The sequence below is a fragment of the Aquarana catesbeiana genome, linkage group LG05 (genome assembly GCF_042186555.1).
Source record: "Aquarana catesbeiana isolate 2022-GZ linkage group LG05, ASM4218655v1, whole genome shotgun sequence".
In the NCBI taxonomy this organism is placed as follows: Eukaryota; Metazoa; Chordata; class Amphibia; order Anura; family Ranidae; genus Aquarana; species Aquarana catesbeiana.
The window spans coordinates 474,456,486-474,744,843 of NC_133328.1; the positions used below are offsets into that span (position 1 = coordinate 474,456,486).

Sequence of the window (288,358 nt, forward strand, 5' to 3'; positions counted from 1 at the left end):
TTCAATGGCTGTTGGGCATGGTCTAGCCATAAGGTCAGGGAGGATTAGGCCCCAGCAACTAAGTAAAGCTAATTCAGAAAGAAAATTAGAGACTTTTCTGGCCAATAAAGGTGAATAGCAATGTAGGATCTGCATTCAACACTCCCAGACTGGAGCTGAAGGCTTGCTGAAAGCTTTTGCATTGCTTTGCTTTGTACACTTCTCTTGTATGATGCTCCTCAGGTTGGTGTTTCTAAGCCTTATCAAAACTTTTGAATCAGCCTTTCATCCAAAAACATCCAAATACATTAATACAACCTTCCACTGACAGTGTTTATCAATGCCATGCAAAGGTATAACATTTTGGGGCTGCGCTTCGATCTGTTTGGCTGTTTTTAGGATTGCTGGTTGCATTAGTGGTTACATTAGGCTAAAAAAGTCTCTTTACTCACTGTATTTCCTCAGTCTTCTAGACCGAGTGACAATGGGGATTATTTAGCCCAGACGACTGACATCTTATGGCTTAAAAGAGAGTACTGCAGAGGCTGACCAAATGATTGCACCATGTTCAAATGGTTCATACAACATTGGCGCAGTCTTACCCCCATTCAAACCTGAGTGTGATCATATCCATGTGATTTATTTATTATTATTATTATTATTATTATTATTCCTTTCTCTGCCCTATTAATGTGAAAATATTAATAAAAAAATGGATAAAAAAAAAATTATTATACATACAAGTGCCATCCTCCAACCCCATCAGAAGGTCCACACCTCTGTACGGTCTGGGAGCTGGGAGTAAACAATGCAAGAACCTGTTCATTGCACCCATGATGCACTGATTACGAATGCAACGCCCTGCAGGCTTAAATGCAAACATTTAATACATTTACTTTTTTTTACTACATTTTATTACTTTTTCCTGATGGCCGTACGCAAATATGCAGCCTCACAGAATTGGGTCTTTATCCGTGGGGACACTTATATGCGCCGCTGTGTTTGCGTTCACAGCGCACTCTCAGCACAGAGACCGGGCTACAGAGGCTATCCAAATGATTGCAAGAGTACCATGTTCAGATGGTTCATGCAACATTGGCTCAGCCTTGCCCCATTCAAACTTGAGTGTGAGCATAGCCATGTGATTTATTATTAATATTATACAGGATTTATGCTCTCCTGTGTGGGTATCTTTCTTTTGGCGACTGTAAACCTTTTACTTAAACAGATTTATCAAAAAAAGTATTATACAGAATTCATACGGCACAAACATCTAGAGGCTTCTCTTGCATGTACTCATTTTCAGAACTTAAAGTATAGATGCAAAATCACACATTTTTGGCCCCATAGATTGTTAAGTTATAGCACCTGATAAATAAAAACACGTGTTGTTTAAGCGTTCCCATTATAGCTTATAGAGTCAAAAGCATATAATTCTGCTCCAAAGAGCCATGAAAATAGCTGCTTTATGCCCCATTGGCCAGCTGCACATCCAGAACAACTGGTGCATCTGGCCAATGGGGTGCCATGCAATGATGTGCATGGCTCTGTCTGCTTGTCCTGAAATTAGAAAGAATTCTTTTATTTTTTGGATATGTGATAGAATGAAACACATGTATAGCTACTGTGCCATGCAATGATTCAGTTGGAGGGCTTTTTGATTGCTTTAGTCCCTTTCTCAACACAAATTGTATGGCTACTGTATACGGTCTTGATGGGTCCGAGGCCCTACTCCATAGACCATGGTTTCCATTTACTACCCTGATGGCCAAATAGTCTGGAAATGCTTCTTGGCTAGGATCGTGGGTTTAGGAAGCCCATGGTGTGAAACGGCATATGGCCACATCAGTTGCATTTTTTTCTGCACAGCCCCTCTATGGGCTAGGCCTTTTGGCTAAACCAGGGCAATTTTTACTACCAGGCTGCAAGGCCTTGCCAGTGCATCTGCGCTGGCACTATTTATTTTATTTATTTTTCTTCACTGTTTTGTCACTTTGCACTTCTGTTTCTTTTACTTGGATGGTGATTGTGAGACCTTGGGCCTACCCTGAAATCTAGGGGAAGGATGTGAGGTTATTAGGTTACTTCCTCCCCTGAACTGAAGGGACCTCTCTTTGGGAGAGCCCCTCACATAGTTCTCGGTGGTCAGCTTTGGCTGGCCATGAGGAGAGGGGTCCGCCAGGCTTTTTTGACCATGTTCGAGCCTTGCCCCTGTCAGGAGCCTTGCTCCTCTGTGTTTGGGGGGGAGTTGGGAAGGTCTTTCTCTTTCGGGGGGTGGACAAAAGACACGCCCTTAAGTGCACTTTTATGTACACTTAGGTGTTTTTGATTTTTTTGAAAAAAAATCTGTTCTTATCTTATGTCCAGTAGGGGTGTCCTGCCATCAAGTGGATTGGCTGGTTATATATTATCCCTGCTGGTATGATGGGGGCCCTAAAGAGAACTTCTCTGTGGGAAACAAGCCAAATCAACTGCCCACTGGGTAATGTGGGGGGCTGGGAAGGTTTCCCTATTGGCCTTTAGGTTCATTCTTCCCTAGCCTTGGAGGTTCTCTCTTCAGGAGAGCCACCACCCACAACTAATTGGTTAGCTTTGGCTGATCATGGGGAAAGGGTCTGCCGGATGTTTTGGCTAGGGGCTAGGGAATATTCACTTTCCTAACACTGAACCATCCCTCCGCCAATCAGGTGCTCAGGTCTGTTGCCTGTCACCTGATTGGCTGAAAGGACAGGCACCGCTATTGGACGCTTATCAGGAGGAAAGAACGGGAGATGAGGACGGCAGGAGACGCATGAAGGACCCGCTGCCCCACCAAGACAGGGTAAGTGCCGGGCAGACGGCGAGCGGGCGGGGGTCACACTGGCAGCATTTAATGGGCACACTGGCAGCATTTGATGGACAAACTGGCAGCATTTAATGGGCACACTGGCAGCATTTGATAGGCACACTGGCAGCATTTGATGGGCACACTGGCAGCATTTGATGGGCACACTGGCAGCGCTTGATGGCACAATGGCATTGTTTGATGGGCACAGTGGCAGCGTTTGATGGCACAGTGGCTGCTATTAATGGCACAGTGGCTTCAATTGATGGCACAGTGGCTTCAATTGATGGCACAGTGGCAGCGTTTGATGGCACAGCGGCAGCGTTTGATGGCACAATGGCAGCGTTTGATGGCACAGTGGCAGCGTTTGATGGCACAGTGGCTGCGTTTGATGGTACAGTGGCTGCAGTGGATGTTTTCTTTTCAAAAAATGTTTGCGCCCCCCCAAAAAATTTGAGCACCAGCCGCCACTGCACTGTAGTTAAGGAATACGAGACTAAAGGCAAAGGACCGCCAAGCAAACTCACATATTAGGAAGTGCACTACATTTTCAGGAAGAATTCAAGACAAAAGATTTTCAGGGATGTTTGTAGACACAACTAAAATCTCTAAAAGTGGTTGTGAAGCTAATACATTTTCTTATCTTATGCATTCCTTGCATTAAGGTAAAAATTGCCCCTCACCCTCCTTAATACTTACCTGAGTCCTCACTCATTCCAGCGCTGTGCCCATCTGTACCGGCTCTCTCCTCTCTCCTCGCTCTCACAGGCTTTGCTAAGGCAGCAAAGCCTGTGGCGCCTGTTGCTGTTAATTAACCACTTAAGGACCGGAGGGATTTTCCTTCTTAATGACCAGGCCTATTTTTGTGGTACGGCACTGCTTTGCTTTAACTGACCAATGCGCGGTCATATGACGTGGTATCCAAACAAAATGTATGTCCTTTTTTTCCCACAAATATAGCTTTCTTTTGGTGGTATTTGATCACCTCTGCAGTTATATTGTATTGTATATGTGTATATATGTTTTTATTTTTTGCGCTATAAACAAAAAAAGGCCATCAATTTTGAAAAGAAAACAATATTTTTTGATATAAGATAAAAAAATGTAAAAATCTAATATCTTCATCAGTTTAAGCCAATATGTATTATTACTACATATTTTTTGTAAAAAAAATCCCAATAAGCGTATATTGATTAGTTTGCACAAAAGTTATAGCGTCTACAAACTAGGGGATATTTTTATGAATTTTTATTTATTTAAATATTATTTGTTTTTACTAGTAATGGCGGCGATCAGCGATCAAAAAAGTGCAACAATTTTTTTACTTTTTGCTATAATGAAGATCCCCAAAAAATAAAAAAAACGAATTTCTTCAACAGTTTAGGCCAATATGTAAGAAATAGTATTTTAGCACTGGAGTTGGGCTTTGCACTGACTAAAAATCTGGGCTGCCATCGGTGACATCCTTCTGAATATGTTAGCTGACTTAACCACTTCAGCCCCGGAAGGATTTACCCCCTTCCTGACCAGAGCACTTTTTACAATTCGGCACTGCGTCGCTTTAACTGCTAATTGCGCGGTCATGCAATGCTCTACCCAAACGAAATTTGCGTCCTTTTCTTCCCACAAATAGAGCTTTCTTTTGATGGTATTTGATCACCTCTGCCGTTTTTATTTTTTGCGCTATAAACGGAAAAAGACTGAAAATTTTGAAAAAAAATGATATTTTCTACTTTTTGTTATAAAAAAAATCCAATAAACTAAATTTTAGTCATACATTTAGGCCAAAATGTATTCGGCCACATGTCTTTGGTAAAAAAAATGTCAATAAGCGTATATTTATTGGTTTGCGCAAAAGTTATAGCGTCTACAAACTAGGGTACATTTTCTGGAATTTACACAGCTTTTAGTTTATGACTGCCTATGTCATTTCTTGAGGTGCTAAAATGGCAGGGCAGTACAAACCCCCCCCAAATGACCCCATTTTGGAAAGTAGACACCCCAAGGAAATTGCTGAGAGGCATGTTGAGCCCATTGAATATTTATTTTTTTTGTCCCAAGTGATTGAATAATGACAAAAAAAAAAAAAAAAAAAAAAATTTACAAAAAGTTGTCACTAAATGATATATTGCTCACATAGGCCATGGGCATATGTGGAATTGCACCCCAAAATACATTCAGCTGCTTCTCCTGAGTACGGGGATACCACATGTGTGGCACTTTTTGGGAGCCTAGCCGCGTACGGGGCCCCGAAAACCCAGCACCACCTTCAGGATTTCTAAGGGCATACATTTTTGATTTCACTCCTCACTACCTATCACAGTTTTGAAGGCCATAAAATGCCAAGATGGCACAACCCCCCCCCAAATGACCCCATTTTGGAAAGTAGACACCCCAAGCTATTTGCTGAGAGGCATGGTGAGTATTTTGCAGCTCTCATTTGTTTTTGAAAATGAAGAAAGACCAGAAAAAAAATTTTTTTTTTTTCTTTTTTCAATTTTCAAAACCTTGTGACAAAAAGTGAGGTCTGCAAAATACTCACTATACCTCTCAGCAAATAGCTTGGGGTGTCTACTTTCCAAAATTGGGTCATTTGGGGGGGTTTTGTGCCACCTGGGCTTTCCATGGCCTCCGAAACTGTGATAGGCAGTGAAGAGTGAAATCAAAAATTTACGGCCTTAGAAAGCCTGAAGGCGGTTCTTGGTTTTCGGGGTCCCGTACGCGGCTAGGCTCCCAAAAAGTCCCACACATGTGGTATCCCCGTACTCAGGAGAAGCAACAGAATTTATTTTGGGGTGTAATTTCACAAATCCCCATGGCATGTTTGAGCAATATAACATTTAGTGACAACTTTGTGCAAAAAAAAAAAAAAAAAAAAAAATTTGTCTCTTTCCCGCAACTTGTGTCACAATATAAAATATTCCATGGACTCGACATGCCTCTCAGCAAATAGCTTGGGGTGTCTACTTTCCAAAATGGGGTCATTTGGGGGGGTTTGAACTGTCCTGGCATTTTATGCACAACATTTAGAAGCTTATGTCACACATCACCCACTCTTCTAACCACTTGAAGACAAAGCCCTTTCTGACACTTTTTGATTACATGAAAAAATTATTTTTTTTTGCAAGAAAATTACTTTGAACCCCCAAACATTATATATTATTTTAAAGCAAATGCCCTACAGATTAAAATGGTGGGTGTTTCATTTTTTTTTTTCACACAGTAATTGCGCAGCGATTTTTCAAACGCATTTTTTGTGGAAAAAACACACTTTTTTAAATTTTAATGCACTAAAACACACTATATTGCCCAAATGTTTGATGAAATAAAAAAGATGATCTTAGGCCGAGTACATGGATACCAAACATGACATGCTTTACAATTGCGCACAAACGTGCAGTGGCAACAAAATTAATACATTTTTAAAAGCCTTTAAAAGCCTTTACAGGTTACCACTTTAGATTTACAGAGGAGGTCTACTGCTAAAATTACTGCCCTCGATCTGACCTTCGCGGTGATACCTCACATGCATGGTGCAATTGCTGTTTACATTTGACGCCAGACCGACGCTTGCGTTCGCCTTAGCGCGAGAGCAGGGGGGACAGGGGTGCTTTTTTTTTTTTTTTTTTTTTTTCTTTATTATTTTTTTGCTTTTTTATCTGATTTTTAAACTGTTCCTTTCATATTTTTTTTTAAATCATTTTTATTGTTATCTCAGGGAATGTAAATATCCCCTATGATAGCAATAGGTAGTGACAGGTACTCTTTTTTGAAAAAATTGGGGTCTATTAGACCCTAGATTTCTCCTCTGCCCTCAAAGCATCTGACCACACCAAGATCGGTGTGATAAAATGCTTTCCTAATTTCCCAATGGCGCTGTTTACATCCGGCGAAATCTAAGTCATAAAATGCTCGTAGCTTCCGGTTTCTTAGGCCATAGAGATGTTTGGAGCCACTCTGGTCTCTGATCAGCTCTATGGTCAGCTGGCTGAATCACCGGCTGCATTCTCAGGTTCCCTGTTGAGACAGGAGAGCCAGAGAAAAACACGGAAGACGGTGGGGGCATTCCCTCCCACTGCTTGTAAAAGCAGTCTAGAGGCTAATTAGCCGTTAGGATTGCTTTTACATGAAAGCCGACCGCTGGCTGAAAAGAATGATACCAAGATGATACCTAAACCTGCAGGCATCATTCTGGTATAACCACTCAAAGTCGTGAATGGCGTACCTGAAGACAAAAAAATGGTTAACAATAAAGCACAGTAAACGGTAAAGTATAAAAAATTGCATACCTGAAAAGCAAACATGATAAAACATAATAACAATAAAACATTGCAGAATAGAATACAGTAAAAAAGAGCAGAACACCAGAGAGAGAGAATAGAGAGAGAGAGAACAATAAAACGACAACTATTTTTTTTTATTTTTGTTTGTGTTTTTTTTTTTTTTTTACACTTTTTTTTTGTAACTGTAACTTTTATAACTGTAACCGGTTCCAGGTTCGGGTCTCTCAAAATGCGATGGCATCTTGGGAGACCCTGTGAAAGTGTGTCTAGTCTGTGCAATGCTGTACCCTACGCTAATACTCAACTAGTGAATGGTAGCGTTCAAAACATTCACCAATGCAAAGACCAGGATTGTCAGGACAGGAGGGACAATAATAGCGGGTGTCACGCCTATATCCGCGTTTGCTGCAGACACGACATCTTTTTTGGGGGGGTTCGTTGGGTAGGGGTACTCGGGAGGACATATAAATGCCTCTCATGCAGCCGACTGCATTTGGTTGGGGATGTGAATGGGGGAAATACGGGCGCTGCAGAAGTGGTGGGTTCCCAATTAGGATTGGCGAATGCAGCAGGAAGGGCATTATGGGCACGACGGGCCTGTGTTTGTCTTTTTGGTGGCAGCGGGACACTACTTGTGCTTGCCACCTCACCAGCTTGAACTGCACTTATGGGACTCGCCACGTCACCAAGTGTTACTGCAGTGCTGGTATGACTACGACCGGGGTGTACTAGGCCGCTGGTGCTTGCCAGTTCACCAAAACGCTACAAAAAAAAGTGACAGTGATCGATCGATACTGCACTTGGGTGGGCTGGGCTGGGCCGGGCGGAGGGGCAAAACACAGGTGCTAGCAGGTATCTGGGCTGATCCCACTAACACTGCGTTTTTGGGAACCCTAAACTGCTGGGGACGCTAGTATAGATCTGATCGGATCAGATATTGATCCGATCAGATACTATACCACTAAGGGAGGCGTATGCTGCATGCGTGGGTGTTAGTGGTACTGGCGCTAATCTGACGCTGCTTGGGGCTGGTGCTTGCCAGTTCACCAAAATGCTACCAAAAAAACTGTTAGCGATCGCAGGGATCAGGCCTGACTCTGCGAACGCTGCAGTTATGCGTTTAGTGTTTTGTGACAGTGATCGATCGATACTGCACTTGGGTGGGCTGGGCGGAGGGGCAAAACGCAGGTGCTAGCAGGTATCTGGGCTGATCCCGCTAACACTGCGTTTTTGGGAACCCTAAACTGCTGGGGACGCTAGTATAGATCTGATCGGATCAGATATTGATGTGTTCAGATACTATACCACTAAGGGAGGTGTACGGTGCGTGTACGGTGCGTGCGTGGGTGTTCGCGGTACTGGCGCTAATCTGACGCTGCCTGGGGCGACGCATATCACCGCCGGGCGATCAGGGGGCTAAACCTTTATTCGGTAATAAACGGCGGGTGCCCTGACACTATAAAAAATAAACGAACTAACCAGCGTCACCCGTAACAGTTATACGGTGATCAGTGGTGAAAGGGTTAACTAGGGGGCAATCAAGGGGTTAAAACATTTATTCGGTAGTATATGGGGGTCCCTGTCGCTATAAAACGCTGACAGCGAACCTAAATATTTACGTTCCTAACTAGCGTCACCAGCGACACTAATACAGCGATCAGAAAAATGATCGCTTAGTGACACTGGTGACAGGGGGTGATCAAGGGGTTAAAACTTTATTAGGGGGGGTTAGGGGGGTACCCTAGACCTACAGGGGGGTAATACTAACTGTCCTACCACTGCTAACTGTCACAAACTGACACTATGCAGTAATCAGGAAAAAAACAAAACAAAACAAAAAAACCTGCTTGGTGTCAGTTTGTGACAGGGGGGGGGGGTGATTGGGGGGGGATCGGGGGGGGATCGGGGGTGTTTAGTGTGCCTGGCATGTTCTACTGTGTTGTGTGTGTGTGTTGTGCACTTACATGTCTTCTCTCCTCGGTGCTGGAACGGAAACTGGCCAGCCGAGGAGAGATGACATCACATCCTCTGCCTCTGTGTACTATACAGAGGCAGGGGATGTTTCTCATTGGCTGGGAGCGATCGCGAGGGGGGGGCCACGATCGGATGGTCTCCCCCTCGTCTCTCAACTCTCCCAGCCAAACGCCGACCGCCGATGGCACCGGGGGGGGGTCCGATCGGACCCCCCGCCCGCGGGAAGGCAATCACGTACCAGGTACGTGATTTTGCCTGCCCGTGCCGCTCTGCTCACGTATATATGCGTGAGGCGGTCGGCAAGTGGTTAAAGCAAAAATCGAGCATGCAAACTCATATATGCCCCAATCACCTGATGGCTGACATTTTATTCCTGACAGTGTGGCTGGCAGCATTGTCCTGCATTGTCACTGCTGTTTCACAAGCCTGTAGTAGACGTGCAGAAATAAAAATTCCTTTCGATTTGTTATTTACATAAATTTGTTTAGTTTAACTTGGGTTAGAATCAATATGAATTTTCCGAATTTGGTTGAATTGAACTTGATTCAAAATATTCTAATCGATTTGAATTCCATTTGAATACCATTCCATATTGAATTTATTCAATTTGAATTTTGGAAGATGGTTATATTCTTTCCATTCCATTCTATTCTATTGCTTTTTCTATTTTATCCTTCTCTATTCTATTCTTGTGTTTTCTATTCTTTTCTATTATATTATATTCTTTTCTATTCTATTTAAATTCTAATTTATTCTATTTGAAATTCGAATTTTGGAAGATGATTATATTGTTGTTGTTTTTTTTTTTTATATTGTTAAATGTTATTCTTTCTATTCTATTCTTTTTTTTTATTCTTTTCTATTATTTAATGTTCTATTTTTTTTTCAAATTTATTCTATTCAAATTCAAATTTATTCTATTCAAATTCAAATTTATTCTATTCCATATTTTTCTATTTGAAATTCAAATTCCAGAAGATGGTTGTATTTTCTATTTTATTCAATTCTATTTTTTTCTATTCTATTCTTTTCTATTCTATGCTATTCTTTTTTTCTATTCTATTCTTTTCTGTTCTATTTGAATTCAGATTTATTCTATTTGAAATTCGAATTTCAGAAGATTGTTATATTCTTTATATTTTATTCTATTCTTTTTTTAATTACATTCCGTTATTTTATATTCTATTTTATTCTATTCTTTTATTTTCTTTTCTATTTTTTTTCTATTCTTTTATTTTCTATTCTGTTCTGTTTTACCCTATTATATAATATTCTTTTATTTTATATTATATTATTTTCTATTCTATTATTTTCTATTCTATTTTATTCTCTTCTGAAATTCAAATTTGCTTAGAAAACTATTCAAATTCGTTATTTTGGATTAAATTTGTTACTTTTTGTTACATCCGAATTTCTAAATGATGAAAAATTTGTCCGAATTTCCATTTGGAACAAATTGAACCACACATATCTAGCCTGTAGCTTGTTAGTCAGCTCCTGGCCACATCTAGTCCTGTCTACTGCTTTTCTGGATTGATAGCACCACCTCTGTTGCTGAAACTCTACCACTGTCATCTGCATTGTCTGGAAGGGGGAGCATGTGAGACACAGACGAAGGAAGATTTGGCTCGTTTAGGGAAGGTAAAGAAAACTTTTTGTAAGACATACTTGCCTTCATAATATCTTGCCTGATCCTATCTTTGTCCTGCCTTAGCCCCGGTTCATACAGGGGCGGCACGACTTGCAGGTCGCCTCAGTGAGGTGACCTGCAAACGACTTCCACGGCGACTTGCAAAACGACTTTTTTATAGAAGTCTATGCAAGTCTCCCCAAGTCGCCCCCGAAGTAGTACAGGAACCTTTTTCTAAGTCGGAGCGACTTACGTCGCTCCGATTAGAACGGTTCCATTGTACAGAACGGGAGGCGACTTGTCAGGCGGCTAGGTCGCCTGACAAGTCGCCCCTGTGTGAACCAGCTCTTACAGTCTCTGCTACTATGCAAAGATTTCGCTAACAACAATGTCTCTTTTATATAGCATAGTAGGTTATACACAGCATTTTGCATATACAGTGTATTATTCATTCACATCAGTCTCTGCCCTTAAGGAGCTTACAATCTAAGGTCCCTAAGCTACATTTATAGGCAGTGAATTATACGTACGGCTCTTGCATTGCAATTAGTCAATGAACAAGAGCGGGACCATAGGTCTCAATAAGATGATATAAGATGTATAAGAGAAGAGGAAAAAAGAAAAAGATAGGGAGAACAAAAATAGGCAAGTGTATAGTAGATGATAAAATGGATTTTATCATCTACTATACACTTGCCTATTTTTGTTCTCCCTATCTTTTTCTTTTTTCCTCTTCTCTTATCTTATACATCTTATATCATCTTATTGAGACCTATGGTCCCGCTCTTGTTCATTGACTAATTGCAATGCAAGAGCCGTACGTATAATTCACTGCCTATATTCATTCTATTCTTTATTACATTCATAACTGACCCCCTAAAGTATAAACATCTGTTCTCTATATATATATCTCATGTTCCATATAGTACAATACCATTTTTTGGTCCCGTTTCCCACTTTATATTACCATCTTCATCAGTTTTACACATTTATTAATTATCTCCTCTCTTCCCCATCTTGTCCTTTTCCCTTTCCCCTCCAGTTCAACAAATACTGAATACACCTAGGGCTAAAATCATTTATTCTTTTTTATTTCCAATTTACTTTTTTGTCTCTTCATTATTTTTTGTTCCCCTTTAGTCAAATTACCACTGATTTAATTCAGGGCTAAAGTTCTACTCTATCCTATTTTTTGTTTATTTCTTTAGCTAGACAAATAACTGATTTAATTCAGGGCTAAAGCCTTCTTACTTCTCTTATTTTTTAACAATCATTATCATTTCTTGTTTTGCCTTATTTATTTTATTTTATTTTTTACATCGCTTTAGCTAGATAAATACTGATTGAATTCAGGGCTAAAGCTCTCTACATCTTATACTTCCCTGCACAGAGAATGTTTCCTATGCAGGGATTTAATACGTTTTTGTCTTCTTTGCTACATTGATTGTTATCAAGGCAAAGATATGCTTGTAATTGCTACTAACTATTTATTTTTTTTGTGAGCTTTTCAAGCTCCATTCCCCTCTTTTGTAGTCCATATATTTCTGTTACCCACTGGTCTTCTATATACTTTAAGCGCTGAGTTCCATCCTGTCTATTCCCCGGGGTTGCGACGCGCCCAGCCTAGGACCCATCACTCTCCCGTCCTTGACGTGGGCGGGCCCTGGCCTCGGCGCATCGGCGTCATGCTCCCTACATCCCGCCTGCGGCGTCCTTGCCGCTGCAGAGGGGACGTTCCAGTGGTCGTCCATCTCCGGGCTTAGACGCTGTAGGGCATGATGGGCGGCCGCACATATCGGCCCTCCCTCTCTGCTCCTCACCGCGTCATTACGCCCGCGCATGACGTTGGCGGGCGCGCGCCTCATGCCTCCGGCATTAAATGGCTGCCTCTGGCCAGGCTTCCCATGGCTCCGTCACTCAAGTGTGGACATCTGGCTCGGCTAGGCACCTACTACACAGGTAACTCCTACACTATCTGTCACTCAGATTCATCGATTACAGATATGGCTTCTATCTGTACACCCATCCCATCCTTTCTCTCACCTTCACACCCGGTTTTCCCCAGTTTCCTTTCACATACACATGGTAACCCCATAGTGTTTTCACTTATCCCATCATCACTTTTCACCATTCCCATACCTATTTTCACCTTCATCCCCTCTTCTTTCCTCAGCTCGCTTCCACTCATTGGCCCCGCCAGACGTCCCCGACTGCCGGTTTCTATGGGTGCCTTGGTCAATTTGGCTGCCGTGCCGGCGCTTTATTGGGGCGCGCTCTCTGCCTCAACCCCGGGTGAGACTCTATGGACCCAGACCTACATTGTACTGCAACACACCATGATCATTTATCAATGCACAACTTGTGAGTACATGGAAAATCACACTTTTAGTGTACCCTCCTTACAAACATTTGTTCACATATTAATAGGTACTTCATTGTTTTTGATACAGTTACATGGCATCGGACTCCTGACGATTGGTTTCAAGCCAAGAAACGCGTTGAGTTTAGATCTATTGATGCACTTATCTACTATACTATGTATATGTGTTGTTGTTACTGTATAATCAATTTATGAATTTTGCCTGTATGTACATTGTCGTTAATATGGTTTTTACTATGGTCTTAAATGTGTTCTCCTTTGACTGTATTTGGCTCAAATCTCCATGCCATTAAAACTTTCATACCATGATTATGCTATATTCCCATTTATGCAACCCATACTGATTATTATTCACATCATAAACTTTTATCATTTAGCCCCACACACTCACCCACATGCCTCATACAAAGTCCCGCTTCTCTTCCCCCTATTTTTTTCGCATATATTGGGATGGAGGCAGGTTGGTGCTCGTTTGCCAAAATAGTGTGGATTGGTCACAACCCCCCTTTATTTTTTATTTATTTTTTTATTGGATATGTTTTATAACAGAAAGTAAAAAAAATATATTTTTTTTTTCAACATTTGTGGTCTTTTTTTTTTGTTTATAGCACAAAAAAATAAAAAAACCCAGTGGTGATCAAATACTGAAAAGGAAAGCTCTATTTGTGTGAAAAATATAATATAAATTTTATTTAAGTACAATGTTGCATGGCCGCGCAATTACCAGTTCAAAAAGCGCAGTGATGAATAGCAAAAAATGGCCTGGTCATGAAGGGGGTAAAATCTTCCAGAGCGCAAGCAGTTAAGTGACCCCAGGCGGTGACGGTAACATATTTGGAGTCCACCACAGGCCCCCTTCCAAGTATACAGCTTAGTCATTTCTCAGGCCTCATGTTCACAGAGTGTTCGATTTTCTCCTCTTAACTCCTCTTACTACTGCCAGGAAAAAGCTGCATAAAAACACACATAAAGCTGCGCATCGCACACCTGTTTAGGTGCGTCAAGTGCTTGAGCATTAATGGATACCATAGACATGTGCAGAACCAAGAACTTTGTTTTGTTTTGTTATTTACATATTTTCGTTTAGTTAAATTAATTTAATTTGTTTTCGGAATTCGTTTTGTTTATTCGAATACAAATCAATTCAAATTTTCCCAATTCGGTCAAATTTAACTTAATTAGACTGAATTCGGAAAATTCTAATCAATTTGAATTTCATTTGAAATTGAATTTAGTCTATTCAAATTTTGGAAGATTGTTATATACTTTCTATTCCATTCTATTCTATTGTTTTTTTAGTCTATCCTTTTTTTCTATTCTATTCTTTTCTATTATATTCTCTACTTTTATATTCTATTTGAAATTCGAATTTTGGAAAACGGTTATATTCTTTCTATTCTATTAGTTTGCATTGTTGTTTATTCTATTATTTTCTATTCTATTTGAATTTATTCTATTAAAAATTTTAATTGTGGAAGATGGTTATATTCATTCTATTTTTTTATTCTATTCTGTTATTTTCTATTCTAGTCAATTCTATTCTTTTATTTTCGATTCAAATTTATTCTATTTGAGGAATGGTTATATTCTTTCTATTCTATTGTTTTTTTAATTCTATTCTTTTATTTTCTGCTCTATTTTTTTCTATTCTATCCGAATTTACTCTATTCAAAATTTGAAACAAGGTTTTATTATTTCTATTTTATTCTATTCTTTTCTATTCTATTCTAATCTTTTCTATTCTAATTTATTCTATTTTCTATTCGAATTTCAAAAGATGGTTATATTCTTTTATTTTATTCTCTTCTATTTTTTTATTGTATTCTACTCCTTTATTTTCTATTTTATTTTACTCTACTCTATACATTTATTTTCTATTCTTTTATTTTGTTCTGTTTTACTCTATTTTCTATTCTATTCTTTTATTTTCTATTATAGTCCTTTATTTTCTGTTCTATTTTACTCTCTTCGGAATTTGAATTTGATCACGATTTTAATTTGATTAATTTAATTTGAATTTTGTCCGAAATTTTGTTTCGTAATTTCAGAATTACATTTTGGAACAAAATGAACCGCACATGTCTACCATTTATTCTGGTCATTGGAATGAATAAAGGCTCAATGTCAAGCTTTTTTTCTGCCCAAAAACTCCTCTCCTGAACGTGCCAGAGGTCCCCTGCTGAACACGCTGGTAGTCCTCTCTTGAACGCGCCGGCGGTCCTTTCCTGAACTCACCGGCGCTCCTTTCCTGAATGTGCCGGCGCTCCTTTCCTGAACGTGCCGGCGCTCCTTTCCTGAACGTGCCGGCGCTCCTTTCCTGAACGTGCCGGCGCTCCTTTCCTGAACGTGCCGGCGCTCCTTTCCTGAACGTGCCGGCGCTCCTTTCCTGAACGTGCCGTCGGTCCTCTCCTGAACTCGCCGTCGGTCCTTGCCTGAATGCGCTTTTTTTCCAGCCTTTGTGATTGGTCCTTTATCTTGTTTGGGTTGGAGGTCTGCTTTAACTTGGAACTATAAATGTACTGTGAGAGTTGATGGTAAAAAGTGAGGGAAATGTTCTTTGTTCGGTGAAATGTGGCCTATTGTGACCATTTGAATGCCATGAAGCCTCCATTGTAATACGAGGACAGATAAGACACAACAAAGGCTCAGACGTTTCCGAGGCGCCCGGGCCTCACACAGCCAGGCGCGCTCCCGAAGCTTTCCATCAGCACGGGCGCTTTCCCGTCTCCTGAGGCAGGGAGCGCGCCGGGATTCCCACGCCTCTCTGGCCGCTGCGCAGACTCGGTGGCGCTGGGCTGTTGGAAGCTTGGCCCGGATCACTGGCCTGCTCTTCTCTCAGGGAAAGTTTATTTTCCAGGACGGGAGCGCCGTACCGGAGGAGTGCTGCCCCGCCGAGCATTATATAGCCCCGGTACCGGGGGAAAGGCAGGCGGCCGGGCCCTCGGTCCCTGAACCCCTCCCGGGGAATGAGCGGCTCCCGCAATAACCGGGTCATGGTGGAAGGAGTGGGGGCCAGGGTAGCCCGGGGCCCGGACTGGAAATGGGGGAAGCAGGATGGCGGAGAGGGACATGTGGGCACCGTGCGCAGCTTCGAGAGCCCGGAGGAGGTGGTGGTGGTCTGGGACAATGGGACCGCCGCCAACTATCGCTGCTCCGGGGCCTACGACCTCCGAATACTGGACAGTGCGCCCACCGGTAAGACCACTGGGGGGGGGATCAGGAGAACTGGGATCTACTACATAGGGGGGATCAGGAGAGCTGGGATCTACTCCAGGGGGGTGGGGATCAGGAGAACTAGGATCTACTACATAGGGGGGATCAGGAGAGCTGGGATCTACTCCAGGGGGGTGGGGATCAGGAGAACTAGGATCTACTACAGTGGGGGCCGGATCAGGAGAACTGGGATCTACTACATGGGGATCAGGAGAACTAGGACCTACTACATGGGAGATCAGCAGAATTGGGATCTACTACACGGGGGAATCAGGAGAACTGGGATCTACTACACGGGGATCAGGAGAACTAGGATCTACTACACGGGGATCAAGAGAACTGGGATCTACTACATGGGGATCAGGACAACTGGGATCTACTACACGGGATCAGGAGAACTAGGATCTACTACACGGGGGATCAAAAGAACTAGGATCTACTACACGGGGGATCAAAAGAACTAGGATCTACTACACGGGGGATCAGGAGAACTGGGATCTAATACACGGGGGGATCAGGAGAACTGGGGTCTACTATACGGGGGGATCAGGAGAACTGGGATCTACTATACGGGGGGATCAGGAGAACTGGGATCTACTATACGGGGGGATCAGGAGAACTGGGATCTACTATACGGGGGGATCAGGAGAACTGGGATCTACTATACGGGGGGATCAGGAGAACTGGGATCTACTATACGGGGGGATCAGGAGAACTAGGATCTACTACACAGGGGATCAGGAGAACTGGGATCTAATACACGGGGGGATCAGGAGAACTGGGGTCTACTATACGGGGGGATCAGGAGAACTGGAATCTACTATACGGGGGGATCAGGAGAACTGGGATCTACTATACGGGGGGATCAGGAGAACTAGGATCTACTATACGGGGGGATCAGGAGAACTAGGACCTACTACGTGGGAGATCAGGAGAACTAGGACATACTACGTGGGAGATCAGGAGAATTGGGATCTACTACACGGAGATCAGGAGGCGTGGGATCTACTACAGGGAGGAACAGAACTGGGCTCTACTACACGGGGGGTCAGGAGAACTAGGATCTACTACACGGGGGATTAGGAGAACTAGGATCTACTACACAGGGGGATCAGGAGAACTGGGATCTACTACACGGGGATCAGGCGAACTGGGATCTACTGCTGGGAAGGGGTGTGTGTCACAAGAACTAGGATCTACTACACGGGGATCAGGAGAACTGGGATCTACTACACGGGATCAGGAGAACTAGGATCTACTACACGGGGGATCGAGAGAACTAGGATCTACTACACGGGGGATCAGGACAACTGGGATCTACTACACAGTGGGGATCAGGACAACTGGGATCTATTACATAGGGTGGATCAGGAGAACTGGGATCTACTACAGGGAAGGGGGGGTCACGAGAACTAGGATCTACTACATGGGGGATCAGGAGAACTAGGATCTACTACACGGGGATCAGGAGAACTAGGATCTACTACACGGGGGATCAGGAGAACTAGGATCTACTACACGGGGGATCAGGAGAACTTGGATCTACTACAGGGAAGGGGGGGTCACGAGAACTAGGATCTACTACATGGGGGGTCATGAGAACTAGGATCTACTACACGGGGGATCAGGAGAACTAGGATCTACTACACGGGGGATCAGGAGAACTTGGATCTACTACACGGGGGATCAGGAGAACTAGGATCTACTACACGGGGATCAGGAGAACTAGGATCTACTACACGGGGGATCAGGAGAACTAGGATCTACTACACGGGGGATCAGGAGAACTGGGATCTACTACAGGGAAGGGGGGGTCACGAGAACTAGGATCTACTACATGGGGGGTCATGAGAACTAGGATCTACTACACGGGGGATCAGGAGAACTAGGATCTACTACACGGGGGATCAGGAGAACTTGGATCTACTACACGGGGGATCAGGAGAACTTGGATCTACTACACGGGGGATCAGGAGAACTAGGATCTACTACACGGGGGATCAGGAGAACTTGGATCTACTACACGGGGGATCAGGAGAACTGAGATCTACTATGAGGGGGTCAGGAGAACTGGGATCTACTACGCGGGGATCAGGAGAACTAGGATCTACTACACGGGGATCAGGAGAACTAGGATCTACTACACGGGGATCAGGAGAACTAGAATCTACTACACGGGGATCAGGAGAACTGGGATCTACTGCACGGAGGGGTCAGGAGAACTAGGATGTACTACACTGGATCAGGAGAACTGGGATCTACTGCACAGAGGGGGCAGGAGAACTAGGATCTACTACATGGGGGATCAGGAGAACTGGGATCTACTACAGGGGGATCCAGGAGAACTGGGATCTACTACGCGGGGGTCAGGAGAACTGGGATCTACTACGTGGGGGATCAGAAGAACTAGGATCTACTACACGGGGATCAGGAGAACTGGGATCTACTGCACGGAGGGGTCAGGAGAACTAGGATCTACTACATGGGGGATCAGGAGAACTGGGATCTACTACATGGGGATCAGGAGAACTAGGACCTACTACATGGGAGATCAGGAGAACTGGGATCTACTACACGGGGGGGGAATCGGGAGAAGTGGGATCTACTACATTGGAGGGATCGGGAGACAGCACTGGGATCTGCTTTATTGGACGCACCAGACGCACGGAGATCTGCTCTATAAGAGGGGTCAAGAGCCAGCACTGGGATCTGCTATAGGATAAACATTCAGCTGACACCATGGAGGGTCCTGGTACACCATCACCTGGTTTGCAGTGTATATCCTGTTACTGTGGATTGTTTATGACTTATAGTAATCCAGTCTTAGGTCTTTGGTTGCAGGTCTGGTCATACAAGCTTGCTCCCATGTAAACATGTAGATGTGGACATCTGAACTGGGTGACACATGTCATTGTATCTAAGTGGGTGTAAGGTAAATTCATATTTGTATGGCAGACCTTATCTTTATTATACTTGCATTATTTTGTAGTAGGTTTTATAAGGGCAATGTTTGTTCTTATTTTAATGTCATGTTGACTTTAAAGGAGTATTATGACCTGCAAAAATGCAATGTCAAATATGACAGACTAATCTTAACCAATCAGGTTCAAGGAAAAGAAAAAGAACAAAAGATATTTGCTTGTGCATGATTGGATGATGGCAACCGGCAGAGCTGTACCACATTTCTTAAAATGATTGTAAAGTGTCATTTTTTTAAGTTAAAAATAACAAACATGTTATACTTACCTGCCCTGTGCAGTGGATTTGCACAGAGCAGCCCAGATCCCCCTCTTCTTGGGTCCCTCTTCGGTGCTCCTGGCTCCTCCCTGCTGTTGAGTGCCCCACAGCAAGCAGCTTATGGTTATGGTGAATAGGACACTTTGGAAATTATTATTATTGTTTTTCATATGTCCTTCCATTGATGTGCGTTTTACAGCTGTGCTAAAACGCAGATTAACGCACTGGTGTGAATTGGCTTTTAGGCAGTCCTTCACTGGAAATGCACATTAGGCCTCTTGCACATTGCAGCTTGAAAAGTACAGTTTTTTTTTTTCTACTGAGCTAAAATACAGCCCATTAATTGTAATGTGCCTATGCACACAGGCGTGTAAACAAGCGCCGTGCATTCTTCAGTAAAAAAAAATTAGAAAAATCTGTAATTTTGGTTAGTAATTTACGCCTCGTGCGCAAATACGTGCAAAATGTGTGCAAATGTCCTTTAGTGCTTAACAAAAAACGCGAGAATACATTTTTGTGCGAAAATGCATGAAAACGTGCGCAAATACATAAAAAAAAAAAGTCTGGAAAACTAGATGTTCAAACAGGAGTATCATGTGTAAGAGGCCTTATAATGTAAGACGTAAGCAAACTATATTTTGGGTTTCTGAACTGTTTGGCCCAAGCTTTTATTTTGTAAATTTGTGTTCTGCTCACTTTAGTCGTATTGCGGAAGGAAAGAGGAAACGTATAACTTTTTCTAGCATTAAAATAAGTAAACAGAGAATGATTGAACTGGAATATGGTTAAATGTACCTTAAATTAAAGAAGTTAGCAATTTAATGTTAATTATGCAAGAATAGTAATACATAAAATCCGTTGCATCCTTCTGCAGCTTATGTGCATTCGTTCATTCATTGATTCTATACAATTCAATGAGCAGCTGTCACATAGCTTTCTTGGAGCAGTTGGTTCATTTCAAATTGTAAGGACCAATCATTTGGCAGTTATCAGGGCTGTCAGTGGTGATGTCATTCTTTGTCTAAATAGTGGAACAATTTGGGGACTGTGTGGGCACAGAAATGACAATGAAAATCGGACATAAATCTTTTTCTACTCCTTTTATGTGACACTGGTTCTGTTTTTTTAAAGGGACAAAAAGCAGTGGCAAAGGCGCTATCTTTGTTGTGTGGATTAAAACCTAAGAGCAGAAACTGGTTTATGTAGCTGTTTTTTTCCTTTATTCCAGTTTTCATTATTCAGCATCAGTATATCTCAATGGTCCTTTTTATTTGTATAATATTGACAGATATGCTTGTGTCACAACATCTGTTTATCAAAGATGAAGTTATAACTGCAGTACGGTATTAGGAAGAAAGGGCCAATCGGTCTGGTGAATTCAAAAATACTTGCTTACAGTAGTTTGTATGTGGTTTTGGATAGAGTGAGGCAGGATTAGATGCCCTGCAAAGTTTTTCTGCTATAAAGGACTCTGTTTGAAACATTCTGCAAAACATTGGTGCAATATTGCTGCATTGTTAATGTATGCATTTAGTAAAGGCTTGGACTTATTGTTTATACAGAGATGGCAGCTAAGTTCTAAGAGCATAGCTTTTTGGGTGCTTTTTGTTTTGCGCCAGAAAATATTCCTTGCCTATGAGGCAGATCAGATGTGTGATGGTGTCAGGTTCTACAATGCAGACTTCCCATATAGATGCAACCTATGTATAGCACAACACTTCTTAGTGCAAGTGCAGGAATATCAATTCCTTTATATGTGACAGGAACACTTACCATATATCCCTTTCCAAAAGATGCTACTTGTGTTTTTTTTTTTTATGTATCCCCTCAATATGCTTGTGTGAAAACTGTAACAATTTAGAGATTTAAGTGGTTGTAAATAGAGGTGCACCGAATGGAAATTTTGGTGCTGAAACCGAGGATGTTCATATATAATTGTATTGTAGTCAACTTTTTAACCACTTCAAGACCAAACCCATTTCTGACACATGTTGTTTACAAGCTAAAAGCAGTATTTTTTTGCTTGAAAATTACTTAGGAACCCCAAGCATAATTTTTAGCAAAGATTCTAGAGAATAACACGGCGGTCGTTGCGGTATTTGAGCATCGTTCTTTCAAGCGCAATTTTTTTGGAAGAAATACACATCACTGAATTAAAAAAACTAAACGGTTAAGTTAGCCCCTTTTTTTTTTTTTTTTTTTTTTTTTAGTATGTGAAAGATGTTATGAGGAGTAAATAGATAACTAACAACATGTTACGCTTTGAAATTGCACGCACTCGTGGAATGGCGACAAACAACGGTACTTAAAAATCTCCATAGGCGACGTTTACATTTTTTTTTAACGGTTACCAGTTTAGAGTTAGAGGAGGTCTTTTGGCTAGAATTATTGCTCTCGCTCGAACGATCAGAGATACCTCGTGTTATTTGAACACTGTCTACATTTGCGGGCGTGGCTTGTGTTTGCGTTTTTTTTTTTTTTTTTAATTTTTGTGTGTGTGCGAGCACGCAGGGATATAGGGGCATTTTAATTTTTTTTTCTTATTTGTTATTTTTATACTGTAACTTTAAAAAAAAAAAAAAACTCTGATCGCTTTTTTGTTGTCATAAGGAATGTAAACATACCTTTTGACAGTAAGGCCACTTTCACACTGAGGTGCTTTACAGGCGTTTTAGCGCTAAAATAGTGCCTGTAAAGCGCCTCTTCTGTCACTCCAGTGGGAAAGCTCGAGTGCTTTCACACTGGAGCTGTGCGCTTGAGGGATGTTAAAAAAAAGTTCTGCAAGCAGCATCATTGGGGCGGTTTAGGACATCACTTCCGGGTTACTACATCGGAGACCCGATCAAAGACGATGATGGCTTTGTTCAGGACTCCGGCCAGGCGGCAGACGTGCCAGCTGATCGCACGGGTCTCCGGTGGGACTGGAGACCCAAGCGGAGCAGTAGTTGCAGGCATCACCCCGGTACAACCACTTCAACAAAATGATGTACAATTACATGATTTTGCGTGAAGTGGTTAATATGATGAATTTAAATGAATATCCATTTAGTGGCTTGCTATTGGGGGCACTGGTCAAGGGGAAGGAGCCAGGAGCACCAGCGGGAGACCTGAGAAGAAGAGTAACGGGGCTGCTCTGTGCAAAACCATTGCACAGAGCAAGTATGACATGTTATTTAAAAAAAAAAAAAAAAACCTTTTAATATCACTTTAATGCTTAACACTTACAGTATATATTTTTTCTGAATGTTTTACTGCTTTGAATATTGTATTTAACCACTTACCGACTGCAATACGTACTTATACACGTTGTGGTTTGCAAGTAGTTTACCAGGGTTATGGCGGAAACTATCAGCCATAACTCCGATATTTCTTTTTTTTTTCAGCTGGTGGCCGACTTTCTCATGAAAGCGCTATAAGCAGCTCATTAGCCCCTGGATTGCTTTCTGAAGTGGGTTAGAGGACATCCCCCCCAACAACTGCCCCCCCCCCCCCCCCTGGCGTCGCTAGCCGGTGCTTCTCAGGCTTACTGTTTCTACCTGCGTGCCTGAGAAACGATCTGACAGTGCTGCCGACTGGTCACAGAGGTGATAAAAGACTAGATCTTCTTTGATCTATGGCCTTGGAAGACTGGACTTAATTTCGAGTCTGGGGTGGAAGTAAACAAATTTTTATTTTTAAAAAAAATTTTTTATGTTAAAGGTAAAGAAGAGATTTGTGGTAGAAAACCCCAAAAAGTGTAAAGCGCACCCCATCCCTCTGTGCTTGTGCGCAGATGCGAACGCATAAGTCACGCACGCATATGTAAATGGTGTTCACACCACACATGTGAGTTATCGCTGCAAATGTTGGAGCGAGAGCAATAATTCTAGTGCTAGACCTCCTCAGTAACCACAACCAGGTAACCTGTAAAGGCGTTTAAAGCATCACCTGTGGAGATTTTTTAATTACTGTAGTTTGTCGCCATTCCACGCGCAATTTTAAAGTGTGACATGTTAGGTATCTCTTTAACATCATCTTTCACAGTATACAAAAAACTTGGGGTATACAGTGGGGAAAATAACTGATTTCCTGCAGATTTTGTAAGTTTTCCCACTTACAAAGAAATGAGGGGTCATAGGTGTATTTAGGTGTATTTAAATGCTAGAGACCGAATATCAACCGAAAATCGAGAAAAAAGCGTGATACAAATATTGTAAATTGAGTTGCAGTTCAGTGAGTAAAATAAGTATTTGATCCCCTACCAACCAACAATAATTCTGGTTCCCATAGACTGGCTACAGTATGTGCTCATGTGGTACACAGATTAGTCCTGTCAATTTAAGAATATGCTCCTAACGACAACTTGCTATGTTGTTTCTCCACCAAGTACTAACTCATGTTTTTTTTTTTCACATATCATAAAAATGATAGACCCCTCATTTCTGTGTAAGTGGGCAAACTTGCCAAAATCGGCAGGGGATCAAATAATTATTTTTCCCACTGTATATTGTGTTTTTTTTTTTTTTTTTTTTTTTGCGCTGTAAGAATAATATTGCGCAATTAATACTCCAATCCATAAAGTGCAAATAATAGTTGTAGGTCTAAATATATATAAAAAAAAAAAAAAATATATATATATATATATATATATATATATATATATATATATATATATATATATATATATATATATATATATTAACCTACTTCAATATTTCATAATGCACATTCAAACATGGTTCTAATCCATAAAGTGCAGATGCAAAGAATATATACTGTAAATATTATGGGTATTAAAGTGCAGTAAACCAATATCAGCAATTAATTTTACACATAAAAATATAATCGGTCCTCAAACGATCAATTGATCTATATACAGTGCTCCAAAAAGAATAGTTCCTCAGTGACTTTTGATAGTGCTTCAAGGTTAAAACTCTCGGTGACTTCACACACGTGCTCCGAACACCCCCCCCCACCCCCCCCCCCACGGTCATAGTGCAGCACAACAGTGTAAAAGAATCAACTTGGGTACAATCGGCCCGCCCATAGATGGATCAAATCTTGGCCGGTCCCTGCTGAACCAGCCGAGATTCAATCCACCTATGGCCGGCTTTGGTGAGACCTTCAGAACTTTTCTTGTTACAGCTACTTGACAGCTGGACTTGATGATGTTCTTTCCATATGTAGACAAGATGCTCATAAAATGCATAAAGATTGATCCCCTTCACCTTCCTACTTGTAAGTAAATGCATTTAACATAGCCAAAAGCCTAATATGAGTAACGTTTATTTGTAATTGCTTTTGGTGTGTTTGACTCTGAGTCATTTTACTGCCTAGGGGCTTTTAGATGAATAACTTGGTTAGAATGTGGCTGGCTGGACCATCTATTTCTCTCTGCTCCTTTTAGTTATACAAAAAAACATTGTTACTTTTAATTCTTTAATGCTAAAAAGTCTATCTATTGTGTATTAAAATTATATATTTTTTTTTAAGGTGTCAAACATGATGGGACAATGTGTGATACGTGTAGACAGCAGCCAATCATTGGAATCCGTTGGAAGTGCGCCGAGTGCACAAACTATGATCTATGCACTATGTGTTATCATGGAGACAAGCATCATCTAAGGCATCGATTTTATCGAATCACTACACCAGGAAGTGAACGGTAACTACAGTTTTGAGAGGGTTTGCACTTGGACAACTGTACCTTTGGTACAATTGTCCATAAAGGGTAACTTAACTTTTGTGGGAGAAACATGGCAAATAAAAAAATAATATAGCATCTATAATTGCTACACAATCCATATTCTAATTTAATCAAATTAAACATTACCTTTCCTTTTCAATCTACAGCCACTGTAATTTTCTGTAAAGTTTAATGCAGTGTGGCAACCTGGAGGCCTTCTGTACACAGATGGTATACAGAACTTCTCCAGAAATGTTATTTCCTGCTTTTGTGATTGGCTCACTCATTTTCCCAGACCTCTGCACTAAGACACAAGTCAGATTTTAGGAATTCTCTGCAACAAAATGTTCATTTTTGGTGACATACTCCCAAAGTGTTAATTACTTCCAAAGGAATGCAGACATTGAAACTTTCATAATTAGAACACTGCAATTGCATCAGCTGATAAATACTGAGAAAGTCACTCCCATTTATGTTCACACTGCACATTAACATAATAAAATAGAGCTGATCCTTTAGAACACGGGCAGGTATGAATCTGCAATGTTTGTTAAAATCCTTGCACTATACATAGATTAGGGGATTGTTTTTTTTTTTTTTTTTCTTTCCAAAAGTGGAGTTCAACGTAAAATTGCAAAGACATTATATCATCTACTGTACATAATATCAAAAGATTCTGAGAGTCTGGAGAAATCTCTGTGCGCAAAGGACAAGGCCAAAATGCAATATTGGATGCCCGTGATCTTAGGGCACTGATACAGCACTGCATTAAAAACAGGCATGATTCTGTGATGGACCATCACTGCATGAGCTCAGGAATACTCCCAAAATTCACTGCTCTGTGAACACCGTTTGCTGTGCCATCCAAAAATGCAAGGTAAAGCTCTAGCATGCAAAGAAGAAGCCATATCTGAAAATGATCCAGAGACATCACCGTCTTTTCTGGGCCAAAGCTCATTTAAAATGGTCTGTTGCAAAGTGGAAAACTGTTCTGGGTCAGACTAATCAAATTTGACTTTCTTTTTGCAACCATGGGCGCCACGTCCTCTGGACTAAAAAGGAGAGGGGTCTTCGACTTGTTAATGGCATCCGTTCAAAAGCCTGCATGGGGGTGCCTTAGTGCATATGGAATGGGCAGCTTGCACATCTGGAAAGGCACTATCAATGCTGAAAGATATATCCAGGTTTTAGAGCAGCATATGCTTGCATCTTTCAGCAGGACAAGTCTAAACTGCATACTGCATCTATGACAACAGCATGGCTTCGTAGAAGAAGAGTCCGGGTGCTTAATTGGCCTGCCTGCAGTCCAGGCATTTCACCAACTGAAAATATTTGGCGCATCCAAAAAACAAAAAAATATGACTAAGACCGAGGACTGTGGTGCAGTTAGAATCCTATATCAGGCAAGAATGGGACAACATTCTTCTCCCAAAACTCCAGCAACTGGTCTCCTTAGTTCCCAAATGTTTACGGAGTGTTGTTAAAAAAAAGAGGGGATGCTACACCATGGTAAACATGGCCCTGTTACAACTTTTTTGAGATGTGCTGCCATCAATTAAAAAAATTACCTTATTTTTTCTTAAAATTATACATTTTTTTCCAGTTTAAACATTTGATATGTTTTCTATATTCTATTGTGATTAAAATATAGGTTTATCAGATTTGCAAATCACTGCATTCCATTTCTATGTAGATTTTACACAGCGTCCAAGCTCTTTTGGAATTGTGGTTGTATCTAATTTGTTGCTGTAAAACATGTTTCGATACACAACATGGCTTTTCCAAAGTGGTTGTTAACCTGCCGACAGAGGTGAATGTATTGCTGATAGTGGAAATTATATGTTTTAGGCCCCTTCCAAAGGGGCAGACCGATCAGACCACCCGTTGTCCTCTAAGAAGCTGCAGATGTCAGTGGATATTTGCCCTCTAAAAACAGATGATGGGAATCATTCCCCAATCGTTTTGCTGTCTGGCGGATCGGATTGGATGACGGTCTGGTGAAAATAGTAAGACGATCTGTTTCCATCCCCATAGAGGAAAGTGGGCTGTCCGTGTTGCATCAGCGGAAGTGTGTTTTTTTTTTTTTTTTTTTTTTTTTTGTTTTGTTTTGTTTATAGTGTGGAAAATAATTCAACTTGGTCAACCTGTTATTTTCACTGCACAATGGGTACCCCACCGTTAAAGACTTCTTATTTGAAAAAAAATCTGTTACTTCTGTCTGTGATGACATTGTGGAACTTTTCCCTCACTTGCTGTCTCTCTGATACCCATACAACATAAAAAGTTCTAACTCTACCTCACTCCACTACTGGAGAGATTTCCTATCACTTCTGTTCTAAGAGCAAGTGAAGAGCAATATCCAAAATAAGAATGTAGGCAGCAATAAAAATCAGACTTTGGCTCTAACCCTTCTCTGTTCTCTCCATGATGAAATTAAATTGTTGTTCTAGTGTTGGTCTTTACTCATCACTTGGAAATTTTTTCTTTAATCCTCAGTGTGCTTTTGGAATCTCGGCGCAAGTCAAAGAAAATAACAGCACGGGGAATTTTTGCTGGTGCTAGAGTTGTACGTGGAGTGGACTGGCAGTGGGAAGACCAAGATGGTGGAAATGGGAGGCGAGGCAAGGTAAGAATATTGATACTGAAATTAGGGTTGCACTGATACTAGTATCGGTGCCGATACCGAGTATTTGCACAAGTATCGGTACTCGTTCAAATGCACCGATACCCGAAACTGATACTTTCAGGCTCGGTTCTTTGAGCTGTCAGTGGGGATGAACAAATGTTTCTCTGTTTAACTCCTTATTAACCCTTAATTTACTCTAATCGGCCTTAACCGCTTGCCGACCAGCGCACGCCGATGTACGTCGGCAGAATTGCGCTGGTAGGCAAAAGGGCCTACAGGTACGTACCCTTTAAGAAGCAGTGATGCGGCCGCCGCGGTCTATGTGACCGCTGGTCCTGCGGACTCGATGTCCGCCGGGGTGTCAGCAATCTTGTCACGGAGAGGAAGAACGGGGAGATGCTTTTGTAAACAAAGCATTTCCCATTCTGCCTAGTGACAGGACAGAGATCACAGCTCTCTGTCATCGAGAGCAGTGATCACTGTCCTGTGTGTTAAAGCCCAGCCCCCTAACAGTTAGAATCACTCCCTAGGACACACTTAACCCCTTCACTGCCCCCTAGTGGTTAACCTCTTCACTGCCAGTGTCATTTACACAGTAAACAATGCATTTTTATAGCATTGATCGCTGTATAAATGACAATGGTCCCAAAATAGTGTAAAAAATGTCCGATGTGTCCGTCATAATGTCGCAGTCCTGATTTAAAATTGCAGATCACCGCCATTACTACTAAAAAAAAATAAAAAAAATAAAAATGCCATAAAACTTTTCCCCATTTTGTAGACGCTATAAATTTTGCACAAACCAATCAATATACGCTTATTGCGATATTTTTTTTTTTTTTTCTTCAAAAAATATGTAGAAGAATACATATCGGCCTAAACTGAGGAAAAACAAACGTGTTTTTTTTTTTATATATATTTTTGGGGAATATTTATTATAGCTCTTTTTTTGTTTATAGCGCAAAAAATAAAAAACGCAGAGGCAATCAAATACCACCAAAAGAAAGCGCTATTTGTGGGAAAAAAGGACGTCAGTATTTTTTTCGGGTCGGCGGGCAGCACGATTAACAATGGATTTACATCGAAGGACACTGTCTATTGTGTTTATTACTTGTTGACACATTTTTGGTGAATGGGTAGGGGCATGTACCAGATACTCATTCACATAGAGGGAAGGGGGCGCTGGATCTAGGGGCCTAGTTATGGTTCAGGAGGGGGGGCACTTATGGTTTAGAAGGGGGGGGGGCACTCGCTCGTAAACCCCCCCCCCCTTTCCTGACCTGACAGGCTGCATGCTTGGATAGGGGTCTGGTATGTATTTTGGGGAGCTCACTCCGTTTTTTTCCTTTTAAATGTTGGCTTTTTTTTTTTTTTTTTTTTGCTTTTTTTTTAACCGGCACCTGTCAGTTGGAAAACCTATTGACAGCTGATGACTCATCGGTTGTTAAGAACACTGCGGCAAGCGTCCCAACCCCCACTCCTTAACAACGAGTGTACACTGCACCCTGATTGGGCAAAGCATGGAATTTATTATTCAGCACTGCAGGGTGTTCATCGGGGCAAACACCCTGAAAATTTGGTGTTCGGCAAACAGGCAAATGTACATTAAAACTTATTATTATTATTATCATTATTATTATTATTATTATTATTTTTTAATGAGCAGTAAAAAATATCTAGCTTAGGAGAGGGTGGCGTTGAGGATGAATTCGCCCTGACTTGCGATAAAATGCACCGAAAATAGATGTACAATTCCATCCATTTTTATGCGTGTTTTAACACGCTGATTCGCACTTTGATGTGTGTTGATGCGCTTTTAGCTCACATTAAAATGCACTGCATTTAGCAAAATTTCCTGTGACATCACATCCTATGGGTTAGCGAAGGAGTGAGTTAAGATGGTTATCTTTGTAGCCCCAAACATGGGCTACAAAGTCGTCAATGTCAATAAGTCCTGACGTGCTGACAGAAAGCACATACTCTTTTCCTCACTCTCCAATCCCCCAAAGATGGCTGCTGGTATGTGTGTTTGTAAGCGAAAAAAAAAAACCACAAAGCAAACTGTCTCTTTACTGCGTTATGCTGCGTTAGCCTGCATTCTACACGCATTGACCTGTTTTCTGTTGCATTTTAATGCAGTGCAGGTCAATGTTGCAGTTGTTACTAAGAGCTGCAGCTGCCTGTACTGTATTTGTTGTCATTTAGGGGTTTAACTGATCATAAAACTTTTTCTTTTTTGCCAAAAAGTACCTAAAGCAAAAAATAGCCTGGTCATGAAGGGGGTAAATCTGCCAGAGCTGAAGTGGTTAAAACCCCCCCCCCCCCCCCCCCCCCTTCCTTCCTCAACTTCAAAGATTAAATGCTTGTTATGTCTAGAATTGTTCTGTAAGCTGTGACCGGCTCTGGCCACCTCTAGCCCGGTATTTCTCAATTCCAGTCCTCAAGGTGCACCAACAGGTCATATTGTCAGGATTTCCTTCAGATTAAACAGCTGTGGTAATTACTAAGGCAGTGAAACTGATCAAATTACCCGTGCAAAATAATGGAGAGCCTGAAAACATGACCTGTTGGTGCGCCTTGAGGACTGGAATTAAGAAACGCTGCTCTAGTCTTCTCAGCATGCAAAACAGGGTAATGTCCATGTATTGTGTATGACATAGAGGCTCCGCCCACAGACCAGAGCTTAGGGCAGAGGGGGTGGGTTCAAGGACTGAGTATATGGTAAGTTCAGCCCTTGCAGTACAGGGAGGCCCCACTGCAAGGGAGCATTTAAAAACAAATGGTATTAAAGTGGCTGTAAACCCTCACATATACCCAGTGAAGTGAACAGCCTCAGATGATGCACAGGGATGAAACAAATCTCCTACATACGTTTTACATGTATATCTGCTGTCTTCAGCTTTATATACTGTTTAGAAAGTGCACATCGATTTAGAATTTTCACTTCCTCACGTAGCAGTGCAGTGTTGGATTACACAGGGAGACAGCTGATTGGAGGAAAGGCGCCCACACCCCCCTCCACATGGGCAGAGACTTTCAGAGCTCTGCTGTGAGTAAAGCAGCTTTCTGCTAATTTATTTATAGCACCCAACCTGGCACAAATTTCAGGCTGGTTTTATCACATGTGTCCGAGAACTTGTCAGAAGTTATCATGCTGATAACAGAAGAACAGGGCAGGAGAAAGCCATGGGGACATAGGGCTTTGAAGAGAGATAAGAAAACACTGCAGATATGTGCCCAGCTCAAATTTTGATGAATCGGGTTTACATCCACTTTAAACCCAAAAGCAAACCTTTATTATATTGCTGCTTACCAATTCTTTGATATGTTGACTGCATTTGTTTACTTTTTCAGGCTTGCTTACCTTTATTTTTGATCTGGGGATCCAGCCAGGTAGTGTGCTTTCACACTGAGGCGTTGGGGGCGTCGACGGTAAAGCTCAGCTATTTTTAGCGGTGCTTTACCGTCGTTTTAGCGGCGCTATTCAGTCGCTAGCAGGTCGCTTTTAACCCCCGCTAGCAGCCGAAAAGGGGTTAAAACCGGCTGCAAAGCGGCGCTGCCATTGATTTCAGTGGGCAGGGGCGCTTTAGGAGAGGTGTATACACCGCTCCTTCAGAGCTGCAAAGATGCTGCTTGCAAGACATATTTTACCGTCCTGCAAGCGCACCACTCCAGTGTGAAAGCACTCGGGCTTTCACACTGGAGTGAGAGGAGAGGCTCTCAGGCACTATTTTTAACGCTATAGTGCCTGTAAAGCGCCTCAATGTGAAAGCAGTCTAAGTCTGTTGCTTTTCAACAGAACAAGCTGTCCTTCCAAATGTAGCAGTTAAAGTGTTGAGACAAAGCATTTAACGTTGACAGTGGGGATAACAATAATCAGCTTTTATTTATTCGTCTAAAATCTTTATCCCCAAAGAAAAAAAACAGTTGATGTAACTGCAGTGACAGTTTGGCTTCATTTGATAGTGTATCCAAATCTGCTAGTACATCTAATACGACTCCCCCTGTCCCAGACTGACAATACTGCTGTCATCCAGAGTGGAGGCATTCTAATACAGGAGGTGTGTTACTGGCCAGATCACCAGGTGAAAAAAGCCTTAAAAAATTTTTTAATACCGCTATTAAATTCCTGGAGTTGGACTTTAAGATGAAGGTTTTATTTATACATACATAGGTTTGTGTATTTTTGAAATGATTTGCATGTTCAGAGATTGACTTGAAATAAAAGGGTAGAGAAAGTGTGCTCCTTATGCTGGATTTTCATTTGTCTTCATATGCTTGCCTCTTTATATGAATAAATCATTTCATGCTTCATGTGAACCTTTCACTAGCTGTGGCATATGGTGTGTAATTGTGACAACTACAGAGGCCTTTAAACTAGCTGACTCAAACTTTTATTGGTTAGCCACATAATGTTCATTGAAATGCAAATTTTCAATATCCAACATCTGACTGCCCACTCCCTGTGTGTTTGCTAAGCAAATGTAGTAGTTTAGGTATTCCGTTTCTAAGTAAACCAACGAAAATAAAGCCACATTTAAATTATAAAGCATTTTGCGTTGATCGATTGAAACAGTTCTAATTTTCTCTGTCAGAAGTCAAACTTGTAATAAGATCTTCTTGTGCTAAGCCTGCAAACCCTAAAATGATTGTAAACCTCTGTCATGAAATATGAAAACGGCATATCCTTCTATAGTGTGTACTTGTCTCAATCCAGAACACTAAGTGTCATTTCTGTGTGCTGTCTTGTTCCTCTACTATCTGCATGAGTCACTGCTGATTAGGGTTGCACCGATACGACTTTTTTAAAACCGAGTTCAAGTACTGATACTTTTTTTTTTTTTTCAAGTACTCGCCGATACTGATATTTTTTTTTAATGTCATATGACAGTGGCACTAATATGCAGCACTGATGACGCATGGACTGTGTCAGTAGTTTTTTATTTATTTTTTAAAAATTTTAAAATTTTTTTACTATTTTACTTGTTTGCCGACAATATAACTTGCGTATACGGCGGCAAGGTGGCTCTGCTGTGTTGGATCACTTACCTAGTACGTGATCTGACACTTCTGGATGGTGGGGGGGGGACACACATGTGTGCCGTCGGCGGTGGCCCGCTCCTGCTGTGATTATACACAGCAGGAGCATCTGTGAGAACTGCAGACTTGATGTCCGCCGGCACTCGACGATCATCCAGCAGAGAGCCAGAATGTCGGTCTGCCTATGTAAACAAAACAGATCGCTGTGCCGACAGGTGGAAAGGCATGGATCCTGTGTGTCTGCAAAGCAGGAACATGGTCCCAATTCTTCCTTTAGTAAAAGCACCTCCCACAGTATGGCTGAAATCCCATCGCACAGAGATCTCATGTGATTTGCACTGCAGTGCGGTGTGAATCACATCCGATGTCGGACATCGCTGCAGTGTGAACAGGAACTTAGACCCCTTTCACACTGAGGCAGTTTTCAGGTATTTTAGTGCTGGAAAAAGCACCTGTAAAGCGCCTGAAAACTGCCTCCAATTCTCTGCAATTAGTGCTTTCACACCCGGGCAGCGTGCTTGCGGGACGTTCGAAAAAATCCTGCAAGCAGCATCTTTGGGGTGCTTTGGGTACAGCGCTTCCAAAGAGCCCCTGCCCATTGCAATGAATGGGCATCGCTTCTGAAGTGCCGCAACACACAAGTTTTTAACCCCTTCTTTGGGGTTAAAAGCGTCCCGCTAGCGGCCAAAATCGCCGCCTAAACAGCGGTAAAGTGCCACTAAAATGAGCGGTGCTTTACTGCTAATGGCCAGCTTTTAATGTGAAAGCAGCCTAACTGTGCTATTTAGTGCCTGAGAATAAACCCGTGTTTGTAAGATGCGTAGGGGTGCCTATGAGAATTAATCGCACGCGTCTCCTGCACCCCAGGGTTCTAATAATTTTCCGTAGTTCTGAATCTAAGGACAATTAAGCCTAGTACACACGTGCCAAATGTTCTTGCGGCATCAGCTGGTTCAATAGAAACCAGTCGACATTCGGCCCATGTGTACGACAGCTGGTTGCCAAAGGGTCATAACCGAAAAAGATCTGCCGACTAGTTTCTGATCGGAGTGCTTTGGTGGGGGGCCATCCCCCTGTCAGAACACAATAGCACAGCAGGGGAGATGGCTGTACTAACATCGGATTGTTAGTACAGCAGCTCTGACCTGCTGGGTTGAACGAAAAAAACTAGTAGTGTGTACGAGGCTTTAATAATGTACAAATTATTTGATCTTTCAGCCCAGGCAGCTAGATGTGTGAATATTACTTAGTAATTGGCATTGATAAACACAATGATTTGATTTTTATATGCTTTGTATTCCCTGTAAAGCAGAAAGGTTGTTGTGTTTGCCTTTATTTTACCAGTTTAGCAAAGATTAAATTTGGTCTAATATGTAACTTTTGTTAGACCCCTTTCACACCGAGGGCGTTTTGCAGGCACTATAGCGTTAAAAATAGCGCCTGCAATCCGCCCTCAAACAGCTGCAGCATTGTCTCCAGTGCTGGCAGGACGTCAGGAAAAGTCCTGCCAGCAGCTTCTTTGGAGCAGTGAAGGAGCGGAGTGTTTACCGCTCCTCCACCGCTGCTCTCCATTGAAATCAATGGGGCAGCGCTGGGATACCGCCGGCAAAACGCCGCTATTGCGGCGCATTGCGGGCGGTTTTAACCCTTTCTCGGCCGCTAGTGGGGGTAAAAGCGCCCCGCTAGCGGCCGAAATGCGCCGCTAATCCGACGGTAAAACGCTAAAAATAGCAGCGTTTTACCGCCAACGCTATGGGCAGCCCGGTGTGAAAGGGCTCATAATATTGTTTTTCTTTATGTGCTTTCATTTAGCCAAGTCTCAGATTTTTTATTCTTTGCAACCCCCTTTAGGTGACCGAGATACAGGACTGGAGTGCATCAAGTCCACACAGTGCTGCTTATGTTCTCTGGGACAATGGTGCTAAAAACCTCTACAGAGTTGGCTTTGAAGGCATGGTAAGTAGTTCCAAGATGACATAAAAACAAGGAATGTTTGGAGTGGGGGAGGTAAGTTGAATACAGTGGCTTTCTTTTGTATGCTTCTTTCTCTTCTGTCTTTTGTTACATCTGCTACTAGTTTGGGTGCTTCGTTTAAGTTCTTTTGTCAGCTAAGCAATTAATACCTATTCAATAGGGTTGAAATGGTTGGTGTTTTGTGTATTTTGATCATCACAGCTGTTCCAGTGCTACTTTTTTTTTATCTACTTAAGCTGGTCAGCAGGGACCGGCTGAGATTTGAACTATTTATGGGCACGCTGATTGATCCATCGATCGACAAGCAGCTTGTTGGATTTTTATATTGCGATTATTGCTAGCAATAATCACTGTGTTCTCCCAGCAGGGACAGAAAATCGCCTCCGGGAGAACACAATAACTCCGCAGGATGGATTCCCCCATCAACACTGACAATGTTGAGGGAATTGAGTGATTTTTCTTTTCTGCAACCTGTGGTTGCAGAAAATTGCAAGCATCCTTTTTCGCTAGAAAAGCACAGCATGCTGGAAAATTTTTGTTTGAACTTTCAAGTAACTTTACAAACCTCCATTAATTCCTGACATGTCACAATATACATCAGTACTATAATTTTGCAAACAGACTGTAATTTTCTTTTCAATATTTTTATTAAATTATTGAATGTATAACAAACAATGGTACATAGATACATGGTACAATAAAAAGCCAAAAATGCTAGATGGATGGGCGCACAGAGCTACACCAGGTACATTATCACAGTATTCAACAATAGCAGATCATTAGGTATAGTAGAGATAAGGTTACCTTCCCAGAAGATGATTGTGCTTGGTGCAATTACAGGGCTCGGGCAACTATTTTACACAGTCAAGTTATCTAAGTACAATGAGCGGAACACACCATTCTTCCTATCTAGTTTGCAGCCTGCTGCAAGCTGGTAAGGAGATTGCTCTCGCCGGACAGTCCCTCCACCCCAAGGGGATCATACTGTGGAGGTGGCTGACCGGGGCAACCCTATCTAGTAAAATTACATGGCTGGTCTGAAGATGGAAGCATATTTGCTCCGGCCTGCTCAAAATGTTGCTTTCATGGGTACCATATTGAGTACCGTAGTCCTGGACACATGCCCGCTATTTGCTATTGTGCGGTTGAATCAAGCTGTCTTAAACCATAACTTAACGTAATGTAAAGTAGGAACGTGAATGGACTGCAGCGGCCCAATGCCTCCAACTGGAAGTCAGTTGTGAGATATGTTCTTTCTCCACTGGAGGAAAGAGAAGTATTGAAAAACGGGGGGAAAGAAAGTCGAGTATAAGCTTCAGGAGATGAGAGGGAGATGGGTAGAAGTAGAGAGGAGAGGAGAGAAGAAGAGTAAAGCAAAGAAGAGTAAAGGAAAGAATGCCACCTAGAGGGAGAAGAAGGAATCGGAGTTTTCTACATCTCTGGAATCAACGGTATACCCATGTATTTCGCCCAAGGTTCCCAAATGGACTTGAATTTGTGGGTTTTGTCCAGCAACTTGCTGACCATTTTCTCCTGGGCCATGATCCAGGAGATTTTACGTTTCATTTCAGCTAGCGGTACTGTGTGGCCCTTCCAATTTCTGGCAATGGTGATTCTGGCACCCAAGAGCATATAAAAGATCAGGGATTGTGTGTGTCTGGGTATATTTTCTACCCGAACGTTGAGAAGAGCTATTTCCGGGACCCGTGGAACGGCTACTCCCGTGATCTTTCGCAATAAGTGGAAAAAGCTGTTCCAGAATTTCCGGATTCGAGGACATGTCCACCATATATGGAGTATAGATCCCAGATGGCCACAGCCCCTGAAGCACAGAGGGGATGAGTCTGGGAAAATTTTGGCCAGGGTGACCGGAACTCGATACCAACGTGTAATATTTTAATGCTAGCCTTCATTAGAGAGGTGTTCATAATTCCTTTGAACGATCTGTGAAAGCATCTGCACCATTTATCCAAGTCCCACTCAACTGCCAAGTCCGTTCCCAAAGTCGGGCATAAAGTGGTTTGGAAGAGGAGCCGGCTAGGGAATTATAGATAATGGAGACACCCCCCCTTCTGATCCTTTACGTTGGCGCACCACAATTCATATGCTGTTAGTGAAGGGAGACCTGAATCCTTTGACCATTTTGATCTCAGGAAGTGAGTAATTTGGTGAAGTCTGTATCTCTCGGAGTTGGGCATATCCAGTTTACTGACACAGTACCCGACAGAGAGGGGTCCCGTGGAGTTAAGGAAGTGTCCAATCCTGTATAGGCCCTTGTTTAGCCACCCTTTGAATGCTAATATGTTTTGACCAGGTGGAAATTCTGGGTTGTGGGAAAGTGGGCAAATGGGGGAAGTTAAAGCAGGACTTTTTTGTAGTCTATCCCAGAGGGCCATCGAGTGAGAGAGGGTCGAGGCCAGTATCGCTGGTCTGAGGCGTGGAGCAGCCCAGAGCAAGTAGTCTATCGTGTGATTCGGTGTTGCTTGTCTCTCCATCAGTAGCCAGTCGGGTTTAGGGCCCTTAGAGTAGGCCATGGATATCTGTGCCAGCTGATCTGATTGGTAATACCACCAAATATTGGGTAGAGCTAGACCTCCCTGTGTTTTGAGTCTGTAAAGTGTTTCTTTGGAGCATCGCCTGCCTTTGGAGCCCCATATAAATAGTAGTTGAGTAGTTGAGCTTTCTTGATTGGGATTGGTAGGGATCTAAAGAGGTATAGGAGGCGGGGAAGGAGGGTCATTTTAATGGAATTGACTCTACCTAGCCAGGACAGATCGTGTTTAGACCAAGCGGACATATCGGCTTCAAGTTTTTTGAACAGAGGGGGGTAGTTGTTGTAAAAAAGCAGGTCAAATCTAGGGGTGAGGTTGATTCCTAAATAGGGGATATATTTCGTGCTCCATGTGAAAGAGAAGGACGTTTGCAGGCGCTTGAGTAGGTCAGGTGAGACTGAAATATTCAGTGCAGCGGATTTGGAAACATTGACCCGAAGACCTGAGAATTCCCAAAACCGCTCAAGTAGCTTCATAATGTTAGGGGTTGAGATGAGTGATGATGTTACGAAGAGGAGAAGATCATCCGCGAAAAGAGCACATTTGTGTTCATGTGGGCCGCATGCGACTCCTTTAATGTCGGGGTGACTGCGAATGGCAATTGCCAGGGATTCAATGGCAATTGCAAAAATTAACTGGTTGAATGAAAAAAATCCGACTCCTCTATGGGCTGCCTTAGTAGACTATACACCAATGATCTGAGTGCAACATTATAGCAATACAAGTCACAAGGTGAAAGGCTGCAGCAGGAGCTGCTGGTTTGTGTCATTTCTGAACTACCACAAAAACATTTGATGTTAAAATGTTTGCTACCCAAACATTTCATATTCCTGATATGTGCCTGCTGTAGCATGTACTTGTATAAAAAAGTATCCTGTTCTCTTTGTATTGCTTCCTTTATGTGAAATCCCTGATGTTCCTGCCAGTCCCTCTGCTTTCCTAGTAAAAACTGACCACACTAAGCAGGATAACACACTGTGGTCAGTTCTCTAGCTGTGCTGGGAACTCGGCCTGCTCTCCTCCAATGATCAGACTTGTCCTGACACGCCTCCCCTGCATAGCCATTCACAGGGAAGCTCAGTGTGTTGCCGATTCTCCTCCTCCCAGCTCTTATGAAGCTGAGAACAGAGGGAATGTGATCACTTATGTAAAAGGGGAAAAAAAGGTATTTATGTTTTTTTTTATATCTTTACAGAAATGTTTTGTCTTTCATTTCAGTTTTTAACTGAATGTGTTGTTTTACAAGGTGATAGTTTTCAATCATTGTAAGTTCACTGTAAAGCCCAACTTCTGCCATATTTTCGTTCCACTGCTTGTATAGTGGATCCTGTCCAGGAGCTTTAAATTTCCTTTTCTGCCTACCCCCAACAGTGACAAAACTCTGCCACTCTGGGAATACCTATGCCAAAATGAAGAGTGTGCATTAATGACGCGTGTGCCTGAGATCTGCTCCTGTGCCAGACCTTAAATGAAAGAGTGCTTACTACTTCATTCTTGTGTTTTACTGCTTCTCCTGACAGTGCAGTTGTAGGAGCTAGTTTCCTGGAATCTTGAAAAAGTAATAACTGTATGCTAACTGCTTTCAATATATTAAATGAAATTAGTTTGAGTAAGCGCATTCTGTTATCAGTGGCTGATGCTCACAGATCATTGCAGGACATGTGAACAGCACAAGTGACTGACATAAGTTACCTCTAATGATGAGCATCCTGCATTTGTATGGCTTCTGTTTACTGTACAAATTCTTTTTTCCTTTATGCCGGATACTACAAACAGTGCTCTCCTTCTGGAGAATTTTATTGTTCGCTCTCTCCCCTTCCTCTTTCCTCATCCATGCGCAAAAAGTTTGGTATTCTCACAGAACGCAAGGTGTTCTGTGAATGTACAGGGTAAATGAGAGGAGAGGCTGTAAAACAGCACCTCCCGTTGTCCGTTCGAGGAAACCCTTTTGGGAAGTGAATACAAGGCTTTTTGTAAAAGGGTGTGGGGAGAGGGAATACAGGATCTTTTACTGTATGAGAGATGTAACTTTGTCACCTCAATAGAAGAGCACTGCGAGTAATATCTTGCATCAATGACGATAGGATTTGTACAATTAACAGTCATTCAAGTATACAATACTTATCATTAGAGATGACGTATATGACATTCAGTCATTCAGAGGACAGTTAAAAAAAAATAAAATAAAACCTCTGGCTATTATGGGGTATTCGCATCAAACCCAAAATTGGTTTACCAAGAGTGATAATTATTATTAAAGCCTAAGTGCAGCCAAAATCAAAAACAGAAATATCAGCACAATGGATATAACTTGGTCAAGTAGGATGTGTCCCTTCTGCTTATTCCTCTGCTGTTAGTAGTAAACCTCCTCCATTCTGGTTTCCCGCTTCTGTAGTCTACTGGTGCGGCAGGAATTGTTACTACTAAGGGGCTGTCGCAGGCTCTCCTCAAGAGAACCTGACTATGCCTACCCTTTCCGCCTAGCTGCTCCATTCATTGAAGTTATACCACAGCTTCTGTGACTGAAACAGGATCTATGAAGGAAGGGGGCAGAGCTATCAATCATCTGCCCATCCTCTATTCTTAGATAGTTTTTCATTCATAGAAGCTGTCATACAGCTGCATAAAGAGGCAGGCATAGTCAGGCTCTCTTGATGAGAGCTTATGACAGTTGTAATAACCTCCGCTGCACTGGAAGTTCACGGCAATGGGGATGAGGGGAGCAGGATACAGGAGGATTACTAACAGTAGAAGAATCAGCACAAGGGATGAGTTATGTTCTCTGTGCTGATTTTCCTGTTTTTGATTTTGGCTGAACATAGGCTTAAAATGTAAGTAGTTTAATGAATGATCTGTGAAATGTATAGTTTAAATGCTTGAATACGCATTTGTTCTATTCTTTTTTTAGTCTGATCTGAAATGTGTGCAAGATGCCAAAGGAGGATCGTTTTACAGAGACCATTGTCCTGTACTGGGTGAGTGAGGATTCATTTTTTTGAAGCTACCAGCAGTAGTTGTTAGGACTGCTGATTGCTGTATCATCCAAAAATCTAAATACTAACTTTACAGTAATGGCTCTTTTTGTTTTATGCAAAGCCTTTATACCAAATGGAACAAGAATTGTTTCTATAACAGCTTAAAAGGTGTTAGATGGAGTTCAGCTTCAGTTTGTGAGTCAGGTAGTCAATCTAAATCTGCTAATGCATTTAACACAACCCTACTACCTTCTCCACAAATTGACATTGCTGCTGTCCTAAAGTGTCTCTGTTGCTTCTGCATCCAGAGAAGAGAAACAAAGCCTCGTACACACTACCCAGCGGGTTGAATGAAAAAAAAAAAACCTGACGGCTCAGGTCGGAGCCACTGTACTAACAATCCGATGTTAGTACAGCATTCTCCCCTGCAGTGCTATTGTGTTCTGGGGGGGGGGGGGCAGCGCTCTCTGCCATTGGCTGAAAGGGACGTGTGTGGGCAGTTCAGCATTCAGCAGACCTTTTTCAGTCACGACCCTTCCACAGAAGCCAGCCGTCATACACATGGACGGAATGTCGGCTAGTTTCTATTGACCCAGCCGATGCCGACCGACATTCGGCCCGTGTGTAATAGGCTTATGATAGTGAGTTACTGGCTCAATCATTAGGGGAAAATAAAGCAAAAAAGAAAAAAAAAAAGCAGCTATCACATTTAAGGATTGGCAATCTGCGGTATATAACATTTTTGTTTTTGGGGTTAATGCTTTAAATTGTACATTCACAGAAAACCTATATTGACACTCTGTCACATAGATTGTGAGATTTACAAAATGTTCCCTGGATTTTGAGGTACACTACAATAATAACAGAACCAAGGAACTCCAAGGAATTAACATGTGACTAGAGGAGCAGGCAGTTGCAGGTGGTCAAAGGATGTCCCATCAATTTTTTTTGCCCAATTTAAAAGCTCAGAAGTCAATGAGGAGGGTGGCACTGGAATGGAATTTATTTATAGGTTTAGTGCATGTGTTGTACATTTATACTTGCTGGTGCTCTTAAATTCCTTTCTTTTTTTTATTTCTTTAGGTGAGCAAAATGGTAATCGCAATCCAGGTGGTCTGATCATTGGTGATCTTGTGAATATTGATCTAGAACTTGAAATTGTTCAGTCATTGCAACATGGTCATGGAGGCTGGACTGATGGCATGTTTGAAACACTTACAACTACGGGCACGGTCTGTGGCATTGATGAAGATCATGATATTGTAGTACAGTACCCAAGTGGAAATAGGTAAGCTCAGAAATTCACACATGGCTCTTATTAGTAAGGTGCTTTTCTAATTGGTAGAACAAGCCTTCCAGCCTAAAGCTGTATTTACACAGGCGTTTAGCCTACTGATTCTTGTTGCTGGGTTTGATAGTGGTGAGTGGATTGCTGCAGCAACTGAACCTGTACATTGCAATGACAGTCTGTCTGTGGCTGCAGCTATTTGTGGCTGTTCGCACATCCAGCAATTGCCTGCAGTAATTGCGGCTGGATTCACTTTGTGAGGACAGCCACTAATATCTGTGGCTCTCGACAGACTCATTGCAGTGTACAGTAGGCTATCCACCAGCTGCAAACCACAGCTCTCCGTTTACATCTGCGAAACACCCATGCAGTTGCAACATAACTTAAAAGTAAGAGCACTGACCAGCAGATGCCTGCTATTTCTTTTTGTTAGACAGATATCTTCCTCTTTTCCCCCCTCTTAGGCCTTTTTCACACTGGTGCCACGCATTTCCAGGGCAACAAATGCACATCAATACTATTTCCCATTACATCCTTTGTAACTTTACGCACTGCAGTTGGGCTGCACTGTGAAACGTTCTGCATGCTGAATCTTTTTCAAAGGCAAACCAAACAGGCAGCTTCCATTGTAAGTTAATAGGAACAGATCAGAAGTGCATCAGTGTAAAAGGGCTCTTAAACTGGTTTTGTTTGTTAGTGAGAATTTAATCTTTGATTTCTGGACCTTCCCACTCAACATTCCTCTGCGTACCAAGAGTATAATTGCTGTCCGGTAAGGCCCTCTCTTTGGACAGGGGAAAAAGGAAATGGGTGTAAATAGTTCCAAGCACTGGGAAGCCAAGCCCTTAAAAGCCAAGATGAAGAAACTTTTTAGCAAAGGTAGTATGATAGCTTGTATCTTCTTTTAGGTAGGACTTTTAACATTTTAAAATGGTTACATAGTTGGTAAGGTTGAATAAAGACACCAGTTCAACCTGTGAGGTGTGTGTGTCAATAGTAATTCCCATATCCATGTATGTTGTGATCGCAAAGGTGCCCATCTATTCGTTTTTGAAACTATCAATGCTCCCTACTGAAACCACTGCTTGTGGAAGGGAATTCCACAACCTTACTGCTCTGACAGTAAAGAACCCTCTACTCAGTTTAAAGTGTAACTTAACCTTTACAGAAAATCTGTAAGGTGAACTTATACTGGAACCCTTTCCCGTACCTGGTCCTGCTAACCTGGAGTCTGGCGATCACCCATTCTGACATTATGTATAGCCGCTTACCAGTCAGGGGATTTGAAATCCCCGTGGCTTTCTCTCCTCTTTGCCTGTGGTGACATGACGGGCTATGTGGGTACTGATTGGTCGGCGCCGACCAATTAGAATGCTCCTGTATGTACCTCCTTACGAGGTACATTTAGGAGATTAAGCCGAGGGGTTTTCTAAGCCCTGGACCAGTGAGGTGGCTATACTAGGTCTCCTAGGGGGTCATCGCCGGGCTCCAGATCAGCGGGACCGGGGGGGGGGGGATGAGGAGGGGGTCCGGTGTAAGTTCACCTTACAGATTTTTCTGTATAGGTGAACTTACCCTTTAAGGTTGAACCGCTTCTCTTCCAGTTTCAATGTATGGCAGCAGGTCTTTTTCCTTATGCTAAGGTCACCAGTAAGGTATTTGTATATCACTATCATATCTCCTCTCAAGCGTCTCTTCTCCAGAGTGAATACGTTTAATGCTTGTAGTCATTCCTCATAGCTGAGGTCCTCTAGTCCCTTTTATTAGCTTTGTTAATCTTCTCTGGACTTTCTATAGTTCCAGCACATTCTTCTTGAGGACTGGTGCCCAGAACTGGATAGCATACTCAAGATGCGGCCAGACCACAGTCTTGTTGAGTGTCAAAATGATTGTTTTATCTCTAGACTAAATCCCCCAACACCAGTGTCACTCACAGATTTTTTTCGGCACGAGAATCTGCAACATGTATGCAGTTTTCTGCGCAGCAAAAACTGACATGACGAACATTGTGTTGTGAACAGGGCAAAAGATAAAGTGATGACACAGGGTTGATTTACTAAAACTGGAGAGTGTCAAATCTGGTCTAGCCATACATGGTAGCCAATCAGCTTCTCACTTCAGCTTGTTCAATTAAGCTTTGACAAAAAAAAAAAAAAAAAAAAACTGGAAGCTGATTGGCTGCTATGCAGAACTGCACCAGATTTTGTGCACTCAGGGTTTGGTAAATCAACCCCAAGGTGTCATGTCTCTCTGTGCATAAAAAAAAAACGCGCATGAAAACTGATGTCAATGTGCATAAAAACTAACTAAAACGTGCATGAAAAGTGATGTAAACTCCTAAATGTCAGTTGTGCACTTTGCCTAAAGATGTTCAGATGCAGACTGACCAGCTGTTTCTGACAGCGGGCTATTGTTTACAGTTGTTTTCTAAACTAGCAGAAGTGCAAATTTTGTAGGGTTCTGTTTGGGCTGATAAATGAAAATGTTCTTGTTTTATATCAACCAATTTTATAATAGATTGGTTGCTATGAACAGGAGAAATGTTTCATTATAGCATATGTCTCTTGTATAGGGTCTGCAGGAGGTCTATAAATTACAGTTCATAATATGCATTTCTCCAGTTGCTTTGGAAGAGATTTTAATGTAAACATACCTGTATATCTGCATATTATATATGCACTTAACGTCAAAAGCTGGTTGTGAGTCTGTGTATAGAAGCGGTGGTTATAACTGTTCACAGATACAGCTCGGAGACTGTGATGCAGAGGGAAGGCAGTAAACATTCCAAGTTATTTTTATGCTAGCCACACATTATACATTTTTATCTAGCACTTAATTGCTTGAAAGATTAAACATCACAGAGAACTGTCAACTCCGTACGCCGCACGGACCTACAGAAGTGCCTGCGGGTGGCCAAGTCCGTACGGCATACAGACCTCATTTCTCCCTCTTCTTTAAGCTTGGGGTCACTTCAGTGACCCTGAGCTTATATCAGAATTGTTCAGCGGACTCTGCTGAACAATTCTATAACTGTGATCAGTGATTTACAACCCGCTGATTAGAGTTCTTAACCCTAATTGTGACCACTTCCCACACATGCCGCAGCTTCCCTGTCCCCTGACACTCCACCTCCCGCCACTCCCTTTAATTATAAATCCGATCCATTGTCGCTCCAAGAGGCATCTCTCCTTCCCCTCCCGCCGCCTGCAGCTTCTCCCTGCAGTGATCTCTAGCGGGGGGGGGGGGGGGGGGGGGTCGAGTTGGGGCTTGGAAAACGTGTTTACTAAGCTTTCCCAGTGGATATAGGCAGCATTCGCTCCTATAGCCACTGACAGCTGATATATAGTAACCGCGAGTGTTACGATATATCAGACTGTCATTTTCTGAATGAATTAGGAATCTCTATACAGATTCCTCTCCTCATTCATTCATTCATTCAAGTAAAGTGTTACAGAGAAAAGTACTATCTTCAGTCCCTTTCTTTCTCTGTTTCAAAAAAAAAGAGATATAGGGGTCTGTTTAGACCTCTAAAATCTCACCAAAGACCCCCCTCCCCCCAAAAAAAAGAAACACAAAAATAACTGTAAAAAAAAATGTAAAAAGTAAAAAAAAAAAAAATTTTAAAACAGACTCCCCAGGTGCGCCTGCACTCACCCCTCCACGGCTTTCTCAGCTTCTCCCGGCCAACCCTAGCTGTCCTGATTTGGCCAGGAGGAAAAGCCGGAAGACCATAACGAATATTAATTCGCTATTGTCACAAGTGGGTGGATTCAGGGTTCAATGCTCTGCACCCCGAGCCCAACCTTTTCAATTAGAGCCTTGGGCTCTAATCATGTGGCTTGAAAAAAAAAAACTCCATACAAACGTATGAGTCCGGCACCCTCCAATGGACCAGCCGCTCCTGGTAAGACCCCTTTCACATGCTATTCTCTATGGGACGGTCGGGTGGAAACAGACTGCCTGTCCAGTTCCATCGGATACCATCCGATCCGAATTGCTAGATGGATGGGCAATGCAATCCCCATTCCTCTGTTTTTAGCAGACTTGACTGGATCGGATGCAGGCGGGTGTAAATGGACACCTGTCCATTTTACATCAGCCTGTCCTTAGAGAACAATGGGTTGTCCGAGTGGGCACGCCTAAAAAACGGAAAGGAAGATCAGATTGGTGTGCTTGTGTGAAAGGGGCTAAAGGCCTTGTTCGCACAAGGCATACACAGCGTACCTTTACAGGGATGCACAGGTGTTCCATGCATCTCTGTACAGGAAGTCCCATTGATGTAATTTGGGATGTGGCTCCTGCACGAACAGAGCCGTTGCTCCCAATTTTACATCAATGTAGGTCCACATGCATGTCCCTGAGCTCACACTGTCTGCGTTCGGGGTCATGTACCCACACCCATACGGGCATTAGATTGGGAACAACAGCTATGCCCGTGCAGCCATCGCATCCCGATTGACATAACAGGGACTGCATGTACGGGGATGCATGGAACACCTGTGCATTCCTGCGCGGATAAACATGGCCCCCCATGGACGTACACTTTAGTATGCCACATGTGTACGAGGCTTTAGTAGCAATTTAGCAGGAATTTTGTAAGTTATTTTGTGTTTTATGTGCACTAATAATGATTTTATAGTTTTTTCAAACATTCACGCAAATATCGTACTGCCTTAACCACTTGCTTACTAGGCACTTAAACCCCCCTCCTATCCAGACCAATTTTCAGCTTTCAGTGCTCTCACACTTGGAATGACAATTACTCAGTCATGCAACACTGTACCCAAATGATTTTTTTGTCCTTTTTTTCATACAAATAGAGCTTTATTTTTGTGGTATTTGATCACCTCTGGGTTTTTTTTTTTTGCGCTATAAATGAAAAAAGACCGAAGATTTTGAAAAAAAACGAATTTTTCTTAATTTCTGTGATTAAAATTTTGCAAATTAGTAATTTTTCTTCATAAATTTTGGCCACAATTTATACTGCTACATATCTTTGGTAAAAATAACCAAAAATTTGTGGAAATTATTTGGTCTGTGTACATCTGATGTACTGGTGGCCTATCTCATTTCCTGAGACCCTAACAAGCCAGGAAAGTACAAATGCCCCCCAAATAACCCCTTTTTGGAAAGTAGACATTGCAATGTATTTAATTAGAGGCATGGTGAGTTATTTGAAGTTGTATTTTTTCCCACAATTCTTTGCAAAATTGAGACCCCCCCCCACACACACACAAAATTGTCATTGTAATAGCTTATTTCTCTCACATGGCATGTGTATACCACAAATGACACCCCAAAATACATTCTGCTACTCCTCCTGAGTATTACGATACCACATGTGTGGGACTTTTTCACTGCCTGGCCACATACAGAGGCCCAACATGCATGGAGCACCATCAGATGTTCTAGGAGCATAAATTACACATCACATTTCCCAACCACCTATTACGCTTTTGAAGGCCCTGGAGCACCGGGACAATGGAAACACCCACAAAATGACCCCATTTTGGAAAGCTAACACCCCCCAACGTATAATCTATGAGGCATAATGAGTCTTTTGAACGGTTCATTTTTTTCCAGAAGTTTTTGAAAAATGTGGAAAAAAAATGAAAACGCATTTTTTTTTTTTTTTTTACACAAAGTTGTCCGTTTATAAGATATTTCCAACACATAGCATGGATAGCAAAAATGACACCCCAAAATACATTCTGCTACTCCTCCTGAGTATGGCGATACCACATGTGTGAAACTTCTACACAGCCTGGCCACATACAGAGATCCAACATGCAAGGAACACCGTCAGGTGTTCCAGGGACACATAGCATGCACATACCAAGAATTACACCCCAAAATACATTATGCTGAGCAAAGCGTAAACAAAAGATTACCTGTGGTTGTAGTAGCGCAGTTGTACACAGGAGGATAGCACTGGTCCAGGCAGCAGGCAGGGACTTGGTCAGCAGCGGCGAACACAATTGTCCAGGCAGCAGGCAGGGTTACTGTCCATATAAAGTCCAGGGTCAGTGCAGGCAGAGACATTGTCCGCAGTGCCAAAAATATTGGTCCTGGTAGTAAGCAGGTCCATGTTGTGTGGTCAGTGTGACAGGCAGAGGCATGACGGCAGTAAGTCCTACAGGCAGAAGTAGGCCCTCGTTCAGGACAGAATGGGGACAGGGGTAGAGGCTTCTCCCACCCAAATCTCTTTGAAGCCTCCGAGTCTCCAGACCCTAATCTAGGATTGAGAAAACAAAAAAAATTGTTTTCTTCATCCAGAAAAACAATTCTGGAGCCCCTCACATATGTGAGACCCCTGTGTTGAATCCCACTAGTCCAGTACCAGGGTACAAGATCAGTCCAAGAGGCAGGCAAATATCATGTTCAAACAGTCCAAGGTCAGTTCCGGATCAGGCAGAGGTATGTACAAAATCGTTAGGCAGAAGCATGGTCGAATAACATTCCAGGGTCAGTTCCAGATCAGGCAGAGGTATGTACAGAATCATTAGGCAGAAGCGTGGTCAAATAACAAGCCAGGGTCAGTTACAGAGCAGGCAGTGGCATAAGGGGTGTGAGGGTAAATTGCAGGAACGGAGGCTTACGTTTACCATACTTCACTAATAATTTAGTGAAGTATGGTAACAGCGAAAACATTCACCTACGCAGAGGCCTGGTTCAGAAGGACATTGTGCACAATAAAAAGATGTGTCTCTTCTGAATCCTGCTCTGGTACACACCTTACATTTTTTTTTTGCCGTCGTTGGCCTGTTGGTTTGGGAGGGATCTTATCGGGAAAGTGGCGTTCGGAGAGTCGACTTAGAACATCTGATCGGATATTTTCTGGGGGGCCATTCGGGAATATAAGGGCAGTGAAAACTTCCTCCTGGTAGCCAAGGCAGCGTTTGGGGTTTTGGGTGGAGTTACGATAAATGACATATGAATTGTAGATGGCCAAATGAAAAAAATAAATTTACGATAAATGACATCTGAATTGTAGATGGCCAAATGAAAAAAATAAATTGCGACTTTCTTATACCAATGGTATGTCCGTCTTGTAGCAAGGTACGGTTCCAGCATCTGGTCATTCAAGTCGACTCCCCCCATAAACAAATTATAATCATAAAGGCATTTAGGTTTCTGTATGGGGCCATTTCTTTTGGGGATTTCCATGAAGGTATCATCATGGATTGAAGACAACATGTACACATCTCTTTTGTCTCTCCACTTCACTGCCAAAATCTCATTGTTTCGTAGACTTGCCGTTTCTCCTTTTCTCAATTTCTTATTGACCAGACTTTGAGGAAAGCCCTTCCGGTTCTTTTTTACGGTACCACATGCAGGCGTCTTCTTCCGATGAAGGTTGTGGAACAGGGGCAGAGATGTGTAGACGTTGTCTACATACAGGTGGTAGCCTTTCTCCAGTAGGGGGTATGTGAGGTCCCAAACAATTTTCCCGCTTGATCCCAAGTGGTCTGGGCAATTAGGGGGTTGCAGCTGGGTGTCCTTCCCTTCGTACACTTTGAAGGCATACATGTAACCTGTGACTCGGTCACATAATTTGTATACCTTCACCCCATAGCGGGCCCTTTTACTGGGAATATATTGTTTTATTCTAAGCCTGCCACTAAACTTAACAAGGGACTCATCCACACATATCTTTTGGTCCGGGGTAAACAGCAGGGGGAATAGTGCAGAAAAATAATTTAAAAGTGGCCGAATTTTGAAAAGTCTGTCATAGTTTGGGTCATTTCGGGGAGGGCACTGGGTATTGTCATTGAAATGAAGAAACCTCAATATCATGAGGTATCTGTTTCTGGGCATTACCTTGGAGAATACTGGCATGTGTTGGAGGGGGTGGGTTGACCAATAGGACATCAAAGTGTTTTTTTTTTGTGAGTCCCATATTAAATGTGAGCCCTAAAAAAACCTTCAACTCCTCCACCGTTAGGTCTCTCCACTCATAGGGACGGGCATAGTAGGACGTTGGATTATTCAAAATAAATTGCTGTGCATAAAGGTTGCACTGGGCCACAATATTTGACAGCATGTCCTCGGTAAAAATTAAATTAAAAAAATCTATTGGGGAAAAATTCTCCGTGTTCACCTGGACTCCTGGCTGGGCAGTGAAAGGGGGAATGTTGGCTTCTCTTGAATTAGGAGGAAGCCACAAGGGGTTAGGCTGGCATGGGTCCTTGGCCTTTCTTGCCGAGGCACTGCGGTGCTGGTGGATGGCACTGCGGTGCTGGTGGATGGCACTGTGGTGCTGGTGGATGGCACTGCCTCCTCACCAGAATGCCTTCGTTTGGCGGGCCGAATATCTTCCTCCTATGAGTCACTCAGTGTTCCACTACTGAGGACTGGCTCATAATTTATGTCCGACTCAGAATCAGAGTCGGAAAGGGAATCCGAAAAAGAGAGCTCCCCGTTGCTCTCGTCGGCCTGGGACAGTATTTGGTACGCCTCCTCGGCGGAGAAGCTTCTTTTGGACATAGTTGCTAAGCCTGCACTGATGGGCACTGAGGTGGCACAGAGGGGCACTGATGAGGAGGAACAGATGTGCGCTGATGAGGTGGAACAGATGTGCAGATGTGCACTGATGAGGTGGCACAGGTGGGCACTGATGAGGTGGCACAGGTGGGCACTGATGAGGTGGAACAGATGTGCACTGAGATGGCACAGATGTGCACTGATGAGGTGGCACAGATGTGCACTGATGAGGTGGCACAGATGTGCACTGATGAGGTGGCACAGATGTGCACTGATTGCACAGATGTGCACTGAGGCAGCACAGATGGGCACTGATTGGCACAGGTGGGCACTGATGAGGTGGCACAGGTGGACACTGATGAGGTGGCACAGGTGGGCACTGATTGTGCAGATGTGCAGCTGGACACTGATCACCGCTGGGCAGACAGGTGGGCACCGATGGGCACTGGTGCACTGTACTGATGGGGGCACTGTATGGATGGGCACTGTACTGATGGGGGCACTGTATGGATGGGCACTGTACTGATGGGCACTGTATAGTAGTTTTTGTAACTCACAGATCGCTGACAGAAACGCTGTCTCTGTGTGAGGAGAGAGAGCCGGCAATGAGAGATGATCTCAAATGTTTACATTTGAGATCATCGCTCATTGGCCATGGGGATCGCGCTGTAAATGGCCGCTGTGATTGGCCATTTACAGCGATCTGTGATTGACTGTGTCCAAGGGACACGGCCAACACAGAATTTCCCCGTTGCGCGCTCGTGAGCGCGCATGGGGAGCAAGGAAAGGGGAGGCCGGGAATTGACATCCGCGCTGTAGCCGTCATTCGGCTACGGCCGGATGTCAGGTGGTTAAAATTCAGTAGCACCTCCAATTTTCACTATTTCTCAAAAAGGCACAATCTAAAGTTTACAAATATTTGTTAACTCAATACAGGTTAAGCTTTTGTATATTTAGCAGGAATTTTGTAATATTTGCTGTGTTTGTATCTGCTAATTATGATTTTAGTGTGTTTTTAGTGAAAATATTGCTTTGGTAAAAATTTGCGCAAATATTGTGGGGCCTTAAAAATCAATAACACCTTCTTTTTATTCTACTGATCCTATGCTTTCTGAAAATAACTGGTTGGGGGGGGGGGGGGGGTCTTTCACAAATTCTGAATACTGTAAGGGAAAAATGAAAACCTTCAGATTTTTAGAGAAATTTGTTTATATTTTTGCGTACGTTTGATTTTAACCATTTTACAAAAAAGGCGCAATGTAAAAATTACAAATATTTGTTATGTATTACCTCCCATACAGGTAAAGCTTTTATATTTAGTTGGAATTTTGTAAAATTAGCTGTGTTTTTATCTGCTAATAATGGTTTTAGTGTATTTTTAGCAAAAATATTGTGTTGATAAACATTTGCGCCAATATCACATGGCCTAAAAAAACAGTAGCACCTTCTTTTTATTCCAGAGGTCATATGCTTTCAGAAAATATATGGTTTGGGGGGTCTTTTACAAACTCTGAAAGCTGTAAGTGAAAAGGGAAAACCTCCAGATTTATAGAGAATTTTTTGGGTACGTTGGATTTTCACCATTTTGCAAAAAGGCGCAATTTTAAATTTACAAATATTTGTTATTAACTTCATCCAGGTTAAGCTTTTATATTTAGTAGGAATTTTGTAAAATTGACTGTGTTGTTATCTGCTAATGGTTTTAGTGTATTTTTTGCAAATTTATTGGTTTGATAAACATTTGCGCAAATGCCGCGGGGTCTAAAAAATCAGTAGCACCTTCTTTTTATTCTAATAATCATGTGCTTTCAGAAAATATATGGTTTGGGCGGTCTTTTACAAACTCTAAAAGCTATAAGTGAAAAATAAAAAAGCAAAGGAAAAATTGCAAAAATGGTCTGGCTACTGAGTGTACAAAATGAAGCATAGGGCCTGGCAGCGAAAGGGTTTAATGGGATAAAAAAATCTGATATACTTCAATAAATACGTGTCAGCCATGTGACTGACAAATTGCTACATATCAGATTGTTCCTGTCTCTTCTCAGTAAGACCCCTTTCACACTGGAGGCATTTTTAAGGCTCTTTAGCTCTACAAATAACGCCTGTAAAGTGCCTGAATAATTTACACTGGGGCACAGTGCTGGCAGGACGTTAAAAAAAGTCCTGCAAGCAGCATCTTTGGGGGGCGCTTTAGGAGCAGTATATACATCGCTACTAAAGCGCCTCTGCCCATTGAAATCAATCGGCAGCGACGCTTTTAACCCTTTATTCGGCCGCTAGCAGGGGTTAAAAGCGCCCCCAAATGCGCCTCTAAAACGACGGTAAAGTGCCGCTAACGCGGCAGCGCTGTCAGTGTCAATGGGCTCTAAATTAGGTATGGGCGAACAGTTCGGCCCGAGCATAAGTTCGGGCCTAACTTTGGTTGTTCGGATGTTCTGCGAACACCGAACAATATGTGGTGTTCGAGGCAAATTCGAAAGCCGCCGGGACATTAACATGAAAAATCAAAAGTGTTCATTTTAAAGGCTTATATGCAAGTTACTGTCATAAAAAAGTGTTTGGGGACCCAGGTCCTGCCCCAGGGGACATGTATATCAATGCAAAAAAAAGTTTTAAAAATGGCCATTTTTTCGGGAGCAGTGATTTTACTAATGCTTAAAGTGAAACAATAAAAGTGAAATATTCCTTTAAATTTCATGGGGGGTGTCTATAGTATGCCTGTAAAGTGGCACATTTTTCCCATGTTTAGAACAGTCCCTGCACAAAATGACATTTCTAAAGGAAAAAAGTAATTTAAAAGTACTCACAGCTATAATGAATTGTCGGTCCCGGCAATACAGATAAAAGTAATTGAAAAAACGGCATCGGATTCCCCCCCCCCCCCGTCCATTACCAGGCCCATCGGGTCTGGTATGACTATTAAGGGGAACTCCGAACCAAAATTAAAAAAAAAAAATTGCCTGGGGGTCCCCCCCAAAAATCCATACCAGACCCTTATCCGAGCACGCAACCTGGCAGGCCGCAGAAAAATAGAGGGGGGACGAGAGAGCGCCCCCGCTCCTGAACCGTACCAGGTCACATGCCCTCAACATGGGGAGGGTACTTTAGGGTAGACCCCGGAAGCACCTTGTCCCCATATTGATGGGGACAAGGGCCTCATCCCCACAACCCTTGCCCGGTGGTTGTGGGGGTCTGCGGGCGGGGGCTTATTGGAATCTGGAAGCCCCCTTTAACAAGGGGACACCAGATCCCGGCCCCCCCCCCCCCCCGTTTGAAATGGTAACAGGTACATTGTACCCCTACCATTTCACAAAAAAAGTGTCAAAATGTAAAAAAAAAAAAAAAACACAAGACATACTTTGGGACAAGACCCCGCCCCCCTCTGACGCACGGGGACTTCCCAATGGCTTCCCCGTAGCATCAGAGGGGACGGGGCCACCCATGGGGAAGTCCCCTGGGTATGTCACAGTGTGGCGCCGCCCTCAGTTATATAGGAACTGTCACCTGTGAGGACGCGTCAGACGGTGGGAGCCTCCCATTGAGGTAGATCAGTGGCGGCCTGCGGGTTTTTTTCTTTTTTTTCTTTTTCAGTCTGTCGGCGGATCGAGAGAAGATGATGAATGGACTTCGTGGAGATTTTTATTTTTTAATTAAGGACTTGTCCCAAAGTGTGTCTTGTGGTTTTTTTAACATTTTGACACTTTTTTTGTGAAATGGTACGGGTCGGTACCGTTTCAAACAGGGGGGGTGGGATCTGGGGGTCCCCTTGTTAAAGGGGGCTTCCTGATTCCGATAAGCCCCCCGCCCGCAGACCCCCACAACCAGTGGGCAAGGGTTGTGGGGTTGAGGCCCTTGTCCCCATCAACATGGGGACAGGGTGCTTTGGGGGGCTTTGAAGGGCATGTGGCCTGGTATGGTTCAGGAGGGGGGCACTCTCTCGTCCTCCCCTCTTCCTGTGGCCTGCCAAATTGCATGCTCGGATAAGGGTCTGGTATGGATTTTTGGGGGGACCCCCACGCCATTTTTTTTTAAATTTTGGAGCGAAGTTCCCCTTAAAATCCATACCAGACATGCAGGGTCTGGTATGGATTTTGATGGGGACCCCCTAGGCCATTTTGTAAAAAAAAAATTGGCGCAGGGTTCCCCTTATTATCCATACCATACCTGAAGGGCCTGGTATGGAATTTGGGGGGACCCCCACACAATTTTTTTATTTTTTTTAATTTTGGTTCGGGGTTCCCCTTAATATTCATACCAGACCCAGAGGGCCTGGTAATGGACGGGGGGGGGGGGATCCCATGCCATTTTTTTCAATGACTTTTATCTGTATTGCCGGGACCGACAATTCATTATAGCCGCGAGAACTTTTAAATGACTTTTTTTTTTTCCTTTAGAAATGTCATTTTGTGCAGGGACTGTTCTAAAAACGGGAAAAATGAGCAACTTTACAGGCATACTATAGACACCCCGCTGCCGCCCCCCGGTACAAAAATTAAAGGAATATTTCATTTTTATTGTTTCACTTTAAGCATTATTAAAATCACTGCTCCCGAAAAAAAAAAACGGCCGTTTTTAACCACTTCAGCCCCGGAAGGATTTACCCCCTTCCTGACCAGAGCACTTTTTACAATTTGGCACTGCGTCGCTTTAACTGCTAATTGCGCGGTCATTCAATGCTGTACCCAAACAAAATTTGCATCCTTTTCTTCCCACAATAGAGCTTTCTTTTGATGGTATTTGATCACCTCTGCGGTTTTTATTTTTACGGAACGGAAAAACGGAAAAAACCTAAAATTTAAAAAAAAAAAGTGATATTTTCTACTTTTTGTTATAAAAAAAAATCCAATAAACTCAATTTTAGTCATACATTTAGGCCAAAATGTATTCGGCCACATTTCTTTGGTAAAAAAAATGTCAATAAGCGTATATTTATTGGTTTGCGCAAAAGTTATAGCGTCTACAAACTAGGGTACATTTTCTGGAATTTACACAGCTTTTAGTTTGCCTATCTCATTTCTGGAGGTGCTATAATGGCAGGGCAGTACAACCCCCCCCCCAAATGAATATTAATTTTTTTTTTTGTCCCAAGTGATTTGAATAATGACAAAAAAAAAAAATGTACAAAAAGTTGTCACTAATTGATATATTGCTCACACAGGCCATGGGTATATGTGGAATTGCACCCCAAAATACTGTACATTTAGCTGCTTATCCTGAGTATGGGGATACCACATGTGTGGGACTCCTAACTTTTGGGGCAGATGCCCCCATGCTTCGACATATATAAATGGTGCATGTATCCCCATCATAAGAAGTGGGTGGATGAAGGGAGGTATTCTAATGGTTAGCATACCCACCGATCAATCTCTTTTTTTTCGTTCAGCCCACAGGCTGCATGAAAAAAAAAGAAAAAAAAAAAAAAAAAGATTACAATATATGCCTAACAAGGACCAGCAACGTACTGGTATGTTGCTGGACTTTGAGTGGTTATACCAGAATGATGCCTGCAGGTTTAGGCATCATCTTGATATCATTCTTTTCAGCCAGCGGTCGGCTTTCATGTAAAAGCAATCACAGTGGCTAATTAGCCTCTAGACTGCTTTTACAAGCAGTGGGAGGGAATGCCCCCCCCCCCCCCCCCCCCCCCATCTTCTATGTTTTTTTATGGCTCTCCTGTCCCAACAGGGAACCTGAGAATGCAGCCGGTGATTCAGCCAGCTGACCATAGAGCTGATCAGAGACCAGAGTGCCACCAACATCTCTATGGCCTAAGAAACCGGAAGCTACGAGCATTTCATGACTTAGATTTCGCCGGATGTAAACCGCTCCATTGGGAAATTGGGAAAGCATTTAATCACACCGATCTTAATGTGGTCAGATGCTTTGAGGGCATAGGAATCTAGGGTCTAATAGACCCCAATTTTTTCAAAAAAAAAGAGTACCTGTCACTACCTATTGCTATCATAGGGGATATTTACATTCCCTGAGATAGCAATAAAAATGATTTAAAAAAAAAAAAAAAAGAAAAATGAAAGGAACAGTTTAAAAATAAGATAAAAAAGCAAAAAAAAAAATAGCACCCCTGTCCCCCCCTGCTCTCGCGCAAAGGCGAACGCAAGCGTCGGTCTGGCGTCAAATGTAAACAGCAATTGCACCATGCATGTGAGGTATCACCGCGAAAGTCAGATCGAGGGCAGTCATTTTAGCAGTAGACCTCCTCTGTAAATCTAAAGTGGTAACCTGTAAAGCCTTTTAAAATGTATTTAGTTTGTCGCCACTGCACGTTTGTGCGCAATTTAAAGCATGTCATGTTTGGTAACCATGTACTTGGCCTAAGATCATCTTTTTTATTTCATCAAACATTTGGGCAATATAGTGTGTTTTAGTGCATTAAAATTTTAAAAAAGTGTTTTTTCCCAAAAAAATACGTTTGAAAAATCGCTGCGCAAATACTGTGTGAAAAAAAAAATGAAACGCCCACCATTTTAATCTGTGGGGCATTTGCTTTAAAAAAAAATATATAATGTTTGGAGGTTCAAAGTGATTTTCTTGCAAAAAAAAAAAAAGTGTCAGAAAGGGCTTTGTCTTCAAGTGGTTAGAAGAGTGGGTGATGTGTGACATAAGCTTCTAAATGTTGTGCATAAAATGCCAGAACAGTTCAAACCCCCCCCGCTCGGCGATCAGGTGGCTAAACCTTTATTAGGTAATAAACGGCGGGTACCCTGACACTATAAAAAATAAACTAACCAGCGTCACCCGTAACAGTTATACGGCGATCATTGGTGAAAGGGTTAACTAGGGAGCAATCAAGGGGTTAAAACCTTTATTAGGTAGTATATGGGGGTCCCTGACGCTATAAAACGCTGACGGCGAACCTATATATTTACCTCCCTAACTAGCGTCACCAGTGACACTAATACAGCGATCAGAAAAACGATCGCTTAGTGACACTGGCGACGGGGGGGTGATTACGGGGCTAAAATTTTATTAGGAGGGGTTAGGGGGTATCCTAGACCAAAAGGGGGCTACCACTAACTGCCCTACCACACTAATGCCCTGTACACACGGTCGGGTTTTCCAACGGAAAATGTGTGATAGGACCTTGTTGTCGGAAATTCTGACCGTGTGTAGGCTCCATCACACATTTTCCATCGGAATTTCCGACATACAATGTTTGAGAGCTTGATATAAAATTTTCCGACAACAAAATCCGTTGTCGGAAATTCCGATCGTGTGTACACAAATCCGACGCACAAAGTGCCACGCATGCTCAGAATAAATTAAGAGACGAAAGCTATTGGCTACTGCCCCGTTTATAGTCCTGACGTACGTGTTTTACGTCACCCGCGTTCAGAACGATCGGATTTTCCAACAATTTGACCGTGTGTATGCAAGTTTGAGCCAACATCCGTCAGAAAAAATCCATGGATTTTGTTGTCGCAATTTCCGATCAATGTCTGACCATGTGTACAGGGCATAACTGACACCAAAGCAGTAATCAGAAAAATAAAAAAACTGCTTGGTGTCACTGTGACGGGGGGGTGGGGGGTTGGGGGGGGGGGTTGTGATGGGGGGTGTAAAGCGTACCTGGTGTGTTTTACTGTGTGTGTAGTGTTTGTGCACTCACATCGACGTCTTCTCTCCTCGGCGCCAGAACGGCCTCCCCCTCACCTCTGATCGCTCCGGGACAGAAGCCGACCGCCTCGGGCACCCCCCACCCACGGGAGGAAAGTAACGTACCCATACGTTACTTTGCCTGCCCGTGCCATTCTGCCGCAGTATATCTGCGGTCGGCAAGTGGTTAAAACTTTTTTTTTTGCATTGATACATGTCCCCTGGGGCAGGACCCCGGTCCCCAAACACTTTTTATGACAATAATTTGCATATTAGCCTTTAAAATGAGCACTTTTAATTTTTCATGTTCGTGTCCCATAGACTTTAACAGTGTTCATGTGTTCTGCCAAATTTTTTGTCTGTTCTGTATGTTCTAGTGCGAACCGAATCGGAGGGTGTTCAGCCCATCCCCACTCTAAATGGTTGCTTAGCAGTTGGTTCAACCTACAGTACATACACACACCACACTTTTCTTGTGTAGGGTGATTGTAGTTGTATTCTGTGTGTGAAAAAGAGGTTCTAATAAATTTACCTTCACTATTACAAACATTTAATCTGTACTTTGCATTTTTAGGTGGACATTTAATCCAGCTGTTCTCACCAAAGCAAATGTTGTTCGAAGTGGTGATTCTGCACAAGGAGCAGAGGGAGGAGCCTCACAGTTTCAAGTAGGGGATCTAGTACAAATTTGCTACGATCTAGAGAGAATAAAGCTGCTTCAGAGAGGTCATGGAGAATGGGCTGAAGCCATGCTTCCTGTAAGGCTCTTGTTCTGTTCTTATATACTGTATGTGACACTATAGGATGTATTTGTTTTATTTTTTGTTGCGTATGAGCTGTCTGTACCTCTCTATATAAAAGATAGAAATATGGTTCGATGGAATTTTTTTTTTTTTTCCTTTTTTTGTTTTCTTTAAAGTATGACTAAAGGCAAAACTTTTTTTTTTATTCATTTTGGACAAAGTCTAGAGGGGTTCTTCTTTTTTTTGCCCCCTCCCTTAGGGTGATTCACCCTATTTATATGTCCTGTTTACCAACTATCATTGAAAGTGAAAGAAGATCCCACATTTTGGGTTGTCCCCTGTATAGTAAAAGTAATGAAGGGGAAGTCTTCCAGTGGAGACGGTAGTTCTGGCGACAACCAGGGATTCCCGTGTGTGTATATGTATGTGTGTGTGTGTGTGTGTGTGTGTGTGTGTGTGTGTATATATATATAATTAATTATGAAATTAATCGATTACTATTTTCATAATCGATTAATCGGCCAGCCGATTAGTTGGCCTGCAGAATGCATTATTTGTTTACATATCAGGAAATACAGCGCAGCACACATACAGCTCAGTAAGTGCCTGAGAACTTGTGAATGTGTGAGGAGCAATGCCTTATGGGGTATGTAGTCCTGGGCAGGAAGTGAGTGATTCTAAAGGCAGCAGTTTTCTTTATCTTGCTATTGGGGCACTGTATACTGTACTTAACGCACAGAAAAAAGCAGTGTAGAAATAGATCAAAAGCAAACTACATAGGTGTGTACCGAGCCTTATACTGGCCACATGGATCAATTTTCAGACGAGAATATTCATATGAAAAATCTTTGTACATTCCCTAAATGAAAGAATTTTTGTTTGAAATTTTCACTTGCTTTTAACATTCTGTTTTAAAATGAATGTAATTTCTGAACGAAAACCACATACACTGTCTAAAAATTCCAAGCAGTTTTCTATTATTTCTAAATTTTCCAGTCACTGTGGTTGAAAATGAGCGTCGATTTGACCCCACTAACGATTCCAAAATCGAATGAACGTTCTTAAAATGACAATTTTTTTTGAAGGAAGACATTGTTTTTGTATGGCCAGCAAATATAATATATTACAGTTCTGTTTGAAAATCTGCAAAACAGTCTAACTTTTTTTTTCTTTAACTAAAAAAGATCTAAGTCTGATGATATTTTCCAGATACACAGTATATCTCTTCCGTCTGTTATTCTCAGAGTGGATTCAAGATTTTACTCTCCAACTATATAGTTAGTTATTTATATTTACCACTGGATATAGATATTTAAGAATAAATTGCCTTTTTTTTTTAAACCTTACATATTAACTAAATTATACACCACACTTTTAAGGTTATTAACCGAAACAATAATTGGCCAACAAATTGATTTATGAAAACAATCGTTAGTTGCAGCCCTAACATATTATATAAAGTCTACACACCCCTGTTAAAATGTCAGGTTTCTGTGACAGAAAAAAAAATGAGACAAAGATTAATCATTTCAGAACTTTTTCCACCTTTTTAATGTGACATAAACTGTACAACTCAGTTTAACAACAAACTGAAATCTTTTAGGTGTAGGGAAGTAAAAATAAAATAATATGGTTGCATAAGTGTGCACACCCTTACACTAATACTTTGTTGAAGCATCTTTTGATTTTATTACAGCATGCAATCTTTTTGGGTATGAACCTATCAGCATGGCACATATTAACTTGGCAATATTTGCTCACTCTTCTTTGCAAAAACGTTCCAAATCTGTCAGATTGCAAGGGCATCTCTTGTGTGCAGCCCTCTTCACACTACCCCACAGATTTTCAATCAGATTCAAGTCTTGGCTCTGGCTGGGCCATTCCAAAACCTGAATTTTCTTCTGGTGAAGCGCCATGCCTTTGTTGATTTGGATGTATGTTTTGGGTCGTTCTAATGCTGAAAGATGAAGTTCCCCTTCATGTTCAGGTTTTTGGAACTGGTCATCATTCCCTCTACCTTGACTAAGGCCCCTGTTCCAGCTAAAGAAAAACAGCACCAAAGCATGATGCTGCCAACCACCATGCATCACGGTGGGTATGGTGTTCTTTTGGTGATTTGCAGTGTTGTTTTTGCTTCAAACCTATCTTTTGAAATTATAGCCAAAAAAGTTCAACCTTGGTTTCATCAGGCCAGAAGACATTTTCCCACATGCTTTTGGGAGACTTCAGATGTGTTTTTGCAAGAGATTTTGTGGGAGATTGTTGTCACATGTATCACACAGCCAGTATTTGCCAGATATTCCTGCAGCTCCTTTTAATGTTGCTGTAGGCCTCTTGGCAGCCTCCCTGACCAGTTTTCTTCTCGTCTTTTCATCAAGTTTGGAGGGACGTCCAGTTCTTGGTAATATCACTGTTGTGTCATATTTTCTCTACTTGATGACTTATCTTCCATGGTATATCTAATGCCTTGGAAATTCTTTTGTACCCTTCTCCTGACTGATACCTTTTAACAATGAGATCCCTCTGATGCTTTGGAAGCTCTGCGGACCATGGCTTTTGCTGTAGGATGCGACTAAGAAAATGTCAGGAAAGACCTACAAGAACAGCTGAACTTTATTAGGGGTTAATCAGAGGCACTCCTATTTAACATCAGTTTGAATGTGATTACTTAATTCTGAACACAGCTATAACCCCAGTTAGAAGAGAGTGTGCACACTTATGCATCCACATTATTTATTTTTTTTCATTGTTACTTCCCTTCTCCAAAAGATTTCAGTTTGTTTTTCAGTTTATAGGTCACATTAACCACATACTATGGACTGCCCGCCGTCATTATACGGCAGTACTTTGAAGTGGAATATTGTTGTTATGGCAGCAGCTAGCTGCCATAGCATCGGTATCTGCTTCTTCAGCGCCGCTCTCCGGTGCCCTCCTCCGCCTACCGAAGCTGCCAGCAGTGACGGAAGGCGATCGCCTCCTCTTCTGTTAGGTATGGACCTAAGTGAGGGGAAGATGACCCCCCGCTCGGTTACATACAATTGCAGGGCAGAAGCGACATCAAATTGTCACTTCCGCCCATAGCTCTTAAAGGGACATTTTTTTTTTTTTGTTTTGTTATTGCATTTTAGTGTAAATGTGAGATCTGAGGTCTTTTTGACCCCAAATCTCATATTTAAGAGGTCCTGTCTTGTTTTTTTTCTATTACAAGGGATGTTTACATTACTTGTAATAGGAATAAAAGTGACACAATTTTTTTGTTAAAAGAACAGTGTAAAACTAAAAAGTGCAGAAGCGAGTAGCGCCTGCATATGAAAACAATGTTCAAACCCCACATGTGAGGTATCACCGCGGTCGCTAGAGCGAGAGCAATAATTCTAGCCTTAGACCTTCTCTGTAACTTCAAACATGCAACCTGTAGAATTTTTTTTAAAATGTCACATATGGAGTTTTTTTAAGGATAAAAGTTTGTCGCCATTCCACGAGCGGGCAGAATTTTGAAGCGTGACATGTTGGGTATCAATTTACTCGGCGTAACATCTTTCACAATATAAAAAAAATGGGCTAACTTTACTGTTTTATTTTTTTATTCAAAAAAGTGTATTTTTTCCCAAAAAAGTACGTTTGTAAGACTGCTGCGCAAATACGGTGTGACAGAAAGTATTGCAACGACCGCCATTTTATTCTCTAGGTTGTTAGAAAAAAAAAAAAAATATATATATATATAATGTTTGTGGGTTCTAAGTAATTTTCTAGCAAAAAAAAAAATATTTTAACTTGTAAACAACAAGTCTGAAAAATAGGCCTGGTCTTAGAGTGGTTAAATATATGTGATATATGTGTGTGTATATATGTGTGTGTATGTATATTTGTATATATATATATATATATATATATATATAATATAATTTATACACGTACACTAGCTCACAAAAGTGAGTACACCGCTCACATTTTTGTAAATATTTTATTATATCTTTTAATGTGACAGCACTGAAGAAATGACACTTTGCCACAATGTAAAGTAGTGAGTGTACAGTGTAAATTTGCTGTCCCCTCAAAATAACTCAACACACAGCCATTAATAACTAAACCGCTGGCAACAAAAGTACGTACAGCCCTAAGTGAAAATGTCCAAATTGGGCCCAAGGTGTCAATGTTTTGTGTCGCCACCATTATTTTCTAGCACTGCCTTAACCCTCTTGTTCATGGAGTTCACCAGAGCTTCACAGGTAGCCACTGGAGTACTCCTCAATGACGACATTACAGAGCTGGTGGATGTTCTGACAAGGCTTCAGCAGCTAGCGTGGCTTTGTGCTTTTGTTCCAGTGTGTATATGCATTTAGTTAAATCCTCAATGTGAGCTTTTCTCAGTTTAGTCCGTTTGACGGCCAGGGATATAAATTTGCCCCTGATTACACATTTGTGTGCAGCCCAGATTGTTTCCGGTGGAAATCCCGCCTGTATGTTTGTTTCTGGGTCTGAGAGAAGGGAATTGTCAAGTCACCATATATGTGATCTTACACCCCCCCCCCCACCCCCCACCCCTTCAACCTCTGCAGCAATGCTGGCAGCATTCATACGTCTATTTACCAAAGACAACCACTGGCTATGACACTGAGCACATGCACTCAACTTCTTTGGTCGACCATGGCGAGGCCTGTTCTGAGTGGAACCTGTCCTGTTAAACCGCTGTATGGTCTTGGCCACCGTGCTGCAGCTCAGTTTCAGGGTCTTGGCAATCTTCTTATAGCCTAGGCCATTTTTATGTAGAGCAACAATTCTTTTTTTCAGATCTCAGAGAGCTCTTTGCCATGAGGTGTCATGTTGAACTTTCAGTGAGTATGAGAGAGTGAGGGCGATAACACCAAATTTAACACACCTGCTCCCCATTCACATCTGAGACCTTGTAACACTAAGGAGTCACATGACATTGGGGAGGGAAAATGGCTAATTGGGCCCAATTTGGACATTTTCACTTAGTGGTGTACTCACTTTTGTTGCCAGCGGTTTAGACATTAATGGCTGTGTATGTTGAGTTATTTTGAGGGGACAGCAAGTTTACACTGTTATACAAGCTGTACACTCGCTACTTTACATTGTAGCAAAGTGTCATTTCTTTAGTGTTGTCACATGAAAAGATATAATAAAATATTTAGTTGTAGAGGCTGACCAGAAGAAAGGTGGCCACTTTGCATCGGAAAAACACATTAGTTGTTTATTTAGTTTGTACTGTAATTTTAGTGCCATAATTTAAAATATTTTTTTCTGTCTTCATATATTTGCTTTCATATTCCCAGTTGCATTTCCACTTCATGACATTTTTCATTGTCTGACAGATTAATTATTACTTTTACCTGAATATGAGCAAATGTTTCTATTTTTTTCTTTCAGACCCTTGGAAAAGTTGGAAGAGTTCAGCAAATCTATTCAGATAGTGACCTAAAGGTGGAGGTTTGTGGAACCTCCTGGACATACAACCCAATTGCTGTTTCTAAAGTGGCCTCTGTGGGATCAGCAATAAATAGTGCAACAGGCGGTATGTTTCACTTATCTGTTTTTAAAGGGGAAGTCCACCCTAACACTAAAATCGCTACATCTACAGGCATCCACGATCTAAGACTAACCTATCTAACCCTGTAAAGAAGAAATCATTATACATGCCTTTTTTTGAAGCTGCTCTGGGTCTGGTCTCCAGCGGTGGAAGCTCCTGCAGATGAGACAGCTGACCACGACTGTGAAATGAATGGGAAGTGACGTCACCCATAGAGTTACTATGGGGCTTCCGTTGTCTGCTGCCTGTCCTGCCTCCCCTGCACACGCCTCCACAGCGAAGCTGCCGCTGACAGCTCAGCGTGGAACAAGAGCGGCTTCAGAAAATAAGTATACTGATTTCTTCTTTACAGGGCTAGATAGGTTAGTCTTCGATTGTGAATGCCTATAGATGTAATGATTTTAGTGTTAGGGTGGACTTTCCCTTTAAGTCTATTAACTTTTTTTGTTGTTAAATGTATAAATGGCAGGAAAACTAAAGCAAAAGTTACTGTTACCTAGTTGTTAGACTGTTGTAGCATGTGCCTACATTCTTATCAGTGGTTTTGAGGGACCTTGGTAATAACCTTTTCTACATCATCCATTGAGGCGGGGGTCTAAGGAATTCAGACAGTCAAATTAAACTCCAACAAGCCAAAAAAACAAACAAGTGTGTAGACACCTAATAGCTTACCCCCCCTTATAATTTATTGAGCATAGGCAAAAAATTGTAAAACCGTATCTGAATCTCCCATGTCCCTCCCCTCTAAAAATCCTCCCCAGTCCCCACTAAACCTACCCCGCAATAGAAACCCCTGATGCCCAGGTCCCTAAAGTCCCTCTTCTGTCACTGAGCAGCCCCCCCCCCCGTTTTACTCACCTGAGCTCGTTCGTTCCCACGTCAGAGGCGCGCTCTACCCCTCTGCCCGGGGTTCTTGGCTCTTGATTATATAGATTGATAGTAGCGCAGCCATTGGCTCCCGATGCTGTCAATCCGAGTCCTGCATTCTGTGTCATTGGACCCAAATGCTAGACTCTGGAGCGCGCCTGCACGGTAACCCCCAGGGAGAGCGCTTCTCCTAGGGGGTTTACCGACGCGGGGAGGAGTCGCGAGCGCCGCTGGGGGACCGCAGAAGACGATGATCAGAGGAGTGGAGCGAGGCTTCGGGCAGCCGCATCCCTGGACTGTGGGACAGATGAGTGTCTGTTTATTAGAAGGTCAGCAGCTACACTTTTTGGAGCTGTTGACTTTTAATAAGCTTACAAACGAGTGGAACTTTGCTTTAAAGCAGAACTCCGGAATTGGCAAAAAATCCTCCATTAGTACTGGCTTTATGTAATCATTACTGAACTGTAGACAAATGCCCAAAATTATATATTATACACACTGTACTAGGGCTGCAACTAACGATTATTTTCATAATCGATTAATCGGACGATTATTTTTTCGATTAATCGATTAAAATCATAAAAAAAAATCGTAATGTGCCATTTTTTTCTATTCCTCCCGGGGACACCAATGACGGGGCGCTATTCCTCCCGGGGACACCAATGACGGGGCGCTATTCCTCCCCGGGACACCAATGACGGGGCGCTATTCCTCCCGGGGACACCAATGACGGGGCGCTATTCCTCCCGGGGTCACCAATGACGGGGCACTATTCCTCCCAGGAACACCAATGATGGGGCACTATCCCCCCACCCTTCCCAGGAACACCAATGGGGCACTATTCCCCCCCCCCCTCCCAGGAACACCAATGGGGCACTATCCCCCCCCCTCCCAGGAACACCAATGGGGCACTATGTCTATTCTCCTCCCACCCAGGAAAACCAATGATGGGGAACTACTACTCCAGGCAGCCACCCCCCGGAACACCAATGATGGGGAATTATCCCCCCCCCTCCCAGGAACACCAATGGGGCACTATTCCCCCCCCTTCCCAGGAACACCAATGGGGCACTATTCCCCCCCCCAGGAACACCAATGGGGCACTATTCCCCCCCCCTCCCAGGAACACCAATGGGGCACTATCCCCCCCCCCCCCCCCCCAGGAACACCAATGGGGCACTATTCCCCCCCTCCCAGGAACACCAATGGGGCACTATTCCCCCCCTCCCAGGAACACCAATGGGGCACTATTCCCCCCCCCCTCCCAGGAACACCAATGGGGCACTATGTCTATTCCCCTCCCTCCCAGGAACACCAATGATGGGGCATTCCCCCCCCCTCCCTCCCCAGTAATACTGTTAGGATGGTGCCCGGTCATAAAAATGTGCTGTTTTTACTGTGTTATTAGCTGCTACCTTTCACTATGAATGTGCAGCTCCTCGCTTCTTGCCCTCGCCTCTCTGTTCCCTCGAGGCAGCGGGCAGGGCTGAGATCAGTGGGGATGACGTCTGCAAAGAGGAGGAGGGGGAGAGGTGCGCCGCGGACGTGCCTGGTCACAAACGGCGGCGCCGAGGACACAGGAGGGAGGATTTTTTCTCTGTTCCCTCGAGGCAGCGGGCGGGGCTGAGAAGATCAGGGGGGGTGACGTCAGCAAGGAGGAGGAGAGGCGCGCCGTGGACGTGCGGCGGCGCAGACGTGCCTGGTCACAAATGGCGGCGCCGAGGACACAGGGAGGGAGGATTTAAAACGGACGGACAGACAGAAGGAAGGTGCGGACCAACTAATCGATAATGAAAATCGTTGACAACGATTTTCATTATCGATTATTATCGATAATATCGATTAATCGTTTCAGCCCTACACTGTACTCTGCTGTAATTCAGAATTAGAAATATTCCTCCTCCTGCTGTAGCTTTGAGATCTTTCTAACAGCAATCAGTGCTTGTATGGTTTATGTCAGAACATCCCTAGCCGCAACACAGAAAGAGAGAGTGTACAAAGAAATTCATTCCGGATGGCCTCACTCCAACAATAATTTCTTGATTGGTTAAAAACCATACAGCAAAATACCACAGTGACCCTAGTAAACGTATATTTCCCTAATTCTGACCACCTGTCTTTTTTGCGATCTCTCATTCCCTTAATCTTAGATTTCCGGGAGGGTTTGTTCCTGATGGGCGGGGATTTCAATTTTGCTCCAGAACCATTACTAGACGTATCGAGAGGGGCATCTCATTTGTCTTTTTCATACCTTAAAAAACTCAAGGTAGAATTGACCAATCTACAGTTAGTTGACCCCTGGAGGATCATGCACCCTGGTGAGAGGGATTTTACCTATTTTTCTGCGGTGCATGGTACATACTCCAGGATAGACTTCTTTCAGATCCAACATAAAGATCTACCGTATGTCACCGCATCCCAGATTGACTACATTTCCCTCTCTGACCATGCCCCTACACATGTGACCCTATGCTGGGATACAGAACTCAGGTCCCCTCCGACTTGGAAACTAAATGAGTCACTACTACAAATCCCCGAGGTACGGGAGGAGATAGGCAGGGCACTGACCAATTACTTCTCAGAAAACATAGATCCCTCGCTGTCTCCATTGACAGTTTGGGAGGCCCAGAAGTGTGTAATAAGAGGGGAATTAATTAGGATTGGGGCAGCGAAAAAAAAGGAAAGGACTAAACAGATTGACCTTTTGATCTCCCAGGTGCGGACTCTCGAGCTACTTCACAAGAAGTCTCTAGCGGAAACACACCTCAAGGCTTTATTGAAGGCCAGGGGTGAATTGAAAGACCTCTTGTACCATAAAACGGTACAAAATCTGGCCTGGGCTAGAAGGTCCATGTTTGAATTCTCTAACAAGCCAGGTACCATGCTGGCCAGACTACTTCGTGGCCCGAGACAACGCACCTATATTCCCTCTATAGTGACCTCACAGGGATCTACAGTCCACACCTCCAGGGATATAGCTAATGAATTCGCTACATACTACCAACAATTGTATAACTTACACAAGGGGGAACATGCTGAGCTTTTGACAGAAAGGGAGGTGGCAGCAGGTGAATACATCAGGTCTTCGGGTATGCCTACTTTGCCAGCTGATGTAGGAGACTCCCTTGAGTCGGACATCACCCCTGAAGAACTCTCACTAGCCTTGGCCCAAACGAAGCCAAGGAAGGCGCCTGGGCCGGATGGCTTCACCCTGACCTACTACCAGACCTTTGGGTCTAACTTATCGACACACTTTCTGAAAGCTTACAACGCATTAAAAGAGGGGGGAGTCAATATGGTAGACTCCCTACGGGCATTTATTTCTTTGATCCCAAAAGAGGGGAAAGATTCTAGCCACTGCAGTAATTACCGCCCGATTGCTCTACTAAACGTGGATCTTAAATTGTTCTCCAAAATTCTGGCTAACAGAATACTGCCACATATCCCACATTTGATCCACTTTGACCAGGCGGGGTACGTGCCGCTGAGGGAGACGAGGGACAATACCATAAGAGTCCTCAACCTTATTCACGAAGCGCGGTCCGTCAAGAAGCCTTTTCTGCTACTTTCTACAGATGCAGAGAAGGCTTTTGACAGGGTGGCCTGGCATTTTATGCGGGCCACTCTGGAACATATTGGTGTTGGCCCAAACATGAGAGGCTGGATATCGTCTCTCTACTCGGCTCCCTCGGCGGCGGTAAGGGTCAATGAGTGGCGGTCGGACTTTTTTGACATCTCTAACGGGACGAGACAGGGGTGTCCCCTGTCTCCACTGATTTTTATTTTGACTCTTGAGCCGTTCCTATGTAGCGTCCGTGGGAATCCCAATATAACTGGGATCACGAAGTCCTCTGGACATCACAAAATCGCGGCCTTCGCTGACGACCTAATTTTCTTCGTCTCCAATCCACGAATCTCATTACCTAACATCTTGGCAGCTCTACGGTTGTATGGCGAAGTCTCAAATTTCAAGGTCAACTGTGCCAAGTCCGCAGTGCTGAATATCACTATACCAGCCACGGAAGCAGTAAATATGAGCAAATCCTTCCCGTTTCGATGGGCGGAGAAATCTATCCGCTACCTGGGGGTGGACGTCACTTCGGACTTGGCACACCTGTACACATGTAACTTCCAACCCTTACTCCAGAGACTTAAAATAGACCTTCAGACTTGGCACAAACTCACTTTGACCTGGTTTGGGCGATGCAATGCCCTGAAAATGACAGCCCTACCCCGGGTTTTATATATACTTCAAACATTACCGATAAAATTACCAATGACCTTCTTTAAACAAATACAGTCCATTGTGAGGGAGTTTATCTGGTCCCATAAATCCCCCAGAATAAACATGCAAACACTGTCCAGACCCAAGGAGAGGGGGGGCATCGGTTTCCCAGACATCTCCCGGTATTACCGAGCTGTACACCTTGCCAGGATTGTTGATTGGCATTGCAACAAGGATTCAAAACAATGGGTGGGAATGGAAATTGAGGACTCCTCTATCCCCTTGCTCTCGTCCCCGTGGCTCTTGTCCCCACTCCCAGAAGACCAGAAAACCCACCCGCTAATAGGAGCTACCCTTCAGGTAGCGAGGAAAATATTCCGCAATACGGATATATCACCGTTACCTTCCCCCTTGACACCTATTATAGGTAACCCAGATTTTACGCCCGGTCTTACAAGCCGTAGACTGAGACAATTAATTACTCATGAGAAACAGTCTCTGGGTGAGGTTTGGCCCCAGGGGGAGCTGCCACCTTCTTCCACCATCTCTAGACTTACAGAACCTCCGTTAGACAGCCTCAGTACAATCCAGCTTAGACACTTTCTGCAGACCCTTCAGAAGGCTCCCTATGTCCCACGGGGTCACACTCCTCTGGAATCTCTGTGTAAATCGGGGGAACCGATAAGACACGCACTCTCATTTTTATATAGCCTCCTCACTACTCAGGGAGAGGACAAGACGCCAGAGTTTCTATTGAAGTGGGAAAGAGACCTAGAGACTCAGTTTACCACACAACAAAGGGAGAAGATCTTGGCTTTGGCTCACAAGTCCTCGATTGCGAGTCATTATCAAGAATCGGGATACAAAATCCTGACCAGGTGGTATAGAGTCCCATATATGTTACACAAAATGAACCCTACGCTCTCGGATAGGTGTTGGAGGTGTGGCACAGAAGTAGGAAATATGCTACATGTCTTTTGGTCGTGTCCGGCCCTGAGACCCTTTTGGGAGGAGGTGACTTCGACCATTCAAAGTTTGACCTCGGTCGAACTTAAAGACAACCCAGCTGCATGCCTTCTACACCTAACCACCAGACCTACTAGTAAATACAAGAAAACTTTGACTATGCAACTCCAGAACGCAGCAAGAGCCTGTATTCCCATGGTATGGCGGGATCCCCTCCCACCTACTAGGGTCCTGTGGTACTCGAAAGTAAACTGTATTCTACGTATGGAGGAATTGACTGCAACTCTACAAAACAAGGAGGAACAATTTATGGATAAGTGGAGACCCTGGAGGTATTTTGTTGGTACTAACGCATATCTTCAGGAGTTGGCACAAGCACAAACTCAACCTACTTGAGAGGACATCCCTGTAGGTATTACTAAAACAGGCACCTGTACTTGCCCCTTTGGGGTCTGGCGAGTGCGTCTGATGGGGGGGGCGATGTCGCAGCCATACCCTTCCAACCCCCTCCTTTGATCTCTTCTCCCCCTCCTCCCTAAGCCCTTCCTGTCCTTCCTTCCCCCGCTTTCCCTCTGATTCTTTACTATACCCCCTTTTCTCTGTTCTTTTGTGCTGATAAGCTCACCAGGTAGCCGTGGTGACGGCGTTAACGAATTAATGAGAATATGTTATTCACGGTGAGCAGGAAACACATGCTCGTATAGCATTAGACACATCTGTCTTAAAATATTTTAAGCATTACATTATGCATTAATACTGTTTAAGATCTGTTCAAAGTTTATACAAGGAGGCCCATTTGTAGGCTACCTTGCTTTATTATGTTTAGGAATGATGTATAGTTGGCTGGAACACACATGTATTACCCCACTTGTTTGGTGGACAACCTGATCTGGGTCTACGATCTCAATCTACTGTATCCTAAACATGTCAATGTATGAAAATGTATGACCTGTTTTATACTGGACTATGTATCCATGCCTTCTTTATAATAAAATAAAGGAATTTAAAAAAACAAAAAACCATACAGCAAGAGGTGGAATCAACAGCTAACATGTTTCACACTGTAACTACTGGTGCTTACTCAGCTGACTCTTTAGGCAATAGACAAAGATTTATATACACAGGCCAATACGAATTAACAGAGTAAACGAGGTGGGCTTAATTGATTGAGGAATTTGTAAATTAGTGGATACTCGTTACACATGGCAACTCGGCTCTGATTAAATCAACATCACATTTGCAGAGACCCATGTCTCACACGATGTTACCACTTTGATGCAATTTTTAAACGATAAATTGTTGGAATGCAGCCATCCAGGTTGAATTTCTTTCTACATGCTACTTTGCATACTGAGCCAGCACCCATATCTGAGGAGGAGGAGATTTTTGTGGCCCAGACACCTGGAGCAGGTTCTTTTTCCTGTTTGTCTATTAACAGAAAGAGAGAGCTGGGACATGCTGCTTTACATCGGCATGTGGCACAAGTAAATGACGGCATTGATAAAAAAAAAAAAAAGTGCCGTGCTAACTTACTAATCAATAACACAAGAATGGGGGAACCCTCTAATGTATGGAAATCTCAATAAGCTTCAATTTCACCACAATACCAGTCTCTGTGACATGTAACATCACATATAATACACATCAGACTGAAATAAGACATAAAAAATGAAACTTTGCAGAGATGGTGGAAACCCCTCCTACAGATATTTGGCAGTGGATGGTGTCAGTAAAGCAGTGGATAGTGTCCACTGCTTATCAGTGCCCATAAGTGCAGCCTCATCAGTGCAGTCTTATCAGTGCCCATTAGTGCAGCATATCAGTGCTGCCTTACCAGTGCCCATCAGTGCAGCCTCATCAGTGGCCATCAGTGCATCCTCATCAATGCCAGTACAGCATATCAGTGCTGTTTATCAATGCCCATCAGTGCATCATAACAGTGCTGCCTTATCAGTGCAGCCTCATCAGTGCCCCCTTAGTGCAGCCCATCTGTGCCCATCAGTGCAATCTCATCTGTGCCTACCAGTGCAGCTTATCGGTGCGGTCTCATCTGTGCCCATCAGTGCGGTCTCATCTGTGCCGCCTCATCACTGCCCAGAAGTGCAGTTGTGATGGTTTAGAACTGAAATCGAGTTCAAGGTTAGATGTCTGCTGCTGCTTCTAATTATAAAGTGTATATGTACGTGCACGCCGGGAGTAGCCACTCTGACATCCACTCAGTACAGTTACTTCCTGATCTCTGTTTATCTGTTTATACACAGAGAACAATAGAGCATACATCATTACTATGTAAATGTAGTCAGTCTAAAAGGGTACATCTTATTGGCTGAAATACAAGAGGAATGCAGAAACTTGATGCTGAGGCTTGGTTGTTGCTGGCTTCTCTCACTTCCTCATACCTCCAATGCGGGGGTAGCAGAGGGTAATCGCCATCTTAGTCCCGAAGCAAAGCTAATCTGTATACCGTATATACTCGTGTATAAGTCAAATTTTTCAGCCCCTTTTTTGGGGCTGAAAGTGCCCCCTTCGACTTATACACGAGTCACCGCCGTCTGTCTGCATGATCAGCGTGTCAGGCAGGCAGATGGCGGCCAGCGTGTGCTGCATAGACTTGGCAGCGGCTCTCAATGTTCAAAAGCCACGCCTCCTCGTCTGTGATAGGCAGTCAGTGTACAGCCTATCACAGACATTCTCTCATCCTCGTCCGTGGTATGAGGATGAGAGAATGTCCGTGATAGGCTGACCGCTGACTGCTGGGAAATTGAGTTTTTTGGACGAGGAGGAGGCGCGGCTTTTGAACAGTGAATGGCTGAATACTACACGCTGATCGGTGCAGAGCAGCGCACAGAGGATGCACAGGACACAGGTAGGATGCACATACACACACAGACACATGCACACAGGTACATATACACATACACAGGACACAGGTACATATACACATGCACATATACACAGGTACATGACACATGCACATATACACTGGACACATGCACATATACACAGGACACATGACACATATGCACAGGACACATGATACATGCAAAGGACACAGGGAGGTATACAGCTGCAGATGGGCATTGCTGACCCTCATTTTCCACTTGCAGTAGCTGCTGAATTTCTCACCCTCATCTTATACTCGGGTCAGTACGTTTTTCCCATTTGGTAAATTAGGGCCTCGACTTATACTCGGAACGACTTATACTCGAGTATATACGGTACTATATAATGAGTAAGGAGTTGCATAGAAACATGTATACACATAAGAAAATAGGCATTTTTATGATTCTCATTATGTACATTACATTCCTTCACACAGTCTCATCAGTGTGGTCTTATCAGTGCAGTTTAATCTGTGCGCATCAGTGCCACCTATCTGTGCTCATCAGTGTGGTCTCATCTGTGCCCATCAGTGTCCATTTGTGCAGCCCCGCACATGGATGGATGGCATAGTTGGTAAAGATAGATCAGCAACAAGGACATGGAAAAAACATTTTTTCCTGGAGTTCTGCTTTAAGGGAAGTATTAGTCTTTTTAGTTAGTCTCTGGAATGTTAATTTAAAATTGCACTAAAGCCTAAAAACTTGTAGAATCTGCTCCACTTACTCTTAGTCATTTGTTAATATTTATGGGCACAAAAATTCTGTAACTTATTTTCCTTGCCTTAAATCCATTGTCATCAGCAAGGCCTCTTTCTGTAATGAAAACAGTGCAAGCTGCTCCCTGTAAGTGACTGGTCTCATTACTGTCCCTTACTCCCTGAGCCCAGCCCTGTAAGCTTTGATTGTACAATAAAGGACAGTAGAGTCGCTTCTCAGCAAACGGACAGTACAGATGGGCACTGATGTAATGATCTAAAGCTGTCTGTCACATGCTGAATTTGGGGGTACTAATTACTTTTTATTTTTTCCCCCGGTAAAAATGATAGATTGCCCAAGATTTGAAACAAAGTGTTTTGTTTTTCTTTCCTCCTTTTTTTTTTTTTTTTTTTTTCCCCACAAGCCTTGAGTTCAGGTTTAATGCAGAGGTAGTTTGGAAAATTTCTGTGTAGCCTGGTGCTGATTATTGTTTTGTCTGTGAAGGCAAGGGAAATAAGCCTGCACAGTGTTTACTCCCCATTTGGTCATCAGTCAAGTCAGAAAGACATAAGAGAATCCCAGAGAGGAGATTCATTTGATGTTGTAGGAATGTCTCACTCTGTATTCTCCATGAGGCATCTGTCTAAGACCAATCTTGCTATTCTTTTTGATTCCACAGAGAGGCTATCCCAACTTTTAAAAAAATTGTTTGAAACACAAGAATCTGGCGATCTTAATGAAGAGCTAGTGAAAGCTGCTGCAAATGGAGATGTCGCCAAAGTAGAGGACTTACTGAAGAGGCCCGATGTTGATGTGAGGAACTTTCAATTCAGTCTTTTTCTCTTATGTAAAGCCCTGCTGGCCAGATGTTTAATTTACATTTTTTCTTAACATTCTAAGGTAAATGGTCAGTGTGCTGGACACACAGCCTTACAAGCTGCAAGCCAGAATGGACATGTTGACATTTTGAAGTTACTTCTCAAGCATAATGTAGATGTGGAAGCTGAGGTAATGGTTTTTAAAGATATTTTTACTTTTTTTTTTAGATAAAGAATCAAGGCTTTGATCATGTTATAGATTTATTTTTCAATTGGTAATTATAAAATTATATTGAAATATACGATGAAAATGTAAGGCTGAGGCATTTGTTTAAGACTAGCCTATGTTGGTGACTAGAGACATAGCTGCTTTGCGGACACCCTTGCATCCCATATTTGACAGGTACACAGGAACTGGTGCACTGCCCCAAACCCAGTGTGCATTTAGGATTGGGCACCAATCCCTGCATATGTGTCAAACTTGGATTGTGTGTCCGTACGGTCGAGTCATCTCCTTTCACTAACCTAGGCTGACTGCACGTAGCTCTGGATACCTAACAACGTTTTAATGTTTTAGAGGTCTCTGTGCCCATGTGAATAAGGCCCAAATGTGTTTTGTTAATTTTTTTTGTTTTTGAAATTGCATTTTTTATTGAATTTCACAAAAATAAAGACTTTACATCCGTTGTATTTCACAAAACAGTAGTGAACAATAGTCAATGGTTTAAATTAAGCAAACAACACAAATAGCTTGAAAGAGGTTACATAGGTGTTACAGCTTGCAATAGCCAAAACATATACATCATACTCGCATGCGATAAACTGAAATAGGTCAGTGCAACCCTCAAAGTGCTAGATATAACATGAGCAACATTAAAATTATCAAGCGAATATAGGATAACTGGTAAAAGGTAATGAACAGGTTTAATTAAAAACAACCCACCAGAATCCATTGTATAAGACTGAATCATACTGGGAAAGGTCAAAGCAGTTATATGGGTAGTGGCTTAGAAAGAGACGGAGAACCATTATTCAGAATGGTCCCAGGTATCCCTTCACTTTATGGAGTAAGTTAAATTTGTCTGTTAAGGTTGTGGTAAGGTGCTCAATGCCTTGAACCATAGTTATAGTATCTATGAGATGGGAGAGAAGTGGAAAGCCAACACCTAGAGATGGCCCTTCTAGCTGCTGTTAAGATATGATTGGCCAACTTATTTGATTGTTTAGAAATGCCTTAAAAAAATAAAAAAAGTAGCCCCAGAAGGTGGTGGTCGTAAGTCAAGGAGGCATCAAGGATCTTTTCAAGCATAGACTTTGTGATACTAAAGTCTTGTTTTTGTTGTTTTAAGATAACAAATATGTCATTCTTACCTGTTCTGTGCAGTGGCTTTGCACAGAGTAGCCCAGATCCTCCTCTTCTCTGGTCCCTCGCCAGCGCTCCTGGCCCCTCCCCTTTTGTTTTGAACAGAGAAATAGTCGAACACCTGTCAGGTTTTTATTGCTGCCTGTGCCCCTGTAAGGAAGTTTTACCCTCTCTATTTGTCATGTATACAGTTATCACTGAAAGTGAGAGAAATGTTCAGATTTTCTGTGGTCACCAGGACAGGTATAGAGGGGAAATCTTTCAATGGGGACACTAGTTCTAGTGAGCTTGGTGACAATTAAGAATTCCCTCACTTTGAAGGAATTTTCTCTCACTTCTTGTATTGGCTATGGGACAGAAAGTGAAGGGAAATCCCCCCAATGGGGCACAAATGGGGGGGGGGAAAGGACTACAACCTATCCTTGCGATATCCAAAATGACAAAATACGTTTTGCATCTAGTTTCACTTTGAGGATCAATGACACAGGATGACACCTTCCTATCCTGCATTTAAATGTTCCTACTGTTCCTCCATGTCAGGTTTCAGTTTCCTGGCTTGCAATTCTTCTTACACACCCTCAGGCTCAGGGGGTTCTTGGCAAACTACATGATTAAAACCTGTGGTTAAATTTGCCTATACATGAAGGTCCACCCCCAGCAGCTACAAGAGCAGTTCCTCTGATCGAAAATATCAAGCTTTTTACTCAAACCTGTTTACAGTTCCAAAACCTAATAGGCATTTGTTCCATCCTGGATTTTAAAGCTCTTGGCCCTGAGAGTATTCACAAAGGTCCTCACACCAGTTCTGAGTCTTCTTTATTTCAAAGGTATTCCAGTCATCGGATACCTGGATTCTCTGCTGCTGCAAGAGCAGAACTACTCTGACCTTGGACTCCAATGTGTCAATTACGATGTGGACTTCAGAGAGATCCTGAACTTTGAGAAGTTATCTCTGATTCTGTCCCATCGCTTGGATTTCTTGGGTCTTCTCTTAGATACCTTTTTAGTCTTTCTGCCCCAGAAGTTAACGTTATCATGTTGGGCAACTCTAATCCTGATGTTGCTCCTCCCTGCGCTGCATGTGAGTATTTCGATTCATGGTGTCCATCTTCAAAGTTGTCCCATTTGCTCAATTCCACTCAAGAGCTTTGCAATGGGACATTCTCACTGCATAGGGCAAATCCAGTCTCTCTCTGCACAAGATGATCTGGGTACATCTTTAACCAAGATGCTTGTCATGCCTTCTGCTCCTGGTATTGTCGAAGGGCGGTTTTTTATTTTTTGGTTTGGGCAGATTAGTGGACCTTCTGTCTATTCAGTGGTGTTTGTCTCTCTCAACACCCTTACAAGCAAAGTTACAAGCAATTGATCTGTTAAACAAAAACTGTCTGCACTAATGGGCAGTTGGGCAGCTAGCAAAGGAACCAATATATGCTAATTCCAACAAATTGGCGTGCAGTTTATTTCTGAATAGGTCTGTTATTATTTTACTGAGCCCCCTCTTCTGACCAGGCATCTGGCCCGGGTTCAACCGCACAATGTCACAGCTGTTGCTTACATCAGTCATTAAGGGGGCACCAGGAGGGTTGTAACAGGGACCAAAGTAGAAAATCTATTCTGGGCAGAGTTTCATGTTCCTGCATTCTCTGTGGTGTTAAAGAGAATGCAGGGTTGGAAAACTTGCAATATATTTTGTCAGAAGATATCATCTGAACCGGGGGAATTGGTCTCTCTGTTAGGAGGCATTCTGGGGCACATGCCTTCATTGGAGGAAACTGGATTTGGACATACTAACTACTTAGTCCAACAAGAAATTGGACAGATGACACCCCTCTCTGTTTGGACTGTTTTTGGAATCTCTTGGTTGCTTACTATCAAGCTGTGTCCCTCAGTGAACAATAGAGAAACATAGGATTTTTGTACTCACGGTAAAATTATTTTCTTAATATACTTTGTAGGACACAGCTCTCTCCCACTATATGCGATTATTCACTCTATAGATGACTATCTGGCCATACATGACTCCATTTTTTTTCAATCAACCAGTGGACTGATAAAAAAAAAAAAAAAAAAAAAATGGAGCATATTCCACCATCCACAGAAGCGAAGTGGATGGCAGAATCTTCCCCCACTGCGTTATTATTGTGTTTAACAGTGGAAACTCCTCCTTTAGGGCTAATTAAACGAAAATTTACTAACGGTCTAGTTCAAGAGGAGTCTATCATTCGATCAACTCCTCTTGAATAGGCATGGCCATGCATAGATCAAAATTAGTTCGGTCCCTGCTGAGCCACCAAATTTTGATCCATTTAGGCCAGCTTTAGACTGCTTGCTACAGCCTAAGTGATGTGGGGTTGGAGGGATTTATAGCCTCAAGGCAGCTGGCTTTCAGTTCTCTCTGTGCCAAGTGTTTACTTATTCCATAGGCAGCAGTTCAACCCTGGTTTTCTTACTGTCAAGCTGTGGCCCTCAATGGACCCAAAGAAAAGGATTTTACTATTTCATACAAAAATCCTGTTTTTCTTTATTTTTTATTTTATTTTTTATACTACATCTTCGATTGGTGCTAGTAAAATCAAGAAATTTTAGCCTTTTAAATGGTTCCTCTCATTATAGAATGTTGTGCGATAAATTTTCTTCAGTCCTAACACCTATATTAACAATTTGGCAACTAAATTGTTAAATAAAAAATACTGATTAAAAAAATTGCTCCCATGCAGATATAGCTCAGGAATTGCCATTGTAGGACAACCCTATATTCCCACGTTTGGCATTTGTTATAGACTACTTTTTTTTGTATACATTCTTTATTTATAGAAAGTTTTTCACAATTGCATTAACTAGAAAAATATAAAAAATACACAAAATATATCGACCTAATTGTCCACATACACATTTAGGAAGGGGTACCATTAGGATACCACCATAAGACTAGGTCAAGAATATTCAATGTAGGTACAACATAAACCCATCTTGGGCCAAAAGTATAGCCCAACAGACTTCATGAAACTAGATAGTTTAATAGCCCATCATAAAACCCAATTCAGTGTGGAAAGGTATATGGAATAGACGATAAGAGAAGTGTAAGCATGCAAAAGAAGGAAAGGGAGAGGGAAGAAGAAGAAAAAAAAAAGTGAGGGGGGGGGGGGTTTTGCGAAGGGGGGAAAAGGGGGCAAGGTGAGGCAGCACCATCAGTGGGAAGAGTAACAAGGATACTCCTGTTGCCTAAAGTATTTACGCTCAGCAGACAAATGGGGTTCAAGAACGCAGAGGTTCGACTTTGTAAGGAGAGTGTAGCAGTGCAGGAGATAATTTAGCCAGAATCTTTTTGAATTCATCCACACAGAGAAATTCAAGCCAATAGAACCACGTTTTAGAAAACCTTTCTGTTGTATCTTTGAGGGAGCTTGTGGGACCTTCAATTCCCCTAATGTCCTCCACTTTAAGGATCCTTTGCTGTAGATGTTTGCTGTAAATTTATTGCATATAGATGATTTAAAAGAGGGTCGAGATTTTTCTGTGCTCTGTGCCCAGCATATTTGGAGACCATTTTCCTATTAGTCTAGATACCTAAGGGGGGGGGGGGGGGTGTCTGCGAAGATTCTGCAAGTAACTGTATGTAAGAGAGGGAAAGGGCATGTCTGGATATCTCTACAACCCAGCACTCCTTTTCATAGGTAGTCAATGGTCTCGCTGGCAGGGAGCACACAGTGAGAGAGCGCAAGCATTGGAAAATAACCCAGGTTAGAAGTTTATGGCCCAGGTGCTTCTGAGCGGCAGTAAGCCATTTGGAGTCTTTGATAAAAAGTGTGGCAGAATACATTTCCCAGTGGTGTAGAGGCAGAAGATCTGGTCCAGACATTTCCGGGGGCAATATCTGGGTTGCCCAACATTGGATAGTAAGGCGCTGGAGTTGGGGAGATACCATAGATGCGAAAGTCCTTAGAGCAAATCTGCCAGATGGCTGCTATGGTGGAATGTTGAAGCATTGTGGGCAAGGGAAGAGTGGGACTCCAAGAAAGAACAGCTAAAGGCGATACTGATTGTTCCATTGTGACTCATTGTTTCACCTTGGAGTTCCTGCACCAGTCCAATACTCTGGTTAGATGAGTTGCTATTTGATAAAGGTGGGCATCTGGCAGAGCCACCGCTGTCCGACTTCTACTCTGGATAGAATATTTAACTTGAGCCGGTTTGTAGTTCCAGACAAACCTATTCTGAATCGATTGAACAGTTTTAAAATAAGTGGGATCTGTATGGGCATTGTTTGTAGCACGTGCAGCAACTTACTGTAGGTAATACATTTTGTTTGCACCAGTGTGCAAAATGTTTTTTGAATGAGGAGATAAGAGGTAGGAAGTTCAATGAGTACAGTTTAGAGGGGTCATTAGTTAGCTGAATTTTAAGATGCCAAACGTGGGAGGATGCCCACTTAAAAGAAAAAGTGGATTTCTATAGACTCCTCTTTTTGGCAAAATCAAGAATTAGAAACTTTAGCAGATGTATACCATAATAATGTTTTACATTACTTTGCCCATTTTCAGAGAATGTACAGCTTACTCCACAATGTCTTTTTATAGATACTTACAGCTACGACATGCTCTCCAGATGCAATCTGGAACTCAAACCCTACACTTCTCCAATTACCCCTTAATAAGTGTTTTCCAATCTCAAGGCCCTAAAGACCTGATATCTACAGTATACTTCCACTTATTTTATACTAACTTTAGTGAGGCTCCACTTACAGTTCGAATGAAATGGCAATCCTTGATCCCCACTCTCGTGTGCAAGGATTAGGAAGAGGCTTGCTCCTCTCACCTGACAATGTGTCCATGTGTACATCTTCCACCAGTCCTACCTCACTCCTGTCAGATTACATGCTCTGCACCTCCTTGTCAACACTAATTGCAGAGGAATTAGTGGCCAAGATACACTAGAATACTACTAAAAGAATCATCTTTGGTTTTTGCCTGCAAGCTTATTGCTCCTAAATGGTTACAGACCCCCCACTCCGCCAGCATGGTGCGCAATTAACCAGGTCTTGCCTTATGAGAGTTATTTACAAAAATAGGGGTTGTCCTCATACATATAATAAGATCTGGGATGTGTGGTATGCATCGATCTGAATTTTAACGTCATCTAGAGATTGAACACAACTATTTTACATACATTAGTACAGTTTTTCTTGGCCACAGTGGATTGGAAACAATAGTTGTTATATATTATATATGTCGGAATATAAAAAGTCTCACGGAAACAATTGTTAATTCATTGTTTGTTTATTTTGTTTTATTGTTTATTGCACCTTATTGTCTCTTTTGGCTCCATATGGATACGTATATGATGTCTTGTCCGATATACTGCAATAATGATGCTCTGTCTTTGTACCTCTATTTTTGCAATAAACAGTTTAAAAGAAATAAAAATCTGTTTTTTGATCATACATTACAGGACACAGATTCAGAGACAGCTAGGATATAGGCAGTTGGAGTGAGTCTACTCTGATTATTTTTCCTCAATTGACGTTCCTCCATGCTCTGTGGCCACAGCGACATCTTGCGCAGTTTCCCAATCAGTGTCCCATGGCAAGAACTTCGGGACTGTACCCAGACCTTTGAAGATGCGGGGCTAGCCTGCAGTGTTGCTTCAGACATTGGTTCCTGTATTTAGGAACCCACCTGTGCACGTAGTGTGTTTTGTTAGCAGCAGGGTACTATACACATCCAGGGCAGAGGCAAACCATAACATTGTGAGCCTGTCCCTGCAGACTCCCTCCCCTGTGGGACTCCCTCCTCTAGAGAAGTGAGTGTGTTAGCTGTATTAATACATAAAGTGCTGCACTAATACATGAATAAAGTCCTTAAGTGAAAAATTCAAATATAAATATAGTTCTTAAGTGAAAGCATAAAAAAAAAAAATGGAAGTCTTCCAGAAGTCCCACTTCTGCCTTGAAACCAATAGCTGAATATTAAATCAACCATCACCTCCTAAGAAGAAAACCACCACCAAAGGAAATCAGGTGTGCTCTTACCAGAACACGGAGACCTTCTAATAAAAGAAAGGTCAAACAAGCTGGTTGACATATTGATCTCCAAACTGTCAATGGACATGGGCAGCACTCTATGAACTGCAAGTCATTTCTGCAAACAGCAGTAGGCATAAAGTGAAAAAACATACAAACCTAATGGTGTTCCCTTTTTAAAAAGTTTTATTGAATCTTAAAAAGTCACTCACAATGTTAAAAGATTGTATTGATAGCGCAATCTAACTCGCCAGCTAACGAAGATGACGTTTACCCTCACTTCCAGTACGTGATGACGCAAGCACGTCGCTACTACCTATGCGTTTCATCACAAAGGACTTCTTCCAGGGCACAGGCATCATCTTGTATACATCAACAATTATAACCTATCCTTGCTCTCACCTATGCTGCATAAGACATCCCAAATTGACCAAGTCTCATTAGAGAGCTGCTTAACCACTTGCCGACCGCCTCACGCCGATGTACGTCGGCAGAATGGCACGGGCAGGCAGAATCACGTACCTGTACGTGATTTGCCTCCCACGCGGGGTCCAACCAGACCCCTCCCCCGGTGCCCGAGGCGGTCGGCTTGTGTCTGGGAGCGATGAGAGGCGAGGGGGAGACCATCCATTCGTGGCCCCCCCCCTCGCGATCGCTCCCAGGAAATCGGATTCTTCCTCTGCTGCTGTATGCTAAACAGCAGCAAAGGAAATAATGTCATCTCTCCTCGGCTCGGTATTTTCCGTTCCGGCGCTGAGGAGAGAAGACTTCACTGTGAGTGCACAACACACACACACACAGAGTAGAATATGCCAGGCACACATTACACCCCCAATCACCCCCCCCCCCCCCCCCCCCGTCACACTGACACCAAGCAGTTTTTTTTTTTTTTTTCTGATTACTGCATGGTGTCAGTTTGTGACAGTGTGGTAGGGCAGTTAGGGTTAGCCCCCTTTAGGTCTAGGGTACCCCCCTAACCCCCCGTAATAAAGTTTTAACCCCTTGATCACCCCCTGTCGCCAGTGTCACTAAGCGATCATTTTTCTGATCGCTGTATTAGTTTCACTGGTGACGCTAGTTAGTGAGGTAAATATTTAGGTTCGTCGTCAGCATTTTATAGCGACAGGGACCCCCATATACTATCTAATAAATGTTTTAACCCCTTGATTGCCCCCTAGTTAACCCTTTCACCAGTGATCACCGTATAACCGTTACGGGTGACGCTGGTTAGTTTGTTTATTTTTTATAGTGTCAGGGCACCCGCCGTTTATTACCTAATAAAGGTTTAGCCCCCTGATCGCCCGGCGGTGATATGCGTCGCCCCAGGCAACGTCAGATTAGCGCCAGTACCGATAACACCCACGCACGCAGCATACCCCTCCCTTAGTGGTATAGTATCTGAACGGATCGATATCTGATCCGATCAGATCTATACTAGCGTCCCCAGCAGTTTAGGATTCCCAAAAACGCAGTGTTAGCGGGATCAGCCCAGATACCTGCTAGCACCTGCGTTTTGCCCCTCCGCCCAGCCCAGCCCACCCAAGTACAGTATCGATCGATCACTGTCACTTACAAAACACTAAACGCATAACTGCAACGTTCGCAGAGTCAGGCCTGATCCCTGCGATCGCTAACAGTTTTTTGGTAGCGTTTTGGTGAACTGGCAAGCACTAGCCCCAAGCAGCGTCAGGTTAGCGCCAGTACCGCTAACACCCACGCACGCACCCACCGTACACCTCCCTTAGTGGTATAGTATCTGAACGGATCAATATCTGATCCGATCAGATCTATACTAGCATCCCCAGCAGTTTAGGGTTCCCAAAAACGCAGTGTTAGTGGGATCAGCCCAGATACCTGCTAGCACCTGTGTTTTGCCCCTCCGCCCGGCCCAGCCCAGCCCACCCAAGTTGCAGTATCGATCGATCACTGTCACTTACAAAACACTAAACGCATAACTGCAGCGTTCGCAGAGTCAGGCCTGATCCCTGCGATCGCTAACAGTTTTTTTTTGGTAGTGTTTTGGTGAAGTGGCAAGCACCAGCAGCCTAGTACACCCCGGTCGTAGTCAAACCAGCACTGCAGTAACACTTGGTGACGTGGCGAGTCCCATAAATGCAGTTCAAGAGGCCATGGAATACCCAGGTGGCACAAAACTCCCCCAAATGACCCTATTTTGGAAAGTAGACACCCCAAGCTATTTGCTGAGAGGTATAGTGAGTATTTTGCAGACCTCACTTTTTGTCACAAAGTTTTGAAAATTGAAAAAAGAAAAAAAAAATGTTTTTTCTTGTCTTTCTTCATTTTCAAAAACAAATGAGAGCTGCAAAATACTCACCATGCCTCTCAGCAAATAGCTTGGGGTTTCTACTTTCCAAAATGGGGTCATTTGAGGGGTTTTGTGCCAACTGGGCATTCCATGGCCTCCGAAACTGTGATAGGCAGTGAAGAGTGAAATCAAAAATTTACACCCTTAGAAATCCTGAAGGCGGTGATTGGTTTTCGGGGCCCCGTACGCGGTTAGGCTCCCAAAAAGTCCCACACATGTGGTATCCCCATACTCAGGAGAAGCAGCTAAATGTATTTTGGGGTGCAATTCCACATATGCCCATGGCCTGTGTGAGCAATATATCATTTAGTGACAACTTTGTGCAAAAAAAAAAAAAAGTCACTTTCCCGCAACTTGTGTCAAAATATAAAATATTCCATGGACTCAACATGCCTCTCAGCAAATAGCTTGGGTGTCTACTTTCCGAAATGGGGTCATTTGGGGGGTTTTGTGCCATCTGGGCATTTTATGGCCTTCAAAACTGTGATAGGTAGTGAGGAGTGAAATCAAAAATTTACGCCCTTAGAAATCCTGAAGGCGGTGATTGGTTTTCGGGGGCCCCATACGCGGCTAGGCTCCCAAAAAGTCCCACACGTGGTATCCTCGTACTCAGGAGAAGCAGCTGAATGTATTTTGGGGTGCAATTCCACATACGCCCATGGCCTGTGTGAGCAATATATCATTTAGTGACAACTAAACAAAAATTAATATTTAATGGGCTCAACATGCCTCTCAGCAATTTCCTTGTGGTGTCTACTTTCCAAAATGGGATCATTTGGGGGGGGGTGTGTACTGCCCTGCCATTTTAGCACCTCAAGAAATGACATAGGCAGTCATAAACTAAAAGCTGTGTAAATTCCAGAAAATGTACCCTATTTTGTAGACGCTATAACTTTTGCGCAAACCAATAAATATACGCTTATTGACATTTTTTTTTACCAAAGACATGTGGCCGAATACATTTTGGCCTAAATGTATGACTAAAATTGAGTTTATTGGATTTTTTTTATAACAAAAAGTAGAAAATGTCATTTTTTTTCAAAATGTTCGGTCTTTTTCCGTTTATAGCGCAAAAAATAAAAACCGCAGAGGTGATCAAATAACATCAAAAGAAAGCTCAATTTGTGGGAAGAAAAGGACACAAATTTCGTTTGGGTACAGCATTACATGACCGCGCAATTAGCAGTTAAAGCGACGCAGTGCCAAATTGTAAAAAGTGCTCTGGTCAGGAAGGGGGTAAATCCTTCCCGGGCTGAAGTGGTTAAATGGTAAAAACCAAGCCTCAGTCTCAATAGTAAAAACGGAAAATAATATGGTTGACAAATAAGTCTGATGCAAATGATCAGAAAATGTTTAAAAATGACACACACACACACACATACATCCTATGAGACCTGAATACCCTAAAGATCTATAAAGGGACCAATGTTTCAAGATGACAATATATCCTGTAAATCCAAAGATAATATAGTAGAAGAACTCAAGAATTATCAATAAAAGCAAAGCATTGACATCCCAGTCAACATTTAGCCCTTGGGGAGTATATGATTTCAAAGTGTAGATCCATTTGGTCTCCAGTTTAGAAATCTCCTTCTTTCTAGCACTCCCCCTCCAATGACAAGTTGTCTATCTATGCCCAAAAAAACTGTTCCAGGGGGATGCCTTTAATGGACCTCCCTAATACCATCGATCTACTTGGGTTCAACCAACATGTTGAATGTTTAGCATTGTGCTGTCCAGGACATCCACCCATTTTTTTTTAATTGATTTTTAATATTTTAAATTTAAAAAATGAGAAGAATAAAAAACAATGGCAACAAAATAGGCGGTAAGATTGGTCACACAGGACCAACCTGACACCCTCACCCACCACCCCTCTGTGTGTTAGCAGTAAGGCCCCTCCAAGCACATACATAGGTGTCATTTTATCAGCAATTAGTGCAGGCCCCAAGGTAAAATAATTCATTAAGGCAGAATATAAAATACCAGAATGGCTACATATCAGTTTATGTACTAATCAATGTCAGAACAGTAGAAAGTTCTGCACAGCCTATCCTTCACCCTACAAAGTACCCATGTGGTACTAACCATTGGTCTCAGAGACTACCCCAAACTTTCTCATTTTTTTTTGGACTGTCCCAGTTTAGGTACGTGGCTTTGTAAAAATAGTGTCGCATTAACTAATCCCTTCCAGGTCTGTACTGAAGGGGCCAAGTTTTTTTTCCACTGCAATATAATTTGCTTTGCGAGCTTAAAGCAGAATACTTAGAATGGCTCTATAAGCTGGCTGCAAGCCCCTCTGTCAATCCCAGCAAACAGACTGGAATAGTCAATGGAATGGGCAGAGTTGTAATCTGTTTTAAATGAACATTCTTCCAATACTGTTGAATCAAAGGGCGGTGCCAGAAAATGTGGGCGAAATCAACAGGGGAAAAGGGAACATCTCCAGCTATAAACAATGGGAGACCTGTAAATACTTGTCAACTTAGCAAGCACATAATAGATGCGGTGGAGAAACTTATATTGTGTCAAACGTTCTCTTTCAGAAACTAGATGATGGAAGGGGTAGTCTCACATCATACCAATCAGCCCTGTAGATATCGGGGACTTTAGATAATGGATTATTACCAGAGCATCATCATGCCACAGTCTTTCTAGAGAGGAGGGCTTAGTCACCAGGGCACGCAAGCCAAATTTGGTGACAAGTGTGCCTTGACTCTAGATACCTAAAGAAGTACTAAATGGATAGAGTAAACAACTTTGGTGTTGTTTTCATGGAGCCAATAACTACCCGAGGTGCCTGAAGCCCCCCGGTAGGAAAGGAATTTTAAGCCTTCGTAAGACCTCACCAGTGCAGCCTCCATTACTGTAGCAGCATCGCCATCGTCTTCTATCAGCCACATATGGGCAAAAACAATTTAAGTAACTAGGTCGTGCTTGTGTAAATCAGGAGGGGCCAGACCCCTTGGCCAACAGGCTCCTGTTAATAGAGCTAAAAGTGGAACTTCACACTCTCAATCAACATTCACTGTTTTTAATCCTTATGCTGCTGGCATTAGTAAATAGGAAAGTATATGCAATTTACTGGTTTTAATCTTTTTCTTTTTTTTTTTTTTTCTTTTACATTTCTTCAGCTACTTGCCTATGCAAATTATGTCATACATCCCAGGAGTCTTCAGGATGGGTTTTCTCAGCTAAGCACACCTTCCTGCCTGTATGCCTGAGCTAATGGCAGAGGGATTCCGGGAAGTAAATACTACATGAATCGTCTGCCCTTACTTAAAATGGCTATGGCCGGAAATGCTAGGGGGTGTTTTTCAAAGTGATTTCTCAACAAAATAAAGCATAGAGAAGTGGATGGATGGGGGAGTTTGCTTTGAATCTTAAAAACAAATGAAAGCGGGGGTCCTGCTGAAATTTTTTTTTTTTAAGTCAGCAGCTACAAATACTGCAGCTGCTGACATTTAAAATATGGACACTTATCTGTCCAGGGCGCCCGCGATGTCGGCACCTGAAACCGATCTGTCCCTCGGCTCTCAGGTGGAGACGCCTCTGTCTTCGGTAAGGGAATCAGGAAGTGAAGCCTTGCAGCTTCACAGCCTGGTTCCCTACTGCTCATACGCAATCCCACAGGTCCCTGCTGTCTTCTGGGACCTGTGTGTCTCCCAGAAGACAGCGGGGGGGGGGGGGGGGACTGAGGAGGCGCCGGATATGGCGTAGATATCTATGCCCGGAAGTGGGAGCAAATACCTGGATTATACAGGCATTTGCTCTCCCCTCCCCCTGAAAGGTGCCAAATGTGACACCGGAGAGGGGGAGGATTCCGAAAAGCGGAAGTTCCATTTTTGGGTGGAACTCCGCTTTAAATGTTAAGTTATTCACTTTACGGTCAACACTGAGGACAAGGAGCACTCTTTACGTCTAGAGGAAAAGAGATTTCATCTCCAAATACGGAAAGGTTTCTTCACAGTAAGAGCTGTGAAAATGTGGAATAGACTCCCTCCAGAGGTGGTTCAGGCCAGCTCAGTTGATTGCTTTAAGAAAGGCCTGTATTCTTTCCTAAATATACATAATATAACTGGGTACTAACATTTATAGGTAAAGTTGATCCAGGGAAAATCCGATTGCCTCTCTGGGATCAGGAAGGAATTTTTTCCCCTGCTGTAGCAAATTGGATCATGCTTTTCTGGGTTTTTTTTCGCCTTCCTCTGGATCAACTGTGAGTATAGGATTGGGTATATATAGGATTGTATTTTTTATATATATATATATATATATATATATATATATATATATATATATATTTGCCCAAAACCCATATAAAAGAGTACCCTCTCCATAAACTTCCAGTCAACTAGGCCTTTTCAATGTCTAAAGAGGCTACAGCCCTAGCCCCTTTAATTTGTTTGGGTGATCTGGAGATGAGAAAAGAGCCTTCGGAGATTTGTGTCTGTAGACACGTGGGACATAAACCCGGTTTGATCCATATTCACAAAATAACTTGGGACAAACAGGTGGCCAACACCTTAGGTAAAATTTTTAAATCCATGTTTATCAGTGCAATTGGTCGGTATGAGGAAGATTCTGTGGGGTCTTTGCCTGGTTTAGGAATTAATACGGCATGTGCGTCTAACATGGAGGCAGGTAAAATAGGATTAGGTAAAATAGGATTCTAAGCAGTGATTGTATAATGAATGCAGTCTAGAAGTCAAGTGTTCAGCATTATTCCATGTTATGTGAACCTTTGAAAATCTATTCTCTAAAGAGATCTTGCCAGTAACAGGACTTTCTCTTTCAGTCTGACAACGCTAATGTGCTGCCTTACAATTAACAGTAGTGTTGTCAGCCTTCAAAGGACTCGTTCATGTGAGTAGCGGTTGATTTGTGGTCTTACTGCCCCCCGATCACCCAAATACACACTAATATGCAGTTGCTCAGGGCTCAAGGTGACAGCAAAATTAAAAAGCACGTTGCAAAAGCTGGTAGTTAAGGCCTTTCCATCTCCACCTATCCATTTTTAACCAACCGCTGTCCATCCTGGTGCTCACTGTGACTCCTTTCTAGACCCTGTTCTACTACTTTACTTTTAAACCTTTTTTTTTTTTTTTTTCAGAACTGAATATTGTCGCTTTAAGTTTTTCTCTTCGGCCAAATGTTGTGGCCCTTGACATTGTTAAATGCCTTCTCGACTAAAATATACATAAAAAAAAACAAAAAACAAACCAGCATGTTGCTTTTGGCAGATATTACTGCAACCGAACGTGACCCATGCAAGTATATTGGGTCATCCTGCAACTACATGCAGTGCATGTGATTACGGTGTGTGGGGCTGCATTTAAATCGTGTGGTGAGGAGGCACTGCCTGTCAAATGCTTTTGCAAAGAGATCCACTGGGAATCACTTTTAAGAGGGGTGACAAAAGCTGATGCATTTGTGAATGAGTCTTTAAACTTCTTAAATACCTTCAGTTAGCTGTTGAGCTGCCTATCAGCTCTGTGCATGCCTCCTACCAACTTAAGGAGTGTGTATTGCAGGCTAATATGCTTTTGCTATTTGCCTATTTGTCCAAACAGCAAAATATTACACTTACAGTGGGGCCCTGCCTGCACTGCAAGGACAGAATGCTTGCTTGTTCAGTCTAGGGAAAGTGGAATGAGCCGTAGATATTTGCCTTATTCCCCATTCTGTCAGGTTTCCTCCACATTGTGCATCTGTTTCCCCAAATCCGATTTCCCTTGCTCTGCCAATAGCAGTTTTCTGACCTTGTCACATACAACGCTAGACCAGCATTCTTCCATTTTATGTGATGACAAGGGTACGTCCCCATTCCAAAGGGTTGAAGAAAAGGGGAGGGCTCCAGCTTATCTGGGGAGTAAGGAGTATTTCTCTGCCTGTAGATTCGAAGGGCATTTAACTATCCCAGAGTTCAGCTTTAAGAAAACTGTATACAGTAAGGCATGATGTCAAACATATTGATAGTAGATTTGGGGTTTACATACATGTTAATATTGTATGCTTGTGTGGCTTATCTGTGTTTACACATTTCTGTAAATCTCTTGTCACTAATCCTTGATGGTTTACTACACCTGTGTAAGATATTTAATGTATAATATGTAATTGAGGTTCTTGCCTCTGTTTTAGTAAGTTCCATTTTTGAATTGGGTAACGTGGCATATGCTAAAATTCTTCTATAAATTCTGTAGGATAAAGATGGAGACCGTGCTGTTCATCATGCTGCTTTTGGAGATGAAGGTTCTGTGATTGAAGTGCTGCATAGAGGTGGTTCAGACCTAAATGCTCGTAACAAGCGCAGACAGACCCCACTACACATTGCTGTTAATAAAGGCCACTTGCAAGTTGTTAAAACTTTACTGGACTTCGGCTGTCATCCTAGTCTTCAGGTAAATCATTTTATTAACATTTATATAATACTAATTCCTAAGTCTTGCTAACCATATATTGTTTCAGGCATTTGCATTTTAGGCTATTGCTGTCTATGCTCTGCTACAGCTTTGACTATATGCAATGCTTTAGGGCTCGTTCATATGTTGCACATTACTTCAGGCCTGTGTTTTCCTGGCAAGGGGATGCACAGAGGCTGCATCCATCCCTGGGTCAGCGTCCCATTATATTCTATTGGGGCATGTGGCTGGACAGACACAGCCGCTCTGTCCTAATATGACATGGAGGTGAGTGTGGATGCGGATCCCCCAACACATACAGGGTGCGTTTGGGGACCAGCACTCGCCCACATGTTGTATTAAAATGCAGCTGTGTGTCCCAGTAGAAATGAATGGGACACCAGCACAGAGATACACTCAACGTGGAAGGGATGCATGGGGTGCAGTAAAGCGCCGCATGTGAATAAGCCCTTGGTTTATTGGTTTGGCTGCAGTAAGAGGTGTGATTTTATGTTAACTTGCAAAAATAGAGCAGTAAATATTTTAGGTATGTAAGTTAGAGTCTGTCCACTGAAAAGATAAAGGGGAAGGGGGGGAGAACAGCCTGGCAGCTGAAAATGTCAAAATCTAATAGTGACAGATTTTTCATCAGTTGCTCACTACTTACTAAGAGGGTATTCTGTAATTGTTTAAGTAGCCTTTGCTAGTTAATAGAGCAAAACACAATGTCATTGTCTATTGTATTGGTAGTGCAATTTTTATTCCACTACTGTCTATACTAGATTTAAAGTGGACCTTGCAAGAAAATTGTCAGGCTTTCCATACCGGTGTTCTCTCTGTAGTGGTCCTGCATTCACAATGGTGCTATCTCTGTCTTCTAATTGACTTCACATTTTAGGTCAGGGAGGTAGTCTGGGGATTCCTTGTTAGGTATGAGGACTAGGTCTGTGGAATGTCGTATATAAATCATCTGGTTGTACTGGGGGATTCAGCATGCACTGCAGTTGTTATATGCAGCATGATGGTACAGCATTTGTTAGTATTGTCTATTCGGCTGGATCTTCAGTCCTCTTAATTTTAACTAGGCGCTGTTTCTGAAGTAATGAGAAAAAGTCCTGGACAGCCGCACTCAAAAAATGTTTTGCCTTTATTAAATGGAAGTCATCAAAAATAAATGTTACAGCAGAAAAATGCAGGAAGGCTGACGCGTTTCACACTGTAGTCAGTGCTTAATCATAGCTATGATTAAATTATGACTATAATTAAGCACTGACTACAGTGTGAAACGCGTCAGCCTTCCTGCATTTTTCTGCTGTAACATGTATTTTTGATGACTTCCATTTAATAAAGGCAAAACATTTTTTCAGTGCGGCTGTCCAGGACTTTTTCTCATTACTTCATTGTAGAAGCTTTGCCAGCACCTGTCGCTTCCAGTGTGGAGGAGATGTTTGCTCCTAATCAACCTTCCTAGAGCGGTGATACCTCGCTTTCTAGGTGCTGTTTCTCCTGTCAGCTGTGCTTTGTTTCTCCCAACTAGGAAGTGATCTTTTTCCCGTTAACTTTCCTGCTGTTTTGTTTGAAGCCAGGAAATTTTTGCATGCAATGCAGATGTTATTACTGCACACGTTTGTGTCCCCTGATGACTGCTTTGTGCTTATGCTCTGTTGTTTCTTCTCAAAACATAAACTGGCAGAGGTGCGCATCCGCCTAAACTGGGCCATTGGCTCCCGTTGCTGTCAATCGCAGCCAGTGATGAGGGAGCGGAGGGCGGGTGCCGAGTCCTGCTGTCTGTGACAATAGATGCAGACAGCAAGGCTTAAGCTGCTTGCTGTGGGGGCATTTGGCAGGGGGAAGGAGCCAGGAGCACTGATGGGGGACCCGAGACGAAGAGGATAGGGGCTGCTCTGTGCAGGTTCTTATTTTAATTAAAAAAAAAAAAACTTGGGTAAGAATCACTTTAGATTTAGAGACCTGTCGCAGTGGGGCAAGAAGGGCAGAGAGGTCGAGTGAGAACAGTGAATTGTCTCAATTCATTTTAATAACCCAAACGTAACCAGAGGAGTCGGTTATCACCAGGGTGGAGTATAGAGTAAAAGCAGTATCCCTAAGATACAGCAATTTATCCGCATACATGGATATCTTTTCCACCCGGGGCCCACCAGTAATCCTGAACGGAGTCTGTAGCTTGTATCAGGCTGGCAAAGGGTTCCAAAACTAGAGCAAAGAATTTAGGGGAAAGTGGGCATTTCTGTTGTGTACCCCAATGCAGCGTAAAGGGTTGTAAAAATGTGTTGTTGGTTTGGACTCAAGCTTTAGGTACCTTATATAGTGTTTGCAACCATGAAACGAAATTGGGTCCAAAACTAAATTTATTAAGGATCTCCCAAAGGTATTCCCACTCGACCAAATTAAAGGTCTTTACCTGTGTTAAGGGACACAACCACTCCTAATCCCCCAAGCGAGTTGGCTACAGAGATGTTTGTGAAGAGACAAATATTTGTCTTTCCCTCTACCTGGATTGAAGCCAGTCTGATGATCATGGATCAGAGTGGGAATCACCTCACTTAACCTATTCGCAAGAATTTTAGTCAAAATTTTGGCATCTGCACTTAAAAGAGAGATGGGGCTATAAGAGGCACATATAGCTAGGTCCTTTCCAGGCCTCGGGATAACCACTGTTACTACTTCTGACATTGATGGCAGCAATTTCCGATCTTTCAGAGCCTTGATTATAGTACAATTGAAGATGCAGTGTCAACTCCTCAATATAAGTTTAAACAAATACTATCGGTAAGCCATCGGGCCCAGAGGTCTTTCAAGGTTAAAGAACAACTATAGCCCGTTGTACTTCCTCCACTGTGATTGGAATATCTAGGTAGTTACATTGGTCGTGGAAAAGAATTGAGAGGTCTATCGTATCAAGATAGCGAAGCAAGTCAGTACACTTGTTTTGTATCTAACCCTAGAAGTGTTTACAGTGTTATAGTAATCCACAAGCCATTGGTTAGTAAGGGCAGGGTCCAGCACCAGGGCACCTTCCAAGATCTGTATACTAGCTACAGTGGGGACGGAAAGTATTCAGACCCCCTTAAATTTTTCACTCTTTGTTGTATTGCAGTCATTTGCTAAAATCATTTAGGTTCATGTTTTTTTCCTCATTAATATACACACAGCACCCTATATTGACAGAAAAACACAGAATTGTTGACATTTTTGCAGATTTATTAAAAAAGAAAAACTGAAATATCACATGGTCCTAAGTATTCAGACCCTTTGCTCAGTATTTAGTAGAAGCACCCTTTTGATCTAATACAGCCATGAGTCTTTTGGGAAAGATGCAACAAGTTTTTCACACCTGGATTTGGGGATCCTCTGCCATTCCTCCTTGCAGATCCTCTCCAGTTCTGTCAGGTTGGATGGTAAACGTTGGTGGACAGCCATTTTTAGGTCTCTCCAGAGATGCCCAATTAGGTTTTAGTGAGGGCTCTGGCTGGGCCATTCAGGAACAGTTATGGAGTTGTTGTGAAGCCACTCCTTCCTTATTTTAGCTGTGTGCTTAGGGTCATTGTCTTGTTGGAAGGTAAACCTTCGGTCCAGTCTGAGGTCCTGAGCACTCTGGAGAAGGTTTTCGTCCAGGATATCCCTGTACTTGGCCGCATTCATCTTTCCTTTGATTGCAACCAGTCGTCCTGTCCCTGCAGCTGAAAAACACCCCCACAGCATGATGCTGCCACCACCATGCTTCACTGTTGGGACTATATTGGACAGGTGATGAGCAGTGCCTGGTTTTCTCCACACATACCACTTAGAATTAAGGCCAAAAAATTCTATCTTGGTCTCATCAGACCAAAGAATCTTATTTCGCAGCATCTTGGAGTCCTTCAGTTGTTTTTTAGCAAACTCCATGCGGGCTTTCATGTGTCTTGCACTGAGGAGAGGCTTCCGTCGGGCCACTCTGCCATAAAGCCCCGACTGGTGGAGGGCTGCAGTGATGGTTGACTTTCTGCAACGTTCTCCAATCTCCATCTCTGGAGCTCAGCCACAGTGATCTTTGGGTTCTTCTTTACCTCTCTCACCAAGGCTCTTCTCCCACGATAGCTCAGTTTGGCCGGACGGCCAGCTCTAGGAAGGGTTCTGGTCGTCCCAAACGTCTTCCATTTAAGGATTATGGAGGCCAATGTGCTCTTAGGAACCTTAAGTGCAGCAAAAATTTTTTTGTAACCTTGGCCAGATCTGTGCCTTGCCACAATTCTGTCTCTGAGCTCTTCAGGCAGTTCCTTTGACCTCAACATTCTCATTTGCTCTGACATGCACTGTGAGCTGTAAGGTCTTATATAGACAGGTGTGTGGCTTTCCTAATCAAGTCCAATCAGTATAATCAAACACAGCTGGACTCAAATGAAGGTGTAGAACCATCTCAAGGACGATCAGAAGAAATGGACAGCACCTGAGTTAAATATGAGAGTGTCACAGCAAAGGGTCTGAATACATAGGACCATGTGATATTTCAGTTTTTCTTTTTTAATAAATCTGCAAAAATGTCAACAATTGTGTGTTTTTCTCTCAATATGGGATGCTGTGTGTACATTCACAAGGAAAAAAAATGAACTTAAATGAGTTTAGCAAATGGCTGCAATATAACAAAGAGTGAAAAATTTAAGGGGGTCTGCATACTTTCCGTCCCCACTGTATATTGGCAATTGGTGTTTGTTCATTTGCTAACCAGACTAGTAGCTTCCCTTTCTTTTCCCCTTGTTTAAAAATATTTTGTTGGCTAGAACATCATCTTTTTTGTAGTAATGGAGGTCTGTAATAGTAAAATGTCCCTATATGCCACCATCAGAGTGTCTTATGTGTTGGGGTCTGGGTTCTGAGCAAAAAGGATTCAAGTTGTTGAGCCTGAGCCTCTGTCTGGGCCAGTTCAGACTCTTTTCTTATGATCCCCCTGATAAGAGTTTGGCATTGACCTAGAGTGTATGCTTAAAGGCATCTTAAACAATCTCCGAAGAGCAGAGGCAGGGTTGAGAAGCCAATAGGTTTTAAGGGCATCTTTAAGTTGTGATTTGACACCCGAGTCTGAAAGCAAATACTCGGATAGTCTCCACAGTCTAAACATGGGTGAATTTGTCAGGTTTAGTTGTAGAACTAGATGGACTGAGCCCAGCCCTGACAGTACCCCCTCCTCAACGACCCCTCCCCCTTGGAGGATCATCAGGCTTGAGGGGAAAACGTCTATGGAAATCACGGTGGTGGACAGGGGCAGGTACAGTATCTCACAAAAGTGAGTACACCCCTCACATTTTTGTAAATATTTTATTATATCTTTTCATGGGACAACACTGAAGAAATTACACTTTGCTACAATGTAAAGTAGTGAGTATACAGCTTGTATAACAGTGTAAATTAAATTTGCTGTTCCCTCTTGCTACAGAGGTTGAAGGGGTGGTGGGGTCAGCCTGTCGGTGCTCAGACCTTGCGCTGCACACTGAATCAAATTGGTCTGCATTGCTGTCGTCCCAGAAGGAAGCATCCTATAAAGATAAGGCACAAGAATTGCCCGCAAACAGTTTGCTAAGAACAAGCAGACTAAGTATATGTACCATGTCCTGTGGTCTGATGAGACCAAGATAAACTCATTTGGTTCAGATGGTGTCAAGCATGTGTGGCGGCAAACAGGTGAGGAGTACAAAGACAAGTGCTTCTTGCCTACAATCAAGCATGGCGGTGGAAGTGTCATTGTTTGGGGCTGCATGAGTGCTGCCAGGACTGGGGAGCTACAGTTCATTGAGGGAACCATGAATGCCAACATATACTGTGACATACTGAAGCAGGCATGATTCCCCTCCCTTCGGAGGCTGGGCCGCAGGGCTGTATTTCAACATAACCCCAAACACACCTCCAAGACAACCACTGCCTTGCTAAAGAAGCTGAGGGTAAAGGTGATAGACTGGTCAAGCATGTCTCCAGACCTAAACCCTATTGAGCATCTGTGGGGCATCCTCAAACTGAAGGTGGAGTGCAAGGTCTCTAACATCCACCAGCTCCGTGATGTCATCATGGAGGAGTGGAAGAGGATTCCAGCGGCAACCTGTAAAGCTCTAGTGAACTCCATAACCAAGAGGGTTAAGGCAGTGCTGGAAAATAATGGTGACCACACAAAATATTGACACTTTGGGCCCAATTTGGACATTTTTACTTAGGGGTGTACTCACTTTTGTTGCCAACGGTTTAGACATTAATGGCTGTGTGTTGAGTTATTTTGTGGGGACAGCAAATTTGTGTTATACAAGCTTTACACTCACTACTTTACATTGTAGCAAAGTGTAATTTCTTCAGTGTTGTCACATGAAAAGATATATAATAAAATATTTACAAAAATGTGAGGGGTGTACTCGTTTTGTTAGATACTGTATTTAATGTGCCCTGCAGCAGAAGAGAGATGCCCTGAAATTTGGGGTGCTGTGGTGCTTGCATATAAAAGATCAATGCGAGACACTGTTTTGTGGGTAGTAGAGTGACATGTTTAAGCCCTTGTTTGGGGGTATTTACAATGCCAAATATCAATAAACTTGTCACACTTCAGCCCATTCAGGCCCCTTTCACACGTGTACCACCTGAAAGTTGCGCAACTTCAAGCAATGCTTGTGTAATCTTGAGGTCTATGGACCTCAAGTCTCATCAAAGTTGGACCAAAGTAGTGCAGGTACTACTTTGAAGTCTCTACGCTTTGAAGTCGCACATACTGTATATAAACAATACTCATTGGAAATTATGGGGTACGACTTGTCATGCGACTTTGGCGGGAGCGGGACTTGGCCCCGGCGCCTGCGCTATTGGATTTTATTGACAACAGCGGAGCCAATGGCTGCGCTGCTACTGCTGTCAATCTATCCAATCAAGAGCCGAGACAATGGGCAGAGAGGTAGAACACTTCTCTGCCATGGGAACGAACGGGCTAAGGTGAGTAAAACTGGGGGGGCTGGTCAGTGTCAGAAGTTTTTTCACCTTAGAGGTCGACCGATATGGGTTTTTCTCTGGCCGATGCCGATATTTAGAAATCGCGGTGGCCGATGGCCGATATGTGATGCCGATTTTTTTGGGCCGATATATTAGGCCGATTTTTTTTTTTTTCCCTTCATCTCATAAAATCTAACAGTTAGACCCCTTTCACACTGGGGCGTTTTTCAGGCGCTTTTGGGCTAAAAATAGTGCCTGTAAAGTGCCTGTAAAACAGCTCCCCTGCAGTCTCAGTGTGAAAGCCCGAGTGCTTTCACACTGAGGCGATGCACTGGCAGGATGTTAAAAAAAAAGTCCTGCAAGCAGCATCTTTGGAGCGGTGTTAAAGCAGCTAGCAGCCGAATAGCGCCGCTAAAATGACGGTAAAGCGCCGCTAAAACTAGCAGCGTTTTACTGTCAACACATGCCCGCTCCAGTGTGAAAGCAACCTTAAGTGATACAGAAATTTTTTTACATTTAAACATTTATTAAACAAAACAAACCTCCAATCAGTTCACTTGTATGTAGAATTTAGATTAAAAAAAAACTATCTTAAATATTAAATACACAAAAACAGGTAATCAAAACTTTTGGACGAAAAAAAAAATGGGCTAACTTTACTGCTTAGTTTTTTTTTTATTTTATTAGTGTATTTTTTCAAAAAAAATTGCGTTTGAAAGACCGCTGCGCAAATACCTTGTGACATAAAATATTGCAACAGCCGCTATTTTATTTCCTAGGGTCTCTGCTAAAAAAATATATATATATTGTTTGGGGGTTCTAAGTGATTTTCTAGCAGAAAATACAAGATTTTTACTTGTAAGCAACAAATGTCAGAAAAGATTTAGTCTTTAAATGGTTAAACTGAGAGCTTCTACACATGGAGCTCAGTTCATTCATAGGTGTAAACATTGTATCTCTTCAGGTTCTTTATATCAGATTTGGCAGGCTGCCCAGAGGAGGATAGAGGTTGCTTCACAGAAGATTTCAGGCAACTTGTATTGACTTCTATTACAGAAGTCATTTGCAAGTCAAGCTGAAGTTATATCGGCCTTTTTTATCAGCACAATCGGCCGATGCCAATTAAGTAAAAACACCAAATATCGGCCGATATATCGGTCGACCTCTAACCTTAATGCATAGGATACATAAAAGGGTTGTAAACCCTTGTGTTTTTTCACCTTAAAGTCTGTCAAGACTGGGATAAGGGGCTATATTAAAATCACCAGCTATAATAACCTTATTAGTTGAGTAATTTACAAGTATAGGTATGGTTTATTTAAAACCTGGAGTACAGCTGGAGGAGGGATATACAGTGCTACCAGGACAAGTTAAAGACCTTCTATGATGGCATGTACAGTATATTAACAAATTTTACCCTCTGGATCTAGACTGAGATTAAGCAGTCTAAAGGGAAGAGACCTATGGGTCAGAACACCAACACCCCTCGCATATGTGGAGTAGATGGCATTATAATAGTGTCCAACCCATGCTTTCTTAAATGACTGAGATTAAATAGTTTTGTTTCACAAACACTTTATGTTCCTGATATAACACAGCTCAGCAGCCCCTGCCCCTGCAGTACCATGTACCTTTATGAGAAAGTATCCTGTTGTCTTTGTATTGCTTCCTTTATATGAAATCCCTGATGATCCTGCTAGTCCCCTTGCTTTCCTACTAAAAATTGACCACACTAAGCAGGAGAGCACATCATGGTCAGTTATCAAGCTTTCCTGGGAACTCAGTATGCTCTCCTCCAATGATCAGATTTGTCCTGAAACATCCCCTGCTGCAAATCCGTTCACTGGCAAGCTTAGTGTGCTGCTGCTCTCTCTGAGAACAGAGGGAATGTGATCACTTATAAAGAAAAAAAAGAGTATTTATAATGCGTTTTTTTTTTTTTTTAGATCTATACAAAAATGTTTTTTGCCTTTCATTTCTTTTTTAAATTGAATGGGTTCTTCTACAAGGTGATTGTTTACAATCATTTTAAGCAATCTAAAGGGACAAGACTTATGGATCAGAATACCACCACCCCTAGCATATGTGGAGCAGGTGGCATTATAATGGTGTCCAACCCGTGGTTACTTAAGGCTCAGTATTCTGCTTCCTACTAAGTGAATTTCCTGTAATATGCAAATATGTGGGGAATTGGAATACGAGAAGATGTTTCGCTGGGTTTTTGAAGCCCCGAATGGTCCACAAAATGCAACCAAAGCCGGCAGGTTCCGCAGGGAACAGGGGAGATTTGATCCATCCATAGGCAGATTGTCTACTCAACCTGTGGTTGCAGGAAAGAAATTTGCACCGTCTATGGCCTGCCTTAATGAACTACCACAGCGCTCAACAGCACTGTGGTAGTTCATTGAGAACAACAAGCTGACAGCCGCAAAGGCTGCCAGACCTTGTAGCTTTCCCATTTGCTGAACACTGTGAATGGATGAAGTATCTGGGTGGGTGGAACCCTGCACGGCCGCATGTTTTGCAGATTGTGACAGCTAGCAGAGGGGAGGGGGAGAAGATCCCACGCTAGCTGTCAGAATGGGGGAGCTGGTGCATCTGTAACAAGTTACTCCCTGTTATTGATGTAACATGTTGCAAAAGGTGAACTTATCCTTAAATATGATTGTTGAAGCCCAGGTCCTGAGGGATGAGGGCGGCTTCTGCATTTGTGTTTCCTATGATGCTAATGGCTAGGAAGGCTACTTTCAATCATTTTACATGGAAGGCATACCTCACTTGGCAACGCCTTGTGGGGTCTCCTGAAGTTTCTCTGTCTCAAGAATCCTGTCCTTCCTGCAGCTGGATTCGGACCAGCATTTTTATCTTGCTTGAGAGACCATTTGCCTCCTTGATTTAGACCTTTGTACAGGGAGTCTCCCATGTAATGTCCCCATTTATTCCTCTGTGACTCCATGGGATCTGAGTCTGGTTCTCTCTTCCCTGCAAAGATCATTTTATGTCTATGAACTAATTATAAACTTTCCCCTCTCTGCTTTGAACCACAAAGTGGTGTTTTTTGTAGCCATCACCTCTACGAGCGTGTGCACTGGCAGCCTTGTCCTGCAAGGCCCCTTCTTATTTTGCTTAGGGACATGGTGGTGTTGAGGCCCAGGACTTCCTTCTAGCCTAGGGTGGATGGTGTAGCTATCCAACACTACAGCTCAGCAGCACCCGCACGGATTTAGATGGGGACAAGTGACAGCTAATTAGGGGGAGGGGGGGTTGTTAACAAACCTTTTCTTCTGGTACTAGGTCTTCTTTAACCTGTTTTGTGTTAGCATTATCAAAGTATTAAATCCCAAAAGCTTAGCTTAAAGCAGAGTTCCACACAAAAATGGAACTTCCGCTGCTTCTCTCAGTGAAGGTTCCCTTTTAAGACCCAAGTCCAACTTTTTTACAATTTCTGAGTCAAGCATCTCTTCTTGCACGGTTTTGATGCGATCCACTGCATTTTTTCCCCCCTCTTCTTCTTTTTTTTTTTTCTTCATCTCTGCCCACCCTCACCTGCAGTCTCCTGGCATCCTGTTGCCAGTCCCAGTTGCAGGACCGGTCTGCCAGTACTGCACAGTAGGGAGCCGGCTGTGAGACATCAGGAAGTGACAGCCAGCTTCCAAAATCAAGATGGTGGCACGGATGTTCAGGAATCCCTACAAATAACTGGCTGCGGGGAAAGACTGCTGGATTCCGTGAGCTAGTAAATACCTGTTTCTTCAAAGACAGCTACAGTGATTATTGGGCGTCCCCACTGTCACAATACACTGATCGGTGCTGCTGGCTATAGCCAGTGAGGAAAATCTGACAGGGCAATCTACTTCTTTCTTTCTTTCTTTCTTTCTTTCTTTCTTTCTTTCTTTCTTTCTTTCTTTCTTTCTTTCTTTCTTTCTTTCTTTCTTTCTTTCTTTCTTTCTTTCTTTCTTTCTTTCTTTCTTTCTTTCTTTCTTTCTTTCTTTCTTTCTTTCTTTCTTTCTTTCTTTCTTTCTTTCTTTCTTTCCAACCTCCCTGTCCATACACTAAATGGATGGGAAGTCAGCTGGTACCTGCTGAACCGGCTGAATTTCAATCCATGTAGGGGTGGCTTAAAACTCATCTCCATGATTAAAGGCGGTACTGACCAGTAGATAGAAAGGGGTGAACCAGACCCAGCGACCTGAGGGGTGGTCACTGTTTTTCAGAGCTTTATTGGAACTGAAAGTAGGGGAATCTGTCATGTGGGCATCCAGAGGTGCCTATTATCTACTGGAAGTGTCAGTTTACCTTCTTAATTCTGACCACCTATTTTCTTTTATCCCTTGGAAATAGTGCTTATTTTAATCTGAGATCAAATCAGAAGTAAGGGATGTTTGGCTTGTGTTGCAATGCTTCCAGATATGGCATAGTCTGAATGCTGCTGTATTAAATAAAGACGAAAATTCCATTAAATTGGAAACTCTTGTTGTTTGCATCCAGAAAGAAATGTTTTTGTAGAATAATAACAGGCCACCCAACCACTTGGCTGAAAACAAAGTATCTCTGTCTAGTTCAGCCAAATGATGCTGTACATAAGCTAGTGTCTTCTTAGTCCATTTTCTGAAAATGACCAGTTATCCTATGCAGCTTTGCGCTTTGCACTTTTAATTATAAACTTAGCGTGTGGCATGGAATTAAAGGTCAGCTCCAGCCAAAATGTTTTCTTTAGTTTTGAGTAAAGTGGGGAAGGTTTAAAAGATGTTTCAGGTTTTTATTGTGATTTCATTGAAATGCCCCCTTTTTTATTTATGTGACACCAGGACAGGAAATGAGAGGAATTGATGTGACAAGAAAATGGTCAGCAATAAGAACCTTCCCGTTTCACTTTTTTTCTTTCTTTTACGTCCACTGTACCTGTTGAGGAGTTTTCCCATCATATCCTGTTCCTGAGACACTATGGATTTTACTAAAACTGGAGAGTGCAAAATCTGGTGCAGTTCTGCACAGAAACAAATCAAGTTCCTTTTTTTTTTTCTTTTTTGTCAAAGCTTGATTGATCAAGCTGAAATTAGAAGCTGATTGGCTACCACACACAGCTGCACCAGATTTTGCATACTCCAGTTTTAGTAAATCAACCCTTTATCGTCAGAATAGGAAGTGAAGGGGATCTCTCTCATAGTTACATAGTTGGTAAGGTTGAATAAAGACACCAGTCCATCCAGTTCAACCTGTGGTGTGTTTGCATGTGTTTGTCAATAGTAAATTGTATATCCCTGTATGTTGTGATGCTGTGTGTGTCGCTTCTCGGCCTTTTGGCTAAGATCAAGTGTAGTATCTGTTCTTATCAGTTTCCAGGAGGTGGCGCTTGCTTCCGTCCCTGATCTATGGCGAAATAGAGATGGGATTGCGGTTGCTATGCAAAGCATGCTGGAGTAAAGGTGACCTGGAGCGGTTTGTAGCCGAAAGGGAAGCCTTCTGATGGGGATGGAGAACCACGGGGTCCGATCCGGAAGGTTGGGACCCTGGCCTTCTGGCCTAGATTGGGGCGGATCTAGCTCCGGACAGTTATTTGGGAGAGAACGCTTACTCCTGCCTTGCAAGGGGAGGAGGGAGTGGCAAGTATTTCCCGAATGTAATTAGGAGGAGTGATGGGAGCGACGGCAGAGCCTGATGGTAAAGGGCTCTTTCCGGCTTCCTGATCTCCATATCCTTCCTGTCTGTGGTGGGGTCTGCTGTGGTCTGGGTTGGGGGGTCAGGGATGCTTCGAAAAGCCAGTGGTGAATGTGCCCCTGAAGTGGCAGTTCAGGGGTGCCGTATAGTCACGGTTTGAAAGCACTTGATTTTATGGCTCCATGGTCACTTCACCACAACACACGTTTTTCGCACCTGCCTCTTGGGCTGGGCCTTTTGGCCAGGACCAGGGGAAATTTTTATGCCTGGCCGGAGGGCTGGCCATTGTATTGCACAATGGCCACTTTCACTCTCCCCTCTCACTATCTTCCTCACTCTTTGCTTTACCCCTATTTGTCACTTTTTTGTCTTTTTTTTTTTTTTTTTTCTGGTTGTCTTGTATACACGTTTTGTCACTGTGTGGCGAGTAGGGTGTGGGTCCTCGGGCCTACTCTGAAAGTCTTGGGAGGGGGTGGACATAGGCCTTTTGGCTTGGTTCGCCCTCTCCTTGGAGGGGTCTCTCTTCGGGAGAGCCCCACTGTACTTGGGTTGGTCTGCTTCGGCAGTCCTTCCAGTTGTGGGGGTCCGCCTGGTTTCGGCCAGATGGACCCTTTGTCTGAGTACCTCAGTCCCTGTCTGGAGCCTAACGCCCCGGGGGATCAGGGTAAGGTCCTTCCCTAGTGGAGGACTCTGTACACCCGTTGCACGTTTTTGTGTTTCACTCTCTATGTGTGGGCACTTTTTTTTGGCACCGGGTGGAAGTTTTTGAGGTGTGTTTTGCACGCCACTGGCTTTTCGATAAAAAAAAAAAAAAAAAAAATCCCTGTATGTTGTGATTGTTAAGATGCCCATCTAATAGTTTTTTTACACTATCGATGCTCCCTGCTGATACTACTGTTTGTGGAAGAGAATTCCATATCCTTACTGCTCTGCCAGTAAAGAACACTTTAAGCAGTTTAAGGTTAAACGGCTTCTCTCTAATTGGAACACAAGACAGAAATTAAATCTTGACAGGGTTTTTATTACTTTCCCATTCTATGCAAAACAAAGTTATTTGTGGGCTTCAAATGCCTGTGTGAAATTCATTATTTGTAACGCTTGGAAATTGAAGCAGACCAATACTGTCCACATAAAGAGTAAGATATCTTAACCTACCTTATAGTAATGGTAAAAACGTCACCTGACTTCCGGTTTTACCTCAATTCTAGTAAATCATCCCTTGGCTCCACGCTGCTGTCAATCACAGCCAGTAAGCCTTTAAGGAGAGAGGGAGGGGGTGGGGCAGAGTTGCGACTGTGTGTGACTGGACACACAGAGCAGCGGCTTGGGAGTGAGCCAGCTTGGGTGCCCTCAGAGCAAGCTGCTTGCTCTGGGGGCAGGAGGGAGAGGGGCCAGGAGAACTGGCCCCCACGATGTCTTTCAGGATAACATGCCGGTTCGCCTCACTCTGACACACTGCATCTCCGATTGTGGTAAGGAGCCTCTGACAGGCTCTGCCAGTGCCCTTCAGATGCCAGTCAGTAATGCCTGTCAGTAGCTCCTCATCAGTGCTGCCTATCCAGTGCCGCCCATCAGTGCTGTATATCAGTGTAGCCTATCGGTGCCCATCAATTCAACATATCAGTGCCACCTAATCATTGCCACCTCATCAGTGCCCATTAGTGCAGCCTTATCCGTGCCCGTCCAGTGAAGGAGAAAACAAAATTTTATAACAGAAACAAAAAAAAAAACTTTTTTTTTTCAAAAATTTCGGTCTTTTCTAGTTTGTTTAGCAAAAAATAACCCCAGAGGTGATCAAATACCACCAAAATAAACCTCTATTTGTGGGAAGAAAATAATAAAAAATGTAGTTTGAGTACAGTGTTGTATGACCGCGCAATTGTCATTCAAAGCGCGACAGCGCTGAAAGCTGAAAATTGTCCTGGGCAGGAAGGGTGGAAAGTGCCCTGTATTGAAGTGCTTAACTAGGAGTCAGACATGAAGCTATATGAATGGTGGGGGAATATACATTTTTATATTAAAGTAATACTAAAGGCTGAGACTTTTTTGCATGGATATAATTCTTTTTAAATATAATGCACTATACTGGTAAACTTTTACATGAAATGTAATTGTAATACCTTATATCACCTCTAGTCTATCAGCCTCCAGCTTCTCTGGATTCAGATGCTGATCTTCCCTGCACAGAGCCCTTAAAGTGATTGTAAACGTTGGACAACAAGCATGTCTTTCTTACATGCTTTGTGCAATAGTTTTGCACAGAGAAGCCCAATTTTCCTTCTGGGGTCCCCCGCCAGTGTTTCTGGCTTATTCTGACTTCAGAGTGCCCCTATACAAGCCGCAAAGTATAGTACAGAGTGCCCCTATAGCAAGGTAAAAAAAAAACTTCTGCCTTTAGAATCACTTTAAATCACTTACTTCTCCTGCCCAGGACTACATGTCCCATGAGGCATTGCTCCTCTCACATTCACAAGTTCTCAGACACTTACTCATATGAATGGACTGTGTACTGAGCTGTATGTGTGCTGCACTGTGTATACTGACATGTAAGAATGGTGTACTGAGCTGTATGTGTGTTGCTCTGTATTTCCTGATATGTAAACAAATAATGCATTCTGTATGCAGGCCAACTAATCGGCTGATCAACTAATTGATTATGAAAATAGTTGACAACTTTTTCATAATCAATTATTATTGATTATGTCGATTAGCTGTTTCAGCCCTATGGTAAGTGATTATCTGCTGTTCTTATTGGATATTTAAGGATGTTGCCAAACGACCAAAATTTTCCATTAGGCAATCATCCTGTTTTGTATATGGCCAGTTCCAGTCCAGGTTCACACTTATGCAAATCTGATGCCTTTCATAATGTATAGATTTGCATGCCAAGTGAAAAAACATTGCTTCCTATGAAGGCTGTTCACTTACATGCCAGGTGATTCTGGTGCGGTTCAAAAAGAGGGTCCTGTGCATGTTTAGTGCGGAGTGGTATTATTGTAAGCTCTGTAGCCTGTGAGAATAACATCTGAAAAACACAAATCGCACTGCACTCGCCCTCCAAATCGCATGTAAAAGTTGCACCACATCAGTGTGAATTTTGAAAGTAGCAGATATTATTCATATATAATCTATGCTGTGTTTTTCCTGTATAATAGTTCTTGATTAAGATGTAATTAATCTGTAAGTAATTCAAATGTCTTTGGTTTGAAGGACTCTGAAGGTGATACTCCCCTCCATGATGCAATAAGCAAAAAACGAGATGATATCCTGGCTGTGTTGTTAGAGGCTGGAGCGGATGTTACCATTACCAATAACAATGGATTTAATGCCCTTCATCATGCTGCTCTAAGAGGAAATCCCAGGTAATGTCTTGATTGACCTTTTTTTATACGTAGTATGTTAAAGACTAGTACTGAACACTGACTGGTGGACCATACATGCATATGTTGATTTCAGTATGGCTGCCTGAGCTTACTGTAAAAGTCAACAGACGTAGACAGTGGCCCTGTGAACAGACCCCAGTTTTCAGCTTTTCAGTTTATTTAAATACAGAAGTTGCCTTTTTCCCTATGTATGGGAATTTCTATAATAGTGGACTCAATTAAACTATTTATAATATAGCTTGCAGTGAATAGTTAAAATATATATAAACCCAAGAGCATTATTTTTCTTATTTAGGCTTTTTTTCCCCTTTCGTCTTTCAGGACAGCCACCATGAGAGATAGTCTCCTCCTCTTCCTCTTAGGAAACACTGCGCCAGCCCATAAATTCTCACTTCCCCCTGCCAGACCTCAGTATTAGTGTTTCCTCCGGTGGGGAGACACTGTGCAAGGAACCAGGCTTTTCAGTCAGGGGACTGTGGCTGTTATTTGTTTTTTTTGAGCCTGTAATTGGGAGCAGGGGCTTCTTATGGGCATGGGGGGGACTTACCCCTCGATTCGGTGGCCACCACTTCCTTGCTGAGCGCAGCTTCAGGCTGTGGGGGTTCCCTATCGCGGTCACAGGGCTGCAGCAGGCTGGCGTCCGCCCTTCCTGTATACTTTACAGGCCGCTCTCTTTTTGGAACTAGGCGGGCCGGACGACGGGCGACGTCATTTCCGGCGGAAGGGCGGGGGCTTGCCTTTGACCCGCGGCTTCCGGTTCCGGGTCGCAGGGCTGATAGGGAAGCCAGGCACAGGCTGGAGACGAGTCTGGGACGCGCACAGGCAGCGTTGGACTCGGTAGTAGCAACCACCTGCAAGTCATGTCGGAAGCGGATGCTCAACCAACGGACACTACCTCCAGCCTTCCTAAGGTAAGAGTGCCTTGGGGAAAAGTACTCTTTACCTAGGATTGTCCCTCCATGTATGGTTCCTGTCATGGGGGGGCAGATACCCTGGGTGGTCAGGGGAGGGAGGCTCAGATCCCCATAGATGAAGGAGGGTCTAGTGCACTCCCAGGGTTGTATCCTTGTTTTTTTTTTTAGAAAAAAAAAAAAAGTGACAAAAATGTTTGTTTTTCCTTTCTTGTATTTCAGAAAGCTACAGAAAAATCTAAGTCTACCCATAGCTCTAAGAGGAGGTGTGCCTCTTGCAGGGACACATTAGGGGAGGCATGGACAAAGGTCTTGTGTAGGGAGTGCATAGACTCCCTTGTTAAGGAGAGGGACTCTGAACAGGAGTCAGGACTTGCAGCCTCAGTTAAAGAGCTCTCGTCCACCTTTTCTTCATTTAAAGCCTTATTTGAAAGGTTTCAACCTCCCATTAGTCCAGCTCCCCAGGATACAACCCCGCCTCAGGCGCAGGTCTCTGCTCCTGCCCAACCTGCAACTTCAGTTAGGGCAGAGGAAGCTCCAGGGCCTTCCGGAGTGGAACTAAGACAGCCAGATAGTTCCTCCTCCGATTCCCAGGATGGTTCAGAGGGGGAGGACCAGGACGGGGAGTCCAGGAGATCCTCCAGATATAAATTATCCCTAGAGGAGGTAGAGGACCTCTTAGGGGCTATTTATACAACCCTCGGTATTCAGGAGGACAGGAAACCCCTGACCCTTCATGACCAGATGTACAGAGGCTTGGGGGAACAAAAGAGAAAGGTTTTTCCAGTTCATGAAGTACTGGTTGAAACTATCAAAAAGGAGTGGCAGGATCCCGAAAGGAAATCCTTTTTTTCTAGATCCTTAAAGAGGAGATTTCCGTTTTCGGATGATCCTACATCTATCTGGAATAAAAATCCCAAGTTAGATGCTGCTTTCTCCCAGGTTTCCAGACACACTGACCTGGCTTTTGAGGACATGGGGGCCCTGGTGGATGTCATGGATAAGAGAATAGACTCTCTCCTTAAAAAGACGTGGGATTCAACAATTGGTAACTTGAAACCTGAGTTGGCCGTCACAGTAGTGGCTCGCAATCTGGAGCACTGGCTCTCTAAGATTCAAGAGCATATTGAGGCTGGAACGGCAAAAGAAACCATTCTGTCTTCCTTCCCTTCGATTCTGCGGGGTATCGCCTACATAGCTAATGCCTCGGCAGAGTCAGTACGTATGACGGCCAGATCAGCGGCTCTGGCCAATTCGGCCAGGAGAGCCCTCTGGCTAAAAACCTGGCCGGGCGATAGCGCCTCTAAAGTCAAATTGTGCGGCATACCGTTAACGGGAGACCTTCTCTTCGGCCCAGGCTTAGAGACTGTCTTAGACCGCACAGCAGACAGGAAGAAATCCTTCCCGGTTAAGCGGAAAACCCCTGCACCTACAAAGAAGGGGTTTCGTCCGCAAAAGCGTAAAGAGACTCCAAAGCCGGAAGGGCAAAGGAAGTTCTGGGGTCAGAAAGGCAAGGGCAGAGGAGGGGCGATTTTTCGCCCTCCTGAACAGCCCCGTAAAAGTCAATGACTCCCCAACCATGGTGGGGGGAAGATTGGGGGCCTTCCTCCCACAGTGGGAGGCAATATCCCCCAATCGCTTTATCCTAGGGATTATAAGAAGGGGGTACCATATCGATTTCACGAATCTTCCTCCTCGGAGATTTTTGGTCACGCACCTACCCAGGTGTACGGCAAAAGCCGAGGCTCTGTTGGAAGCATTAAGAGATCTGGTAGATCAGAATGTGGTTCTAAAAGTTCCAAAAGCCGAGGAGGGAGAGGGGTTTTATTCACACATCTTTGTAGTGAAGAAACCCACAGGGAAATTCAGACTGATTCTGAATCTAAAGCCCCTGAACAAGTCAGTGACATACAGGGGATTCCGTATGGAAACAATTTTCACGGTGAGAACACTGTTGCCCCGCAACTGCTTTATGGTATCCCTGGACCTAAAGGACGCGTATCTACACGTTCCCATAGCAGAAGCCTCACAGAGGTTTCTCCGGCTAGCGGTAGATCTAGGTGGAACATCGGTACATCTACAGTTTCAGGCGCTGCCTTTCGGGCTATCCTCCTCGCCCCGCATCTTCACCAAGGTCTTGGCGGAGGTGATGGCCTTTCTTCGGCTCCAGGGAATATCAGTGATAGCATACCTGGACGACCTGCTCCTGTTTGCAGCGTGTCCACTGCAGTTAGTCAGGGATCTAGAGCTTACAAGAAGAGTTCTTACAGGTCTAGGGTGGCTAATGAACTTGGAGAAATCCAGTTTGATTCCCTCCCAGCGCATTACCTACTTGGGCTACCAGTTGGACTCAACACTTCTGAGAGTGTTTCTTCCAAGAGAAAAAATACTAAAGCTGGACAGGGCAGTGGCTGGTCTCCAGTGCAGCAGTCGGGTCTCTATAAGAGTTCTGATGTCGGCCCTGGGTCTTTTGACCGCGACCCTCCCAGCAGTGCAATGGGCAGGTCTGCACTTTCGTCCCTTACAGTCCTTTGTCCTAAGGGTGTGGGATCACAGCCAGAGAAGTCTGGATGCCTTGGTTCAGGTCCCATCCCAAGTAAAGAGATCCCTCTGGTGGTGGAGGAGGGTCTCAAACTTGTCGCAGGGTCGTCTGTGGTTCATCCCAGTCTCTCAGGTGGTAACCACAGACGCAAGCGGCAGAGGTTGGGGGGCGCACCTGGGTTCCCTTGTAGCACAGGACACCTGGGAGGGAAACGAACTCAGAAGGTCGTCCAATTGGAAGGAGCTGAAGGCAATCGGGCTAGCACTCAGGTTCTTCAAAAAGGAGCTACAGGGCCACCATGTACAGGTGCAGTCGGACAACTCGTCCGCCGTAGCTTATGTGAACAAGCAGGGAGGCACAAAGAGCGGAGTACTGCTGGCATTGGCATCAGACATTCTGAGCTGGGCCGAGACTCACACTCTCTCACTCTCAGCAGTCTACCTGAGAGGAGAAAAGAATGTGATAGCAGACTTTCTCAGCCGAACCAGGCTGAGAGAGGGCGACTGGATCCTCAACCAGGAGGTTTTCAATCTCATCTCAGAGAAGTGGGGTCCTCCAGAGGTAGATCTGTTCGCGTCAGGAAGCGGCGCGAAAACCCCTTGTTTTTTCTCCCTAAACAGAGGGGAGGGAGCACGAGGGGTCGACGCATTGATCCAGGACTGGCATTTCAGAATCTGCTATGCCTTCCCGCCCCCAGCGTTATTACCAGCAGTTCTCAGGAAGTTTCAGATGGAAAACACGTCCCTGATTCTGGTAGCACCACATTGGCCAAAGAGGGCTTGGTTCTCAGTACTCAAGCAGCTAGCGGTCGAACCTCCCTTATTCCTGCCACCTCGAGAGGATCTCCTCTCACAGGGCCCAGTCCTCTGTCCACAGGTTCACCAATGGCAGTTAGCGGCCTGGCTACTGAGGAGGGTATGCTGAGAGCTAGGGGATTTTCTGAGAAATTAATCTCCACCCTCCTCAATAGCAGGAAGAAGGAAACACGCCAGATATATAAAAAAATCTGGGTACGTTTCAATAAATGGTGTGCAGAAGGCTCCCTTGCGGTACATAGTCCCACAGCTGTGTTGGAATTCCTTCAGTGCGGGGCAGACAAGGGTTTATCCATAAGTACCCTTAAAGGTCAGGTGTCAGCACTTAGTACTTATTTAGAGAAACATCTGGCCACCAACCCCTGGGTGGTCAGATTCTTTAAGGCTCTGTCTAGACAAAGACCGGTTCAAGGTCCTCCCTTTCCCAAGTGGGACCTATCGTTAGTTTTGCAGGGCCTGACGGGAATCCCCTTTGAACCTTTAGAGGAATGTCTACTAAAGGATCTTACGCTAAAAACAGTTTTTTTGGTAGCAGTGACAACTGCCAGGAGAGTCAGCGAGATTGAGGCCTTATCTGTTAGACCTCCTTTTTGCGCTATTTTTCCAGATCGGATCATCTTTAAGACCGATCCAGCATTTTTACCTAAGGTTGCTTCTGGTTTCCACAGAAGTCAGGAGGTAGTTTTACCCTCATTTTGTCCCAACCCCTCGGGGGAAAGGGAATTAAAATTTCATTCTTTGGATGTAAGGAGATGTATCCTTAGATACCTAGAGCTGACCAAGATGTTTAGAAAGTCAGACTCTTTATTTGTTTTGTTTTCTGGGGCCAGAAAAGGATGCAAAGCGTCTCGACGCACTATTGCCAGATGGCTCAGAGTAGCCATTGGCCAGGCCTATACATTGGCAGGGAAAGAAATCCCAATGGGTATAAGAGCACACTCTACTAGAGCTATGGCAGCTTCGCAGGCAGAAAGGGCTGGAGCAACGCCAGAGCAAATATGCAGGGCTGCAACATGGTCCAGCTACTCCACTTTTGTAAAGCACTACAGAGTGGACCTGGTGTCGGCTAGTGAGCAAGCCTTTGGGCGAAAGGTATTGCAAGCGGTAGTCCCACCCTAAACTGGTAAGTGCTCGTTTATCCTCTCATGGTGGCTGTCCTGAAAGACGAAAGGGGAAAATTAGAGTTACGTACCGGTAACGTCTTTTCCAGTAGTCTTTCAGGACAGCCCTAGTTACCCACCCGAAATTTTTGGGGGGGTCTTACAAAAGACCAGAACGCAGCATGATAATGATATGGAATAGTATGTTATTAATGTGTTCTTGTGTCTCCCCAGCTGACCGGAGGTAATCTCGGAATATACTGAGGTCTGGCAGGGGGAAGTGAGAATTTATGGGCTGGCGCAGTGTTTCCTAAGAGGAAGAGGAGGAGACTATCTCTCATGGTGGCTGTCCTGAAAGACTACTGGAAAAGACGTTACCGGTACGTAACTCTAATTTTTTCATCTGGTGATCCTCTCGGGAACACACTTCCTGTTCTAGGGTGACAACATTCACTCATATTGTATCTGAGGAGGAGCAGCGTTGTCACTCTAGGAAAGGAAATGCCAGGTCTAGAGAACTCCTCCTTCTCATTTCCATAATTTAGGGGAAGGTGTTCTGTAGTCCACCGATGAGCGCTGGGCACCCTGCCAGTAGTGACAACACAACAAGATTTCACAGGCAGAGAGAACAAGGATGTGATGAACTCAAATGATTTCTTACAAGATCAACAATTTTTTGTAACCACTTCAGCCTTGGAAGGTTCACCCCCTTCATGACCAGGCCATTTTTGCAATACAGCACTGCGTTATTTTAACTGACAATTGTGCTGTCATGCGAAGCTGTACACAAATAAAATTCATGTCCTTTTTTTTTTTTCCCACAAATAGAGCTTTCTTTTGGTGCTATTTGATCTCTTCTGCGTTTTTTTTGGGGCGCTATAAACAAAAAGTGGCCGACAATTTTGAAAAGAAAACAATATTTTCTACTTTATGCTATAAAACACATCCAATAAAAAATGTAAAAAAAAAATCAAATTTCTTCATCAGTTTAAGCCAATATGTATTCTGCTACATATTTTTGGTAAACAAAAAACCCATTAAGCATATATAGATTGGTTTGCGCAAAAGTTATAACATCTACAAATTCTGAGATATTTTTATGGAATTTTTATTTATTTAAATATTTTTTTACTAGCATGGATGGCGATCAGCGATTTTTAGCAGGACCGAGACATTGCGGCAGACAAATCGGACACCTAACTGACACTTTTTGGGGACCAGTGACACTAATACAGTGATCAGTGCTAAATAATATGCACTGTTACTGTACTAATGACACTGGCAGGGAAGGGGTTAACATCACGGTCGACGGACCCGCTGATTAGCTCCCACTGTGTCCAATCACAGCGGGAGCAGGTCGCCGGCAGCACACGCACGCCCCAGACCTACTGCACGAAATCACGTACCTGTACCTGAATTCGCGCAGGAGGGCCGCCCTGCTGCAGGAAATATGCGGCAGGCTGTCCAGAATCGGTTAGACCCCTTTCACACTGGGGCGGTTTGCAGCCGTTATTGCGCTAACAATACCGCCTGCAAACCGCCCCAAAACAGCCTCCGCTGTTTGTTCAGTGTGAAAGCCCGAGGGCTTTCACACTGAAGCGGTGCACTGGCAGGAGAAGAAAAAATCTCCTGCAAGCCGCACCTAAGGAGCGGTGTATTCACCGCTCCTAAACCGCTCCTGCCCATTGAAATCAATGGGACAGCGCGGCAATACCGCGGCTATAGCCGCGCTACATGAGTGGTTTTAACCCTTTTTCGGCCCCCAGCTGGGGGTTAAAACCGCACCGCTAGCGGCCGAATACCGCGGTAAAACAGCGCAAAAAATAGCGCTGTTTTCCCACCGACGCCCCCTACCGCCCCAGTGTGAAAGCAGCCTTAAGGAGACAAAACATGAGAAAATGTACCTCTTCTGTAGAGGTGTACTGATATTTTTCTATTACAATTTTACCCCAAACTGCTTTTTAAAGTTTCGAATGGGCTTGCTGGGTACACAGGGAATTGCAAACATTTTTCTTAAAGGCAATTTGGCATCTTAGGTTGTTTAATTTAACCTGCCTGTTTAGATCCCTGGTACCTAAACTTGTTGGTATATTTTTATTTATTGTGGCCAGTTTGCCATGTTTTGTTGTTACGCTGTTTCTCCTAACAAGTAGCCTGTGTTGTTATGATGTCTCTAAAGTTGCTAAATTGGATTGAAATTGAGTATTTAAGATCATTTATCATTTAAAGTGAGCTTGTTATGTCCACCAATGTGTGAAAATGGCCATAAAGGTCTATCTTTAGACCAGGAAATGCATGCATTAGTCATACACTATATAGATTGGAGAGCCACTTTTAGTGGTAAGGGTACTGAAATTATTCCATGAATTGTGGCATCCATTATGTAAACGAGTATATAACACTAACACATTCTCCTTTCTTTAGGAAGGATATTTATTTATTTATTTACACGTTTGTCATGTTTACCATCGAAAGTCATTATTTAGAAACTACACAGGGACCTTATCTCTTTATGCTTCCCTGATAAAAGATCCCTTGGTCCTGAAACTGTTGGGTTTTCACAAAACAAAAACATTCTGATTATATGCTGTAAGCCTGTCTTTATATCAGGGGAGATCCAGGCTCTATTATAGAGCTTTAACTACATCCCTAGAATCATGGGCATAGCTCCACCTCAGAAACTTTCTAAAAATCTGTATCTGAACATAACTTTATTAAAGCGGGAGTCCGGCGAAAATTTTTTTTTTTTTTTTTTTAGATGTCAGCAGCTGCAAATACTGCAGCTGCTGACTTTAAAAATAAGGTCACTCACCTGTCCCGGGGTCCAGCGATGTCGGCACCCGAGACCAAACCGTCCCTCGATCCTCGGGTGCTGCCGCCGCCATTCTCAGTGAGGGAATCAGGAAGTGAAGCGTTGCGACTTCACTTCCCGATTCCTTACTGCGCATGCGCGAGTTGCGCTGCGCGTTCTCAATGGTCCCCGCTATCTCCTGGGACCTGTGTCTTTCCCAGGAGACAGCGGGGGAGTGCGGGAGGGGGCGTAAATCCCGCAGGAATCTATTCCCGGAAGTGGGTGCAGATACCTGTCTTAGACAGGTATCTGCACCCCCCTCCCCCCTGAAAGGTGCCAATTGTGACACCGGAGAGGGGGAGGAATCCGATGAGCTGAAGTTCCATTTTTGGGTGGAACTCCGCTTTAACCCACCACCCACTTTAAGGTTGTCTGTAAAGAGCAGACCCCCAGGACACACTCTCTTACATCTATAAGCTTCCATTTGCCCTTGCAGAAGAATTTGTTCTCTCCCATATGTACAGAAATGGGATATCAACTATAAGATATGTTTACCATTGTATGACCCAAGAGGACAATTTACTTTACACACAAGTCTTCTATACCAATAGGTTCCTAATATAAGTTTATAAACTTCTGACCTGGTGGTACCATGTACTAATCCTCCTCCACAAAATCTACAAACTAACCACCCCAAATGTCGGAAGTGATTCACAGAGCCTGGCAGACTCTTCTACTGTTTCAGAAGTAGTGCCGTGATCCACCCCTTCTAGGAAAAAGTAAAAAAAATTATCCTTCTTCTCACCTCAGTTGTTCTGGAAAATGACCCAGCTGGATATCCCTTACAGCTAAATAATACACTGATAGAAAAGTACACATCATCTCTTATGACTCATGTACTCCACGCAGCCAGGTCATGCAACCCCATCTTGAGGGAACTAAAGCTTAGTACACACTGCTAGTTTTTTTTTTTTTTTTTGTTCAACCTAGCGGGCTGAACAAAAATAAACTGACAGTTCAGGGCAGAGCCGCTGTCCTAATGCCGCGTACACACGGTCGGACTTTTCGTCTACAAAAGTCCAACGGACGCTGACGGACTAAAGCTGGCTGGTAATCCGATCGTGTGTGGGCTTCTCCGGACTTTCAACGGACTTTTTCAGCCTCAAATCCAACGGACTTTAGATTTGAAACATGCTTCAAATCTTTCCGACGGACTCGAGTCCGGTCGAAAAATCCGCTCCTCTGTATGCTAGTCTGACGGACAAAAACCCACGCTAGGGCAGCTATTGGCTACTGGCTGTCAACTTCCTTATTTTAGTCCGGTGTACGTCATCACGTAAGAATTCGACGGACTTTTGTGTGATCGTGTGTAGGCAAGTCTGTTCGTTAGAAAGTCCGCCGCAAGTCCGTCGAAAGTCCGTCAAAAGTCTGTCGGACAGGCTGTCGGACTTTTGTAGCTGAAAAGTCCGACCGTGTGTACGCCCCATAACAATCCAGTGTTAGTACAGCAATCTCCCCTGTGTTCTGTTGTGTTCTGACAAGGGGACGGCTTCCCGCCAGAACACTCTGGTCTGCGCTCTCAGCCATTGGCTGATCGGGAGCCAGTCGGCAGACCTTTTTTGGTTATGCCCCTTCGACAAAGGGCTGTCCCCTTCAGAACAGAATAAAACAGCAGGGGAGGTCACTGTACTAACATTGGATTGTTAGTACAGTGACTGACCGGAGCTGTCAGTTTTTTGCCATTTAACCTGCTGGGTTAAATGAAAAAAACGAATGGTGTGTATTAGGCTTTAGGAATACCATACAACTGTCTCGCTATTCTCATCAAAAATGCCTTTTTAGGCATTGAATTTTAAATACTACTGATTACAATCTGTGCAATCTCCTTCATGTATTGTGAAGGCCTAACTAAACAGTCCATTCTTTTTGGGTCTAATCAGGCAGGTCTTCATACTACACTAATTACAGTCATTGTACAACCCCAATTCCAAAAGTTTTGGGGCGCTCTGTAAAATCTACATAAAAACAGAATGCTATGATTTTCATATCTCATCAACACATATTTTATTCACAATAGAATACAACAAATGTTTAAACTGAGAAAATGTACCCTTTTTAGAAAAAAAATAAGGCGATTTTGAAATTGATGGCAGCAACATGTCACAAAAAGTTTGGGGCAGGGCCATGTTTACTACAGTGCATTATCCCCTCTTCTTTTAACAACACTCTGTAAAAGTCTGGGAGACCAGTTGCTGGAGTTTTGGGAGTGGAATGTTGTCCCATTCATCCATGATATAGGATTCTAACTGCTCAACAGTCCTGGGTCTTCTTTGTCATATGTTTTTTTTGTTTCAAGATGCACCAAATATTTGCAGTTGGTGAAAGGTCTGGACTGCAGGCAGGCCAATTAAGCACCTGGGCTCTTGAAGCCATGCTGTTGTCATAGATGCAGTAAACGGTTTAGCAGTGTCCTGCTGGTAGCGGTATTAAACCCAAAAGCAAACCTTTTATTATATTGCAGCTTACCCATTCTTAGATGTGATGGCTGTACTAGTTTCCCATTTTAGGCTTTCTTTCTTTCTTCTATTTTGTCTTGTCATCCAGCCAACAAGTCTGTTGTTTTTCAAAAGCACAAGCTCTCCAGCAGAATGTATCAGTTTACATGGATGAGACAAACCACTCAACACAGACAAAAGCTGATCATTGTAAGCACCCCTTATTTATTCATGCAAAACCTGTATGCCAAAAGAAAAAGATTTTTCTTTCTTTTAACTGATTATAAAGTGTGAGCTGGAGTTTGACTTCAGTTTGTTAAGCTGCAGTGTAATACATTACTGTTTTTTGGTTTAATTCCGCTTGAAATATGCAAGGCATTATTCCCTGAAAAAAACATTGTCTGGATGGAAACATGGTGCTCGAAAACCTGCACATATCTTTCAGCATTGATAGTGCCCTTTCAAGCTGCCCATTCCATATGTATTCCTCTGTAGTCCGGCAGATGCAGCACCCATGGATGCCAACAAGGATGTTACATTTTGATTAATCTGCCCCTAGAACAATTTTCCACTTTGCAACAGACCAATTTAAATGAATAGAGAAGACCAGGTGTTTTTGGATCATGTTCAGACATGGCTTCTTCTTTGCATGATAGAGCTCTAACTTGCATTTTTAGATGGCAAGCCCATGCAAAGATGTTCGTCACAGAATCATGCCTGTTTTTAATGTGGTGCCGTCTGAGGGCCTGAAGATCACGGGCATACAATATTGTGTTTCAGCCTTGTGCACAGAGATTTCTCCAGATCCTCAGAATCTATTGATGACAATATGCACTGTACTGTAGATAATGATATATTTAAAGTGTTTGAAAGTTTTGGTTAAAAAGTATTATTCTGAAATTGTTTGACAAGATTTGATTGGTGAACCTCTGCCCATCTTTATTTCTGAGGTGCTCTTTTTATACCCAATAATGTTACTGACCTGCTGCCAGTTAACCTAATTACAGTAAAGAACAGAGAAAAGCACACCACTCCAGGCAAACTCAGGTGCAGGATGGATCACAGGTGCAGACCTCGGCTCACCACCGTGGAAGAAGAACAAGACAAGGAATTGGTCGCACACTGGAACTCCAAATTATCTCGATTTCATCTTTATTGTCAAAAAAGGGTCAGACAGATACGGGCAATGGTAGACGTTTCACAAGCGATAGCTTGCTTGTTCACAACCTCACAAAGTTCATAATTTGGAGTTCCAGTGTGCGACCAATTCCTAACCTAATTACAGTGCCTTGAAAAGGTATTCATACCCCTTGAAATTTTCCACATTTTGTCATGTTACAACACAAAACGTAAGTGATTTTATGTGATAGAACAACACAAAGTGGCACATAGATGTGAAGTGGAAGGAAATTGATAAATGGTTTTACATTTTTAATTTTTTTTTACAAATATCTGAAAGGGGTGGCGTGCATTTGTATTCAGCCCCCCTGAATCAATACTTTGTAGAACCATCTTTCACTGCAATTACATCTGCAAGTCTTTTTGGGGATGTCTCTACCAGCTTTGCACATCTAGAGAGTGACATTTTTGCCCATTCTTCTTTGCAAAATAGCTCAAGCTCTGTCAGATTGGATGGAGAGTGTCTGTGAACAGCAATTTTCAAGCCTTGCCACAGATTCTCAAATGGATTTAGGTCTGGACTTTGACTGGGCCATTCTAACACATGAATATGTTTTGATCGAAACCATTCCATTGTAGCTCTGGCTGTATGTTTAGGGTTGTTGTCCTGCTGGAAGGTGAACCTCTGCCCCAGTCTCAAGTCTTTTGCAGACTCTAACAGGTTTTCTTCTAAGATTGCCCTGTATTTGGCTCCATCCATCTTCCCATTAACTCTGACCAGCTTCCCTGTCCCTGCTGAAGAAAAGCATCCCCACAACATGATGCTGCCACCACCATGTTTCACAGTGGGGATGGTGTGTTCAGGGTGATGTGCAGTGTTCGTTTTCCGTAACACATACAGTCAGGTCCATAAATATTGGGACATAGACACAATTCTAATCTTTTTGCCTCTATACACCACCACATTGGATTTGAAATGAAACAAACAAGATGTGCTTTAACTGCAGACTTTCAGCTTTAATTTGAGGGTATTTACATCCAAATCAGGTGAACGGTGTTGGAATTCCAACAGTTTGTATATGTGCCTCCCACTTTTTAAGGGACCAAAAGTAATGGGACAGATTAACAATCATCCATCAAACTTTCACTTTTTAATACTTGGTTGCAAATCCTTTGCAGTCAATTACAGCCTAAAGTCTGGTACGCATAGACATCACCAGACGCTGGGATTCATCCCTGGTGATGCTCTGCAAGGCCTCTACTGCAACTGTCTTCAGTTCCTGCTTGTTCTTGGGGCATTTTCCCTTCAGTTTTGTCCTCAGCAAGTGAAATGCATGCTCAATCAGATTCAGGTCAGGTGATTGCATAACATTCCACTTCTTTCCCTTAAAGTCTTTGGTTGCTTTCGCAGTATGCTTCGGGTCATTGTCCATCTGCACTGTGAAGCGCCATCCAATGAGTTCTGAAGCATTTTACTGAATATGAGCAGATAATATTGCCTGAAACACTTCAGAATTCATCCTGCTGCTTTTGTCAGCAGTCACATTATCAATAAATACAAGAGAACCAGTTCCATTGGCAGTCATAAATGCCCACGCCATGACACTACCACCACCATGCTTCACTAATAAGGTGGTATGCTTCGGATCATGAGCAGTTCCTTTGCTTCTCCATACTCTTCTCTTCCCATCACTCTCTGGTGAGGGCCTATCTGGTTGTCCCTGGAGATCCACGCAGACTGCAGCCCAGAGGTTCTGAGCTTCCCTGTCGCTGATATGGGAATCCACGGGATCTGGTAAGAGTCTCCTTGTTTTTTCCACTTTATTGGCTTGTCCTGCTGAGAGGTTGGTTCAGATGCACGAGTGACTTCTGACAACCATTGGATTACCACCATCCCCTGGAATACCCCCATTTCCTGTTCAGTGGGACATTCACATTCATTTATGAACTTTATGTTCCATTCACCCTTGTCTTGCTATTATTTTTCCAGCACCAATTCACAACTTATAATATATAAGTATATACTAATAGTTTGCATTATCCATGTACACACATGCGCTGCATTTTTTCCTATATTTGGCAAACTCCAATCTGGCCTTCCTGTTTTTGTGGCTCACCAATGGTTTACATCTTGTGGTGAACCCTCTGGTGAAGTCTTCTCTTGATTGTTGACTTTGACACACACCTACCTCCTGGAGAGTGTTCTTGATCTGGCCAACTGTTGTGAAGGGGGTTTTCTTCACCAGGGAAAGAATTCTTCTGTCATCCACCACAGTTGTTTTCTGTGGTCTTCCGGGTCTTTTGGTGTTGCTGAGCTCACCGGTGCGTTCTTTCTTTTTAAGAATGTTCCAAACAGTTGATTTGGCCACACCGAATGTTTTTGCTCCCTCTCTGATGGGTTTGTTTTGTTTTTTCAGCCTAATGATGGCTTGCTTCACTGATAGTGACAGCTCTTTGGATCTCATATTGAGAGTTGACAGCAACAGATTCCAAATGCAAATAGTACACTTGAATAGGACTCTGGACCTTTTATCTGCTCCTTGTAAATGGGATAATGAGGGAATAACACACACCTGGCCATGGAACAGCTGAGTAGCCAATTGTCCCATTACTTTTGGTCCCTAAAAAAGTGGGAGACACATATACAAACTGTTGTAATTCCTACACCGTTCACCTGATTTGGATGTAAATACCCTCAAATTAAAGCTGAAAGTCTGCAGTTAAAGCACATCTTGTTTGTGTTTCAAATCCATTGTGGTGGTGTATAGAGCCAAAAAGATTTGAATTGTGTCGATGTCCCAATATTTGTGGACCTGACTGTAGCATTTTGTTTTTAGGCCAAAAAGATAAATTGTGGTCTCATCTGACCAGAGCACCTTCTTCCACATGTTTGCTGTGTCCCCCACATGGCTTCTCGCAAACTGCAGTGGGACTTCTAATGGCTTTCTTTCAACAATGACTTTCTTCTTGCTACTCTCCCACAAAGGCCAAATTTGTGAAGTGCACGACTAAAAGTTGTCCTGTGGATAGATTCTCCCACCTGAGCTATGGATCTGTACAGCTCCTCCAGAGTTACCATGGGCCTCTTGGCTGCTTCTCTGATTAATGCTCTCCTTGCCCAGCCTGTCAGTTTAGGTGGACAGCCATGTCTTGGTAGGTTTGCAGTTGTGCCATTTTTGGGTGATGGATTGAACAGTGCTCCATGAGATGTTCAAAGCTTGGGATATGTTTTATAACCTAACCCTGCTTTAAACTTCTCCATAACTTTATCCCCGACTGTCTGGTGTGTTCCTTGGCCTTAATGATGCTGTTTGTTCACTAAGGCTGGGTTCACACTGGTGCACTGTGCGAGATTGCATGTGATTCGCACTGCAGTGCAAATCACTTGCAATGTCAGCGATTTCAGCCATACAGATAGTATGGCTAAATTTGCATTGCATTTTGACCAAACTCGCACAGGACCCTTTTTTTTTGGTCTGCACCAGAATTGTATCCCATGGGTGTTTACACCCATGGGATCCAATTCCTGGCCGAGCTGTCAGTTCGCACTGCAATATGCGATTATGCGAACTGAAATGAGGGTGTCAGTAACATTGTATTGACACTCCCAGCAGTTCGCATATGGCAGTGTGAACTGCCTTGCAAGTCAGGTGCGATGCGTGAACCCGCAGTGGATTCACGGTGTTCCCGCATCACACCTATGTGAATCGGGTCTAAGGTTCTGTAACAAACCCCTGAGGGCTTCGCAGAACAGCTGTATTTGTACTGGGATAAAATTACACACAGGTAGACTGTGTTTACTAATTAGGTGACTTCTGAAGGCAATTGGTTCCACTAGATTTTAGTTAGGGGTATCAGAGTAAAGGGGGCTGAATACAAATACACCCCACACTTTTCAGATATTTATTTGTAAAAAAAATCTTGAAAACCATTTATCATTTTCCTTCCACCTCACAATTATGTGCCACTTTGTGATGGTCTATCCCAATAAAATACATTTACGTTTTTGGTTGTAACATGACAAAATAAAGGAAAATTTCAAGAGGTACAGATTCCTTTTTAAGGCACTGTAGTTGCAAAATGTTTTTCCAGCTCTTCCTTGTTAGTACCACTTACTTTGCCAGCTTTTTGTTGCCCTGTCCCAACTTTTTTGAGACCTTTTGCTGCCATCAATTTCAAAATTTCCCTTATTTTATTTTTTTCCTTTTTTATAATGGTACATTTTCTTAGTTTAACCATTTGCCGCACGCCGCACGCCGATGTATGTCCAAAGTTTGGCAGCGGATATCGTTGTTATGTCAGCAGCTAGCTGCCATAACCCCGGTATCCCCATTTTCGTGCGGCGGACTCGCCACAAGATCACATTTATCGGTGGCAGGAGAGGGCCCCCCCCTCCCGCCGCAATCCGGTGACCTCCGCCGCTTACCGGAGCCGTCGGTAGCAGCGGGGTCGATCGTGTTTGTCTCCCTGCTGTGGCGGGAGACGAGTGAGGCTAAGATGGCGCCCACTCGTCTCCATGACACTGCTGGGCAGAAGCGACGTCAAAACGTCACTTCTGCCCATACGTCTTAAAGCAGTGGTTCTCAACTCCAGTCCTCAGGACCCACCAACAGGCCAGATTTTAATTATTACCTTGGGGGAGATGCAGACTAGTATACTGCAATCACTAAGCAGCAAATTATATCACCTGTGATGTATTTCAGTTATCTTGCAAACCTGGCCTGTTAGTGGGTCCTGAGGACCGGAGTTGAGAACCACTGTCTTAAAGGAACATTTTTTTCAATTACTTTTTTTTTTTTTAATATTGCATTTTAGTGTAAATACGAGATCTGAGGTCTTTTTGACCTCAGATCTTATATTTAAGAGGTCCTGTCATGTTTTTTTCTATAACAAAGGATGTTTACATTCCTTGTAATAGGAATAAAAGTGACACAATTTTTTTTTTAAACAGTGTAAAAATAAATAAAATCATGTAAAATAAAAACCATTTTTTTTATAAAACCCCCCTGTCCCGACGAGCTTGCGCGCAGAAGCGAACGCATACGTGAGTAGCGTCCGCATATGAAAACGGTGTTCAAACCACACGTGAGGTATCGCCGCAATCGTTAGAGCGAGAGCAATAATTCTAGCCATAGACCTCCTCTGTAATGCAAAACATGCAACCTGTAGAATTTTTCAAACGTCGCCTATGGAGATTTTTGAGGGTAAACGTTTGACACCATTCCACGAGCGGGCGCAATTTTGAAGCGTGACATGTTGGGTATCAATTTACTCGGCGTAACAGTATCTTTCATAATATAAAAAAAAAAAATTGAGCTAACTTTACTGTTGTCTTATTTTTTTCATTCAAAAAAGTGCATTTTTTCCCAAAAAAGCGAGCTCGTAAGACCGCTGCGCAAATACGGTGTGAAAAAAAGTATTGCAATGACCGCCATTTTATTTTCTAGGGTGTTAGGAAAAAAAAAACAATATATAATGTTTGGGGGTTCTAAGTAATTTTCTAGCAAAAAAACCTGTTTAAAACATGTAAACACCTAAATTCCAAAACGAGGCTGGTCCTTAGGTGGTTAAACATTTGCTATGTTTTCTATTTTCTATTGTGAATAAAATATGGGTTTATCAGATTTGGAAATCATTGCAATGTTTTAATGTAGATTTTACACCACATTCCAGTTTTTTTGGATTTGGGGGTTGTGAATTTAAGGGGCATATGTGGCCAAATGAACCCTTTTGCTGCCAGAGCTGTTAAAAAAATTAATTTGAGGCCTGAAGATTGCACAGACCCCCAAAACATTATATATTTTCTGAAAACAGACACCCTAGAGAACAAATTTTTTATATATCACCACAAAGATGTAAAAGTTAAACTAAAGTTCATTTTGGGGCACAAAAACGCAACAAATTATACCAATTTATTTTTTTTTATAAAAGATGAGGTTGCACCAAGTAAATAGATACCCAACATGTCAAACCTAAATTTCTGTATGCCAATGAAATGGTGACAAACTTCAATACCCTGTATTTTTCATAGGTAACATTTTTAAAAAAACCCTATAGGTCATCAGTTTAGTGTTATGGAGGTGGTCTGTTGCTAGAAATATTGCTCTCAGTCCGGTGTGTGATATGTGTAATGCAATCATGTGTAGGGGCCCCTGACACATGCAATATATGTGAGGGTGGGGGCATTAAATTTTTTACAATTAAAAAAAAAAAATACAATTTTTTTTTTTTTTTTTATCACCTAGGGGACAATAAGATGATTTTTGGTGACTGGTTCTCTTTATTGAGACATCCTGGGTTTAAAAGACCCTGAACATCTCACCTGTACTCCATGGACTCTAATGCAGTACAGACCACACTGCATTAGATTCTTTCCCGCAGACACTGACAGGTGGACCCCGAAGTGACGTTTTACATGTCACTTCTGAGTCAGCAACAAAAAGGGGAGAAGAGCGGACGCATATGCTGGTCCCGGGCCATCAGATGGGCAAGCAGAGCCTCTGATATATGGGGGGGGGGGGGGGGCGGCTTGGAGGTGCAAATAATCCAGCCCCAAACCCCTTGCATCTAACAGCCAGAAGTTGGCTTGTCACTTGTATACACAATTCTGGTGGCTGCGTGTAAACCCCCCTGTACAACGTGCGATCTTGGCAGCCAAAGGGTTAAAGGATAACTCCACTAAATGAGTCATGTCATTTTATAGTTGCATTCACATGAGTGTAAAAATGTTACTGATCTTCTTGCGCATGTTTTTTCCAGCACAAAATTCCCTGCATAATATTAGGTTAAATACTTTCTTAAAGTGATCTTTTTTTTTAACAATAGCTACATCTGGCATACTTTTATACGTATATCCTCAGATGCAGATCTTTGGATTTTGTGTTGCAGATCTGCACGCAGTGCATGTTTATGGATGTGTTTGAATGTCTCCATTGAAAACAAAGCTGGGTTCAGATCCATAACTGCAAAATGCTTGTTACATTTTTTTTTTTTTTAAGGCTGCGTGAATTAATCCTATAAATAAGTCAATTGTTTTTACTAATTTGTAACGACCCTTATTCCCAGTCAGTGTGCTTTATTTGCATTGTTGCTTTGCAGCCTTTGACATATCTGGCACTTAATCTATCACCTAGTATGCAGCAAGTTTTCCTGTGGGCTTTACTGGTGGCACTGCAGTAATATAGTAAGAATTCTGATGTTTTTGGTACCACCATGACTTGGAGTGTGCAATGGAGGGGGAACCTCCAGTGTTATTTCCTCTCCCCCCTGCCCAAAGCGTTTGTCTGAATAGTACTTCATTGTGTCGTAAGTACTGAATATGACTATAGTTGACAGAAACTTACACTTGGCACACAGTGTATGTGAGTAAGTGAATAGAGTGCAGCAGAACAGTTTCCACCAAATAACAAGAGGTAGGAGCCTATAATGAAGCTTGCTTACACTCTCTTGCCATTTAATGACCCAAAAGCTGATTAAATAAGTGCTGTATGTAGACAACATGACGACAAGCATCCTGGGAACTGCACAACCCAAAAGAAAACTGGAACCTCTGTGGGTTGCCCTCACCAGGTGCAGTAATGTTTTTTTTTCCTGCCTGTTGTGTTTTTAAGCCCCCATTCTGGTAATTTGGATGACCAAACGCAGTTCAAAGCAACAGAAATGTTGTGTGCAAAACTTTTTCCCAACACACTTCAATGGTGGAAACTAGAACTGTCAGATGCTGTATATTTACTCCTGTAAAGCCATTTTGCCTACTTTGGAAAATCCAACAAAATGCATAACCACCTGGCTGGTTAGAGTGATCCCTGGTTCAGTTACACATATCAGGGTTTTAACTCACAATTTTTGTGCACACACACACCACCTTTCAGTTATTAATGTCTGTCAGACAAGTGCATTTGTGCTGAAGAACTGCTGAGATCTTACCAGTTAGGAGAATGACAGTCTAGATGGTCAGATATCTCACTTAGAGCAACTGACATTGATACATCTGCCAGTTTTTGACTTCACTATGAGGGACTACTGTTACCACTTTGCCAATCCCACACTTGACCTGATCATTCCAAACATTGCCAGACATCCTGTATGAAAATCACTTTGTGTATGGGCACCTCCTGTTTAATTTTTCGTTAAGGCCCCTGTTAAAGAATAACAGTTGGTGAGACATATGCTTGTCCTCGACTTATCTGCCAAAACCTGGCACAGTCTTCTCTGTTGTTCGACTGAGGGGTATTATTAGTTTGAGTGGTAAATGTTTTTTTCCAGTGAAAGAGCAGGATTGGCTAATGGTTGCAAAAAAGTTTTTCAATGTGTTGAAAATTCTTTTGGCAAAAAATGATCGTTTCTGTTGATTTGCCATACTTGCATTTAGTGGGCTTTGTTTGGCCCACCCACTGAGACAGGAACTTTATTCATGCAAAAGGTCTGAGCTAGTATTGGATATTACCGTATTTGCACTTTTAGTATACCAAGACTAAGAAAGACCAAAGCTGGCTATACACTGGTAGATTTTTGTACCAACGTTCGTACAAAACATCTTGTCGATACATTCTATAATGCTTGATAAATATCATTGGAACATTGTGTTTGCTTTTAACATTTAATTTTGGAATTAATTAAATTTCCGAAATGAAATCCACAAACGGTTAGAAATTCGTTCATTCCAGAAAAATTTTCCATTCTGCTCTCGATATTGAATAAAATGTTAAGAAGTGTAATTTTTCTAAATAAAATTGCACCTGTGTATGGCCAGTTTTATTTGAGAAGACTGCCTGCAGATCTGGTTTTGGAGGGACATACTGTACAATGTTTTTTATAGTAGGCAGCATTATAGGGGAAATATTTTGGTTCATTGGGAATTTGTAAATGACTGACAAACACTCGGAAGAAAAAAAAGGCTCAACTGAAATCTTTTTATGTGCTGGATGTTTGGTTTCCTTTCTTTGGATGTTATCGTCTGTATTCTTATCAATGATTTGATTGGTTTAGTTGGCTATCCGGATGTTTTCATAGAACAATTTACAGGTCCATGCACACTGGGATTAAAAAATTTTAAACTTACCCCTTAATGCCAGATCTTTTGGCAGAATTTTTTTTTAATATAGAATTGTTTTTGTACAGGAGTTTCAGACCATTTAGGGGTTTTCTTTTTTTTGCCAGAAAACTCCTCTCAAAAACGCAAACGAGAAGAGGTTTTTTTTCTGCATCTAAACATCCTAATGTGCATGGATACATAGGATAACATGGAGCTGCTTCTACAGGCTAAACACAAAACTCTTGTAGAAGCAGTGTTTTTAAGCCAGTGTGCATGGACCTTTATACTTTGCCATTCTCTGCTTTGTTGCAAATGTCTTTAAGCCCTCAGCTACTGTCGAAGGTAACTGACCTCTTCTGGTTTGGTTATCCTGGCTTGCTCTGTTTGATGAGGTGTTATGTATTTATTGGTGTGACACACACCTCCACAGCTGGAATCCTGGTACAGTTTATGCCCCTTTTAATGTATATTTTTATTTTTTACCTCATTTGTGTATACATTTACAGTGTGGTAAACACACCAAACATGGAATTTTTTTGTTATCACTATTAAAGGACTTTATGTATTCCGGACTGTACAGCATTTTCTGCACAGTCCAGAATACACTAAACAATATGCGTAAATACCAAAGATTAGATTTGCCTTCAAAAGACAAGTTTATATATATATATATATATATATATATATATATATATATATATATATATATATATATATAATTTTGCTATATTTTTGCCTATCCTTTCATAGATCTTTTTTTTATAATTTGTCATGTGTATACTGTGCACAAAGGCATAAGGTACCATGCACATCAAAATGGGGCCCTTCTACCACCAAGCAACCCCTGACGTATCAGGTAGCATGTAATACACACAAGAAGGTTAATTAACACAGGCTGAAAACAGGTCAGCTGCTTTTACATTGCTTTTTTTCTTTCTTACTGGTATGTAACAATGTTTCAATGCAAATAATTGCAACTTTTTAAAAATATTTTGTGCAGAAATTGTACTGTTGTCTAAATGTACACCAATTTTATAAACTTCCTCCTGTGGTAAGTTTATCATTTATAAAACACGCATACAAAGTAAAGCCCAGAGATTTCAGTGTGTTTTTTTTTTTTTTTTTTTTGTTTTTTTTTTTATGGTTTTATTTTTGAGGTGTTTGTTTTTTTATTTGTGGTACATATTTTCTTTTTATTGGATATTTGCACAGTTTTTTCCTGCTTTGTGAAATAATAATTATTAATGTTGCATATTAATACAGTTAAGAAATGGCCCAGTTTTCAGCCTGTGCTAATGTTAACACTCGTTTAGGGTGAATGAAAGATAATATCTTGATTTATTATCAAAAACCTTAAAAATGTCCCCTTGTTGAAGGGAAATTTCAGTATTGGAACTTGCATGCAAAGAAACGTGACCAATTGATGACTTTTATCCAAACAAGTACAATTTTATTGAATATTTCACTTACAGTAGGACAGAGGCCACATTATCATGCTATATTAACATCTACAGAAGCATTCCACTGTATTGGCATTTCTTAACTGTATATGTAACTGTTGCATATTTCTTAACTGTATTAATATGCAACTTTAATAATTATTAATGTTGCATATTAATACAGTTAAGAAATGGCCCAGTCTTCAGCCTGTGCTAATGTTAACACCCGTTTAGGGTGAATGAAAGATAATATCTTGATTTATTACCAAAAACCTGAAAAATGTCCCCTTGTTGAGGGGAAAATTCAGTATTGGAACTTGCATGCAAAGAAACGTGACTTTGATGACTTTTATCCAAACAAGTACAATTTTATTGAATATTCCACTTACAGTAAGACAGAGGCCACATTGTCATGCTATGTTAACATCTAAAGAAGCATTCCACTGCAGCATTTTGCTGGATTGCCAGCATCTCCTGGATGGTGTAGTCCTCAATGCAATCCTACAGCTGGTTGAAGGGGACCAAATCCATTGAAGAGGTGATTTGGTTCCATTTTACCAGCTTTAGCAAAGCATTGCAGTGAAGTGGCAGTTGGAAATAAGACATAACCAGAAAAAGCATTGACACAGGGTGCATAAGAAAAAAAAAAATTATATATATATATATATATATATATATATATATATATATATATATATATATATATGCATATATATATATATATATATATATATATATATATATACATTTATATATATATATATATATATATATATATACACACACACACACATAGCAGCAGCTTGTGTTTGACAGTTACAGCATTTTCCGTGCTCTATACTAGACAATTTGCTGCAAGTATACATACTGCAGTATCTAGGCATGAATTTGTATTCCACTGCCAGACAGACACTGCTAACTCGCTCCGGCATCCCTCGCACCACATGGTAATTGCATTGATATGCAAAATATTGTAAAGGAATTAATGAGAATAACTACACCTGAACCAATTTAGCAGTATTAAACAATTTATATATTTTAATACCTGGCTGTCTAACAATGCCATGCAGCTTTGGAAATATATTAAACATTTGAATAATGAGTTCTTTGCTCTTCCTTGTGTTGTGTGTCTCATGTGTAAAGGGATTCTTGTGTAGCCAGGCATGAAAACATTACATTAAAGTAAATGTAGAGTTTTTAACTGATGTTTTAGGATTAGAATCTTATACAGAAACTGGTAATGTGCTGCATCTTTTACTGCAGGGATTTGTTTGGTATTCAAAAGCACACAAGGGATTGTATGCAGCATTGTAAGAGGTTATTCTCTTAGTATTGATTATTATGTCATTTGACAATATCATCTTACACTTTCATTTTTTTTTCACTGGATAGCAATCTGAAATTCTCACAATACTGCTTCTACTTCCTAGCTTACACTGCTATTATACCACATTTCTATGCTATGCGTGTTAATGTAAATCTACTCCTTTCGTCATTCATGGCCTAATAGGAACGTAGCAGGTGTTGTGTCTCCCTGAACTGAGCAATAAAGTCAGCACTAAAACTGGAAGCTATTTATACCCGTTACATGTGAACTGCTCTACAGATCCAGCTGCTCAAGTGTGCTCTTGGATGGCAATCCACTTTCATGCATTTGCCATATCAGGGCAAGAAAAGGCCATGGAAAAAAAGCACTGCAGCATTTGATAATGTCAGCATCTGTTCCCCATGTCAGTCAGGCGTTTGAAATGTTTGAGTTACGACCATGTCAGCACATGCTCAGAGTTCAGACTGTACTTGGTTTAAAAGGGAACAGCTGACCTAAGTGATGGATTTGACATTCTAGAGTGACTTAATATTCTTTCAGCTAGAGGTTCTGTTGGTTGACTGAGCGGAATCTCAAGATGGTATACTTAAATGTATTAGTATTGCATGTTCATGGATTAAAAAAGAAAACTTTAGCTGTATTTTTATACATTATGCATTATTTTCATTGTATTGAATGAATGTTTGCATCTCAGTGTTTAAGCCATCATTAAGTGTACTATTAGGTTTATTCAATATGGCAGTGTTTAGAAATTAGATCATGCCCAAATAGCAGTAACCAATAGCAACCAGCTTTAAATTTTTCAGTGGAAAGGTAACTTGGGAGGATTTCTGGTTAGTTGCTGCACTTTACTTGTCTTTAATACTCTGCACTGGCTTACTGAAATGAGCCCAGCTATGCTATAATGCAGAGTCTAGCAATGCATTACATTGTCATTCTTGGAACTTTTACCATTGAATTATTGTATGTTCTAGCAATAAATCAATGGTAAGAGTTTTAGTATAGTATAAGGTGATATTCTATTTTCAGTTGGAATATCAGCAGCTGTATTCTAAGTACACACTTTCCTGCAAGGGAAAATGCTTTATATACCTTTTAAGGGAAACTTGGAGTTTAATTTGTTTTACACTGAGCTTAACAAAATAATTCTTTGTCAGATGTGCCCATCTGGGTCTCATCAAAGGTACATAATGTCCATTTATAGCTTTGGTTGTCTGAATCCTATTGTTTTGTTGAGTTTAACTCTCTGATTGCAGACTGAGGCCTTTGGTAGTGCAGAGTGAATCAAACCTACAATTGTGTATCTTTTCCCCCAGATATACAAATGTAGACTGTTAGCTATTCAGCTCAAAGTGTTTTATGTAAACGGTTAGCAAGCATACACCTACACTATGAATATAATGAATATGTCAGCATATGTGCATCAAATGAGGCTATTGTGAATGTATCCTTTTTTTATCATTACTGGCCTTTTCTTGGCCGAAACTGGTTAATAAAATACAGAACATGTGTAACTATTTCGTAGATAATCAAAATACAATTAAAATAAGCCTTGGGGGCTTCATCCTGTGTGGCCATGTTTCTCTGCAGTATATAATCTGTAGACACCTGCACACAGAAATGCAGACACATACAACTTTCGTCTTAGTGTAGAAAAGTAAATATGACTGTACAACAAAGACTGATTTTCATGGTTTTGTACCAGAAGAAAAAAAATGTAAAAGCAACTCAAAGGTCAGCAACTATAAAACAGTTCAAAGGATACAGATCGACTTAATAAATGCATGGTAAAGCCCCCCTAATTGTGATTACCTTGCTGTTTTTCTAAGCACAATGTTGCAGTGTAAGGAGGCCCATTAGATCCCAGGGCTGTTTGCACCTGGAGAAAATACATACTTCTTTACATTCCATAGCGTTATATGTTCATATGGGTACATAAAGAAGTATGTACTCTACACAGGCAGGTCATCGGAAGAAGCTGCAAAGGAAAGGAAACTTTTTTTTTTTTTTTTTTGACAGTCATTAAATCTGAAACACAAACGGCTACATGGCCTAATAGTACTGCATTGCTGTGTAAATGCTGTTGTAAAAAAGGCCTGTAAGAAAATGTGTCAATTTGATTAGCTTTGTTACTTCTATATAGTTTACTTATAACACACGATCTCATCACATTATAAAATTCATCACTTAGAACTTGAAAACAAGAACATGCAGAAGTGCAAGTACTTTAAGGGATACGAATTCTAAACAGTACTTTACATGATTTAGCTCTCCCAGTCCAGTTACATAAAGTTATGTTAAATATATTAACAAGTACAACACACTACCTTGCTCGACCACAGTAGAAAACGCTGTGCATTCTAAATGTCAGGCCAGAACGTCACATGCAGCAGCAAATGCAAGACTAGACTTTTGTGGCATATTTATTAATTAGCCGTGTGACTCACCTGCACCTGCCTCTGCCTCTTGCTAGTCAGCAATCTTTTCCTTGTACTGAAGACTGCAAATATTGTATCTTGCCATGCTCCCCTAGACACTGACTTGCATTCTGTAATCTCAGAAGCACTGAAATGACCGGAATGATGTCACACTGCTGGTGAGCTGTCACTTCATTTGTGTTTCGTAGAATTAGTGTTTTTGAAATGCAGACAGCAGGCTCCTATTTCCAGAAGGCTCTTGAAATTAGCAGCGCTATGGCTTAGGTGTCCCGAGAAAAGGAAAGATGAGCCAAAGTAAAATTCCTGCAGAGCCTGACAAAGCTAGTGCATGCAGCTGATAGAGAGCAAATCAGAGAGTAGCTGGTGATATAGCACAGTAATACAAGGAAAAACAGCATTGCAGCATTACTATTACAGCATACACAGTCAGGATTTAAATAGTTAGCAAACTATTCAGACTGCCTTCTCCACAGACACAGCGCCCACCTTACGTTTCTATTTACATGAACTTCTTGCATGGGTTTTCATTTGCTGCTGCTATATTACAGCAGTGAATGTATCTGTGTATAGTTTTTTTTTTTAATTATTATTAAAAGGTACAGACTTCTATTCAGCGTGCGCTTGGTGCAGAATATTCTGACTTACAATATCGTAATAGCTGAACTGGAAGGTATAAGTGTCATTTACATTTTTAGCAGTCACGCATGCAACATAATGTTAGTAACCCTTTGCTATCCTGGTCACTATAATACAGATTAGGACAATAGAAAGCATGGACAGGGCTTTTGGACCTATGTGGATATTGTCTAATATGTACATATTATAATAAACTAAGCATTGGCAAGGTCAAGTCTTAAATGTTCACCTACTGTTTTAGTAACCCATTAACTAAAGGAGGGGAAGCACACAGTAACTCACCTTTCATTGGCACTTTAAACTCAAGAGCATGTATAAGTTGGAAAACTCATTGAAGCAGTGCACCTGATTAATGCAGAGCGGTTTATGCCACAAGTGGTTTGCCAAGACACCAAACATAAAAGCATCAAGGGGTTAGTATGGTTTTCCCATGCTTGAAGAAAAAAATTCAATGAAGTGTAAAACTTCCTTTGTTTGCAAAAGAGAAAAAAGTTAGTTTTTTGTCTTCCCTCGTTTAACAGTGCATCTCAGTTGATTTCTTTTGTTGAAGTCCCCGGATTGAACTGCAAACAAATCAGTTGCAAGTGACTTCTCCTTGGGGTCAGTGAAGCCAGTTAGCGAGGTCAGGACTCCCACTTGCAACTATAGAGATGAGCCATATCCCCCCACTCAAAGGGCACAAGCTAAACTGTTAGAGCTTTATAGGCAGCTAAGCATTTGAAACATGCAATCCCAGGCAAACGTTCCCTCTAGTGCCTCTCTCTTCCCTGACCATATTTAGTCAACCATAGCAAAAAATAGTCTCTCAGCTGTCGATTGTCGATCCAAGAGCTCTGGGAGCTCCTATCATGCTTTCTGCTTATTGATTGTTCATCCTGCCGAGCCCCAACACTGCTTTGCCATTTGTTCAGCTATTTTTAGCCCTGCCAAATAAAGCGGTCTCTCATGTTTCCACCTATATTACTCATATTTTCACTAAATGCGTACCGTTGCTTCTACAGCGTGTTGTGACTGTCACTAGAATTTTGCAGAGAGAGGCTCAAGTCTTTACAAATAAGAAATTAATAACCCTACGTCACCACAACAAATAGGGCAACAAGATTTCTGGATGTCAGAAGTGGAGTGTGAGCTGAATAAGAATGCTTTTCAGCTGCATTGCTATTCAGCCAGTCAGAAATCTGCTGTGCATACATGTCACACTTTGTATTCTGTTCATTCAGATAAAGAATTGTATTATGTAGTAAGCCAACGCTGGGTGCTCTGTTTTCACAATGACTTTTCATTTGTTGTTAATGATTAATCAATACTAAGTATGCACCCTGGTTACTGGGCACGAGGGGTAACTTGTATTAAAACAACAACAGTTTAGTGTTCTCATCTCTGTTTTCTAACTTGCAAGGACGTACTGATCCTGCAGTCTTTTTTTTCCTTAGCAGAGTTCTAAATACATTTATCATTTTGTGTGTAGTTTGGCCTTTCAATAATTTTAGTGAAAAATATGTTCATTGTGTAATGTACAAGTACTGTTTACAGTAGCTTATTGACTGAAACTTCTGACTTGTAGCGCTGGTGTCCTCTGTTTAAATTCTGAGCAGGACATTGCCTGCATGGAGTTTGCATGTTCTTCCTGTACCTGCATGGGTTTCCTCCCACAATCCAAACACATGCTGGTAAATGTATTGGCTCCTGTCTAAATTGGCTCCCATATTTATATGTATACTTGTAAAGCAGGGTATACAAACTGTGTTCTCCCCCCCCCCAAACTAGCAGGTTGAGCAAAAAAAAAAAAAAAAAAACTCACATCCCCGCATTAACACAAGCGATATTGAATATAGAGATCTTTCCCACTAAGTCTTTGTATTTTAACAGCGGGGACTCCCCCTGTCAGAATACACTGATAATCACTTCAGCCCTGGAAGGTTTTACCCCCTTCATGACCAGGCCATTTTTTGCGATACGGCACTGCGTTACTTTAACAGACAATTGCGTGGTTGTGCAACGTTGCACCCAAATAAATTTTTTTTTCCCACAAATAGAGCTTTCATTTGGTGATATTTAATTACCTCTGCGTTTTTTATTTTTTGCGCTATAAACAAAAAGAAAAAGCGACAATTTTGAAAGAAAAACACAATTTTTTTTACTTTCTGCTGTAATTCATATCCAAAAAGAAGTGAAAAAAATTGAATTCCTTCATTAAATTAGGCCAATATGTATTCTGCTTTTTTTTTTTTTGATAAAAGAAAATCCCAATAAGCATATATTGATTGGTTTGCACAAAAGTTATAACGGTCTACAAATGGTGGGATATTTTTATGGGTTTTTAATTTTTTTTACTAGTAATGACGGTGATCAGCAATTTTTAGCGGGACTGCGACATTGCCCCGGACAAATCGGACACCTGACACTTTTGACACACTTTTGGGGACAAGTGACACGAATACAGTGATCAGTGCTAAAAATATGCACTGTTACTGTACTAATGACAAAGGCAGAGAAGGGGTTAACAAACACCAGGGGCGATCAAAGGGTTAAGTGTGTCCCTAGTGGGGCTTACTAATTGTGTGGGGATTGCTCTGACTGGGAGAACACAGAGATCTGAGTTCCTGCTTGGCAGCAACACAAGATTTCTGTGTTCTCCCCTGTCAGAACAGTTATCTGCTTTGTTTGCATAGGCAGATCACTGTTCTGCCTCACTAGGGAACAATCAAGCGTGTCCGGCGGACATCGTGTCTGCCGGACCTGCTGATTGGCTCCCCCTTTGTCCAATCAGGGCTTTTTGTCCCCCAGAGGCTACTGCATGAAGCGACGTACCGGTACGTCATTTCATGCAGCCGGGCCGCCTTGCCACAGAGAATGTGCGAAAGGCGGTCCGGAAGTGGTTAAATGCCAATTTTCCAGCATGACCATTTGACTAGCTTCTGTTGACCAGAGGGAAGTATACAGGGACTGAAATTTTTGGGTAAATGTATACCCATCTTAAAGGGGTTGTAAAGGCTAAAGGTTTTTTACCTTCATGTATTTTATGCATTATGGTAAAAAACCTTCTGTGTGTTGCTGCCCCCACAGTTCCCCTATTGCTTACCTGGGCCCCCTCTTGATCCACCAATGTGCACAGGAGCCTCGGCTGTCCCAGGTCTCTCTCTCCTCATTGGCTGACACAGCAGCAGGAGCCATGGTCTCCCACTGCTGTCAGTATCTCCTCAATGTGGAGAGAGTAGGGGGCGTGGCTGAGCCCCGCCTCTGTGTGTCTTTTGGACACACAGAGCATGGTTCGGGAGCAAGCACATACCAGTGCCCTCATAGCAAGCGGCTTGCTATTAGGCACTGGTCAAGTGAGAGGAGATAGAAGCATCGGCAGGGGGCCCAAGAGCAGGCAAGTATGACATGTTTGTTGTTAAAAAAAAAATACCTGAAGCTTTAATATCACTTTAAGATAGGTACCTTAGATTATGAGCTTCTTAATGGCAGGGAATGTGACTGTACATTTAGTCTGTTTTTAACGCATACTATTAGGTTGATTCGGTTGTCCATGGGCTGGTCGGTAAGTAGGCTTGGATCTTTTCCTTGGATTTATCCTTGGCCTGGTTTATATCTAGTTGCCCTCAAATGCTACTTGCTGCAATGGCCAGTCATAGGTGGGGGTGGTGGACCCCTTTTTTGCATTTAGTTACAGAGCAGCATAAATTGTCAGTGCTGTATAAATACCAGTGTATGCTGGAAAGTCAATATTTAGCATGAACCAAACCATGAGGTCCCATTTATACTAGTTGCATACTAAAACACTTCATTTTAGGCCTTGTGCACATAGACATACTTTGTGCACCTGTGTGAAAGGACACGTTTTGTCCGCATGGGATGCACAGGTGTTGTGTGTAGGCAGTTAAAGTAGTAAAGTCTTCTTAAGAAATTTTTAAAAATTGCCCCCTGTATGTTTAGACCATAATGTACTAGTATGCACCGCATACTAGTACATTTATGAGTGACTTCTCTACAAATGGAGGCCTCCAGCACTGGGCAGTCACAACTCCTGGTCCCCAGAGCTACCATGTTAACCCAGTCTTTGTTCCGGGTTCCCAATCTTCAGCCACTTGAATGACTGGGCTGCAGTGACGTCCCTCCAGCACAAGCACACAGAAGTCACTTTTCCCATGACACACAAAGCGGGCCGTATATGCGGTCTGAGCCATGCATGTGGGGCATAATATACCTCTAGGGCAGGGGTCCTCAAACTACGGCCCGCCAAGGTCGCTTACCTAGCTGCCCGTTAGGGCCGGCCCTTCCCTGGGTCCTGCTGTCACAAGCCACCTCCACCACTGTAATCAGTAAACAGCGGAGAGCAGAAGGCAGCTTAAATCAGGATGGAGGGCAGGAGGAGCTGCCCAGATTAACTTTTAAAGTTAAACCACAGGTGATTGGTTGCTAGGACACAGGGCGGTCCAAAACAACCCATCACCAGCAAGCTAATATGGAAAGTCACACTGTAAGCTCCCGGCCTCTGTACAGAACTGTGCTGTTTTCTGCTCTCTCCTGATCCCTGCCTTGTGAGCCTGACGCTCTCTGATCCCTGCGTTCTGAGCCTGACGCTCTCCTGATCCCTGCGTTCTGAGCCTGACGCTCTCCTGATCCCTGCCTTCTGAGCCTGACGCTCTCTGATCCCTGCGTTCTGAGCCTGACGCTCTCCTGATCCCTGCGTTCTGAGCCTGACGCTCTCCTGATCCCTGCGTTCTGAGCCTGACGCTCTCCTGATCCCTGCGTTGTGAGCCTGACGCTCTCCTGATCCTTGCGTTCTGAGCCTGACGCTCTCCTGATCCTTGCGTTCTGAGCCTGACGCTCTCCTGATCCCTGCGTTCTGAGCCTGACGCTCTCCTGATCCCTGCGTTCTAAACCCTAACGCACAGTGAACTGGCCCCTTGTTTAAAAAGTTTGAGGACCCCTGCTCTCTATGGTCTCTTCTGTCTGCCTGCCTGTCAGTTTGTTTTTACAGAAGAGAGTTTATTACCACTTTAAATTCATGTCCGTTACGACGCAATGGCTGTGTCTGTACAGCCGCTGCATCCCAGTTGACATGAATGGGACTGCTTGCATGCAAATGCACTGAACACCAGTACATCCTGTGAAACGGGTATGCACTTGCGTACGCCCATACAAATGAGGCCTTAACATGCAGGCTGGTGTCTGTTTTAGCAGCCATTGAGGTCACAATGGGATGCAATGTTTCTAGTATAAGTGAATAGAACCGCTACACAGTGCACACCTCACCACACATTTTGGTAAAACGTGCATCTTCTGTACTTTACTGCATTACGCCAGTCTTAAGGGGGCCTAAGAATGATTAAACGTGACCTGTTAAGCTGGTCATACTCTACAGTCTGATTGTAAAATTGCCTGTATCAATACCTTTGTAGTGTGGGGGGCAATCTGATGGAATGAATTGAAAGGTAGGCTGTTACACTGCATAGTTCTTGGTAAATGTAAAGGAGATGGTAAAGAGATTGTACCATCCATTTATAACGTGTCAAACCTTAGGGATTATTTACATTGCATTCTTTTAACCCCTGCCAAGCATTCTGCAAATGAAAAAGTGTGTACTGCAGGGCAAAATTGTAATCCGTTCATGATTTTCTTTAAGGCTTCTGTATTCTTCATAGTTGTAAGTGTGTTTTAAAAAATATATCAAGAAATTGAAAAATAAGCACCAGCACTTTTACAAAATACTGCTTTTTTATGTTTTTTTTAATGAATTATTTATTGTATAATTTTAAACATGTACAGCGATACAATAATATAACACAGGGTGAAGGTGCCCTGCAAAGTTAACAAAGAGCTGCAGTCCACCACAGCCTTTCAGATTTCAGTTAGCTCAGTTTTCCAAAGAATGAGGATTGCCTTCCCAATCAAACTTTTCAGCAGTGAGAGACAGTAAGAGATCAAAATAACAATCATAATGTAATTGAACCATGTGTTCAAACCAGTAAAAGTGATCTCTGGTGGTTTTTGGCTCTGGCTCTTTAGCTCATTTCTCTTTACCTTAGTGAATGAGCCAGCTTTCTTTCAAACATATTTGGCTTTGGCAAGCTGGCAACACAGAATACCATATTAATGTGTCTGCATACAATCATGAGAAAACATATGCTCCTCTTGTTGAGTAATAGCCCTTGAATAAAATGTCCTTGACAAAAAAAAAAACTATTTTAATCACCCTTGTTTTTATTAAATGAGAAAAGGTTTAGTTTCATGTATAATTCATTAAATATACATTGGGGGGTGTTTCTCATTGCATCCATTCAATTTGTTTGATGCAATTAGGAAAATAAGCCAATATCTGTTTACGTTGGATACTTTTTAACTCCTGTTAACTTGTTTTAAGTTATTTTTCACAGCAAGCAAGGAAATATGTATAATAGCCTAAAAAATGTTTTAGTCTACTCTCCCTAACTAAAAGTAGGCTAAAAAGGAATATGCAACATCCTAGTAAGGAAGAGGTTAACATACCTGTGGGTGGGTCATCTTGTGTATATTTGTCACTGTCTCATTAGTCTGTTGAGGGTGAGCTAACGAGAGTCTATAATTAGAAGTTTCAAGCATTGCTTTTTTTTTTTCATTACACAAAACGTGCATGGCTTGGTTGCTGGTTCCCAGTGCCACTCTGAACATCTGTCGTTTTCTATAAGTGCATACTCGCAGAGTAAATTACTATCTACAGGAGGCATGTGTCACACAATGCTATGTGTAGTCACAGGTTGCAGACTGCCCTTTCCATGTGCTAACACCATTTAAAACCTAGAAACCTAAGAATGAGATGATGTTTAATTATTTCACCAGCTAGGTTTTTATTTTGGAAAATTGTACATTTTGCTGGGCTTAAAGTGGACCTCCAGCCACAGACAATTTATACAAATATGGGAAAAAACTTTTTTTTTTTCTTTTTTTTTTTTTTTTTAGTAAGCTGAATATAATTAAAAAAATACCTGTCCTACTGATTAGATATGTCTGGCTACTCTAAGTCATGCCTTGCAAATTGGGGGACTGTTTACAAGACATTGAAATCCTCCAGAAGTATGAAATTAAAGTAGAACTATAGGCAACCCCCCCCCCCCCATTTTGGATAGAGTAAGGGAGGGTTATAACCCATGTAATTTTTATTTTTTTTGCCAGCTTTGTCCCATTGGCTTTTTCTTCACTTCCTGTCTTATAGCTAAATCAAAGTGAGGGAATCCCTGGTTGTCACCAGAACTAGTGTCCTGTTTCTGGTGACAGCCCAATATCTGGAATTTTCTTTCACTATGAAAGTAGAACTAAAACGCAAAACTTTTTTTTTTTTTTTTTTTCATTTTGGATAGAGTAAGGGAGGGTTATTTTCCCCCAAGTGCCTAGCCATAACAGGAAATGAGATGAAATCTCTCCAAAGTGAAGGAAATCCCTGGTAGTCCCAAGGGTCTTCAGAACTAGTGATCCCATTGTAAGATTTCCCTTCTACTCCTGTTCTGCTGACCACTGTCAGATAACAGTAAACCGGACTAATAGAGAGCGGGACTCTCCCTAACAGGGTCACAGACCGCAATGTAGACACTTCTGTGTTTAGAAAAGCTAAGTGAAGGAGTGCCAGTGTGAATGAGGCCTTATTCTATGAAGATGCAGAAGCCCAGTTTTTTGGATAATGATGACACCAGCATAGGATGTAGATAAATCACATTGGACTTACATTGCACTGCCCAGTTTTATCAGGTATAGATGCACAGATAGACACATTCCAGTAATCCGTATCCAGGCTTCCCAGTCTAGATGTCTGTTTTTTTTTTTTTTTTTTTTGTTTGTTTTGTTTTTTTCTTTTTGCATGCTGTTCTACTGGCGCTTTTAATGAGTTACTGAGTCATGTACTACGAACATTTTGCAATAATCAAGCAATGTATAGGTCAGAAAACGACTACAATTCCACTCTCAGATGTGTCATAAATCTGCTGCTGAGTTCCGCAGTATTCTGCCATTTTTTTTTTAGACTATAAAATAGTTTTTTTTTCCTCTACCTGCATATAAAATAATGAACAGTGAAATGTATGAACATGTTGTGTCTTCCTGTACATACAGGATTTTCAGTACACCGGGCTCACAGGAACACAGAAACCTGACTGAAATATTACACAACATCTTAATGTCAGCACCACTGTACGGCATCTCCGTTGCAGCCCATTGCTGTCCTAGTAGTGTTAAAATTCTGAGCACAAATGATTGTCAGGTGGCGTTTCACATATTTGTGCCTGAGTAGTGTAGATATTAAGCAATGATCTTTGCCTCTAAGCCTTCCAGGCCTGCTTGCTGCTATGTTGTGGCTGAGTTTAAAGTTGTGGCATTGCTTTAGACAGCAGAAAGCATTTAGGAAGTTGTTCCTGTCCACTGAAGGATAGCATAACCATTTATACATGTGCTGAAAAGTTTTAAGTTTTGAAAGTTACAGTGTAATCTCTTTAAATGTTTTAGGGGTCCGAGGATTTCATTGTATTTACAGTCTTTTTTTTTTTTTCTCCACCAGCGCTATGCGTGTCCTACTTTCTAAATTGCCTCGTCCATGGATCGTTGATGAGAAGAAGGATGATGGATACACTGCATTGCACCTGGCAGCACTCAATAATCATGTTGAAGTTGCTGAATTGCTAGTTCATCAGGTATGTTGTATGAATCACCGCACACTCTGCCTTTTATAATGTACTGTCCTTTAAGGGTCCTTGCTTTGTAACTTGTTTGTAAGTTTACTCAATACTCACTTGGTTCTTACATCTGTTGGGCATGAGATCTTTGAACTTGAGTTTCCAGGTCCACCCAGCACAATAGGTCATTACTACTATTTTGTCTTTTTGGGATTATGGAGCAGGCCATAAATATGAGCCTACCAAACTATGGGGTGTAGAGCTTAGGAACTCTGGTGGCAATATCTCAGATGTAAATTGCAAGTAAATAGGAAACCAGTATATGTGACTAAAACCATTAGCAATGACCTACTATTGAAAAATGTGTTTTTGGTGAAGTGTTAAGTGGCATAATTTTTTTCTAAAACAATTTATACTGTATTTACTGGATTAATATTTTTTTTATATTTATTGTCAGGATGGAAATCTAGTATTGATTTCAGCTTGATCTGCTATTTACCACTTTACCAGCTTGTCTTGCTTTGCCTTTCAGGGCAGTGCAAACTTGGATATTCAAAATGTAAATCAACAGACAGCTCTTCATTTAGCTGTTGAACGTCAACATACACAAATCGTCAGGGTAAGTTGCATATTTCAGTCAATCTGGCTTTTAGTGTAAATGGTTTCAGAGTAATTAAAGGCCAATTCAATCCCAAATGGGCACTTCAATTTTTGGTGGGCATGTTTAAATAATTTAACATTTTCAAATAACTATTGAGGACTTCTTGGGTGAGATTTTCCTGTGATGGTTTTTGTTTGCGTCTCTGCCCACAAAACCATAATTGTAGTTGAACTCCCGTATAACATATATTACATTAGAGTATCCATCAAGGTATACAATACTATCATTTGATTTTGTTTTGGCTGTGGGAGTGAGCTGGAACTTTTTGGAGATTTTGCTTTGCCAGAGTCATTAGAGTATAAAAACAGCATGTAATTTACCTTGTAAGCAGCCATTTTTTGCCACAATATCCATTGATTTTTGTAAATGTTTTTTGCTGAGGACACAAATACAAAATGGTTATTTTACTGGAACCCAAAAACCCGTCACCTCTTTTCCATCACTACACCCCCCTGCTCGCCTTTTCTATCACTGCTTACCCAAAGTGTTAAAAAACTTATGTATAGATAGATATAATAAAAAAAATTCTAAACACTTTTTTTTTTTGATCACATTCCCTCTGTTCTCATCCTCAGTTCCCTCTTCTTGGTCATGGCAAAAAAAGTTTTTCTTATTTACAAAATGTTAAAACAGAAACTAAGTAATTTTTCTCCTTCACTGATGTGCACTGATGAGGCTGCACTGATGAGGAGGCACTAATATTGGCACTGATGGGCTGCACTGATTATCAGTGCAGATGTCCCCACTGAGAAAAGCCACTTATCGGCTCTCCTCTCCTCACAAGCTGTCAGTGTGAAGAGAGAAATGCCATTAACTAGCACTTCCTATTTACCCTGTGATTGGACACAGCTGATCACATGGTATAGAGCATACGTCATAGGCTCTTTACCATAATCAGTGATAACACCGCACCACAGATTGTCATGCGCACGAGCCGCCATTCTGAAGGTCGTCCTATAATGTCCACTCCAAACAATGAAACCCTGCCCGGCCTCATCTGTATTATCAAATGATGTGCCCCAGTGTATGTTTTGTAAAAATAAGCCACCAAATATAGAAGCGACCGGTCACATGAGCTCCACTACAAAATAAGTTAGAGCAACTTATTTTTTACAAAACACATACACTGGGGTACATCATTTGATATTACAGACGAGATTCTAGCAAGAAGACACTGTTATATTAGCAGCAGGAGGGGAGGGGCGGGCACTGTCACAAACTGACATGCAGGGATGGAGGAGGACTGAGGAGAGACACGGAATGACAGAGGCATGTAAACTGACCACGGTGTCAGGGCTCAGCAGCCATGCTAAACTGTGGTCAGTTTACAGGGATGAGGGCAGAACCAGGCAGGGATCAGCCAGGTATTTCAGGTGATACAAGGGGCTAAATTACACAGCACAAGCACTGTGCTGTATAACATGCTTTAACTTAAGCCCCCCTGGAAGGTTTTACCCCCCTAATGACCAGGCCATTTTTTGCAATACGGCACTGCGACGCTGTACCCAAATAAAATTGATGTCCTTTTTTCTCCTCAAATAGAGCTTTCTTTTGGTGGTATTTGATCACCGCTGCGGATTTTATTTTTTGCGCTATAAACAAAAAAAGGTGACAATTTTGAAGAAAGAAAACAATATTTTTTACTTTCTGCTATAAAACACACCCAATAAAAAACTGTACAAATCTAAAAATGTCTTCATCAATTTAGGCCAATACGTATTCTGCTACATATTTTTGGTAAAAAAAATCCCAATAAACGTATATTGACTGGTTTGCGCAAAAGTTATAGCGTCTACAAAATCTAGGATAATTTTATAGAATTTTTTTATTAAATTTTTTTTACTAATGGCAGTCGGAGATTTTTAGCGGGACTGCGACATTGCGGCAGACAAATCAGACACCTGACACTTTTTTGGGAACCAGTGACATTATTTCAGTAATCAGTGCTAAAAATATGCACGGTTATGTTACTATTGACACTGGCAGGGATGGGGTTAACACTAGGGGCGATCAAAGTGTTAAGTATGTCCCTAGGAGGTGTTTGCTTATTGTGTGGGGGATAGACTGACTGGGTGAACACAGAGATCTGTTCCTGCTAAGCAGGAACACAGAAGATCTGTGTCCACCCGTCAGAATGGCGTTCTGACTTGTTTACATAGACAGATCACTGTTCTGCCTCTCTGGGGAACGATCGCGGGTGGCTGGCAGACATCAGCTCTGATGGAACTGCTGATTGACTCCCTCTCTGTCCAATCGGTGCGTGCTCCCACAGTATCTATTGCACAAAATGACGTATAGGTATGTCAATTCATGCAATAGAACCGCCCTGCCACAGTATATAGGTGGTCTTTAAATGGTTAATGGAGCAGAATTTTTTTTTTTTTGGGTACAAACACTTTAAGATGAGTGTTTTTCTACATCTGTAATGGGCTGCCAGTTCTTCATTATAGGTTGTAAACTAGTTTAAAACACTTTGCTAACAAAAGCTTAAACATTTAGAAGATGGCTTCCTGCACTGTATGTTAATGAGGGATAGCTTAGTCTACCTCCTCGCCACCTGTCAAATGCTCTCTGATGAAGAGCCAGCTGAATGCCACAGGCGAAATGGCAGGCAAACAGACATCCTCAGTTGGCAGTGCCTGGGCCCACGGAAGTAGTCCCTACACTCGGAAGAGTTCCAGAGCCTATATCTTAGGTTGGGTATGCTGGATGTGGACCTCACTGCCAGTAGATTCAACAGCAAACTGGACAGGTTTGTCTCCAAGTACAGGGATCCTCTAGCGGAAGCAGTGGATAATGAGCTTTTGTAGACCTTTTGTAGAGGGGTTCTTCCATTTAGCTCTTTCCCTTGTGACTTTGTTGGATATCAATCCAGTTCTCTATGGGCTTCAGAAACTGCGGTTTGAACCCTGTAAAGACATTCCTCTCTGTTCTCCTATCCACAAGGTGGTTTTTCTTGTAGCCATCACCTCTACAAGTCATGTCTTCTTATTGGTGGCCTTAATCCTGCAAGGATTTCTTTCTGGCATTGCATAGGGATAAGCTGGTGTTGGGCTTTTGTGCATGAAGGTTTTCTGTCCGCATGTTCTCTTAAATTTTACAAGGTGGATGTTTCAGCCTTATCTGATGCCAGCTTTGGGCATAAGGTCCTTCATAAGCTTTCTGAGCTGCAAACAGTCTTCCTTTTGTGTTTTTGTTTGCTTTGTTGCCCAAACCTCATGTGGACTGCTTTTGGATGTCCTGAATGTTAAAGATTTCCTGGGTTCCAAAATTGACAAAAAAGAAAACCAGATTGATATACTCACTATAAAACCCTTTTTTGCACTTGTACAGATCTAAATACTATTAAAAGTGTTATAACAGATCAAAATGAGCAAACAAGTTCATTGTCCGGGTTTACATACAATTTAAATAATAAAAAAAAAAACTCAGACTTCCTGTGTCCCTCAATGGACTCCCATGAAATGATTTTACTGTGAGTAAAAAAAAAAAATACCCCCTTTTTTCCCCACTGTAGTTGTTGGTGCGTGCTGAAGCAAAACTGGATATCCAAGATAAGGATGGTGATACACCGCTGCATGAAGCCCTTCGACACCATACATTGTCTCAACTGCGACAGCTTCAAGACATGCAGGATGTTGGCAAAGTTGACACTACATGGGAGCCCTCAAAGAACACTGTAAGTTTTTTTTTTTTTTTTTTTTAATCTGTTTAGGTGTTCTGTGAATGAAGTGTTTAAGTTCAGTGTGAATTCATTTTGCAAGTGAATTCATTTTGTGAGATGTGTTAGCAGGCATGAATACATGAGTTTCTTCAATTAATGATTGAGATATATAATATAATATAATATAATAATTATGTATATATATATATATATATATATATAATTTATATTTATTTTTGATTTTTTTTTTTTTTCTTCAGCTTGCATAACGTACATGGAATGTGTTATATGTTCATTTGCCCTTGACATACTATCAATTTTATTTGATGAAATTCATATAACGGACACATTATTTTCCATTATCAATGCCAACATCTAGGTTCCAACTTCAGCACACACAGCCCATTAGCTAGTTTGTATACTGGCATATAGTATGCCCAGCTTATGTGGGTTGACCTGTCTGCAGTATACATGCACTTTTACCGTAGTGATCAGCTTCAGGAGCATGTGCATAAACCCTCAGTGGCCAGTCAGCAGTATATAAAATGGATATAGAAAAGAATCACCCCCTTTAAAATAATCACATTATGTTGTTTTGCAGCCTGAAATGAAGGCAGACACAGTTTTTGTTTTTACTAATGTAGCGTATAACATCCAAGTGAAAGCTACAACATCAACATGTCAGAAAAAAAAAATATAACAGTTCAAAAACAGAATCACTGAGTTGGAAAAAGGATCACCCCCTTATGTCAGTATTTGTTGGATCACATTTTGCTTTAATTACAGCCCATACACACTATTAGATTTTTCTGCAGATTTTTGTTTTTATATTTACCAAAACCATATAATATGAGGTCAAACCTTAAGAGTTTCAATTTGTATGCAATCAAGCAGGCCCTTGCACTACATGGTTTTGGCAAATCTGAAGACAAAAATCTAGTCTGTTGGGATATGTCTCTACTAACTTTGCATATCTAGACTTTGCAATATTTGCCCACTCTTCTCTGCCGAACTGCTCAAGTTCCGTTAAAGTTGATGGTGACCATTTGTGGACCTAGTAATTCCACAGATTTTCAGTGTGGTTTAAGTCTAGGCCATGCAAGGACATTCATCTTTTTTCTGTCAAAATTCTTGAGGAAAATCTGCTGCCCTCTGCCAGAAAGTTGTCAGTGGGAAGGTTTACTTTCCAACATAATGACCCAAAGCACACAGCAAAAATGACCACACAGTGGTTAAAGGAGAAAAAGGTGAATGTCCTTTTTTCTGACATTATTGGTGCTATACCTTTCACTTGGATGTTATAAGTTGCCCTAGTAAATACAGCTGTGTTAAAAAACAAAAAAAGGGGGTGATTCTTTTCTATACCTTCTATATGTTTTAACCCCTCAGTGGCTTCTGTTCATAAGATTTAACCCCTTAGCAACCAGTTCCAGCTCATGTGTTATTCCTTAAAATGGAAGTTCAGTCAAAATCGAACTAAGGCTAAACCTACTCCCAACCCTCATTCTAAGACTATTCTATCTACCCTATGAAAGAAAAGATGCCTAGACTTAACTGCTTTGAAGTCACATGATCAGGTCCCAGCATTGGCTTTAGTTTGGAGGAGGGAAAGCCGACATTGGATGCCCCATAGTAAGCCTATGTGGGACATCACCACACAGGCATTTGCAGTTGTTGGTGATCTCTCCTCTTCACTGAAGCCGCCTCTGGATGGATCATGTGACCCGAGCGGCATTAGGATAGGTAAGTATAAACATTATTTCTTACACAGGGTAGATAGAATAGTCTTAGAATGGAGGTGGGAGTAGGTTTAGCCTTAGTTATATTTTGATTGAAATTCCACTTTAACACTCAAGCTCCAGTGCACGTATATTAACCCTTGTTCTTGGTGCATTTGTGTTAACCCTTAAAGTGGTATTAAACCCAAAAGCAAACAAACCTTTATTATTTTGCAGCTTACCATTTCTTAGACATAATGTCTGCATTAGTTTTCTTTTTTAAGATTGTTTTCTTCATCTGGTGATCCTGCCAGTAAGTCTTTATTACAAAAGAAAAAAAAACGTTTGCTGGGACTGCTTATAAAGCCTTAGCTAGAGTTTGTCTTCAGTTTTAGTGTGTCTAAATCTGCTAGTACATCTAACACTCCCCTCCCTCCAGACTGACTATGCTGCTGTCTAAAGGTGCTCCTGTACTCCTTCATCCAGTGTACGGTACTACAGAAGCAAATACTCTTGTGCACAGGTGTGTAAGCTTGATGATCCCAAGGGTTCTGAAAGGACAGTGAATTTTGGCCTGGCTGCTCTCCAGGATGGGATTATCCTAGTAGTAGACGATAAGAAAAAAGAAAGAGCGCACCGGCCTAGTGCATTATCCTTAGGATGAATTTATTAAAAACAAGATTAAAATCTACTCACAAAGGTTGGAAGAAAAAATTGCACTGTATATAGTCGCAAAGTAATTGATCCACTGGTAGCAGTTTCCAGGTCCTAGGAGGAGGACATACGAACCGCTGCTGGCTAACGCGTTTTGAAGGTGTCCCTTCTTCATCAGAGCCTTAGCTGTGCTAGTCTCTTGCACCTATTTATACATGTGTCTATCTGGGAAACTCATCTTAGATGGTGGAACCTCCTACCAATTAAGGGAGGGGTCCCAGTACCGATTTTTTTCTTCCAACCTTTGTGAGTAGATTTTAATCTTGTTTTTAATAAATTCATCCTAAGGATAATGCACTAGGCCGGTGCGCTCTTTCTTTTTTCTTATCGACTCCTTCATCCAGACTGGGGGCTCTCTAATATGGGGGGGTTGCTTGCCAGATCACCAGGCAAAAACAGAGGGAAAAAAGCAGCCACCACATATGATAATTGGTAAGCTGCAATATATTATATTTTTGGATTTAGGTTTAATAACGCTTTACAGAAGAACTATGGGTAAAAAAAAAAGAAAAAAAGTTTTTCATTTTAAATAGAGTAAGGGAGGATCATAACCCATCCGTTTCCCATTGGGTAGATTTCCGCTTACTTCCTGTTCCATAGTCAAAACAGGAAGTAAGAGAAAAAACCCTGCAAATGAAGGGAATCCCTTGGGGACCCCTGGGTCACCAGAACCAGTGTCCCCATAGCAAGATTTCCCCCTCTCTTTTCTGGAGACAACCCAAAATGTCACTTTCAATGATAATGGTAAACTGGGCAAATGGATAGAGTGAATCTCCCTAAAGGGGGCACAGAAAGCAATAAAAACCTGACGGGGGTTCTAATCCATCTCCACTCTATCCAAAACTAAAAACAAAACATTTGCACTTTAACCACTTCCCGCCCTGCCTATAGCAGAATGATGGCCTGGCGGTGGCTCTGTTATCCTGACTGGGAGTCATATGACGTCCAGCAGGATAACATGCCGGCGCCCACCCGCGAGGGTGCGCAGCACGGTGATCGTTGGTGCTGTGTGTCCCTCTGACACACCGCATCTCTGATCGTGGTAAGGAGCCTCTGCCTGAGGCTCCTTACCATGTGACCAATCACAGCGTGAACTAGGAAGTGCCGGTAAACAGCTTTCCTCAGTTTGCACTGTCAAGGAGAGCCGATCGGCTGCTCACCCTGTCAGAGGGGGGTCTGCGCTGATAATCAGCAAATTGATTATCAGCGTATTTCCCATGAGAGATGCCCATCAGCTGCCAGTTTGTGCCCCATCAGTAACTCCTGTCAGTGCCCATAGATGTGCCATTCAGTGCCCCATCAGTAATGTCTGTCAGTGCCCTTTAGATGCCAATCAGTAATGCCCATCAGCTCCTCATCAGTGCTGCTAATCCAGTGCCCATCAGTGCTGCATATCAGTGTAGCCTATCAGTGCCCATCAGTGCCCATCAATTCTATATATCAGTGCCCGTCAGTGAAGGAGAAAACTAAATTTTATAACGGAAACAAAGAAAAACTTTTTTAGTTTGTTTAAGAAAGTTCTATTTGTGGGAAGAAAATTATAAAAATTTAGTTTGGGTACAGTGTTGTATGACCGTGCAATTTTCATTCAAAGTGCGACAGCGCTGAAAGCTGAAAATTGTCCTGGGCAGGAAGGGGGGAAAGTGTCCAGGATTGAAGTGGTTAAGCACCCAATCCCCAGCTCATGTACCCTAATTCCACAACATTACCTGACATGATTTAACATCTCAGCACCTAGCATATGTGGCTTATGTGCATCAATCCCTCAGCAAACACTACCCAATGTATGTGCGTTAACCCCTCAAAAGACATTTTTCAGCCTGCCCAGTGGACACGTTTTGCTAATTTACAGTATGTAATATATTGTTTTTCTTGTTTTACATAGGCTTATTTAAATTTTATATTATGTCATTCTATAATGCTAATCCCAAGTTTTTATTTTATTTGCCAGCTTATTATGGGTCTTGGAACTCAAGGGGCTGAAAAGAAAAGTGCTGCCTCTATTGCTTGCTTTCTGGCAGCAAATGGAGCCGATCTTGCCATACGTAACAAAAAAGGCCAGTCTCCGCTTGACCTCTGTCCAGACCCCAGCCTGTGCAAAGCCCTGGCTAAGTGCCACAAGGAAAAATCTAGGTATGGATTGATATCAGGTTATGAATGTAAATCATTACTGTTTAGCACTGTGAGAGAAGCAAAGGTGTTCAAGAGCAGTATTACTCTGTACCTAAAGAAACATACAAAATAGCACTTTAAGAAAATATTATGCCAAGTCACAAATCTATTTAAAAGTGAACATTCATAGGTTCGCTTGCAGCTGTGCACCCCTTATTCAGTACCCTCGTTCTCAAAACTAACAGACAGCACTGTCCATTGCTATACGCCCGTGCAACGCAGACCCCACCCTCCATCCTCATACTGCCCTTCTCTACTGTCTGTTGCACATAGATGTGTAGACCATGCTTTTACTGCATACAAGACAGGAAGAAAATTGTAAGAGTTCACATAGGTACTTTTTTCTTTTTCAAGTTTGCTAATTTTACTATTGTAGTAGTTTCAGGGATGCAATGTACTTAAAAGTACACTTATCCTATAGGCAATACTCGTTTTCATTTAATGTTATTGGTCAGGAGTGGGAAGCATCGATACTATTCCACCTGCCCAGCAACACAAGTTGGTGACTTGTGTTAGTTGCTTCACTCTTACTTGGTAGTGTTGGGTATGGTAGTTCAGAAGAGTAGAATTCAAATTGGATGATGGTAGGTTTCATTGCAACCCTTCTAGCATCTTACTTTCTATTTTTAGTGGTCAAGTTGGATCTCACAGCCCATCTATGATTAACAATGATTCTGAAACTCTAGAGGAGTGCATGGTGTGTTCCGACATGAAGAGAGATACACTTTTTGGTCCTTGTGGGCATATTGCAACCTGCTCTTTATGCTCCCCACGGGTAAAAAAATGTCTCGTATGCAAAGAGCAAGTACAGTCTAGAACAAAGGTAACTGATATTTATTTTGTATTTATTTTTCTAAATAGAAACACCTTCCTAAATATATGGTTTTTCAAATACGAATGTTGTGACCAGTCTGTTAAAAAGTATATGTTTTATGTGTGTGTGTATATGTATATATGTGTGTGTGTATATATAATATATACACACACACAGTATCTCACAAAAGTGAGTACACCCCTCAATTTTTTGTAAATATTTTATTATATCTTTTCATATGACAACACTAAAGAAATGACACTTTGCTACAATGTAAAGTAGTGAGTGTACAGCTTGTATAACAGTGTAAATTTGCTGTCCCCTCAAAATAACTCAACACACAGCCATTAATGTCTAAACCGCTGGCAACAAGTGAGTACACCCCTATGTGAAAATGTACAAATTGAGCCCAAAGTGTCAATATTTTGTGTGACCACCATTATTTTCCAGCACTGCCTTAACCCTCTTGGGCATTGAGTTCACCAGAGCTTCACAGGTTGCCAGTGGAGTCCTATTCCACTCCTTCATGACGACATTACGGAGCTGGTGGATGTTGGCGACCTTGCTCTCCTCCACCTTCCATTTGAGTGTGCCCCACAGATGCTCAATAGGTTTTGGGTCTGGAAACATACTTGGCCAGTCCATCACCTTTACCCTCAGCTTCTTTAGCAAGGCAGTGGTCATCTTGGAGGAGTGATTGGGGTGCTTATCATGTTGGAATACTGCCCTGCGGCCCAGTCTCCAAAGGGAGGGGGATCATGATCTGCTACAGTATGTCACAGTACATGTTGGTATTCATGGTTCTCTCAGTGAACTGTAGCTCCCCAGTGCCGGCAGCACTCATGCAGCCCCAGACCATGACACTCCCACCACCAGGCTTGACTGTAGGCAAGACACGCTTGTCTTTGTACTCCTCACCTAGTTTCTGCCACACGCACTTGACACGATCTGAACCAAATAGGTTTATCTTGGTCTCATCAGACCACAGGACATGGTTCCAGTAATCCATGTCCCTAATCTGCTTGTCTTCAGCAAACTGTATGTAGGCTTTCTGGTGCATCATCTTTAGAAGAGGCTTCCTTCTGGGACGACAATTTAATACAGTGTGCGGCATATGGTCTGAGCACTGATAGGCTGACCCCCCACCCCTTCAACCTCAGCAGCAATGCTGGCAGCACACATCTCTTTACCAAAGACAACCTCTGGATATGAGGCTGAGCACGTCCACTCAACTTCTTTGGTCGACCATGGCGAGGCCTGTTCTGAGTGGAACCTGTCCTGTTAAACTGCTGTTTGTTCTTGGCCACTGTGCTGCAGCTCAGTTTAAGGATCTTGGCAATATTATTTATAACCTAGGCCATCTTTATGTAGAGCAACAATTCTTTTTTTCTGATCCTCAGAGAGTTCTTTGCCATGATGTGCCATGTTAAATTTTCCAGTAACCAGTATGAGAGAGTGAGAGCGATAACACCAAATTTTACACATCTGCTCCCCATTCCCACCTGAGACTTCGAAACACTAAGGAGTCACATGACACTGGGGAGAGAAAATGGCTAATTGGGCCGAATTTGGACATTTTCATGTAGGGGTGTACTTACTTTTGTTGCCAGAGGTTTAGACATTAACCACTTCAGCCGCGGAAGGATTTGCCCCCTTAATGACCAGACCATTTTTGTGATACAGCACTGCATCGCTTTAACTGACAATTGTGTGGTCGTGCGAAGTTGTACCCAAACAAAATTGATGTCCTTTTTTTCCATCAAATAGAGCTTTCTTTTGGTGGTATTTTATCACCTCTGTGGTTTTTATTTTTTTGCGCTATAAACAAAAAAAGCGACAATTGTGAAAAAAAGCAATTTTTTAAAACTTTTTGCTATAATAAATATCTCTCCAAAAAATCTAAAAAAAAAAGATTTATGGCATTTTTTTTTTTTTTTTTTTACTAGTAATGGCAGCGATCTGCAATTTTTATTTGGACTGCGACATTGCAGCGGACAGATCGGACACTTTTGACAGAGCTAAAAATAGCCACTGATTACTGTATAAATGTCACTGGTAGAGAAGGGGTTAACACTAGGTGTTAAATGTGTGTCCTAGGAAGTGATTCTAAATGGGGGGTGGGGATGGAACTGCCTGATGGAGGAGACTGATCATTGTTCATTCTTAGTATTAACAACAGATCACTCTCCTCACCCCTGACAGAAAGGGTGACACTGACAGACCTCCATTCTGTCAGCATCGGCTCACTCATTGCGCCTCCGGCGGCGCGTGCCCCCGTCCCCTAGTGGTCTTAAAGCGGCCGACGTATACCTACGGCGATTTGCCCAGGTGAGTATAACTGCGGCGGCTGGCCGTCTAGTGGTTAATGGCTGTATGTTGAGTTATTTTGAGGAGACCGCACATTTACACTGTAAGAGCCCATTCACACGTGGGCGACTTTGGATCCGACTTGAAGTCGCCCCAAGTCGCGCAACATGTCAAATTCCATGTTGGTCAATGAGACCCGTCTTAATGTGCACTACTGAAGTCGCTCCGACTTCAGAAAAGGTTCCTGTACTACTTCAATCCGACTTCTAGGTGACTTGTACCCATTGATTTCAATGGAAGTTGCCTTCAAAGTCGGATCGTGTCTTAACTAAAGCAACAATACAGGAAGAGAAAATTGTTTTCTCAGGCAAACCCCTCCCCCCCCCCACCCACAGAGCTGATTGTTGTTTGATTGGCCACTGGAAAGTCGCCTTGTCCTGGAGGCGACTTGAAGTCGCCATGTAAGTCGCCCCAAGTCGAGCTGTGGTACGCGCTCAGGTCGTGTCCAGGTCGCCTCGCAAAGTCGTGGCCAGAGTCATGTTGCCCCCGTGTGAACCGGCTTTTATACAAGCTGTACACTCACTACTTTACATTGTAGCAAAGTGTCATTTCTTCAGTGTTGTCACATGAAAAGATATAATAAAATATTTACAAAAATGTGAGGGGTGTACTCACTTTTGTGAGAAATTGTGTGTATATGTGTTACACACTCTCTCTCACTAGCCACTTTATTAGGTACACCTGTTCAATTGCCTGGTAACACAAATTGCTAATCGGCCAATCCCGTGGCAGCAGCTCAATGCATTTAGGTATCTATACATGTTGAAGACGACTTGCTGAAGTTCAAACCGTGCATCAGAATGAGGAGAAAAGGGGATTTAGGTGCTTTTGAACGTGGCATGGTTGTTGGTGCCAGATGGACTGGTCTGTACATCTCAAGAACTACTGCTCTTTTGAGATTTTCATGCACAGCCATCTCTCGGGTTTACAGAGAATAGTCTGAAAAAGAGTAAATATCCAGTGAGCAGCAGTTGTGTGGACAAAAATGCCTTATCGAGGTCAGAGGAGTATGGGAAGACTGGTTCGAGATAATAGTAAGGCAACAGTAACTCAAATAACCACTCATTACAACCAAGGTATGCAGAATACCATCTCTGAACACAAAACACATCGAACCTTGAAGCAGATGGGCTAGATCAGCAGAAGACAACACCGGGTGCCACTACTGTCAGCTAAGAACAGGAAACTGAGGCTACAAATCGCACGGTTTTGCCAAAATTGGACAATAGAAGATTGGAAAAACTTTGCCTGGTCTGATGAGTCTCTATTTCAGCTGCAACATTCAGATGGTAGGGTCAGATTTTAGCGTAAACAACATGAAAGCATGGATCTATCCTGCCTTTTATCAACAGTTCAGGCTGGTGGTGGTGTAATGGTGTGGGGGATATTTTCTTGGCCCACTTTGGTCCCCCTAGTACCAGTTGAGCATTGTTTAAACCCTGCGGCCTACCTGAGTATTGTTGCTGACCATCTCCATCCCTTTATGACTACAGTGTACCCATCCTCTGATGGCTACTTGAAGCAGGATAATGCACCATGTCGCAAAGCTCAAATCTGGTTTCTGGATCAGAAAAAAACATGACAATGAGTTCACTGTACTCCACTGGCCTCCATGGTCACCAGATCTCAATCGAATAGAGCAACTGTGGGATGTGGTGGAACGTGAGATTCGCATCATGGATGTGCAAATCTGCAGCAACTGCGAAATGCTATCATGTCAATATGGACCAAAATCTAGGAGGAATGTAGACTCCTGTTTTTTCCTGGGCATTTTAGTGCAAGGCTAAAATATCCAAAAAGCTTTAATAAGATTCCCTGCTGGGGAACCATTTTTGCTGTAATCAGAGTTTGTCAGCCGACGGACCTATTCCTAGGTTATATGTCAACTCAAACAGGTGTCCCTCCTCATTCCTCTGGTGCTCAGTAAACTTGGTTTTGTGTAAACAGTGTACTAGTATTCTGTATAGATTGTACATTGTTTACACAGAACCAAGTTTACTGAGCACCAGCGGATCGAATAGTGATTTCCAGGAAGGACACCTCTTTAGCGTCAGTCCTCTGGAGGTCATTATTTCAGAACTGGGAGCACAAGGCAAAGGAATGTTACTTTGTTATACCTTCATACCCTCCAACTAATGTGCTATGTTTGGGGACTTGTCCTAGCATAAAACACGCATAAGCTGCTGAAATGGACACTGTGAAATAGGCTTTTTTTTATAATTGATTATGGGCCAGATCACTTTTTTTTATAATTGAACGAAAACTACCCCCTATCAATCGTTCAGACAGGACTAGACAAGTCTTGGGCTGCTTAGTGAGAGAAAGTTCTTCTTCTTTAATGTACTGGTACATGGTATAGCTGGTTTCACTTCTTATGCCGCGTACACACGAGCGGACTTCTCGTCGGATAGAACTCCGAAGGACTTTTCAACGGAGTTCCGCTGAAACGGACTTGCCTACACATGATCCCACCAAAGTCCGATCGTTTCGAATGTGATGACGTACGACCGGACTAGAAAAGGGAGTTCAATAGCCAGTAGCCAATAGCTGCCCTTGCGTCGTTTTCGGTCTGTCGGACTAGCATACAGACAAACGTTTTTTTCGATGGGGATCGAGTCCGTCGGAAAGATTTGAAACTTGTTCTATTTCTAAGGTCCATCAGATTTTTTTGACAGAAAAGGTCTGATTAAGCCCACACACGATCAGAATGTCCGACGGATTTGTTCCGTCTGACCTTTTCTGCCGGAAAGTCCAGTCGTGTGTATGCGGCATTAGAAGACCTATCTGTTGTTACTTATGTTGAAATCTGGCTATATGTTAATATATTGAAACCAGGGTGGATATAAATCAATGATTTTTTTTTTTTTTTGTAAAAATCTGATTTTTTTTAATTAGATCAATTTTTTTGATTTTTATCAAATTTATTTTAATAAAATGCTTTTGGAGTAAAAAGTAGGAAACTACTAAAGATAGTTTTCTATATAAGATACATTAATAATTTAGTTTATTCAGCATGAAATGAAGCGTAGTTATGTAGCATGAGGCTGTATATTCTGCAATATTTACATTTTTTGGTAAACTCATTCAATGAATCCAAGCTCTGCAAGGTGAGATAACATGCACTGCATTGATGCATGCACACAATTTTACAGTAACCGTGAGATAAAACAAAGTTCAGGAATCCTTTATCCCATTGTTTTGCAAATCTATGTACACTACAAACTGTATGATTGAATCGGTTCAGATATCACTGTTTTACTAACCGGACAGCTTATTATTCTAAATGGGAAACCTTCATTTTGTTTGCAAATATTAAAGATTCTAACTACCAGCAAGATAAAGTCCTTACATTTAAAGAGCACCCGTCATTTCAGATCCATCATGGCAGCGCTAATGATGGATCCACTCACCTGCTGCCAACACGCCCCTCACCTTGTTGTGTCACTGCCGCATCACCAGCCATCCCATAAAAGTGAAAGGGACTGTTGGTGAGTCAACAGCGGGTCAGAGGAGGAGCCGCTGTGGGACAGAGATGACAGTTGCTCTTTAAAAATTATGATTTAAATCAAGCCTTTTTACTAGTGATTTAAATCAACTTGATTTAGATTAAGTCCACCCTGATTGAAACATACACTGGCTAAACCTTATGATGTCATATAGGCTGAACATTGATTATATGTTGTATTCTGGAATATCTCACGTCTTAGCAATATGCAGTACTGTGTATGCTTTACTTCTGTGATTGATCACTATGCATGTTTCTTGATCTGATCTTGATAAAACTTATAAATAAGGAATAATAAAAAAAAAAAAAGAACTACCCCAACAAATAAGTGACATTTTTCTATTACAGTTGCTTGAATGTACAAATAGTGATAAAAATATTAACTGACAAGTGACACTTGTCCTGTGCAAAAGATTTCAGTGGAATTTTAATGAACTGAGACCTTTTACACACAACAGTTGTCTCTTGAAAATGATTATTTAATATGTTGTTTTATGTAATAAACAACTAGTTATTTTACTGTTACATGTTTCCTTTGTCTTCAGATTGAAGAATGTGTTGTGTGTTCAGACAAGAAAGCAGCCGTGCTCTTCCAGCCATGTGGACACATGTGTGCCTGTGAAAGTGAGCTTAATAAACTCATTATATATTGAATGTTTCCTAACTTCAATTTCAGATTGAAAGACTACAATGTGATAAGGAATTTGCAGACAAAACACAGCATTAATGCCCAGCTCAAGGAATTGCACACAAATTAGCTTTTTAGTGTCCCCTGGCATTGCAAGTGTTAAAGTGTAATTTTACCCCAAATTTTATTTGTTCTCATTGCATATTATACCATTTGTTCTACCTGTGCTGTAACTTTAACCTTTCCTTCATTATATGCAGTTCTGGTAAATACCTGGTTGATACTGTTATTTCACAGGTCCTTCTTCTGAGTGGCAAGGATATCACAGCAGGGCTTCTATCTTTGCCACTCATGTTCCTGCATTTCGCAAACTATGGTTATTCTCTGTGAGGAAGCCCCCCACTAACATCCTCATTTCTCTCCTGAATGCCAACCCCAATGTTACTATCTCCAGCATCATGTAGGACGGCTCCAGCATATGTGATTGATTAGTCTTCTTCCACTCTGCTGGAAGCCCCCACGTTGACTGTCTCCTGTATCTTATGGGCAGGTACAGCAGAGGCTTTTGACAGATTCATCACATCACAGGTGTTCCAACAGATGACAGTTCAACACTATGACTGCAGTTTTTATGTCACATTAACAGAAAGGCTTCCCTGTTCTTTGCTTAAAAAACAGATTTTTTTTTAGCTGCACACAGGAGGCTTTTTATTTTAATGCATAGAATGCATTAAGATAAAAAAACCTTCTGTCTTTACAACCACTTTACATGTTGCATCAAAAAAAGTTACATACTGCTATAATTTATATATATATAAAAAAAAAAAAAAAATCACAATATACACTGTAGTCTATTCCCTTTAGATTGACATTTTGTATGAGGACATGTGAACACTCTATGAAAGGTGACAGATAGTTTTGTTTATGTCCTAAATTATGGCTGCACAGTGTAAGAAGTCATAATAGTGCATGTTCAGCAGTAGATCTGAGATCAAATTAAAGTACATATAAACCCCAAAACAAAAACGTAATATATTGCAACCACCACAATCAATCCTTGATTGAAGTGGCTGCATTTTTTTTTTTTGGCCTTTTCACCTTTAGTACTCAGACAGGGTTTTTGCTTTTCTCCTCTGAACACCAGAACTTCTGTTGGGAGAAAAGCTACAACAGCAAAAACATACATAAAGCCGCGTATTTAGTGCATTTGAACGTTTATAGATTTCATCAGCCAGAATATGAATTTACTCTGACCATTGGAATGCATTTCACCCTCAAAGGTGCCTAAATGCGCCTAGCGTTTAGCTGTATTTACATGTGTTTAGGCATGCCACGCATTTTTTCTGCTAAAAAGCTCCTCTTCTGAACATGCATGTGTGTTTTTCAGCTTGTAAACATTCCTCCTCTAATATCATTGTAAATTGCCTATGTGTGCATGGATGACTAGACTAACATATAGAGGTGCTTTTACAGGCTTAAAAAAAATAAAAAATAAACGCCTGTTAAAAAATGCGTTTTTAAGCCCTATGTTCATGAGCCCTTCATTTCACCTGGTGTTTATGCCAGTAATGCCCTTCCTATCCTAGGATGGCGAAACTCTATGAAGGAGCACAAGCCACCCTTGGACAGCAGCATTGTCAACCTGTAGTGAGGGTAGTGCGCTATGGTTATGCATTAGCAGATTTAAATGGACTTTAATTAAATGAAAAATTAAGGCTGAACTCCAGCTAACACTTTTTAAACAGTCACAGCAATAGTTTTTTCCTTATTAGGATAAAGATTTTAACATAAATGAGAAAAAGCTAACCATTGTAAGCACCCCTTATATTGGTTTGTCTTAACCCCCTAACTGGCACTTTTGATGGAAAATGTGGTCTATTGAAATATGACCCTTATTGGCTGGATCACAAGCTGAAAATTAAGGAAAAAAAGCTTAAAAACATAAAAACGAATGCAGTCACCACATTTAAGGATGGATAAGCTGCAGTATATTTAAATGTTGCTATGGAGTACAGATACGTGTTCAGCTTCACCTTTTTTGTCTGAAAAAAGCTTTCCATACATGTTAGTCTGATTGTACAATCAGTGATCTCTAGCTTTATTAACAACTGTGTAGTGTACATGCATGCCTAACCATCCATCCAATCCATTCAAATCGGCCTCTAGCCCCTTGGGTAGCAGTTAGTAAATCTAAAGTAGATTGTACAGCTAGTTTGGAACATTTGGCCAGCCTAACATTGCCAAGGTTACAGAGGCGCCATACTTGCCCTGTTGTATTCTAAAAATATAACAACTATAAATATAACACGTGTTATACAGAATTCTGTTAGTTTCAACTTTTATTTCACTTTCCCTTGTGGTACGGTTTTGAAATTCCACCCAATGTTTGTTGCTTTTTAGGGGCCCATTTCTTTTTAAATTAAAAATGGCTTTGTTGTAATGTTGTCTATTAAAAATAAAATGTTATTTGGATAGGCTGTAGAGAGGTGGAGGTAAATTCACACAGAACTATTTAATGTTGTCAATCATTTTATTACGGTGCAGACACAGGGAGTGACTATTTTATTTATAACTCAGCATCACTAAAATTCTGTCAAAGGCAAAGAAAGTGTTGGAGCACCTGTAAAAGTGGAAACATGTCTAAATTCTTCACAGGGGAGCAACTTGAGGCTAAATACTATTTGCACTGATACACATCAACATGTTGTGTGGACAATCTCCTCCATTGTGACTGTAGGTTGTCATCTCCCAAAACAGACTCAAATTTTGGTGCTCGTTGGCAAAAATAATTTTGTGCACATGAAAGCCTCCATAGAGTCCAGAGTCCAATTTGAGTTGTGCAGAATGCATGAGTATATGGCAACAAAAAATGTCTCTATGCTTTGGTTAGATCCACTTGTACATGTACTTTAATTGGACTGGTTAATATGAGATCCATTTTATTTTTTATGTGTTTTATCCTATTGTAAGAAAACAAGCAAGTACATATAGTTATGAGATTCTTGCAATTTTATTTACTTGGAATGCAAGAAGCCCCCAAGCAGCTAAGGCTGGCTATACACGGTTGCAGGAAAGAAATTTGCTCGGATCCCCCATCAACACAGACAGTGTTGATGCGGGAATCCCTCCTGCCGGGCCATTGTATTCCCCTGGCGTGGGAAGCCGTCCCCGCTGGGAGAAGACAGTGGTTATCGCTAGCGGCTATAGCAGCTCCTAGCGATAATCGCAAGAGAATCTGGCAGGCTGGTTGCACCCAAGTTGATTGATCAATCATTAATGGTTTGAATTCTTTCTGGGCCGGCCTAAGTAACTTGACTTGGAAAATGCCAATATTTGCATTCATGTTGTCAAGCACATTGTAGTTTCTATTGTACTTTTACATATTTTTTCCTGTTGCAGCTTGTTGGATGTAAATATTGGTCTTATCCATTGTTCTTTCTAATCTAAATCAACAGTCTACGCCACAAACTGAAAGCTGGCTATGTATTAAGCTAATATTTTTTTCCACAAGTGGATGTACTCACATGTCCAGTTTTAGGCTGCTGACATATGTGTTGGCACTATTCAAGTTCTCTCTGACCTTGGGAATGCATAACTAAAATACTGCTTCCTCCCTTACATAAACCAATCTGTAAAATGACACACGCTTGTTTTTTTTTTCTTTTTCTAGTTGGTGTTTATTTTAATTTTAAGTTCTACTTTTCTATTTATTGCTTCTCTTTTTAGTGTTATGGTGATATTTGAGTAGATGCCTTTTGGTGTTTTCTCATTGCAGATTGTGCAAGTCTTATGAAAAAGTGTGTTCAGTGTCGTGCTTTAGTTGAGCGGAGAGTGCCTTTTGTCATGTGCTGTAGTGGGAAAGCAGGAGAAGATGTCACAGATGACACAGGTAAGAAGGGCTAGTTTTTTGGCTGAAGGTTTGTCACAAATGGGTCCGGAACAGCTGTCATGATGTAAATACACTTTCAGCGCCCTTTTTTTTTTTTCTAAATTTTCTTTTTGTCCTTGTACTTTGTACTTTTCTTGTTTGTATGCACTTGTACTACAGCTTAAACAGCATACAGCTACACACCATTATTGAACCTAATATTTTATTGACGTGAAATCAAGACCTATACCAGAAATGTTTCTACTTTTAAGAATGCCCTTGTAGCAGTAATTGAGTTAAAAAAAATTAATTTCTACTATGTTTGTGTAATACATTTTATATTAATCACTGGCTGCACAGCCAAGTACTGTCTATTCGACCTTTCTGAATTTCTGAATTACACTGAGCTTTATGGTACCAAGGATATGTACCACAGAATTGTATTGACTGGGTTTCTGACCCTTTATTCAGGAGAGCACCCCTGTTGTTTAACCACTTGCCACAGAATATTTACGGCGGCAGCTGCAGACAAAGTGATGTTCTGGTTCCTCACTGAGCACATAAGCACTAGTGCACCCCGTGACTGCTGTGTTCACAGCTGCGAGTGACTGGGGGTATCGTGTGATCACTATTATTGCATAGCGATCACATAATTACAACGAAAACAAAACAGTCGTTCATGGCTTCCATTCTTGATTGTTTTGCTTACTGTTTTGATATGGTGATTGGCCCACAGCTATCACATGGTACCTGCTTAACCCCTTTGCATAAAGGGGTAATTTTAGGGCCTCAAGAAAGGAGAGGTCGTCAGTACATCAGCATTGATCAATTTTAACCACCTCAATACAGGGCACTTTCACCCCCTTCCTGCCCAAGCCATTTTTCAGTTTTCAGCGCTGTCGCACTTTGAATGACAATTGCGCGGTCATGTTACACTGTACCCTAATGAAATTTTTATCATTTTTTCCCCACAAATAGAGCTTTCTTTTGGTGGTATTTGATCACCTCTGCGGTTTTTATTTATTGCGCTATAAACAAAAGAAGAGGGACAATTTTGAAAAAACACAATATTTTTTACTTTTTGCTATAATAAATATCCAATTTTTTTTTTTTTTTTTAACAAATTTTTTCCTCAGTTTAGGCCGATACGTATTCTTCTACATATTTTTGGTAAAAAAAAATTGCGCTAAGCGTATATTGATTGGTTTGCGCAAAAGTTATAGCGTCTACAAAATAGGGGATAGATTTATAGCATTTTTATTATTTATTTATTTTTTACTAGTAATGGCGGCGATCTGCAATTTTTATTGTGACTGCGATATTGCGGCGGACATATCGGACACTTTTGACACATTTTTGGGACCATTCACATTTATACAGCGATCAATGCTATAAAATTGCATTGATTACTGTGTAAATGTGACTGGCAGGGAAGGGGTTAACACTAGGGGGCGCTCGAGGGGTTAATGTATTACCTAAGGAGGTGATTCTAACTGTGGGGGGAGGGGACTGACTGGGGGAGGTGACCGATCGCTGTCCCTATGTACAAGGGACACGCCATCGGTCTCCTCTCCTCTCTGACAGGACGTGGATCTGTGTTTACATGCACAGATCCACGCTCCTGCTCTGTTACCCGGCAATCGCGGGTGCCCGGCGGACATCGCGGCCGCCGGGCACGCGCACCGGGTCCCGAGCGACGCAGCGGGCACGCGCGCGCGCGCCGCCGGCGGCGCGCGCGCGCCCCCTAGTGGCTCGGAAGGCGAGGACGTCATATGACGTCCTCCCAGAACAATAGAAGCCTCGTCCAGCCGTCATATGACGGTGGGCGGTGGCTTAGCGGTTAAAATATATATACCATTTTGTAGACGCTATAACTTTCACACAAACCAATTGGTATACACTTATAGGGATTTTTTATTTTTTTACCAAAGACATGTAGCAGAATACATTTTTGCCAAAATTTAAGAAATCAGATTTTATTGCATATGTTTTATAACCGAATGTTTAAAACGTTTTTTTTTTTGTCTTTTTTTTCCTTCTTGTTTATATAGCAAAAATTAAAAGAAAGAAAAACCCAGTGGTGATACCATCAAAAGAAAGCTCTATTTTTTTAGAAAAAAATATAAAAATGTAATTTGCGTACAGTGTTGCATGACCACGCACTTGCCAGCTAAAGTAGTCATGAAGGGGGTAATACCTTCCAGAGGTTAGGTGGTTAGGCAAGGACAGTAGTCATGAAAAGACAACTAGATCTTCTTTCTACTGTAAAATAAAACATAAAGCAATACACAGGAACAAGGGAATATTTTTCAGCTTGCTGAAAAGGGTATATTATTTAACATGCAGACAACCTAATGGTTGTGTTTTCATCCCCCATATTTATACATAATTTACCAGCCCAAGTATAGGCACTTATTATATGTAGTATTTTCTTACTGATTTGTGCTCCTCTTATCTACACCGTTGAATGTTCTATATATTCTGATAGGCATTTCCAGCAGTCTGTAAAATTTCTAGGATATACTGTTGTGGTTATTCTAAATACTAAAATATATACAACATTAAAGTAACAGCGAGCATCTTCAATATAAGGGACGCAATGTAACATCTTTACATCAGTCCCACCAATGCTGCCTTTACCCATTTACATCACAGCAGAGACCCCCCCCCCCCCCCCCTTTTGTTTCACAGCGACCCTCTTTATATGACCGTTTTCCCAACATTCCAACATTGAAAAGTGGGACAGCTTCAATCATTTGTCCAGACCTGTAGCTCCTCCCACCCAGCTGCAGTGGCACCAACCTTGGCAGTCTGCCACTGAGTGATGCCTGCTCTATGCTTTAGAAATAATCAGCAAAATCCAAATATCCGTTGGTTTTGCATCTATGTATATTGACCATATATCACTGTTTTGAACTCTAACACTGTGTGTGTTATACCTTTCAGCAGGGGGAAACATTCCAGTTTTACAAAAGGACAAGGACAACACCAATGTCAATGCAGATGTGCAGAAGCTACAGCAGCAATTGCAAGATATTAAAGAACAGGTGACCCAAAAAAAATCTGTTTATTGGAAAATGATTAGCAAGTCTTAATGCTTAGATTCTATTTTTTTTTCTTCCTTCCAGTAACTTATGTATTTATAGTGTTTTATTCTTTTTAAGAGCAGTGCATTAGGAATTATGGATAATTGTTCTACACTTTCAAGGCTGATGCTTTTCAGTTTTAAAATTGCATGTGTTTTAGGTACATTTTGACACTTTATACAATAATTTGTTCAGCACTCATGTTTACTACATTTTCATGTACAGTATATGCCCAATAAAATGCACAAAAAACCTTAATGCATGCAAATGCATAGAACCAATAAAAATGTATAGGAAAATGTATGCCTTTTTAAAATGCAAAAATGTCAGTGTTTTATTCTATTATTAGATATATTTTATAAATGATGGGTTGTATGTTTTACTCAGCAGTGGCTCAATATACATGAAATTCACAAGGTCTCATTTACCTGCCATGCCACAGCATGTGTATAACCTTGACTGTTGCCTCTGCAGCCAAATGGGAAGCAGTTGGGGATGGTAAAAATGCGACTCAACTGCATGATTTTTAACACCCCCATCCTGCCAGACCTGCCACATGAACATCTGTGAAGCTGCGCGCTGCATGTAGGGCATCCTATTCATTTTAATGAGCTGCCCTACCCGCCACGCCAAAAACACACCACATTTACCAATGCGTGGGGGTATCAGGAATTATTGACACTCCTGTGTGTCTGCTAAAGAGCAGCTTTTTGTCTTCGCGTCAGGCACACACGTGATTTTGCACATGTTCCCCAACACACAGTAATGTGAAGACTTAGACTGGTTTGCCTTGAGACTGAAAATACTTTTCAAGGGCGCTTGGACTGGGAAAAGGTTGAGAAATGCTGCTGCAGCTGCAGGCATCATCCCAGTATTGTTTTTTTTATCTGGTAGTATGCTTTCCTGTAAAAGCAATGGTAGCAGCTAATTAGCAGCTGGATTGCTTTTACAAACAGCGGGAGGGGTGTGTGTGTGTGTGTGTGTGTGTGTGTGTGTGTGTGTGTGTGTGTGTGTGTGTGTGTGTCCCCCTTCTGGGGCTCTCCCACTGAGAGACCCTGAGCGTGCAGCCAGCGGTTTTGCCAGCTGACCATAGAGCTGGTTGGGGACTGGAACAGCTCTGATCATCTCTGTGGTATAGCCGACTGGAAGCGATGGAGCATTTCTTCACTTCCACTTTTGTGGTTGTAAACAAACCCTTAGGGATTTGAATAAGTATTGGATCAATACCGATCTTGTTATGATCAAAAGCTTTTAAAGGCAGAGGAGAGATCTGGGGTCTAAAAAAACCCAGATCTCTCAGTAAAGAGTTCCCGCCACTCCTTTTTGCTATCACAGGGGATGTTTATATTCCCTGTGATAGCAATAAAAGTGATAAAAATAAATACATTTAAAAGGGACAGTGTAAAAAAAAAATAAAAAATGCCTCCAGGTGAAATCCAAAGTCACCAGACATTGGAGACCTCTATCATTAGAAGTTCTTCTGTACTCCAGCTGGCATTGCAATGTGATGTCACTGCTACCTGCATAACACATTTCATCTACCTAGGAATTTTCTTTTATTAGTTATCTGCAGATAATAATGGGTAAAGAGTTTGAACTGAACTGGCTTATGGACATTGTACATTTTACATAGTTTACATGTTTTGTTTTTTTGTTTTTTCCCCTGTAGACCATGTGTCCTGTGTGTCTCGATCGACTTAAGAATATGATCTTCATGTGTGGACATGGAACATGTCAGCTCTGTGGAGATCGGATGAGTGAATGTCCCATTTGTCGGAAGGCGATAGAACGAAGAATCTTATTGTACTAGACTCCTCATTATATTATTTTGTATATTTTTCAAGTTGCTTCAGTTTTGGTAGCACGGATGAGTTGGCTTTCATGCTGCGTTTGCAAAAGATTGGCTTTAAAATGTGTATTAGATCATGCCACTGGTCTTTTACAGAATCTCAGCATACAGTTGTCTTTGTTATTAGTACTTGTGTGTCCGCTTACTTTGTGTTGTGTAAAATTAGAAAACACAAAGAAATTCTTGTCTAGTATTTGTGAGCTTTAAAAAGATTGGTGGCTTTATCAAATCCACATTTTCTGTTTTTTTTTTCTTCTTTTTTTTTTTAATGCAAAAAGTATTTATTTTCTAACGTTTTTTAAATTGGCAAATTAGTCATGTGCAGGGGGATATGTGCAGTCTGTGTCAGCAGACAGCATTGCTTTCTAATAGGCCTGCAAGTGTGCCTTGGCCTGGAGATTCCTTTTGCCGTATTAGACTTTCTATTTTTTTTTTCTTTATTTTTCAGAATGAGTAATGGAATGTTTTTTATTCATTTGCAGATACAGTATGTCAGAGGTTGAGCTCCCAAAGGCAGAAAAAAGAAGCTAACTTTTAGAACACTATGAATGTAAAACTATTCCAAGCCATGTTTCTGAAAAAAAGTAAAACAAATAGGCCATTCCCATTGCTATGCGCACAGATACAAACTACAAAAAATAAAGACGTAGCACAATATATCACATATTGCTGCCAGAATGTAAGCTGGGCTTTGCTCCCCTCGTTTTTAAGAATTACCGTTTTCTTCTGTTCCTGTTAGCTAGAAGACAAAGGTTTTAATGAAGCATGTCTTTGGATGGCCATGGTAGACAGATTTACATCTACTGAACCCCTCATATAATTCTCCTTTTGTTTCTTCACCGACCTTCAAGTTGAACAAAAGGAACTCATGACAATGATTTTTTTTTTTTAAATCTGTATTTTGAACACTGCAGTGCCCATCCTGAGCTGAAAAACAGTACAGTAGCCTTTTGTGGATGTCAGTGGAGAAATGCTTCTTCTCTGACATGCGTGAGGACCTCCAATTTGACCTTCTTGCTAACCTGACATATCTTTTATCATTTATCGTGGATTTCCAGCTTGTTTTTCAATCTAAACATGTCATTTTACATCAAGTTTAGCCATTATTTGTCTTTGCTAAAACGGCTACATTGTCTGAATCCTGTTACCTGGTTATTAACAAAGGCCTTACAAATTTAGCTATGCTTCACCTGGATAATGGCAATACATGCTACTATTGCCACCCTTTTAACACTACTGTTTTAGTAGCTCCCCTTCACCTTCTGCATTTTAGATGTTACCTTGATAAGGACATGCATGAATTTAAATGGCGAACTAAAGACACGGGAAAAGGGAGGACTTGTCCAAAGAAAAGAGAAGCCTTTGAATCAAGTTGAAAAACTGGGCCAGTTTATCTTAAATTTTTTTAGTGTGTCTAAACCCTGTTTATGCGATGTCTGGGAATTGAACTAAAGCACAAATTGAACAAGGACTCAAGACAGATGTTAAAGCTGAACTCCAGGATAAGCAAATATTGTGTAAATACAAGAGTCATGTGTATTCTTCCTTGAATCTTGGTGTGCTTTTGTATATTTCTTCCAGATCGATGTAGTAATCCAGTGTGAGACTTTGCCTCTGTGAAGGAGCTTCCTGTAATAAAGCTGGTCATTACTTTTCTCTTGCCTTGTGCAGGGTAACTGGTCTGGTCTCTTCTCCCTCCCATGTTTTTTTCTTGTTGCAGGGAATCTGTAGTGGGTGGAGCCTGCTCTGCTCTTTGCACAGGCCAGCACAGTGATGTCACTGCTGCCTTTACAAGGTAATATCTAGGTTTGCACTGGTATTTGGTGCCCATAAAGTGGCTATTTAGAATTATATTTAAATGAGAGTTTTGGTGTCCAGAGTTCAGCTTTAAATTCTCACTAAAGGCAAAAGTTTCTTTTTAGTTTTGGATAGGGTGGAGAGGGATTAGAACTCCTATCAGGTTTTATTGCTGTCTGTGTCCCCATTAGGGAGATTCACTCTCTCTATTTGTCTTGTTTACCATTTTCATTTAAATAAAATTAAAATAAAATCCCAAATTTTGGGTTGTCCCCAGAAAAGTGATAGAGGGAAAATTTTTCAATGAGTACGCTAGTTCTGGTGACCTGGGGGGCCCCAAGTGATTACCTTAATTTACAGGGATTTCCTCTCACTTCCTGTTATGGAACAGGGCATGAATATAAACACCACAGATGGCACAAAAATAACTTGCAGGGGTTATAACCCTCCCTTACTCTATCCGAAATGAAAAAAAACTTTTGCATATATTTCGACTAGGATAGAGGAGGATTTTGTTGTGAGGCAGATGTGTATAAATATTAATCAGCCTCCTACCTCCACTTCTGTAATCTGCTGATTTACAATGTCATGCATTACGTATGTTAAGATACAGCTTACTTGACACTCTGTGTTTGATTGTGTGTTATATGAAAATGTAAATTGTTCTAATCTGTGAGAGGTTGTAAGCAGGTGGAAATCTGGAGAGACTTGACAAGAACGTTTGCTTGGTTTTAAAATTCATACACCCGTGAAAAACATCAGCAGGGACTAAAGGCAAAATATTAAAGAAAATCTGTCTCAAAGTGAAATTTTTATTTAATTAGGCTTCCTTAGAACTAGCTATTCCCTGAATGAAGTGCCACATGTTCCAGGGCAGTGAAGGCAAATCTCTTCACTGAATTAATGCCCTAAAAATAGTCTCCAGCACAAGTCAAATGAAGGCTTATTGCATGAGAGCCTAATCACACAAGTGTTCTGTTTAATGATGAAAACCCTTTATCCTGGAATATGAAAAAGTTAGCTGCACAAAATGAAATAGAGATTTGATTAATCAAGACAAAAACTACAGTTACATGTTTATTTTATTACATCCTTTTGCCATTTTTCTTTTAAACATTTTCTTAGAGTATGAAAGATATAGCAGATTATAAAAGCTAAAATGTATTTTTCACATTCCTGATTGTATAGGGTGGTAGAAAAATGAGAGAGACGCACACACTTAACAATTTACTGTTTTAAACAATTATATTGTATTTTTCATATGGTCATGCAAGGCATACAAAGTGACGCTGTATAATATTTATAACTGTATATGTCTAAAAAGCACATTTGCAACAGTACAGACAAGATGAATATACTTAACAAAATATATATTGTAGCATTTCTCTTATTTGTAGTTTTCTATCAGAATGTACTGTACATATCCATGGACTCTTCTCTAGCATCACATTTATTGCACTGTGGCTTTTCAAAGAAACAGTCAGTTGAAAGAGGTGCATTATTTCTACTACAAAAAAATTAAAAATAAATAAACTGGACATTTTTAAAGGGCAAAACTTTTTTTTTTTTTTAAAAATAGGCTTAAGCAAACTTCATGGCTGAGAACTACTTCTTGAGTGATGGGTGGTTTGGTGAGTCAGGCATAGTCACATGATATATTCAACAGTTGTAATAAGAGGATACATTTTGGTAATAGCAGTTTACCACTCACATAAGTAGTAAGTGACAGTACAGGGGGAAGTTTTGTGACAAAAACAGTGTACTGAATGACTGCCTATTGGAATAATTGCATTTGTTATAAATGCATTTCTGTGTGTGTATTCAAAGAAATAGAGAGAGAAAGCCCACTATACACTACCAGAACTTCACCTGGGTGCTCTACAATTGGTGAGGTATAGACAGTTGAGCCTGGTTGGAGCTTTAACAGGGCTTATTCACAGTAGCAGTTCAAAAAACATTTCGGTGGGGCACAGCTTGTAATAAATTTAATTTATTTTAAATATTTGTACCTGTCCTATTACAACAGATGTATTTTTGTCATCTTCACATTATTACTGTAGTACCATTGTATGGCATCATTTACACTGCAATGTTTGACCTGCCTGTTTTATTGCAGCAAATCAAAAAGGTCAGATATGTTTTTTTTCCCTATTCTCTAAGTATTGGTATACTATTTCATGTACGAAATTGTTTTTGTCTTGGAATATGAATATATATATATATATATATATAATTATAGTAACAAACCGACACAAGTAAGTACTGTGCTATGTACCCCATATTCCAAGATAATAAACGGTCAATTCTTTGCAAACTTTCACTTCTGGGTGTACACTTGTAGGTTGAATTCACCTTCTTGCTTCTGTTTGTTTATTATTTCATTCTGCCTATTGTGTTCTCTGTTAGGGTCTATTCACACCTGGGAATGCACTCTGCCTGCGATCAGATGGGAGAGTGCCAGCGGGGTTCCCACGATTAGTTGAGAGTAGGCAGCCCCATTGAAAGCAAATGGGCGCTTTTAGCTGTGAGAGGCGGCAGCTTCCTATTGCTTTCAATGGGGCTTTGTACTCGCAGATAATCATGGGAACCCCGTGTGGGATTCTAGCATCTAATTGCAGGCAGGGTGCATTTGCAGGTGTGAATGCACCTTTATATAGAATTAAAAAGAGCCACAAAGGAACATGAGACACACTTTTAATAGCTGCCGTATTGTCCTAGTCCATACTTTCCAGTAATGACTGTATGTATAATCACAATATCGCAAACTCAAGGCTCAATATGTTGAGAATGAAGGATGCCCATTGATGGTCATTACCCATGAAGTTTTTTAAGCATTTTTTTTTACCATTTCTTTTTAAAGCTTGATGTAGGTTATATTAGTTTGTGTATTTTCATTTGTCTTGCAGTCCTGGAACCAAATAACTGTATAGCTAGGCCTCAAAGTATTTTGTAAGTTGCTCTAAAGTTTCATTGCCTGTTATGTTACAGCATGGCAAATGCTTTAATAAAACTAACATTTTACAACTGGTATATGACTAGTTCTATGTGTAACATCAGAGGGTTAAAGTGATATTAAAGTATTTTTTTGGGGGGATAAACAAGCTGCAAATAGAAATTACATGTTTTTTTTTTTTTCATAATTTTGCTTCTCTTTGCAACAGCTTAATGTTACCTGGTCCCCTTTAGCAGTTGACCCTCCCCTGCATAAGCAGGTAGTTCTGAGTAACCAAGGTTTTTACCTGGTTTTCCCTGTTAAGTTGTTCCTGTTATGCAATACAACATGTCAGGCTAAAAATGCAAGGGAAATAACTTGTTTTTTAAATGTGAAATATGAATTTAATCATAAATAAGTGACAAGCTGCTGCAAACACCAATATATGTGATCCTGCATATAAGTAATGTAAGAAAAATTAGGGTTGCACCAGTATCTGTGTCGATATTGGGAATTTTCCACATAATCCCTATTTCACCCCACCCTCAACTACCCTGCTCTCACTTACAGTGAGGGAAAAAAGTATTTGATCCCCTGCTGATTTTGTACGTTTGCCCACTGACAAAGAAATGATCAGTCTAAAATTTTAATGGTAGGTTTATTTTAACAGTGAGAGACAGAATAACAAAAATATCCAGAAAAACACATTTCAGATAAGTTCTAAATTGATTTGCATTTTAATGAGTGAAATAAGTATTTGATCCTCTAGCAATCAGCAACATTTCTGGCTCCCAGGTGTTTTCTATACAGGTAATGAGCTGCGATTAGGAGCACTCTCTTAACCACTTAAGCCCCAGAAGATTTGCCCCCTTAAAGACCAGACCATTTTTTGCGATACGGCACTGCATCACTTTAACTGACAATTGCGCGTTCGTGCGACACTGTACCCAAACAAAATGGAGGTCCTTTTTTCCCCCACAAATAGAGCTTTCTTTTGGTAGTATTTGATCACCTCTGCAGTTTGTATTTTTTGCTCTATAAACAAAAAAAAGCGGAAATTTTGAAAAAAAAATATATTTTTTACTTTTTGCTATAATAAATATAAAAAAATTAAAAAAAAAAACTAATTTCTTCCCCAGTTTAGGCCGATATGTATTCTTCTACATATTTTTGCAATGTGTGTATATTTATTGGTTTGCGCAAAAGTTATAGCGTCTACAAAATAGGGGATAAATTTATGGCATTTTTATTACAATTTTTTTTTTTTTTTTTTTACTAGTAATTGCAGCGATCTGCGATTTTTATCGGGACTGCAACATTGCGGCAGACAGATCGGACATTTTTTACTCTTTTTTGGGACCATTGACATTTATACAGTGATCAGTGCTACACTGATTTACTGTATAAATGTAATTGGCATGGAAGGAGTTAACACTAGGGGGCGATCAAGGGGTTAAATGTGTTACCTAGGGAGTGTTTCTAACTTGGGGGAATGGGACTGCCTGGGGGAGGGAGACTGATCGTTGTTCCTAAGCATTAGGAACAACTGATCAGTCTCCTCACCCCTGACATAACGGAGGGCCTTATCCATCTGTATTATTTTTCTTTGCAGATTAAGTTTGACCACTATTATATGTGTCTATTTGATTGGCACATGTTTGCTAATTTCACTGTGTTCACCTTTTTCCAGTAGCGCAGCTCCTTTTTTTCTTCTTCTTTGGCATAGTGTGTATTTCACTTCGAGTTGCAGCTTTCCACATTTGTTGTTTACTAGCGCAGTTTTTCTTTTGCATATATTGAAAATGGGTCGTGGATGGGTATTCCAGCATGACAATTACCCAAAACACAGGGCCAAAGCAACAAAGGAGTGACTCAAGAAGAAACACATTAAGGTCCTGGAGTGGCCTAGCCAGTCTCCAGACCTTAATCCCATAGAAAATATGTGGAGGGAGCTGAAGGTTCCAGTTACAAAACGTCAGCCTTGAAACCTTAATGACTTGGAGAGGATCTGCAAAGAGGAATGCAACAATATTCCTCCTGAGATGTGTGCAAACCTGGTGGGCAACTACAAGAAACACCTTACCTCTGTGATTGCCAACAAGGGTTTTGCCACTAGGTACTAAGTCATGTTTTGCGAAGGGATCAAATACTTATTTCACTCATTAAAATGCAAACTAAATTAGACCTTTTTTAAAATGTATTTTTCTGGATTTTTTTTGTTGTTATTCTGTCTCTCACTGTTAAAATAAACCTACCATTAAAATTATAGACTGATCATTTCTTTGTCAGTGGGCAAACGTACAAAAATCAGCAGGGGATCAAATACCTTTTCCCCTTACTGTACCCCTCTACTCCCACCCTGCCCTCACCCAACTTCCTAACAATCCCCCCACTTCCCAAACCACCCCTCTACTGACTTTCTCAGCGAGTACTTGTAAGAAAGTATCTGTACTCGTACTCTGGGTTAAAAAAAAAATTGTATTGGTGCAACAAAATCAAATGATTGTGCCAAAATCTTCAGTGTTCAAAGCATATACATTCATAAGTGCCACTAATATATAATCAACAAGGCCCCAATAATAATGTAAAATTGTCCACTGATCACGCTTCATACACACCAGTGCTGCCACCACCACATAGATTGCTCGCTTACCTTATGAATAGGACCCATACATAACTTGGTTCATGCACACTTGTTTAAATGGATGGTGTTGCCTCCACTTCTCCTCGTTACACCAGTCTCCTATATGCTGTACCATAGGTCTCTTTAAATGGTACCACAACCACCGGCTTGGGTATAGTGGTAAAAAAAAAGGAAAATCACTCCACAGGGCAGTAATATTTATTGAGAAATGGAAATATAATAAGATAAAAACTTTGCGCACATTGAGTAATGTGTAATATAGATGCTAAAACACGCTGCACAATGTAAACAGTGGTACTTCTGACCCCGGACTAGAAATTTCCTCACCCGACTTCCTATGTTTGTCCCAAGCATGTTCGAATCCACCTATTGTTGACTGACTCACTACTACTTATGGTCTTTTAATATTGGTTTTAAACTTTCCTCCTGCTAGTGTAAGGTCATGTCCTCTTGATCTTAACTTCATATTGAAAATACTCAACCTTACTACCCACCTTGATGTATTTAAATGTTTCAGTCATGTCTCCCCTTTACTTTCTTTCCTCCAGTCTGTACATACAATTGTGCTCAAAAGTTTGCATACTGTATATCACAAATTCTCCAAGGGTATTCCACCAGAAAACATGAGTGAGTGGGTAAAATACATTTCTTTTGGGATTTATATTCAACTGTAGGTCATAACAGAATGGCACAATTATAAAATAAAACATGGCAACAAATAAACACATGAAATGATACTTGTTCAAAAGTCTGCATACCCTTAGTTCCTAATACTGTGTATTGCCCCCTTTGGCATTAATCACAGCGTGCCGTCTTTTGTAATGTCTGAGGCCCCAAATTTTTGCAGGTTGTATAGCTGCCCATTCGACTAGGCAAAATGTATCCAGGTTATGCAAAGTCTGCTTGTCTTGCATGAACCACACGTTTGAGATCTTTCCAGAGTGGCTCGTATATATTGGGGTCAGAGACTGTGATGGCCACTCCAGAACCTTCACCTTTTTCTGCTGTAACCACTAGTGGGTCAACTTGGCCTTGTGCTTAATGTCATTGTTATGCTGGTAAGTATAAAAGCCAGTATTTTCTGATAACATGCTAAATTCACCTTGCCATCAATATTCACAAGATTTCCAGTGCCTTTAGAACTCCCCCCCAAAAAAAAATCAGTGTGCCACCACCATGTTTCACAATGGGGATGTTATTCTTGTCGCTATAGTCCTTGTTGACCCCTCTCCAAACATAGCGCTTATGGTTGTGACCATTGGGGCTCTATTTTGGTCTTCTCACTCCAGATTAGTGTGCCTGAAGCTGTGAGGCATGTCAGTGTTGTCGAGCATAGTGTATCCAGGCTTTTTTGTGGCATTGGCACAGTAAAGGCTTCTGCCTGGCAAATTGGCAATGCAGTTCATTTTTGTTTGTGTCATCATATTCTGCTCCTTGAAACAACCACACTGTCTTTTTTTTCCAGAGCAGCCTGTATTTCTGCTGAGGTTACCTGTGGGTTTTTCTTTGTATCCCATAAGTTCTTCTGGCAGTTGTGGCTGTAAACTTTCTTGGTCTACCTGACCTTGGCTTGGTATCGAGATCTCTAAATTTTCCACTTTTTAATAAGTGATTGAACAGTACTGACTGGCATATTCAAGGCTTCGGATACCTTTTTATATTGCTGGTGTATCTAAATCCACTATTATTTGACTACAATATATACAAAATTCTGCAGCCAGAATCCTCACTAGGTTTGGTACAAGTGACCATATTACCCCTATCCTGGAGTCCTTGCACTGGCTGCCTGTCAGGTTTCATATAGACTTTAAGATCCTCTTGTACACCTATAATGCTCTTCATGGCTGGCACCAAATTCAAAACCCTTGTTGGCAATCAGAGGTCAGACGTTTCTTGTAGTTGCCCACATCTTAGGCATGATTTTGGTACCCACTCCTCTTTGCAGATCCTCTCCAAGGCATTAAGGTATCAAAGCTGACGTTTGGTAACTTGAACCTTCAGCTCCCTCCACATATTTTCTATGGGATTAAGATCTGGAGATTGGCTAGGCCACTCCAGGTCCTTAATGTGCTTCTGCTTGAGCCACTCCTTTGTTGCCTTGGCCCTGTGTTTTGGGTCATTGTCATGCTGGAATACCCATAAATTACCTATTTTCTATGCCCTGGCTGAGGGAAGGAGGTTCACACTCAAGATTTGACGGTACATGGCCCCGTCCATCGTCCCTTTTGATGCGGTGAAGTTGTCCTGTCCCCCAAAAACACCCCCAAAGCATGTTTCCGCCTCCATGTTTGACAGTGGGGATGGTGTTCTTGGAGTCATAGGCAGCATGCCTCCTCCTCTAGACATGGAGAGTTGAGTTGATGCCAAAGAGCTTGATTTTTTTATATCATCTGACCACAACACTTTCACGTAGTTCTCCTCTGAATCATTCAGATGTTCATTAGCAAATTTCAGACGGGACTGTACATGTGCTTTCTTGAGCAGGGGGACCCTGCAGGTGCTGCAAGATTTCAGTCCTTCACGGCGTAGTGTGTTACCAATTGTTTTCTTGTTGACTATGGTCCCAGCTGCCTTGAGATCATTGGCAAGATTCTCCCTTGTAGTTCTGGGCTGATTCCTCACCATTCTCATGGTCATTGAAACTCCACGAGATGAGATCTTGCATAGAGCCCCAGAACAAGGGAGATTTACAGTTATTTTGTGTTTCTTCCATTTGCAAATCACACCAACTGTTGTCACCCTCTCACCAAGCTGCTTGGTGATGGTCTTGTAGCCCATTCCAGCCTTGATATTTTACAATTTTGTCCCTGATATCCTTTGTCAGCTCTTTGGTCTTGGCCATGGTGGAGAGATTGGAATCTGATTACTTCTGTGGACAGGTGTCTCTTATGCAGGTAACAAAGTGAGATTAGGATCACTCCCTTTAAGAGAGTGCACCTAATCTCAGCTTGTTACCTGTATAGAAGATACCTGGGAGCCTGAAAACTTGCTGATAGGGGATCAAATACTTATTTCACTCATTAAAATGTAAACCAATTTATAACTTTTTTTAAATGCGTTTTTCTGGATATTTTTGTTATTCTATCTCTCATTGTTAAAATAAACCTACCTTTAAAATGGTAGAGTGATCATTTCTTTGTCAGTGGGCAAAATGTACAAAATCAGCAGGGGATCAAATACTTTTTTCCCACACTGTACTGTAATTGGGTGCCAGGCCACGAAGAGCCTTATAGTCTATGTGAAACGTGACCAAGAAAGATTGCAGCCCTTACTTATCTTACGTATCTTTCTGAACTTTTATTAATTTATTCCTCCCCCATCTCGTAACCTCCGCTCCTCAAATTCTGATCTTCTGTGTGGTGTCCCCCCTACTCACCTACACTCAATTAGAGATAGAGCCTTCTCCTGCTATGCACCAAAACTCTGGAATTCACTTCCAAAGAACATCAGAGTCATCTTCTCTAGACTCATTCAAATCAAATCTAAAAAATTTTTCTTTAGAGAAGCTTTCACTTAATTGTCCATTTTTTTCCCTTGGTTTATCCTGTGTATTTTTTGTAATTTCTTTGTAAAGCACTTTGAGAAGCTACCTTTAAAGTTGCTATAAAATAAAGTTGTTTATTATTATTATACGTTTACAACTTTTATAAAGTTTCAATACCTTGTTACACAGGTCTTCTGCCAGTTCTATTCTGCTCCATGTGAGGGTTAACAAACTCATTGACTATTTATACACAGACAAAATTACAATTTAAAAAGACACAGCTGTGGCCATTTTAACCTCTGAGTCACCTTGTGTGTCTGTACGAAGGCCAAACATTCCAGAGTATGTAAACTTTTGATCAGGGCGATTTGGGTGATTTCTGTTGCTATGACCAAACAACTACAGTATCTCAGTACACCCCTCACATTTTTGTAAATATTTTATTCTATCTTTTCATGTGACAACACTGAAGAAATGAGACTGCTACAATGTAAAGTAGTGAGTGTACAGCTTGTATAACAGTGTAAATTTGCTGTTCCCTCAAAATAACTCAAAACACAGCCATTAATGTTTAAGCCACTGGCAACAAAACAGAGTACACACCTAAGTGAAAATGTCCAAATTGGGCCCAATTAGCCATTTTCCCTCCCCTATGTCATGTCTCGTTACAAGGTCTCAGGTGTGTTAAATTTGGTGTTGTCGCTCTCACTCTCTCCTGGTCACTGGAAGTTCAACATAGTATGGTGAACCACAGAGGGAAATTATATACCCCTCAGTAAAGTGTTGCCAACATCCCAAAATATGTTGCAAAAAAGCAAGGACCCTAAAAGGGAAACCTTTGTACCCCCCAGTACAGTGGGGCTTTACAGGCGAACAAAGCAGTTGAATTATAATAAAAAACTATTTATTTATTGAAAATTGCTTAAAGAAGCATAAAAACATGAGAATCTAAACATAGATCTATACAAAGTGCTTATGCAGAGTGCAACAAACTTTTTTTTTATATATTTCTTTACACTTTCAATTGTGAATACATATTTCTCCATGACCCTTATTTAACATGTTTCAGGACGGTGTCCCTTCTTCAGAGGCATATTGAGGAGAGAAAATATGGGTGTATTCTGAAAAACAGGTGAGATCAATTTAAACAAGGAGATGTTATTCAGAGCAAAAAATTCACATTATGGCAACCGAGAGTGTCCAGCATACATACCAGTATCCAACCTTTGGAAAAGTTGTGCAAAGACTTTGCAAGAAAAGCGAACTCTCGTATGCAGAGAGAAGAATGATGTGATTAAATGAATAGATATATGACTGCCAATTAACCGAGGGTAGACATGGCGGCTTCCATTTGGGCCGAGAGAAAACTCCGTAAAGGCCCCCAAAGAAGAGGACGAACCCCGCCAAATCCACAGTAGAGCCCTAAAGAGGTTTGAATGGATTAATAGATTACATTCTGTTTGAAAATATATGCAGAAAGATATAAAAAGAAACCATATAGGTTATGTACATTATATAATATATAATGAAAGAAAGGGCTGCTTTCTTCATAATCCAAGTATGGAATTTACAGCTTTATATTATAAATTTGAATTTTTTTTATATTGTTGTGTATTTTATTTTTAGAAGAGATCATAACTGAACCCTTGCTATATAGAAAAAATGGGGAGGAAAAAAGAAAGCATGGAAAAAACGTTTTTGTGATCTATGCATTGCAGAGGCATTGCTTTGTATATACAAACAGGAATTGCCTGTGCGGTTACTGTTTAAACTGCACAGAAAGCACTGAAGTCGTTTGTAAAAAAACAGGAATAGACCAGGGAGAAGAAAAGAGAAAGAAATTGCCTCCCTTCTGCTCGGCGATATAAGAAAAAATAGGTAGCTTCTTTACTTTCTTAGATTAAAGGTTTTCAAGCGAAAAGCTAGAGCGTGGTTGTTGGTGGCGTGTATGTTTGACACTGGGCAGGGTGCCGGTTGCAGATTTTAAAAGCCGTTGGCGCCTGCGCAGTGTAGCTGATTACGTAAGTGTCAGCAGGATGAAATGGATCGCATTGGCGTCATAACAGGGCGACGTGCTCAGGCAGCGTTGCGAGGTAGCGGAATGAAAAACCTGGGGGATCGCGTATAATGCGGTGACGTCATCACGAAGCGACGTGCAGAGGCGACGCTGCAAGGCAGAAAAGGGGGAGGAGAAAAGAGTGAGGCCGTGTGATAGGCCGCCCGGGATGAGCCCGAGCATCACCAAGGCAACCGCTCACATGGGACACTCGGAATAAAAAACCACAATATTGGGCACTGTTTGCAAGGGATCATTGGGGACTCGAACTGGGGACATCCAAAGCAGAGGCCCCAGGGACAAATCTGCATGACGCCCGCCCAGTGCCGAGGCACTGGGGGAGCGTCATGCAGACAAAGCCCACCGGCGCAAGAACACTGCAATTGCATGTCCGGACTTGGCCGAATGGGCATGCAGCGTAAACTGAAGTCCATGCCCCCGTCATTATGGATGGTGAGACATGGCCCCCGTGCGCCGGGCGGGTTCAAAACTGAAACCAAAAGAAATAACAAAAGGAAATATAGATATAAATACCTCAAGAATATAAATTCATCCAACTGAGACTAAAGAATTGTTTCTTATTTGGACTGGATGTGTGGGCACGATCGGATGCACATAATGGAATAATGGCAAACATCAATGGATATAGAGCAAAGCTTGAACAAAAATAATAGGTACATGTGAGAGATATGGGAGAAACAACAGAGACAAAGATCAAAGTGTATCGTATCACCATAAACAAACTGTCAACGGTTAGATTCATAAACATATTGAATTTGTTTTTATATAGTGTTATCAACAACATTATAGGTAAAATACAATTTATTACATCGATCTTCAACAACTTAAACATATTCTTTAGATATACATATCCAAGGTGTTGTTTAGACATGTGGCATGTCTTTATATAGTGAGTTATTCTTTTTCGCATCCTCCTGATACGAAACCGTCTACGAATGGACGGAAACTCATTTGGGTGTTGAGTCCTGGAAATTGGGTTGCATTGAGATCGGCGATCCACCGGACCTCCCTCTGGAGCAAGATCTTGTTCCAATCACCACCCCTGTTGTCCGGATGAATCCGGTCAAGGATGGTGAAATGGACAAGGGGAAACTTGCCCGTGTGATGGTCTCGCGCATGTGGCCCCAGAGGAAGGTCCGGGTTCGCCTGTCTCATGCTAGTGATGTGTCGTTCTGCTCTTTTGTGAAACTCCAGTTTTGTTTTACCAACGTAAAAGCATTTACATTGGCATGTCAAAAGGTAAATAACCCCAGACGTCTTGCAATTTGCAAAGTGTCTGGGCTTATACATCCTGCCATTGGGTAATTTAAATTTAGTCTGTATATTCATATAGCGGCAGCAAGGACATCCACCACAGGTAAAAGTTCCAAATCTTTTACATGTGTCAGAGCGGAAAGTACCAGTATATTCACTTTTAACCAGATGGTCCCTTAACGAGCGTGCTCGTCTAAAGGTAATAGTAGGTGTCATGGATACATGTGGTTTTAAGTTAGGATCGATTTGTAGCAGATGCCAGTGTTTTTGTAAAATATTTTTAATAGCCTTATGCTGTTTGTTATAGGTGGTTATCAACCTAGTGACTGATTGGGAATCTGTAGGTGTTTTTTTAGAAAAAAGAATGTTATGTCTCAGCTGTCCTTGTGCCCATTTAAAGGCCTTTTTCAGGCATGTAGATGAGTAACCTCAATCTAAGAGTCCTTCCTTTAGTTTGTTTGCCTCGTGAGCAAATTCAGTGTCATTAGAGCAATTGCGTCTAAGTCTTAAATATTGCCCGTACGGAATAGGTAAAACTAGAGATTTAGGATGTGAACTTGACGCGTGTAGGATGGTGTTTCCAGCGGTCTCTTTAAGGTAGAGGCCGCTGGATAGAGAGCCTTTCATTGATTTAGTTATGCTTAGGTCAAGGAAGGTGATGGAAATCTCATTAAAGGTCATAGTAAAGTATAGATTAAATTTATTTTGATTCATAATCTGTATGAAGGCATGTAGGGCTTCTGCTGTACCATTCCATATCATCAGTATGTCGTCTATATACTTGAACCATGCTGCTACATGGGTGGTATATGACGAGAGGCTGTCATCGGACAACAAAGACTGTTCCCACTCCCCCAGGTACAGGTTGGCTTACGATGGGGCACAACAAGTCCCCATCGCAACCCCCTGCACCTGGAGGTAGTGGGATCCGTCAAAGGCAAAAATATTGTGCGTTAGAATAAAATCCAGCGCTTCCAATAGGAAGGAATTTAATTTCCGGTCATACTTATGGGATTGTGATAGAATGTGTTTGATAACTGAGAGGCCTAAATTGTGAGGGATGGAGCTATATAGCGCTTCTACGTCTATAGCAACCAGAAGTGAATGAGGTGGTATATGCAAACCTTCCAAGTTTTGCAATAGGTGAATGGTATCCTTAATGTATGAAAATAAACCAGCAACGTAGGGTCTGAGATGACTGTCTACAAATTTACTTAAATTTTAGGTTATAGAGCCGTTTCCAGAAATAATGGGACGGCCTGGAGGAATTTTTTGATTTTTATGTATTTTAGGAAGACAATACAGAGTGGGAGTACGAGGATATGGAGTTCTAATATATTCCGACACATCTTTGTCGATGGCCCCATTACAAAAATCTTCATCTACCAGATCATAAAAGGCACCATTGAATTTGTCTATGGTGCCTTTTGAGATGGGCTTATACCATGATAAGTTTGTGAATAAGAAAGAGTTTCCGCGCTCACGGACCTAGGTGTGCAGCCTCCCCTTAAACAACCCTTGTAGAGGGTGGCTATTAGTATAAGGAATTATTAGAATAGGGGTAAGTGGCGCTACCTCTAATGGGGTATCTGTTGTGGTAAAATATGTGCAACTGAGAGCGAACGCTCAACACGAAAATATTTGTGCATAAATGTGAAAAGAAAGGGGGTCTAAACTGTAAAAACCCCTCTACAATTAAGCAGTGAATCAATTATTATTCCCTACCTCGAGAGTAAGGGCTCATATACCAAAAAACATGTGTTTAATACCCTCCAACCATCCCAAAGATTTGTGGTGATGGGAGGTGTATCAGTACTCCATATATTATGAGTGGTTGGTGAAGAAAATAATAATGACAATATAAAACTCTAAAGGTTGTGAAAATCTAAAATGCACATGTGGAAAAATAAATTATATATATATATCCAGCACAAAAAAATCCAGTTCCAGCAAAAAAATATATATAAAATTTCAACAAAAAAAGTTGTGTATATATAGTGTTCCAACAATGTTCCAACAGTGTCCTTTATAATTGGTGACATTCGTGCAGACAACCAGCTACTATCCAGTGACTTGCGGTGCTCCCCCTCAAAGATCCCCACTCACCAGCTCCCTGCACCCCTGCAGGGGTAGTAGGCATGTAGTATTAAAACTTGGTGTGGTGTCCTAGATTCCAATGGGGTTGTTCCTGGGTACTCCCGCTCCAGACTCGAAATCCATCCTCCCTAGGAGGGATCAGCAGTGTGAGAGGGATATTGCAGGCACACAATGGAGAGATTACAGGCTGTGGGGTGTTCTCATACTCTGCACGCACAGCACTGGCCGCACACTCATAACTAGCTGTGTCCCATAACATCCGGCAGTATGTTGTCTTCCCAGCGGACAGCTCAGGATGAACATGTGACGGATGCTCTATACACAACACGCAGCTTCTCCTACAACCACAGGCACCACAGCGCCAACACAGCGGGGAGAGCCGGGAAAGCGCTTTGGAACCCCATTGGAATCTGAATCAACATCTTCTAACATAGGAAAAATCTGAATTCGTAATCCTAGAGGATTTATGTCCTCCTGGATATATCTATCAAAAGTGTCAGCGTGCCAAAAACATGCGACTTTTTTATCAACAATTTTACCCAGTTGAAAGAACAAAGAGGAAATTTCAGATTGAGAGGATGATTTTTGGTTGTAATCCTTAGAGAAGCCTGCCATTAGATTATCCCATTCCTTGCCCTGAAAAGACCTGTACAAATTATTTTTAGAAGAAAAAATATATATTGCACTACTAAAAAAATCTGTAGACATCACATTTAAGAAGTTTTTTGAGAAGCAGGAAAAAATAAGACAAAGAAAAAAATATATATATGTGGTTCAAAAGAGGGGGGGGGGGTATTTGCTGCCCTGTTTCATGTATATATAGTATGGTGAACCACAGAGGGAAATTATATAACCCTCAGTAAAGCGTTGCCAACATCCCAAAATATGTTGCAAAAAAGCAAGGACCCTAAAAGGGAAACCTTTGTACCCCCCGGTGGGAGTAGTGGGAGTTTACAGGCGAACAAAGCAGTTGAATTATAATAAAAAACTATTTATTTATTGAAAATTGCTTAAAGAAGCATAAAAACATGAGAATCTAAACATAGATCTATACAAAGTGCTTATGCAGAGTGCAACAAACTTTTTTTTTTTTTATATATTTCTTTAGTTTGTTGCACTCTGCATAAGCACTTTGTATAGATCTATGTTTAGATTCTCATGTTTTTATGCTTCTTTAAGCAATTTTCAATAAAAAAACAGTTTTTTTTTTATAATTCAACTGCTTTGTTCGCCTGTAAAGTCCCACTGTACCGGGGGTACAAAGGTTTCCCTTTTAGGGTCCTTGCTTTTTCGGAAGTTCAACATGGCACCTCATCGCAAAGAACTCTCTGAGGATCTGAAAAAAAGAATTGTTTCTCTACATAAAGCTAGCCTAGGCTATAAGAAGATTGCTAAGACACTGAAGAGCTGCAGCACGGTGGCCAAGACCATACAGCGGTTTAACAGTATAGGTTACTATTACACTCAGAACAGGCCTCACCATGGTTGAGTGAGCATGCTCAGCGTCATATCCAGTGGTTGTCTTTGGTAAATAGACGTATAACGCATTGCTGCAGAGGTTGAAAGGATCTGGGGGGTTAGCCTGTCAGTGCTCAGACCATATGCTGCACACTGCATCAAATTGGTCTGCATGGCTGTCGTCCCTGAAGGAAGCCTTTTCTAAAGAGAATGCACAAGAAGGGTGTGTTATCGCTCTCACTCTCTCATACTGGTCACTGGTTTTTCAACATGGCACCTCATGGCAAAGAACTCTCTGAGATCTGAAAAAAAGAATTGTTGCTCTACATGAAGATGGCCTAGGCTATAAGAAGATTGGCAAAACCCTGAAACTGAGCTGCAGCATGGTGGCTAAGACCATACAGCTGTTTAACAGGACAGGTTCCACTCAGAACAGGCCTCGCCATGGTCGACCAAAGAAGTTGAGTGCACGTGCTCAGCATCATAGCCAGAGGTTGTCTTTGGGAGATAGACGTATGAGTGCTGCCAGCATTCATTGCTGCAGAGGTTGGTGGGGTGGGGGGGGGGGTGCCAGCCTGTCAGTGCTTAGACCATACGCTGCACGCTGCATCAAATTGGTCTGCATGGCTGTAGTCCCAGAAAAAAGCCTCTTCTAAAGATGATGCACAGGAAATCCCGCAAACAGTTTGCTGAAGACTAGCAGACTAGACATGAATTACTGGAACCATATCCTGTGGTCTGAGACCAAGATAAACTTATTCAGTTCAGATGGTGTCATGCGTGTGTGGGGGGCAACCCAGTGAGGAGTACAAAGACAAATGTGTCTTGCCCACAGTCAAGCATGGTGGTGGGAGTGTCATGGTCTGGTGCTGCATGAGCTGGGGGAGCTACAGTTCATTGAGGGAACCATAAATGCCAACATGTACTGTGATGTACTGAAGCAGAGCATGATCCCCTCCTTTCGGAGACTGGGCTGCAGGACAGTATTCCAACATAACGACCCCAAACACACCTCCAAGATGACCACTGCCTTGCTAAAGAAGCTGAGGGTAAAGGTGATGGACTGGCCAAGCTTGTCTCCAGACTTAAACCCTATTGAGCATCTGTGGAGCATCCTCAAAGGGAAGGTGGAGGAGTGCAAGGTCTCTAACATCCACCAGCTCTGTGATGTCATGGAGGAGTGGAAGAGGACTCCAGTGGCAACCTGTGAAGCTCTGGTGAACTCCATGCCCAGGAGGGTTAAGGCAGTGCTGGAAAATAATGGCGGCCACACAAAATATTGACACTTTGGGCCCAATTTGGAAATTTTCACTTAGGGGTGTACTCACTTGTTGCCAGAGGTTTAGACATTAATGGCTGTGTTGAGTTATTTTGAGGGGACAGCAAATTTACACTGTTATACAAGCTGTACACTTGCTACTTTACATTGTAGCAAAGTGTAATTTCTTCAGTGTTGTCACATGGAAAGATATAATAAAATATTTACAAAAATGAGATGCTGTATGTGATGATAAATTGTTTTATATGATAACTATAAATAAAAAGACAGTTTTTTGACATAATAAAAATAAAATTCCTGCGCTACCAGTGAATGTGATAAATAAATCAATAAGACCAACAATTAACTACTTCAAGACCAGGTCTATTTTTGCCACTTGTTGCTTACAAGTTCAAATAATGTTTACTAGAAAATTTCTTAGAACCCCCAAACATTATATATATTTTTTAGCAGAGACCCTAGAAAACAAAATGGTGGCCGTTGCAATATTTTCTGTCACTCTGTATTTGCGTAGCGGTGTTTCAAATGCATTTGTTTTGGAAAAAATACACTTCAAGGAATTAAAAAAAAACAAACAGTAAAGTTAGCCCAGTTTGTTTGTATAATGTGAAAGATGGTGTTAGGTAAATAGATACCTAACAAATCATACCTAGATATCTCCATAGGTGGTGCTTTAAAAAATTTGGTTGCCTGTTTAAAGTTACAGAGGAGGTGTTGCACTACAATTTTTTCTCTCACTCTAACGATCGTGGTGATGCCTCACATGTGTGGTTTAAACACGGTTTACATTTGGGGGCACAACTTTCATATGCGTTTGCTTTGGTGTGCGAGCACGGAGGGATGGGGCGCTTTTAAATTACTTTTTTTCTTATTTATTTATTTATTTTACACTGTCCCTTTATAAAAAAAAGATTCTGATCACTTTTATTACTCTCACAAGGGATGTAAACATCCCTTGTGAGAGTAATAGGCAGTGACAGGTACTCTTTATGGAGGGATCTTGGGTCTAAAAGACCCCAACCCCCTCCTCTGCACTTAAAATCGATGTTTTTGAATACTCTGGATTTTTAAAAAATTATGTCGTTGGCTGCCGAGTAACCTGGAAGTGACGTCGCTTCAGGGTTACTACATCCGGGACCCGATCAAAACCGTTTCCGCCTTTGTGCGGGACCCTGGGCCAGCTGGTGACTCGAGTCTCCTGGTGGGACTGGAGACCCGGGGAGAGCAGCAGGAGGGAGGAGTCCCCTTCAACAACCAAGCAGCTGCTTAGCCACATTGGTTGTTATTACAAGAAAGCCGACCGCCAGCTCAAAAAAATGGTACCGGGGTGATGCCTACGATTGCAGGCATAACCTCAGTACAACCACTTCAACAAAATGGTACGTGATTTTGTGGCAAGTGGTTAAACAAATGATCCCCAGCTGCCGCTAATGTGTTTCCACAATCCCAACTGTTTTTTTTTCACACTCTATTACGATTTTAAGTAAAATGGCTATGATGTTATATACAGTGGGTATAGAAAAGAATCATCCCCTTTAAAATGATCACATTTTGTTGCTTTTTTTGCAGCCTGAAATGAGGACTCAGTTTTTGTTTTATCCAGCTGTATTTACTCAGTACAACTTATAACATCCAAGTTATAACACCAACATGTCAGAAAAAAAATTTAAATTCAAAAACAGAATCACTAAGTTGGAAAAAAGATCGCCCCCTTATGTCAGTATTTTTTTGGACCACATTTTGCTTTAATTACAGCCTTTAGTCTGTTGGGATATATCTCTACTAACTTTGTACATTTAGACTTTGCAATATTTGCACACTCTTCTTTGCAGAACTGTTCAGAAGTTCAGTTAAATTTGATGGTGACCATTTTGTGTACTGCAGTCTTTATGTCATTTCACAGATTTTCAATGTGGTTTAAGTCTGGGCTCTGACTAAGCCATGCAAGGACATTCACCTTTTTCTCCAACCACTGTGTGGTCATTTTTGCTGAGTGCTTTGGGTCATTGTCATGTTGGAAGGTAAACCTTCCTCCCATTGACACCATTCTGGCCGAGGGAAGCAGATTTTCCTCAAGAATTTGATGTTTTTTCTCCCCATCCATTTTTCTTGTATCCTGACAAGTGCTCCAGTCCCTGCTACAGAGAACCCGCCCCAAACAGGATATTACCACCTCCATGCTTTACTGTAGGAATAGTGTTATTTGGATAGTGAGCTGTACTGGATTTCTACCAGACACATTGTTTGGTGTTGAGGCCAAATAGTTCAATTTTAGTCTCATCTGACCACTTTAAACACACCTTGAAGATTGAGGCCACATGGAAAAAGGTGTTTTGGTCAGATGAGACTAAAATTCAACTATTTGGCTTCAACACCAAACGATATATCTGGCGTAAATCCAATACAGCTCACCATCCAAATAACACCATTCCTACAGTAAAGTATGCAGGTGCTAATATCCTGTTTTGGGGATGTTTCTCTGTAGCAGGGACTGGAACACTTGTCAGGATAGAAGAGGAAAGGATGGGGAGAAAAAACATCAAATTCTTGAGGAAAATCTGCTTCCCTCTGCCAGAAAGGTGTCAATGGGAAGCATGCCAATGACACAAAGCACACAGCAAAAATGAAGGAGAAAAAGGTGAAGGGTGTGTAGCACCCTCTACCTTAGGTAGGATGTGTTAGAGGTAGTGGTTTTGGTTTTTTTTACAGTCGGTGCAGGTAAATTTAGGCAGGCCTAGCAGTGAGATAGGCCTGTTTGTTTTGATCTGGGGACTGGGAGTGGTTTTGAGAATAGCAGCAGGTGACTGACATGCACTTAACCTCTCTGGCGACTCCTTTGTTTCTGGAAGGTTTTGAAAAAGAGGCAGGGCAGAAGATTGAAGTGGCATGGAGTGTATCTGGGAGCCCTGACCAATCCCCAACTAGGATTGGCAGGGGGCAGGCCTCCTACTCATGGTCAGCCTGCTGTGGGAGAAGTTGTCGGTTGGAAGAACTAGTGATGGAGTGTTAGGCTGCCGTGGCCCTGTGGGAGCCCCCTTTCTGGGGGAGTGATCCATTCCGGGGTCGGTGAGTGACAGGCACAGTGTGGAGATCTGGGAGAGACATGCCAGGATTGGATGTGAAGCCAGAAGGAGAGACTGTGATGTCGCTGGTGTTAGTCAAGTTGCTGCAGCCAGGAGGGTTGGCAGGACTTACTGGGACCAGTAGTCCACCAAGATTCAGTTAGCACAAAATACTTCTTTTCATTGCTATTGGTTGCTACACCAAAGGGGCCTGTAGACCTTTGCCAGCAAATGGAGGCCATTGAACAGTTGGGACTTATTCAGAGTGAGGCCTAACCATGTGCTAACTGTGACAGGGATCTAGGATTACGCAGTAGAGGAAGTGGAATTTACTCAAGTGATGTGCTGGAGGAGTATGGAGCTTTAGAGACTGCCAATATAAATTCAAAATCATTTGTTCAATTCAACAAGACCAATTATCTGCATCCCATGTCCCTTTTCCCCATTCAAGTTAAATACCCCAATAAAAACAACAACAACAAGCTGAAGGACTGTTCATTTGTCTGGCAATGTGTGGCTGGAAGTGAATGCCTGGTCAAGCAGGGTGACGTGTGGAACGACTATACTCAGCGACCCCACGGGGGGCACCGCTACAGGTGTTTCTCTGCAACAGGGACTGGAGCACTTGTCAAGATAGAAGAAAAATGGATGGGGCAAAAAACCATCAGATTCTTGAGGAAAATCAGCTTCCCTCTGCTAGAAAATTGTCAATATTGGAAGGTAAACCTTTCCATGACAATGACCCAAAGCACACAGCAAAAATGGCCACACAGTGGTTGAAGGTGAAAAGGGTGAATGTCCTTACATGGCTTAGTCAGAGCCCAGACTTAAACCTCATTGAAAATCTGTGGAATGACTTGAAGATTGCAGTCCACAAACGATCACCATCAAATTGAACTGAACTTGAGCAGTTCCGCAAAGAAGATTGAGCAAATATTGCAAAATCTAGATGTGCAAAGTTAGTAGAGACATATCCCAACAGACTAAATGCTGTAATTAAAGCAAAAGGTGGTCCAACAAAATACTGACATAAGAGGGAGGATCCTTTTTCCAACTCAGTGATTCTGTTTTTTATTTATTATTTATTTTTTTCTGACATGTTGATGTTATATCTTTCACTTGGATGTTATAAGTTGCACTAGTAAATACAGCTGGATAAAACAAAAAACTGTGTCTGTCTTCATTTCAGGCTGCAAAGCAACAAAATGAGTAATTTAAAGGGGGGTGATTCTTTTCTATACCCACTGTATATGAGCACGTATTTGTCAATTTTTTGCGTTTTAATTATTTGAGGATTTATACACTGATTAACACACAGTTTATATAGTTTATAGGTTTTTTGGCATGATCAGTCATATTTTCAATATTAATGCCAAAATTTCATGATTTCTGCCAGGGTAGGCAAACTTTTGAGCACAATTGTATTAAGTTCTTGAAGTCTCTACTGATATGTTTTAGGCCTCATGCACACAGGACTTTAATCCCTCCCCTGAACATCTTTGCTCCAGGGAAGGCAAAAGCAGTGTAAAAATACACTTAAATGTGTTTGGGGGGTTCATTCCATTAACCAGAATATTAATTTATTTTGGCAATTTGAATGAATTGATGCTTTAGTGCTAAATGCACCTACCGTTTAAGCGTGTTTACACGCGCTGTAGGTGCATCTAGCAAATTTCCGCCAAAACACTTCTCTCCTGAATGTGCAAGGGATTTTTTTCCTGCTTCTAAATGCGCCTGTCTCTAACCACACTTGTAAAGGCTTGTGTGTGCGAGGACACATAGGCTAACATAGAGGGACTTTTAGAGGCAGGAAAAAAAGGTAAAACGCCTCTAATAGTCGTGTTTTTAATGTCTTATGTACATAAGGCCTTTTCCCTCAGACCTTCACCATTTTTGTTGCCTGCTTCTGGACTTGTTCTGTCTTCAATATCTTTTTGTAAGTGCGGTTTCCAGAACTCAACGCAGTATTCTAAATGAGGTATAACTAAAGTTTTTTTTTATATAGGGGAATAAGGACCTCCTTCCTCCCGCCAATGATGCTTCCTAGAATTATTTTTTGCTATTCCCACTGCATGGCCATATTCTGGCTCATTTTGCAATCCTCTGAAACAAGTACCCCCAAATCTTTTTTCCTCTGTAGTGCTGGCCAACACTGTACCCCCAATATTGTATTTAGCTGCAGTTTCGACTGCTTTGAACAATCTTCAAACAATGCCAAATTATGTTCCTGACACCTCGAGGGATATAAACCCTATTGGCGAAAATATATATAAATAGGTAGCTGCGCTAACCCTAATATATAAAAAAAAAAGTATTATTCACATTAAAGTGCAAAGTAAATAATCAATATATCCATCAATGCTCAGTCAATCTATATTTAAAAGTAACTTTTCCAACCAACATAGTGCTCACATCAATGTGTTCAATATATTCATTAATTCTCAAAGAATTGGGCATATAAGGTGATTTAATATAAAGTGATTCAGTACAAAAAAAGTCCCAGTGATGGTTCTTCATAGATTAATCCCACGTGTCAAATATATAACGCTTGTGATTTACCACCACCTTCCAAAGTTTGACCTCACCAGAAAGCAATAGTTAAAAAGCCTTAGTAATGCCTGGTTCAGTTGGTTCTCTATACAGGTAGACCAGAGAGTTGCCCAGCAGATGCATCTATATATATATATATATATATATATATATATATGCCTCCACCATCTACCATTCTTTGATTCTCATGAAAAACAAACGGCCATCATTGCGCAATATTCATCAGTTTATTATTCTTTAAAAATATTAACAGATTGTGCACTTACATTTACTTGTGCCTTTAGACCGGCACCAAGTCTATCCAGCTTTCCAAACAAAGCCTACGCTCACTGTTTCGTTTCAGGAAGGCAGCGTGCAATTCAAGCCTTGGTTTCAATGCGGTTTAGATGTGACGCTAGCGTCGCTCAACTAGCCACAATGCGTTTTGCACAGATTATGCGTCATCTGGAAGCTAGTCCCACCATTTTGCTTTAGGTATTATGCCCTTGATATTATCTATCCAATCGGCTTTCCGCAGACCGTAAAGTTGGCTTTCCGCCATTTGAGCTACTGGCGCTTCTCTCGACCATCCCTTGCTTGTTTACTACCTATCACCCGTTGTTCATATTGGACCATAAATCGGAAGTGTTAGCTCCATTCCCTTCTTATAATAGATATAATAGTTCTGTTTCCTCCATATGATAATTGACCACCTCATGGGTAATGTATTCAGGCTGAAAAATAATGACTGGATAGGCTTTTACAATCCTACCACATCTTTAATAATTCATAAAAAACTTTTTATAAAAAAAATTATAAAATATATATATATATAACCACTATCCAGACTGTCTATTAAAATGTCAGCTTAAAGAATATTACAGTGTGTATGTGTGTGTATATATATGTATATGTAGGCCAAGTACTAGGGCGTCCATATATTATTATACCAAGCCTATTTAGTAATCCTTAGACATGTGCACACTGAAATATTTTGTTTCGGAATTTCGTTTTCGTCCAAAAAATAAATTTATTTAGTTACTCCCGAAATTTGTTTTTATTTATTTCATTTTCGTTAAAAATTGCATTAGTCCGAAAATCCAAATTAAGGTCGAATCTGTCATTGAAGGCTTATGGTGTCTGTCGAATGTTCAAAGAAGATTCGACGGAGCAGCTAAACTGTACGACGCCGTATAGTTTACCTGCTCCGTCGAATCTTCTTAGAACTTTCAACAGACACCATAAGCCAAAGTACGTGAGTACTTAGTTTTAGCTATTTTACTGCTCCTCCTCTTTGGTTACAATCAGCCAATAACATTCATCATCATCATCATCATTATTTTTATTCATCTTTTCTCCCCTACGTTGAATCTTTTCTCTCTATGTCGAATCTTTTCTCTCTGTGTAGAATAATCTTGGACTAATAGAGCTAAAGTAGGCACATTCGACCACAGGTTTGATGGACACAGATTGTTATTGTCATCATCATGTCCAATCTCCTATCTATATCGAATTGTTGTAGCAACGAAAACGAAAATAAAGCATTTGTTTGTGTCGGATCTTTCGTTTTTCGGATTCTGCACTTTCGTTATCGTTTGTTAAAACGATAACAAAAATACCTGAAATTCGGACGAAAATGCATTCGGACGAAAACGAATGCACATGTCTAGTAATCCTCAATAAAACAGTTAACATCTAATTCCACGTTTAACCCATTCGGTTTCATAGTGTTCAATTTAAATATCCAGTAGGTTTCATTACGCGAAACCGCTCTTCGTAAAATTTTAATTCCGCCAATGTTGGTTTAGCTTGTCTATGGCATAAAATTTAAGGTGTTGTGGGTTCCTATTGTGTTTTAAGTCTGAAATGATTAGAAACACTAGGATGTCTAAACCCCTTTTTGATCTTTTTAATATGTTCACCTATTCTAATAGAGAGTTTTCTTGTCCTCCCTACATACTGGAGCCCACAACAGAGTTCCAACATGTAGGTGACGTGAGTACTACAATATGTAATATGTTTTTTGTATCTGATATTTTTTTTTTACATAGTCGTATAAGATTGGAATTCTGTTGTTTTTCGTATTCCTTTTTTGGTGGTCCTACAGGGCTTACATGTACCACACTTATAAAAACCTTTTTGGTCAAAAAATGTTACCTTTTTTTTTTTAGTGGGATCCGGTACATTTTTCACTATACCATCTCTGATTCTCCTCGCCCTTCTATAAATAAACTTTGCTTTGGAAGGCAGAATTTGACTTTAATGTGGGTCACTACAGATAATTGGCCAACTCTTTTTTACAATTCCCTCCAAAGTTTTGTACTAAATCCTGTAATGAAGGATACCTCATTTTGATCTCATAATTTGCTTGTTCTATCTTTTAGGATAGTCTCTCTATCTATACCTCCTATTTTATCCCTTGTGTGCTCCAATTTCTTCCTCTCATACCCTTAATTTAAAAATCTTTCGATTTAATATATCCATTTGTAAGCGGTAATCCTTCATGAGGTCGTAATTGTGCCTGATTCTCATAAATTGGCCTTTTGGTATGGCCCTTTTCCACTGCGGATGGTGACCGCTACTATAAGGGATATATCCATTCCTTTCTGTATCCTTAAAGTGTGTCCTAGGGTTTAGGTGACTTCCACTTTTATAAATTTCCAAGTCAAGGAAATTAATGGTGTTTTTATGTGGTTAACGTGAACTTAATCCCGTATTCATTAGCACCTATAAATGTTACAAATTCATTTAATTCTTTCTGGTTACCTTTCCACACAATGAGTATGTCATCTATAAACCTTTTATAAACTGATATGTGTGTGGCCAGCACCTTCCGAAAATTACTTCCTTCTCCCATTTATTAAGGAATATGTTGGCCACACTTGGAGCATATTTGTTACCCATCCCCATCCCCTTTACTTGCTTGTAATAATGGTGTTTATGCCAAAAAAAGTTATTTCCCATGGCCAGTCTCAAACATTCCAGAATAAATGTATTTTATGCCATAGGCGAGAGAGACCAACATTGGAGGAATTTAAATTTATGAATGGAGGTTTCGCGTAATGAAACCTACTGGATATTTAAATTGAACACTATAAAACCGAATGGGTTAAACGTGAAATTAGATGTTAACTGTTTTATTGAGGATTACGAAATAGGCTTGGTATAATAATGTATAGACACCCTAGTACTTGGTGTGTATATATATATATATATATATATATATATATATATATATATATATGTATGTATATATGTTTTTTTTTTTTTTTACTATATTTTTATTATTATTTTTATTTCTATCTATTTTATATTTTTTTGTTTTCAGGTTTATTCCTATTTCTATTTTTATTTTCAGTTTTTTTGTTACTTTGATTTTTTGTATATGTGTGTGTGTGTGTATATATATATATATATATATATATATATATATATATATATATATATATATATATATAATAATCCTGTTTTGAGAGAATGACCAGCCCCCCACCTTTGTCTGTGGACCTTACTACTATATCTTTGCGTTTCTCTAGTTTCTTTATTCCCTGCCATACTCTATCGTGTTTGTTCCTGTGGGTTAAACGTTGACTTGTTTCTTAATGGGCTATGTGTATATTCTGCACTAGTCACTTGGTTAATTTGTTCTCCCTTTTCTAAAAAAATTTTCTTTAAGTTTTTCTTTAAGTTCAACCTCCTGACAAATCTATGTAAATCTATAAAAGCTTCAAACTGGTTAAAAAGTTTAGTTAGTGTCTAAAACGAATAATTCTTTCTGTGAAAATGTTAGGTTGTTTAAATTAAAGATCCCCTCACCTAATTTCTCTATTTGTTTCCCCCTCTACAACCTCTGCATCTTGTGGTTTTTGTTCCAACCACCCCTAATAGGTTGGTATGGATGGTTTGTACAGCTCCCTCCATTCCCCCTTCAATAATTTGGGGCATAAGCTCCCCTTCCTCTACCCCTATATCTCCCTCTCCAATCTATAGCAATGGGGGGATATACAGGAAACCATTACCCTAACTAACCACCGATGGACTGCTATAATAGACCCTGGAGAGGGGGATATAGGGGTAGAGGTAGGGGAGTTTATGCCCCAAATTATGGACCCACCCAATGGCAGGGGCAATGGAGGGAGCCATACAAACCACCCATGCCAACATATCAGGGGTGGTTGGAACAAAAACCCACAAGAAGCAGAGTTTGTAGAGGGGGAAGCAAAAAAGATAAAGGGAAAATTAGATGAGGAAATCTTTAATGTAACCAATTTCACAGGAAGAATTATTAGTTTTTAGACAAAGGGATAAAATATGCACCAACTAAACTTTTTAACCAGTTTAAAGCTTTTATAGATTTACATACATTTTTCAGGAGGTTGAACTTAAAGAATTTTTTTTAGAAGAGGGAGAACAAATTAAGTGACTAGTGCATAATATACACACAGCCATTTAAGGAAAACGTTTAACCCTAAAGACACTTCTAATCTATATATAGAGGTTTTTTTTTTAAATGGTGGAACAGGATATTAAAGGTATAAAACCCAAATGAACAAACACAATAGAGTATGGCAGGGAATAAAAAAACTAGAGAAACGCAAAGATATAATAGTAAGGCCCACAGACAAAGGAGGGGGGCTTGTCATTCTCACAAAACAGGACTATGCAGTGGAATTAGACAGGTTAGTCAATGATACTACTACCTATCCAAAAATTAAGTAAAAATCCAAACAGGGAATTTAAAAACAAATTAAAGGAGTTTCTAAACAATGGGATAAAAAACAGAATACTGAACAAAAAAGAAGTTAGATACCTATTACCGAGACACCAAGAGTACCTGTAATTTACCAAGTCGCAAAGGTACATAAACATAGAACTAAACCACCGGGAAGACCGATCATTAGTGGAATTGGATCCATCCACTCGAGGTTGAGGGAATACTTGGATGTGTTCCTACAACCTATAGCAACTAAAGGACAAGCCTTTATTAAGGATAGTAAAGATGTGATTACCAAAAATGAGAGATGGGAATCCCACTGGTAGGAAAGAGTAGTACTCACCCTATGAATAAGGGGGGTGTTGTCTAGGGATAACTACTGATAAACATAAAGAAAAGAAAAAACAAATGGACACTACACACCAAAATGAGTATACTACAAATCTATTGAGCAGTAGGCTCAGATAATACAAGCATAAACACTCACACTATCCCCATAAAATCCACACAAACCTAAAATCCTAACAATCGGTAACTGTTACCAGCACAGTAGCTGGACACAGATTTTTGAAATATAAGCTCATATTGCAGCCGTATGGCTTTTTTCCCTGCTATTGGCTGACCTTTTTGACTGACTGGTTTAGTGGGTGCTACATGTTGATAGCCTAATTTTGGGCAGGTATGCATCTCTGTCCTACCTTATGCAGGTGCCTCATTCGCCCACTGTGGCTTTAAGGTGGAGCACCCCACTTGGTGTCAACAAGTGCTACCTCTGAGTTCTGGTGGGGTGGTTTAGGGTCCTCTGGTGTGTGGGAGGAGGTTTTTATTTAGCGGAGGGTGGGCTCAGCTCTGCTCTGGGACTGTATCCATTCCCTTTTTGTAAGGGTGGTCCAAGGTTCTAGTCTGGGAGGGTTCCTTTGGGGGATGGTTGGTTGGGTTATTAGGATTTTATGGGTATAGTTTGGGTGTTTATGCTTGTATTATCTGAGCCTACTGCCCAATATATTTGTAGTATGCTCATTTTAGTGTGTAGTGTCTATTTATTTTTTTAGTATCAGATGTGATTAACAAATTGAGGGAGGTACAGGTAGATGATGCCACTCTATTGGAAAGATAGATGTGGTGTTATTGTACACCAATATAAAGCAAACCGATGCACTGTCAGTGGTGGCATGGGCACTAAAAAATCAATCTGATTTGAAATTAAAACAAAGTAAATTTATTCTGGAAGGTTTGAGAATGGCCATGGGAAATAACTTTTTTTGGCATAAACGTCACTACTACAAGCACATAAAGGGGGTGGGGATGGGTAACAAATATGCTCCAAGTGTGGCCAACATATTCCTTAATAAATGGGAGAAGGAAGTAATTTTTCGGAAGGTGCTGGCCACACATATCGGTTTATAAAAGATTTATAGGTGATACTCATTCTGTGGAAAGGTAACCAGGAAGAATTAAACGAATTTGTAAAATTTAAAGGTGCTAATGAATACGGGATTAAGTTCACCGTAAATACACATAAAAACATCATTAATTTCCTTGACTTGGAAATTTTTAAGAGTGGAAGTCACCTAAACACTAGAACACACTTTAAGGATATAATGGATATATCTCTTATAGTAACTGTCACCATCTGTAGTGGAAAAGGGCAATGCCAAAAGGCTAATTCTTTAGAATCGGGCGCAATTGCGACCTCATGAAGGATTACCAATTACAAACAGATACAGTAAAACCTTGGTTTGAGAGTAACTTGGTTTGAGAGCGTTTTGAAAGACAAGCAAAATGTTTTAATACATTTTGCCTTGATATGCAAGCAATGTCTTGATATAAGAGTAGTGTCATGTGACAACTGAGTATAAAAAAGAAGAGAGGAGCCTCTAAGTGTAACAATATGGTTACATTTAATGAAGGTACAACATTTAGCAACTTATTTCTACACTTAGAGGTGCCTCTCTTCTCTTTTATACCCTGTAAAAAAAATGCTTTGATATACAAGTGCTTTGGATTACAAGCATGTTTCTGGAACAAACCAAGGTTTTACTATATATTAATCGAAAGATCTGTAAATAAAGGGTATGAGAGGAAGGAATTGGAGCACACAAGGAATAAAGTAGGAGGAATATATAGAGAGACTATGCTTAAAGATAGACCAACAAAATTACGAGATCAAAATGAGGTACCTTTCATTACAGGATTCAATACAGAGTACAAAACTTTGGAGGGAATTGTAAAACAGAATTGGCCAATTATCTGTAGTGACCCCTATTTTAAGTCAAATTCTGCCTTCCTTACCAAAGTTTATTTATAGAAGGGTGAGGAGAATCAGAGATGGCATAGTGAAAAATGTACCGGATCCCCCTTAAACAAAACATTTTTGGCCAAAAAAGTGTGGTAAATGTAAGCCCTGTAGGACCACCAAAAAAAATGGAATAAGAAAAACAAAATTCCAATCTTATACGACTATGCAAAAATATCAGATGCAAAAAACGTATTACATGTACGCACGTCACCTACAAGCTGGAATGCAGTTGTGGGCTCCAGTTTGTAGGGAGGACAACAAGAAAACTCTCTATTAGAATAGGTGAACATATTAAAAGTATCAAAAAGGAGTTTAGACATCATAGTGTTTGTAATCATTTCAGATTTAAAGCGGAGTTCCACCCAAAAATGGAACTTCCGCTTTTCGGAATCCTCCCCCCTCCGGTGTCACATTTGGCACCTTTCAGGGGGGGAGAGGGGAGCAGATACCTGTCTAATACAGGTATTTTTCTCCCACTTCCGGGCATAGATAGCCAAGCCGCCCGCGTATCTACACCACTTCTGGCGCCTTCTCCGTCCCCCCCCACTGTCTTCTGGGAGACACACAGGTCCCAGAAGACAGCAGGGACCAGTGGGATTGCGCAGTGCAAGTCGCGCATGCGCAGTAGGGAACCAGGAAGTGAAGCTGCAAGGCTTCACTTCCTGATTCCCTTACCAAAGATGGCAGCACCTCCACCCGAGAGCCAGGTCGGCTTCAGGTTCTGACATCGCGGGCGCCCTGGACAGGTAAGTGTCCATATTTTAAAAGTCGGCAGCTGCAGTATTTTTTCATTATCCATTATTCACTTTTCATCTTTTATTTTTTCACCTTGAATGGACTTTAACTTTGGAGTCATTGAATGTTATACATTTATTAGCATTTTTGCTTTTTTGATCATAGCATGTTATTCACATCTGAATTTGCTGTTGCATTTCAAGTTTTGCTAATTGTGTGCATAGTAACCGTTTTCCATGTCACATCTATTGCATCTTTACTTGTTCGTTGTACGTTATATTTATTTGTTTCACCTTACAGCGCTGCACTATTATTTTATTTAATACTTTTAAAAAATAATAAAACTGAGGAATATTGCGCAATGATGGCCGTTTGATTTTCATGAGTTTAAAAGAATGGTAGATGGTGGAGGCATATGAAAGAATATAGCTGCATCTGCTGGGCAACTCTGTGGGCTACCTGTATAGAGAACCAACTGAACCAGGCATTACTGAGGCTTATTATCTACTGCTTTCTGGTGAGTGCAAACTTTGGAAGGTGGTTGTGAATTACGAGCATTATATTTGACACGTGGGATTAATCTATCAAGAACAATCACTGGGACTTTTTTGTAGTGAATCACTTTATATTAAATCACCTTGTATGCAGAATTCTTTGAGAGTTATTGAATATATTGAACACATTGATGTGAGCACTATATTGGTTAGAAAAGTTACTTTTAAATATAGATTGAGCATTGATGGATATATTGATTATTTACTTTGCACTTTAATGTGAATAATAGTTTTTTTTTATGTATTATGGTTGGCGCAACTACCTATTTATATATATTTTCACCTTTGCACTACAAATAGTGGAGAAATTGTAGCTGCAGCAAACCTTATATGTTGAATATATATATAGGTTTTTTTTTTTACCACTTACTATTATTATTATTGTTTTTGCGCCAGTGACACATATCACACAATATAAACCCTATTACATACTTTTGTGTCATCAGCAAAAAGACATACCTTTCCCACCAAGCCTTTATATATATCAATTATTAATGTATTAAATAGAACAGAACCCAGTACAGAGCCTTGTGGCAAACAGCTAGTGACTGGTCTCTTTTCCAAATGATCCCTGTTTACAACCACACTACCACACACTGGTATCTATTCTTTAGGCAACTGCATATCTACTGAATCACCCAAGGGTTAAGTCCTAGCTTGACTACAACAGATGTTAAACTCAATGGCCTGTAATTGCCAGCTTATGCCTTACTACCCTTCTTGTGAATAGGTACAATATTAGTTGTCCGCTAGTCATAGGAAACCTCTCCTGTTAGAAGAGATTGATTAAAAAGATTAGTTAATAGTCCTACAACTAAATCTCTTGGAGAAGAGAACCATCTGAATACCATCAGGACCTACTGCTTTATTAGGCTCCATGCACACTAGCGTTTTTCATAAGCTCAAAAAAGCTAGAAAAAAATGATATATGAAAAATGCTGATAATAGAATTTTTGTGCCATCTTCTAGTAGCATTTAGGAGCATTCAGCTTTTTTTCTGCTGGAAAAACACTCCAAAAAACTATTTTTTTTATGCTCTTAGACACTGAAGCTCAAGAAATGCTAAAAGCCAAAGTAGTGTGCATGGACACATAGGATAACACTATTTAGCTTCCAGAAGCAGAAAAAAATTATATTAACCGCTAGGAGCTTAAAAAAACTCTAATGTGCATGGTGCCTTATTAACTGAGCTAATTCCTCTGCTACTTCTGTCTCTGTAAATCTGAAAATGAATCTATGATATGTTCAGCGATTTTAGTGATAGGTTCACTGATTATGGACTCCTGTAATTTTACTCCAAATTTTTATTTCATATTTTATAAACGCAGCCATTTTAGCAAAATTTGGCCTTTTGAAATAAAAAAAATTTAGATTTGGTGTATAATTTTATGTTTTTGTTTTAATATCAATCCAAAGACATTGGTGATCAATAGAACCCAAGTTTTCTCCCACCTTAATACCAGTCAGTCACCCCCATCAATCCCCATTTGTCAGTACTATGTCTGGAATATGATCTCCTCGGGTTGGGCATTTAAAGCAGAGTGCCACCCAAAAGTGGAAGCTCCGCTTATCTGCCTCCTCCTCCCAGCAGCACTTGATAGCCAATGGAAATATCGTCTTGGGTGCCGACATGCTGAATTGCAGGACAGATAAGTGTCCTAATATTAAAATTCAGTAGCTACAGTATGTGTACATTTTCTTGCTGGGGGCGGAACTGCGCTTTAACTGTTTCAAAGAAACTCCATTCTGTGCCCCTTGTAATTGCAGTTTAAGAATACCAGTTAATGTCAGTAAGTCACCCATAATTAAAACCTCTCACTTTATTGCTGGCAGGCAACAGGATATCATAATCTTCAGTCTGTCCTGGAATCTGTTTACTACACAAATTAGATCCCTTTCTGGTTTGAAGGCAGACCCAAATGGTTTCAAGTATTTAATTTGCTTTTTGAATTAAGGTTATTCTTATGCTATTATGGCAATTCAATCTCCCTCTGTCTTTCCTGTCCAGTGTGTATCCTGGTATACTTGTTACTTAGCCATTTGAATCCTTGAACCAGATCTAATCGCAGCAAAGTCCAAGTAATCCCTATGCATAAGAGCTGTCAGCTCACAAAGCTTGTTACCTAAACTATGAGCATTAGAGCTGTTAATGTGACATTTTTTTCGCACCAGAAACTTTTTAAAGCTTATGGTCCCAGGGATAGCTTTACTACGCTCCAACAGTATTCTCCTAGACGACCTTCTTTTGAGGAAATGGTCAGCTCAAATACTGATTGACATTGCGATGTGGACAAACAGGACCTTAGAAAGGGTTGGTAGGATCCTGGACTTTCATAATTTAACGCTGGAACTGACAAGCTGGGATATCCGGGCCTTACCCCCTCTGAAAAAAACTAGACTTTCTGCTTACAAACTTGGACTCTACAGTCCAGGAACTGTCCATCTCTGTGATTCCTGCATGAGAGTTCTGTGCTTGATAGTAGCCTCCTTCAAGGCAGTTCCATTTGCTCAATTTTGTGTAGTCAATAGTCAAATCATTTCAGGCTCTGGACAACCTAACTTGCCTGAAACCATGATGTCTCTGGCTTGATGGCTCATAAATCCAGCTATGGTGTTTTGGAAATTCTTCCTCCCACTTCCCTAGATGATCCCTATGACCGATGCCAGCCTGAAAGGCTGGGGAAGAGTCCTAGATACTCTGTCAGTGCAAACGACTTGGACATCAGAGGCGTTGCACCTTCTCATCAACATTCTGCACCTCCAAGCGATTTGGCTGTTTTTCCAACACTGGATATCCTGTCTAGAAGGTCACCCAATTAGAATTGAGGTGCTTCCCCCTTTCTTTGTTTTTCTTTGGCCACGCAAGTCATTTCTCCAATGCTTTGTAGACTGTCTTGTAAGACCATTTTGCCTAGTGTGCGAAGATAGGGAACATCATTCTGGAATTCACTCTTGTTCCTCATCCTGCACGTGCATCTCCCTGGCATTGCTTACAGCATTTCACTGTGTAACCCAATGTATCTCAACTCCAGTCCTTAAGTACCCCCAACAGGTCATGTTTTCAGGATTTCCCTCTGATGAAACAGCTGTCGTAATTACTAAGGCAGTGAAACTGATTAAATCACCTGTACAAAATAATGGAGAGCCTGAAAACATGACCTGTTGGGGGGGTACTTGAGGACTGGAGTTGAGAAACATCGGTGTAGTTTGTGGTCTTGGTTTGACCATGTAAATCCTTAATTCTTGCACTCCCTATGCCCTGCCTCCTGAAAGTGGCTCTTTCTTGTCGCCTACAGCAACTTTCCATGTCACTCTCTGGCCTATGCAGGACCTCTTGACAAGCAGAGTCCTCCTTTACTGTTCTCAAGGGTTGACTTTTATGAGTTCCTTATAAAAATGGGTAAGGTAAATATGGAGCACTAGATAAGCAGCTAGTGGAGTGTAATCAGGAGTAGTGAAACAGAAATAAAAAGTCCAATAGTACAAGTGTCCTAAAGAGCAAAGTCCATATGCTACTGAAGCCAGACCTGTGGAATAGGTTCTGACCAGTATCAGTGTCGGCAGCCAGCTGTGTGCAATGAGAGAGGAAAAGAGAGCGGCACCACTCTGAGTGTAGTATTGTAGGTAAAAACATCACGTTTATTTGATCATATTCAACTCACATTTGAGTAGAATTAAGCAGGCATTTGTGTATTACAAATCCACAGGGATTCCTCCTGTTCAGCTGGGCAGGGGTGATCAGCAGTCCCGGACGCTCCGGTGGTACCAGAGGCTGGATGAGATCAGCACAGGCATGCCTGATGAAGGAGCACGCATGCTCCGAACGCTAGCTCTACCACGCCTCCTGTCCGTCACGGCTGATGTGCTTGCTGTGCTGATCTCATCCAGCCTCGGAGCCTCTGATACCACCGGAGCGGCCGGGACTGCTGATCACCCCTGCTCAGCTGGACGGAAAGAAAAAAAAAATCCCCGCAGATTTGTAATACACAAATGCCTGCTTACTTCTACTAAAATGTGATTTAAATGTGATCAAATAAACTTGATGTTTTTACCTAATACTACACTCAGAGTGGCGCTGCTCTCTTCCTCTCTTAAAAAAATGGGTCCTTCTTTCTCTCACCCAGGCAGTGATAGTTCAGCTTTCCTTTTTGTCTTCTGTAAGATTTGCAGATTCAAAAAAATGGGACTTTCAAGGTACCAAAGAATGTCTCAATACTTAAGATTAAAAAAAATAGAGCTTTATTTATAAATTACATAAACACACATGTTCCAGAAGTAAAATAAAAGAAATGTAGATACCCCCTGCTTCTATCTTCTTACACACCATGTTAAGGTCCGCATACACCATTTGCAAATTATTATTTATACAATGACAACAACTTCAGGAGTATCGGTGAGTGGACCCCTCTTAGATTATGCCTACATTAACAGTATGTTGCAACACACAATTGCGCACTACTGTGTGTTATCATAAATGATACAGGTTCAATGGTCTGTTGTGGTGCATTGGCAACTGTTTTAAATGAAAAGGCTGCTTTAACACAAAGTATACTAACATGTTTGCGCTAAACACAATGGAGAGCATCACCTTGGTGTGAATTAAGCCTTTGGGCACATTCACACTACCTGCATGGTAAAATGCTCTTTTTTGGTGTGTAGGCTCTTGTCTGTTTTTTTTTTTAACCACTTCAGCCCTGGAAGATTTGGCTGCTGAATGACTGGGCCATTTTTTTGCGATTTGGCATTGCGTAGATTTAACTGACAATTGCGCGGTCGTGCAGCGCTGCACCCAAACAAAATTGACATCCTTTTTTTCCCACAAATAGAGCTTTCTTTTGGTGGTATTTTTTTATAATATCTTTATCAAACATTTTTACAAATTTTTTTTTTTATAAATCCTATATACATGCATGCATTTGTCAATAGTGTGTTAAGTTTTCCTCTAAATTTCACATTCAGATCGCTTTATATAACTCTATGAACTTTGTTAGCTCCAACCACATATGTTACTAGGTACAGTTCATTACCCTGGTTTTAGCTAAACCCTTATTCCTATAACACACTACTACATCAAACCCAACCAACCACACCAGTCACACACAGTCAAGCATCACACACCATTCAAGTATCCATCGCAAAAAAAAAAAAAAAATCCCTTTTCCTTTCCTCTTTCTTACCCTTTCTTTTCTCTTGTCCCCCTTTTCTTTTTCCTTCCACTCCTTCCTCCTTCCCCCCTCCTTGTGCCCATCGGAGGAGATTCTCCCGGAACCTCCGTCTATCCAACACAATAATTGCTCTATCTGAATCCCATAATTCCATCAGCTACAACGGCGCTGTTCTATACTCTTCCCATATCATTCATATAGTTATTATTTGTGTCCTTCCATTATCATCCTCTCTTCTAAAGAACGAATCACGCCCATTTCACACTCCCACTCTTCTATGGAGGGAGCTGTTTTATTTTTCCATTTTCTGGCTATAACGGTGCGTGCAGCAGTTAGGAAGTACTTCAGAATTCAGTTTTTTATATTTTTCACCGATCCAGGGATCATTGACCATACTGCCACATATATATCTGGTTGTACATTTAACCATGTTACAGCCCTATATATTTTAAATATTGTTTCCCAGAATGATTGAATTTCTGGACAGAAGTACCAAATATGTGACATTGTGCCTCTTGCTACGCAGCATCTCCAACATCTATCCGTATTATCCGAATTTATTTTATTCATGTCTACTGGACACCTATAACATCTGGCTAGTATTTTATAATTTCTTTCTTGCTGTCCAGTAGAGATTGATAGTTTATGTGTTAGTATAATTGGTTTTTCCCATTTGGCTCTGGGGATGGTATTCCCTAGTTCTTCCTCCCATTTTTTTATATAATGTATCCCTTCCTCTTTATTCTCTGAAATTAAATATTTATATACGACAGATAGGGTATGTGTAGGTCTATGCTTCTGTAACAATATTTTTTCCAACCCTATCAATGGTCTATTTAATACAGACTCTTTCATCAAAGAAGAAATGTATTGTTGGAGTTGCCCATATTGCATCCATTTCTTTTTATGTTCGATACCAAAGGCATCTAATGGGGGGAGTTTATTTCCATCCATCGTTTCTACTATTCTCGTATCTTCTCGCCTCTGCCATTTAAGAAAGGTCTTGGCTTCAAATGCAAGTGGGAATTCTGGGTTGCTAAAGAGGGGGGTCATTGGACCTCTCAATGTAGATCCTATCCCCCTTTTTATCAAATCGTCCCATACTTTCAAGGTTGCTACAACCAAGGAGGGCAAGTCCCCATCCCGGGGTCTACATTCCTTCTTAATCCATGGTAATGATTTCAATTTTATATCTGTGACCTCTTCCTCGAGTTTTACCCATTGTTTACAGTCTATATTATGAAACCAGTCCACAATCCTGTTTATGAATATTGATCTAAGATATACCAATATATCTGGGAGAGCTAGTCCTCTGTCCTTTTTTAACCTATATAGTGTTTTTCTATTAATTCTGGCACTTTTATTTGCCCAAATGAAGCTTCCTATAACCTTACGAAATTGATACAATATGTTTATTGAAGGATATATGGGAATCGTCTGAAATATATATATAATTTTGGGCAATATATCCATTTTTATAATATTTATCCTACCCATCCAGGAAAAGGTCCCTTTGTCATAATGTAGTGTCTTTGTTATTTTGCGTACTAATGGGAGATAATTAAATTCTTGTAACCTATTCATCTCTTTAGGGATAAAGGTTCCCAGGTTGATTGCCTCTGCCTGCCATTTAAAAGAAAAGTTTTTTTTAAGAAGCTCCACCATAGTATTTGACAAAGAAATATTTAAAGCCTCAGATTTGTTATAATTCACTTTAAAATTACTCAAGTCGCCAAATCTTTTGAATTCTGTTATTAAGCTTGGTATTGTCACCAACGGATTTGTAATATATAATAAGAAATCATCTGCATATACTGACATTTTGTACTCCCCTACCCTAATGCCTTTTATGTCACTATTATTCCGAATCGCTATTAAAAGATGTTCCATAACTAATATATATAATATTGGGGATAATGGACATCCCTGTCGAGTTCCATTAGTGATATAGCCTATATCAGATAAATCACCATTTGCCCGTATTCTAGCCACCGGGTTGTGATATAGAGCCATTATTTTATCCAACAGTAGAGGGCCAAGCCCCCACTGCTTTAATGTCTCTTTGAGAAAGCTCCATCCCACCCTGTCGAATGCTTTTTCGGCATCTATTGCCAGCAGGCAGGAAGGGATGGAGCATCTCTGGGCGTACTCCACCAGGGTCAATGTTTTTAGAGTGTTATCCCTCGCCTCTCGTCCCTATATAAATCCCACCTGGTCTAAATGTATATATGCTGGTATTATTGGAATAAGTCTGTTAGCGATAATCTTCGAATATAGTCTAATATCAATATTAGTCAGAGAGATTGGTCTATAGTTACCACAAATAGAATGATCTTTTTCTGGCTTAGGTATAAGTGAGATATATGCCTGCAAACTATGCGAGACAAAAGGTAGGGAGGTAGATACTGAATTGAAAATTCGCTTGATAATAGGAGTTAAGACTTCTTTAAATATTTTATAGAACCGTGGAGTAAAACCATCCGGGCCGGGGCTTTTTCCTGGCACTAATGAATCAGTTACTTTTTGTATTTCTACCTCTGAAAATTCTTGTTCTAGCTGTTTATTTCTGTTAATGCCAATGATGGTAAAGCCGTATCTTTTATATATTGATGTGTATTTTGTTGAAATCTTTCAGGATCACTATTTGCTAATTGATTTGATAAATTATAAAGACTATTGTAAAAAATCTGGAATGTTTTTAGAATACCTTTAGGGTCATAAATCGTATCAACATTTTCTGTCTTAATCTTAACAATTGATGATGTGCTAACTCGATGACGTAAAGCTCTTGCCAAGATTTTACCAGGTTTATTGCCGTGCTGATAGTATAACATACGGTTTTTGTCTCTAATATGTAATGTCTGTTCATTTAGTAAATTTTGTAGTTCTGATTTCCTTTCTGTTGATTCTAATAATTTTTCTCTAAGTGGATTCTGTTTATGTTGAATTTCCAATTTTGGTATCTCCTTCAAAAGTTGGGTCATTCTATTCCCTTTTAATTTTTTTAATCTAGCCCCATGCTTTATAAATAAGCCACAAACTACACATTTCAGTGCTTCCCATTGAATCGGTAGGGAAGTGGTATCATTTATATGATCTTTAGAGAAATTCATTATTGCCATTTTAATCTCTGAAACGCATGCCTCATCATATAATAGATTATCATTTAATTTCCAAGTACCTCTTGTACCACTCCCCTTAGAAATAGCAATTACCAGAAATATTGGCGCATGGTCTGACCATACGGAACTACCTATTTCAGAGGAAGATGTCACAGCTACTCCCAACTGATTTGTCAGGAAGAAATCAAGTCTATGATATGTATCATGAACTTTAGAATGGAACATGTAACCCTTTCATGACTAAGCCTATTTTTGAAATTTGGTGTTTACAAGTTAAAATCCATATTTTTTGCTAGAAAATTACTTAGAACCCCCAAACATTATATATATTTTTTTAGCAGAGAATCTAGAGAATAGAATGGAGATTGTTGCAATATTTTATATCACACGGTATTTGTGCAGCGGTGTTTTAAACGCAAATTTTTGGAAAAGGGGCACTTCCATGAATTTTAAAAAATCCAAACAGTAAAGTTACCCCAATTTTTTTGTATAATGTGAAAGATGATGTTATGCCGAGTAAATAGATACTAAACATGTCACGCTTTATAATTGCACGCACTCGTGGAATGGCGACAAACTATGGTAGCTATGAATTTCCATAGGCGACGCTTTAAATTTTTTTGACGGTTACCAGGTTAGAGTTACAGAGGAGGTCTAGGGCTAGAATTATAGCTCACGCTCTGACGATCGCGGCGATACCTCACATGTGTGATTTGAACACCGTTTACATATGCGGGCGCGACTTCCGTATGCGTTTTCTTCGCTGCGTGAGCTCGCGGGGACGGGGGCGCTTTAAAAATTTTTTTTATTATTTATTTTATTTATTTTTAGACTTATAAATTGTGTTTTTAAAAAAAAATTTTATTTTTTTTTACTTTTATTGCTGTCACAAGGAATGTAAACATCCTTTGTGGCAGTAATAGGTGGTGACAGGTACTCCTCTGCACTTCAAAGTATTCAGATCACCGAAAATGGCGATTCTGAATACTGTGTATTTTTTTAAATTCGGCGCCATTGGCAGCCGTGTAAACGGGAAGTGACGTCATGACGTCGCTTCCGCGTTTACATTGAGAAGGCTGGAACAAAGCCGCCCACAGCTTCGTTCCAGCCCGCCCACAGCCGCCGGAGGCAGCCGATTGGACACCGGGCCTCCCGATCGCACGGGAGGCCCGGTAAGAGCGGCGGGAGGCAGCGGGAGGGGGGGATATGTGAGAAGTACTGTGAACAAATGTATGAATGGTAAACGAACAGCATATCATGTGTATATGCCACAAATGTAAAACATCACATAATATAAAAAAACCAAGTGCAAATGAGGTGTAAGTAATCATAAAAGAAATACATGCACTCAAAAAAGTAAAACATAACCAATATATAAATGTGTGTGATATTGGTGCTGGTTTACAAAATCGCAAGAAAAACGCACAAAAAATACCCAAAAAATGCACAAGTATAATCAATGGTGTAAGAAATAATTGATGTGATAGTGCACCAAAATTTTCAAAAATCAGATCCAAATGATATGGGTGCCCAAGCAAAGTTAAAGTTCTATATGCAAAAAAAGAAAAGAAAAAATCTGTGAAAAGTGTCTTTGCTTCCAAAAAGATTCTGTGTAAATTATTGTGATCATTGTGTAATCTCTTCCTCTGGAACCCCCACTTGTGTCCCCACTCACCGGAAAGCCCAACCTGCAGGGGTAATGGGCAAATGAAAGTAAATCCACTGGTAGGAATCGATCGGTGTCCCCCTCTGTGGTTCCGCGATCTCCTTCCTGGTTGGGTTATCGCTAGTCCTTTAAAAAAGTCCACCAGTGCGTATCCATATGTATGGAGAAGAGAGGAGCCTCATAGTGTAAATCCAAAAATGTTTTTATTTATTTAGCCAGTCAGCTTACATAAAAATGAAGTAATTAAAATCGATAAAACAAATGAAGTTTGACTAAGAGATAGCACTGCTCCGCCGGCTAGTGGAGAGCCGGTAGTTGAAACAGTAGCGAGGCAGCGGCGTGCGTTCCACAGCCGATCTGCCAAAAACCGGAAGTGAACGAACAACAGACTTTACAGCGACGTATTTGGCAGCGGCGTGCGTTCCACAGCCGATCTGCCAAAAACCGGAAGTGAACGAACAACAGACTTTACAGCGACGTATGCGTACCAACGTGACCATGCCTTACGCGTTTCGTCATCAAGACGTCATCTGAGGCGCGGCCATCTTGGTACTCCATACGTCCTCATAAACAACAGGGAGCGCTATTAATATTCCCCGCTGGGTGGAGTGTTGCTCCTTTACCAATCCCCCATTCTGATTGGATACGCGGCGCCTCCCTGTTGTATATGAGGACGTATGGAGTACCAAGATGGCTCCGCCTCAGATGACGTCTTGATTGACGAAACGCGTAAGGCGTGGTCACGTTGGTATGCATACGTCGCTGTAAAGTCTGTTGTTCGTTCACTTCCGGTTTTTGGCAGATCGGCTGTGGAACGCACGCCGCTGCCTCGCTACTGTTTCAACTACCGGCTCTCCACTAGCCGGCGGAGCAGTGCTATCTTTTAGTCAAACTTCATTTGTTTTATCGATTTTAATAACTTCATTTTTATGTAAGCTGACTGGCTAAATAAATAAAAAAATTTTGGATTTACACAATGAGGCTCCTCTCTTCTCCATACATATCGATACGCTCTGGTGGACTTTTTTAAAGGACTAGCGATAACTCAACCAGGAAGGAGATCGCGGAACCACAGATGGGGACACCGATCGATTCCTACCAGTGGATTTACTTTCATTTGCCCATTATCCCTGCAGGGGTTGGGCTTTTCGGTGAGTGGGGACACAAGTGGGGGTTCCAGAGGAAGAGATTACACAACGATCACAATAATTTACACAGGATCTTTTTGGAAGCAAAGACACTTTTCACAGATTTTTTCTTTTCTTTTTTTGCATATAGAACTTTAACTTTGCTTGGGCACCTATATCATTTGGATTTGATTTTTGAAAATTTTGGTGCACTATCACATCAATTATTTATTACACCATTGATTATACTTGTGCATTTTTTGGGTATATTTTGTGCATTTTTCTTGCGATTTTGTAAACCAGCACCAATATCACGCACATTTATATATTGGTTATGTTTTACTTTTTTGAGTGCATGTATTTCTTTTATGATTACTTACACCTCATTTGCACTTGGTTTTTTTTATATTATGTGATGTTTTACATTTGTGGCATATACACATGATATGCTGTTCGTTTACCATTCTCACATATTGCAACCACACATTCTTTAGGGTATCATTTTAATTATATACACTTTTGAACAGCGCCATATTCCCCACTAGAGTTTTTTATTATTTTTTGGATTTCACCTCAGTGTTTTTCCATTTTTTGGGGAGGCTGCAGTTCTCTTTGAAACATTGTCCTAAGCGCTGAATATCTTAGTTTGGGAGGGGGGGATGTCCCCTCCCGCTCCTCCGGTATAACAGCCGAGCGGCTTTTAGCCACATCAGTTGTTATATACGGGTAGCCGATCGCCCGCTCAAAGCAACGGTACCGGGATGATGCCTGCAGCTGCGGGCATCATCCCGGTATAACCCCGGAAAGCCGAGTACGCACAAATGCGTACGGTCGGTGGGAAGGGGATAATCCCTTTCCACGGGATGAAGCGCCCTCCATATATCAACCAATTGGTGTTTAGCCATCATTTCTTTAAATTTTCTTTTGTCCTTAGTCTTCTGTGTTACTGAGGTCGCTGTAGTGTCCCTATCATTATCAAGAATAAAATTAAAGTCTTCACCTATTATCGTGATCCCTTCCGCTTTTTCCATAAGATCTGTTATCAATTGTATTCCCATTTTAGACTGTCCCTGATTAGGTAAATATATATTAATAAATGTATATTTCTTACCATTTATAAGGAGTTTAAGAAATATTGCTCTACCATCTCTGTTCCTCCACTCTTCCAATATCTGATGCGGTAATGACTTATGTATCGCTATGGAAACTCCTCTCGATTTTGAATACGCGATGGTATCATGATACCATGTATTATAATATCCTTTTTGTAGATTAGGTACATGATCTACCCGAAAGTGGGTCTCTTGAAAAAAGACCACACCCACTTTTTGTTTATGGAAAGAGTATAGAACCTGCAACCTCTTTGCCGCTGAATTAAAACCTCTGATATTATAAGAGCATATTTTTATTGTGTCCATAGAAAGAGAAAAAAAAAAACCCTAGAGCTCACTCACACCACTCAATCCAATCACACAAGCCTATCCACTCACTACCTATTCGACTCCTTTGAGTCTGACCTTACTAAGTAAGTTCCCTAAATTGGGGAATAAGAGGGGATCCCCCCAGGATTAAACGTGCCTAGCCCAGGCAATATTTGATTATACAAAAGAATGATCCAAAAAAAAAAAAAACACCCCCCCCCACCAATCCCTTCCCATTAGTGACAATCAAATATTTGATATTGGTACCTATACATAACCCCTCATGTATAAATAGTGCCACATATGAAACATATTTTTAGCATATTACATATAATCAATCTCATACTTATTCCTAAGGTGCAAAAAAAAAAAAAAAAAAAAAAAAGGGGAGAGGATGGGGAAACACTTAATAACTTAATATGTCCTTTCCTTCTTAAACCCTACAATCCCATCAAGTAACCAAGAACATATAACAAATCAGTCACATGTCCTAAAGACCCATAAAATCACCATTTCCCCATTCTCCCCCTATAACAAAAAAAAAAAAAAAACACCCCACCAATCCCTACCCATTAGTGCCAATCAAATATTTAATATTGGTACCTATACATGACCCCTCGTGTATAAATAGTGCCACATATAAAACATATTTTTAGCATATTACATATAATCAATCTCATATTTATTCCTATAGTGCAAGAAACCCCCCCCCACCAATCCCTTCCCCTTAGTGCCAATCACATATTTAATATTGGTATCTATACATAACCCCTCGTGTATAACTAGTGCCACATATAAAACATATTTTAGCATATTACATATAATCAATCTCATACTTATTCCTAAGGTGCAAAAAAAAAAACAAAAAACGACCCCTTACCCTTTTAATTCGCATTTAGTGCCAATCAAATCTAATATAACAATTATATCATCGTGTATCAATAGTGCAAAGTGGAAAAAAAAACCAAAAAACCCACCCCTTACCCTTTGATTCGCATTTAGTGCCAATCAAATCTAATATAACACTTATATCATCGTGTATCAGTAGTGCATAGTGGGAAAAAAAAAATGATCCAAAAAAAAGGGAGAGGATGGGGAAACACTTAATAACTTAATATGTCCTTTCCTTCTTAAACCCTACAATCTCATAAAGTAACCAAGAAAATATAACAAATCAGTCACATGTCCTAAAGGCCCATAAAATCACCATTTCCCCATTCTCCCCCTATAACAAAAACAAAAACAAAAAAACACCCCCCCCCCCACCAATCCCTTCCCATTAGTGCCAATCAAATATTTGATATTGGTACCTATACATAACCCCTCATGTATAAATAGTGCCACATATGAAACATATTTTTAGCATATTACATATAATCAATCTCATACTTATTCCTAAGGTGCAAAAGAAAAAAAAAAAAAAAAAAAAAAACCTTTGCCCAACCTAGTGAATTTATGTGCCATTCAAATATCTAGTATTGGTACATATACATAGCCATTATATCCCATATATCCTTAGTGCCAGATATAAAAAATTATCAAAAACATATTTTTAGCATATAATCAATCTCAATCACATACTTGTTCTTGGAGTGAGAGGGAAAAAAAAAACAAACAAAAAAGGGGGGGCACCCCCATTCCTCCCACCCACCACCACTGCCTTCTATCTTCCTCTATATTGTCTCCGATCCAGTCCCTGATATGGATGTGGCCAGGCCGGCAAATCGATCAAAGGCAGTTGCAAATGACACAAAAATTCTGGAAGATCATCTATGTCTCGAAAAATAATTTTTTGGCCATTTTGATGAACAATGATCTGGAAGGGATAACCCCATCTATATAGGATTTCCCTTTCCCTTAACATATCCAATAAAGGTTTCACTGCTTTTCTTCTTATCAACGTATACCTTGACAAGTCCTGCAAAAATATAATCTGTGCACCCTCATATTCACCCTCATATGCCGCTGCCATAATGCTTTCTTTAACCTGAAAGAAGTGCACTCTGCATATCAGGTCTTTAGGTTTTCTTGAATCGTGGACTTTAAGACCTTGGATTCTGTGTACTCTATCGATCTCGAGTTCAGTCTCACTTGGACGTTCTAGCAATGAGTTAAATATACCTTGGAGAGTTTTCTTAAGATTTTCTACATTCACAGTTTCTGGGAGACCTCTAACTCTTATATTGTTTCGTCTACTTCTATTTTCGAGGTCATCCGTAGTATTTATTATGTAGCTTAAATATCGATCATGTTCTAACTTTTTCTCTTCTAATAATAACAATTTTTGATCCATAGCTGCCATTTTAGTGTCAATGTCCATGATCCTATTTTGTGTGTCAATCAGAGATGATTTCACTGTTTGTATTTCAGACTTATATGAGGATTCCAGTCTGTGTATGTATTTGTCCATATCTTCTCTAGGTAGAGTTTTTATATATGCCTGTAGATCCCACATGGGACCACCTTCTGCTCCCTCCATATCCATCATATGATGGTGTGCGTTATCTCTGGGACTGTTACTTGTTCTATGCTCTATTTCTCTAACTGGAGATGAAAAATTTAGTTCAGTTAAGGTAGAGCTGTTTTGTTGATCTTGTGATTGTTGGAAAAAACCTTTAATATCAGACTTTTGTGCCGATGCAGGTTTGTGGGGATTCTTAGTTGTCCCCCCTGATGATCCCCTTTTTTGATTTCTGGGTATGTGTGCTTTTAGGAGGCATATTCTATTTGGACTATTTAACAATAAGGGAGTATAGCTCTCACATATACCACCTACTTACTTCAACATAGAGCTGAAATTTGGTTTCCGCTGATGGTATTATCCTTATAAACAGTCCTATATTTTCAGAAGTTTCATCAACCTTTATACATATGTTAATATTTCCATTAAACCATATTTCTGCTGATCTGTATAGTCTCCATCTAGGGTCTGTTAGAGCACAAATCTTATTGCTTTACTTTATATACTGAATCTAATCCAGAGAAACGATCATGAGATATTTATGTATAAAAGCCGCCTTTTACCTTTTACTTTTATCCGAGTCTCATACCTCTTAGTAGTTTTAGTGGTAATCCCTAAATGCACACAGGAAAAACCACACTACTCCCCGCAGCAGATATGAAGGCTCCGTGGGAAATATTTCAGGGTTCAGCCGGTTACAAGGTATCCTCACTGCTATCAGTGGAACTCACTTCCGTATGGACACACCGTCCCTCTCTCTGCGTTTCTCTGCTCGGTCCGTGAGGTTCAACTCCCCCTTTATACCTAACAGAGCTCGATGAGGTTCGGTGGGACTCGGCTCCCATCGTGCTTTCCCGGTGAGGTTCAGATCCGACTGCTCACTCTCACCACCTCCCCCTTCCGTATCCACCCATCTTCACAACCCGTACACCCCGCAGGGTCTCCAGGTAAGAGTCAGGCGATCGTCCCCTAGCTCACCAGGGGTTTCCAGATTCAGTAGTGCTCCCGTTAAGCCCCACACGGAGACATTAGAAGCAGAAGCAGAGGATTTAGGTGCTTGATTGAGCAGCGTGCTGCATGGGAGGCCCGGGAAGGTCTAGGGAATCATTAAATATTGCTTCAGCTGATTGCCTGGGCCAGAGGAGCGAACTCACTGCACATCCATCCCAGTCAGTTCCTCCTCCCCCCTCTAGACTTCACATTCATTTTGCCGTTAAGCCCGATCTTTTGGTGGTATTTGATCACCTCTGCGGTGCCTTGCTGTTGACATGGCAGTTGGGCATGAATGATGGTTTCCTTGCCATGCCTGGGAGTTGTGGTACTCAGCGGAGCCTCTATGCGGGTGCACATGTACTATCCTGGGGACCAGGTGCATACATGCCACCTGACCTGTGATGTTACAGACTACCATGCACACACAGGTGGGCATCCCCCTGGCTACTGGTGCTAATAAGTAGGTGCTGCTGGACAAGCGCACTACGAGGCACCGTTTTAATTATGTGCCGTTCACATTGTGAGACAGTGAGGAAGGATGTGGGTCACTAAGCTCTACTGTCGCTCTACAGAAGGGAGGATTTTCAGGAGAGAGCTTGTCTGTTGCCACAAAACCTCTGCACCAGGGAGACTATTGTTGACCCACTCTTTGATACTAAAAATAATGTCCCTTTAAGTGTGTGCAGGGCGCCAGGACACATAGCTGCTACTGGAAGCATGATGGGTTTGCAATCACGTGATTGCAAACAAGCTCTATTGGCCTCCATTGAGCTCTGCGCCCAGAACACTCCCTCTATAGCATTGTTCCCTGCTGTGGTTAGCGATTGGTGGATCCCACGCTGTCACTTCCAGTTTCTCTGACTCATCCCGGCAGGTGCGAAGGTGGATGGAAGGCGACTTGCTGTGAGTACGAGGAGGGGGGGACATCTAATGTAAAGGGGGACTCTGATGGGGACATCTGATGTAAAGGAGGACTCTGATGGTGACACCTGATGTAAAGGGGGACTCTGATGGTGACACCTGATGTAAAGGGGGACTCTGATGGGGACATCTGATGTAAAGGGGGACTCTGATGGGGACATCTGATGCGAAGGAGGACTCTGATGGCGACATCTAATGTAAAGGAGGACTCCGATGGTGCCATATGATGTAAAGGAGGACTCTGGTGACACCTGATGTAAAGAAGGATTCTGATGGGGACATCCAATGTGGGAACATCTGATGTAACGGGGTACTCTGATGGTGACATTTGATGTAAAAGAGGACTCTGATGGTGACACCTGATGTAAAGGAGGACTCTGGTGACACCTGATGTAAAGAAGGATTCTGATGGGGACATCCAATGTAAAGGGAGACACCGATGGTGACATATCATGTAAAGGAGGACTCTGATGGTGACACCTGATGTAAAGGAGGACTCTGGTGGGGACATCTGATGTAAAGGGGGACTCTGATGGGGACATCTGATGCGAAGGAGGACTCTGGCGACATCTAATGTAAAGGGAGACTCCGATGGTGCCATATGATGTAAAGGAGGACTCTGGTGACACCTGATGTAAAGAAGGATTCTGATGGGGACATCCAATGTAAAGGGAGACTCCGATGGTGGCATATGATGTAAAGGAGGACTCTGGTGACACCTGATGTAAAGAAGGATTCTGATGGGGACATCCAATGTGGGAACATCTGATGTAACGGGGTACTCTGATGGTGACATCTGATGTAAAGGAGGACTCTGATGGTGACACCTGATGTAAAGGAGGACTCTGGGGACACCTGATGTAAAGGGGACTCTGGAGACATCTGATGTAAAGGGGACTCTGGAGACATCTGATGTAAAGGGGACTCTGGAGACATCTGATGTAAAGGAGACTCTGGAGACATCTGATGTAAAGGGGACTCTGGAGACATCTGATGTAAAGGGGACTCTGGAGACATCTGATGTAAAGGGGACTCTGGAGACATCTGATGTAAAGGGGACTCTGGAGACATCTGATGTAAAGGGGACTCTGGAGACATCTGATGTAAAGGGGACTCTGGAGACATCTGATGTAAAGGGGGACTCTAATGGGGCATCTGATGCGAAGGAGGACTCTGATGGCGACATCTAATGTAAAGGGGGACTCCGATGGTGCCAAATGATGTAAAGGAGCACTCTGGTGACACCTGATGTAAAGAAGGATTCTGATGGGGACATCCAATGTAAAGGGAGACTCCGATGGTGACATATCATGTAAAGGAGGACTCTGATGGTGACACCTGATGTAAAGGAGGACTTTGGTGGGGACATCTGATGTAAAGGGGGACTCTGATGGGGACATCTGATGTAAAGGGGGACTCTGATGGAGACATCTGATGTAACGGGGTACTCTGATGGTGACATCTGATGTAAAGGAGGACTCTGATGGTGACACCTGATGTAAAGGAGGACTCTGATGGGGACATCTGATGTAAAGGGGGACTCTAATGGGAACAACTGATGTAAAGGGAGACTCTTATGGGGACACCTGATGTAAGAGGTACTCTGCTGTGGATACTTGATTTATTGAGGGATGCTGATGGGGACACCTTTTGTAAAGGGGGACTCTGATTGGGACACCTGCTGTAAAGGAGGACTCTGATTGGGACATTTGATGTGAAGGAGGACTTTGATGGGGACATCTAATGTAAAGGGGGACTCCGAAGTTGACGTATGATGTAAAGGAGGACTCTGGTGACACCTGATGTAAAGAAGGATTCTGATGGGGACATCCAATGTAAAGGGAGACTCCAATGGGGACATCTGATGTAAAGGGGGACTCTGATGGGGACATCTGATGTAAAGGGGATTCTGATGGAGACACCTGATGTAAAGAGGGACTCTGGTGTGGACACCTGATTTATTGGGGGATGCTGATGGGGACACCTGTTGTAATGGGGGACTCTGATTGGGACACCTGATGTAAAAGGAGCACCTGCTGTAAAGGAGGACTCTGATGGGGACATCTGATGTAAACGAGGACTCTGGTGACACCTGATGTAAAGAAGGACTCTGATGGGGACATCTGATGTAAAGGGGGACTCTGGGGACATCTGATGTAAAGGGGGACTCTGGGGACATCTGATGTAAAGGAGGACTCTGATGGGGACATCTGATGTAAAGGGGGACACTGATGGGGACACCTGATGTAAAGGAGGACTCTGATGGGGACATCTGATGTAAAGAGGTACTCTGATGAGAACATCTAATTTATTGGGGGATGCTGATGGGGACACCTGTTGTAAAGGGGGCCTCTGATTGGGACACCTGATGTGAAGGAGGACTCTGGTGGAGACATCTGATGTAAAGGGGGACTCTGATGGGGACGTCTGATGTCAAGGGGGACTCTTATGAGGACACCTGATTTATAGGGGGATGCTGATGGGGACACCTGCTGTAAAGGGGGCCTCTGATTGGTAAACCTGATGTATAGGAGGACACTGATGAGGACAACTGATGTATAGGGGGATGCTAATGGGGACACCTGTTGTAAAGGGGAGCTCTGATTGGGACTCCTGATGTAAGGGGGGGCACCTGCTGTAAAGGGGGACTCTGATTGGGACATCTGATGGTAACACCTTATGTTAAGTGGTTTTATTTTATTTTATTTGAAATGTGGATGTGATTGGCCTACTGTGACTGGCACAGTGAGGCTGCAATTGATGGGCACAGTTTTATCTAGCAATAATGATACATAATCACCTGATAAATAGCTATTTACAGTCCTGTATTACTAACGGTTTAATATTTCAGTTTGTTTGCGCCCCCCAAAAAATTTTGAGCACCAGCCGCCACTTGTTTGGCATTGTGGAAAATGCAAAACCACCCAAACCTTTTCTGCTGCATTCTGACAGAGAAAATTGAGTACTGTCCGTGATACTTTTTTTATTTGCACTAACATACAATTTTTAAGGACAAGCTTTCGGGGTATGTCCCTTTCTTCAAGGTCCAAGCAGTACTGATTCACAAATTTTTAAGCTGCTGCATTCTCACACTGAAGAGGATCTGTATAAGGACTAGGTGCAAAGATTTTTTTTTACTAAAACTGGACAGTGCAAAATCTGGTGCAGCTGTGCATAATAGAAAATCAACTTCTAACTTCAGCTTGTTCAGTTAAGCTTTCAGGAAAAAAAAACCTGGAAGCATTATACTTCTGTGTAGACTGAGTGGGAGATTCCTTCTGTCGACTCTCTCACTTAGGACTTATATCAGTTCACCAGGGACGGTCCGTACATTAAGGGCGCACGGGCACCCCCCCCATCCATGCGTCTGGCCCCCATGCAGGACGCTGGATGCATGGATTCCAATGGGGGGTGTTTTTTTGAAGCGTGATTAGAGCCAGAGCGAACCGAGCCGACCCAGTTATCTGTGGCGAACCGAGCCCACCCAGTTGTGTGATAATAGCGAATGAGTGCTCCGGATCATCCGACCAACCATACCGCGGGTATGTTATGTGGGTGCTCTGTTTGACCCCCCAAAAAATATTAACCACCAGCCGCCACTGCAGTTCACATAAGGAGAGTGCTGTGGCCTAAATGCTGGTCAGCTCCCTTGCAAGAAGTAACCAAAATGCATGCATTTCGAGGGTGAGCAACTCTTAGGCAATGGGAACCTTGGGAACCAAGCAGAAACCTTCCTATCGGGGGAAAAAAAGCCTGGACAATCCTGGCACCAAATCTTGTTCCCAATACAGGGACACCACACTCTCCAAGTGGGGAGACATCTGGAAGCCTTTGCTGCTGTATGTACCTGAGATGACTCAGATGTTTGGATCAAGAACATTGTGTCCAGAGGCTACAAGCTAGAGTTTTGCGACTTGCCTCCTCCACATTTCATGCCGTCAATTATGCCTACAGCACCCAACATCTCTCCTTTCTGCTCTGAACTTTTCAAAGGGTTATCACTCCTGTTCCAGAACCATAAAGGTTTCATGGAGATTATTCCAACCTATTTACAGTACCCAAACCATAGTGCTTGAACAAGCTTCCATATGTTCAAAAGTTCTGTATGGAATCTGTGAGGCCAGAGATTACTTCTTTCCATCAGGAAGACTTTCTTGCCCCAGTGGACATCAAGGATGTCCCCATTTTTCAGCTTCATCAATGCTGTCTGTGTTCTGCAAACATTTTCAGTTTGTGGCCCTGCCCTTTACAAAGATGCTAGCCCTGATGTTGGTGTTGTACAATAAGCCTTGGTCCTTCTGTGGAATTGCGGCAACCATCTTAGATCTAAAATGAGGCCATCTTTGATTCAGATAAAGGTTTGGTTTCTGCTTTGTTCTTATCTGGTATGCAGAGAGAGTATATATTCAGGAGATGACATGGCGTAGCGTCCTTGTCCTTTGAGAACATCATTTTTTAATCAACTAGTCAGGGTGGATCTACTCTAACTTCGTCACACACTAGAAGTGTTCCCAGATAAGGAATTTGGTTGACTTCTGTATGCAGCGCTGTTTAATTTTCTGCTTATGTGAGTGCAATTTTAGTTTTTTAGTAAAATTCCTGTCAGATTTACACTTTGTGGAGCATGGGTCTCCTCTTTTTTTTTTTTTTTTTGAGCATGGTCGTGTGGGGGACTTGGAGCAGGGTAGATTTTTAGTGGTGCCATATGTGAGGAATTTGGGAATGCTTTTGGGCTGTGCTTGAATACATCGGAGTGTCTAAAGTGAACCTGTGTCCAGCCTGCAACCAGTGGGTGGTTCCTGAAGAGTGCCATTGCAGTGGATCTGCAGAACAACATACACCATATATGACCTTTCTAATACCCTGTTTCCCCGAAAATAAGACCTAGCGTGATTGTCGGTGATGGCTGCAATATAAGCCCTACCCCCCAAATAAGACCTAGTTAAAGTCCTTGTAGGTCTTATTTTCAGGGTAGGGCTTATTTTCAGGGAAACAGGGTAGGGCTTATTTAGGTGGTAGGGCTTATATTGCAGCCATCACCGACAATCACGCTAGGTCTTATTTTCGGGGAAACAGGGTATCTGAAGGTCATGCAGTTCTGGCAAGCCTCACAGGAAATATCTGTGGCGAGGGTTGACGCACTGGCATGGGATACATTTTATTGCTTTCAAGAGGACTTTGTAATTTTTATTCAGACATTTTGCACATTGGGATCTTTGTGATTTGTAACATGGACTTTTTTTACACTGCTATCTAGCACTGTGGGGCTTTTCATATTTATTAAAGCGCAGCACATTATTATTATTATCATCATACACGATTTATATAGCGCCAACAGTTTACGTAGCACTTTAAAACACAAGAGCAGACAATACAGTTACAAAACAATTCAATACAGGAGGAAGCAGAGGGTCCTGCTCGTTAGAGCTTTTACTGATTAGTATCACCTAATGTGTTGGCAGCCAATGTTCACATAATATTTGTTTCACCATTAGCGCAATTTCTCACTTATGTTTTTAAATGTGTTACAGACTTTGCAAGTCCAACAGGACTTTGGCTGGGTTCTCAAAGTACAAAAGTCTACCCTGGAGCCATCACACTGTCTAGACTATCTGGACCTGGTCCTGGACACAGCCCTGACAGAAGTCTTTTTTGCCTCAGGAGAAGTTTCAGACCTTTGGTCTAAGGTAACAGAGTTATGTTCACTGGAATGCTGCTCTATCCACTTTTGCATGGCAATGTTGAGGTTGCTGGTGACCTCTTTTGAAGCAGTTCCATATGTTCAGTTTTACTTGTGTGTTGCAACTCAACATTCTGACAGCAGCAGGTAAATGGTCTTTTTCCATAGATGATGTGTCTGCACACCAAGACTAAGTTAGCTTTGGAGTGGTGGCTTTTACAGCCCAGCACTGGAGTTGAGGAAATCTTTTCTCACCATGCTGTGAAGAGTGCTGACAAAAAAAAACAGCCAGCCTGTTGGACAAAGGATGGGTATAGTTCTGTACATCCTATCAGTTCAAGGGACCTGGTTGTCAGAAGAAGCTCGGAATGGCGATCAACGCCCAAGAACTCAGCTTGATTCTGTGTGCCCTTGCTTTGAGGACTTTAACCTGACAATGCCACTCATGTGGTTTCAATACATTATCAAGGTGAAGCAAGGAGTCCTGCTGCTGTCCAAGAAATGGAGCTCATCCTGGTTTGAGCATAATTTTGTTAATACGCTGTCAACCTTGCACATTTCAGGCACAAAATATTGTCGACTTCCTAAGCCGACAATGGCAAGATCCCAGGAAGTGGTCTCTAAGTTGTTTCACCAACTTTGTCTTCGGTGGGGGATGCCAGATATAGACCTTCTGGCATCCAGACTCAATCGTAAGCTGGACAGATTCATGATTATGTCCAGGGATCCTTGGGCCTTAAGGGTGGATGCTCCAGTCACCCCATGGAATCAGTTTAACCTGCTTTATGTGATCACCCTTCTTAAACTCCTGCCTCGCCTGTTGCAAAGCATAGAGAATGAAGGCATTGTCTCATTGCACCAGATTGGTTAAGGAGGACATAGTATTTGAACATAGACTCCTAGTGGGCTCCTTTGCAACAAACTCTGAGAGCACACCGAGGCAGATCACACGAAACCAGACATCTGGGCGCTGGGGAAACAGAAGCACACAGTGGGAGTAACAAGGCATAGTATAATTAACCACTTGCCGACCGCTTAACGACGATATACATCGGCAGAATGGCACGGGCAGGCAGAATCACGTACATATACGTGATTTGCCTCCTGCGGGCGGGGGGTCCGAGGCGGTCGGCTTGTGACTGGGAGCGATGAGAGGTGAGGGGGAGACCATCCGTTCGTGACCCCCCCTCGCGATCGCTCCCAGCCAATGAGAATCTTCCTTTGCTGCTGTATGCTAAACAGCAGCAAAGGAAATTATGTCATCTCTCCTCAGCTCGGTATTTTCCGTTCCGGCGCCGAGGTGAGAAGACATCACTGTGAGTGAAAAACACACACACAGTCAGTAGAACATGCCAGGTACACATTACACCCCCGATCGCCACCCGATCCCCCACAATCACCCCTCCCCCCCCCCCGTCACACTGACACCAAGCAGTCTTTTTTTTTTTTTTTTTATTACTGCATGGTGTCAGTTTGTGACAGTTAGTGTGGTAGGGCAGTTAGTGTTAGCCCCGTTTAGGTCTAGGATACCCCCCTAACCTCCCCTAATAAAGTTTTAACCCCTTGATCACCCTCCCCCCCCCCCCGTCGCCAGTGTCGTTAAGCGATCATTTTTCTGATCGCTGTATTAGTGTCGCTGGTGACGCTAGTTAGGGAGCTAAATATTTAGGTTCGCCGTCAGCGTTTTATAGCGTCAGGGACCCCCATTTACTATCTAATAAATGTTTTAACCCCTTGAATGCCCCCTAGTTAACCCTTTCACCACTGATCACCGTATAACTGTTACGGGTGATGCTGGTTAGTTCGTTTATTTTTTATAGTGTCAGGGCACCCGCCGTTTATTACCGAATAAAGGTTTAGCCCCCTGATCACCCGGCGGTGATATGCGTCGCCCCAGGCAGCGTCGTATTAGCGCCAGTACCGCTAACACCCATGCACGCAGCATACGCCTCCCTTAGTGGTATAGTATCTGAACGGATCAATTTCTGATCCGATCAGATCTATACTAGCGTCCCCAGCAGTTTAGGGTTCCCAAAAACGCAGTGTTAGCGGGATCAGCCCAGATACCTGCTAGCACCTGCGTTTTGCCCCTCCGCCCGGCCCAGCCCAGCCCACTCAAGTGCAGTATCGATCGATCACTGTCACTTACAAAACACTAAACGCATAACTGCAGCGTTCGCAGAGTCAGGCCTGATCCCTGCGATCGCTAACAGTTTTTTGGTAGCATTTTGGTGAACTGGCAAGCACCAACCCCAGGCAGCGTCAGGTTAGCGCCAGTACCGCTAACACCCACGCACGCACCGTACACCTCCCTCCTTGGTATAGTATCTGAACGGATCAATATCTGATCCGATCAGATTTATACTAGCGTCCCCAGCCGTTTAGGGTTCTCAAAAATGCAGTGATAGCAGGATCAGCCCAGATACCTGCTAGCACCTGCGTTTTGCCCCTCCGCCCGGCCCAGCCCAGCCCACCCAAGTGCAGTATCGATCGATCACTGTCACTTACAAAACAGTAAACGCATAACTGCAGCGTTCGCAGAGTCAGGCCTGATCCCTGCGATCGCTAACAGTTTTTTTGGTAGCGTTTTGGTGATCTGGCAAGCACCAGCGGCCTAGTACACCCCGGTCGTAGTCAAACCAGCACTGCAGTAACACTTGGTGATGTGGCGAGTCCCATAAGTGCAGTTCAAGCTGGTGAGGTGGCAAGCACAAGTAGTGTCCCGCTGCCACCAAGAAGACGAACACAGGCCTGTCGTGCCCATAGTGCCCTTCCTGCTGCATTCGCCAATCCTAATTGGGAACCCACCACTTCTGCAGCACCCGTACTTCCCCCATTCACATCCCCAACCAAATGCAGTCGGCTGCATGAGAGGCATTTTTATGTCCTCCCAAGTACCCCTACCCAACGAACCCCCCCCAAAAAGATGTCGTGTCTGCAGCAAGCGCGGATATAGGCGTGACACCCGCTATTATTGTCCCTCCTGTCCTGACAATCCTGGTCTTTGCATTGGTGAATGTTTTGAACGCTACCATACACTAGTTGAGTATTAGCGTAGGGTACAGCATTGCACAGACTAGGCACACTTTCACAGGGTCTCCCAAGATGCCATCGCATTTTGAGAGACCCGAACCTGGAACCGGTTACAGTTATAAAAGGTACAGTTACAAAAAAATTGTAAAAAAAAAAAACACAAACAAAAATATAAAATGAAAAAAAATAGTTGTCGTTTTATTGTTCTCTCTCTCTCTATTCTCTCTCTATTGTTCTGCTCTTTTTTACTGTATTCTATTCTGCAATGTTTTATTGTTATTATGTTTTATCATGTTTGCTTTTCAGGTATGCAGTTTTTTATACTTTACCGTTTACTGTGCTTTATTGTTAACAATTTTTTTGTCTTCAGGTACGCCATTCACGACTTTGAGTGGTTATACCAGAATGATGCCTGCAGGTTTAGGTATCATCTTGGTATCATTCTTTTCAGCCAGCGGTCGGCTTTCATGTAAAAGCAATCCTAGTGGCTAATTAGCCTCTAGACTGCTTTTACAAGCAGTGGGAGGGAATGCCCCCCCCACCGTCTTCCTTGTTTTTCTCTGGCTCTCCTGTCTCAACAGGGAACCTGAGAATGCAGCCGGTGATTCAGCCAGCTGACCATAGAGCTGATCATAGACCAGAGTGGCTCCAAACATCTCTATGGCCTAAGAAACCGGAAGCTACGAGCATTTTATTACTTAGATTTCGCCGGATGTAAACAGCGCCATTGGGAAATTGGGGAAGCATTTTATCACACCGATCTTGGTGTGGTCAGATGCTTTGAGGGCAGAGGAGAATTTTTCAAAAAAGAGTACCTGTCACTACCTATTGCTATCATAGGGGATATTTACATTCCCTGAGATAAGAATAAAAATTATTAAAAAAAAATGAAAGGAACAGTTTAAAAATAAGATAAAAAAAAAAGCAAAAAAATAATAAAGAAAAAAAAAAAAAAAGCACCCCGTCCCCCCTGCTCTCGCGCTAAGGCGAACGCAAGCGTCAGTCTGGCGTCAAATGTAAACAGCAATTGCACCATGCATGTGAGGTATCACCGCGAAGGTCAGATCGAGGGCAGTAATTTTAGCAGTAGACCTCCTCTGTAAATCTAAAGTGGTAATCTGTAAAGGCTTTTAAAAATGTATTTATTTTGTTGCCACTGCACGTTTGTGCGCAGTTTTAAAGCATGTCATGTTTGGTATCCATGTACTCGGCCTAAGATCATCTTTTTTATTTCATCAAACATTTGGGCAATATAGTGTGTTTTAGTGCATTAAATTTTTAAAAAGTGTGTTTTTTCCCCAAAAAATGCGTTTGAAAAATCACTGCGCAAATACTGTGTGAAAAAAAAAATGAAACACCCACCATTTTAATCTGTAGGGCATTTGCTTTAAAAAAATATATAATGTTTGGGGGTTCGAAGTAATTTTCTTGCAAAAAAAAAAAAAAATTTTCATGTAAACAAAAAGTGTCAGAAAGGGCTTTGTCTTCAAGTGGTTAGAAGAGTGGGTGATGTGTGACATAAGCTTCTAAATGTTGTGCATAAAATGCCAGGACAGTTCAAAACCCCCCCAAATGACCCCATTTTGGAAAGTAGACACCCCAAGCTATTTGCTGAGAGGCATGTCGAGTCCATGGAATATTTTATATTGTGACACAAGTTGCGGGAAAGAGACACATTTTTTTTTTTTTTTTTGCACAAAGTTGTCACTAAATGATATATTGCTCAAACATGCCATGGGAATATGTGAAATTACACCCCAAAATACATTTTATTACATAGTTACATAGTAGGTGAGGTTGAAAAAAGACGCAAGTCCATCAAGTCCAACCTATGTGTGTGATTATGTGACAGTATTACATTACATATCCCTGTATGTTGCGGTCATTCAGGTGATTATCTAATAGTTTATTGAAGCTATCAATGCTCTGCGCTGAGACCACCGCCTGTGGAAGGGAATTCCACATCCTTGCCGCTCTTACAGTAAAGAACCCTCTACGTAGTTTAAGGTTAAACCTCTTTTCTTCTAATTGTAATGAGTGGCCACGAGTCTTATTAAACTCTCTTCTGCGAAAAAGTTTTATCCCTATTGTGGGGTCACCAGTACAGTATTTGTAAATTGAAATCATATCCCCTCTCAAGCGTCTCTTCTCCAGAGAGAATAAGTTCAGTGCTCGCAACCTTTCCTCATAACTAAGATCCTCCAGACCCTTTATTAGCTTTGTTGCCCTTCTTTGTACTCGCTCCATTTCCAGTACATCCCTCCTGAGGACTGGTGCCCAGAACTGGACAGCATACTCCAGGTGCAGCCGGACCAGAGTCTTGTAGAGCGGGAGAATTATCGTTTTATCTCTGGAGTTGATCCCCCTTTTAATGCATGCCAATATTCTGTTTGCTTTATTAGCAGCAGCTTGGCATTGCATGCCATTGCTGAGCCTATCATCTACTAGGACCCCCAGGTCCTTTTCCATCCTAGATTCCCCCAGAGGTTCTCCCCCCAGTGTATAGATTGCATTCATATTTTTGCCACCCAAATGCATCATTTTGCATTTTTCTACATTGAACCTCATTTGCCATGTAGTCGCCCACCCCATTAATTTGTTCAGGTCTTTTTGCAAGATTTCCACATCCTGCGGAGAAGTTATTGCCCTGCTTAGCTTAGTATCGTCTGCAAATACAGAGATTGAACTGTTTATCCCATCCTCCAGGTCGTTTATGAACAAATTAAATAGGATTGGTCCCAGCACAGAACCCTGGGGAACCCCACTACCCACCCCAGACCATTCTGAGTATTCCCCATTTATCACCACCCTCTGAACACGCCCTTGTAGCCAGTTTTCAATCCATGTACTCACCCTATGGTCCATGCCAACGCACCTTATTTTGTACAGTAAACGTTTATGGGGAACTGTGTCAAATGCTTTTGCAAAATCCAGATACACCACGTCTACGGGCCTTCCTTTATCTAGATGGCAACTCACCTCCTCATAGAAGGTTAATAGATTGGTTTGGCAAGAACGATTCTTCATGAATCCATGCTGATTACTGCTAATGATATCATTCTTATTACTAAAATCCTGTATATAGTCCCTTATCATCCCCTCCAAGAGTTTACATACTATTGATGTTAGGCTAACTGGTCTGTAATTCCCAGGGATGTTTTTAGGGCCCTTTTTAAATATTGGTGCTACATTGGCTTTTCTCCAATCAGCTGGTACCATTCCAGTCAATAGACTGTCTGTAAAAATTAGGAACAACGGTCTGGCAATCACCTGACTGAGTTCCCTAAGTACCCTCGGATGCAAGCCATCTGGTCCCGGTGATTTATCAATGTTAAGTTTCTCAAGTCTAATTTTAATTCCGTCCTCTGTTAACCATGTAGGTGCTTCCTGTGTTGTGTCATGAGGATAAACACTGCAGTTTTGGTTACTGAAGCCCCCCGATTCACTCGTGAAGACTGAGGAGAAGAATAAATTCAATACCTTTGCCATCTCCCCATCCTTTGTAACCAGATGTCCTTCCTCATTCTTTATGGGGCCAATATGGTCTGTCCTCCCTTTTTTACTGTTTACATACTTAAAGCATTTCTTGGGATTTTTTTTGCTCTCCTCCGCTATGTGTCTTTCATGTTCTATCTTAGCCGTCCTAATTGCACCCTTACATTTCTTATTACATTCTTTATAAAGTCTGAATGCTGAGGATGATCCCTCAACCTTGTATTTTTTGAAGGCCTTCTCCTTTGCTTTTATATGCATTTTTACATTGGAGTTAAGCCATCCAGGATTTCTGTTCGCTCTTTTAAATTTATTACCCAATGGGATACATTGGCTAATGCCCTTATTTAATATGCTCTTAAAGCAAACCCATCTCTCCTCCGTATTCTTTGTTCCTAATATTTTATCCCAATTTATGCCTTTTAGCAAGGTTTGTAGTTTAGGGAAGTTGGCTCTTTTGAAATTCAGTGTCTTTGTGTTCCCTTCATGTTTCCTATTTGTGTGATTTATACTGAAACTAATTGACCTGTGATCGCTGTTACCTAAATTGCCCCGTATTTCCACATCTGTGATCAGGTCTGTATTGTTTTATTGCTTCTCCTGAGTACGGGGATACCACATGTGTGAGACTTTTTTGGAGCCTAGCCTCGTACGGCAGCCCGAAAACCAAGCACCGCCTTCAGGCTTTCTAAGGGCGTAAATTTTTGTTTTCACTCTTTACTGCCTATCACAGTTTCGGAGGCCATGGAATGCCCAGGTGGCACAAAACCCCCCAAATGACCCCATTTTGGAAAGTAGACACTCCAAGCTATTTGCTGAGAGGTATAGTGAGTATTTTGCAGACCTCACTTTTTGTCACAAAGTTTTGAAAATTGAAAAAAGAAAAAAAAAATTTTTTTTTCTTATCTTTCTTCATTTTCAAAAACAAATGAGAGCTGCAAAATACTCACTGCAAAATGCCTCTCAGCAAATAGCTTGGGGTGTCTACTTTCCAAAATGGGGTCATTTGGGGGGTGGTTTGTGCCACCTGGGCATTCCATGGCCTCTGAAACTGTGATAGGCAGTGAAGAATGAAATCAAAAATTTATACCCTTAGAAACCCTGAAGGCGGTGATTGGTTTTCGGTGCAAAAAAAAAAAAAAAAAAAATTTGTCACTTTCCCGCATTTTGTGTCAAAATATAAAATATTCCATGGACTCAACATGCCTCAAAGCAAATAGCTTGGGGTGTCTACTTTCCAAAATGGGGTCATTTGGGGGGGTTTTATGCCATCTGGGCATTTTATGGCCTTCAAATTTGTGATAGGTAGTGAGGAGTAAAATCAAAAATTTACCCCCTTAGAAATCCTGAAGGCAGTGATTGGTTTTCGGGGCCCCGTACGCGGCTAGGCTCCCAAAAAGTCCCACACATGTGGTATCCCCGTACTCAGGAGAAGCAGCTGAATATATTTTGGGGTGCAATTCCACATATGCCCATGGCCTGTGTGAACAATATATCATTTAGTGACAACTTTTTGTATTTTTTTTTTTTTGTCTTTATGCAATCACTTGGGACAAAAAAAATGAATATTCAATGGGCTCAACATGCCTCTCAGCAATTTCCTTGGGGTGTCTACTTTCCAAAATGGGGTCATTTGTGGGGGTTTTGTACTGCCCTGCCATTTTAGCACCTCAAGAAATGACATAGGCAGTCATAAATTAAAGGCTGTGTAAATTCCAGAAAATGTACCCTAGTTTGTAGGCGCTATAACTTTTGCGCAAACCAATAAATATACACTTATTGACATTTTTTTTCCAAAGACATGTGGCCGAATACATTTTGGCCTAAATGTATGACTAAAATTGAGTTTATTGGATTTTTTTTTATAACAAAAAGTAGAAAATATCATTTTTTTTCAAAATTTTCAGTCTTTTTCCATTTATAGCGCAAAAAATAAAAACGGCAGAGGTGATCAAATACCATCAAAAGAAAGCTCTATTTGTGGGAAGAAAAGGACGCAAATTTCGTTTGGGTACAGCATTGCATGACCGCGCAATTAGCAGTTAAAGCGACGCAGTGCCAAATTGTAAAAAAAGTGCTCTGGTCATTAAGGGGGTAAATCCTTCCGGGGCTGAAGTGGTTAAATGCTCCACCGGTTAGTATTAGTTAGTATATGTTAGTATTACAGTGCCTTGAAAAAGTATTCCTACCCCTTGACATTTTCCACATTTTGTCATGTTACAACCAAAAACAGATTTTTTTTTTAATTGGAATTTTATGTGATAGACTAACACAAAGTTGCACATAATTGTGAAGTGGCAGGAAAATGATAAATGGTTTTCAAAATTTTTAACAAGTAAATATCTGAAAAGTGTGGCGTGCATTTGTATTCAGCCCCCCTGAGTCAATACTTTGTAGAACCACCTTTCACTGCAATTACAGCTGCAAGTCTTTTTGGGTATGTCTCTACCAGCTTTGTATATTTAGTGGGTTTTTTACCCAGTCTTCTTTGCAAAATAGCTCAAGCTCTGTCAGATTGAATGGAGAGCGTCTGTAAACAGCAATTTTCAAGTCTTGCCACAGATGCTCAATTGGATTTAGGTCTGGAATTTGACTGGGCAATTCTATCGCATGAATATGCTTTCATCAAAACCATTCCATTGTAGCTCTGACTCATAGGCGTGCGCAGCCTGTTGCTTTAGGTTGTGCACCGTAAACCAAAGCTTAAACACACATGCATGTGTGTGCTATATATATATATATATATATATATATATATACACACACACACACACACACACACACACACACTTTTTTTTATACATTTACATGCCGCAGATTCAATTACACCCTCTGTTGCTTTTAGTAGGTGTAATACCCACTGACAGTGACAAATTCAAATGAATGCCGGTGCTCTGCAAGCACTGTTCCAGTGTGCAGTATGAGCTGAACACACAGCTTACACCAAGGGTGGGGCACAGGAACTCAAGTGACTCTTTGCTAGGACACAGATGGCACCTTGGCATTGTAATTGGAGAGGGGGACCTAGAATTGTGATAGGAGGCGGGCATTGTGACAGGGGGAGGGTACCTGGGCAGTGTGACAGGAGAGGGGGGTACCTGGGCAATGTGACAGAACGGGGGGTTTCTGGGCAGTATTATAGGGGGGTACCTGGGCAGTATTACAAGAGGGGGGTATCTGGGCAGTATTACAGGAGTGGAGGGGCACCTGGGCAGTATGACAGGAGGGAGGTATCTGGGCAGTATTACAGGAGGGGGGATACCTGGGCAGTATTACAGGAGGGGGGATACCTGGGCAGTAATACAGGAGGGAGGATACCTGGGCAGTATTACAGGAGAGGGGGTACCTGGGCAGTATTACAGGAGGGGGGTATCTGGGCAGTATTACAGGAGAGGGGTATCTGGGCAGTATTACAGGAGGGGGGCATCTGGGTAGTATTACAGGAGGGGGGGTACCTGGGCAGTATTACAGGAGAGGGGTATCTGGGCAGTATTACAGGAGGGGGTATCTGGGCAGTATTACAGGAGGGGGGGCACCTGGGCAGTATTACAGAAGAGGGGGTACCTGGACAGTATTACAGAAGAGGGGGTACCTGGGCAGTATTACAGGAGGGGGGGTACCTGGGCAGTATTACAGGAGAGGGGTACCTGGGCAGTATTACAGGAGGGGGGGTACCTGGGCAGTATTACAGGAGGGGGATACCTGGGCAGTATTACAGGAGAGGGGTACCTGGGCAGTATTACAGGAGAGGGGTACCTGGGCAGTATTACAGGAGAGGGGTATCTGGGCAGTATTACAGAGGGGGTACCTGGGCAGTATTACAGGGGGGGGGGTACTTGGGCAGTATTACAGGACAGGAGTATCTGGGCAGTATTACAGGAAGGGGGTACCTGGGCAGTATTACAGGGGGGTACCAGGGCAGTATTACAGGAGAGCGGTATCTGGGCAGTATTACAGGAGGGGGGTGCCTGGGCAGTATTACAGGAGAGGGGTATCTGGGCAGTATTACAGGAGGGGGGGTACCTGGGCAGTATTACAGGAGGGGGGTACCTGGGCAGTATTACAGGAGAGGGGTATCTTTGCAGTATTACAGGAGGGGGGTATCTGGGCAGTATTACAAGAGGGGGGGTACCTGGGCAGTATTACAGGAGGGGGGGTACCTGGGCAGTATTACAGGAGAGGGGTATCTAGGCAGTATTACAGGAGGGGGGTATCTGGGCAGTATTACAGGAGGGGGGGTACCTGGGCAGTATTACAGGAGGGGGGGTACCTGGGCAGTATTACAGGAGGGGGGTACTTGGGCAGTATTACAGGAGAGGGGTATCTGGGCAGTATTGCAGGAGGGGGGTACCTGGGCAGTATTACAGGAGGGGGGTATCTGGGCAGTGTGACAGGAGGTTGGCAGGATAACAAGAGGAGGGGGCAGACTAACATAAGGAGGACAGACAGTGTTACAGGAGGACACGTGGAGGGGACACACTATTCTCTCTCACTGTGTCTTATGCTGGCACCGGCCCTCACTCGATCATCACACACAACACACAGTGTGATCACAAAGAATGCTAACAATTCCCCCCTCAACCCCCCCTCCTGCTCCGAAGGGGAGGGGGCAGGGCCTATATATATATATATATATATATATATATATATATATATATATGCACACTTACTTTCTTGCTGACAAATCAGGCAGGGTTCATATCGACTTGCTTTTTATTTTTTATTTTTTTTGGTCCATCATGTGTCTGGCTGCCAGCCCTACTCAGTGCTGTCTCACTGCTCACCTCACTGAGCCCCCCGCCTGCCGATATCCAGGCTGAGGCTCCGCTGCTTCTTCCAAGGGACCAAGGGAGAGAGAGAGAGAGGAGGCCGTGGGTGGGCGGAGTGCAGATGTAGATCACTCCGCCGCCACCTGCGGGACCTGCAGCCGGAAATATAGAAGACCCATCGGGAAATGCGGCTGGATTAGTCCGCGGCTGTGGTCCCAGCGACTCCCTAGTCCCTGCTTAATCACCTCCCTCTCGCAGCACACAGATGTTTTTGCTTGCCAGGACCGACCCCAGTGGTGACATCAGCTACACAGACAATGTCGCAGGCTCGCAGCAGTCACAACTACTAGCACTAGCAGTGAGAGCACAGGGATGATTAGGGTGTGCCTGGGCACACCCCGTGGGCATGCCTATGCTCTGACTGTATGTTTAGGGTCATTGTTCTGCTGGAAGGTGAACCTTTGCCCTGGTCTCAAGTCTTTTGCAGACTCTAACAGGTTTTCTTTTAAGTTTGCCCCGACGGATGTTGGCTTGTTTTGCGTACACACGGTCGCACAAAGTTGTTGGAATTTCCGATCGCCAACAACACGGTGACGTCAAGCACGTACGACGAGACTAGAAAGGCCAGTTCAGAACCAAGCGCGGCACCCTTTGGGCTCCTTTTGCTAATCTCGTGTTAGTAAAAGTTTGGTGAGAGATGATTCGCGCTTTTTCAGACTCGTGGCTTTCAGATCGTTTTCTGCAGTTCAGTTTGTGCTTGTGGGTTTGTATCTGCTCTTCAGTGCGTGCAAGCAAGTTCCGCGTGACTTTAAAAGTAGTCATTGTGTTTTTGTTTGTTCGTTACTGTTTTTCAGGTCGCTCTTCACAGGCCTTGCTGTTCTTCAGTGCGTTCTGTTACTTCGTTCTGAGCAGCCGACCGTTTTCTAGCCATGTTTCGTATATGTACTCCTCGTAGAGTTCGTACTGTGCGGGGGCTTGGTGTTGGGGTCCTGACCTTGACACAAGTCCAGTCCATGAACAGGGTGGGGAGGAGTTCATGGACCAAGAATTGGTTGCTTCAGCGTGACCAGTTCTCTCATATGCCTTTGCTCCGTGAGATCCTGATGATTTCAGGAACTTTCTCTGGATGACGGACCCCGTATTTCACCGTTTGTTGGCTTTGCTGACCCCCTATATCAGCAGGCAGGATACCTGCATGAGGCAAGCCATGACTCCAGGGCAGAGGCTGGTCGCTACCCTGCGGTACTTGGCGACAGGGAGAAGCCTGCAGGACCTCAAGTTCTCGACAGGCATCTCCCCCCAGGCTCTGGGGATCATTATCCCAGAGACCTGTTCTGCCATCATCCAGGTCCTGCAGAAGGAGTATATGAAGGTAAGATTTTTATCCTTTAATCTCACATTTTATTGTATGTAATGTTTGATAATATGTTGTATTTCTTTCCTCATTCCCTAATTACCATGATTGTAATATGCTGTGAATGTCCCCTTTGTTCTCATTCATGCTGGATTTTTAGGTAATTATTTTTTTTCTCCTTCATACATATTTGCCTTCACTTACCTCCCCCACATGCTCTCCTGCCCCTATAGTCACCTCATGTAGTCACTTAACAATGTATTTTATCAGCTCCATAGTAGTGCTTTACCCCAAACACCACCTAAAATGTTTAGAAATGTGATTTTTGCTTTAAATTTAGGCAGACTGCCAGTGGCTTTTTTTTTTGTGGTGTCCCCAAATCATTTTTAGTAACCCGCCCTCCCCCCAACTGCTAAGTCAGCTGATCCCAATTCTCTATCCATCCTCAATCATCTATCTGCTGACTTTGCCAAACCCATACACACTACACCCATCTCTTTACTGGTCAGATGTATGGATGAATTCCCCAAAGCATGTAGTGCAAGGGCCTGCCTGTATACTTTCCAATGGTAGTGTTTAAAGTTTTTGTATTCTATTATTATCTTGATAGGTAATAGCAGAATGTCCAAATGTCCTCAAATGTGTACAGTGTGTATTTATATCTTTGTATTATGACACTTCTTACCTGTCCAGTGGGCTGCCAATAGTGTAACTAAGGAGGGGCTGTTCCAAGTAATACCCTGTATTTAGGCATTCATCTCTCAATGAAGTGAAGAGGGTTACCTGTCCAAGATTCCACCCCCCCTCTATAATGTTAGAAATGGGCCATGAGAAGGGGGGAGGGGGAATATGATAGGTGTACCTTATACTTTGGTGTTAATTTTCCCTTAATAAATGCTATCTGGAGGTTGGCCAAGAATGTTTGTGCCTAATCTGCTTGCCATGTTTATGGGCAAAAATAGTAATTTATTTTTGTTTTCCTCAACAGTTTCCTTCCACGCCAAAGGAATGGCAGACTGTGGCCTCCCACTTTGCCCAGCGGTGGGACTTTCCTAACTGCGGAGGGGCAATTGATGGGAAACACGTCCACATCGTCCCACCACCCAACTCGGGGTCATACTATTTCAACTATAAGGGGTTCAATAGTATTGTGATGTTGGCGGTGGTGTCGGCTAATTACGACTTCTTGTACGTGGACGTGGGGAAGAATGGCCAGATGTCCGATGGTGGAGTCATCGCCCAGACGGAGTTCTACAGGCGTCTCCAGAATGGCAGCTTGGACTTGCCACCTCCAGAGGACAATGTGGAAGGACTCCCATTCGTCTTCGTTGCAGGTGAAGCATTTGCGCTGGGGGACCATTTTATGCGGCCATTCCCGATGAGCACCCTCACCCCGGAACAGAGGGTTTTTAATTACAGGCTGGCCAGAGCCAGAAGAGTGGTGGAGAACACATTTGGAATCATGGCCAGCCGGTTCCGCCTATTTCTGACACCCATCCATATGGCGGAGTATAAACTTAATCATCTAATCCTGGCGTGCTGTGTTCTCCATAACTTTTTACGCCAACATTCTGCCAACTATGCTGGCTCAGTTGGGCCTGAGGCCGGAAATCTACATGATACAACCCTGACAGCGCTTGAAAGTGGCCATCCTGGCTTGCCCTCCCTGAGTGCCCGTGATGTCCGGTTAAGATACCTTGAGTTCTTTGCGGGTAGGGGGGCCATCAATATGCCAGACAATTTGTGAAGCATTTATCAAATAAAAAAAAAAATGTAATCTTTGGTGACATTTACTGCTTGTGTTTGTTTTAGCTGACAGCAATGTGTGGAGTCCTGAAAATGGCGTGATTGTGTAACCTTATACAAACGCTGTTGGCTGTTATTTACTAAAGGCGTATACATTTTTATACTACAAGTGCACTTGAAACTGCACTGAAACTGCACTTGTAGTGCAAAGAGGATTTGCCCTTGGGAAATAACCACCATTTTCTCAGAAAACAGCAATTACATCACCACAAAAGTGTTATAGCGTTGAGACAATAATGCACACATTCTTGATTAACAAACTTTTTAATACCTGCACAATCACATGTGCATTTAGAAACGGTTTTTAAAACAAACCAACATGTTTGTTGTATAACAATTTTTGGGGTGGCATTATCAAAAATAGAAATGTCCATTTACGATAAAACAGGCCTGTGTAAAACCAACAAGAAACACAAAAAACTTGAACTTACAAAGTTCACAAATGGTAAAACTTGAAGGCAATATCAGACATGAGTATTTAGGAACTGTTTGATATTGCGTTCAGATGGGGTGAAGTCACCCCTTGAAAAGCCAAATTTGGAAGATGCACACCAATTTACGAATGTCAACATGTGCTAGCTGCTATCACGGGGGATCAAGGGACGTGTTTTGGGGGAGCAACCCCTTCCTCACAGCTACTTTATTATTGAGGAAGGGGTTGCACCCCCAAAACGCGTCCATTGATCTCCCGTGATGGCAGATAGCACATGTTGGCACACTGTGTGCATCCTCCAAATTTGGCTTTACGAAACATCGCTCAAAAATTTTAAAGATTGTAGCACACAAAAAAAGATAGTGATTTTGTGGGATTTTAAATTCGCCCCAAAACATCAATGATGTTATTGTTTTTTTGAATCACATCATTGATTTTTTTCTTGAGGTTTTCCAATTCTAAATTACACCCCATGATCTCCCCGATCAGGATCTGGGCACTTTCTGATGTGAAAGGATCTCGATCCATAACATCACGATCACCTAAAAAGAGAGAAACCAAACAAAAACAGGTATCAAAAAACTGCCAGCATCCATCTCTTACCCGAGCCTGTGGTTGCAGACACTCACCTGTTGTGGTGCCAATTTCCACCACATCTTCTTCCTCCTCCTGCTCAGCTTGGGTTGGGGGTATTTCACCTTCTTCCAGAGGTGGGGGGTCTCTGGTCTCCTCGGATGAGGGGTGTCCTCCGAGTCTTTTCTCCCCTATGTAAAACAAAAAGGGTATAATTAGCACACAGATATTTGATGGCAGAACTATAAATAGGAAACATTGCTTGGAAGTGGGGTACAATTGTCAATTTTAGCAGACTTCCAAGATGTAGGTTTTTTAGTGTCCTTTGTCAACCTGCAATACTTTACCTGTTTTGTACAAGCTTCACAGATGGAGCCCCCCCTATAATATCCACTGGAGCACCTGTGTGGGCCCCCTAATAAAAAGGGTGTTCTTGGGTCAGTCAGGTGATTGCCAGACCGTTCCTAATTTTTACAGACAGTCTATTGACTGGAATGGTACCAGCTGATTGGAGAAAAGCCAATGTAGCACCAATATTTAAAAAGGGCCCAAAAAACATCCCTGGGAATTACAGACCAGGTAGCCTAACATCAATAGTATGTAAACTCTTGGAGGGGATGATAAGGGACTATATACAAGATTTTAGTAATAAGAACGATATCATTAGCAGTAATCAGCATGGATTCATGAACCAATCTATTAACCTTCTATGAGGAGGTGAATTGCCATCTAGATAAAGGAAGGCCCGTAGACGTGGTGTATCTGGATTTTGCAAAAGCATTTGACACAGTTCCCCATAAACGTTTACTGTACAAAATAAGGTCCGTTGGCATGGACCATAGGGTGAGTACATGGATTGAAAACTGGCTACAAGGGCGTGTTCAGAGGGTGGTGATAAATGGGGAGTACTCAGAATGGTCAGGGGTGGGTAGTGGGGTTCCCCAGGGTTCTGTGCTGGGACCAATCCTATTTAATTTGTTCATAAACGATCTGGAGGATGGGATAAACAGTTCAATCTCTGTATTTGCAGACGATACTAAGCTAAGCAGGGCAATAACTTCTCCGCAGGATGTGGAAACCTTGCAAAAAGACCTGAACAAATTAATGGGGTGGGCGACTACATGGCAAATGAGGTTCAATGTAGAAAAATGTAAAATAATGCATTTGGGTGGCAAAAATATGAATGCAATCTATACACTGGGGGGAGAACCTCTGGGGGAATCTAGGATGGAAAAGGACCTGGGGGTCCTAGTAGATGATAGGCTCAGCAATGGCATGCAATGCCAAGCTGCTGCTAATAAAGCAAACAGAATATTGGCATGCATTAAAAGGGGGATCAACTCCAGAGATAAAACGATAATTCTCCCGCTCTACAAGACTCTGGTCCGGCCGCACCTGGAGTATGCTGTCCAGTTCTGGGCACCAGTCCTCAGGAGGGATGTACTGGAAATAGAGCGAGTACAAAGAAGGGCAACAAAGCTAATAAAGGGTCTGGAGGATCTTAGTTATGAGGAAAGGTTGCGAGCGCTGAACTTATTCTCTCTGGAGAAGAGACGCTTGAGAGGGGATATGATTTCAATTTACAAATACTGTACTGGTGACCCCACAATAGGGATAAAACTTTTTCGCAGAAGAGAGTTTAATAAGACTCGTGGCCACTCATTACAATTAGAAGAAAAGAGGTTTAACCTTAAACTACGTAGAGGGTTCTTTACTGTAAGAGCGGCAAGGATGTGGAATTCCCTTCCACAGGCGGTGGTCTCAGCGGGGAGCATTGATAGCTTCAAGAAACTATTAGATAATCACCTGAATGACCGCAAAATACAGGGATATGTAATGTAATACTGACACATAATCACACACATACCCTGTTTCCCCGAAAATAAGACCTAGCGTGATTGTCGGTGATGGCTGCAATATAAGCCCTACCCCGCAAATAAGCCCTACCCTGTTTCCCCGAAAATAAGCCCTACCCTGAAAAGAAGACCTACAAGGACTTTAACTAGGGCCTATTTGGGGGGTAGGGCTTATATTGCAGCCATCACCGACAATCACGCTAGGTCTTATTTTCAGGGAAACAGGGTAGGTTGGACTTGATGGACTTGTGTCTTTTTTCAACCTCACCTACTATGTAACTATGTAACTATGTGTCCCACACTATTGCTCCAGTGTCCAGATGTGAAAACATCTGCTGAGTGTCCTCTCCTTACACAGAATCTAGTTTGCATTTCATTCTAGTAACAAAGCCATCTACACAACCAAATATTTTGCATTTGCACAGGACAGTTTGTGAGGATTCAGGTACATTTCAAAAATACAATGTGAAATTAACAACACCAACACCAAACAATCTCCTTGAGATAAAATAATAAAAGATAATAATGGTGTTGTGGTAACTTGACACACAAAACACACACAAAAATAGTCTGGAGTAAAACTAAAAATAACATTAAACAAAGATCAGCCTTTGAAAAACTACAAACATAAAATCGAAAAGAAAAATGGCTTTAAATCAAAAAAAAAAAAAAAAAAAATTTTGTACGATGTGACAAATAACAATATATTCAGGGAATCCCAAGGAAAAAAAAAAAAAGTTTGTGAGAAGTGTGTGTGAATATGAGCAGCAAAACTACTTAATTCTTGTCACATTATAAAGAAGAAGAGAGTGCTCTGTATTAAACCATTTTTAACATTGCAGCGTGACGAAAGTGCTGTATCCATTGCGAACGCTAATTTTACCAGACCGAGCTGTTCCGTCAGAATTTCTTTTGAGCATGCGTGGCACTTTGTGCGTCGGAACAGGCCACACATGGTCAGAATTGACACGATCGGATTTTGTTGTCGGAAAATTTTATATCCTGCTCTCAAACTTTGTGTGTCGGAAAATCCGATGGAAAATGTCCGATGGAGCCCACACACGGTCGGAATTTCCGACAACACGCTCCGATCGGATATTTTCCATCGGAAAATCCGACCGTGTGTACGGGGCATTAGTTTTCCGCCACACATAGCATTTTGCTTTTAGGCCAAAAAGTTACATTTTGGTCTCATCTGACCAGAGCACCTTCTTCCATATCTTTGCTGTGTACTGAGATTAAATTTCACACAGGTGGACTCTATTTACTAATTAGGTGACTTCTGAAGGCAATTGGTTCCACTAGATTTTACTTAGGTGTATCGGAGTAAAGGTAGCTGAATACAAATGCACGCCCCTCTTTTCAGATATTTATTTGTAAAAAACAAAATTTGAAAACCATTTATCATTTTCCTTCTACTTAACAATTATGTGCCATTTTGTGTTGGTCGATCACATAAAATCCCAATAAAATACATTTACATTTTTGGGTTGTAACAAAATTTGGAAAATTTCAGGGGGTATGAATACTTTCTCAAGGCACTGTATATCACCACACAGTCCAGCGGCCAGAGTATAGCGTAGCGGGGGGGTAAGTTCAGTGGGTCCCACTCTGACATTCTTATCTCCGGAATGGGGCACCCTCACGTTGCCCAGGTAATCCGAGGCCTAACATCGGGTCACCCTGACAAACGCCCCACAACCTCCGCGCTGGAACTGCACAGGGAGCTTGGTCTTTGACTCCAGCGGGCACGGGAAATCGAAATTGCGCTGTTTCTCGCGGAGACAGGCGCCAGGAGGGTAGCCCGCATTTGATGAATACACATGCAGGTCCAGCAGGAAGGCCACCTCAGCAGGGGGTTGTGTAAGCCGGGGTAGGGAAGGGGTGTAGTGGCGAGCAGGGAGGGGGCCTATGACACCCCTACTTCACCATTGCTGCCTTTGAGGGCACTTTGAAGCCCAAGTCCTGAGGGCTCTGTGATTCCAAATTTGTTGAAAACTCAGAAGTCCTCATCCCACAAGGTTTTCCAGAGCACGTGGAGGCTTACTTTGCATGGTGCACGAATAAGAAGCTGCATCCTACAAAGTATTCCGTTGCATGGTTTTTATCCTTCCTGCAGTCAGGACTGGACAAGTCCTTATGCTTAAAGTGGTTTTAAACCTCAGACATGAAATATGAACTAAGCATATCCCGCTATAGCATGTTCTTGTCTCAATTGAGAGCACATGTCATTTCTGACTGCTACATCATTCCTCTGCTATTAGCATAAGTCACTTCTGACAAGTTTTCCTGACACCAAGAGAAAAAAGGTGACAGGAGAGGGACCTCCAGCATATTTACAGCCTTAGCTCTGTTCCTGTGTGCTGTGTGAAGGGGGCGTGTCTCTTCTCTCCAATCAGCTCTCAGAGCTCTTCTCACTGAGCTCTGCAGAGTATAATTTCAGTTCTCTGCCCCTTTTTTCTGACAGCTCAGACAAGCTTTATAAAATCTGGACTTTGAACAGATATAAAGAAGAGAAGACCACAGCTAAACAGGTACAACTTGTATTTAAGAATTTGTTAAATCTCTGTGTATCACCTGAGGCAAGTCACTTCACTGGGTATATATAAGGGTTCACAACTACCGTATTTATCGGCATATAACATGCCGATATCCACTGTGGCGGCACAGTGGTGTAGTGGATAGCACTTTCGCCTAGCAGTAAGAAGGGTCGCTGGTTCGAATCCCAACCACGACACTACCTGCCTGGAGTTTGCATGTTCTCCCTGTGCCTGCGTGGGTTTCCTCCGGGTACTCCGGTTTCCTCCCACACTCCAAAGACATGCTGGTAGGTTAATTGGATCCTGTCTAAATTGTCCCTAGTATGTATGAATGTGAGTTAGGGACCTTAGATTGTAAGCTCCTTGAGGGTAGGGACTGATGTGAATGTACAATGTATATGTAAAGCGCTGCGTAAATTGACGGCGCTATATAAGTACCTGAAATAAATAAATAAAATAACATGCACTTTCCCCCCTTAAAATAGGGAGAAAATCATGTGTGCATGTTATACGCCGATATAGGCTGCCACCGAGGGGTTGAGCGCTGCCAAAATAGAGCCGGATCTCCTGTGTACTCGGCTCGCAGTCACGCTCAGTCCTGCCCCCTGGACATCTCATAGCATTGATGTCCCGGCATTGGACTGGCGTTATGTCCATCATAGGATCCGGGCCAAGGGGCAGGACTGGGCGTGACGCTGAGCCGAGTACACAGGAGATCCGGCTCTATTTCGGCAGCGCTCGTCCCCTCCTTCCCCTCGGTGGCAGCCTATATTTCAGCAATGCTGCAGGTGGGCACTGATTAGACTGCAGATGGGCACTGATTATGCTGTAGATGGGCACTGATCAGGCTGCAGATGGGCATAGATCAGGCTACAGATGGGCACAGATCAGGCTGCACTGAAGTTGCAGATGCGCACTAATCAGGCTGCATCGATGCTCACTGACCATTATTTTGCTGCAAAGTGATTTGTTTTTTTTTTCCTGAAACTTCCCTCTTAAATTTCGGTGCGTGTTATACGCCAATAAATACGTACTTTAGGGACTATCAAAGGTCCGATTTCTGCCTTGGTACTTTTTCAAAGACTGCTCACTCATTCCTTGGTCAGAGCCTTTGTACCGGAATGGCTCCCATTGTGTTGTTAGCCCTTCAAATGCGACCATTTAAGCCCATTGGGGATATTCTTCTCCCTCTTCTTTATTGAAAGGTTACCTTTCTAGTGGCTGTCACCTCCATCAGGAGGGTGGCTGAATTGGCAGCCTTATCCTGTAAAGAGCCATTGCTTGCTCTTCACAAAGACAAGGTTGTGTTGAGACCTTGGAATTCCTTCCTTCCTAGGGTGGTCTCAGGTGTTCCATTTGAACCAGTGTTGTCTTCCTTTTGTCTGGCTTCAAACCATCCTAAGGAGATTACACTCCACTGTCTGAATAATGAAAGGCTATGCAAGAGAATCTCACTGCCACCGTCTCAATTTATAAATTTGATGCTCTGTGTTGCCTGAAGGTTCCTTCCTTTTCTGTGAAGGCTCACTATACCAGAAGCTTTGGTGCTTTGTGGAATTTCCAGCATCAGTTCTCAGTTTCCCAGGTCTGTAAAGCTACCACCTAGACTTTTACACATAATTTGGACGTTCAGGTTTCCCCAGATGCCTAGGTTAGAAAGTCCATTAGATGGCCTTGTAAGGGCCTTCTCAATTGTTCATCTTTTTTTGTTGTTAAGAATCTTTGTTGTTAGGGGCCTATTAGACATTGTTTGCTGCTGTCCACCTCTCAAGACTGCTTTTTGTCTTTTGAGTAGTCTGAAAATAACTCTTCTGTATCCTGTGATGTATGATTAAGAATTTTGTAAAGTCCTTTTCTTGAGTACATAGCCCCCACCCCCTTTGTATCTCCGATATTGCTTACTGACGCAATACTGGGAATGGGTGGGGTTATGCAGGGCTGAGTGAAAACTTAACCCGAGTAATCTGAGAATGAACTTTTTTTCATCCTGTTATGTACTCCAAAGATTTTACAGTAAATCAGAAATCCAGTTTTTAAGAATCTTGAGTCCCTTTCCAGAACTCTGTTTTTGCTAGTGGGTCCTGCCTTGCACCTGCTGACTGATTGCTTTTTCTTTGCCAGACCATTTGACTAGTTGAAATCCCTGAAAATCTGACCAGCGCTGCTGTTGATCCTCTGCTTGTGGAACACATAGAGCAGATGGCTATGGAGTTTAATTGAGCTGTGATGGCTTACTGGAATCCTTGCACCTTGCTTCTCCCATGAGTCTCCTGATGGTGCATATGGGTTGGGCACTTTGGGTAAGGTGTTGGACTGGTGAACTGACTTGGATACAGGGTACTTGGAGGAATCTCATCTCTCGTTAAACATCTTGGAATTTCCCTGCCCCGTTGGCATTGGACCAACCTGGGCAGCTGAACTGGACCCAATAGGACAACACCTGGGTGGTGACGTATATCAACCTTCAGGGAGGAACCCGAAGTCATGCTTTGGCAGAAGTAGAACAAATCCTGTATTGGGCAGAACTTTACATTTCAACCTTGTCCACCATGTACATTCCAGGCATGGCAGGAAGACTTCCTCAGCCTGCAGCTTCTGGACCCTAGAGAGTGATCTCTACACCAAGAGGTGTTCCAGGACCTGTGTCACAGGTGGAGGATGCTGAATGTGGACCTTTTAGGTTCAACAACAAATTGGACATGTTTGTATCCAGGTGTAGGCATCCACCTGCAGATCCAGTAGATGCTGTGGTGGCTCAGTGGGATCAGTATACCCCAGGGGCGGATCCAGAGCCTAGTCTCGGGAGGGGCACTGCCATAAAATTTTGCGGGCAATTTGTCAAGGCAATGGCTGGTGTTGGCGCTTCAATCATCACAGCACCATGGTTGATGTGGTGTCAGGATGATTGAAGCGCATTATTTATATTATTACATTGTAATGTAAAATGAAATTGTTCAACTCACCATAATGCAGAATCATTGGGAGCCCTGAGCGTGTCACTTGCTACCGTCGCCTGCCACCAGATGCAGCGTGTCACTTGCCAATGTCGCCTGCCACAAGATGCGGATTGTCACTTGCCAATGGATGTGTCCCAGAGTGAGGGCGGGCAGTGAGAGATTATGTAACTCATTTCCTCATGTAACTCATCAGAATATGCATGCAAAAGCATGTTGCATTGCGGCCATCTTGGTACACCCTCACTTGTCAGCAGTAAGACTAGAGTTAGAAGTCGGCAAGCAGACATCTTTATACACCCACCAGAGTCTTGCTTTTCACAGTTATTTTTAACAGTAAACTCAGCTTATTTAGTGAAATATAAGTTGAGTTTACTGTTAAAAATAACTGTGATAAGCAAGACTCTAGTGGGTGTATAAAGATGTCCGCTTGCCGACTTACAAACACTAGGCTTACTGTGGACGAGTGCGGGAGTACCAAGATGGCCGTGACGCAACGTCCCTTCAGTCACATATTCAGAAGGGGAGCGGCTTCAACACCTGCCCGCTCGCTGCCTTGCTCAGCCTCAGTCACACGCCAGCCGCCCAGCCCCGCCCCGGGACGGTGGCATGATTACTCGCTCACCCGCCGGCAGGGGAGGGCTGGCAGCTTTAGGCCTGGGGGGAAAGTCCAGTCAAGTGGCCCACAGAACCACCAACCCACAGGCCAGCTCCCAGCAGGACCCACAGCCCATTGGAGTTACTGAATTACTACCAAACTTCCAGTGCTGCAAATCAAATGTACAGTGCAAAGCAATACACTTAAAACAAACAGTCCACAAGAGAGCTACTGCTCTTGTGCACATTGCTAGATCAAGATGAGGCTCAAGCAAGTGGATGACAGATTCCTCCCTTCACACAAGTGGGTGGATGTGGGAATCTCCCCTCACTGGGACATTGTATTCTGACAGTATGTCTAGGGAGGAGAACACTGGAGCTGACTGGAACATAGAATCAGGTAAGAAAAAAAAAAGACTATACCCCTTCTCCCCCTCCCCCACACTGCAAGAGTGGACTTCTGTACTTTTTTGGAGTTGAGCTGGGATATCATCACATCCTTTGCTGTGTATTCTTATATTCTTGAATAGTTTAGGAATTAGTGTGACACTTCAGGTGCTACATAGATGTAATCCACATACACATTATATCTTCTAAAAATAATTATTTTTAGAAGATATAATGTGTATGTGGATTACATTTATGTAGCACCTGAAATGTCACACTAATTCCTAACCTATTCAGAGAATTTTACTTTCACTTTCAATAAACCTGCACTGAAAAGTACAGAGCAGGCTCACATTACAGTATGCAGGGCAGTGGAGACTTACAGTAGCAGAGGATCCAGCCTCCCATCCGTGCTGTACACATCTTCACTCTGCCCTGGAGGAGGTCCCTGCTGTGTGCTGCTGGGCGGGACCCAATAATCGATGCTGAAGTGTGAGGTTCTTACTGCCCCGCCCACATGATGTACTGCCGCTGGGACTGTACCAGCTCCGATCTGGGAGGGGGGGACTCAAGAAGGGAGCCTGGAAAGGGGTGTATCTGCTGGCACAGAGCAATGAGAAGGGGTACATAATCTTTGTTTTTGGCAGGAAACCGGGGTATACAAGCGTTACAATTAGATTTTGTTGACAGAATTTCCTGCTCACAACCTGGCGCTCCTCCCATTCCTTGTACCGATCCTGCTTGCAGCTATCCAGTGCCCTGCCCAGCCCGAGCCAGTGACTCACGCCCCGCCTCTGCCTGCTTCTGAAGACTCCGTCTTCGGGAGTTGTAGTTTCCGGGTGCTGCGCACCGCTGCTTAGTTCTCTTCACCCATCGCCACCTGGAACTTGAGCGCGGTCCAGACTACAACTCCCGGAATGCAGCGCGGGAGGAACACAGCCAATCGGCGGCCGCTGTGGTCGACCTCCTGCATAAAAAAAAAAAATGTCAGCAGCCATGAAAGCGGCCGTTTTTAAATATAATTTAGGCGGCCTGGGGGGAAATTTCCACCCTGCCCGTCGGCTCACCTGCTCATATGTTCTCGGGGGGTGCAATTGCCCCGTTGCCCCCCCCCTGGATCCGCCCCTGGTATACCCTGGTCTATGCCTTTGCTCCACTGAAATTTCTTCGTTGCCAGTTCTGCAGGATCAGGATGGAAGGCATTCTGGTTAAGCCTTACTGCTCTGCATTGGCCCAGCTGGATGTTGTTCACCGACCTAATTAGAATTCTAGCAAACTGTGGGCCCTGCCAGACTGTTTGAATCTATTGCCCCAGTGACCAATTTACCATACTGCTTCTCTGCCATTGGCTTTAACGGCATGGCTGTCAAAGCCCAGGATTTAAGAGACAGGGGCACCGCAGAGTAGATAACGCCTATGATGCTAAAGGCTAGGAAGTGCACTTTCTGCAAGTTCTATCATCAGACTTGAAAGGTTTACTTCACTCACTTTTCTGTGTCCTGAAAGCCACTGCAGGCAGAGCATGTACCTTAAAGCGGAAGTAAACCCATCCATAAAACAGTTTAATTTCTGGCACATGCCGGATATGTAACACTCCCATTGGTTGGGCTCTCAACCAAACTGTCAAACCATCCAATGGCTGGTGTCCTAACTGATCACATGTGCAGCTTCATGGCAGTTGTAGATTAAACAGAGGCAAAAATGGCAGCTTCCTTGGCTGAAAATGATAGTGGGGTTTACTTACACTTTAATTAGGGGCAGAACATTCATTTAATATGGCTTGGTTCTACAAGAAAAGTATCATTAACATATTTATTTGTTACAGATACAGTATCTCACAAAAGTGAGTACACCCCTCACAGTTTTGTAAATATTTTATTTTATCTTTTCATGTAACAACACTGAAGAAATGACACTTTGCTATAATGTAAAGTAGTGAGTGTATAACCGTGTCAATTTGCTGTTCCCTCAAAATAACTCAACACACAGCCATTAATGTCTAAACCGCTGGCAACAAAAGTGAGTACACCCCTAAGTGAAAATGTCCAAATTGGGCCCAAAGTATCAATATTTTGTGTGGCCACCGTTATTTTCCAGCACTGCCTTAACCCTCTTAGGCATGGAGTTCACCAGAGCTTCACAGGATGCCACTGGAGTCCTCTTCCACTCCTCTATGACGACATCACGGAGCTGGTGGATGTTAGAGACTCATCCACCTTCCGTTTGAGGATGCCCCACAGATGCCCAATAGGGTTTAGGTCTGGAGACATGCATGGCCAGTCCATCACCTTTACCCTCAGCTTCTTTAGCAAGGCAGTGGTCGTCTTGGAGGTGTGTTTGGGGTTGTTATCATGTTGGAATACTGCCCTGCGTCCTAGTCTCCAATAGGAGGGGATCATGCTCTGCTTCAGTATGTCACAGTACATGTTGGCATTCATGGTTCCCTCAATGAACTGTAGCTCCCCAGTGCTGGCAGCACTCATGCAGCCCCAGACCCTGACACTCCCACCACCATGCTTGACTATAGGCAAGACACACTTGTCTTTGTACTCCTCACCTGGTTGCTGCCACACACACTTGACACCATCTGAACCAAATAAGTTTTTTTTTTTTTTCAAATATAATTTTTAGTAAATTTCTTGCAGGAACAAACAAGGTCTGTACAAAGTGACCAAAATTTATAATCAAGTAAAGGAGATTGCAGCCTCTTACTGTTGATAAGCCTGAAGTAGGGAGTTGTATTACTTTTATCTATCAAGAGTGTCATTTCTCAACAGCCGAGGTGTCCCTTTTATTCCAGCTTCGCATGATTGTGTTGCTTAGAGTGACCCTGTTTCTTTCCGCATAGTTCTTATTCAACAAATTAGAATATTATAAAGAATAGATAAAGTAAGAAAAGCTAGTGAAGAGGGGAGAGCAGGGGGAGGGGTAATGGTAGGGAGGGGAGGGCTATAGGGATGGTAGTTGGAATTAGGCATGGGTGGGCTTTATGTCATGTATGTAAGATTCCTCTTACCTTGCACCTATCCAGTTGATTATGTCTCGAGTAGGGATTTACCCTCTTCCAAGTAAATAAATTGATTCCAAAGAGATCAGGTTTGTTGGTATGTCTCTCATCTATCGGTTGCTGTTAGTATCAAGTCTTCCATCTTTCTTATGTCTTCTACCTTTTTCAGCCAGAGCGCTTTCGTCGGTGGGTTCTGCTGTTTCCAGAGTAAGGGAATGCAGGATTTGGCTGCATTCAATAAATGACGCAGCAGGGATTTCTTGTAGGTTCTTATCGACATTGTGGAGGCATGGAGCAGAAAGAATGCTGGATCATTTGGTAGTTCAAAATCGGTGAATTTTTGGGATATGGTGTGGACCGTCGTCCAAAAAGTCGTCAGTCTAGGGCATGCCCAGAATATGTGTAAAGTCGTTCCTCTGTCTGTGCCACATCTCCAGCAGTGTTCTGGAGTGTCTGGGAAAATAGTGTGAAGTCGGCTAGGTGTCATGTACCATCTCATAAGAACCTTGTAATTGGTTTCTTGTATCTTAGTACAAGGTGATGATTTAAAAGATAAGGTTATCATGTTTTGAATTTGTGGGGTAGTAAACATGCGGTTCAAGTCTGTCTCCCATTTCTGTACACTGGTTAGTGTTGGTTGTTCCTGGGGGGCGTTAAGTAAGGCATATGCTTTGGACAGGACCTGGGGCATTGGTTCTGTGCCAGAGCAGTACTCCTCAAATGTGGTTAGTGGCCTAGTATATGCTTGAGGTTCCTTTATAGTTTGAAGGAAGTGATGAATTTGTGCTATGTTCCAAAATATCAGCTGGTAGGGGCCTGTTGGGTCCATCAGTTTCTCAATGGTGGGCCATTTATCTCCGATCACGAACTGAGAGGCTGTGACTTGGTCTGTGTTTCGTAAAGTCGGAAATTGTGTGGGCTGCATGCCTGGCGGGAATTTAGGGTTACCAATTATTGGTGTTAGAGGTGGTCTTAGTTGTTTGTGATGCTTGTAAGGTGGCTTGCGAACATTGTCTCAGAGTGTTCCATATTAGGGGGTGTGACTTAAGGGCAGTTGGTATGGAGTCCCAACACCACAATGCTCTCCTTAAGGGTATGGGAGACTGACTTTGCTCTATTTGTGTCCAGAGTTTCAGTTCGCCATGTCGTTGCCAATCAATGACTCTGACAAGGTGAACAGCTTGGTAATCTTCGGATGTCTGGTAACGCCAGTCCTCCGTAGTGCTTTGGTAAAGTTAGCTGGGTACGAGGGATGCGTGGCTTCTTGTGAGCCCAAATAAAGCGGGTGAATATGGCCTGTATCTGTTTGAAGTATGAGGATGGTATCCTAATCGGCAGAGCTTGAAACAGATAGAGGAATTTTGGCAAGATGCACATTTTTATTAAGTTACTCCTACCAAACCATGAATGAATGTTCGTGTGCCATTTCTCTAGTAATATTTTGGTTTTTGTTAACAGAGGAGGAAAGTTGAGTTCGTAAATACGTGATAGATCTGCTGGGATGTTTGTGCCCAAATAGTTTAGTGCGGATGATGTCCACTTGAAGCGGAATCCAGATTGCATTGTTGTAAGGGTTTGTGGTGGCAGTGCGATTCCCATCGCTTCTGACTTGGTAAAATTTATTTTCATGTTGGATAGTGTGCCATATATCTCAAATTGAAATTGTATGGCCTTCCAAAACAAATTTAAGATATATGTCAGTATAAATGTACCATCATCCAGACAGATTGAGAAGAATTATTTGGGAGTGTGGGCCCCACCCCAGACTCACCAAGAACAAAGAAGGCAAGTGGACTATTGCGGTACATATAAAGTGAGTATAGCCATAAAATACAAATCATTGGTAAAAAACACAATATTTATTTATACAAAAATAGCAAAAAGACAACAAAGAACATGTATATTAAAAGAATTTTGTGTTCTCAGATGACATGTTACATTTCAACACGTTTCGCGGATTTACCGCTTCATCAGGACAATACATCTGTAAGCATAAATAAGAGTATACAATTAAATGTCAAATAAGGAATTTAAACATAATTGTGGACCGGGGAAATTTAAATAAAGTAATAAAACTCCTTACCCGAGCCCCAGGGTGTATGGCGGAAAGGTCACCCGGCCAAGCCTCCCCCGGCGATTGGGAAGGGAATATATGGCACCAGCTAGACTCTAAGTAAGATAGTTATAAAAATTATATAAAACGGGTGATCAGCATAAATGTAGGTAGTATTAAGGTGTACACCACAACAGTGTTGGGCAAGGCATGCAGTAAGTGAAAAAGTCACACCAATGTGAGGGGGAGAGAAAATAGGAAGTGGGGGAAGTTAAAAAGTATGAGAAAAGAAAGGGGGAAGAAAGAAAGAAGATCGGGTGTGGATAGGGGAAATAGGAAGCTGAGGTGAAACAAAAACCAAGCCACAGGGGCTGTGAGAAGTGAAGTGAAGTGGAGTGGAGAATAAAGGATGGGGAGGATGAAGGAGGAGGAGTGTGAAAAAAAAAGTGAGTGACCAGAGCCAAAACAGCTCACAAAACACATATAACTAGTGAAGACAAACGCTGTGGATTGTGAACAAAAAGATATGCTGCTGAAAAATACACGTGTGGAATGGGACAAGTGGGCGACTGAACCCCCAACTGGTGAATAAGAATATAATAAGGATCAGAGGTGAAAAAGACTGATAATTACCTACCTAGTCTCCTGCTAGCCTGTGTTCCCTTCAACCCCGCGGCGTGAATCGGCGCCGCGAACGGCGTCCGACACCGTCACAAGGTCATGGGTCCCACAGGTTACGCGCGCGGTGACCGTGCGTGCACCTGCGCACTAGCCTCTAAGCTGCTGGACAGGGGACGATGCACACATAGGTGCGCGCGCATCCCCAAGTCACTATATGGCACCCAAGCAGGACGCGAACATGCCTGCGTGAAGGGACGGGACGGAGGTCCCAGTTGAGGTGGGTGCAAGTGGCCGGGGAGGTATTCAAGGAGGAAAACCGTCACTCGGCCACCAGGGAACCTACCAACAGCCGAGAAAATAGACAGAGCCATGGGAAGCCAAATCCACCACACACATCTGGGGTCAAAGGGCATGAGGTTTGAGAAAAAACAGTTGCATCAAAGCATTACAGGATTGCAAAATACATAAAGTTTTACATTACATACATAATATTCTAAGGCAATGAACATAACTAGAGAGGATCAAATGTCCTCAAGAAATAAGGTCCAAGATTAAAGGTACAACCATGGATGGAACACAGTAAACAGCATAGATGACTGGACATTGAAAAAACCCCAATTGGTACCCTGGACATCAGAAAATAATGGGAAGATGACAATTACCCATATGTTAAAGAAAAGATTTAAAGGAGTTTACTTCATTTGAGCCTGGGGGGACAGTGGCATCCAGCCTTTCTATCCAAAGTGCTTTGGAGTAATCTCTTATCTCGGTCACCACCCCTGGGACTAACGACTTTAGGGTCATATTTATGGTATAAACCAATATGACGTCCAACGGTAGTGAGTTTACCGTTGGTTGAATAATAGACATGATCATTGACTCTCTGTCTGAACTCCCTGATTGTCTTACCGACATAAAATGCTTTACACGTGCAGAGCATAAGATAGATAATGCCGGTAGTGTCGCATTGGGCCAACGTATGAGGAGTAAAAAATTCCACATTAGGTAACTTGAAAGAGGTGCATGGACCTATCCATGGGCAGGAGGAACACTGGCCACATGGAAACGTACCAAAGGTTTGGTGGGTGTTATCAGAGTTAGATTTATAATGGCTGCTGATTAAACGAGGGAGGGATTTGGCCCTGCGAAATACTAGTTCTGGTGTCTCACGTACATGATGTTTAAGGACATGATGGTCAGTCAGAAGATGCCAATGTTTAGAAATTATTTTCCTAAATTTAGAGGACATAAAAGTGTGGGCAGGCACCAAGACTTTGTAGGCACAATAAGGATACTAAGATCATAAAAAGTCTGATTTTTATTTCAAAAATAATATATTAAAAGCGGGGAAAGACAAAGATAGGATAAAAACTGAGTATAGTATACATCATTTACAGAATATGCACTCCATACACAATATATCAAGAGACAACGGAACTACAGGATCAGTAAGGGACACACAGACAACTTATTGATCTATATAGTTACAGTACATATCGTTGAATCAGACGCCATGTGATGGTAGTGGTCAAAAATTCTGTATAAACTTATAAGCTCGACATGTTGCGCGCCTTAGCGCTTCCTCAGGAGCATGCAATACGATAACTGTAATGAATAGTACATTATTAACATAATTTCCAAAATATTTTTGTATGTGTATAATATGGTATAAACACTTCCATATAGGTCAACAGATAATACATGGGGACCGCTTGAAAAGAACACCAGGGGAACAACTGCACTGCAATCGTGTCAGGCCGGAAAGGGGCAATGTGGGGACGGATGTAACATAGTATAGATATGTAGTTTAGAATAAGGAGGATATGTAGGTAAGATATAGCATATATTAGATAAGGGGGGGGGGGGGGAAGAAGGGGAAGAAAACAAGGAGGGAGAGAATATGGGAGGGAAAGCAAGAGAATGGGGAAGGAAAGGTGGGGGAGGGGGGGAGGGGGGGAGGGGGGGAAGGGGAGAGAGGAGGGGGGAGGGGGGGAAAGGGGGGGAAGGGGGGGGAAAAAGGGGGGGAAAAAAAGGGGGGACAGAGGGAAAGGGAACAGGGGAAGGGACAGGGGAAAGGGAGCATGGGAAAATAAGAAAGGGGGGGGGGGGGAGGGGAAAGGAGAGGATGAAGGAAATGAGTATAATTGAAAGTGGTAATAACAAATGGACTATGCGATATATGTATGGTTATTAATATATGTATGTGTACAAATCTAGTAAATAATATAAGCAGATGATTACCAATATAAAATAGTGAAAATCGCATTTCCATTAACAAAAGGCTAGTTGGAATAAAGTACAGTGCAATGAAACTTACCCTAGTCAGTGTAAGGCTATTGTATAAGAACGGGAGGGGATGGAAAAAACCAGACCCTCAGCTGTTTCCCTATTAGACGGAGGTAGTTCCCAGCAATTGGGTGGAACAGGGGAGAAAAAGTTGTCGGTCACAGACTGGCTTATAAGGTTCATCTAAATGTATGAACATAATAGTTCCCTGCGGTTTGTGTCCCCAGTCTTGCTGAGTCTGTTAAGGTAGGTAAAAAACAGATGGTGAAATAAAATATCTAAGTTAAGTTCCTCGCTTGCAGGTGATGGCGCATGTGGTATTCCGTGGCTGCTGCGGTGGCGTGGGCTGGCCGCTGTGTTCTCATTTTTCCCCCTTTCCCTATTGTGGACGGGCGCCCATCGGCCGCCCTGGATGGGAGGGGGGTAGTGGCGGGGGACCTCCCCGCATCCCTATGATACTGGGATGCTCGGGCTATACTCGCCCCCTCCCCTTTGTCCACCCCTCCCCTTCCCTGTGTTGCTGCATGGTCTGCCCGCTGGGGGATGATGAGTGACACGACGGGCCCGGCCCCCTTGGTTGCCTGGATACCTGGACGCGGCTGCCTTTCCCCTTCCTGACGCTCTTCCGTCACTGGAACCGCGCCGGGAATCGGGACATGCGCAGTACGCGCCAGCGGCCGACCTGGATGACGTCACGTCGGCTACGCCGATTGGTGACTACAGGTGGGGCGGGTGTACAAGAGACGCCGCAATTGGCGTCTCTTGCGATACACTCTGCACTAACCACTACCTGTGGTGGGATGGCGTTTTAACGCTCCACCACCAACCACTACATCTACAAGCTCTACAATTAGGTAAGCGTATATTGCCTTTATCCCTCCCCCCTTAACTTTCACTCAACTTAGATATTTTATTTCACCATCTGTTTTTTACCTACCTTAACAGACTCAGCAAGACTGGGGACACAAACCGCAGGGAACTATTATGTTCATACATTTAGATGAACCTTATAAGCCAGTCTGTGACCGACAACTTTTTCTCCCCTGTTCCACCCAATTGCTGGGAACTACCTCCGTCTAATAGGGAAACAGCTGAGGGTCTGGTTTTTTCCATCCCCTCCCGTTCTTATACAATAGCCTTACACTGACTAGGGTAAGTTTCATTGCACTGTACTTTATTCCAACTAGCCTTTTGTTAATGGACATGCGATTTTCACTATTTTATATTGGTAATCATCTGCTTATATTATTTACTAGATTTGTACACATACATATATTAATAACCATACATATATCGCATAGTCCATTTGTTATTACCACTTTCAATTATACTCATTTCCTTCATCCTCTCCTTTCCCCTCCCCCCCCCCCTTTCTTATTTTCCCATGCTCCCTTTCCCCTGTCCCTTCCCCTGTTCCCTTTCCCTCTGTCCCCCCTTTTTTCCCCCCCTTTTTCCCCCCCTTCCCCCCTTTCCCCCCCTCCCCCCTCCTCTCTCCCCTTCCCCCCCTCCCCCACCTTTCCTTCCCCATTCTCTTGCTTTCCCTCCCATATTCTCTCCCTCCTTGTTTTCTTCCCCTTCTCCCCCCCCCCTTATCTAATATATGCTATATCTTACCTACATATCCTCCTTATTCTAAACTACATATCTATACTATGTTACATCCGTCCCCACATTGCCCCTTTCCGGCCTGACACGCTTGCAGTGCAGTTGTTCCCCTGGTGTTCTTTTCAAGCGGTCCCCATGTATTATCTGTTGACCTATATGGAAGTGTTTATACCATATTATACACATACAAAAATATTTTGGAAATGATGTTAATAATGTACTATTCATTACAGTTATCGTATTGCATGCTCCTGAGGAAGCGCTAAGGCGCGCAACATGTCGAGCTTATAAGTTTATACAGAATTTTTGACCACTACCATCACATGGCGTCTGATTCAACGATATGTACTGTAACTATATAGATCAATAAGTTGTCTGTGTGTCCCTTACTGATCCTGTAGTTCCGTTGTCTCTTGATATATTGTGTATGGAGTGCATATTCTGTAAATGATGTATACTATACTCAGTTTTTATCCTATCTTTGTCTTTCCCCGCTTTTAATATATTATTTTTGAAATAAAAATCAGACTTTTTATGATCTTAGTATCCTTATTGTGCCTACAAAGTCTTGGTGCCTGCCCACACTTTTATGTCCTCTAAACAATTTATATTAGACGCGGCACATATACGTACCCTGTATCCGCATGACCACTATGCGATGATACATTCCCAATTTCCTATTTTCCTAAATTGTTCATGATGTGCTTATAAGCGCTACGTAAACTGTTGGCGCTATATAAATCCTGTATAATAATAATGTGCTAAATATTGGGTGATAATTTTAACTGTATTGGTATTTGTGATACATGGAGAGGGATAAAGCAGAAAAGTTCTGGTATGGCCTACTGCCCTATTGAAGGCTCTCCTGAAGTTGGTCTTGGAATAACCCCTTCAGGAGAAGTCGTTCACATAGGGCAGCAGCTTGCGCATAAAAGTCCTCTTCACATGCACAGTTACGACGCAGTCGCAGATACTGCGCATACGGAATACTGTGCACGAGGGCTTTGGGATGGGCACTTGTAGCGTGCAATAAAGTATTCCCTGCTGTGGGTTTGCGAAAGAGCTCAGTCCCCAACGTTCTATCGGGATTTTTGACAATTAACAGATCAAGGAATGGGATCTGCGAGCTGTCCGAAGTCACAGTGAAATCCAAATTCATGTTGTTAATGTTGATGGCTTCAATAAATTGTTTTAACAGAACTGATGAGCTGGTCCAGACCACAAACAAATCGTCGATGAATCTGAACCAACAGAGTACTGACTCGATAAAGGGTGAGAACTGGTCATCGAAAAAATATGTCTCTCCCAGGCTCCAAGGAATAGGTTTGCATATGATGGGGCACATGACGTGCCCATTGCAACACCTTGTATTTGTAAATAATGCTGCTCCTCGAATATAAAGAAGTTTTGTGTAAGAATGAAAATTAGAAGTTGTAAGATTAATTCATTGAGGGGCCAAGATGTGTGTTCCTGTTCCATCAAGAATAATCTGGCCATCTCCACTCCCTTCTCGTGGGGGATGCTAGAGTACAATGACTCAACATCGATAGCCACGAGGAGGGAGTCGAGAGGGACTTGGATACCCTCGATGTGTCTAAGGAGATCAGATGTATCACGAATATGTGATGGGAGACCCGATACATGAGGTAGTAAAAAACTATCTACAAATTTACTAGCATTGTCAGTCAGTGACCCAATGCCAGAGACTATGGGTCTTCCCAGGGGATGGGAGAGGCATTTGTGCGTCTTGGGCAAAGTATAAAAAGTTGGTGTTCGTGGATGTTTAGGTACCAGGTAGTTAAGGGTGTCTCTGTCAATCAGATTCTGCCAAAAGGCGCCCATGCACAATTGTCGAAATTCGTTAATAAAACCCATAATCCTAGTAAGTGAGATGGGTTGGTACCAAGTAGAGTTGTTTAATACTTCATAACACATTGTCTGGTATTGGGTGTGTGACATAATCACTATATTCCCACCTTTGTCTGATGGCTTAATGACGATGTCACCGCGTTTTTGTAAATTTCAGAGGGCTCGTTGTTGACTATGGGTCAAATTGGGTGTGATATCCTGCCAGTTCTTGCTTTTAAGGTCTTTAATCAACTGATGTAGGAAGGCCCAGATCGCTGGACAAGTCATCAAATCGGGAACATTTTGTGACTTATGTTTGAATCTATTAGTCTTAGAAGGGGTGGATAACAAAGCAGTGGGGACAATGGTTTCATGAGGAGCCTCACACGGTTCAAGTTGTGTATGTGATGTGTTATGTGTGTTACTCTCATCATATAGTAACATTAAGCCGCGCAAAGCGTGGAATTCTGCCATTGTAAAGTGTCTAGTGCGTTCCGTGAGTTTGCGTTCCAAGTTGGTATTTTGACGATGAGAGTCAAACAGAAACTTGTACGTTAAGTTCCATGCGAAAAGGTAGAGGTCTTTTATCGTTTCTATAATGTGTATAGGATCAAGGGGGCAAAAACCAAGACCCAACTGAAGAAGGGCAAGTTCGTCAGTAGAGAGTGGACATAAAGCCAAATTTATCACATTTAACTGTGATGGCTGGGAGTGCTGGGTGAGGGTGTCGGGGGTGGTTTTCGAACAAACGTGTCGATTTTGGTTTGTTGGTGTTTCTTCAGATCCAAAGAGGTTGGGTCTAAAAAATCACCATCAGAAGGTGATCTTCTGGAGTTACCAGAAATAGTTTCAAGGACTTTGGGGATAACATCATGTAGTGATGAGGGGGCACCTCCGCCGACCAACTGAGATGGAGGCGGCGATGGATCCCCTGGTAGGTGCACCGACTTGTGTTTGGTAGATGTTCTTTTACCTTTTTTGGGGGCTGCAGGAGAGGTGCCACCACTGTGGCGACTACGTTTCCGTACAGAATTGGATATGGAAGAACCTGAGGATCGGGGACCTGTTGGGTGAGAAATGGATGATGAAAGGGAGGAGTCAGATTCTAGATGTTCACTGTTGCCATCTGGTAAAAAACCTTGTCAAGCATAGTCATATCATGTTCATATTGATTGACTAGGGTTTGCATCAGTTCTAGACTACAATGAGTTAACATTTTCTCCCAAGATGATTTAAAGGTAGGAGAGGGGTCCTTAATAGTGGGAAATAACTGGATTCTCAACCCTAAGGGGCTAACTTCCTCCTTGATGTATAGTTTAAAGTACTCCATATGCCAATGTAGGTGTGATTCACGTTTGAGGAGACTATACATACGATCGAGGAAAGTTTTGATTTCTTCATCAGATTTGGTGTCGTTGGTAAGACATGAGTTTTGAAATTGAGTCATAAAGCCTGTCCAGGCCGTGCCTAAAACATCCATGTTGTATTGTTCAATTTGGGCCTAACAAATACAAGTCTACATAAATTTTAATTCAAACATAGTAAAGTATTACATAGAAGAAGGGGGTAATGAAGGAGGCCCTCCCTGAGTCATGTATGACGAGGGGCATTAAAGAAAGGTTTGCCAGTGGTCGCCGATGTGAGCCACCGAGGACACAGCAAGTGGAGACCAAGCTGCTATCGCTGCGTCAATTATGGAGGCCTCCACCAGGTTACCCACAGGTGTGTTATCCACCTGATAGATATATAAATGGTATGGCCTTCCAAAACAAATTTAAGATATATGTCAGTATAAATGTACCATCATCCAGATAGATTGAAAAGAATTATTTGGGAGTGTGGGCCCCACCCCAGACTCACCAAGAACAAAGAAGGCAAGTGGACTATTGCGGTACATAAAAAGTGAGTATAGCCATAAAATACAAATCATTGGTAAAAAACACAATATTTATTTATACAAAAATAGCAAAAAGACAACAAAGAACATGTATATTAAAAGAATTTTGTGTTCTCAGGTGACATGTTACATTTCAACACGTTTCGCAGATTTACCGCTTCATCAGGACAATACATCTGTAAGCATAAATAAGAGTATACAATTAAATGTCAAATAAGGAATTTAAACATAATTGTGGACCGGGGAAATTGAAATAAAGTAAAAAAACTCCTTACCCGAGCCCCAGGGTATATGGCGGAAAGACCACCCGGCCAAGCCTCCCCCGGCGATTGAGAAGGGAATATATGGCACCAGCTAGACTCTAAGTAAGATAGTTATAAAAATTATATAAAACGGGTGATTAGCATAAATGTAGGTAGTATTAAGGCGGACACCACAACAGTGTTGGGCAAGGCATGCAGTAAGTGGAAAAGTCACACCAATGTGAGGGGGAGAGAAAATAGGAAGTGGGGGAAGTGAAAAATTATGAGAAAAGAAAGGGGGAAGAAAGAAAGAAGATCGGGTGTGGATAGGGGAAATAGGAAGCTGAGGTGAAACAAAAACCAAGCCACAGGGGCTGTGAGAAGTGGAGTGGAGAATAAAGGATGGGGAGGAAAGAAGAAGGGGGAGTGTGAAAAAAAAAAGTGAGTGACCAGAGCTAAAACAGCTCACAAAACACATATAACTAGTGAAGACAAACGCCGTGGATTGTAAATTGTCTCCCCTAACCACCCGCGAAATGTACGAGGATAATTTGTGTTCTCTAACCGCTCTCGCCAGCAGCTTCCCACATTTGTCCCCAGATTCATAGCTCGCCTTTCGGCAGATCTGCAATGCTGCCTTTGCTTTGTAGTGTAGCAGATCAGTGATCTGTTTCCTGAGTACTGTGAGTTCTGTCTCTTAAGTCCGGCAAGGGGCGGGTTGTGTCTAGATTCTGTGGTTGCTAGTTTATTTAGTAATTGGGATAGATGTTTTGTACGTTCTGGTTTAATGCGAGCTCCATGTTTAATAAGGATGCCTCTAATTACTGGTTTGTGTGCTTCCCATAAGATACCTGGGTCGCAATCAGGTTGGTCATTTGTGTGAAAGTAGAGATTTAACTCTTTAGTTACCTCCTCTAGTACTTCCGGGGTTTGTAAGAGACTTTCATTAAGTCGCCAGAAGCGGTCTCTGGGTGATTGTGTACCTGACAGATTATAGGTCAGAAAGACTGGAGCATGGTCTGACCAAGTGATATTGCCTATCGACGTGGTGCAGACCGCATGTAGTTGAGTATGTGGGATTAGAAAGTAGTCTATTCTGGTGTAGGATTTGTGTGGGGAAGAGTAAAATGTGTAGTCTCATTCCCCGGAATGCTCTTGTCGCCAGACGTCTATTAATTGGGCTTTGTGTAGTGATTTGGCTATACGTTATGAGTGGCTTGGAGGAATGGACGATGGAACCAAATAAGTTTATCTTGGTCTCATCAGACCACATAACCAGGGCCGGATTAACATAGGGGCTTTTGGAGCTGCAGCTCAAGGCCCCTTCCTTAAGCTAGGCCCAGCCCAGTGGTGTGAGTAAGTCACTAATGCTGCCCAGCCTTGCTCTGTGTACAGTGTGGATATGATTGATATGTAAATCGCAGGTGTCAACAATATGTAAATGGCGGATGGCTTTGATATGTAAATTGTTAGAGCATTCATGGGTATGTCAAACTCCCTAAACCCTGGTCCACCATCACCTTTGCTGAATGCTGCCATCATTGGGGATGTACAAGCCCTGCCTGCCATGGTCACTGAGCCTTCCATCAGCCTGTACTGCAAAGGTGGGCAGATGGGTGGGGCAGGGCAAGTCCAGAGGTAAACAGAGAAGGCATTACAGTTTGGAGGGCAAACATGACCAATGAGGGGGTGTGCAGGGGGTCTGGTGTGCAAAGATGAGCAGAAGTATGTGGAGTTAGGCAGAGATGACGGGGTTTAGAGTGCAGGAGATGGTTTAGGGTACAGGGGATTTAAAATGTACTGAGAGGAGGTGGATAAAGATGCAGAGATTATCAGAGATGCAGCAAAGGGTCTGTCATAGTAAATATCCCTGTTACATGGTTGGTAAGTGTAAGGCTCCATTCACATCATGCAGATGTGACAGAGCGCTCATGCTCCCATGCATTGCGTGTAGGGCAGTCCCTCCCACTTTTACTGCAATGTGACTCCACCCACAGTTTGCCATGGGGCGCTATGCTAGTGCACCACATTTCTACCCAACTATGTCTACCCAAAGGCACCCTCTCTCTCTCTCTCTCATGGCCCCAACCCCTCCCTCTTGCTTTCACCCCCCCTCTCTCTGACCCTCTCTCTCACCCCCCTCTCTCTCATCCTTCCTCTTTCTCTCGCAACTTTCTCTCTCACGCCTCTCTCTCATCTCACCCCCCCCTATTTAATTTGTTTAAATATTTAATTTGTTTTAACAAAAATTGTTTGCATTTCATTTTATTTATTTCCATAAAAAGGCCCACAAAAATCCTCAGCACCAGGCCCATGATGCTCTTAATCCGGCCCTGCACAGGACATGGTTCCAGTAATCCATGTCCTTAGTCTGCTTGTCTTCAACAAACTGTTTGCAGGCTTTCTTGTGCATCATTTTTAGAAGAGGCTTCCTTCTGGGACGACAGCCATGCAAACCAATTTGATGCAGCGTGCGGCGTATGGTCTGAGCACTGACAGGCTGACCCCCCACCCCTTCAACCTCTGCAGCAATACTGGCAGCATTTGTATGTCTATTTCCCAAAGACAACCTCTGGATATGACGGTGAGCACCTGCACTCAACTTTTTTGGTCGACCATGGCGAGGCCTGTTCTGAGTGGAACCTTGATAGGGTTGAAATAATGACTTAGAGTTCCACTTTAATTGTTTCTGTTTTTTTCTTACCTGTGTACGTATCAATTGTTCTATTTAAATTGTTTATGCTCCTTTCTTAGCTGTGTACGTATCAATTGTTCTATTTAAATTGTTTGTGCTCCTTTCTTACCTATGTACGTATCAATTGTTCTATCAATCTGTATCTAGATGGAATTTGGAACTGCTGAATAATCATTACATGTTCGCTGATGAGAAACTCTTTGTACCTTAACCTCATTTGGTAATGCCGATAAGATTACTGCTTTTGGAACTGCCTATAAAAGAAGTAAAGGGAGCAGTCCTTTTTGGGATGCTCAGAACTTTGATACAGACATACCTGACTCTGTGTCTTAATTCCTATATGAAGCAATAATTTGGCAAAGCAATATAAACTATAAGCAACTTATTTAAAAGTTGAACCTAACATTTTGGCGCCCGAAACAGGGACTCACCGATGATACTACAAGAGGTGGACGAACGCGGCTGACGGAACAAAAAGGAATAGGCATTCCGGGAATCACAGATCAAAAAACCTGCGCAGGTAAGAAAAAGCTTTATTTTTCTTATATTCTGTGCTCCCCTGATTTGTGCCTATCCGTTCTGTCAGTTACGGTTCTCCTGGTTTTAAAACACCAGCCTCTGTAGTGGTGAGTCTAGAATTACTGCATATTTTAGTTTATATTGCTGGAATTATTTGTTTGTTTTGTCTGTCTTGTCTGTCTTGTTGAGAAAGTGAATGAGCCTTGTCAAGGATGGTATGAGTTAGAAGGGGATTGCCGAACTAAGCAACGGAATGCGCCTTACCTCACACGATTGGGAACCTGAGGGCTTGTGAGCTTGGGGGTCTGACGCTTATGCTTAACCTCACATCTAACTCATAAACCATAGACGGGTTGAGAGTATAAGCCCTGTCTGCTCCATAAAGCAGGGATAAGAGTGTATGAGAGGGATTCCCAGATACGGGGAGGGAATAAGGTCTCAACAAAGTCCCGAGATCTAGTCGGATACCTGGCCACTTAAAGGAATGCTTGTATATGTTGTAGCCGCATTTTTGTATATGTTGTAGCCACATTCTGGTTTGTTATTGGGCTAGCATATAAAGTAATTATTTATTATTGGGCTAGCATATAAGGTAATTCGGTTTCAGAAATCTCATTCCGGAGAGGTTTCTAGAATTCTAGCACCCTAGGAGGAAGGCAACGAGGAACTAGTGTAACTTAGCTGGTTTGCTATTGGGCTAGCATATAAAGTAATTATTCATTCTTGTATATGTTGTAGCCGCATTATATTGTACACTAAGTGTCCCACACGCTACCTAGGCAGGACTGTTAGAATGGGCCAGAGGAACACAAAACCCCGTCAGGGAATTGTGGCGCACTATACGGTGCCACAGATAATTAAGAACATTTATGGGAAAACCGAAGCACAGGACTTAAAGGATGTCCTTCGTAAATTTAAGGTGAAAGGAGCAGCGGGCTTAGACCCGGATGTATGGAGTGAAATAAAAAGGGACAGACAAGGAGAGGTGTTAGAGAAGCAATGGATGCGTCAGGTTCAATGCTTAATTAAGGTCTCAAATAGAGCGAAAGAAGAGGGGTGGAAGTATAATCCAGATTGTGATGGTTGGGATATGAAAGATAGAAGAACAAAAAATGTCGAGGCTCCCAGCTCAGCCATCCCACCCCCATACACTGACGTAGAACGCAAACCACACAAGATATATCCGGTACTTGAGGGGAGAGGATGGGTTTGTCAGGATTGTGGAGCACAAAACCCAGAATGGGCAGTAGAATGTGTGCATTGTGGGGCACAAAAACCTCATCCAGAAACTGTAGCTCCCGTACGCACTGATACACGCATTGTTCAGGTAAACAATCCAGAATTTGGACAAGCAGCCCATCCAAATGCCCCGCCTACTGTCACTCGTAGAATGCAAATAAGGACTTGGGCACCATGGTCGGCAGACACCCTTATGGCATTAATACAGAGCGCCCCAGACCCGGTAGCAAAGCCAGCTGCTTTTTGTAGATTTGTGACACAGTTAATGAATACACATGAAGCGACCTGGCAGGATGGGGAGGATCTATGCAGACACAAAATGACTCTGACCCTGTTTAACCAGTTTATGACAGAAATAGGTCCACACAGACCTGCAGGACAAGTTGATGGGGATGGCAATTTAGAGACAGGACATGTCAGACATATAGACTCAAGGGCCCCTTTTATTGCTAGATTAGAAGCTTTTTGTCAGGCAAAACAACAGGAGAGGGGGTCCATATCACCCATGAAGCAAATGCCAGGACAGACTGTATCGGAATTTTACTTATCTATGGAAAGTATGATGGCAGATGAGGGATTGGACTTGGCCCTGCCAGTCACAATCCGAGCCTTCAATAGACAATTTATGGAGGGATTAATTCCACAGATAAGTGAGAGACTGAAAGCCTGCACACCAGAGTGGAGGGCAACTAGAGATAGAGGGACGTTGTTACAAAAAGCGCAAGGCATAGAGGCGGACTTAGCAGAAACCAAAGGGAGGAAATCTCATGCTATCAACGCACTCGGGAGTCCCCAAGAGCAAGGTAGAGGTTCCTTTCGCAAACCCCTTACCTGTCACTACTGTAACAAGATTGGTCACATCAGACGCAACTGTAAGAAAAGAATAAGGGATGAAGGAGAGGAAGGTGTTGATTCTCCAGTTAATCAGAGAAGGAACCAGCCCAGGGACAACAAAAATAGTCATATCAGGCAGCAGGGAGATGGTCCACGAGCATGACTCACCCCGGTTTTAGAAAAATCCAAAACAACAATGCTTAAGACAAATATAACGGTTGGTAATAAGAAAATCTCTTGTTTAGTCGATACAGGAGCTTCACGTTCGTTACTTTCTGACTCTGAACTACTCCCTGGCCAAAAATCACCTGACACTTTACTAATAACTGGATATGATGGCATTTTAGCCGACGCCCCGCTTACAAAACCTCTGAAAGTTAAAGTAGGAAACCACATGTTCCTTTCACGCTTTCTGGTATCCAGAGGAGCCCCCACTAATTTGTTAGGAGCTGACATTTTGCAGAAAATAGGAGCTAACATTACCTATCACCCAGATGGCACCGTCACCTTAGCTATAGGGGATAATCAAGAACACATGGAGATGTGTAACCTGATACAATACCTAGAGGAGGAATCAGAATTGTCCGGCACACCTCCTTCAGACTTAGATCAGATTTTGTCGTCCCTTCCAGGAGAACTATGGGAAAAACATCCAGCTGATGTTGGACTTTTGCCCATACCTCCGGTTACCCTACAGCTGATTCCAGGAGCAGTGCTTCCCCAACAAAAGCAGTATCCACTTAGTGCACCCCAAGAGACGGCCATAGAAATGCAGGTCCAATCCTTCTTAAAAAGTGGAGTTCTAAAAGAGGTAAAATCACCGGCAAACACTCCCTTGTACCCGGTTAAAAAGAAATCAGTAGCCGGTAGTCCGGTTAAGTATAGAATGGTCCAAGACCTTAGAGCGGTCAACAAAATACTAGCCCCGATGACACCTTTAGTACCCAATCCACATACATTACTGTCACAAATACCATCAACCAGTATGTACTTTACGGTTATAGATTTAGCGAATGCTTTCTTTTCCGTCCCGCTTGCTGAAGAATGCCAACTTTGGTTCGCATTTTCAATAAAAAATCGGCAACTAACCTGGACACGCCTACCTCAGGGTATGGCGCATTCACCTACCTTGTATTCGCAAGCATTGCAAACGGTGTTGGGAGAATGGGTACCACCAGATTCCTGTGTATTGTTACAATATGTGGATGATTTATTGTTATGCTGCCCTGACAAAGAAACTTGTTTGGCCACCACCCTTAATTTGTTGCGATTTTTGGCAGAAAAAGGTTGCAAGGTTAATAAGAAAAAGTTACAAGTGTGTCAGGAAAAAGTTATCTTTTTGGGACATTGTATATCACAGGGTACGAGACATCTCACTGAGGAGAGGGTTCAAGTGATAAAGGGAATGTTACCCCCACGGAATTTCAAACAATTGCGTATGTTTTTAAGTATCGTGTCATATTGTAGACAGTGGATACCACATGCTAGCGCTTTGATGCAGCCATTATACGATTGTTTGAAAATTGTACCGTATGTGCTTACAGAAGTAGCTTATGAGTCGTTTATCACTTTGAAAAAGTTGTTGATTTCTGCCCCGGCTATTGGTATACCAGATTACACCAAGATATTTAATCTGTACATTGCTGAGATCACTGGACACGCCACAGGTGTTCTGACACAGGCACATGTAAAACAAAGACCAGTCGCTTACTTTTCAGCAGCATTAGATCCAGTATCTAGAGGTTCACCGTCTTGTGTACGGGCGGTAGCTGCAGTGTCAATTATCATAGATAAGTCATCAGAGATTGTTCTAGACAATCCAGTCGTAGTGCATACCACACATGACATACATGCAATCTTGTCTCAGGTACAGCCCAAACACATTTCAATGGCTAGGCAATTAAGATTACAGTGTACTTTACTCTTACCTCCAAATGTTACTTTTCAGCGCTGTACAACCTTAAATTTGGCCACCTTTTTGCCTCTTCAGTCACCAGATTTGGCAAGGGGGAATGATAGTACTAATAGTACTAGTGAGAAAAGAAATGAGGACACTGACACTCTTTTGTTTAAAGAAGTAGATCAGCACGATTGTTTTCAGCTCATGGAACAGGAGACAATGGGATTCCCACATGTTACAGATACACCGATTTTAAATGCTGAGCACACCTTGTATATAGATGGTAGTAGGTTTGCTGATGACAAGGGTAAATATCACACAGGGTATGCTGTAGTGACTGATACGCAGGTAATTGAAGCACAGGCCTTACCAGCCCACATGTCAGCACAGGAAGCAGAATTAAAAGCTTTAGAACAAGCCCTAGAATACTTAAAAGAACGAGAAGGGAATATTTACACTGACTCTGCCTACGCTTATGGTGTAGCGCACGATTATGGCCACATATGGAGGGCTAGAGGTTATCTGACAGCAGCAGGTACACCTGTAAAACATGGAGAAGGGATTAAGAGAGTCCTGAACAATCTTCAAAAGGTTAAACGAGTAGCCATTATGAAGATATCGGCACACACGAGCGCAAAAACAATTGAGGCAAAAGGAAATGCATTTGCATATTTGACTGCAAAACAGGCAGCTCTAGGGGAAGGAAGCCCTGAGACCTTAGCAGCGGTAGAGGTGAGTATCCCAGAACCAACATGGCAGCAGCTGAGTAAATTACAGGAGCAAGCAGGGGAGAGCGAGAAAGATAAGTGGGTCAGGATGGGAGCAGCACCAGACCTTGACAATGTATGGAGGGAAGGAGGCAAAATATGCCTGCCTGCCTCTCTGTACCCAGAAATGGCAGCGGCAGTTCACCTACCCACACACGTCAGTTCCAATTCCATGTATAGGATTGTGAACCAAGGATGGCTCGCCCCTGGATTCAGTAGCACTGCAAGAAACTACTGTGCAGCCTGCCAAATCTGTCTCCTGAATAACCCAGGACAGAGAGTAAAAACCCCACGAAAACACCAGGTCCGGGCCCAATACCCCTTCCAGAGACTGCAAATTGATTACATACAAATGCCTAAGAGCGGCCCTTTTGAATTTGTCCTCGTGTGTATCGATTTATTCTCAGGTTGGCCCGAAAGTTATCCAGTAAAATCGGCTACAGCTAAAGCCACAGCTAAGAAACTGATCACTGAGTTAATACCTAGGTTTGGTCTTCCTGAAACCATAGAATCAGATAGGGGGACACACTTTACAGGAGAAATCATGCAGAATGTGATGACCATGTTAGGGGTTCAACAAAGTTTTCACACCCCTTACCACCCACAGAGTTCAGGATCAGTGGAGAGAGTAAATGGGACAATAAAGTTAAAAATACAAAAAGCCATGCAAGAGTTAAACAAGCCTTGGCCAGAATGCCTGCCTTTGGCTTTGTTCTCTATAAGGTACACTCCAACAGGAAAGACAGGATTATCCCCATATGAGATACTTTTTGGGAATGCACCTAGATTGGGTTTATACTTTCCACAGAGTATGCAATTGCAATGTGATAGTTTGACTGCATATGTGATACAATTACAACAACGTCTAACTAAGATCCACAAAAGTGTGTATTCTTCTCTTCCAGACCCTAATTCAATAACAGGTACACATACTCTGCTACCAGGGGATTATGTATATGTGAAGAAACACACCAGAAAGACATTGGAACCCAGGTTTGAAGGTCCTTACCAAGTACTCTTGACCACAGCCACCTCAGTAAAGCTGGAAGGAAAACCTACCTGGATACACGCATCACATTGCAAGAAACAACCCGAGAAAACAACATGATGAAATATCTACTTACATATTTTTTGTTGAAGATTGTTGTTTTACAAATATACGCATGGACTCCTGGTATTAATGTACTTGAAGTAGAGGAAACAACAACTTTCGAATGGGCTATAGATGATCCTAAAGTAGCAAATTATTATTGACAAAGGTAGACTAGTACATCTTTCCTCACAGATACAACAGGATACTGCACCACATTGGTGGGATATATTTAGTGGAATGTCTTCTACAGCAACCAATACCTTTCACTGGTTGTTAAGTCCAATGGTAATTATTATTCTAATATTAATATCACTTACAATCACGAATATATGTGTATACAGGAAAATAAATAGGAAAATTAGGAGAATAGACAGGGTATACTGATAAGTGTGTATTGACATCACCCTACTCCTATAAAACTCCTCTTCTTGAATTTTAAGATGTTGGTAATACCTAGGGGGATGGGTTCTACCCCTCTGACAACTCGCGGTCAGGGAAAGGACTCTGGGGAAAAACTGACTAGAACTTATTCATGAGGACCCAGGGGGAAGGAGAGGATGATGTCAAAGGGGGAAATTGATAGGGTTGAAATAATGACTTAGAGTTCCACTTTAATTGTTTCTGTTTTTTTCTTACCTGTGTACGTATCAATTGTTCTATTTAAATTGTTTATGCTCCTTTCTTAGCTGTGTACGTATCAATTGTTCTATTTAAATTGTTTGTGCTCCTTTCTTACCTATGTACGTATCAATTGTTCTATCAATCTGTATCTAGATGGAATTTGCAACTGCTGAATAATCATTACATGTTCGCTGATGAGAAACTCTTTGTACCTTAACCTCATTTGGTAATGCCGATAAGATTACTGCTTTTGGAACTGCCTATAAAAGAAGTAAAGGGAGCAGTCCTTTTTGGGATGCTCAGAACTTTGATACAGACATACCTGACTCTGTGTCTTAATTCCTATATGAAGCAATAATTTGGCAAAGCAATATAAACTATAAGCAACTTATTTAAAAGTTGAACCTAACAACCTGTCCTGTTAAACCACTGTATGGTCTTGGCCACTGTGCTACAGCTCAGTTTCAAGGTATTGGCAATCTTCTTATAGCTTAGGCCATATTCATGTAGAGCAACAATTCTTTTTTTTCAGATCCTCAGAGTTCTTTGCCATGAGGTGCCATGTTGAACTTCCAGTAACCAGTATGAGAGAGCGAGAGCGATAACACCAAATTTAACATACCTGCTCCCCATTCACACCTGAGACCTTGTAACACTAACGAGTTACATGACACCGGTGAGTAAAAATGGCTAGTTGGGCCCAATTTGGACATTTTCACTTAGGGGTGTACTCACTTTTTTTTGCCAGCGGCTTAGACATTAATGTGTGTTGAGTTATTTTGAGGGGACAGCAAATTTACACAAGCTTATACAAGCTGTGTACTCATTGCTTTACATTGCAGCAAAGTATAATTTCTTCAGTGTTGTCACATGAAAAGATATAATAAAATATTTACAAAAATGTGAGGGGTGTACTCACTTTTGTGAGATACTGTATATAAGGTATATAATGCCTACAATTTATGCAGAGCTTTACATATGGACTTGATCTTATTAATCCTTATGAATATTGATATTAACCCAGAAGATAATTTAAACATACTGTATATAGCAAAAAATGTCAGGAATATACAATAATCTGTTCTGCAATGTTGGATTCACACTCTGAATTCTGTAGAATTGCTGTACAATCACCTTTAGGATTTGCCTAAAATTATGTAGTACATGGGCCTACATAAACAATACATTACATTTTTATCCAGCTGGGTAGGCCCTTGCATTTCATAGTTTCAAAATGAAAATAGGATGGAGATGACTCTGTACCGGATGGAGAGGACTGTGTGTACTGGATGGAGAGGACTGGATACAGAGGACTGTGTACAGAATGGAGAGGGCTCAGTGTACGGGATAGAGAGGACTTTAATTATTAGTACCAAGTGGAACAAGCGCTGCCTCTTTTTCTCCCCAATAGCCGCCCAAAAATTGCTGGACTGGAGGGGAGGCGGGGAAGCGATCTGTACCCAGCTGCATGGATGTTGAGCGGTAACACTCCGGACAGCACTGCAGTGTGAGCATCCTAAGTTCTGCTTGCCAAAATGACAGGACTCTGTCTGTGACTGGCCTTGATTTCTGGGAGGGAGTCTGGGACAAGGTCGGGTCTGAACACATTTTAAAAATCCATGAGTGTCCCGGGCATGTCAGGACAGTTGGCAACTATGGTCTTATGCCGCGTACACACGGTCGGAATTTCCGAAAACAAATGTTCGATGGGAGCTTGTTGTCAGAAATTCCGACCGTGTGTAGGCTCCATTGGACATTTTCTGTCGGAATTTCCGACAAACAAAATTTGAGATCTGGATCTCAAATTTTCTGACAACAAAACCTGTTGTCGGAAATTCCGATCGTGTACTCAATTCTGACACACAAAATTCCACACATGCTCGGAATCAAGCAGAAGAGCCGCACTGGCTATTGAACTTCATTTTTCTCGGCTCGTCGTACGTGTTGTATGTCACCGCATTCATGACGTTAGGAATTTCCGACAACATTTGTGTGACCGCGTGTACGTAAGACAAGTTTGAGCCAACATCCGTCGGAAAAAAAACATGGATTTTGTTGTCGGAATGTGCGATCGTGTGTACGCGGCATAATGGTTTTACCCCAGGAACTTCTTCTTGGGACAAATCCTCTCTTGGGACAAAACCTGCTTTTGGCACTCAGCACTTTGAAAGGTCAAGTCGCTGTTCTTTCCTTTCTGTTTCAGAGATTGTGGGTCTCTCACTTTTTGAAGTTCTTTGTGTAGGGGCCTCCCTTGTAGTTCCCCTGTTCAAACCAATTAGAGACAGCCCTTTACTTTCAGACAGACCATCGTTTAAGTTTATGGTCTTAAGGATAAGGTCAGTTAGCATTTCTTGAGCTTTTTGCATCTGGCAATGGTTTTCAAGATCGATAAGCTGCTACCTGGTCTTTCCTTCACACATTCGCAGATTCTCTATGTGGACATGTATTTCTCATCTGATGGCAGCTTTGGGTATAAGGTCCTTCAGGTGGCCCTTTGAGCTGCAGGCGGTCCAAAGATTTCCGTCATTACTGTGGGCCTGTTAGTAACTGTTTTCTGAGTTGTCCACACCTCAGTTGGACTGCTTTTTGAGTGCCCCAAAGTTTAAAACATTTCCTTAGTTCCTTAATGGAAGAAAAAGAAAGGATTTTTGTACTGAGGACAAAATACTTTTCTTGGATTTCATTGAAGGACACAGGTCCTAACACTCTGTATTTGATTATTCTCTTGGTACTTCTTTGCAGCAAAACTGAAGCTTGCTAGTAGTATGAGGGGTTTTCCTGGGTCCAGGGGTAATTTTTAGAGCTGGGCTCTAACTTTTTATAAGAGGAGTGGGTAATTTAAAGCAAAAGTGTCTTTCAGCTCAACTGGAATTAGAGCGCCCAGATACTAAATAGATTAAGTGACCCGTTTAAATGAAAGTTATTTTTTAATTTATGTATCTGCTATTGGCTTGTGATTTTTTGGAAGGTAATTTTTTTTAGCAAGGAGAGATCTCAATACATTTCAAGTTATTTTAGGAGATTAGAAAGGGAAGTAACTGGGTTGCTTAGGGAGAACAGTAGGTTGTCAGTATTAGGAGATTTTATATGGTCTTCCTCTGATCTGGAAACATTGGAAACATTGGAAGTCAAGGTTTTTTCCGTGATTTTGCAGAGAAAAGGCCCAAAGGTTAGCATCAAACGATGAGGGTATAGCAGGCAGCCTTGGCATTTTCCATTAGAGATTGTGAAGTAATACTCCATTTATCTTCTTGACTGAGGCTATGGAGTAGACATCACTGGCCTACTTCAACATGTTCTTTCCTGGATATATGTGGCATAAAGCCACAATGTCTGACTAAGTCCATAAGAGTGAAACGTGTCAGAGCGGGTTGTTCTCCTGGTGGGGATGAACTGTATTGCTTTTATGGATAAATATAAATTGACCAAGCTGAGTGAAATCATCGACATGTGGCTTCTCATTTTCAGTACACACAGAGGAATTAAAAATGGCTCTAATGGCACTTTTCTGGTGGTAGGCACGTACCTGTGCCTAATTCAGACAAGCATTTGTGCCATGGTCAGCACCATTACTGACGTGTCTCCTTTCCATTTCTGAACTGGCGTACACTAGTACTCAGGACGGGCCATTCCTGCACTGAGCTGCATCCCCTGCCTCATTTAGCTGCAAACTGGGAGAATCCCTGACCGAAAGCTAAATGTAAAAAAAAAAAAAAAAAACAGGCAAACAGCTGATGTCATTACCTAGATATGGGCAATAATGCCTTGTCACTAAGTGCGGAGGCATCATGGGAAACTAAGAAACTAGTTCCCCATCAGGTCCGCTCGACTTTTGTGTGACAGTCCACAGCAATGAGCGGATTCGAAAGCTGCTTTTTGGACTGAATAGCTATGGATCCGCCTACTGCTGTGCGCTGTCAATCAAAAGTGGGGTGGACCTTATGGGAAACAAGTCTGAGTTCTCCATCAGGCTCCACTCACCCCAGTACAAAACTCAGCGACCACGCACCTGTCAGTGTGTTGGGCACAGTCCAAGTGGCTGGGGAGGGAGGGTGACAGTGCTCTGGGGAATGAGTGTGCAGTGTGGGTGCTCCTTTATTTTATTTATTTAATTCTTTATTTATTTCAGGTACTTATATAGCGCCGTCAATTTACGCAGTGCTTTACATATACATTTAACATTCACATCACTCCCTGCCCTCAAGGTCCCTAACACATTCATACATACTAGGGCCAATTTAGACAGGATCCGATTAACCTACCAGCATGTCTTTAGATTGTGGGAGGCAACCAGAGTACCCGGAGGAAACCCACGCAGGCACAGGGAGAACATGCAAACTCCAGGCAGATGGTGTCGTGGTCGGGATTCGAACCAGCGACCCTTCCCCAGTGCGAACAAGGACAAATTCCTGTACCTGAGACAGGTACATGCAGTGCCAGGACAAGGTCATCTAAAGCCGAGGGTGAACATGCCAAACTGCGCTCCCCCCAAGATGCATTAGCATTATGTGTCAGCAAGCCCCCCCCCCCCAAAAAAAAAACTGAGCAGCAATCTGCATGATTACCCCCTAAAGCATAAATTCTCCCTCCTCCCAGTACAAATCCTCTCCCCCCACCCCAAATCCTCTCTCCCAGCACAAATTCCCCCTCTGAGCACAAATCCCCCCCCCATTTCCGCTTCCAACACAAATCCTCCCCAATCTTCTCATGGCACCATCCCACCTTACATGATACCACAGTGCCCTGGGCAGCCACCCCTCCTGCCCACCCCTTGTCCTGGCCTTGGATACATAACCAGAATTCTAAAGGGAGTCTAAAACACTCTTTATGAATTCCTCTGATGTTGTTCAAATCTAGTGTACACCTGGTAATGAGATCTGCTGGCACAATACAGATCACGTTAATTATGGTAAAAATTAACTCCACAGCCCCCTCTGCATAGCAGAGAAAAACATCTGTATTGAAGTTTTCAGAGAAGAACAAGTAAAATGTTAGCGATTTAAAAAAAAAAAAAAAAAATCTGCAGTTATGCAATGCAAATAAGAACATATAACAACTATATCCCAAATATTATACCTAATTGGCTGCAAAAGGTGAAATACACTTTGTTACCCATATTACCCTTATATTTGTAAATCCTTCACTTGTCATTTTGTAAAGTATACTCTCAACTGAAGATTTGCAATTCTACAATCTCACTGCCAGTGTAGGTAACTGTCAGCAGATGGTGCTAGAAACCTTTCTATAACAATACCAGTAATAGAGTATAACACTTCCATAAATAACATTGGCGCTAAGCAAGTTTTCTTGTAATGTGCTCAAGCTCCTCTGTGTAGAGACACCTGTACTTGTGTTATTTGCTGACATTACCGTATCTGTCTGCAGCGTGTCAAGAAGCACAGTTATTGATGGGGGCAAAGATCCAACCATTAGAGTAAAAACTGCTAACATGGACAAGTATTGCTGTGTTAATCTAATCTAAATTTACTGTATACTTTGAGCTAATCCGTAATACAGTTGGAATAGCTTCTCTGTGATTTGCTTCAGTCTAATCTCATGTCCGTAAACTTTTTGTTTGAATTTACTATTTATATTCTCTTAAAATCAATAAGTCAAATAAGAGATGAAAAAAAGATGAAAGGTAAAAATAGCACCTTTATATCGAGAGATAATTTGTTTACATTTGTAGCTGTGCACGCTGGGAGGATATAAACAGGACAGAACCATCATTTGGCACAGCTCAACTCTATCCAAAATTAAACATTTTTAAAATAAAATGGTATTGGTCATATCCTCTCTTAAGGCCCATACACATGATCATACAAAAAATACTGCTTTTCAAAGCGATCGTATGATAATTGGATCTTTAATACAGAGGTTTCCAGAGCCCATCACGACAGTTCATCCGATATTATCCAATCAGACAAGCATTAAAATTTTTCTGGCACGATACCAGATCGTACAATTTTAGTTTAAGCAGTACAGTTTTCATTCGAAAATACATTACAACACATCACTTCTGATTTTGTATTGTGTCATACGAGATGTTTCAAAACTTTAGTAAACTTTTCATGTTCGATATGCGACGAACATGCAAAAAAAAATGGACGATCTGTCGTCTGATTTTCAGATCGTGTGTATGGGGCTTAAGGGTGAGGGCGGCCATGGCGGATGCTCAGGCCCTTTCACATTGCACATTTAAAGTGATTGTAAAGTCTAATATTTTTGGTAAAAATAACAAACACATTATACTTACCTGCTCTGAGCAGTGGTTTTACACAGAGAAGCCCAGATCATTCTCTTCTCGGGGTCCCTTTTCGGCTCTCCTCCTCCTCTAGCAGCTTGCTATGGGGGCACCTGAGCCGAGCCACAGCTCTGTGTCCATTTAGACACGGAGAGGTGTCCCAGCCCCGCCCCCTCTCTCTTAATTGGCTGATTGACTTTGACAGCAGCGGGAGCCAATGGCACCACGCTGCTGTCTCAGCCAATGAGGAGGGGAGTCCTTGGCAGCCGAGACACTCCTACAACATTGCTGGATCTAGAGGAAACTCAGATACAGTATCTCACAAAAGTGAGTACACCCCTCACATTTTTGTAAATATTTTATTTTTTCATGTGACAACACTGAAGAAATGACACTTTGCTACAATGTAAAGTAGTGCGTGTACAGCTTGTATAACAGTGTAAATTTGCTGTCCCCTCAAAATAACTCAACAAACAGCCATTAATGCCTAAACTGTTGGCAACTAAAGTGAGTACATCCCTATAATAAAATATTTACAAAAATGTGAGGGGTTTACTCACTTTTGTGAGATACTGTATGTGTATAGCGCAGTATTTTTATATTACAGGCCAATGTAGAAAGAGTGAAACACCGCTCAAGGTGAGTCATCATCTGTCCCACCTCCACTGCACACTAATGGGTGGTGGCTATTGTCCCTTGTCTGTACATTGTGGATTGTCGTTGTGAATTATGAATCAATGATTTTATGAAAGTGCTGCCAACCGGATCTTTCTTCACATGACAGTAGAGACAAGGTTAATTGTGGTAAACATAACTTCCCATGCTCTTCTTTAGTATTACATAAAAGGGAAAAGACTAGGTAGGATTTTTTTATTTTTTTTTAAATGGGAACATGTACCAACATTAATGTAGGTGTTATCACAATTTGGCTGTAAAAGTGGTGGATTTGCCACCAACACAGTGTGCTTTTTTTTTTTTTTTTTTTTTAGCACTTGCAGCATTGTCCATCTCTTGATGTGTACTTAGTTTCTGTGTACCGACAGCTGTTGTGTTGCATTACTTCCCTTTTATTAGTTACTATGCCATTCATAAATCAGGGAGAAAAAAAATGCACAAGTTACTGTGCAGCAAAACTAGTCGAGAACCAGACCATTCTATACCCTGTAATAACAGATGTCTCTTGGGCAATTCCGAGCCTCTGTTTTTGCAATTTTAACAAGTACACTATGTAATTTCTCTGTCCTTGTAATAAATCCTTTTACCTAACTGTTCATTGTTATTTATCTGTACCGATATAGTCCAGTCTTTTCCAGGGTGGGAGCACGCTTGGGCCAACATCAGCCACTGTCCCCTTGTTCCCACTCTTCCTTGCCTTTGTATATTAATTTGGATGATGGTACGTTTTTAACAAATTATTACTCTCGATTACATGAGGCTATACTCAAAAAATTTGTGCAGCAAACCTGTTGAACCGGAAAAGGTGATTTTAATATGGTATGAACACTATTTGTGTTATGTGACACAAACCTTTATGGCAAAGAAGGTATTCTATTAAATCTAACTTTTAAGGAAAAAAAAAAAGCTTTCGCCAGAAAACACACTAAAAGTTGTTTTTCGAACATCATATATGGAATGAAAAGACAAAGTAAATATATATAAAAATGACACAAACTGAAGCTCTGACCAACACCTGCCTGTGACAAGAATCCTTGGTTACTAATTAAACTGACCTAGATTGCGTGTTTCTTCAGAAGAGCTTTGTTTAGCTTAATGTGATGAAACTAGCATTTGGAAATGTGTTGCAACAGACTGAAAGTATATATGATATATTTTATAGGACCAATTCACACAGGATTTATGCTGTAGATGATAGTCAGAAGAGCGATGTCAACAGCCGGTGTTCAAAAGACTTCAAACAGTGATTTGAAGTCCTCTGGGCTCATTCATACCAACCATGTGCACTCCGGTGCGTTAAACATTGCCTGTTAACTTGCATTGCTCTCAGGCAGCCCATTCATTTAAATAGGCTGGCTAATGCACCACAGTGGATTAAAAATATTGCTTCTGCAGAATTTCTGAAAGCACAACGCATCATACTGTAGGGCGTTACTGCACATTGCATGCAGTGCTCAAGTGTGCTGGCATTATACTCAGAAAGTATGATGCAGCCTTGCACCAATCCCACAAACCAGATCCATAAAAAGGCTAAATCCTGTTTAGGTCTAAGCTCACCACCCCATTGACGCTGCAACTTTTTTTTTTTTTTTTTTTTAGGCATAAATAATTTTTTTAGAGTTGCCTTTCTTTGATCACATGACACATGCGTTCCCTTCTATTTCTTTCTGGTTGGTGGGCAGCCCTTTGTCCTGTGTAGGTCGGTGCTAACATAATGACATGTAAGTGCCGCTCAGTATAGCAGTACTGTGAGCCCAAGGCAGCGGGATGACACAACCCAAGGATGTTTGGGGAAGTTTGCTGAATAAGTGATTTTTAAAGTGGAGTTGACCTTTAACCGCTTCCCGACCAAACGCCTCAGTTATACTGCGGCAGGTTGGCTCCCCTGCGCGAGCCATCGTAGCTATACGTCAGCTCGCGGGTCGGGATAGCAGGCGCGCGCCTGCTGCACAGCGGGGGTGCCGGTGCTCGTGGCCAGCGGTCGCAATGACCGCCGGCCATGAGCGATCATGAGTAGGAAAGACAGAATAGGGACGAGTGTGTGCAAACACACACTTCCCTGTTCTGTTCTGAGAGGAATGACAGATCGTGTGTTCCTATTAGCTAGGAACCACGATTCGTCACTTCCTCCAGTCAGTCCCCTTCCCCTTCAGTTAGAATCACCTCCCAGGGAACACAGTTAACCCCTTCACTGACAGTGACATTTTTACAGTAATCAATGCAATTTTATAGCATTGATCGCTGTATTAATGCCAGTGGTCCCAAAAATGTGTCAAAATTGTCCGATGTGTCTGCCATAATGTCGCAGTCATGATAAAAATCGCAGATCGCCGCCATTACTAGTAAAAAAAAATTTAAAAATTAAAAAAATAAAATAAAATGCTATAACTCTATCCCCTATTTTGTAGACGCTCTAACTTTTGCGCAAAACAATCAATATACGCTTATTGCGATTTTTTTTTTTTTTTTACCAAAAGTATGTAGAAGAATACATATCAGCCTAAACTGAGGAAAAACATATTTTTTCTATATATTTTTGGGGGACATTTATTATAGCAAAAAGTAAAAAATAATGCGTTTTTTTTCAAAATTGTCACTCTTTTTTTGTTTATAGCGCAAAAAATACAAACAGCAGAGGCGATCAAATACCACCAAAAGATAGCTCTATTTGTGGGAAAAAAAGGACGTCAATTTTGTTTGGGTACAACGTCGCATGACCGCACAACTGTCAGTTAAATCGATGTAGTGCTGAATCGCAAAAAGCGCTCTGGTCAGGAAGGGGGTAAATTCTTCCAGGGCTGAAGTGGTTAAAGGAGAATTATATTTTGCTTTTTAAGCTTATATTTTTAAACTTACTGAAAGGAATTCTGCTTCTGGACGACCGCCCTGGTTAACTTCAGCAGACCACTGTGACCCCTGGTACTGTGAGACACCCAATCTGAGAAACTCGTGAAGCAAGGTGTGAGTTCAAAAGATGTCGGTCTTTATTGAGCATGAATGTGGCTTATATTCAGTATAGAATAAAGGAGGGGGAGTGGTTACTTTAATGCCTATGTGTTTAGGGTTAATCATGTTTGTTACCTGATATGTATCTATCAGGGGTTAGATAGGACATCTGGTCTTTTAATCACATATCTTAGCTGATTGCCTAAGGCTAAACAGGATATACATGCTGAGAACAGGCTTGACCACAAGGAAAACATAAAGGGAAGGGGGATGCTGTGTGAGCATTCTAACATAAGTTTGAACTTACACAATAAGGGACTTCATGCAAAATGGCAGGGTTACACAAAATGGAGTCATGATGGTTCATTCATATTATTACAATCCCCTCTTAAGTCATGGACATGACTTATCCCGTTTCATTGTAACATACTCATCTTGGTTTTTGTAATATAAGCTAAGGTAAGCTCTATTAGTAGCAGCTGGGTCAGGGATTCAAGCAACCCAGGAAATTAGGCACATAACAAGTTTGAAACAAGCATACACGAACAAGATAAAAAGCAAGATCATTATAATAACCATAGCAATGTCTTTTATTGAAGAGACCAGCCGCACATCCCGACATCCAGCAGCATAGTGCTGCTGGATGTCGGGATGTGCGGCTGGTCTCTTCAACCTCTCCCATACTAAGCCCTCCTTTACCACATAATAATTCAGAAACCTATTTTTTGGGAAAAGACCAAAGACTGAACCTGGCATATATATCTTCAGTCCCTCATGGTGGCATCAAGCAAGTTCGAATGAACTGGTTACTGGACCTAATTACGTTTAAGGAAAACGTCACCTATGACGAAACCGTCGGGGGCACACACTGACGTCACCGCACTGTATGTGAGGAGGACGGGCTCCTGTGTTGCCAGCCGGCACTTGTTTTTAACACAAAGCTATATTTATTCATGTAAGTGCAATATTTTTGTTCTTTAATAAACCCAGTAGACGGTAATACTCTATGGTCAGTTTTTCTTTCCATTGAGCCTATCTGGAGTACATCCCTGTATGGTCAAGACCCAGTGAGATGCTCAAGTGGTTGCCAATACCATATCTGGTACCAGGCCTCCTGTGTGTGTTCAGCAGCCATTCCTACAGTCAAGGCCGTGGCTGGGTTACAGCCGAATGCTTTATAATGCCTGCTATTCGGTAAGCAGGCAGTTTATATGGTGTCGGGCACTTCTTCATTTTGTGTGATCTCACTGTGGTGCATATCAAGAACTGAAGTTATCGACTATGTTAGATCATGTTAATTTGTGGGCGCAACCTCTTTTATTCCATCTTTTTTTAGATTCCTGAACATCCTACTTCACTCACTGTTCGAGGATTTGTATCACCTGCTTTCACCTCTCTGTGCTTTATCTTGCTTCTTAGGTGTTTGGTTCATCTTCTTCACACGACTGGCATGGATCCAAGCCTGTTGTCCCTCTACCAGAATGGCTGTTCGGGTAACCGTGATCACTGTAGTCGGGGGTCCAAATAGGTAATCTTGCTTCTTGGTACGCTTCAGTTGCTGGACCACTACTATGTCTCCCACCTAGAAAGGGTGAGTAGGTCCCTGTGAAGAAAAAGGAGAGGTGCGAGCGACACGTTTTTGAACTCTATCCAAAGTTTCATTCAATTTCTTTACATACTCCTCCTGTATGAGATCAAGATCCCCCCTTTCTAACATTAGTGCCTGTCTGGCCCATGGGGTGGGAAAAGGTCTGCCCATCCAGACCTCGAAAGGAGAGTAACCCGTGGTCTTAGAGGGAGTCATTCTTACCTCTGCAAGGACTGCAGGAAGTACCTTTTTCCATCCATTGAAAGTTCCCCCTGTGGCTTTCCTGATTTTATCTTTAAGTGTCCTATTCATTCTTTCCACTGTCCCTGAACTCTGGGGGTGGTATGGGATGTGAAAATTCCAGTCAATCTTCAGTGTTTTCACTAAATCTTGACATACCTTGGCTAAGAAGGCAGGACCATTGTCTAACTTAATTTGAAGTGGGCAGCCCCATCTTGGGATTATTTCCCGTGTATGGATTCTGACTACTGTTTGTGCATCTTCCTTTGTGGTGACGAACACTTCTGTCCATCGTGAGAACATATCTACTATCACAAGTAAATATTCTTGCCTCTTGCCTAGTTTGGACATGTGTGTAAAATCAATTTAAAGATGAGTGAATGGTGTGGATGGGTAAACAAGGTGTTCATGTTTTGCCTTGTGTGGATTTCTTGGATTGTTCCTGAGACATGTAATCTTGCAACATATGATTTTACTAATGAGGGAAGAACAGAGATGAAAAAATCTTTATCCAATAACCCACATGTAGCCTGCCAGCTTCTGTGTCCTACCCCATGATATTGTGAGATAAATAGGGGTGCACTAGCTACGGGTATGCATGGTCTCCCCTCTTGGCAGATGAGCCCTGATTCAGGGCTTTTCTGCACTCCTTCAATGTTCAATTTCCTAATGTCCTCAGGGGTGGCATGGACCTGGAGGTCGGATAAGGTTTGGTCTAGAAGGGGCATTTCTGGAGCTAGGAGGGGCATTTGTATTGTGGCCTCTTGCCTGTTAGCTGCTTCTTTTGCTAGTCTATCTGCCAGTGCGTTTCCCTAGCAATGTCAACCTGTTGTCCTGTGTGTGCTTTGCAATGGAGGATGGCTATTGATTTTGGAAGTTGAAGAAAAAATAAATGGTAATATCAAGTATTACCAGGAGGGCGGACTTTAAAGGCTAAGAAACAATGGAGAGGAGACAGTATAAAATTTTCAAATTTATTAAGGTTTAACAATTACATAGAAAAGATAAATAAAATGTGTAGCATGAATGCATCCATGTATAATGTGCAGTGAGCCCTTGTATGTCTACGCGTTTCGCCGCTAGGCTTCCTCAGGACACAGCCAAGGTTCACAAGCGCAACAGATAAGAGAATATGTTTCTCTATCTAAAATGAGATACAAATGCCATTAGAAACTCATAATTAAGCAAACACATAAACAAACTGTTCAAGATAAAAATCATGCGATGGGCACATATGAATATAGGAGCGAAAACTCAGATTGGTACCTTAGTTTTGAAGTTCAATGTCACATATAGTCACGGTAAGGTAAATGATGCATTTAGAAGCTAAAAAAACTGAAAAAAGAGTAAAAAAGTAAAAAGAGGGCAGATGCAATCAGTCTATATGCAAAAACGTGTGTCGCAGCGGAATACATACGTTTTTAGAAAATAAACTTACTGGATTGAATATGGCTGAATGTATAGGCAGGGGCACATGAGTAATGAGTTGCTATTCCTGAAAGGCCAAAGGAAAAGGGGGGGCCCAGAGGTTTCCAAAAAGGAGTCCTTCATAGGAATTCAGCTGTGCTGATGGCTAGATATAGCCTAGCAGTATGTCACTGTATCTATGAATAGGGAATAGGATCGGTAAATTAGATCAGACAGATACAAAAGCTTTCTAGTAAGTAATACTCAGCTAAGTACGAATATACCAGTATGCCCCTGGGAGACAGAAATCCACTGCACACAAGTCTGTGGACGAGGGGAAGTCTATTTATAGTCTAAATTGATTACAGCAGGTCGTAGAGTTAACATCATGTGATACCATGATATGAAAGGCTGCCAGGGCTTGTGGGTATTGTAGGATATAGCAGTAGTTTGTGTCCTTCGCGCCTGCGCAGAAGATTGTCTGTCTGGTCAGGAACGAAAGACATGACAAGGAAACCTGTGTTTACACAGCGCAGCATCTGAAAAGAGAACACTACGCATGCGCCGGCACTCCTAAAGCCATCTAGGTGCATTGTGGGCATTGTAGGAGCTTATAGGCAGTTTGTAGCTGGTATAATACTGATAACGCCGCTCTATAAGAAACAATTTAATGAAAGACACAGCATCAGTTTGATTGTGATAGCCTAATTAATAAGTATTATTAAGTATAGCATGCTCACGGGGCTGGAGAACTAGATATCCCTGTTAATAGCCTGTTAATGTAATAGTGCATCTGCAGGTGGACTGTATATGGAAAAATAGCACAGAAAAATAACATAAAAAAGGCACAAAAAAAGAAGAGACTGGCACCGAATTCTGACTGTCCCACAGCCAACCCATATGAGCCAGCAGCGCATGATAATAAAAACCAGAACAGAGATGCATATAAAGAAATATATATACACATATGAATTTCATTGTAAGTGATCTTCAGTATAGTCTCCAAACAAAATTGTAACAAAAAATAGCAATAATATTGTGAAGATATATAAGCTAACATGTATATACCAAATATTTCTTACTGGGATCATATAATAGAGCTTACAAGTGGTACAGATTAAAGTACAATTTGTGTTCATACATTGTAAGACCTTACCTATAAAAAGGGGGAGGAAAGGGAGAGAACAGAGGAAACAGTTAGAGAAGGGCAAAATGATGAACTAAAGGTGAACATGTTGCAGCAATGCATTGACCAACTTGATCTCTTACAAAAAATGATTTGAAACTAATCATATAATTTAAGCCTGGATACACCATGGCCTGTAACTTCTGTATCCATTGTGTTTCACGCTGGAGTACCTTTTTATCGAAATCGCCCCCACGGGGATCTGCATACACAGTGTCTAAAGCAGCAAATTTGAACATCGTTGGGCCATACAAGTGTTTAAAAGCTACATGGTAACCCATGGTGGTGTTGAGAAGCCCATTTGTAGCATAATATACATGGTCCTTGATTCTTCTCCAAAAAGGTCTAATTGTTTTGCCTACGTAGAAGGCTCCACCTTGACAAAAAATGATATAAATAACTCCTTAAGCTTGACACGTGATATGGTGCCGTAGAACGTGTGTATGGCCATTTGGGAGAAGAATCGAAGGTCCTGTAAGTAAGAGATCACAAAAATCGCATCTGCCACATTTGAAGAGGCCTACAGAAGTTTGTGGTACAATCGTGGTTTTACAGTAATGGCTTCGTACTAAACAATCCTTTAAGGATTTAGCTCGCCAAAAAGTAATCTAGGGTCGAGGTCCGATGTATTTACTGATAATGGGGTCTGTTAAAATGTGCCAATGTTTTTGAATAGTTGAAGGTATGGTTTCATGCTGGTCAGAATAGGTTGTGATGAATCTCACTATGTCTGAACTGGTTCGTTTAGGTTCTGGAAAAAGGAGAGTGTTTCTAGGCCTAGTTGCAGCTTTTTTAAAAAGTTTTTGTATAACCTCTTGCAAAGAGACGTTTATAGAGAAGGTCAGCTTCATGTTTGAAATCAGTGTCTGTTGAACAGTTGCGTTTCAAACGTACATACTGCTTTGCGCATGCAGTATTGTGTTGCCCGTCTGTAGGCTTAGTTCATGTGGGATAGAAGATTATAAGGCTTCCACATCGATCATGATTTTTATCTTGAACAGTTTGCTTATGTGTTTGCTTAATTATGTGTTTCTAATGGCATTTGTATCTCATTTTAAATAGAGAAACACATTATCTTATCTGTTGCGCTTGTGAACCTTGGCTGTGTCCTGAGGAAGCCTAGCGGTGAAATGTGTAGACATACAAGGGCTCACTGCACATTATAGATGGATGCATAAATGCTACAAATTTTATTTATCTTTTCTATGTAATTGTTAAACCTTAATAAATTTGAAATTTTTTTACTGTCTCCTCTCCATTGTTTCTTAGCCTTTAAAGTCCGCCTTTCTGGTAATACTTGATATTACCATTTATTTTTTCCTCAGTTATGTACGGATGTGGCTATTTTTGATGCACTTCCCTTTTTTGTCTTCATACGGGTGGCGAATACCAATTTGTTTATAAGCGCACTGGACTGTTTGAATATAGAAATTGTCCTTTTCCTTTTTTTTCTTTTCTTCTTTTTGCTGTTTTTTCCCATAAATGTACTGACATCTGTACCAGTCTTACAAGTTTTTACTAGGATGGCGGAGCTGGCAGGAAACAATTGGGAGGGTTTTATGCTGGACATTAAGCAAACTTGATATTCTTCGTTGAACAACAATGTGGAAATGGAAATTGTTTATCATAAACTACTACAAGTATTCGAGCGTAAAGTTAGCCTTTTTTGGCACATTAAGTATTTCAAACAGTATATCCAGGAGAATCTCAACTCAAAAGGTCTCAGAGTTCAGGTCTTCCCCAATATTTGGGCTGCTGACCATCACTTTAAGACCCGATGGGAACAGAACCTCCAGGATTGTTCCTGTAAAATGATGGAATTAATGATAGAATACTACATGCAAGATCTCAAACTAGTAGGCTGCGACTTGTTCACCTTTAGTTCATCATTTTGCCCTTCTCTAACTGTTTCCTCTGTTCTCTCCCTTTCCTCCCCCTCTTAATAGGTAAGGTCTTACAATGTATGAAAACAAATTGTACTTTAATTTGTACCACTTGTAAGCTCTATTATATGATCCCAGTAAGAAATATTTGGTATATACATGTTAACTTATATATCTTCACAATATTATTGCTATTTTTTGTTACAATTTTGTTTGGAGAATATACTGAAGATCACTTACAATGAAATTCATATGTGTATATATATTTCTTTATATGCACCTCTGTTCTGGTTTTTATTATCATGCGCTGCTGGCTCATATGGGTTGGCTGTGGGACAGTCAGAATTCGGTGCCGGTCTCTTCTTTTTTTTGTGCCTTTTTTATGTTAATTTTCTGTGCTATTTTTCCATATACAGTCCACCTGCAGATGCACTATTACATTAATAGGCCATTAACAGGGATATCTGGTTCTCCAGCCCCCTGTGAGCATGCTATACTTAATAGGCTCTTATTAGTCTATCACAATCAAACTGATGCTGTGTCTTTCATTAAATTGTTTCTTATAGAGCGGCGTTACAACATTATCAGTATTATACCAGCTACAAACTGCCTATAAGCTCCTACAATGCCCACAATGCACCTAGATGGCTTTACGAGTTCCGGTGCATGCGCAGTGTTCTCTTTTCAGACGCTGCGCTGTGTAAACACAGGTTTTCTTGTCATGTCTTTCGTTCCTGACCAGACAATCTTCTGCGCAGGCGCGAAGGACACAAACTACTGCTATATCCTACAATACCCACAAGCCCTGGCAGCCTTTCATATAGTGGTATCACATGATGTTAACTCTACGACCAGCTGTAATCAATTTAGACTATAAATAGACTTTCTTCGTCCACAGCCTTGTGTGCAGTGGATTGCTGTCTCCCAGGGGCATACTGGTATATTCGAACTGTGAATGTAAGTACTTAGCTGTGTATTACTTATGAGAAAGTTTTTGTATCTGTCTTATCTAATTTACCGATCCTATTCCCTATTCATAGATACAGTGACATACTGCTAGGCTATATCTAGCCATCAGCACAGCTGAATTCCTATGAAGGACTCCTTTTTGGAAACCTCTGGGCCCCCCCTTTTCCTTTGGCCTTTCAGGAATAGCAACTCATTACTCATGTGCCCCTGCCTATACATTCAGCCATATTCAATCCAGTAAGTTTATTTTCTAAAAACGTATGTATTCCGCTGCGACACACATTTTTACATATAGACTGATTGCATCTGCCCTCTTTTTACTTTTTTACTCTTTTTTTCAGTTTTTTTAGCTTCTGAATGCATCATTTACCTTACCGTGACTATATGTGACATTGAACTTCAAAACTAAGGTACCAATCTGAGTTTTCACTCCTATATTCATATGTGCCCAGCGCATGATTTTTATCTTGAACAGTTTGTTTATGTGTTTGCTTAATTATGTGATTCTAATGGCATTTGTATCTCATTTTAGATAGAGAAACATATTCTCTTATCTGTTGCGCTTGTGAACCTTGGCTGTGTCCTGAGAAAGCCTAGCGGCGAAACGCGTAGACATACAAGGGCTCACTGCACATTATACATGGATGCATAAATGCTACACATTTTATTTATTTTTTCTATGTAATTGTTAAACCTTAATAAATTAGAAAATTTTATACTGTCTCCTCTCCATTGTTTCTTAGCCTTTAAAGTCTGCCCTCCTGGTAATACTTGATATTACCATTTATTTTTTCCTCAATCATTTACGGATGTGGCTATTTTTCATGCACTTCCCTTTTTTTATTTTGGAAGTTGTATTGCTTCTAACAGACTTGTAACCAAAGTGGAGTGTGAGATGAATTTACCATCGGCCACTATGCAACCCCTTCTTTGCCAAATGACTCCGAAATTGTGTGCGACCCCGAATGCATATTTGGAATCAGTGTATATGTTCACATCTCGTCCCTAAAAGAGCTGACATGCTCTTGTGAGTGCTATCAGTTCTGCCGCTTGAGCTGACTGAAAGGGAACTAGGTTTGCTTCTAGTATTACATAGGGTAGTTGAACTACAGCATACACCGCATGATATGTGTTATCATTTGACCTTGAACAAGAGCCATCTACAAATACATTTTGTGCATCAGGGAGGGCGGTTGAAGACGTGTCAGACCTGGGAGATGTATCTTGGTGTATGAGATCCATGCACTCATGTTGAGGCACTACCTCATCTTTCTCACCCTTCAAGCCTAGCAAAGCATTCAGGATAGGAGTGGGGCCAGAGGTGGGTGATGTATATTTTATCTCAAGCTTTGTGTTGGACAACAAGATCACCTCATAGCCATTCAACCTTTGAGCCGACATGTGTTGAGTATGGATGTTTTTTTAACAGGATGGGCACATTGTGGGTAGTATGCAGTGTGGTTGCATGACCCAGGGTGAATGAAGTAGCCAGCTCCACAACCATTGCACAGGATCCTAAAGCTCGGAGACACGCCGGCATGCCCTGTACCGGCATAGGCACAGCCCTTGAAAAAAATGCAATAGGGCGGAGTTTGCCCCCATGCTCCTGCGCCTGGACTCCCACCATGGTTTTACAGTTGTCCCTGGCAAATAAGTGAAACATCTTGCCATATTCAGGTAATCCAAGACCAGGAGCTGTGACCATTGCAGTTTTAAGATACACAAAAGCATTACACATTTCATAATTCCATTTTACACAATCTGGCATGTCGATATTTGTGGCTTGTCTCAGGAGGT

At 42.0% G+C, this 288,358-nt stretch overlaps 1 protein-coding gene and 1 pseudogene across 2 annotated transcripts; both read left to right on the forward strand.

Moving 5' to 3' along the window:
• The first annotated feature begins 15,795 nt into the window (after window positions 1–15,795).
• Window positions 15,796–171,756, forward strand: MIB1 (MIB E3 ubiquitin protein ligase 1). 2 transcript variants are annotated; one of them, XM_073631453.1, is made up of 22 exons: window positions 15,797–16,265; window positions 24,993–25,164; window positions 27,682–27,811; window positions 34,703–34,807; window positions 40,286–40,352; window positions 41,436–41,640; window positions 58,313–58,496; window positions 63,873–64,017; window positions 74,348–74,481; window positions 74,569–74,676; window positions 90,401–90,598; window positions 106,424–106,575; window positions 141,771–141,903; window positions 142,418–142,504; window positions 146,064–146,225; window positions 150,594–150,775; window positions 151,445–151,637; window positions 158,046–158,124; window positions 161,904–162,017; window positions 164,943–165,043; window positions 166,752–166,885; window positions 167,414–171,756. In XM_073631453.1, the coding sequence occupies exons 1-22, from the start codon at window positions 16,037–16,039 to the stop codon at window positions 167,460–167,462; spliced, it is 3,063 nt and encodes a 1,020-aa protein (XP_073487554.1). In that variant the 5' UTR covers window positions 15,797–16,036; the 3' UTR covers window positions 167,463–171,756. The 2 variants fall into 2 exon arrangements, with proteins under 2 accessions (XP_073487555.1, XP_073487554.1); XM_073631454.1 differs by having other exon boundaries at window positions 15,796–16,265; window positions 166,752–171,756.
• LOC141146427 (U2 spliceosomal RNA) lies at window positions 102,840–102,969 on the forward strand (annotated as a pseudogene).
• Window positions 171,757–288,358: the final 116,602 nt, after the last annotated feature.

Bases quoted from the DNA above. Each gene is read 5' to 3' on its own strand.
- MIB1 (XM_073631453.1), top strand. From the start codon at position 16,037: ATGAGCGGCTCCCGCAATAACCGGGTCATGGTGGAAGGAGTGGGGGCC. The intron at 64,018-74,347 runs GTATGTTTCACT...TTGATTCCACAG, and splicing joins AATAAATAGTGCAACAGGCG to AGAGGCTATCCCAACTTTTA. The intron at 158,125-161,903 runs GTGAGCTTAATA...TTCTCATTGCAG, and splicing joins ACACATGTGTGCCTGTGAAA to ATTGTGCAAGTCTTATGAAA.